This window comes from Xenopus tropicalis, chromosome 8 (genome assembly GCF_000004195.4).
Source record: "Xenopus tropicalis strain Nigerian chromosome 8, UCB_Xtro_10.0, whole genome shotgun sequence".
NCBI classification, from domain to species: Eukaryota; Metazoa; Chordata; class Amphibia; order Anura; family Pipidae; genus Xenopus; species Xenopus tropicalis.
Window position 1 is genome coordinate 23,229,301 of NC_030684.2, and position 279,412 is coordinate 23,508,712.

The 279,412-nt window shown below is 41.2% G+C and overlaps 3 protein-coding genes and 1 long non-coding RNA gene across 11 annotated transcripts; 2 read left to right on the top strand and 2 right to left on the bottom strand.

The window, feature by feature from the left end:
• The first annotated feature begins 30,109 nt into the window (after positions 1-30,109).
• On the top strand, positions 30,110-174,632 carry atp2b3 (ATPase, Ca++ transporting, plasma membrane 3). 6 transcript variants are annotated; one of them, XM_012967905.3, is made up of 24 exons: positions 30,110-30,423; positions 78,892-79,114; positions 79,211-79,524; positions 103,004-103,201; positions 111,936-112,193; positions 114,939-115,064; positions 117,888-118,013; positions 125,667-125,738; positions 126,123-126,164; positions 132,146-132,310; positions 134,066-134,280; positions 140,730-140,972; positions 141,089-141,330; positions 141,884-142,118; positions 145,257-145,436; positions 146,147-146,234; positions 146,825-146,931; positions 148,890-149,081; positions 155,566-155,779; positions 155,886-156,097; positions 157,490-157,597; positions 159,058-159,240; positions 165,497-165,650; positions 171,791-172,274. In XM_012967905.3, exons 3-24 carry the CDS (start codon positions 79,323-79,325, stop codon positions 171,814-171,816), a joined length of 3,588 nt encoding a protein of 1,195 aa, XP_012823359.1. In that variant the 5' UTR covers positions 30,110-30,423; positions 78,892-79,114; positions 79,211-79,322; the 3' UTR covers positions 171,817-172,274.
• Positions 174,633-187,447: 12,815 nt separating this feature from the next.
• Positions 187,448-205,145, bottom strand: ccnq (cyclin Q). 3 transcript variants are annotated; one of them, XM_012968449.3, is made up of 6 exons: positions 205,044-205,145; positions 202,235-202,331; positions 200,567-200,750; positions 196,246-196,378; positions 192,289-192,516; positions 187,448-189,190 (listed from the first exon to the last, which is right to left on the bottom strand). In XM_012968449.3, exons 2-6 carry the CDS (start codon positions 202,311-202,313, stop codon positions 189,101-189,103), a joined length of 714 nt encoding a protein of 237 aa, XP_012823903.1. In that variant the 5' UTR covers positions 202,314-202,331; positions 205,044-205,145; the 3' UTR covers positions 187,448-189,100. The 3 variants fall into 3 exon arrangements, with proteins under 3 accessions (XP_012823903.1, XP_012823904.1, NP_001016916.1); XM_012968450.3 differs by having other exon boundaries at positions 205,009-205,093; NM_001016916.3 differs by having other exon boundaries at positions 187,450-189,190; positions 204,864-205,054.
• Positions 205,146-233,845: 28,700 nt separating this feature from the next.
• On the top strand, positions 233,846-261,551 carry dusp9 (dual specificity phosphatase 9). Its single transcript, XM_002935512.5, has 5 exons — positions 233,846-234,078; positions 248,523-249,336; positions 251,712-252,221; positions 253,482-253,925; positions 259,109-261,551. Exons 3-5 carry the CDS (start codon positions 251,864-251,866, stop codon positions 259,411-259,413), a joined length of 1,107 nt encoding a protein of 368 aa, XP_002935558.1. The 5' UTR covers positions 233,846-234,078; positions 248,523-249,336; positions 251,712-251,863; the 3' UTR covers positions 259,414-261,551.
• A 2,769-nt stretch (positions 261,552-264,320) lies between these two features.
• LOC116406932 lies at positions 264,321-265,269 on the bottom strand. The gene is made up of 2 exons (XR_004219894.1): positions 265,163-265,269; positions 264,321-265,072 (listed from the first exon to the last, which is right to left on the bottom strand). It is a non-coding gene; the product is annotated as an uncharacterized LOC116406932 (long non-coding RNA).
• Between the last annotated feature and the right edge of the window lie 14,143 nt (positions 265,270-279,412).

Consider the following 279,412-nt stretch of genomic DNA (forward strand, 5'->3'; position numbering starts at 1 on the left):
TACACCTGGCAAATGCCAGAGGGACTTACAATGGCGTAACAACTTCGGGAGGACACCAAGCCCCCCTGCAAAAAAATCTTCGGAAGGGTCCGGCACAAAGTAGCGCACCCACCCAGCCCTCTTCCCACCTCCCCCCTGTTCCTGTGCTCTGACATGTCTGCCCGCCCCGACACATCCCCCAGACCCGTTTGCATATAAATCCCATCCCTCGCCCACTATCCTACCAGAGATCCAGTGGTGAGTAGAGATTTGGTTCAGGCCCCCTCTGCAGGGTTGCTACACCACTGGGGGCTGCTGTAAGATGCCATAGACAGTCACTATGTCAGGACTGGCCTGGTGAGGGGCCAGCAGGTAGGAGCCTATGTGCAAAGTAACCCCCAGAACTCCCTTTAAAGGCTGGACAGCCAAGTGAGGTCAAGCAAGATATTTAATGAAAACCAAACAGAAAGAACAAAACAAAAATAAGAGGTAATATACAGGCCTGTGATGAGGCAAGATTAACAAAGTCCAGCAACAGGCAAATAGGTCAGGGCTTGCACAATACTGGCAAGGTCCAAAAGGCAGGCTGAGGTCAGTGGCAGGCAGCAGGCAACAAGGTCAAGGAAACAGGCCGAAGGTCAAACCAGGGAGATCCACAAAAGACAAGGTACCAGGTGGGGATGCAGGAATCAGGCAGGGACTGCAGGAAACAAGAGCCAGGAATCACGGATGGCAGAATCAGGATGGCGGCTAGATCAGGCTCAGCAGCAAAGATGATCGAGCACTGGGTGTTGCCAGGAGCAGGTTTATAAAGGCTCCTAATTACTAGGCCAGCAACACATGCGATTAACAAGATGGGTGGAGACTGAAGGGAGACAGGCAGAGATGCTGGATGCACATAAGGGCAACTGACCCCACATAGCTCAAAGAGCCTCCTGTGGCTCAGTAAGTAAGTGCATTTGCAGTTTGGCACAAAGTCCAGCGATCGATTCCCCACAGTTCCTGACACACTATTTAGTGGGTTGGTGGGGGCTATTTGGGCTTTTGTGTACTTGGATTGCCAGGGCCGATTTGGAATCCCAATTTGGGCCTGGTGTATACCCCACAAAACTTTGTTTTCATTTGGTATCATAAAACAAACCTAACACAGCAGTGAATTTGGATGCATTAACTACATTGAAGGTTACAAATGACAACAAAGCATGGTGATTATTTGGGTAAAGTTTGGATGCAACTAGGACCTCAAGGCTGCAAAAGTGCTAAGTACACCATGCTGTCTATTAGGGTATTTTGTAAATGAGGGTCTAGGTGTTTTCTAGTAAACAGTCACCCTTTTTAGGTACTGGTGAGCAAGGACAATGACACCCAGTGATGGTGGGCCCCACAGTTGCACCTATTATGCATTTATTACAATGTCACTGTTCTCTTTATTCCATGTAATGTGGGCCACTAGAGAGTTTGGTACAACCAAGCCCATTTCTCACATGAGCATTGAAATCATGGGAAATGCTAAAGGTGGTATTATGGACAATGACATCTATTTCTGGCATAAAAGACCCCAAGCTGGTGCTCCTCTTTGCCCCAGCCCACGGAACTATTCTAGTGAGTGCCAAACTGCCATCTTCTTTCCTTTCCCAGGGATCCCTTGCAACTGGTCCAGGCTGTGTGCATGTGCAGTACAGCTATATAGGAACTTTAAGAAAAAAAGTTTATTTTTACTCAACTTCACACAGCCCAGGGCTAAAGTTAAGGTCCCCAGAAAACAAATTGGCCCCCACCATACTGTAGATTAGTGACTCCCAACCAGTGGCTGGTGAGCAACATGATACTCAACACCCATTTATTGTGCCTCAAAGTACGTGCTTATTTTTACATTTCTGGTTTGGAGACCAGTTTTGCAAGGTTGCAGGCTAACAGTCCACATGGGGCTACCAAATAGCCAATCACAGTCCTTATTTGACATACCTAAAGAACTTTTTTCATTCTAATGTGGCTCACCAACACTTTTTACACCTGAATTTGGCTAACAAATAAAAAAGTTAGGGTATTCCTGCTGTAGCATAAGCTCCAACCTAAATGTGTTCAGAGTTTGCACTCACCAACAAGGCGCATCAGCAGATTTTGGATTCGGATACTGGAATGGAGTTGGTTTTAGGCTTCCCCCACCCTGTTCTGAGGCCTAAGTGAGGCCCGTAACATCAAAAAAGGTTAAATATTCCTACACATGAATATAGTTCCTAACCAGAAGCACAGGGGTCAAATGTGTAGGAAAGGCGAATGTTGCCTTGTGCTGCTCCCACACATCTCTACACGATGCATTGCTACAGCCTTCAGCTCTGTTTCCTTTGGAAGCCCTCAAGGTGAGCAACAGCTTTTCGTTTCCTTGACAGCAAATGGCAGGCTGATGACATAATAATATTACGAGGGAGATGACAGCATGCAGGAGGAGGCAGCGTAGCTGTGTGCACCAAAGGAGTGTGTCAGGGTTACTGCTTCTCACATTGCCATGGAGATGCAGCCATGCTTACGTAACCCAGGAAACAAGTGAATGGCTCATGCCGTTCGTGTGATGCGACAGTCCGAAAAGAGGCCGTGGAGGCAGAATGTTCCTCTGTGCTGGGGGAAGAACATGCCATGCAAAGATGTGCTTATTCGTCTGGAGTGCTGCTCAAGAGGATGATGGGTAAAAGGGAAAAAATGCAGACTTCTCTTAGGAGCCAACAACCCAGAGTCTGCTTATATAAGTTACTGCTTGCTCAGGGACCTTCATAGCCACCCAGCTGTGGGTGGCAAATTGTATTTCACTTGTTAGGAGGATTACCATACAGCAGACCCTGTGACCTGGGCCCTCCCATTGCCGCATTGTCTTTTGATTTAAATTTAAGTGTTTTGTCTCTTATCCATGGAGCTACAACACACTCAGGTTAGGGTCCTGAGTGTTTACACCCCCAAACACAGAGCAACAGAAAACTTGAGCATCAAAAAGGTCAAAGTCACTCTGTGCACCAGCAAAAAATCCAGGATTTGGTTTGGGATCTGTCCAAATCTCAGCACTTTTTTCAGGATTTGAATTCAGTTTCATTTTGCACACCCAGCCAAAAAGAAGTTAGAGGGAAAATTGTAAACAGGCTTATTATTTCAATAGTACAAAGTACCATACTATGCACCTAATTATATGGTGGCTCCACTCACATGCTCCCAGTGCCTTGGTCTGTCAGGTTATTTGCCCCAGATCTGAAGGGTTTATTTTTGCAAAGTCTGCCCCATTGGTAGTTATATACTGTACCTTTAATATATATAAATTACTCCAATTACTCCAATAAGGATCCCATTTATCCTAGCAACCAGGTAGGGACTTGACTGACAGGCTAGAAAAGGAAGAGGAGAAATATAAAAAAGGTTATATTGTTAAAGACATCTGACAGGAGAGGGCAGGCAGGGATCCCAGTGTCCCGGTGTTTATTGGAGTTACAAAGTCTGGGAGAAGATTGCAGGCCCTAAAACCTGGCTGTGGCTAAGCACTCTCCTCCTTGTTCTACCATTGTATCCTTCTCAGCAATAATAGAGCCTCACTATATCTGCTCTTCCCCTTTGTACTTGCTCCTCTAGAACTCAAAGGCACTTTTACAACAGCTTCAAATGCTGAATTAAGACGTCCTCTCCTCCCTCCCAATGTACCAACTCAGCATCCTTCGACTCCCTCTCCCCATACTAACGCGTTACTGTAAATCATTTAGATTTCTAGCCTTTTGCTATCAGTTCATAAACTTTAGTTTCCATAACAACGCAGCTAAACTCTTCATTACAGCCTCCATCTACAGGGGAAAATGGTTTTATATATAGAAACATTCTTTTATCCTCGTTCTTTTTAGTTTCGTTGGAGACACAAGAATAGAGCAGTGAAGATAAAAGGGATTGAAGAAAAAAGGGCAGATTGGGTTTGAAATAGGAAACACTTTTTTTGTGTGGACAGTTTGGTAACTTTGTTAGTTCTGTTAATTCCAAAATAAAAATGTTTATACAAATACAGAAAATCTGAGGATCTGTTGATTAGTAATCGATTTTTTGGCCTTAAATTGTGCTTCCATGGATTCTAATAGCCACCAATCTTCCAAGCCAACACTTCTACAAGTTAAAAAATAAACACAAACTTTTGATTGGTTGCTATTAGTAACTGTATTTCTGCAATTTAGCGCCACTGTTAAGGTCTGTCTGGCCTATATCTGCATGAAAATCCCACTGGATGAGGGACACATTGGCATGTTGATGTATGACCCTAGTGTATGATCTGATTGTTGGCCCCAAAAGTGTCCTCTATACTTCTATCTTCCCAACCCAAGCTGGTCTGCCTACTCTATTCTTTGCACCAGGGTGCCAAAGTATAAGCCCTCCTACTGGGTAGAAGTACTGCACATTCCTAACTGAAACAAATCTTGAAATCAACATGAGGAATACTCATAAGGCTACTGGGCTAAGAATTGTCCCTGTAGCCCCACACGCATTGTATTATTCCAGTATTAGGGTATTAGGAGCCATATACATTTTTGACCACCTTTCTATTTTTCTGTTTAAGTTGAGCTAAGAGCCAAATGGATCAGTAGAGCTGGGAGATAAGAAGAATTTCTATCAGGGACAATAATCCTGAATCCATCAGCGTCACTGGGTTATCATAATGGTTCTCAGACTGGCTATACATGCCTAGATTTGTTTAAGTATGGCCATCTTAAAGGAGAACAAACACTTTTTTTTTTTAATTTCTTCCTGGCATAGGGACCACTTCCCTAATCACATCTAACGCGCTCTTATGGGAGCCCCCTTGCTCTTGGCCCAACAAAACAGAGTAGTGCATCAGGATCCGACCAGGAGCATGCACAATACAAACCAGAACCTGATCAGTTTTGACTACGCTTGCTTTTACTCTGCACACCATATGGGGTTTGTATGGTTGCTTAGCAACTTTATGTTCATGTGTTTGTTATTAAAAATACCCTTAGATACCTGACTTAGCACAAGATGACTGGAAAGAGGCTGCAGAATAGGCATATAACTGCTAAATCTCAATTAAAAATAATACAGTACAAAACCTTTCACTATTTTTATATAACCCTATTAGGCTCAAACAAATGGGATGCACCCCTGATGAACTATGCCTTAGATGCAGGGATTCGGGAGCTGATTTTCCACTTAATTTGGGCTTGCCCCTATATTTACAACTTCGGGTCCCAAGCTGATACCCTGGCTGATAACCTTAATTTCCCTAGAATGAGTATACTCACTATCTGCCTTCTGTGGGTCTTGGATGCTATAATACCTTGAACCCAAGCTAGGCTGCAGTTCCATATACTTTTGTTCTATGCTAAAAAAACATAGCTATGCATTGGATAGGCACATCCACACCCACCACTAGAGTGGTTTCCCCTATTTAAGCTTACATACACCAGAGGTTTGTCTACTAAATTTAATATTGGGTCTGGGGTCCTTGGTGCAATATAGTCCCCAAGTCAAACTAACCACTGGATATTTGATTTCACTACCCCTCTACCTTTGTGACCACTATAGCTTATGACATTGGTAACTACTATAATACATACTTTAATAGGTATGCCAACTTGATATGTGTAATGTTCCCTGTTCCTAACAATAATGCAAATAAATGTTTTATTACCCTTAGACTATTTTATATTGCACGTGCAATATAGGGTTATACAGTCCTGGGTTTTCCTGAATCCCCCTCCCAAGGAGACCCTCTGGACATGTGTCCAGCTCATACATGCAATTACCTTTAAAGATCCCTTTTGGATCTCGCACCATTCTGTCTCCAATGAGCCCCATGGTGGTGTGAGTCCAAGTGAAATTGCACCCCTGGTAGTTACACCACTGCACACACACACATATATATCCTGCTTTCTGCATCACGAGTTGAAGCCCTAGGAGAGGAAACCTGCAAATATAACACCAACCACATATTTTAATTTTGCTATATCCTTAAGGCAGTTCTGTTTGCCTCATTATCTGCATAGACTTAATTCTTTTGCCTAGCTTCTGTGCTATTGCTTAGCAACCTGAGTCTGTAGGTGTAATATTGAAGGTTTCTTAGCTCTAGGCTTTAAGTGCTCCTATTTATGTGCATCCCAGACTTACCCCCAGCACAAACATGGCTATTTGAGTCATCGAGACAGGCCTCGGCAAAGATGTTCTGTTAAAACCAGCTCTGTTAGAAATATTGATGGAGCATCCAAATAAAGAATAAAGTTGGGTTGCCAATCAGTAAATACTGATTAAAGTAATATACCCACATACACCTACAAAAACATAAATAAACAACATTGTGACTGGGGTGGGCCTGAGCCTGGGGCCCCATCCCAGTCACAACGTCAAACCCCCACCTCCCTCCCAGAGGGAGTAGACTGAGTCAGCGGGGACTGTGGGGCCCTGGAATGAGGCCCCCTCTGCCACTACCTCAAGCCCCCAACCTATTAGGAGGCCATTTTCCACAGTTTGTGAACCACTGTTCTAGGGAGAATCTTACTTTAGGATGACAGTGAGCTTTGTCCAACTTTTTTCCTAACAACAACAACACAGGCCAGAAGTACTTTCTAGTGTTGCAGTGTGAGTTCAGGCCAACAAGACACTTTTTTAGTGGGTCAAGGGTGGGTGGCAGGCTAGACTCCTCATGTCAGTGTGTCCAAACTAGGGTTGCCACCTTTTTTGTAATGAGTTCTGGCGATAGGAGGCAGGCCTATCATGATCCAATCATGTGAAGGGGTGGGACCATGATGTAAAGAGGTGGGAAAATGACATAAAGGGAAGGATGATAAGTTATATTTGAAACAATCAGGACAGAAAGGTGATTTTAAACCATAGTAACATAGTTAGTTGGGTTTAAAAAAGACATACGTCCATCACGTTCAACCATAACGACTATATATAACCTGCCTAACTTCTAGTTGATCCAGAGGAAGGCAAAAACCCCATCTGCAGCCTTTCTAATTTACCGCTGAGGGGAAAAAATTCCTTCCTGACTCCAAGATGGCAATCGGACCAGTCCTTGGATCAACTTGTACTAAGAGCTATCTCCCATAACCCTGTATTCCCTCACTTGTACTAAGAGCTATCTCCCATAACCCTGTATTCCCTCACTTGTACTAAGAGCTATCCCCCATAACCCTGTATTCCCTCACTTGTACTGAGAGCTATCTCCCATAACCCTGTATTCCCTCACTTGTACTGAGAGCTATCTCCCATAACCCTGTATTCCCTCACTTGTACTAAGAGCTATCCCCCATAACCCTGTATTCCCTCACTTGTACTGAGAGCTATCTCCCATAACCCTGTATTCCCTCACTTGTACTGAGAGCTATCTCCCATAACCCTGTATTCCCTCACTTGTACTGAGAGCTATCTCCCATACCCCTGTATTCCCTCACTTGTACTGAGAGCTATCTCCCCTACCCCTGTATTCCCTCACTTGTACTGAGAGCTATCTCCCCTACCCCTGTATTCCCTCACTTGTACTGAGAGCTATCCCCCCTACCCCTGTATTCCCTCACTTGTACTGAGAGCTATCTCCCATACCCCTGTATTCCCTCACTTGTACTGAGAGCTATCTCCCATACCCCTGTATTCCCTCACTTGTACTGAGAGCTATCTCCCATACCCCTGTATTCCCTCACTTGTACTGAGAGCTATCTCCCATACCCCTGTATTCCCTCACTTGTACTGAGAGCTATCTCCCCTACCCCTGTATTCCCTCACTTGTACTGAGAGCTATCTCCCCTACCCCTGTATTCCCTCACTTGTACTGAGAGCTATCCCCCCTACCCCTGTATTCCCTCACTTGTACTGAGAGCTATCTCCCATACCCCTGTATTCCCTCACTTGTACTGAGAGCTATCTCCCATACCCCTGTATTCCCTCACTTGTACTGAGAGCTATCTCCCATACCCCTGTATTCCCTCACTTGTACTGAGAGCTATCTCCCATAACCCTGTATTCCCTCACTTGCTAAGAATCCATCCATATAATGTATCAGCCAGCACGACTGATTCGGGGATGGAATTCCACAACTTCACAGCTCTCACAGTAAAAAATCCTTTCCGAATATTTAAATGGAACCTCCCTTCTTCTAAACGGAGTGGGTGCCCTTGTGTCCGTTGGAAGGACCTACTGGTAAATAAAGCATTAGAGAGGTTATTTTATGATCCCCTTATATATTTATACATAGTTATCATGTCACCTCTTAAGCGCCTCTTCTCCAGTGTAAACAGACCCAACTTGGCCAGTCTTTCTTCATAACTGAGACTTTCCATACCCTTTACCAGCTTAGTTGCCCTTCTCTGGACCCTCTCTAACTCAATAATGTCCCGTTTGAGCACTGGAGACCAAAACTGAACAGCATATTCTAGATGGGGCCTTACCAGCGCTCTGTAAAGGGGAAGAATAACCCCCTCCTCCCGTGAATCTATACCCATTTTAATAGAGCTCAAAACCTTGTTTGCCCTTGCAGCTGCTGCCTGGCATTGCTTTCTACAGCCAAGTTTATTATCTACAAGGACTCCAAGGCCCTTCTCCATTATGGATTTGCCTAGTGCAGTCCCATTAAGGGTATAATTGGCTTGCATATTTTTACATCCCAGGTACATGACCTTACATTTATCCACATTAAATCTCATCACTTAGCTGCCCAGATTGCCAGTTGGTCAAGATCCTGCTGCAAGGATGTCACATCCTGGATAGAATTGACTGGTCTGCAGAGTTTTGTGTCATTTGCAAACACTGAAACATTGCTTGTAATACCCTCCCCCAAGTCATTTATGAACAAGTTAAACAAAAGTGGACCCAGTACAGAACCCTGAGGGACCCCACTGAGAACCTTATTCCAAGTAGAGAATGTACCATTAACAACCACCCTCTGTACCCGATCCTGTAGCCAGTTTTCTATCCATGTGCAAATGACTTCACTAGGACCAATAGACCTTAGTTTAGAAAGCAGTCGTTTGTGGGGAACGGTATCAAATGCTTTGGCAAAATCCAAATAGATTATATCTACTGCATCCCCACTGTCCAGCTTCTTACTTACCTCATCATAAAAAGCAATTAAATTGGTCTGACATGACCTGTCCTTCATAAAGCCATGCTGATTACTGCTCATAATGGCATTCTCCAGTACATAATTTTGTATGTGATCCCTTAACAAGCCTTCAAATAACTTGCCCACCACGGATGTCAAACTTACAGGCCTATAATTGCCAGGCTGAGATCTTACTCCCTTTTTAAATATAGGAATGACTTTCGCCTTCTTCCAATCGCTAGGTACCATACCTGATGAAAGCGAGAATATCAGGGCAACTGTAATTCTGACCCTAGCTCTCTCAGTACCCGAGGGTGTATTCCATCTGGCCCAGGTGCCTTGTTTACATTTATCTTGTGTAACCCTTTAAGCACCATATCCTGTGTCAACCACTGTGTAGTATGAGCTGAGGCAACAGTGAAGCTATTGGGTGGGACTTGGCACTCTGGCTCCTCTACTGTATACACAGAAGAAAAGAACTGGTTAAGCACATCTGCCTTTTCTGTATCCGCTGTAACCATATTGTTACTATAACTCAATGGGGCCACACCCTCAACCTGCATCTTTTTACTATTAATATACTTAAAAAACTTTTTGGGGTTAGTCTTGGCCTCGGCCGCGATGCGCTCCTCATTTTCTATCTTTGCCTTCCAGATTCCAGTTTTACAACACTTGTTATAGTGTTTATATTCATTAAATGCAGCTACTGTCCCCTCTGACTTATATTTCTTAAAAGCTTTCCTTTTTTTCCCTATTAACTTTTTTACATCAGTGTTAAGCCACATAGGGTGATTCTCAACACTTCTACTTTTTCTTATTAATGGAATGAATTGAGAACAGTAATGATTTAATATCATTTTAAATGACAACCATTTCTGCTCTGTGTTTTTATCAAAAAACATAATGCCCCAATCTATGCCCTGAATCGCTGCCCTTAAGGAGCTAAAATTTGCTTTTCTAAAATTTTTTCTTTGTTGCCCCCGTGTAAATTTGATTCCTGCACCAAACATCAAATGAAAAAACATTATGGTCACTATTACCCAGGGGTTCAACCACTTGCACATTTGCTATACGTTCTGGGTCATTAGAGATCACTAGATCCAATATAGCATGGTTCCTGGTTGGCTCCTCAACAACCTGTGATATAAAGTTGTCATGCAGCAAGTTTATAAACTTGTTCCCATTTACTGTCCTGGCAGTACTATGGCTCCAGTCAATATCAGGATAATTAAAATCCCCCATTATTATCACTTGCCCCAAACTAGCAGCCTTTTCTATTTGCAACAGGAGCTGAGCCTCCTCCTCCTTACTTACATTAGGGGGTCTATAGCATACCCCTACAATTAATTTGGTAAATTCTTTACTATCTGTGAGAAGCTCAACCCATAAGGATTCAGCTCCCTCTGTTCCCCCTTAATATTTGCTTTTAATTCCTGCTTAACGAACAGACACACTCCTCCTCCTTTTCTATTGCCCCTGTCCCTCCGAAACAATGTATAACCCCCAATATTAGCTGCCCAGTCATGAGACTCATTCAACCAAGTTTCAGCAACGCCAATCACGTCATATTTCCACTCCAATGCCAGTACCTCCAGCTCTCCCATTTTACCAGTCAGACTCCTTGCATTTGTAAACATACACTTAATACTGGTACTGGCGTGAGAATGACGTGTAAACAACTTATGGGCCTCCCTGCCATTATCAGCATCCCGAAGCAAGTCTCCAATCACATGCAACACTCGCTTAGCAGCTCCCACACTTGCTGTGCAGTCAGTAACTTATAGAGGTTCAAATTAAACATCCAAGCGCCTGGTGAGAATTTACCAGATTTACTCCTCCCCCTTAATTAGTAGGCTCAGTCAGCCAGATAGCATTAGAAATCACACAGCAGTCAGTTAATTGCACTTACTTACTCCTTTCACCCAGCACCAGGTGAATAAGGGGCTGAACTATAAGGAGGTGTAATTTATCAGCAAAAAATATTGTTATGTTAGGCCAGTAAAATACCGTCCAGGTGGCAATAATGGTCCAAATCCTTCAGCAAACATTCTCTGGCAGCCTGCCTTCATTTATTTAAGCAATCAGTCCTTCAGCGATGTTAGAGATGGGTGGCTTTGGCATTAGTTTGTAAGTATTAATGTTTGTAAGTAATAATGTTTGTAAGTAATAATGGCACACTAGGTTGGGTTGAGTCCATGTTTGGAAAGGGTGGGTTTGGGTCAGGGTGTGAGCCAACTATTTGTCAGCCTCCACATTACTAGCCATTACATCTTGACAAGTAGAGTGTGTGTTTCTGGGCTCCTCTCTAAATACACTAAGGACGCATGCATGGTACACACAATCCAACAAAATTATTTCATATAACTGATGGTTAGAGTAAATTTTGGAATGTCACACACTGAACAAACTGTTGCCTAATTGTGAGGCATATAATAGTAGCACACAGTATATGCCATAGATTACAAGTTACAATGTTCTACAAACATCAGCCAAGGGTTCCAGATGGTATTGAACAAGTCTTGTTTATTATGTATGAGACATCATTCCTGGAGCTGCTGATATCTCTTTGTAGCACTAGCTATTCAGTGACTGCTTCCAGCACAGGGAAGCCCAGGATGCCCTTTCTACTATTGCAGAACTGTCATGTTGGCTTAGCCAATAATAGATGACTTTGGAGACAGTTTCCTTGAGTTTGATGGGACACACAGTATTAATGTGTTTTATATCTGCCAGTGCAAATTTGTTAAATTTGATAAAGATGCTTCTGCCCCTAGATGTCCAGCTAATTTCTGAGACCCTAACTCAGCCTTGCTTTTCACCAAACCACCAACAGATACATCCTGCTGAATAGAAATCTGCATATAGAATGGCCCAATACAACCCCACCTTCCAAAGTCACATATCTGGTTTTGAACCGTACAACCCGGTTTTTGAAAGGCTGTCCGGGTCAAAACTGCCAGCCTGGTTTTTACAATTTGCAGGTTTCTCCAAAACTGGGGAGGCAATTAACCAATCACTAATCATCACATCATAGCCCCGTCCCCCATGACATCACCAACCTACCCGTGTGACGTGTAACCCAACAATACTAACAGGATTAGAAATGTCAATGTTTGGCCACTGGCCAGATACTGGCCAGCCCATCAGTGGGCCCCATATATGGACAGATAAGCTGTCAACTTGGCTGCATTGGCAGCTTAAATCTTCCTCTGTATGGCCAGCCAGGGCTGGAACTAGGGGTAGGCAGAAAAGGCACCTCGCCTGTGGCCCTGGTTGGTTTTAATAAAGCCCTATTGAATGGTGAACACAGAGTTTAAATGTAAGAGGCTACAAGGACACTAACAGCAATGCTCCGCCAAATAAAGTATACTGTGCAAACAAATGAGCCTACTTATACACTATTAATGGCCAACCAATTACACTATGATCTTACGTTAACCCAGTTTTAAGTATAGCATAGGAAAGGAGGCAGCAGGAAGTGGAACTGATGGGCGGGACTAGGGTAGGGTTTTTGGAGAAATTTTCAATAAATCAGCCCAAAACACTACATTCCTTCTATATTTAGAGTACAATTCACTGGCATGATATTGTTTTTCACACAATGGGCCTGATTCACTAAAGGGCGATAAAAATGATCGCATGCTTTTTCGCGTTAAAAAACGCAAAATAATTTGCGCGCGATTCACCATAGTATTATCGCGTGCGAAAAATCGCCATTTTCGCATGGGTTATTTCTCGCACTAGTTTTACCGTTTTGCGTTAATTTCCACGCTGAAAAGAATACGATCGCATGATTCAATATAACTTTTGCGCGCTAAATATCGCATTCGGCTATGCGAAAATTAATACCTACTACAGGCAGGCGAAAAATTATACAAAAGTACAGTAAATGTTTCGTGAATCTTTCGAAAGATTTGCTAATTGTTCACTAAAGATAACCAGAACACATTTGCTCATCACTAGTGGCTACTATTTATAAGCATCTACTATTTATATGCTACCATTTATATGTGGCTAATATTTATATACATCATTTATATGCTACCATTCATATGCGGCGATTATTCGCGTAATTTAGCGCATGTACCGGCAAATACCGCATTGAAATAGTCTTTTCGCGAGTTAAATAACGCATGCAATATCGCGCGTAAAAAAGCGCGAGTATGCTTATAGTGAATCGTGGGAAAAATCACCAAAATTTAAGCACACAATAAAAATAGCGCACGTTTTATCGCCCTTTAGTGAATCAGGCCCAAAATGTCCCCTTTAAGAAAGCGCAGTCTTAAAAATAAACCAAATAAGCTTGGCACTTAAGGACCAAGTGAGAGCATTTTATACCGATGTGTCCATACACCCTATGAGATCCATATGCAAAAATGATAACAGAAATACAGTGGCAATTTCATGTCAAATACCCCTGAACACGTTTCAGGATAAATACAGTGCCAGTTTCCTACATAACACACCAGAACAGGACAAGATAAATACAGTGCCAATTCCATACACCCCGGAACACCTGGCAAGATAAATATAGTGCCAATTCCATATACCCCAGAACACATGGCAAGATAAATACAGTGCCAGATCCATATACCCCAGAACGCATGGCAATACAGTGCCAGTTTCCTATATAACACACCAGAACAGGACAAGATAAACACAGTGCCAATTCCAAACACCCAGGAATACCTGGCAAGATAAATATAGTGCCAATTCCATATACCCCAGAACACATGGCAGCACAGTGCCAACTCCATATACCCCAGAACACATGGCAAGATAAATACAGTGCCAGATCAATATACAATTCCCTCAGAACAAATGATAATAAAAATACATTGCCTATTCCACCTAAAATAATCCCACAGCAACCTGGTGGGATACATTGAGAATCAATTTTATGTGTAATGCCTCCACATGTTTGTTGTAGGAAATTTAATTCATGTTGGTTTTGAACACTTTAGCCTCCCCAAGCCTTAAGTGAAGTCCCTTTATGGAATACAACATTCTATTCCTCGATGAAGTCTCCAGTTATTCACTAGTTTGTGTTTCAGCTCTGTAGACCTCAGAGTAGTCTTACATAGTTACATAGTTACATAGTTACATAGGGTTGAAAAAAGACCATTGTCCATCAAGTTCAACCCATCGGAGTAAACCCAGCACACAACCTATACTAACCAATCTATACACTCACATACATAAACTATATATATATACAACCAGTAATACTAACTGTAGATATTAGTATCACAATAGCCTTGGATATTCTGCTTGTTCAAAAACTCATCCAGGCCCCTCTTAAAGGCATTAACAGAATCTGCCATTACCACATCACTAGGAAGGGCATTCCACAGCCTCACTGCCCTCACCGTGAAAAACCACCTACGCTGCTTCAAATGGAAGCTCTGTTCCTCTAAACTATAGGGGTGACCTCTGGTGCGCTGATTGTTTTTATGGGAAAAAAGAACATCCCCCAACTGCCTATAATCCCCTCTAATGTACTTGTACAGAGTAATCATGTCCCCTCGCAAGCGCCTCTTTTCCAGAGAAAACAACCCCAACCTCGACAGTCTAACCTCATAGCTTAAATCTTCCATCCCCTTTACCAGTTTAGTTGCACGTCTCTGCACACTCTCCAGCTCATTAATATCCTTCTTAAGGACTGGAGCCCAAAACTGCACTGCATACTCAAGGTGAGGCCTTACCAGGGACCTATAAAGCGGCAAAAATATGTCCTCATCCCTTGAGTCAATGCCCTTTTTTATACAAGACAGCACTTTATTTGCTTTAGTAGCCACAGAATGACACTGCCTGGAATTGGGCAACTTGTGATCTACAAAAACCCCTAGATCCTTCTCCATTAAGGATACCCCCAACACACTACCATTCAGTAGATAGTTTGCGTTTATATTATTCCTACCAAAGTGCATAACTTTGCACTTGTCAACATTGAACCTCATTTTCCAGTTTGCTGCCCAGTTTTCCAATTTTGTCAAATCGCTCTGCAAAGCGGCAGCATCCTGCATGGAACTTTTTTTTGCACAATTTAGTGTCATCAGCAAAAATAGAAACAGTACTCTCTATGCCCACCTCCAGGTCATTAATAAACAAGTTAAAAAGCAAAGGACCAAGGACTGACCCCTGCGGTACTCCACTAACCACACTGGCCCAATTAGAAAATGTTCCATTTACCACCACTCTTTGTACTCTATCCTTCAGCCAGTTTTCTATCCAATTACAAATATTATGTTCTAGGCCAATATTCCTCAATTTGATCATTAACCTTTTGTGAGGTACTGTATCAAACGCTTTAGCAAAATCTAAGTAGATGACATCAACTGCCATTCCAGCATCAAGGTTCCTGCTCACCTCCTCATAAAAGGCAACTAAATTAGTCTGGCAAGATCTGTTACGCATAAAACCATGCTGGCACAAACTAATAGTATTGTGAACTGCAATGTATTCAACTATCCTATCCCTTATTACCCTTTCCAGAAGCTTTCCTACTACTGATGTCAGACTAACAGGCTATAGTTTTCAGGCTGAGAACGAGATCCCTTTTTAAATAATGGCACCACATTAGCAATCCGCCAGTCTCTCAGCACCATGCCAAACCTCAACGAATCCTGAAAAATTATGTGAAGAGGCTTGGCAATCACAGCGCTCAGCTCATTTAATACCCTGGGATGAATCCCATCCGGTCCTGGACCTTTGTTTACCTTTACATGTTAAAGTCTCTTTTGAATTTCCTCCTGAGTGACCCACACGTCAGTTGCTAAATTACTAGCACTGGGTATATTAAAAGGGAAGCCTTCAATATCTGGCTCCTCAGATGTATAGACAGATGAAAAATAAGAGTTCAAAATTTCTGCTTTTTCCCCGTTCTCATCAACCAACGTACCCCCCCGTGATAATAAAGTTCCCACCCCTTCTTGCTTCATTTTTTTACTATTCACATAATTAAAAAATAATTTTGGATTCTTTTTACTCCTGTTCTGATGAAACAGCCCAGATGTCTTCTTTGAAAAAGGTGTCAGCTCATTAAAGTTTTCCTCTCTGTTGTGATTCTGTCCGATAAATAAAACCATGACATATATCAATACAATACTTTTTAATATACAGCTACTATGGGATCCAAATAAATTCTAAAGAAAGGTTCTGAGAGACAGTGTTACACTTAGAATACATTTCAGGATTCATTGAGGTCTGGCATGGTGCCGAGAGACTGGCGGATTGCTAATGTGGTGCCATTATTTAAAAAGGGATCCCGTTCTCAGCCTGAAAACTATAGGCCTGTTAGTCTGACATCAGTAGTAGGAAAACTTTTGGAAGGGGTAATAAGGGATAGGGTACTTGAATACATTGCAGTTCACAATACTATTAGTTTGTGCCAGCATGGTTTTATGTGTAACAGATCTTGCCAGACTAATTTAGTCGCCTTTTATGAGGAGGTGAGCAGGAACCTTGATGCTGGAATGGCAGTTGATGTCATCTACTTGGACTTTGCTAAAGCGTTTGATACAGTACCTCACAGAAGGTTAATGATCAAATTAAGGAATATTGGCCTAGAACATAATATTTGTAATTGGATAGAGAACTGGCTGAAGGATAGAGTACAAAGAGTGGTTGTAAATGGAACATTTTCTAATTGGACCAGTGTGGTTAGTGGAGTACCGCAGGGGTCAGTCCTTGGGCCTTTGCTTTTTAACTTGTTTATTAATGACCTGGAGGTGGGCATAGAGAGTACTGTTTCTATTTTTGCTGATGACACAAAATTGTGCAAAACTATAAGTTCCATGCAGGATGCTGCCGCTTTGCAGAGCGATTTGACAAAATTGGAAAACTGGGCAGCAAACTGGAAAATGAGGTTCAAGGTTGATAAGTGCAAAGTTATGCACTTTGGTAGAAATAATATAAATGCAAACTATCTACTGAATGGTAGTGTGTTGGGGGTATCCTTAATGGAGAAGGATCTAGGGGTTTTTGTTGATAACAAGTTGTCTAATTCCAGGCAGTGTCATTCTGTGGCTACTAAAGCAAATAAAGTGCTGTCTTGTATAAAAAAGGGCATTGACTCAAGGGATGAGAACATAATTTTGCCCCTTTATATGTCCCTGGTAAGGCCTCACCTTGAGTATGCAGTGCAGTTTTGGGCTCCAGTCCTTAAGAAGGATATTAATGAGCTGGAGAGAGTGCAGAGACTGCAACTAAACTGGTTAAGGGGATGGAAGATTTAAACTATGAGGTTAGACTGTCGAGGTTCAGGTTGTTTTCTCTGGAAAAGAGGCGCTTGCGAGGGGACATGATTACTCTGTACAAGTACATTAGAGGGGATTATAGGCAGATGGGGGATGTTCTTTTTTCCCATAAAAACAATCAACGCACCAGAGGTCACCCCTTTAGATTAGAGGAACGGAGCTTCCATTTGAAGCAGCGTAGGTGGTTTTTCACGGTGAGGGCAGTGAGGTTGTGGAATGCCCTTCCTAGTGATGTGGTAATGGCAGATTCTGTTAATGCCTTTAAGAGGGGCCTGGATGAGTTCTTGATCAATCAGAATATCCAAGGCTATTGTGATACTAATATCTACAGTTAGTACTAGTGGTTGTATTTATAGTTTATGTATGTGAGTGTATAGATTGGTAGGTGTGGGTTGTGTGTGCTGGGTTTACTTGGATGGGTTGAACTTGATGGACACTGGTCTTTTTTCAACCCTATGTAACTATGTAACTATGTAACATTATATATCTCCTTTTATTTCCTCTTATCTATTGCTGGATGACAGATCAGTGAATAAGTCTTTGTGACCCTCAGAAAACAGCTTGCCCACCAAGCCTACTGAAGTTCCTCCAGCTAATGTAGCTTTTTTCTATTATCAATTAAAATTAGTTTTAGGTGGGAATTTTGCTTCTCAAAAGAACCATGACCCTATTATTATATTATATTATTATTATATTATATATAATCTTACATCAGTTGCAGATGACTTGTCAAATTATCTACTCTTATATAATTACCTTTATTCCCTATCAATAACATTAGGATTAAGCAAATTTTTTACTGTCAAAACCCTAATATTTCTAATATTTTTTTTCATTTTAAAATTTAAATAAACTAATTTCCACTCGTTTTCCAGATTTATTAATAAATCTGAAATGAAAAAGTCAGCACAGGAAAAGTCGCAGAAAAGTTGTGAAAATTTAAAATTTTGAAATGAAAATTATGGCTTTGGCTTTTTAGCCAAAAAAACCTGCGTCAATTATCCGAAGCAAATCAAGGATCCTCCAGGGAAGAGAAGGGACATCTGTTGTTTACTTCAAAATGATGGACGCATAATCTTCGAATATGTTTTTTTAAAAAAAAAAATTTCATAATAAATGGCCCCCGGTATTCTGGAGTTTACATTGCCACTACCTACAATATTGTATAATACTCTGAGTATTTATCTGCTGCGGAGGACTTCTTTAATAATCTACACTCAAGGAGACAATTACTACTCACCTAAATGTCCATACACAGATATTCAGGAGGTCACATTGCCGCTACTCTCAGAGACAATTCCTACTCATGTCAAAAAAATATATACGGTTGTGACAAAACAAGATGTAAAATGCCTATAAAATACCAATATATAATTTTATTGTTTTGGTCCAGGGAAAACCCTCTTGCCAAAGAACGCCTCTGTGATTTTTATTTATGAACATTTGGCTATTGTATATCTGGCAGACACACTCTCCCTTATAGAGTAAATCAATATCTGCAGGGATGGAGGCCATTAGCCTCACATTTAAATGCTCCATTACAAAGTCTAGGACATCAAGACTCCTTTACAGTCACCTTTAGGAACCCAGGGGAAATCTTAAGTGCAGGAAACACCCGTGCTACTGTTTAACAAAGTTATATGGTACACTTAGTTTTGCATTTGCAATTCTGCTCAGGCATCCTCTCCACTCTTTATAACTATCTGTATTATCTGCCGGAAATGGCAACATTCGAATGCTGTCGATTTTAGTGCAATTGCATACAATTTGCAATGCATGCAAGCAACTGCAGACAGAGTACTATATGCTTTCTCTTGCAAAGGAATAGGGTACAGCATATATAATTTTGCAGTATGATGTTCATATAGTGACTCCAAAAAAGATGCTGCCCTCATCTAACAGGGAGAAAAGCAGGGTCACACTGGGCCAAGAGTGCACCAGAAGAAATCCTAGTGGACCCCAGCCCTCATGGGCCCAGCCAACCCAGGATTGTTGCCTGCCTAGGCTCTGGGAGGCCACTAACACAAAATTTTTGGAGCGGCCTCAAGTCAAAGGTGGGGGGGCAAGTTTGTGGTGGTGGGTAGTTTGCAACGGGATTGGTGGTGGTGAACCCTTGAGGGGGTGGCCCCAGTATGCCCTTGATCACCCAGCCCCATAGTAATCATGTTTATCAGAGGGGGGAGAAGAGCTTCTTGTTCCCTTAATCATTTCATGATATATTCATGGTTGTTTCATTACCCCTACCTTGCCTTTGTAGAAGTAACTGTTTTTAGGGATCCACAAGATATTAACTCCTAATTTTTTTTCATTTCTTAGGTGTCTTAAGTGTGCTCTAAAGCAAAAAAACAAACAGTGTGTCACGAATGCCACCACAGACGTACGTGACCAGGCAGGCGGCTATAAGGGTTAACACGTGAACTACACAGTTTCTCGCTAACTCGTGCAATCAAACCCAAACAGTCCCAACCCACCTAAACTTAACAACTGCCACCACCACGTTTCAAAGACCGCGAGCACCCAAGTCTAGGGGGCACATTTACTAATCCACGAACATCCAAAAAGCGCCTGAATGCCTTTTGTAAATTGTTGAGACTTTTTCGTAGCCGTTCCGACTTTTTCGTAAATTGTCGCGACTTTTTCGTAGTGTTACGACTTGCGCGAATTGTCGCGACTTTTTCGTAGCCGTCGCGCCGAGTACGAAAGTTTCGAATTCATTCAAGCTTCAGTATCGTGACTTTCCTTGGGCCAGGTTGGAGCTGCAGAGTGCCATTGAGCCCTATGGAAGACTTTCATTGGGCCAGGTTGGAGCTGCAGAGTGCCATTGAGCCCTATGGGAGACTTTCCTTGGGCGAGGTTGGAGCTGGAGAGTGCCATTGAGTCCTATGGCAGACTTTCCTTGGGCCAGGTTGGAGCTGCAGAGTGCCATTGAGTCCTATGGGAGGCTTCCAAAATCATGCAAAGTCTGAAAGGTTTGGCCGCCGTTTACGAGCGCTCAATATGAAAAAGTCGTGACAATATACAAGCAAATCGTAGCGGCTACGAAAAAGTCGCGACAATTGACTTTATCTGTGGGTCAGCTACTGAGGATGCTGCACTACTTGACTTTTGGTGGGGGATAAGGGCTCTGGTACACGGGGAGATTAGTCGCCCGCGGCAAAACTCCCTGCTCGCGGGCGACTAATCTCCCCGAGTTGCCTTCCCCCTGCCATCCCACCGGCGAACATGCAAGTCGCCGGCGGGATGGCAGACGCGGCAGGGCGATTTGCGCGAAATCGCGCCGCCGCGTCTGCCATCCCGCCGGCGACTTACATGTTCGCCGGTGGGATGGCAGGGGGAAGGCAACTCGGGGAGATTAGTCGCCCGCGAGCAGGGAGTTTTGCCGCGGGCGACTAATCTCCCCGTGTACCAGAGCCCTAAAGGGGCTCCTTCTAGCTTCAGCAGAGGGTAGTCCAAAGACTTCAGGAGCATTTTTTGTGCCTTTTGGACAGGTAGTCCCAGAGTATTGGACTATGCCTTTTTTTAAGGCAATTAAGTCATTGATGCACCTTTGCACTTATTGTGTGCACACTGTGTGACACATATGCACTGTGTCATGTTGGGGCAGTCAAGGGTTTAGTTTTCAATTTAGAAAGTCTATTTGGAATCCAAATAGCAGGTAAGTTAATCATAGGGTTCTTTCTGAAACACGTCAGGCTGTTTGCTTCACAGTAGCCACACGTTTTTATATTTAATGGAATAAAGGACGTTTTTAGAAGAAGGAGTGCAGCTTTTGCCTCTTTTTATAGTGTTATAGCGGAGCACTGCATGTAAATGGGCAGCACCCATTCTCAGCTATTTTCTGTATACTCTAAAGGCACATTGGAAGGGGTGACAGAGATATCATTTCATTTTCTTTTAAAAGTCCAGTTTAGTATTTGACGCTAATAAACACTGGAGACCTTTAATGACTCCAGTACCAATGTAAATTGTAAAAGTTTTTGTTGGTATGAGTTGTTGGGTCAGCTGGTCTTCATATAAAAATGTACTTGTTTATTCCTTTGTTTCACCCCCCTTCTTCCACCTTGTGAGGTTTCCACTGAGATCAGGTTTGTGGTCGCATCCGCATTCATGGTCTAACTGCAGATAAGGCAGTTGCGGGTAGGATAGGCTAGCAGATTAAAGGGGTTTTAAACCCAGCCGTGATGCTGTCCCACTGTGCCCCCTGGTTTTGCTATAGAAGTTGCCAAAAAACATAAGAATGCTGATTCCCAGCACTATGTCAGGCATCTTACATATAGAAATAATTATGTCATTTTCTTCCTTCATTATATGACACAGGAATCAGACATGGGGATAAAGGGACAGACTTGTTCAGTGCTGGGAAAATGTGATTAATGCTCCCAACTCCAATTGCAGGAACAGAGAACAGGGAGCCAGATTTACTCACAACAGCTGGGATTCTCATTGGAGGATTATTTTGCATATTAATGCAGCCACTGGCTTTGGAAATCTGGGAAATGTTTCATTAAACAATGCGAAACACTAAAACCCACATTATATTACATGGCAACACAGGAATCAGTGCAGTCTGCATATTATGATCCTTTTTATTAATCAGCTTCTATGGCAGATATTACCCGATGTGCTGTTTTGATAATTTACTACATTCCCTAAGCTCAGTCTCCCAACAGCAGCCCAGAGTGAACTGAGCATGTGCAGGAGCCAAATCTAATAAAGGATTGTCTAACAAAGTAACAAGATGGCAGCCCCCTCTGGATAACTTTGAAAGCATAAATCATTACTTTAATTAGGCTTCTCAATCCCTGGGCTTGTTCAGTAAGTTCATAATGTTTATATTTTTGTTCAGTATACAAAATACAGCATTTCTAATTATTTTTAATTTTAGACTTTAGTTCTCCTTTAAGAATACAACCTTGATCTTGGTGTACTACCCCCAGCGTGCCTCAACCTTCATTATATGTTACATTATTCTGGGATTTGTAGTCCAGTAACATCTGAGTAAAGTTTGGTTGGAAAGTGCTGTGCAGCAGGGTTTACATCCTCTTTAAAATGCAGGATGAGGGCCTGGATCCAGGTTTCAGAAAAATGAAACTGGAGGATAGGAAATGATGGACCTCAACAACCATTTAAGGGAGAGTCTGGGCACCCCATTACAAGGGAGTGCAACCAATAATTTGTTTAATTACAAATAGGGAAGAGTAGAACACATTTTATCTGGGCACATCCCTGTAAAAATGAAACTTAAAACATAACTGTCATTAACTGCATTACAATAAGATAGAATAAGGACAAATCTGAATTCAAAGGTCGGCTTGTTTCTCAGGTTAGTGCTAATTATCCTGTAAGTCTAGCTAGATACGAGGGCTGCAGGCGAGACAAAATAACTAACATCTGTGTCTACTGTCACGGATATTAACCATCCTCTGTTTATATGATGTATATATACATCTCAAATGTATCTTCATGACTATTGCTTATTATAAATAAATACAACGGGACCTGACAAGTCTACACCAAAGCAGCATTCAATTATTTTCTTATTGGGTAAATCGTTCAAATACTGCTTAATATTAGACCTCTTACTAACTTTGCCTAGCATCAGTCCCTAGGCAATCCTATCCACTGACTATTTATCCAGAGTCTGTGTTATTACCAGTAATGTTTGACTATACTCAAGACAGGTACTTGTCCCCTCAGGGTTTAATTACTGCCAGTGTACATAATTGGCCCATATAAGTAACAGCCAATATTTAAAATATTCCTGCATCTGCCTCCACCCTTTCTAACAGGAGCACTAAACTAGCATGGCATGCCTACCACCAAGTGCATACCTCGGCACTCCAAGATTAGGGCATTACCCAGACCTTGTTATTAAACCAAACAGACTGCTGGTGTGTATTTCACTTAAACACTTTTTCAAGGTAGGAAATTCCAGGGGACCCGCAATGGTTTAAATATCCTGTTCCTGTGACCAATCAAATCGTACTACATCATAACCAATCACAGCCGAGATTGAAATGTTACAGCCAATCAAATGCACAAACCAATCCTGAGCCATGATGGTAATCTATAGACTTCAGAAGACACGTGTGACCAAATTTAAAAAACAGCTAAGGAAAAGATGCTCAAACCTGAAGTTTCTATAATGCAAGGTTTTTTTTCCCAAAAATCTAACATCATTGTAGCCACAGGGAGCTGGGCTTACCACAACTGCACCTGAATGCAACTGAAAACACTAAAGTGCAAGTAGAATCTTTGGACCCAAATATCTTTAATGAATACAATAAAAGCAATTTTTGTATCCATTGTAGCCTCTCTCCCTCCCTCTCTCTTTCTCTATATATATCGCTCCTGTATTCAGTAACTTGTCAGAGCCACCTTTACTCTTCCAAGGCACTGTACAGCACTGGCTTCTTAGGGTTGCCACCTGGGCAGTATTTAACTGGTGTAGGTGGTAAAATACCAGCCATGGCTGGGACCGGTATTACTAATTTACCAGCAATTTACCTGCAACTAGTCAATCTACCCAGGTCCACCTCTGATCCACCCCTTTCTTTCCCACCAAACTTCTATACTTACCACAGTTGATTCTGAGCTTGACAGTACAACCTCACTCCATGTGATATTATATCTAAGCCCATTGGCAATACAACCTCCCCCACAAGCAGACCCTCCCCAGCCACCAACAGTACAGGTCGAATAAAAATATGGCATCCCTACCTCTCAACCACATCACTTCAAGGACTACCAGGAACTGTAACATCTATGGCTTGTAGAGTCAGGCAGTGTTAACATATACTCTAAATGAGATTGTTTCTTCTTTTATCATCCATTATTTAAACAGCACCCCTTAGTGTTTGGGCCAGCCAGAAGCAATCAGGAACTGTGGGTTTTCCAGTGAGTCAGGTGGTTTGGGGTTGGCATGCCCTTTTTTAAGCCCTCCACCAGCCTTTCCTGCCTGCAACATCAGTGTTCCCTCATTTCTCCTCCAGCTATCTTAAAGGAGAGCTAAAGTCTAAAATTGAAAATCATTAGAAATGCTGTATTTTGTATACTGAACATAAATATAAACATTATGAACTTACTGCACAAGCCCAGGGATTGAAAAGCCTAATTAAAGTAATGATTTATGCTTTCAAAGTTATCCAGAGGGGGCTGCCATCTTGTTACTTTGTTAGACAATCCTTTATTAGATTTGGCTCCTGCACATGCTCAGTTCACTCTGGGCTGCTGTTGGGAGACTGAGCTTAGGGAACGTAGTAAATTATAAAAACAGCACATCAGGTAATATCTGCCATAGAAGCTGATTAATAATAAGAATCATAATATGCAGACTGCACTGGTTCCTGTGTTGCCATGTAATATAATGTGGGTTTTAGTGTTTTTGCATTGTTTAATGAAACATTTCCCAGATTTCCAATGCCAGTGGCTGCATTAATATGCAAAATAATCCTCCAATGAGAATCCCAGCTGATGTGAGTAAATCTGGCTCCCAGTTTCCCAGCACTGAACAAGTCTGTCCCTTTATCCCCATGTCTGATTCCTGTGCCATATAATGAAGGGAAAAATGACAGAATTATCTCTATATGTAAGGTACCAGCAAGATGCCTGACACAGTGCTGGGAATCAGCATTCTCATTAGTCAATTCTCTTTCATAATTTTTTTCTTCAACCTCTATAGAGTGCTAAGGGGGATTCCCATAAGACACAGAGACACAGGTGCATCATGGACATGGGTACATATAAACTAGTGCTGCCCTATTATACACATTGGATTGCAGCAAATCATGTACATACTTTCCTCAATCTAGAAGAAAACTACTATATTTTCTAAACCAAAAAAGCTTCTGGATGCCATCTATCATTCTACAAATAACTTACATTGATATTTAAGTCAGGCTGATAGTTATAACTCAACCAAAGCACTTTGAGAGGTTATTGGTTTGTATCCCCACAACTGAAGCCAATAATGCTCTGTACATTGGCCATGGGGGAGATTATAAGATATTATGCAAATCAATATATTATTTATAGGAAAGCCTTTGCAATGGAGCAATTTATTCCCCGATGGACTGTTTTGTATAAGCAAAGTGACTGGAGCTTTAATCATAGCTTGTGTTCTTTATATAATAACCGGTCAGTGCAGGAATCTCCATTGACTTTGCTTTGTATACAATAAGTTGTATTTTTTGTTATGTTTGTCCCCTATGTGGGAGGGGTATATGTTGTTTTCACTCTATGGTGTATAAGTGATAGAATCAATCTATTTTTATGCTTTATTAATAATTGTGCTGAATTCAGTTTCAAGTTCTGTCAATGTTTCCATCCTTTCTAACAAGGAGGAAAGAAAAGTCACACAATAAGGATTTAGCCAAAGTCTCACCCCAAGCTCAAAGTGCCAGAGCAGGACTGGAGTTTTTTAGGGAGTAGTCAGACAGGACTGTGATTGGTTGGCTTATATGCATGTTTAATAGGGAACAGGCAGTGACTAGAGAAAGCAGGCAGGGGAAAAGATAATATTGTGAGTCGATCCCTAAGCTCAGGTCACTGACATCAGCCAAGAGCAGACTGAGCATGTGCAGTAGTTGGGCAAGGCAAAAGATGGAGAGCTACTGTGGGCATCTTCAGGGGCATGGATCTTTATTTCTATAGAGCTTTGCTGAATTTGGGCTGGTAGAAGGGCCCAAAACACATAGCTAAACATTTCTTGCCATATTCTTTTTAGGCTTTAGTTGCCCTCTAATTTACACCTGCCCCACTCCATTGGGAGTTTCTTAATTGGTAACCTGATAGCAGGAGTGTAATTGTATTCAGTAGCAATAATGACTTTAGCTTAACTCTAGCAGTATTTATTGTACAGGTATAGGATCCATTATCTGGAAACCTGCTATCCAGAAAGTTCAGAATTATGAAGGTCATCTCCCATAGAATAATTAAATTTTTTTTAAATGATTTGCTTTATCTCTGTTTTAACAAAATGGTAGCTTGTATTTGATCCCAGCTAAGATATTATTAATCTTTATTGGAGGCATAACAATCCTACAGGGTTTATTTAATGTTTTAATTATTTTTTAGCAGTATGGAGATCAAAATTACTGAAAGACCCCTTAGCTAAAAACCTCAGGTCCTGGGCATTTGCTTCCAGCCAACACATGTTCATCTAATTATTTGCTAAATAAGGACAGATACGGATTCCTGGAATTAAAACCTGCCTTGAGTATGTTACATTTCCAGGGCTTCCATTGCATGTTGAACCGACAGATACAACTCACTTGTACCTAATGAACCATGCACTGCTGCGTCATTGCGCCAGTAAGTGACGCAAGCATGCAGAGGCCACAAATTGTGCATCATTTGCTTTGTAAATTTCATTTACTAATGGCAGGGCAGACATCAAAGCATGTTTTATTAGGGATGCACTGAATCCAGGATTTGGTTCGGGATTCAGCCAAAATTCAGTTTTTTTCAGCAGGATTCGGATTCACCGGATCCAAGTACCTGGCTGAATCGAATCTGAATTCTTAAAATCATGTGACTTTTCTCACATAAACACAGATGCTTCAAATTTTTCACTGCATGCTTTGCCCATGAAGGAAAGGCAAAGTCACTTGGGGGTGACAAAATGTTAGGCACCCCCAAGTGACTTCAATCGCCTACCTTTTACCCCGGGCTGGTGCCCCTGTTAGGAGAGAACAGCACCAGCCCGGGGTAGTTGCCAGCGCTTCCTCCTTCCTGTCTCGCCGCATGCGCAGCAGAGTGAAAATCCGAGCTTTAACAGAGAAGTCGGCTTTTCACTCTACTGCGCATGCGATTGTCCGGGACATTCGGCAGCAGCGCGAGTAGGAAGCGCTCTCAACAGGTACCCCGGGCTGGTGCTGTTTTCTCCTAACAGGGGCACCAGCCCGGGGTACAAGGTAAGTGATTTAAGTCACTTGGGGGGGCGCTAAACATTTTGGCACCCCCAAGTGACTTTGCCTTTCCTTCTCCTTTAAACCATCCATAGCCTAATTTGCATGTGCAAATTTGGATTCAGTTTGCACTGGGTCTGCGCACCTTTTGCACCACGATCCCCCCTCTACAGCACCCCCGTGTGTGCATGTGTGTGTTGATGCACAAGCGGGGCAGGAGGGGGAAGTGATGGGGGCAAGGTGGCCGGCCAGGTCGCCTAGGGCGCTTGGCCAACTTGGCCTGCCTCTGGATTCGGTGCATCCCTATGTTTTAGCTAACCCTGCAGTTTTCTTCCCCAGTTGCACTGCAGAACAGAATGCAAGGACTCCTTTCTTATCAATGTAGAGCTGCATGCATCTGGCAAAACTGTATTCATAAGGCGCCAAATGGAAGCAGCACAATGGTGTCTCCTTGGATGTCCTTTAGCTTGCATGGCATTCAGATGTGCAAGTTATGGATCTATGGGGACAAGGAGCCATGGCAGGTGTTAAGTTTAAGGATCCCTTGCATCCAAGAGCGCTGTTTTATGCACAATTTGGCACAATATACGGAGTGCAGAAAATACCATGCATGTAAGTGCTTAGAGGAAGCAACCTAAAAGTTACAATATTGTACTTTGCACCTGTGTCTGTGGGATCAGTGAATGGGCTATCTAGACTAAAATGTCACACCCTTTAATAAAACAGACACAAACTGCAGCGCCCACAGTTCTGGGAGATAATGCTGCATTGTTTCTTTGCACTTTGCAATTGCTTTGTAAATGAGCCCTCTGCACACATTAGCAGTCCTATCTAGAGAGTGTGAATCAGATCATCAACAGCCAAGACCTAGGCTTAATTTTTCTATGCAAAACTGTATACTTTCTCTCTAAACTCATTGATAGCCCAATGATGACTGGCAGACTACAGGAGGCTCTGCTTGACATGCCTCCAAATCTTGTCTTCAAGTCAGAAAACTTGTTTTAAGGCCATTGGGAGCAACATCAGAGGAGTTGGGGAAGAAGGGTGGCCTGGGGGCACCCTGTAGTGAAATCTGGCGCTGGGTATAACTGGAGAGGGGGCACAAAGGCCTTAGACTTATGCTTAACTCATTCCCTGTGAGTATTGCACACTCAATGCTGTACGTAATGGAGCAGGTCAGCATGTGTGGCTGTGGGATGAAATGAGTTTGGTGACTAGAAAGTAGGCCAGCTTATGGGGAAGTTGGGAGTTGGTGACAAGCTTGTACCATCTGGCCTTGTTCGGGGGGTAACAACAAGCCCATGGCCTTACCGCAAGTTCTGATAAAGCTCTCTTCCTTGTTGTCTCCAGTCACCCATTACCTACATCCATCCATCTCCCCCAAACCCCTCTGCCAACTAAAAATATATGGGATCATCTTGGTCCCTTCACACCTGAATTTTTGCTCAAACTGCTGTAAAAAAAAAGTGGGTGCCCTACAATATTTATTGATTGCAGTGTTGGACTGGGGTGTCACCCCAGATGCAAGCTCCTGCTCCCTTTCATCCCCACCACTGCATACTGCACCCCTTACCACAATCAGGGTCAGAGCACTGGTGCATACAGTTCTGGGCGGGTGTAGTCTCGGTGTCCCGTCTGACCCTAACTGATAGCAAAAAATTATGACTCCATGCCTTGTGTGGAGAAAATATGGATCAAGAGCACGAGGTTGGGAGGACATATACCAAGTTGGGTCTCAGCATTTATGCACCCTCTGTGCAGACGTTTGAAAGGAAATTTCTTTACTCTGCGTTTATGGCACAAATGACACCATCAGAATTGCAGTGAGACTTGGTTTTGGGGGGAATTCAGATCTTGTTCTGCAGAGACAGAGAGGCCAATTTGCTCTGCATTCTCTACCATCCAGAATGGCATTAAAGAACACAAGTTGTTAGGCAAATGAGTACCCAGACACTGCATCACATACATGCACTAACAAAGGGCATGCTCCACATGGGGTGCTTTCCTTTATTTCTGGCCTGTTTGGGTTAAGCCTGAGTCAGGCTGAATCCAGCGTTCATCTTTATGAATGAATCGTTCACACATGGATAGCAGAGCTGAATTCTGAAGGACGTTGTCAAGGGCATCACTGGTGCTTGCTGTCCTTTTGCACACAATGTGAGGACACAGCCTGCCTGTTCAGAGGTGGGAGATATTCAAGGAGTCGGCACCTCTCAACAGGCAGGTCTGAGGAGAATTTTAAAGTGCAATTGTTTTTAATCTCTCACATGCCAGAGGAGTGGAGTGAGAATAAAGTACCCAGTTGCAGTTGGTGCTGCTGTCCCTATTAAAGGTGTTGGCTGCAGCTAACCTAACCTATGGCCCATTTGTGTCTAGCACAGTGCCAATGACCTGCTCAAGGTTAAACAGGCTCTGCTCTGGCACAGAACTTCTGGAACACAGCATGGGCTCCCTCTTTCCCTTCTTGCCCCTGCTTTCTGGGGCAGCCTTTGCCTAATGTCCTTACAGTGCTTTACAGGGTCAATTTGTCCTTTCACTACAGTATTAATAGCACCAAATTCCCTTTAGCATCACAAGCCCAACATGGGGTAGGCTTGCCTTTGCCTTTTTAGATCTCCCTTCCCTTTTTAATTAATAATACTATAAGGAATTGAGTTAAATGGGATATTAACACTGCCAGTTGCAGAAGGGAAAGATCGTAAAAAAAAAAAAAAGAACTGCAGGTAGCATCAGTGATAACGGCTGTGCCTTCCCTGTTAAAGTGGGCTTGGAATATACCATTTCCATATGTGGGGGAGCCGAGGGAAATCTATTCCTTCCCCTCACCACCGTAAGCTGGTTTCATTTGATAATTGTGCATTGTAATGAGGATGGGAAACAAATGGCTGCTGGCCTTGCTTTACTAAACAGCTTGACTCCCTGGGAATAGGCTTTAAATCAGATCTTCCAGGCAGTCCCTCCCCCCAGACCCCTTTCCTTTCCAGTGCTCATGGGATGCTGAAGTCTGCAGATGGTCCACGGCACAGAGTTCTGGCTCCATCCATGAGGCATGTAGTCCTCCAGTGTCAGCTGCTGGAACCAATTTTTCTATCATTTCTCAGCTTTTTTTTCATTTTCCTTTGTTTCAAAAAACAACAGAAATACAAAAAAGAGGATCCCCTCTGGATTTTCCAGTCTTCCCCTCCCTTCATCCTTCTATCATGGCCTGGTAAGTGAAATGTATTTTTTATTTTGGTTTATATTTAAAGCTGCTATCATTATTCATTATTTTGTGTCATTAGCACAAAGGCATTGAGGGCTTGCTGGCATGGTTAAGGGGCAAGCAAGTGTCTGACTGGCGTGCCCTTATAGAAGGGGCATATATAGCTGCACATACTGTTTCCTTCTTCCACTGCAACAGGAGCATCCATAATGGTCCGGGGGTCCGGGATGATGGATACAGGATGTAGCCGGAGGCTGTGCAAGGGATGCAGTCTGGTATCTGGAAGATTTGCATATTCCAGCAAGGAGGGCAAATAATCAGCACTAACATTATTTTTAAAAAGGCACCACCAAAAACTGTTATATTGAGCCGCTGGAAGTGTGTGAATTAAGATGGAGAGGGGGGGGGGTCACATGCCTCCCGACCTAATGCAGATGCAGGAGTTGGAGCTCTATAGGCAGCTTTATTTTCCTTCCAGACTCCCAATCACCTTGAGCGTGTATTTTTGTAAATAGCTTTTACATAGATGTGTGTGCAAAAGCAATAAAGATTTACTTGCCCTTACCACAGGGTTGGAGACTGGGCAGGTTATATGGGAATAAGGTTGGATAATTCACATTAGCATCCCTCACATACATGCATCCCGGCTGATGTATTGGTGCATTGCAATGTCGCTTTTTCTTCCCCCCTTTTTATTCAACTGCAGGGTAGTGGGAGGGATTCCATTTTAACGCAGAGAGCAGCCCTGATTGGTGGATCTCACAGAGTGACAGAGGGGTATCAGTAGCACTTAATTAGGATGACAGAGAAAAGGGAGGGTAATAAAACAGATGAAGGGGAGAGGTCTGTTGCTGCTCAACAGGGCCTGGTTTATTCACTTATGACAAAACTGTTGTGTGCTTTAGGGGTGACATTTCTTGGAGGGCATTGGGCTACCTGCCTGCCCCATACTTGCAGAGCGGTGTCCAAGACTCATTCACACCCCTGTGTTGTATATAGGCCATATTACATGAATCTCCCAAGGGTACCGGCCATATTTCTGCAATCTGTTGGGAAGTCTTACACCTCCTGTGCATAGGAGGAACAACATCATTAGGAGAAAGAATGGTTAATGGTATTTTTTTTTCTTCTGTGTGACCTTGCCAATGTTATTAGCATCTGAATAATGGGATCAATGGAGTGTCAGGCGGTCAGATCTATACCGCACCCCCCCCCTCCTTCTGAGTCTTACGGCCTCCTTTGTTGTATTATACTTTACCACAGAAAGTGAGAAATGTAGGTCGTTAGGACAAAGCTGGTTAACGGGGGCTACTTCCACCCTATGAAACAGAAGCCTTCTACCATGAAAAAGTTGCAGCTGTAGCATAGGCGGCTTGGTCAGGGTTACGGGGTAAGCCCATGTCTGGGGAATGTAGTACATAATGATTCCAAATGCAAGAGCAGGAGCCAGAACATCCCCTGCTCATGCAGATGCAGCCAACCTGGCACCCACATAATGCATCAGGCTCATGCCCTACATCCTAATGAAACTTTACAAGGGGAACAAAATGATACCCTGCTTATCTGCAAATGCTAGCTTTTTATTGTATTTCTGCAGTGTATACTTAGAAGTGGGAGCTGCCATTTTGCTTGCTTCATCTGATGCAATTTCCCTTTTAATGACCTTGCATAGAATCTCTGTACTGGGTAAGGGGAAACAATATGGCAGCTAGCCCCATTTATATAAATACAAATAAACAAAAAAGGAATGTTCTGGGCACACAATAAGCTATACCCTCATACTGTACTGTCTAAAGCTGGACACACACATGGCAATTTTCGATCTTTTGTGCGACCATCGGGCGCATGAAAGATCGTTCCAACCCTCCACTGACGTTCAGGGCTGAATCGTCAGATATGAAGGTAGAAACAATAGAATTTCTACCTCCTTCTGCCAATTCAGCCCTGAACATAGATTTTGCTTGGGCGCCCAATCAAAATCTTCTAACCTGTCCGATCGGCGAGTCGTCCGATATCAGCAGCCTCCTGCGATATGGGTTGCCTCGTAGAGTTGCCATACACGTACCGAATATTGTATGAAACGAGGTTTCGTACTGTATTATCGGTGCGTATATGGCCAGCTTTAAAGGATACAAAATGGCACCTCCTTCCCATAAGTATAGATACAAATAAAGAGAGAAGGTATGTTCTGGGCATACAGTAAGCTATACTGAATCAATCACATAAGGGGGCCGAAATCTAAAACACAGGCTAAGTCGCGGGCCAATTTTTTTATTAATATACTTAGTAAGATACTAAGGGGTATATTTATCACAATGTGTAAAAAGTGGAGTAAGACATTACCAGTAATGTTGCTAATAGCAGCCAATAGATGCTTTGCTACTGTTGAAATCTCATTACTGATTGGATGCCTTGGGCAACATTACTGGTAATGCTTCACTCCACTTTTTACACAGCATGATAAATATACCCCTTAGTCTTAGTTACTATTTGAGGAAAATGGAAATTGATCAGGCTGGATGGTCAGACACACTCACCAAGGGCCACATAAAACAGCCAGGTGGGCGGGATTTGGCCTACGGGCCTTGTGTTTGACATATATGGTCTAAGGGAAGCAATATGGCACCTCCCACCCATATGTATAACTACAAATATACAGAGAAGGAATGTTCTGGGCACACAACAAGCTGTACCCTCATATTGTACTGTCTAAGGGAAGAATGTTATGGGCTCACTTAACATTGCATGAATAATGTATTTGGCTGATACATTTGCCTGATCGACATTGGGATGGGGAGGGGAAGCATAGGATGAAATGCATTAGGGCTCAGTATAGTGGACAGGTAATATCAACAATTAGGCCTGGATGTGGCAGAAAAGAATATCAGTTGTTTCCTTGAAAGGGAGAACCAAATTCTAACAACAAATATGTACTGTATTTGTGCTGTATTTTATATACTGCAGAGTCCAGAGGCTCAGCAGCCTTGTAACAGTAATGATCCAGGCCTTCAAAGGGGTCCACAGAAGTTCTTGTATTGTAAATTTTATATATAATGTATTTTGTGTCCCTGAGCTCAGATAATTGAGAGCAGCTCAGAGTATGTGCTGGGAATCAGGAAGGGAAAAGTAGATGCAGAGATACAGAGGCACAGATTTTCATAGCTAATGGGTGGGTTTCCATTTCTGCTGGCTATGGCCAGCTCCAATATTCTATAGTTTGAACCCTTCAGACTCAATATTAGGCTTAGCACAGATGACCACGACAAACAAGCACACAAAACACTAGTTAGATAGAAACAACCCCTGCAACTAACACAGGGCTGTATTGAAGCCCATCATATATTGTTCAATGTCCTAGACCAGGGGTCCCCAAGTTTTTTTTACTTGTGACATTTAAATATAAAAAAAAGTTGGGGAGCAACCAGGGCCGGATTTGATAACCTGGCACCCCGAGACAGCCCCCTTTCTTTGCCGCATATAAGCCCCTAAATTTGTGCCACCCTAGGCCCATGCCTTGGGTGGCACTTGTTTCCAAGTCAGAAATTCAAGAATAAGCACATATTTTGAGGCCACTGGGAGCAATATAAAAGGGGTTGGTGCTCCCAAGCCACTGGTTGGGGATCACTGTTCTAGACAGTAGTAGAACTAAATTCTGTAGAGCCCTTATGCAAAACAGTTGTCTGGGTCCTAAATCATCTTTAGTCTTGAAGTGGTTTTACAGCTCAGGCACCCCCTTGGAGGAAAAAACTTTGTTGAGGGCCCCTCTCCAAAAGTTTCAGATAGATCAAAACATTGAAGCCATAATAGGCAGCAGTAAGGGTGGGTGGGGCACTACTTGGAGAGGTGCAGTGAGTTAGTGATTGGGCCAACAGCAGACATGAGGGAGCAACCCATGTGAAAGGAGGGTTGTAGCAGTGTTGCTGCCATCTTTGGCAACTGTGTGATTGCAAGTGAACAATGTGGGCAGCAGCACACATAAATGCTCACCCCCAGTTCTGCTCTACAGAACCTTCATGCTAAGCTTCCAGGATCCCCCTTCCAATATCTCTCCATAGCTGGCCTTCAGAATGAGCCTCACCAGCCACTACACATTAGGCAGTCCCACAATTTAGGGACCAAGCTAACAAGCCTCCACTTTTCGCAGACCATGAAAAGCTTTTCAGATGGTATGTTTAAGGCAAGCCCTATGGATCATTTGTATAGATGACTGCATTGGGCAAAATATCCCTGGTGTTAGTGAATTTACCCCACAGTATTTAACATTGTTGGTAAAATAGAATTCAAATATTATAAAATGTAGCCTTCTATTCTGCAACTTGCCCCTTACCCCATTTTCCCCAGTGCTGTAACAAGTAGCATCCAATCAGACATTTGCTATCATTACTCAAACTACACTATGCAGATCAAAGCTAATTGCTAATTGGTTGCTGTAGGTGACAGCGCCATAGAAAATTTGCTGCATTAGTGCCTAAACCACTTCTTCTAGACCAATTATCAGTTATGAAGTGTCCTCCTTTAATTGGTCATAAAATCACTTACTGCATGTTTTCAACATAAGTTCTTTGGTACCTAAGCAGCTCCACTTGCACAATAAAGAATTCTTACCTTTTTAAAGGTTGATAAAAGGTGCAAATGTTTTCCCAGGTATAATAATTTATAGCAACCAATCTAATGTTGGTTTTAAAAGCTTACCAGTAAATGCCATTTGCGTATTGGTTGTCATGGGTCAAAAGACCAATAGGTAACGTTGCTCCTTTTATCACTTTTCCATTTTGTCTAGAGGACCTTCTTGCCTAGTTCAAAATCTATAATGGATTATTATTATTATACCTTTAATGCCAGCACCTACATTTATGCAAACACGTTACAAAGGAATCTTAATGATATCATAGTAATACTGTAAGTATGTTTTTATTATTGCCGGAGAGGTTCAATTGCCTATTTCCTGAGGTGCAGAGCGCAGCAAGACTCCAGATGCAAGTGCTAGAGCACTAAATTGTGGGCAAAAGGCGGCCATGCCCTGTACCATGCCCCACCAGTGGTCCCTAACTTGCAGGTCTGATAGGAAATCCTATGTTGCTCCCCTGCCTGCATCTAATGTATAAAATACTGCTGAAACTCAGCACATGTGGATGAAGGAGCTAAAGTCAGAGCATGGTGCTAAGTGAGAAAAACATGGCTGCTAGTGTCTATTTTTTGCACTTAGCACCCTGCCTGCCACCCAGCCAGTGTTTAACAGCCTAGTTTTAAGATACATCCCAAATTTACCAGCAATGTACTTGTAGGGTTGCCAAATTTTGTGGGGTGCTGACATCACTGTGGAAGAGTGGAGCTGTCGCAGGTGGGACTTGTCACATAAGGGTGGGGCTATGATACAGCAATCGGTGATTGGCTGAACGCTCCCTAGCTGAACTCCATGTCAGTGCTTACTGAGATAGACCATCCCACCTGCTCCAATCAGAAGGACCCTTCTCAAATCTTTAAAAGACCAACCACAGCCAGCCACTTACCAGAATCTTGTTGGTCCTTCTGCTCCCACTGGAAGCAAAATTTTAATTTTAACCTCGGGAAAGCATTGGACCTGCTCATAATGCCTCCGGACAGGGTTTTTTTGGTCTATGGGACTTTTTTTTATTCCCCAGCACATCACCTCATAGCTTGGAGTCTTCTGGGATCCAGTTGCTTGATAAGGCAGGGCACTGGTGTGCAATATTTGGTAGCCATGTCTGCCTGCGTATTAGTTGCCTTCCTGTATTGCCACCAGAACATTTGGTGGCAAGTGCTTGTCCCACCATCTGTGTGTCCTCCAGGCCTGCCCAAAAGGCATCTTGTGGCAATGGTGTATGGCCCCTACACCCCTATATTTTTACAGATGGAGGGAGGTGCTAGCACAGGGTCAGTCAGTAATTAGGCATAGTTAGTTAGGGGCCTGAGCCTTAATACCTCCTGTTACTTTTTCTTTGTTCCCAAAGAACATATGTTTTTCTTTTCATTGGAGGAAAGACTTTCCTAAGGTTGAGGTAACTAGAAATGGCTACAGACTTGGGCCCTTGCAGGATGCACTAACACCAGTTATCCATTTGCCTCTGTGTAACCTCAGCAGTTGCTTTTGTTTACCTGTCTGTGCATACACCAGATGTGTATAATCATGGGATGCCTATGGCTATGTAGCTCCCAGCATAAGAAAATGGAAGTGGTTTCGCCCACTCTCTAATTCAGCAGCTCAGAATGCTGTTTCAGGAGCCTCAGGTAAGTGCTGCTGTTCACAGTAAGATTGTGAAGCCTGTCTGTCTTGGGATATGAACCTGGTGTTCTGCAATATGGTGACTTTTCAGGGGCCTGATTACAACCTGACTTATTAGAAACAGATAAGGTATGTGTTCCTATTCTGTTCTGCTGTATGCTGAGCTCAGGCAAATTGCTTGCTCACCTGAGATCAGTAGCCCAAGGAATATAGGTAACTAGGCTTGTATAGCACACACAGGCAGGCAGATTATGGCACACACAGGTGGGTAGGGCAGGCAGATTATGGCACACACAGGCAGCACAGGGCAGGCAGAGTATGGCACACATAGACAAGGTAGGGCAAGCAGAGCATAGTACACACAGCAACATAGGGCAGGCAGAGCATGGCACACACAGTCAGCATAGGGCAGGCAGAGTACTGCCTGTGTGTGCCATACTTTGCCTGCCCTATGCTGCCTGTGTGTGCCATACTCTGCCTGCCCTATGCTGCCTGTGGGAGGTGAACCTGGCAGGGGTTTGTTCTGGGAGTTTGTTAGCAGTTGGAAATAGCCATTAAATGGTCACTAAGGTGTGTAATTATATGCTGGGGGGTGCTGTGCTATCCACAGGGGAGTAAGCACCAACCATTTGGGTTTTTGCTGTGCTATCACCATTAATGTGGGCATGGTCTTAAAAGTTCTTGTGATAACATGGGTGTGGTTTGAAGAGGGTGCAGTTTAAAAAAAGGGGAGTGGTCAAAACTGACTTCCATTAGCGGCCCTCCACTATGTATGCTAGAAAAAGTCTGGCCCTCGGCACCACAGAAGTTGGACAGCCCTGTATTAGACATTGGGAATGTCATTGTATGGCCTGTATTTCTGACACTACAGTTGTATAGTTGTAGAAATCCATTTCTTGTTAATTAGTCTGACCCATATAAGTACTTCTGGCAGTGGGATTCTCCAGATTATGAAAGTATGGATGGTACAGGCTGAAAGCTGCTTATTAAGGATACAGGGCAACTGATTTAGACTTCAGATGATGGAAGCACCTGATGAGTGGTGGCTCTTATCTCCTCTTATATATCAGTGCCCTCCTGAGACCCCAGCAGTAGTGGAATGTGCATCTTTGCAACTACATTCATGTGTGTTTTACCTTATTTACTGCTTTCACTATAATGTCTTGAACCTAAGTCACTTGGAGTATCATAGTCTTCACCTTGCTTACAGTGCTACAGTTGTTACAGGGTAGTTCTACCCCAGCTTCTACCTGCGTTGTAGGTTTTTTTTTATCTTGTGGATAAATAGAGATAATTGTTTGGTCACTGGTAATGCTATTTTGTCAAGATCCCAACAGAATGTTTAGAGGAGTTTTGTCCGTTCATTCAAGACTGACTGATTGTTGCTTTCACAGTGTCATTTACCCTGGCTGCACAGGTTGTATCTAGGTTGCATGTTCAGAGGGCTCTCTGTCACTCTGTCAAGTAACTTTGGTTTCTCTTTGTTTATGGGTTTTCACATTATGTTGATGATCTATAGTCTGATGAATTAGCAGCCATTCTGGCATTTACTGGTATATCCAAGTAATCAATCCAGTCCCAGGGTCAGCTTGGTTTATGGGGCTTATATTGTGTAGAATGGCTGATTTTTCCAAAGGTGAATATGTTCTTATATGAAGATAGACTGGCTTTTTATGCATGATTCTGGCCATCTGCTTAGGTGCTACAGACTGTCTCCATGGCTCATGTGATTGCCTTTGAGCATCTTGGGGTTATTTTATTTTGGACCTAAAAACCTTTAGGGCTAACCAGGTAGACCTTTCTCATAAGGTTGCGATGGTCTGTCACCCCAGGTGCCCTTGTACTTGTTCTTTGGGATCAACTTTCAGTTAGAACAGATCTGATTACTAGACAGCTGTGTCTACCTTTAGCCTGTATTTATTGTACATGCCTCATGTGTACCTCATAGTGCCCTGTTGAAATATCTAGAGGGTCATACCTATTCAACTTAGCATTTCTTACAGGTGCCTTGTGAACTGCACTGAAATTAAGCATACATGTGGTGAGTAGGGGAGTTAGTATTTGACACTTCATTTGATGTCACCATATGCAGGGGTGTCTTGATGTCTCTCACTTCTGGAAGTGTCAAGCTGTTATGTTTAATGGACTCTAGCACCTCTTATTCTGTGTTATATGGTCTACCCTGTAGAATTATTCTTATTCTTGTTTTATTCTGGGGCACCGGGAATAGTTTTGTTATGTTCATGTAGAAATTATATATTTGGTTCACTTCCATGTTAAAGCATTGCTTATTACAAGTTGCTAATAGAGCCTATTGCCCTCCCATTGGGAAAGACTAGCTTGCTACATCCCAGTAAGTACTGACATGGAGTTCAGCTAGGGAAAAGGTAAGATTGTTTCATACTCTTTCTTTTCTAAATGTACTCCATGTCAGTGCATTGCCCCCCCCCCCCAAGTGGATGTGGTTGGTCTTTTGAAGATTTGGGGTGGGTTCTTCTGATGGGAGCAGGAGGGAGGGCTATCCCGGTAAGTACTGATATGGAGTTTGTCTAGCAAAGGAAGATCACGGTAAGTATGAAACAATCTGCCCTTTATAACCTGTTAATAAATAAGGTTCTAAAAATCCCATAGGAATGAATAAAGAGTTAGGGGACTTTTACTCTGGTAAGCTTTAATTCCATGCTCTGATACATCAGCCCCTATCTTTCACCCATTGATACCTTCTAAAATCAAATGAATAGAGAGGTGGGACTTTACTGTGGTGGGCTCTAATTTCTCTAAATTTGCCCCCATGTGTCCATTATGTCATCACTCCGCCTCCTTGCATCATCACCCCAGCGCCAATTAATCATCATTTATTCAGATAGTGCCAGCAAGTTACGCAGAGCTTTATACTGATATAACTAATAGGGGTCTATTAGCTGGGCTACAGAAAATAGGATTAGAGGGCCCTGCTCACAAGAGCTTGGGGGCAGGCTGCAAAACAATCAGGCAGAGTTCTGACTATAGTTACTTGGACATATAGGTTTGGACAGCTGTAACTACACAAAGAGGGGTAGATTTGGGGGAAGGGGGCCGGGTGGAAAGTGCCAACCCAAGAATATCTGGTTTGCAGTTATTTAATAAAAATACCCCTTTCAGCTTCCCCCTCTCTATTAATATGAGCTATAGTCACTAATAAGATACCGGTAGGTCAGTCTTATTAAAAAATAATGCAATGAATCGGATGTAATGCCACTGAGCTCTTCTAAAGGCCAAGGGCTAATTAAAAACAGCATGTGTTGGAATCTTGCCCGCGGCCCTCCAGTGTGGCATCTCAGCTCCTGGTAACAGAATGCCTGAGCGGCTGTTCCCCTACGTCTCACGCTTTATGCATCAGCGATGCCTCCTATAATTGATAATTAAGCAGCTGGTTGCATTGCAGCTCTTCATACGGAGATGTTTGGCTTTCTTCTCATAAATGATAGAGTATTTATTCCTTTAAACTGAGAAAATGGAAACTGTGATGATGTATTTGATGCTAGGCCCACGCACTTACTCCCTGTACCTTTCACACTGTAAGAGCCAAAAACTCTTATTCTCTTATTGCTCAATTCCATAAACAGGAAGCCTGAGAAAGAATACAAGCCTGGAGGAAAAGAAAGGGCTCACAAATACATATATTTAGTTATTGGAAAGGTATATGAATGAAGCAGTCAACAGTGGGGTGATAACAGCGGCATACTGCTGAGCAGATAAGCAACAAGTCACATTGTAAGGGATACAAATGTGGGTTTTCAAAGTTGTCCTCATCTGGGCCATCTTTTGAGTGTCAGTGGCACTACACTTTCTCAGTGAGCTCTAAGTTTAGGGGTAAGTAGGGTTGCCAATCTGTCGGTATTTAGCTGACAAATCGCCAGCAAGGGCTGGTGCCAGTATTACAAATTTACTGGCAATATAGTTCCTGTGGATCCCTCCCTTACCTGATCATCCCCCGTTCTCATTGGCAATCATCCCCCTTTTAATTAGAAGCCTTCCGCTGCTCCCCCCCTGTTCCTAGCCCAGCCTGTTAAGCCCACCCTCAGGATCGGACTGGGCCGGAGGAACACTGGTAGATATCCCAGTGGGCTGGCACTTGGCATAAATATACAGAAGTGCAAGGAGTGTATTTGAACAAGGGTTGCCACCTTTTCTCAATCTTTTTACAGGTCAGAGCAAAGGCAGGTCTGTGACATCAGGGGCAGACCTGACTTTGGTGGGCAGAAATACTGAGGGGCCAGGCTAAAGAAAGTAAGCTGGGAGAGGGGAAAAGAGGTGGGTCAGATTGGAGGCAGGCTGGGGACCGATCAGAGGCGGGCCTGGGGTGGTGGACAAGTTATTACAAATTTACCAGCAGTTACATTGCTAGTAAATTTGTAATACAGGCCCTGGCCGGTATTTCACCAGCTAATCCAGTGAAATACAGGCCAGGTGGCAACCATAATTTAAACCCAAAAAAAAAGGGAGAAGAAATACAAGGAGACACCCAAACAGGTGGTCCCTGTCTAGACTTCAGAATTGCTGCACCGTTAACCCCAAAAAAGAAAGAGAAAAAAGGTGAAAATTATAATAGGCAATTCACTTGATCAAGTGTCATGGGACATTAAAACTTAACCTTTATTGGTAAAAATTAAAAGAGTAAAGTATATCTAGAAATAATCCCCATTAAAAATCGCCTGGGGTGATATTCAATTAAAGTACAAACTATGAGGTATTATAAGGCTGCTCAGAGTTAACCTGCCTCATTCAATTCATTAAATGTATCAGCTTAAAAAATAACTATTGTATCAAACACTCTCCACAATTCAAAAGCCCCGTAGAGGCAGCCAAGGAGAGATTGCAAAAACACCTGCAACAATTGTTGCGAGATTGTTGCCTTCAAGCCCGACGCGCGTTTCGCCCCTTCACGAGGAGCTTTGTCAAGGACAAAGCTCCTCGTGAAGGGGCGAAACGCGCGTCGGGCTTGAAGGGGGGTGGAGCGGGTGTTGATGCGGGGCTCTGGGTTTGGAAGGGTGGGCTGATTTGTCTGCACGACTGATGTGCATTTTAGTAAGCAGGGGTGCCTCAATGTTATAAAAAAAACGGGAGGTTAAGCTGCAATTTTGAGCTACCTGCACTCATTTCATGGTGGGGTGGGGGGCACAGAAAACGGCCGAATTTGTAGCCTGTAGCTGAAAGAGTTCTGTACTTTAACACAGCTACCACGAGGTCTGAATCCCCTACCCTGTTTCAGCAGTTAATATAGCTCATAAGGAAACGGGACTCGAGCTCTCCTTATTTGGCAACAATCTCGCAACAATTGTTGCAGGTGTTTTTGCAATCTCTCCTTGGCTGCCTCTACGGGGCTTTTGAATTGTGGAGAGTGTTTGATACAATAGTTATTTTTTAAGCTGATACATTTAATGAATTGAATGAGGCAGGTTAACTCTGAGCAGCCTTATAATACCTCATAGTTTGTACTTTAATTGAATATCACCCCAGGCAATTTTTAATGGGGATTATTTCTAGATATACTTTACTCTTTTAATTTTTACCAATAAAGGTTAAGTTTTAATGTCCCATGACACTTGATCAAGTGAATTGCCTATTATAATTTTCACCTTTTTTCTCTTTCTTTTTTGGGGTTAACGGTGCAGCAATTCTGAAGTCTAGACAGGGACCACCTGTTTGGGTGTCTCCTTGTATTTCTTCTCCCTTTTTTTTTGTACAATTTTACTTCAGTTGCACGTTACCTCAGTGTTCTTACTCCATTTCATACAATCTTAACATAGGAGTGTAGACAGTTACAAGTTGAAAGTGCATAGTTAGTGAGGACGGTGCTAGCTTTTTCCATTTCTATATCATAATTTAAACCCAACTGTATGGGGCCCAGGGGGACTGTGGTCCTGGTAAGGACAATGAAAAAGGTCTATACCTCGAACACACAGTATTAAATACTTGCTATGATGTTTGTTACGTATGTTTGATGGGGTTGAACTTCACAGACTTTGGTCTTTTTCAAACCAACTTAACTATGTATGTATGTATGTATAACTTTATTTATAAAGCGCCACAAGGGTACGTAGCGCTGTACAATCTTACAGAATACAAAATTACTCACAGGGAGGACAAGTGTTATAATGCTTTCAGCTTCCGTGTTTGTGCGACAAAAGTCACGTAATTTTAAGAATCTGGATTTGTTTCTCCCAGGAGCATGGATTCACCCCAAATCCTGCTGAAAAAGACTGAATTTTGGCCAAATCCCTAACTTAATCCTGAATTCAGTGCATCCACAATATTATGACTAAAATGGAGCACCAGAGCTTGAAACTGATGCTCAGTTGTGCAAGTCAGTTTGTTTCCCAGAGGGCCCATTGAAGGAGAAGGCCCAACAGTGAGAGATTTGGGGTGATACTGGTTATGCACAGAGGATTCACTCTTCAAGCAATGTTGCCAAATGCAGGTCATGATTTGGCCCCCCTTGGCAGATGTTCACAAAGAGGTCCGTGATCTTTAAACCTGCCAGGAAAGGATCCCATCTCCATGTTGATTTGATGCTCATTCAATTGGATTTTCCAGCTTTCTTGACTGATATCTGGCAGAACCTGATCATATGTAAAAGAGCTGGGGGCCTAAAAGGCATCCACAGTCAGCTATATAAAATTGTGGCCTATCAGATTATAGAAAACTACAGCACGCCAATCTGTGCCAGTTAGATATGCTGAGATTTGTCATTTAAAAAGCTGGTGGGGTACATGGACTATGAAATCAAGGGGAAAAGGAATATACAATAAGTCCATTGGTAAAAAGCCTGCACTATAGGCCCAATGCCTCGTTCATCTCAGTGAGAATTAATAAGGCCTTAAACAAGGAAAATGCACATTTAATAATATCCCAATAAACTACTACTGATCGGAAATGGAGTACAAAGAGACGAGTATATTACTCAGACACACTGGAGCTTGCATAGTCTCCTCATAGACTTTGCTTCCTTACTGTGGCAGTCTGTCTATGGGGATGTTATTGAATCAATACCACTGTGACTATAATAAGATTACATTATTAAGAGGATGGTTTCAGTGACTTGTCCCTGACACAGACTCTCTTGGTACCTATATATAAGGAAAGAAGTACAGGGGGTTATCATTACTGCTACAGCAATAGAAACAGGCTCAGAACAAGTTTCCACTTTAGAAAAACAATTTTAATAAGGTGTAATACTCCAGTTTAGCCCTTTAAGTGGAGGATGAAGTGGGATTGCAGATTTTACCCATAGCCAACAATAGAAGGTAACAAATATACAATATAACTTGTCCTCTAAAATATATATATTTCTAATGTCTGCTATAACCAAAACCACTTTAGTACCTTAGCAATGAAGGCTCTAAGGGGGAAGGGGGGGGATGTGATAAATCTATCCATGGCCCAATGCTTCCCCTGGCCATATATAATTGACCTGCCTCTTCCCCAGTTGGGATGTCAAAGAAAAGCAGGGTAGAGGTGGAGGGGGCTGGATATTCCTGCTAACCTGCAAATTTGGTGACAAAGAGACACAGACGTGTGTTTTGCAAGGTGGGCCATGGGAAGGCAGCTGGGTGGATCAGGGGCCTTGTTATGTTATAATGAGTCACGTCATGAGTGGATCAGGGCCATAGCCATGTATTTGTGGGGCATTTTTCACAGAGACCTTATTATACTTGTTGGCAGGGGTGGGCTAACTTAGAAAACCTATAAGGAAACCAGTAATCATTAATGGCAGCCTTGCTGGTGATGTCACTTGAAAATAGTGGCACATGAAAGTAACTTTTTTTAAATATATCATAACATTATCTTTGCATGCTATATTTAATTTTGCCATAAAAGTATTTGCCTGATGCTTTTACCTTAACTATCCAATCCCTCATGTTTCTCTATGAGGGGGCTGCCATATTTGTGCAGCACGAGTCCATTAGCATTAGAAGCTATAACTGACAGGCTGAGAAGGGACAGTCAGGTTGGCGAAACAGTCAGGTTTAGAACTCCAAGTAACAATTAATTACAAAAGCATCCCTATTAGTGAAAAACAATCAACATGACCTATATGCAACTTTTTATGTATATTCATATTTTGAAGACTCGTTTTTTAGTTTGTTGTTTAATACCAACCTTCATTTCAGGGTCAGACGTGACTGCATTTTGGGGGTGAGGCTATTATGTAAGAGTGTGATTGCCAAATGGGCTGGGATATGGGAGGAATGGGTGAGGAAATGGGAGGAGATGGTGGAAAATGGGCAGTACAGAGGTGGGCCTTTGAGTATAAAGTGTGGAGAAGGTGAAGAAAAGGGGGATTTATAGGGTATTAAAAATGTACCAGCAAGTATATTGCCGGTAAAACCAGTGACGGCCCTAGCTGGTGGTTTACTTGCTAAGCTGATGTAAATACCAGCTAAGTGGCAACTCCGGTTGTGGAGAGGTGTTTTATTGTCAGCAATGGGAATGTGCACCACTACAATAAATCTCACTAATTTTACTCTAATTTTAGGCAACCCATAGCACATAGCATTGATGCTATAGATTGATAGACCCATTCATACTTGTTATGTAGAATGCTCAGGACATGGGGTTTTCTGGATAAGGGAGCTTTCCATAATTTGGATCTCCATACTTTGTCACTTAAAAATCATTTAAACATGAATTAAACCCAGTAGGTTTGTTTTGCCTCCAATAAGGGTTCATTATACCTTAGCTGGAAACAAGTACAAGGTACTGTTTTATTACTACAAATACCATGGAAATATGGTTTAAAATTTTGAATTATTTGATTAAAATGGAGTCTATGGGAGATGGCCTTCCCATAATGGATAACCGATTCTATACTATTATAGCGCAACTGTTCATAATTTAAGACCCCCCCCACTTGCTGCATCTGCTCTGTCAACTTTTACCCCTGCTACTAGCTAAAATGATACTGGAAATTTGGCCACAGCTGTGCAACAATTTGAATGGTATAAATAGAGTTGTGCATGGAGCATCACTGAATGACAAACTTATTATTTACTAATATCATGCCATATAATATAAAACACGTTTTGACCCCCGCCACACATTTACTCCATAGCTACAGTACATTCCTTTGCATGCAGTGTAATATAATATTATGACCATGATGTCATTTCAAATGCATGTGAGGCCCAGTGTAATGGTAGATACCACTGCAATGCAGCACTGGTCTATCACGCTTGCACAAGCATGTCACTGAATGAAGAAGGCAGAATTCTAAGACAATTTGCAATTAGTCCTATTTTTAAAAAAAATATATTTACAGTACTTCAGTCAGTTACTTGGTTGCTAGGTGCTTACCTCAGCAACTAGGGAGCAGTTTTTAAACTGAAATGGAAGGAGTAAAAAGTCAAGGGAAATTAGCCTAAAAAAACATAAAATTGATGCTTTACAGTGAATCTGTTTTGTTGTTTTGGTTGCCAGGATCACTAGCCCCAACAAGCAGAAGAACTCTGGAATGAGTTAGAATAGGAAGGCTAATAATTCAAAAACAATAGAGAGGGCCAAAAAGGACATACAAGGGAGTGGATCATGTGTCACACACAAGTTTCTGTGCACTGCTGGTCATATGCATCTGTGCACACATTATAAGGTGTGCTCCTGACCATTGGAAGAGAATTAGGGGGTTCTGGGAGCTTGGAGGTAAGCCTCATTTTGGTGTATCTCATAGTTCTCAGGAGGCTTTGAGCTTTATGCTTTGTGCTTTGAGCGTGGCCAGGCTCCTACCTTTACCCCCTATACTGGGTAACTCAATAAAACAGATTCTATTGGATTTTATTACTATCAAAAGGGCAGATCATTGGCTTACTAATAGCCTGGTGGCTGGTTGAATCAACTTGCTTTTCACTTCAACAAAAAAGGGATAAGTATTTTTAGCTACTGACGCATGAGTCACTCAGGACGAAATTCAAAAGAGACTTGAACATGTAAAGGTAAACAAAGGTCCAGGACCGGATGGGATTCATCCCAGGGTATTAAATGAGCTGAGCGCTGTGATTGCCAAACCTCTTCACTTAATTTTTCAGGATTCATTGAGGTCTGGCATGGTGCCGAGAGACTGGCGAATTGCTAATGTGGTGCCGTTATTTAAAAAGGGATCCCGTTCTCAGCCTGAAAACTATAGGACTGTTAGTCTGACATCAGTAGAAGTAAAGATTTTGGAAGGGGTAATAAGGGATAGGGTACTTGAATACATTGCAGTTCACAATATTATAAGTTTGTGCCAGCATGATTTTATACGTAACAGATCTTGCCAGACTAATTTAGTCGCCTTTTATGAGGAGGTGAGCAGGAACCTCGATGCTGGAATGGCAGTTTATGTCATCTACTTGAACTTTGCTAAAGCATTTGATACAGTATCTCACAGAAGGTTAATGATCAAATTAAGGAATATTGGCCTAGAACATAATATTTGTAATTGGATAGAGAACTGGCTGAAGGATAGATTACAAAGAGTGGTGTCAAATGGAACATTTTCTAATTGGACCAGTGTGGTTAGTGGAGTACCGCAGGGGTCAGTCCTTGGTCCTTTGCTTTTTAACTTGTTTATTAATGACCTGGAGGTGGGCATAGAGAGTACTGTTTCTATTTTTGCTGATGACATTAAATTGTGCAAAACTATAAGTTCCATGCAGGATGCTGCCGCTTTGCAGAGCGATTTGACAAAATTGGAAAACTGGGCAGCAAACTGAAAAATGAGGTTCAATGTTGACAAGTGCAAAGTTATGCATTTTGGTAGGAATAATATAATCGCGAACTATCTACTGAATGGTAGTTTGTTGGGGGTATCCTTAATGGAGAAGGATCTAGGGGTTTTTGTATATAACAAGTTGTCTAATTCCAGGCAATGTCATTCTGTGGCTACTAAAGCAAATAAAGTGCTGTCTTGTATAAAAAAAAAGGGCATTGACTCAAGGGATGAAAACGTGCAGTTTTGGGATCCAGTCCTTAAGAAGGATATTAATGAGCTGGAGAGAGTGCAGAGACTGCAACAAAACTGGTAAAGGGGATGGAAGATTTAAGCTATGAGGTTAGACTGTCAAGGTTGGGGTTGTTTTCTGTGGAAAAGAGGCACTTGTGAGGGGACATGATTACTCTGTACAAGTACATTAGAGGGGATTATAGGCAGATGGGGGATGTTCTTTTTTCCCATAAAAACAATCAATGCACCAGAGGTCACCCATTTAGATTAGAGGAACGGAGCTTCCATTTGAAGCAGCGTAGGTGGTTTTTCACGGTGAGGGCAGTGAGGTTGTGGAATGCCCTTCCTAGAGATGTGGTAATGGCAGATTCTGTTAATGCCCTATGTAACTATGTAGATCAAGCATAACTTAATTTTAATAGTGCTAAGCCATCCTCAGTTATAACTCAGAGATCAGGCTTGTACTCTGATACTTAGCATGGGGCTTAGTGCCAGATATGGAGGTGCTCAAGCAACTACATTTCCATTTTCTGATGCTCCTTATGCATGTTTTCCATAGTATTTTGAAATTCAGTATATTAAATGGAAATTCTGCCAGGGTATGTAACTCTAGATGCATTCTGCTTCATCAGACATTTATGTTGCATGACTCTTAGCTTAGGGATATGGCATTTGGATTGCTTTATTGCCTTTGCAGATAAAAGGCTGGCACCCACCCACCAAATTGATTTTTGCATGTTCACTTACCAGGGAGTTACTTTTTTTCTTATTTGTCCTTGTCAATTTTACATTGATGTTTAAAATACAGTTATTCAGCTCTAAATAAGCGAAAAAGTTATAAACCTCAGAGGTAAGTGTAATGGACTTAAATATAAGTATAACAATAGGAACATAACGGATTGTGCTGACATAAAACTGCCTAAAAATCTGAAAAAAACTGAAGCACTTGACAAGCTAAAAACCAATATCTTAATTTAACTATTAATGACAGCAGTTAAGTCTTTGACACCGATATACTGGCAAGGTTGGACTGGGCCGCTGGGACACCGGGAAAAAACCCAGTGGGCAGCCCAGACCTGATGTGCGTTGCCGCTCCCCAGTCGCAGGTGTCCTCCCCTTACGCGTTTCACTTATGTACGCTCAGGAGAGGACATCGGGAGGGGGCCCCTGGGGGTGTGTTAGGGGGGCAGGGGCACGTATAATGATATATTTGTCAACCACACCAAAGTAAAAGATCAGTTGGCGAGCCCATACTTATCTGCAATGAGCTTGTATGTTCTCCTCGTGTCTGTGTGTGTTTCATCCCCCCCCCCCCAAAAAAAACATACAGGAAAAATTGGAAAAATGTATCCTTCAAAGATGGGGGTTTGGGTGTGACAAGATGAGGCCACTTAGGTTCTGTGGGAATACTTCATTTTGCTGTGCACAAGACATTTCAGTACATTTCATCAGTAGTGACTTATTCCTGTACCGTTCTGTCACACAAGGCAGAATGCTTGCTGGATAAGATTCTATTACTCATGGATGAGTGTATTAGTCATTCAAAAATCCAAACACATATGCAACGGATTACATTTCCCTTATGGGGATGAACAAGTGGGTAGGTGGGTGCTCATAAAGGCTCAAACATGAGCTGTGCAAAGGGAAATTGCTTCTCAGAGCATGCAGAAACGTAGACTCGTTTGATGAGGTCATAAGAATCTGTACAATGCACCTCAGGGTTCTTCAACAAGGGTATATAGACAGGATGGTATAATGAATTTATTCTTATGGGCTAATCTACTACACTGCACTGGGCCCCCCTGATTAATATGCAGTAATGCAGGAAGCAGACCCCACGGTCTGGGACCCCCCTGCACCACAGGATCTGCTTTTTCGATCGCTATGCCACTGCTGGGGATCACTGGGCTAACAGAATGAAAAAACAATTGGTTAACTTGCCCTGGTGCACATTTTTCCCATTTAATTACATTGTCCAATGAATGTTCTACTGAGCGATGTTTACAGTTATGGCACAGTAAATAAGCCTTATTTCATACTGATGTTTTCCATGTTCTGGTAGGCCATGCCTTCAGTGCCCGTGTTGAATTCATGTACAGTGGCATTTCTCAAACAGGACATGGCTGTGAATCTAGCAAGGACTTTTGCTTACATGCATGGCAATAGATGCTGCTCTATCCACATAGATAGTGCCAAAACACTGCAGTCTCATTCTTTGGGCTACAACTTAATGTTAGTAGTCTAAAAATATATATAACAGTACTACTGGTAGCTGTGTTTTTTTCAAATGGAGGGATGCTTCAGTATTGGCATAGTGCTGACCACAAGGAGAGGAAAACTTTGGAAAGAGGTAAAGAAACCTGAGAGGTCTTGTTCAAGGCAAAGAGGATCTACAACTACTCATCAGTGCATCTAGATGAAAGCTAAGGGAGAATAATAATGTTTCCCCGTAGATACACTTCGTCACCCAGGTTTTTGTCTCAGTGTCCGAGCCACTGATTGATTTGTAATGGCTTAGGTGGAGAAATCATTAAAAGTTAGAAGGGTTTTATGTCTTCAGGGCAGGAGATCAGTAAGTAAATCTCCCAGGTAGGAAGAGAGAAACCACACACCAGCACAGACAGTCAGTTAGGGGCCCTCAATGGAAAAACTATGATAATATTACATTTGTACATTACAGCAATAAATTTAACTGCAAGGCAAGCAGCCATATTTATCCCATTAGGGATGGAAGCTAAAGAGTACAGCAAAGACCAGTGTTGAATCATTTATGCCAGTATTCACTGGCAAAACTATGTCTCAGTGGTGTAACATGTCATGGGTCCAGGCCCGAATTTGTGGCAAGACCAGAAAGGACCGGGTCTAGGGCTGCACAAATGTAGGGGCGGCACTGAAATTATTTTTGACATTTTGCTTCCGTATGGAGCATGCCCGCACATGCGCACTTGCGGCGGGATGGGGAGAGGGGGCGTGAATGGGGGGTGGCCAGATTTGAAATCCGGAGCTGCATGGGTCCCAGGATAACCCTTTTTATCTACCAAAAAAAACTATGCTCCAATCGCCAGCAGCTGTCAAACTAAAGTCAAGATAGCATGGCCTGTCCACAGGACAGCAGGTTAGAGTACTCATATACCCTTTTGAGTGGCAAATAACGAATACCACTATACCAAAACAAGAGTTGGCTACTCAGGCTACTACAACTGCAGTACCAACCAAAAATGCAAGTGTTTAGACCAGGGGTAGTCAAGGCATCGATCGCGGTCCACCAGTCGATCCCCCATGGATTTTTGGTGGACCGCGTCTAAGCCTTGGGATGCGGAAGTTCGGCATGTTTATTGGGTATGTATATGTACGCTGTGCCGCATAAGTGCGCGGGGGGGGGGGTGCAACAGTAGATCACCGGGGGAAATGTCTAAACCCCTGGTTTAGGCATTTAAGACCTGAACTAAATTGCAGCACTTTATTACTGGGTCACTGTACTAATTGCACCAGCTAATATTTCCCATGGCACCACTTTTGATAAGACAAACAAGGTAATATACCACCAAAAGCAGAATAAATGCCAAAGTCCCAGTGGCTATACTCCATTCTGCCACAGATTCCAGAAATATATGTTTTTTTTCTTTTTGGAGGTTTGGTTTGTTAGTGTTTGGAGGTCTGGTTTATTAGTGATCATGCTATAATTTTTCAAAGCTGCATATTATCACATAAAGCCATAGCTTTTAACTCTTAAGTACATGTGTACATCATCAGTTCGGCTAAAGGATAATGAGATCTTGAGGAAGTAATTCAGGATTAGTGGCCTACCTTAATGGCAATTTACTGAATATCTCCAGGGGGCCAAAGCCAGACAGAATCTAAAAATAAAACAGCCTACAATTTCTGCTTAATGGCATTTTTTTTATTTTAGCTGTTGTCTTAAATTAATCATTTAGGACAATTTAATTTAAGCTATCAAAATTTTGTTACCAACAGTATATGTTTGTGTGTGTTTTCTGTGGTAGAACATTAAGATTCTTTACTCCTCAGGGGCAGATCGTTGTTAAAATCATCTTCACAAAGCTCTCAATAGCAACTAGTCAGGCATTTACTTTGAAACAGCTTACCAGAAAATACTGCCTGCTGGTTGGTTGCTGTTACAAGACCTGGAGCAAACTTTGCCCTTTTGATTACGGTGGCCTCTTAGTTAATTTCACAGAGCAATGTTTGATTGCATACTCCCTGTGGTATATTTTTTTAGTATTTATCTTTTGTAATAATACAAAATACCATCCCTGTTATAGGGATTCTTTTGAAGATTCCATTTTAGCTGCCTATTTGCATTACTTTTATTAAAGAGTAAATAAAAAAGGGATAAAAATGTGCATTGCATCTGACCTTCATCTTGTTAACATGTGCAGAAGAAATAAGTGGTAGGAATGCTGCTGAAGCCAGCACTGTGTGAAGCTCCTTTGGGCTTTATTGTATTTGATCAGCCATAAGGTCAAACCGTAAGTAGGATTCATTCACATCCCAGTACTTTTCCAGCATGGCATCAAGGGAAAATCACTGTGAGACCATCTGCGGTGATAACTATTTTGAACACCCAGTACATCTGTCTCTGCCTCCCCCTGTTTTATATTCATTTTTGTAAGGTTGCAGTGGTACCTGGGGAAGTGGGAAACAAGGAGAACATATTGATATTCCTTTATCAAGGGTATAAATGACAATTTGTTGTGAATGAGTTGTCCATCTTTATCTAATGTAGCTAGCTGTGAATAAAGGCGCACATACACTGGAAGACCCTGAAGGTGGGCATCCCATCTATGGCGACCATTAGAGACCCAGTAAAGTCATTACAGATTAAAAGCAATCCAAGCAATTGGATTCAATATGTGTAGCTATGTGTTGCTCTTTAAAGTCTTCCACTGCCCATAGTACATGGTAGGACATGGGGGAGGGGCAAATTTGTTAGGTACTCTGTTAGAAACCCAGGTTAGCAGAAAAAAATTCACTGGCCAGGTGTCCTTTGGAGTTAGTTACATAGTTACATAGGGTTGAAAAAAGACCAGAGTCCATCAAGTTCAACCCATCCAAGTAAACCCAGCACACACAACCCACACCTACCAATCTATACACTCACATACATAAACTATACGTACCTAACAAATATTCACCCCCTTGGGGTTTCCTGGTCCTTTGAGCCCCAAGTGTTCAGTACTACTCTACAATCGTTCATTACAGCAAGTGTCGGCTTAGATACTTGCAGGGAACATTGTAAGAAGGTGCTTCCTAAGGGACACTTGCTAAATACACAGCACACCAGGAAATGCCAAGTCCTTGTGTTTAGTGCTGGTCTATGCGTACTGCTAGACATTCATGAGACCACACAGCTACTTTATAGTATGTAACTTTGTAGCAATTACTGTAAATCTCTACATCAGTAATGACATTGCAGGGTCTCTATTTGCAAGCTAGCTACATCAGATAGGGCTGTCCTTTAAGTTCTGCATAGTCTCTTATGCAGGTCAAAGATAGACAATGGAGTGAATGTTGATGAAGCTCTGTACTGGGCAACAAATCAAAATTGGTATTAAACTGAATTGATTGGATTGCATTAAGATGGAAAATAACCCCTATTTATAATTTGAGCAGTGTTCGTCTTGCTTTAAGTTCCCCTAAGTGGATGAAGATGCATGAGAGCAAAGCTTATCATAACTACATAGCATGTCTTATCTGCATAATTATTACATACCTGTATATTTGGGTCAGTGTTCAAGGAATGTTTTGACATTAAAACATCTAATGTTTACTTTTTCCTTTAATTCCATCAAAGGATTTGATTAGTGGACTCCTAATGTACCCATAAAATGTTTAAGTATACATTTCCAGACATTACTGGGCTAGACAATGGCAAACTTATATTTCAGAAGTGCAAATCTGTCTTTAGACCCACAATTTTAATCGAATCAATTCACCCATTTCCCTGCCTAGCTCGCCCATTTACCCACCCCAAGTGATGCCAATCTAAAGGCCGGTATTAATAACATAAGAAAGTGGCAACCCTATCCACAAGTGCAGTGAGCCAAGAGCAATTTCAAGCAAAATCAACTTTTTTTTTTTTTACCACATTTTTGCTGCATTTGCTGAGTTCATTTGACATTACAGTTGCAAGAGAGCAATGTGCTTGGCACAATAGTGGCCAATTCACCAAAATTACCGCAACTGCCCATCCTGTCCAGTCCAGCTGGCGTAATTTGTTTCAACAGCAATCAGCTCCAGATGCCACTCTGATACCCAGAAAGGTCTGTCATTCAAGGTTGTTATATACAAGCCAACATTAGCTGACAACATGACCATTTCAGACCAAATTGGGAGCTTTTTGGTCTGTGTTTCTGACCAATATCTGTCTGGTACATTTAAAGATTTCAGACAAGCACTGCATTGGCCTATTAAAGCAGTCCTCTCTTCCTTGGCTTGTCCATCCATTGGCCTTGGGGACAAATTGATGGATCCCCTCAACACATCTCACCACCTGGGTGCATATTTTTGACTTCAGTAGTTTATGCTACAGTTTATAGAATGCTAGGCCATATGTCGTTGTGGCTTCTTGTAATAAGATAATTGTTTGTGCTAGAAGTGATAAGGTGACTAGTAGGGTTGCAACCTTTCCACTGGAATTTTTCTGGCCTGCAGGGGGATGGTGCTGATCGTTGCCATCATGGGTCTGTGAATAGGAGCTAGTGATGTCACAGGACAGAAAATGGGCAAGTCTTTAACAGCAAGGGTGGAAAATAGGCATATAGGGGAGAATGTTAGTGTTTGATGATTTAAAAACTTTAGGAAGGGTAGGAAAAGATGGAAAATTATAAATTTATGTCAACTAGATACTTGTCCCAGCTCTAGCTGGTGATTTACCAGCTAGGCTGGTCAAATACCAGCCTGATGGCAACCCTAGGGGCCAGCCTAAGAGACACAGGCTGCATAGGCAAAACATCAAGCTGAGCCTGTACTTAAAGTCTGTTCTTAAAAGCTTGGTGGGTATAGGAGAATAAAAAGTGAATATACATATTTCTATCAGACAAATTCAAAGTAAAAATTGAAAAAACTAAAGGTATAGCATAACATTAAATAGATCAACCAAAATAGAATAATCCTAAATGTAATCGTATGAAAATGTGAAGGTACAGTGCACAAATATGTACTAGAAAAGCAGTTCAGCATATTATATGAAATGTTCAATACATCTGGTTGCATGATGACTTACTGCAGTTTGTTTACAGCTCAGACAGTGCCTATCTTATGTTGTTACCATTCATCAAGCCTGTATATTTGAGTACAGGATCTGGATTTTTTCATAAGTCATAACCTCATTTAGAAAAGGATTCTGCTCTTCATGAAGTATAAGCAAATCAGCATTGTCTTTGCCTTATTGAGTTTGAAGGCCCCTGCAAGGGTCTATTATACCGTTCCATAAAATACATATTTGTTAATTATCCTGTCTTCTGCAAGTCTGGTGGAAGCAGAACCTTCTGGAATATGGATTCCCAGATGCTTTTATGAAGAGCACTGGAAATCAAGAGTTTATCTGAAATGGAATACATATTTTTTAACCTATAAAATAGCAAACCCTTAAAGGTTTTGTGATTATCAAGAAGCAAACCTTAAATGCAATGTAGTTATTTGCTTTGGCAGCTGAAAAGTTACTTTAGCCTGATCATGTCCTTAGTGATATTGGGTTACCACCCTTTTGCCAATGGCCATCAACACCCTCAGGGTTCCAGGCAGTAAGACAAAATGACATGAAAAAGAGAGAGACCTTTTTATGGCAGGTGGAATATGCAAGCAGAGTCATTAATTTATATTCATTATAGGAGCATGCTATGAGCTGAAGTGAGAGCATGGCCTCAGGTGGCTTCTTAACTGGGAAAGCAAAAAGCCCCACAGGTACCTTCAAGAGCCTGCCTTCCATTTTATTTAACTGGATTATTGACTCTTAAGTTGGTCATACAGAGCCCGATTAAATGCTGCAAACTAGGTCCCTCACACCAAGTAGGCAGCTTATTTGACCATGTATAGGGCCCTTATGTCAGTCTGCTTGACAAAAATCTGGCCTGAAATTGTCAAATATCTATCAGACAGGATTAAAGATCCCCTTGGGCAAGGAACCCATTGACAGGTTGATGCATTCCTCTCCTGAAAGATCAGTGTAGGTCTCCATTATATTACCTGCACTGGTCAAATTGGGTTAAGATGTGCTCATCTGGAGACCAGCACTGTATTTAAGTCTGGTGCCACCCTGGGCTCTGGACCTTAATGAGCCCCCCCCTTCCATTTGTGGAAGTGACGTCACAAAAGCTACCACCCTAGACACAGGCCCTCAGGTGCCTACATATAAATATGCTGGAGGCCGCACCAAACAAGGAGATCTTGAACAGTGTGCTCAAGCTTTATAGCGTTGGAGAGCATAATGGCTCTCTCTACTATATCACCCCCCTCCCCGGGGTCCAGGACTGAAAACAGGTGACCCAGGGTGTGGCGTCAGCATTGGTCTGCCTCCTTATATTAGCTGGCTACTTATGCAATTAACTGACCAGTCTAAACAGAAATACGAACACAAACATATCAATGGCAATTTAAATTTGGATTAATCTGTTTTCTGGTTGCCAGGGCCAGCAGGGTCGGACTGGGGTGTGCATGCCAAGGGGCCCCTGCCGTGGCCCCCACACCCCCCACAGGGGCCCCTAACACCCACCCAACCCCCTGACGCTCTTGCTGGAGGGCCACTGACCAAGACAATTCAATCTTGAGTCTGGAGAAGCCAGAAATAAAACAAAAATAGATGGAAAAAAAAACAAGCACAAAATAAAAAGAAGACCGGTTGTCAGTTGTATCAAAATATCACTGTCTGCCCCTTTAACACTTTAGAGAAGCTAAGGAAGCCATGCAACCTTAATTTTTATTATACATACATTTTTTTAATTGAATACAGAAAGGGAATAATTACAATTATATATATAATACATGGGGTCTATGGCTGAATTTCATTTTGTTTGCAAACAGTGTTGACATCTCAGCCATGGACCAGTTTTGCAAGCTGTTTGTTTGCCATATATAATGGTTAATCCTACTTTTTTTACGCTACCTAAAACTAAGCATTAAGAGAGCACTGGCATGTGTTCCTACCAGAAGGCCCAGCCTATCCCTTTCCATTACCACGGTTGTACAAAGTGCTTTTGCTCTGTTGTGCTGGCCCAAACCCAAAAAGGATGCTGTTATTTATTTATTTCTCCCTCAGCCAAAAACAGCTCCCACCCCCTTCCCTGGATCACTGTATATTCTTATAAGTGTTCATTTGGAACAAAGGATTTCTGCTGATGCTTTTCCCTTGTGTAGAAGAAAAGATGATAAAAATAAATAATTTACTGCCCATCTAGATTAGAGTTCTTATCTTTATTTTTCAAATGACATTTCGTTGGCTCTGTAAACATTAGAGCAGGGGTACCCAACCTTTTTTATACCTGTGAGCCACATTCAAATGTAAAAACAGTTAGGGAGCAACACAAGCATAAAATTAGTTCCTGACAAATATGGGTTGTGATTGGCTATTTGGTGGCCCCAATGTCAACTTACTAGGCTACAGGAAGTTTGCCACTACACCTTGTTTTCATTGAAACCAAAACTTGTCTCTAAATTTAAAAATGGGCACCTGCATTGAGGCCACTGGGAGCAGCATCCAAGGGGTGAGCAACATGTTGCTTACAAGCCAAGGGCTGGGGGATCACTGTATTAGAGGGTTCATTTACAAGTGTGCATTGATGTTACATACAAAGATACAGTATTTGCATCTTTATATGCATCCGACAATTTGTGGTGCATGCCAAGGTCCCCATTCACAGGAATGAATTGCACTCATGGAAGTTGGGGGTCCTGAAATTTCCATTAGCCTTGACTGTGCAAAAGCAAATTGTGTGCTTTTGCTGTTACTGGCATGCCAGAAGTAACCAGGCCCAGATTTGTGGGCAGGTCACAAAGGCCTGGGCCTAGGGCAGCAAAGATCTGGGGGCAGCATGCTGCCCGCTAGCTGCATCTGCACTGGAGACTGGACTGGATATTTTGACAGCTGTTTGAATTTCCCACTGCTTAGTCCCCAGTGCAGCTGATCAGGGAGGTAGTGTGAGTGACCGGGGGGAATGAGAGTGTGGGTTACAGTGAGCAAGAGGGGGTGAGTTGCCTAGGGGCACACCACATTTAAATCAGACCATGGAAGTGACTCCATCCCCACTAGATATATGCATGTGGAAAATTAAAAAAAATAATGCATGAGTAGTGCCTTACAGTGTTCTATAGATTTAGGTCTACCACACACTATACTAAACCTTACAGAGAGTTCATACAGCATATATTTATTAAGGGCATCAGTTCATTTAGAATAATAACAAGGGTTGACACCTGGCTGGTAAAATGATGCCAATGTTATTATTAGAGAAGAAAGATAAAAATATAGAAAGGCCATTGACAACCCTAATAATAACAGTATCTAGTACAATTAAGTCCAAAACAACTTAACTTTTCTGGGAAATGTTTCACCACTCATTTGAACCAGTTCAAATACCTGGTAGGGAAATCCCTGGCATTTAAACCCCTGAGGGTAGTACAGTCACAGATATCAATTCATAATTGTTCCATTTAACTTATTTAGTTAAAGGAACAGTAACATCAAAAAATGAAAGTGTTTTAAAGTAATTAAAATATAATGTGCTGTTGCTCTGCCAAAAACTGATGTTTTTGCTACAGAAAAGCTACTATGTAAATAAGCTGCTGTGTAGCCATGGGGGCAGCCATTCAAGCTGGAAAAAAGGAGAAAAGGCACAGGTTACATAGCAGATAACTAGTAGATAAGCCCCATATAATGGGGGTTTATCTGTTATCTGCTAAGTAACCTGTGCCTTTTCTCCTTTGAATGGCTGCCCCCATGGCTACACAGCAGCTTTGTTTATATAAACTACAGTAGTCTTTCTGAGGCAAACACACCAGTTATAGCAATGCAGGGCAGCAGTACATTATATTGTAATTACTTTTATACACTTTCATTTTTTGGTGTTACTGTTCCTTTAAGTATTGGCTGAAACTCACACAGGTGTAAGAAAGTAAGATCCAGTTACAATGGAACCATGATCGTGATTGCAGGTGTTAATCTTTTAAAGTACATGACTAAAAGTGTGAATTGTTGTGAAATAATAATAACCCAAAAGGGAAAAAAAGAACTGCTAAAGAGGAGATGTAGTCATCATTGTCTAGAAAGTTACAGCTCTTGGGAAGAGCTTTCTTTAGTACCTCAGTTCCATAAGTCTGGGTTCCTTAAGTCTGGGATGCCCAGGATACTCTGCAGGTATCCCAGGTCCTGGTGAGGAAGTAGTGCTGGCCCCTTCTGGGGTCATTGAACGGGCCCTCCCTTTACAAGTGGAGATGCCAAGAAGTTCTATTTGTTTTGCTGTTTCAATGTCCTTTGCGTCCATGTTATACGGCCAGACGGCTTCTGATTTAACTTCTGAAGGAACTACAAACAGGTCCTCAGAACTGCTTGAAGAAGATAGCAGTATATCTTCGGCAAACCCCTGCCAGGTTCACCTCCCACAGGCAGCATAAGGCAGGCAGAGCATGGCACACACAGGCAGTACTCTGCCTGCCCTATGCTGCCTGTGTGTGCGCCATACTCTGCCTGCCCTATGCTGCCAGTGTGTGCCATACTCTGCCTGTCCTATGCACCATACTCTGCCTGTCCTTCCCTGCCTGTGTGTGCCATACTCTGCCTGCCCTATGCTGCCTGTGTGTGCCATACTCTGCCTAGCCTACCCTGCCTGTGTGTGCCATATTTTGCCTGCCCTATTCTGCCTGTGTGTGCCATACTCTACCTGCCCTACCCTGTCTGTGTGTGCCATACTCTGCCTGCCCTACCCTGCCTCTGTGTGTGCCATACTGTGCCTGCCCTTAGCTTGACTGTGGTTCATGCTCTGCCTGCCTTACCCTGCCTGTGTGTGCCATACTTTGCCTGCTCTTCCTGTGTGTGCCATACACACAGACAACATAGGCCAGGCAGTACATACAATGTCTGAGGTGTGAACAGGTGAACAATGTGAGTGATTACAGCCTGAGCCTGAGGTGTGAACACTGCAGGGGGTGAATAATGCAGGCATTAAAAGGTGTGAACAACACAGGGGATTCATTATTTATCACTGAGGAGCCACAATTTCCCAACAGTGCGGTGAGGGTATGAATGAGACTCTACCTGTATATAGTGAATGTTCCAGTTACTTCTCTGGCTGTCTCCTTCATTCTTCCTCTCTAAAAATAGCAGCAGTCATGTTTTTCTTTATGGCTGAGATTCTACCAACCTTTATAACACAGGATACTGCCATGGTAGTCATGTATTCTGACATAAAACCAACTGCAGACAGCAGTGCCAAGATGCTTAATGCCTGAGATTCTCAATCGGTAGTGATGGGTGTGTTGACCCACAACTTGTAGAACCCATGGGTTTACCCTTAGGGTTAGAGTTAAAATTTTGGTGACAATTGCAGGTTCGGATTGGGTGTAGGTCAGACTGGGGAAGTACACTCTTCCTCTACTCCTGAAGTTTCCCTGTCTTGGAACCTAAGGTGCGTGTAAAAGTAGTGCACTGAACGAAAAGATGCGGATATGGTTTGGGTATGGTTCCTACAATGGCAACATTTTACAGGTTAGAGTTGGGTGAGGGTTAAGTATTTGTGGGTTAGGGCTGGGTAAGGGTTGAGTCTTTCCTGACCTGCATATCACTTTTGCACAGCCTTCTGGCACAGTAGTCATGTACCCTACCTACTAGTATAACTACACCAAAAGGGCAAAACGTGCTGATGGAAGTCAGTTTAGAATGCCATTCATTGCAGCATGAGACCATAGGCAAAGTACTAACCTTATTCTAATATATATATTATATTATAGCTAATTATGCAGTAATATAAATAAAATTAAATTTAAAAAAAGAAATCCAGTAAAATAAAATGTAATGAGGGTGCTGCCCAGGAGTGATTATATAATCAATTAAAATATTCCTTTCCGCAAAACAATCCCACATGTATAATAAACCCTGTGAGCTTTATAAAGACACTTTCTACAGTTTCTTCTCTATACCGGTATGGGATCCCTTATCTGGAAACCCGTTATCCAGAAAGCTCCGAATTACGGAAAGCCTGTCTCCCATAGACTCTCCATTTTAATCAAATAATTCAGAATTTTAAAACTGATTTCCTTTTCTCTGTAGTTACAAAACAGTACCTTGTAATTGATGAAGATATAATTACCCCTTACTGGATGCAAAACAATCCTATTTGGTTTAATTAATGTTTTATTGATTTTTTAGTAGACTTAAGGTATGGAGATCCAAATTACGGAAAGACCCCTTATCTGATCCCTTATTATGATCAAAAAAATGCTTTTATCCCAACAATTTACAGTAGGGGGTACACTATCCTGCATAAATAGGTGAAATCATATATCCAGCTCAATTGTATGCTGAATGATCAAATGAGACCTGCCAAAAGTTTAAGCACAGAAACGTCTACATTATATATGAATCTTACTAAGTAATCAGTGAAGTGTGCTAAAAATAAGCAATAATTACCAATAAAGACAGGGGGCTACTGAGGTCTAACAATCCTCTCATATATCTCTGAGAAATTCTGTAAAATTCTATTTAAGAATCAGACCCTGTGACACCTGTCAGAGGTCATGGATGCCTTTGTAAGGTCTAGAACATTAGCCGCAACTGCTGATTGATGGGTGTGGAGGCAACCCATCAATCAGCAGTTGTGATATTCCACTTTACTTTCCTAATTAGCTTTATGAGAGGTCTAATTATTTTACTACTGCAGAACATGCAATTAAGCAAGTAGATTATACACCCCAGGGATGTCTATTTGGAAGCCCTAGACTCTAGAGTCAGTTTGGTTTGAAAATGGATTTCGGCATATATGTTGACTCTATCACCTTACTCTTATCTACAGTATTTGTGTCTGGAGATAATAGGTAGGTTAGTAAAACAGCACAGAAAAAAAACACAACCAACTTGAATTTTAAAATTGTTGTAGTCTTTCAAACACTCTTTCTTTAAAAAAGCAATAGTCTCACTCTACTTTATGGATGATATTCTGCAATACCTATCTTAATAACTAGTGATGAGCGAATCTGTTCCGTTTCGCCGAAAAATTTGCGAATCTTTGAAAAGATCCGCGAAACGGCGAAAAATTCGCGAAGCGGCGAAAATGTCGTGCGACAAAAAAAATTGTCGCCCGCGGCTATTATTTTGTAGCGCACGGCTCTTGTTTTGTCGCGCGGCTCTTGTTTTGTCGCGCGGCTCTTGTTTCGTCGCCCGCGGCTCTTGTTTCGTCGCGCGGCTCTTGTTTCGTCGCCCGCGGCTCTTGTTTCGTCGCCCGCGGCTCTTGTTTCGTCACCCGCGGCTCTTGTTTCGTCGCCCGCGGCTCTTGTTTCGTCGCGCGGCTCTTGTTTCGTCGCGTGGCTCTTGTTTCGTCGCCCGCGGCTATTATTTTGTCGCACGGCTCTTGTTTCGTCGCGCGGCTCTTGTTTCGTCGCCCGCGGCTCTTGTTTCGTCGCGCGGCTCTTGTTTTGTCGCGCGGCTCTTGTTTCGTCGCCCGCGACTATTCTTTTTTGACGCCGCGACAATTTTTGGACGTGCGGCGAATTTTTCCGCGGCGAAATTTTTCATCCAAAAAAAATTGTCGCCCGCGGCTATTATTTTGTCGCGCACGGCTCTTGTTTTGTCGCGCGGCTCTTGTTTTGTCGCGCGGCTCTTGTTTCGTCGCCCGCGGCTCTTGTTTCGTCGCGCGGCTCTTGTTTCGTCGCCCGCGGCTCTTGTTTCGTCGCCCGCGGCTCTTGTTTCGTCACCCGTGGCTCTTGTTTCGTCGCCCGCGGCTATTATTTTGTCGCACGGCTCTTGTTTCGTCGCGCGGCTCTTGTTTCGTCGCCCGCGGCTCTTGTTTCGTCGCGCGGCTCTTGTTTTGTCGCGCGGCTCTTGTTTCGTCGCCCGCGACTATTCTTTTTTGACGCCGCGACAATTTTTGGACGTGCGGCGAATTTTTCCGCGGCGAAATTTTTCATCCGTTTCGCGAAACAATCCGCCAATGGCGAAACGCGGAAATTCGCGGCGAATCCATGCCTGGCGAAACTTTTCGCCCATCACTATTAATAACTTTATACCTATCTTTATCTTTTTTAAACATAGCACTGTATCCAATGTAGTTATACATTCTATCTGAAATCCAGTGGAAATTGCAGTCCTGCCGTGCTTTATGGCTAAGATTCTAGCTATCTTTATAACAGAGAATTCTGTCACTTTCCAGCTAAACCCTGCCGTTTAAAGTTTTCAACCTCTCTGCCATAGCTTTCATTCCCTGAAGCCCCCCTAAGGCCCTTAAATGAACCAACTCTGTATCCAAGTGGGGAGAAAAGACCCGATGGGCCCTGCTGACCCAGACCTGATCCTCACTTGGCACTCCCTGCTGCTGCCTCCCTCCCCAGATTGCAGCAAAGTATAAGGTATACACATGGGGGGAATGGGGCTGGCGTTGCATGAGTGGACAGGTGAGTGATCAGTTGGATGGCCAGGCCTGGATTTTTGGTGAAGCCACAAAGGCCCAGGCCTAGGAAGGTACAAACTTAAGGGCAGCATGCTGTTCCATATGGGACTTTTAACAACGGCGCATGTGCATGAGCACTGGGGGGTGGGTCGCGTGTTCGCTCGTTCGCACATGCACACAGGGGGGGGTAGGGGGCACAAAATGAGGGTGGCCTCGGGGCACCCCCAGTAGAAATCCGGTTCTGTGGAGGGCCCCTTAAGGGGGTGTGGTCAGGGCCGGAACTAGGGGTAGGCAGAAGAGGCAGCTGCCTAGGGCACAACGATTGGGGGGTGCCAGACAGGAGCCTCTCCTGCCTACCCCTAGTCCTGCTACTTGTCATTGCCCCCGCCGCTTGTAATTAGCGGTGTAACCAATCGGATTGCACCCCCCCCTTGTGTTTGCTTTGGCGCGCATGCGCCGTTCGGGGAGAGGGGGAGTGGCCGAATGCCTAAGCACATGCAAGGGGGTGGGGGGTGCAGGGGGGGTGGCCAACCAGGTTGCCTAGGGCACCCGGTCGGCTTGGCCCGCCCCTGGGTGTGGTAGCCCCTGGGATAGCAGCCCCTGTGGGCCCCACAGTCCCCAGTTCAACCATGAAACCCTAGATGCTGTTTTTCTAGATCCATGAGTTCTAAGGGTTAACCATAGCCAGGGCCGCCATCAGGTGGGCACAGGGGGGACAGTCGTCCCAGGCCCGGGCGATTTTAACTTTAAAAGGGGCCCGGCTGTGCTAAAGTTTTCTTAGTAGCTACCAATGTACTAGGGGGGGCCCTGCTGGCTACTAATGTAATGGGGGGGCACTGCTGGCTGCCAATGTACTAGGGGGGGCACTGCTGGCTACCAATGTACTAGGGGGGGCTCTGCTGGCTACCAATGTACTAGGGGGGGCCCTGCTGGCTACCAATGTACTAGGGGGGGCACTGCTGGCTACCAATGTAATAGGGGGGGCACTGCTGGCTACTAATGTACTAGGGGGGGAGGCCCTGCTGGCTACCAATGTACTAGGGGGGCACTGCTGGCTACCAATGTAATAGGGGGGCCCTGCTGGCTACCAATGTACTAGGGGGGCACAGCTGGCTACCAATGCATTAGGGGGGCCCTGCTGGCTACCAATGCACTAGGGGGACACTGCTGGCTACCAATGTACTAGGGGGGCACTGCTGGCTACCAATGTACTAGGGGGGCACTGCTGGCTACCAATGCATTAGGGGGGCCCTGCTGGCTACCAATGTCTCATGTTTGTGAGTCCTTTGTACTGGTGGGAGGGGGGCCCAGAAAAATTTGTTGTGAGGGGCCCTGTGATTTCTGATGGCGGCCCTGCCCATAGCCCTACCATTGGCTCCAAAGAGAAATCAGTATACTGGTATTCTCCGCTCTACAGGAATAGTCAGACTGGAAGACTTGCTCTACATAACAAGCATGCTCAGAGGCTTTAAGCAAGTTAATCTGCTTATTACTGACAAAAAGCTGTCTAAACTCACACAACGACCACAGACCTAATGTAACTGATACAATTTTATAAACAAAGAAAATGGAATTTTTGATGAACGTTTTATAGGCTGTTATTCCTCTCAGCAGCAATAGGAAATCTGTGAGACGGTAAGTCTTTAGCATTTGCGAAATGATCTCTCCCTTTGCTCAGGGATTGTGGGAAGGGATAACAGTGTGAAAAACAAAACCAATTCCAATGTTTGGCAAGGTCGTAGTTTTTCTGAGGCACTAGGAGACCCCCTGCTCTCACTGGTAGACTTGTTAATAGGAGGCAAAATGGGACTTAGGATTGTCATTGTCACCTACTTGAAGGGCACAGAACAAAGTAATGAAGATCTGTGTAAATAATACAATCCTTATTATCCCCAGGGCCTTATGACCTGAGGATATCATTTACAGCTGCGACCACTGTGGAGGTTCGGGAAAAAATAGATGCATAAATGGCCCCTATGGCTTTAAATCCCTACAGGTTCAGTTCCCTTAGTTGCTGGGCAGAAGGGAATGTATCTTAGTGAGTTCATTAACATGTGTGCTATTGGTTAGAAGGTATGGTGACCACTTCCTGCCTCACTTTGGTATAGTGCTGGGAGAGGAGTGGCACCTTCCTGTTTGCTTCCACCTGAGGAACAGGGTGGATGTGTGCTGTAAGCCCAGGGCATGAGCACAGGCCCAGTGAAGTTGGGGAACAGGGCGCCGTAAATGAGGCATTAGATAGTAGCAGGTGTAGCTCCCTTTATAGTACACTCTAGGAGTGTAAGGTAGTTAGGGTTGAGCTAGAAAGAGCAGTTCTGAGCTCCTGCATAGGACTTGCTGTTTTGGAAGTATCTCTCCCAGGCCACATTGCCTGTAGTGTAGGGATCCAAGTGAATAGGGAATCAGGATAGAGAATTCCCTGAGGGATCCACTACGGGGTGTCGCAGAGGTGAAGTGAGATTCCTGCCAAGTCTTTCCGCAGGGGAGTGTCAGCCTGTATTAAACTCTGTATGTGGTGTTGCCTGTACCACTTGCCTCTGAAGCTGTATTGTGAGTAAACCCTGTGGATGTTCAATAAACACTTATCATTTTGTTATTTGCAAGAACCTCTGGCGCCCTCTGTTTTCATTTTTTTTGCATAGCAGCAAGAAAGGTGTAGTTGCACAACCCCTCACCTTCCTCTTCCACTTAACGAAGGTCCATTCTGGGTGAGAGAGTACAGTGTAACCAATGTTCTACTGGTACTAGTCCGGCAAGGCAGCTATTGAGCTGAAATAGAGGGTACAAGTCATTGCAATCAGTTGACAGCATTCAAACTTGTGTCCAAAGCCACTTCTTGTACCTTCGGATAGTTGTACTTGATGCCAGTAGGACCACTCTACCTATTTTTCTGATCTACTTGCAAGTGTGCATATTGATGCTGGGAAACCATGAAGTTACTGCCACCTTCAAGATGATGGTAGATCCAGGGTGTAGTTCCTACAGTGGTCACAAATGAAATCTCTGACCAGGGACCACTGGTACATTAAAGAAAAATTATACCAACCAACATAGATCTATAAAAATGTATTGCATAAAACAGTTTGTATGCAATACCCAGCTATATCTAACTAAAACCATTTTTTTTTAAAAAATATGCCTTTTTAGCAGTATGTACCACTGGGTATTCCTAAATAGAAAATTGCCATTTAAGCTATTAATCAGCCAATTAATGGACAAAGTTCTGTCTTTTACTCCCATACTAATTTCTGATACCGAGCTGCGTTATTTCCTGTCAGGTTATCTCTGAGGGAGCACACAGACCATCACAAAATGGCGGCTCAAGATGTAAAAGGGCAATATTCACTGATATGTACAGTATATATATAAATATGCCAGTTTGGTAAAATTCTTTAATAGGTCACATGATATGATATACAGTAAACTACTGTTGGTTAAGTATTCATTCTGGTGGTGTTGTTTTCCTTTAACATGGCTGTCTGCCTGGGAAGCTAAACTGCCCAACAGACTGATTCAAATTATCTAAATTGCCATTTTTACTCGCTTTGACCTGCAACTGCCTTATCCGCAACCCGATCCACAGCCCGCTGACCACCAAGTAGTAGAATATAGATAATATGCATAATATAATATTAGATAAGAAGGAGCAGGGAGGGAGCTTTTGTAAGAAATGAAATGGTGTGACTGGATCTATCAAAAAAAATGTTTTTCCTGATCTAAGTAAATTCCCCTCAGCACAAGAGGATTTGTAGGACCTGAGGTAAACAACCTGCTTTTCCTGTGATATCTATTTCTATACACGCAGCACACAGGAGGTTATTTAGCAGAAGCTGTTTACTGAAACAACATCCACCAGCGAGAAAGGAACAATCCCACTGAAAATCCCTGTATGGTTTTTATCTTTCCATGTTATGTTTAAAATAAAATAGCCTGTAAGCAGGGGGATAAAAAACACATCTTTCTCCATGTACACAAAACAACAACATCGGCTCCTCACTGCAGCACAGCCGTTCTGATCGTCATGGCAACTGGAATTCTATCATAGCTTTCTCTCACCCTGCCTCCCTTTTATTCTCCTAACCCCCTCTACATGGACATGATTCAGTCACAGGGATAGTTCAAGACTACTCCGAGCACTTCCAGAGCTTCTGCTGACATGGAATTATTGAATGCCGAGAAGGAGAGATAGAGAGGGTTGCATGTATTAAGGGAATACATTACCTTTCTGATGAAATAAAATTAAGCAGAAGAATTGCACAGGGACATTTGGAAGTCACACACATCTACAGGGTATTTTATTATGGATCAGGGCCCTGTGCCTGGCATTCAGTCCATCAGCAAGCCCATTTAGACATACACTTGCTGCAGGATTAAGAAACCATACAAGAAAAAGATGTAGTCAAGAAGGTTATCATAGGTGCACTAAGGATGCCAGAATTCCAAAATATTATTGTGGTAATGTTATAAAAGGTCTTACATTTGCCCACATCAGTAACCCATAGCAACCAGATGTTTGTTTGCTACCTATTGATAAGTTACTATTAGTTACTAGTTACTAGACCCAAGAAGTAGGACAAGCATGGTAGGTAGGTAGGTAGACATGTGCCTAGGGCACAGTAGATGGGAGGAGCAGAAAAGAGAGTTATTGACAGCTGGGGTGGGGAGAGTGAGGGAAACAATGTCAATAGCAATCGAGGCAGTGGTGATAGAAGAGGAGGTCAAGTGGTCAGTGTTGATGACAGCCAGCACATGGGGAGTGGGGGAGGTGATGTGGGGAGCAGGGTGAGGGAGAAGTGTTGTGAGTGCTGCTATTGGGTCAAGTAGTATTGTTCTGGGCGGCAATACTATTTGATCTAGCTCTAATTAGACCAGTAGCAAACTTTAGACCATATATTACATGACTCCTCCAGGAGTTCATATGCCTTCACCAGAATTTGGTAAAGGTAAATGAACCAGTTGCTGTGGCTTGAGTGTTTGCCTCAGAGGTAGATCACTCTAAACTCTAAGCCAGCACCTCCATATAAAAAGCCCACCCCAGCCCAGAGGCTCTCACACTGCTCAAGTTAGAGGTCCAATATTTGATTGACAGTTGCCATTTAACAGCCTTCCTGCTATAATCAAATAATAATATTTGGAACCCACCCTCAGATAACCTTGTATGAGTTTTACTCCCCACAAGCACTGTGTACCATGAAAGTCAAAGATGCCATTCCCAGAACTTTGGCCTTTAAGTGTACAACAGGAAATTAGAAATTAATATAAGGGTCATTTATGAGCGCAAGTGCTGTGTGCAGACTGCAATTTCACAAGTGAACTTGTTTTTTTTTTTTTTATAATGCAGTGTTTGTTCCATAATTCCAGTGTAATTGTTTTCACACTCTTGTGCCTACCACAATTGTGTCTAATGTGTTAAAAGGCTGCTGTGAGGTCCAAGGCAGGCAATGACATCATGGAGCATGGAAATGGGCAGGCTAGGCAGGGAAATTGGCGTATGAGGCAGGGAAAGGGACATATGGGGGTATGGAGATTAAATAGGGCTGATCAACCACAGATAGAGTCAGGGAAGAAAGTGATTTTTAGGTACAGATGTCAGCCTTACAAATTTACTGTCATGTATATAGTCTGTAAATTGCCAGTTAGGCTCGTCAAATACCGGCTTGGTGGCAACCCTACATTCATTAAAGCCAGGGTGGGTGATTTGGCAACCTGCCAACCGTGTGGAAGTGCAGGGGCCCCATTTGGATGCAAGTATCTTTTTAAGATGCATCGATATGCACTCTCCCTTTTGCATTTGTTAATGGTTGCTATGTCATAGAATATTTTGTATATGTGTGAGATATATCATTTTTGACTAGGCAAATCTCTGATTAATTAAGTTTTATTATTTGTCTGTGACACAGTAAGGCTGGAATAATATTCCTTGTTTTCCCAAAGACAGGAAAATCCCATCGCCTCCCATAATAGCCTTCAGAAGCACAAGTTACCATAACTGTCTATAGGTTTTGCAATGCCTCTGCCCCCATATGCTGTGCCTTAGTGATCAATGCAAGAAAAAAATAAGCTGACAAATGGAAATGTGCAACTGTAGGGCTTTGAGTCCTCAGAAGTAAATATGAAATTATGCAAGTGGATAAATATTAGACTTAGCTAAGCCCTTCTGTTGAACAAATTAAAGAGCTGCCTATTCCTAAGGTTATAATTGTGCTTTAATTAGGGAGTACAAAAGGCTTTTGTGAAGACTTAGTGGTGTTCTGGATTAATTATGTCCTGTTTGGAAAAAACACATCATGTCGCCTTGTGATGTTGTTTTCGTGAGCGCACATATACAGACTAATACTAACCTTCTCTATATCTAGAGAATGAAGAAACTAGTATAATATGCTTCAAATATGATTTTAATCTATTGGCTTTGCCAATGCCTGTGTTGACAATATTTGCAGGATGGTTTGATGCTTATAAAACATGCAGGAACCACAATGCATCCTTGTTGTCATCACCTGTGCTGGGAATTGTGGGATTTGGAGGATGTGGGCTACGGACAGTCGACTACTGTTGCATTTTATTTGAGTCTCAAAGTAGTCAGCCAGATCAGCAGGAAAACAGGGGGCAAAATCATATTATTACATTAAAAATTATGAAAATGCTGCATATTTTCTAATTGGTGTATATTTCAAAGTTGCTTGAAATCATGTTCTCTTTTAAAAGGCAATAGACATACTTATGCAAAGAGTACAGTCCCATACAACTCCTAGGAATACAGTATAGTATTGTGTTCAAGCAGTTCTAAAGAACCCCAGAAGAACAACCAATGGACAACATAATAAGATTTTCTTCACTTTTAGTTCTATATCTGCATAGTTGCAGGAAGGAGGAAGGAGGGAGGGAGGTTGCAGCATCAGGTGGACCTCACGGCTGATGTGGCAGCCTGTGGGCCTTGGACCCCCTAGTCCGACACTGTGCATAGAGTCTTTTGAGATTACCTTTTTTTGGACTATCCCATAGTTACCCTATCTTGGAATTACTGCAATAGGCCTTAGCTCATACAGGCAGATGCAACAGATAAAGGATGAGTGGGGAGCAACATTTTGTGACTCATCTAGCTATCAGCAAAAAGTATTTACTGGTCACCCACTGATTGCAATAGGTTACTGCCAATTAGAAAAAACATGTTTACTTCTTTACTGAGTTAAGGTGTCCATACATGAGTAATGCATGAGGCATTCAAACACTGACCAATATCTGTTCAAAGCTCATCACAACATCAACTGGGGCAGGCTAGAAAATCCCACTGGATAAGGACAGCAATGACATGCTGTTGTGGTCCTCTCCTAACAGGTCTAGCTAGCCCCCCCATTTTCATCAACCAGATTTTGCCAAGTAAATATCAGCTTATTTGGCGACCTTGCCAAAGCAAGCTTAATTGAAGCATCTGGTGCTTACAGCCACACCCCTTTTTCACACCCCAGATGTATCAATAAAAAACTACTGTCTCTGTATATTAAATTCAGCTGGGATATGAAAATGAGTATACGGAGACATGCTTATATTTTGGTTAACTTTGCTTTAAATTCCTAGATTCCATTTATCCTTGACACATTATGCTGAGAGAATTCTGCATACTACAAGGGCATCCCTATGCTTTCTGCTAGATGTTTTGTGCAATAATGATAACAATAGCACACCATGTCACATTAACTTGAGAATCCAAATGGGGGCGAAATGATGCTATTAAATTCCACAACATGGTGTGACATTACATAAATGCCCTTTCAGCGATAGAGGAGAGACAGGGCATATGTGCTGATCCTCTTTTGTGGCTGTCATTAAGCTTCAGGGCAGGGAAAGACTGGACAGCTGGAGGTTCCTAAATTTTGTTTCTTCGTAGCTGAGAGTAAGCAAAACATTTTGGCGACAGCAGAGATCATAGACATAGACAGTCGGACCTCGCGAATGCAGCAACTGCAGTGAGGGTGTCCCTGCAATATTAATGAGCTCCATTCGCTTGCCATCTTTGCCTTTGCAAGTAAGGTCCTTGCATCCTTTTTGCTTGATGGAAACTGGGTTTGGCCAGATCCATATTACATGGGAAAACAGAAGAGATGTTTAAGTAGGAAGCTGTAATTCATTCATCTTCAGAGTGAAAATTTGGAATATACAGGCCCTGATACATTTTCTTGTAATCACATAGCATCACATGGGACACATTCTCCATTAGGATTATAGTGATGGCAGATAACCAATAGAGCCCTGTACTTACTGCTGTTCCTGTTCAGTACTGAATGCAGCCAGGCCCTGATTGCAAGTGCTCTCTAAATGTCTGGGAAAATGACCCCCTTGGTCTCTGTGACCATAAGCTAATAACCTCCTATTGATCTCTCACTGGGTTTTAAACCTATATAATGTCGGACTGGAGTGTCTGAGCCCACAGGGGCTGCCAGCTCAGGGGCCCCCCACTCCAGTTGGGACTTGCAGGTGCTTCTTGCACACCCCCACCCGGCACATTGCACGCTGTGTCAGGTACATTACTTTCTTATGGGGGGGCCAAAGTTGTTGGCAGGAACCGGGCCTTGGGTGGCAGGGCTCTCCAGGTTTTTCCCGGTGTCCTGCTGACTCAGTCCAACCCTGAGCCTATAAAAAGAAGCCAGAGGGGAGTAGAGCAGTAGTAGTTGTATGGATTGATGGCACTGGGTCATGTTCGTCCAAATAGGGCTATAAATAGAGATTTCTTTTACTACCTTCCCTATATAGAAACTATTCACTCTTTCCAACTGCATCAGGAGCTAGGGACTGTAGTCTTTAGGTAATGATAACCTAGCTTTAAAGCAGGAGGGTAGTATTAAGGCTGGCTACATAACCAGAAAAGTGAATAAATCTACCTCAGACTTTATAAGACATTAGAAGTCATTTTTGATGGAAACATAACATCACTGGCCCCTCGGGTGGGGTTGGTGGGCTTCCCAAGGTACTCTTCTATCTGGTATGGTGGGTGTATTTTATGGAGGTAGACATCTACAGTCTGGATTTTACCACAGGATGGTGCTAATCAGACAGACACAAAAAACAATCAATGTGCATTTTCTAGACATGAGAATTAAGAAGCATTATAATCTCTAAAAGCACATGCAACTAATTATAAATGCAAGGCTGTTACACATTATGTAACACATAGTAACATACCTGTAATTAGGGGGTTTTATTGCCAGAAGCCAGAGTCTCCCTCATGGATGTCTGATGGAGACCAGTTCTGTCAAAAGGAAGGGCAATGGGTGAGAATTGGATTGAGCTAAAGGTGAGGTCTTCTTCCATTGAGTCTGCATGTGCCCTCCTTCCGGGGTCACCATACTGGTGGGTATAGGAAAGCTTGCTGTCAGAACCATGATGGATCCAGAGGAACTGGAAGATGTGGCAGGAGTGTCTTTTTCTCAGTGGGGCAGGTTTGGAGAGACCAAGGGTGGTGTTTTTGGAGGAACTGGGCAGATAGGATGTATGGGGTCCACTACTTTGAAGAATCTCCTTCTGATCAGCCCAATTTGGCCAAATCCACATATTCACATATTTCATATATTTGGTAAAATTACCAAGGAGGGATCTATCAGGTCCTGATACTATTACTGATATATATTCCAGTTTGGTAAGTTAATACCAAAAAGTATTCATTCTAGGGGTATAGTTTTCCTTTAAGCATGAACAGCCAAAAGAGAAAATCAGTGGGAATTGTGCTGCTGATGTACAATGGATGACTTTTAAATGCAACGCTTAAATTAATAATGAGCAGCATTAAAGCAGAATGATTCAATTAAAATGCTGTATGGTAATTACTATTTCTGCTCTACAGTATGAAAACAAAGTGGTGCTTAATCATCAGATACCGGCATACCTAAATTATAACATTATGCTCATTATGTTCTCACTAAACTAAACTAAAACTAAGAATTTTAGGCTATAAAGCCGACATATTTGATAGGTTGCAGCATAAAGTCCAAGATAGCCATTTTTTTTTTCTATTACATACAGCATAATGGTCAGACATTATATTACAATCAAAACATAATTAAAGCGGACCTGTCACCCTAAGAAATAAGTCCAAATTATTTTCTATATTGTTAGTTGAGCAAAATAAACTTTACTTACTCTATATAAATAATATAAATCTTGTTTCCTTCCGTCTTGGAATTACTCAGTCAAAGCAAGCAGGCAGGCACCATTTTGTGGACACTGTTATTATTAAGGCAAGCTTTGTATCATGCCAAAATCTTGTTTATGTTCCAGAATGGGGGACCTGCCCAGGCCCATGCATTGGCTACACAATTAGATGAGGAGGAGGGTGGGGAAAAGTGAGATGTGCAGTCACATCTAGGAAGTGCTGAATGGAAAGCTAAAGTTATAGTCTGCCCCGCCTCTATGCCTAAGGCATAGAGGCGGGGCAAGCAATATATGATTGACAGCTGTGATTTTTAAATGCCTTTATAATGGGTTTGGATGTGTTAATATAAAAATGAATTTGGGTTTCATGTTTAATTTGAACAGGACTTTTATTATACAGATTTTCATGTCTGGGTTACAGGTCCACTTTAAGAAGACCTGAATTTCCTTGGTCCATCAGTATTCCTAGGGGACCATGAACAAGGCTGGGCCTAAATGGTCTCCATGAATCCTTTAAAATGAATCAGTGAAAGTAAGATTATAAAAACCCCAGAATATTAGCGTCCTGATAGAGGGACTGATCTGCACAAACAACTGGGGCTCCAAAATGGAAAAGATACGTTCAAATAAATATTTACACATGCACATAAGGACAAAGGTACAAATAATCTTCAGAAACAGCATTGAGCTTGTTGGGTAGGCAAATATTAATTATGCAGTTTATGCAGGCCACTCTGTAATAAATACTATATCCGAGTTTATTTTATTTATATAAACGTCTTTGAGAAACGTTAGATGCTACTTTGTGAATAAAGAAGTTTTTTCTTTAAGTCCTGTGAGTGCGGTACCTTTCATCCTGTATATATGTATATATATATAAACCATAAAGATAGATTCCGCACTCACAGGACTTAAATAAAAGTGGTAACATTTCGGCTGTGTCCACAGCCTTTGTCAAAGTTACAGTGAGTGGAAACAACCCCCCTGAAAAACCCAAAGTGGCGGGAAAGCAGAAGTGACATCATCAGGTGAGACAATTAATTAACTTGCAATTTGTCTCACCTGATTATGTCACTGCACCCAGGCACATTAGCTCCAGAATTATATGTGAGTGCCTGTATTACCATGTATATATATATATATATATATATATATATATATATATATAAATAAATAAAATCAGATATAGTACATACACATATATTTTTACGCACAAATGCATTTCACTATTCTTATAATCCTTAATCATTTTGTCAGTGTGATAAACCACATTAGTTTTGCCAGTTGTGCCTTAAAGCATTCAATATAGCTGCAGTTATTTACTGGGCATAATTAAAGGGGAACTCACTCCAGCTCTCCGGCTTCCAAACCAAAATTTGTTAAACACAGAACAACACAGAAACCCTTAATATACCTATCACTGTAATCTGTTCCTTCAAGAAGTATGATTAAATACCATTTTTATATGCTGAAATCCAAAGCGCTGCATAAACTGATAGCACTATATAAATAATAATAATAAAAACAGTTCTTCTCATTCTACTTCATTTGAAATCTTGGCAGGGCAGGAGGGACTAAAACATACCTCCCAACATGTTTTAGACAAAAATATGTGGTGCGGGTAGTGCGGCAAAATTTTTTGGCCACGCCTGCTTTGTGACCACACCCCCACATGCCACACCCACCTTACATGCCCCAGATGTGCCAGTATAATCACTAAATACAAAGTATAAAGGACATATTAACTTCAAAGGTGCCAGTATGACTTCATTAAATTGATAAAGGGCATATTAACCCCAGACATGCCAGTAAAATTACTAAATGAAACTGATAAAGGGCATATCAACTTCAGACATGCCAACAGTTCTGTGCATTTTCCAAAGTTATAAACAGGGCAAATTCCAGTGGTACATAAATCTATGTTATTTCCTTCCATTCTTAATCAGTTGAAAGCAAAACAATATTAATGTACCACTAGAATTTCTATCCATATTAACAAGGCCAGCCTAAGGTTCCCAAACTTATAAGGGCCCCTTTTAAATGTCTGCTATATTTTATGAACCGAATCAGGGATACCCCTGTCTTCTATTCTCCTGCATGCAGAGATTCCCAGGAGTGAGAGATATATGTTAGTGAACACAAATAAAGGCAGCAGCCTCTTCTGCCTGATAAAAGACAGAGCGCACTCCTATGGGGTGCCGTTTGTCCAAAGTACATTTATCTAGCTGGAATGTTATACATTTGTGAGACAGAAAGCTTGTTAAAATTTACAGAATGGAGTTTGTAATATAATAATATCCTTTTGTGCACAAAATTGATTTTATTCTCATTCTTCACTATAAATATATATTTTTGTATATTTTTTACCAGTGTTTATATCCACACTTTATTTCTGTCTACTGGGAGTTGCTTTTTGTATATAGAATGTATTTTTATAGACAAAATGTACTTTGGACAAACGGCACCCCATAGATGTGTGGCCTAATATAGAGGCGCTCTCTATTGTCTGCTGTGCTGCATAGCAATAACCATTAACAAAGAACAAACACTCATAAAAGAGCAGCTGTTAAACCCTACAGGTTCTTAAATGGAATGTCTTACAGGTGGATGAGAACTAGAAGGGTGAAGACACACAGAGCTACTAGTAGCAGCTACTTTTTCACAGCTACTAAACTCCAGAAAATCCCTGCCTAGGACAGTACTGACACTTGCCTCTGCTAAAACACATGTTGAGACAGTTATTAGTAAATGATAAGCATCGCCTGTTTTAGTAGCCACAACAAGTAGCTGCTACTAGTAGCTCCGTGTGTCTTCACCCTAATGCTGTACTGATTCTGTGGTACAAATGTGGTACTGATCTAATGATGTTTCTCTGGATTGTATAGCTAAAAATGAATCTAGAATAAAGTATTTTAAAACATAAATATGATACCTGCAGGTAAGTATAATAGGCCTAATTATGATTGCCCTCCCCCCCCTTTTTTTTTTTAGAAAAATTCTTGCTCAAGCTAAGGGAGTGGGAGTAGGACCCTGAGGGGTAAATTGGTGACATGGAGGGGCGAGACAAAAATATAGGGGGAGGAGTGATGATGCATCAGTGATATAGGTGGGCAGGCTGGAGGCGGAGCAATAGAAACCCTGTGTGTATGGGCAATAACGACCTGGCTTGATTAGGAATTTTAGTCAGGTTGAGGGTAGGCTGGAGGTAGAATGACAGGTAGACTGGTAAATTCCCAATACTGGCTCCGGCCCTGCCTGGTATTTGACTAGCTACACTGGTAAAATACTGCCCGGGTAGCAACCCTACCCCTGACAAGTCAATAAAACACAAGATATTAATAGCATTATTTAAAAAAAAAAATCGGTGTAGTACAATATACAAACAGAAATGTATGGTAGCAATGTAACTCAGTATATGTGAGACACTAAATACACCAGTGAGTAGAGCACAAACCCATATAACATAAGCTCCTCCCTCCAAGGATACCAGCTGACTCATATCTTTACACTACAATATGAAGTTGCACAAGTTTGTATAATTCCCCCACTGTAGTTGTGACCCTAATAAGCTTTGTAGATAATTGTTATTTATATGATGTATTATGTGTCTACGTGGTGTTGCACTAGGGTGTCCACCCCAGGAGCTCCTCACCTCAGTTGCCAACTTCTCCACCGCTGCCAGCCTTCACCCCCACCCTGTGTGTAATGCATACTGCATACCCCCTTCTTCCTCCTTGCAGCCATTATTGGGGTCAGTGCACCCAAAGTGGGGCCCACTGGGATTTTTTTTCCCTGTGGCTACATAGTGTAGTAGTTGAACTATGGATAAGTAAATTATTAAGAGACTGCTGTAAGCTAACTAGTACAATATGTATGTGTGTAGACAAATATATGTTTATAGACAAATTAAAACAGTGGGAAGACCAGTAAATTGACTCCAGTTAAAACCTGCATATTATTGGATAATGAATATGCTTGTTTCTTATTGGTTCGTGAATTTGATTGACAGTGTTGTTTCACAGAATGGATATTTTATCAGTTTTGTGGAACTGTGTATTCATTTTGTTGATAGAATGAATTCTGTGCTATAGAATATTGCTTTCTGTCACACACATCTATTTTGTCATGAAAATCTAGCTGGAATGTTATACATTTGTGAGACAGAAAGCTTGTTAAAATTTACAGAATGGAGTTTGTAATATAATAATATCCTTTTGTGCACAAAATTGATTTTATTCTCATTCTTCACTATAAATATATATTTTTGTATATTTTTTACCAGTGTTTATATCCACACTTTATTTCTGTCTACTGGGAGTTGCTTTTTGTATATAGAATGTATTTTTATAGACAAAATGTACTTTGGACAAATGGCACCCCATACACTCCCAGCTCCTGACCCGGTGAGCAGGAGCAAGGAGAGAAATCCGCGCCAATGCTGATAGTTGACCCTTGCCTGTCACAAATGCTCCTCCCAGGACAATTAAGCATCAAGGTAAACCTGTGAGCTTGAGCGTAGCAGGGGAGATTCAAGCGTTAAGGGGGTGGGCTTTTTTTTCCCAGAGCAGAGCAGGCACAACAATCAATTAAATGGCAATGCTGAGAAGAGGGACATATAACAATGAATCCGGGACAGCAGACAGTGCTATAAATATCGGGACTGTCCCTGAAAGCGGGACAGTTAGGAGGTATGCTAAAACATTGATGTTACAAATGGTAGCAATTTCTCCAGAGCTTACAGACAACAGGCAGGAACTTCATAACCCACAATACATTGCACTGTGATGTTCCTTTTCGCATTCCGTGTGCAGGAATATGCATATGGGATATGGAGGATGTAGGCTGAAGGCAGGATGAAGACAGTCAGTTGTTAGATTTTATTTGAGTTTCAAAGTAGTCAGCCAGATCAACAGGAGAACAGGGGGCTGGGCTTAGGTAAGTGTCCCATACCGTATTATTACATTAAAAATTATGAAAGATCTGCATATTTTTTAATTGATGTATATTGCAAAGTTGCTTGAAATTATTTGTATTTTCAAAAAGTTTAAGCTGTGTTTGGTAGCATTCCACTTTAAATGCAGGCCTAACTAAGTCTAGGCTTCAAGGGCCTTGATATGTTCATAAGCAGACAGTTCTACTGTTTCAAACTACTTAAGCTTAAACTTGAAGGCTATTTGGGGTTAAATGTGGTGTTAAAACTGATCTGATTTCTTGACATTTCTGAAAATTCAACTTAAAAAAATATTTATGGCAAAGTCTGGAGTCTTAATTGTTGTCCTAACTTGTCTTAGAACTATAGTAGGGTGACTGTGATGCTAGAGGCGGGCAGGTGACCTAGGGGGTGGAGTTGTGGTGTCAGGGGTAGGGCTAATGGCTTTTAGAGCTGGTGGATAGAGCCGTGACATCATCATGATACCTTTTTTTGTTATATTTATATATAATATATATATACATATGTGTGTGTACACGTTTTCCTTATGTGTGTTTTTCATTTGTTTCATGACTTTTCTGGAAATTAGGTTTTCTCAGTGCAGTGGAGACACAAGGTGTGCTTGCCCCTGACTGGGTCGGACAAACAGGTTGCTGCCAAAACTGATAAAGGAAACATTGTCCATGGATTGGCCCCCTCACTCAGCTTGGACTCGCAGTGGCACCTGTGACTGTTAAATGTGGCTGCATTCATGAATGAACTCTCCGGTGAAAGTTGTGTTATAATGCCGATCACGACAAAATCCTAAGCAGGTAGGTCCTTAAGAATTAAAGCAGAGTCCATTATCTACAGCTTGATTCATTCATTTACTTTTTTGTGAATATATGCCTTTTTTTGTCTTTCCATAGGCCCATCCTCTGTCCGGCAATCCCACTAATACCAAGCCTCATTATACTGTGGCCGATAGCTAGTCAAACGAAATTGCACATACACCCTTGACAGCAAATACAACCAGTCAAGATGGGAGACTTAAACAGTTCAGTGGATTTTTACCAAAAGAACCAGCGGCGGGAGCAGAACCATGCTGGAGGGTTTGGCTGCACCTTGCAAGAGCTGCGCTCTCTTATGGAACTGCGAGGATCTGAGGCCATTCAGAAAATACAGGATAGTTATGGTGATGTTAATGGCCTGTGCAGAAGACTGAAAACTTCCCCCACTGAAGGTAACTACCTCTTTTTATCATGTTCACTTACCTTCTACAGAAAATTACTTTGAAATATAGTCATGGATAATGTGTATTCTTCTGCAAATTAATAAAACATTAAAAATGATTGAGGAGGTTCATGACCATAGGAAGGCACCAGGCCCGCACTGGCAATCCGTGGGTCCTGGCAAATGCCAGAGGGACTGTTGTAAGATGCCATAGACAGTTACTATTTATTGGGCTATTCCTCTTAGCTGAAGGTCTGGGGAAAATCCCAGACCCACCGTTCCAAATGGTGAGTTCAAGTTTATGGGACTTTTTCTGATTTATGGACCTGGAAGGTACCATTTTATTTATGCAGTTATAACAATGGCTAATAAAGTGTCAGCAACCCTAAATATGCCATGAAAATTTGAATATGACCTGCAAGCCTGGCATTGGCTATCTAAAACCATTAATATCCCAGAAAGTACTAAAAATAAAAAAAACAACATAAATGGCAAAAGTGCTCACACATAGTGACAGCATGAAATGTCACCATAAAACCAAAAATCAGGTAAGTCAGCCAAAACATTTCGGTAAAAACAGATGCCCTGTGGTGGCTTCATTACTGCCAGTTGGCAGCAACAGGTTAAAGGAACAGTAACACTAAAAAATAAAAGGGAAAAACAAAGAAGTCCTATACTGTACCAAGCAGAGTCCTTCTAGTCCTGGAGGCAAGGGGAAACCACAGGATAAACTTCCAATAGAAATTGGTCCTCCTAAGTAAATCAAAGTATAGTCAGAAGAGCTGACTATCAGTTTGTAGGGGGATCAGGTAACTGGACACTCCCAACAACAAGAGATCCTCTGCACTCACCCTTTATCAATATATATAGGACATTAAGACATTCTGTGCATTAAGCTACTAAGAAATGCCCTCCCCTTTAAACAAAACAGGGATTGTTTGTCCATACATTACAATATATTTCAAGCTGGCCAACTACGTCAAAGTCATCTTTCTGGCCAGTCCTACACTGACTTATGCGATTCATTAAGAATTCTACTGCTTCAATATATGTTTAGCAAAGGGACTAAGTTTTACCTGCAACTTACTTTCTTTTACTGGACACTCCCCCCTCCCTCAGGAATGCAAGGGGTGTCACCATTAGCAGGACACAGTGTGAGTTGTATGACCTCCTAAGTGTATGGACTGGACCAATGATAAAAATGTCCATAACTCCTTGTGGGAACATAATAGAAAGATGAAATTAAATTCATTAATTCTAAATGATCCCATCGGTCCCATACAGACTAAACATCAGAACTGTGTGACCTGCCCCTGCCCAGGTATTCTTATCTGACAAATCGAGTGCCCAAATCTAATCATATTTGGACCTGTATGAAAGGCCATATTAAATGAAACATATACTCAGGTTTTGGTACCTCTAGTATAAATGGTATGGGCTCTGGGACAATAAATGTGTGTGAGTTTGGGTTATAGTGTGACCTCCACATCACCTATGATTGGTCCCAATGTGAACTCTAATTTACCCCCATGTGGGCTTTCACTCCCCCACATGGCATGGCTCTTATCATCCAGGGATTAGAGCTGGGCATTCCAGGTTGTGAGGCCTTTACTCATGGCTGGTTCCAGACCCTAGTGCCCAGAGGCCAGTTATATATCTGTTTCTGGCACATTGGGGAAGATTTTTGGTTACTTTGGCCTGCTTGATTAACCCTTACAGGCCTATATCATGACAAAGCTATTTTGCTGCTATTAAATATCTTATCCTTTATTGTTCTATGCTATTTCAAATGATAAAGAATCAAAACCCTTGTCTATTCAATATTCAGCACCCCTCAATTCCATCAACTCTCCATGGCACCATCTTACTTGCATATCAATCACTTTCTCATACTTCATTCCATTCACCTCTGCCCTTTATCTATCTCAGCACCCAACCAACCCTAAAACCCTCAATAGTTATTTCTTCACTGGTCATATGGCCAAGCTGGTGCATTACACTTAATTACCAACCCATAACATCACTGTCTCCCAACTACCTACCCCAACTACAACTATCGCTCACTCATTGTCTGAACAATTCCTTCCCTAATGTCCTATACAATTAGATTTGACTTATTATTATTTACAATGCTAATTTTAACTTCACTTCTTCATTACAATGTCTAGAAGACATTAGAATTCATTAAAATTCAATCTAATCCAATAAAAGGAAACAAATATATTTGGCAACCCTAACAAGGTCTTATTGATAATTGCCCCTCCTGTTTTTGACAGTGCTAATTAAATGGAGTGTGCATAAATTTCAAAGATCAGTGAATCCCTGCCCCTAGAGCTTCCAGTCTATATATGTGCCAGGAGCACAGGGAGATAAAGTAACGTATCCACTGCCAGATGGTCATGGACAAAGAATTCAAACATTAACCTACCTGGGTAAGACTGTATTGATAATAAAGCTGCTGGCACATAAATATGAATAGGCACATTGCTCATTTCTAGACATGGGTGAGAGTTCATTATCAGATTAGAAACTAGTTAGTTTCTTACTCCTTCGAGTCCCTATGTAGTCTAGTCAATAGCTTGAAGAAGGAACAAAATATCAGTTTGTTTTAAGGGATTCTGTCATTAAATGTTGTACTTTTACATCTATTGCGTTTAGCTACCATGTATGTATGTATAAATTTATTTATAAAGCGCCACCAGGGTTACGCAGCGCTGTACAATCTTACAAATATACAAAATTACACACAGGGAGGACAAGTGTTATAATAAATACAATAAATAAGTATAAATACACAGGGAGTAAGTGCCACGTGGTATAAGACACAGTAGGAAGGGGGTCCCTGCCCCGTAGAGCTGACAGTCTAATCTACCATTTTGTGATGGTCTGTGACCACCCTCAGTGATCACCTGACAGGAAATAATGCAGCTCTAACTATAACAGGAAGTAGTGTGGGAGTAAAAGGAGCAAAACTTTTTTTTGGGGGGGTAGTAAAAACTGATGTAACCTAGCATGTATGTGTGCCTTTGGTTTGTGTGTATGAACTGTGAATTGTATGATCCCAGGGGATGGCCCTTAACTTTAAAAATGTGCCATTTAGGATAACCCAATACTACTACTAAAAAAAAGTATGTTTTTCATATAAATGGTTTAAGGGAAATTCTGTATTTCATTCTGTAGTTCGTTCTGTATTTCAAAGATCATTAACAAAAAGAGTACTGTTTTGCTCCAGAGATGAACAGAAAAAAAAGTTTTTTGTTATAGGTAGAGTGCTTCTTTATTTGCTTTCATTTTTGGGACTTTAGTAAGTCTATGTGAAGAAAGCGTTGTCAATTATAATAACATGTGCTTGACAAAAAAGTGGGCCCTCTCCAGTTACTGGCAGAAACAGACCCCAATGCCACTAGATGATGTTATATTGTGCTCCTCTCCAGCAAAGCCATTTCCTGCACTGACCTTGTGTTCTAAAGGCTTGAGGGTGGTCTGGGATTGTTGACAGTCTCTCATTGCGGAATGCAGGGAAATATATGCGAGCACCCCAGGCAAGCTGACATTTTTAATATTTAACAACATCACAAATGAGGAAGAACAGCCAGGAAAACACAGAAGAATGATTATATGTTTATTTTTAGCATTCAATCAACTTCTGTACATAAAAATGACACATAAGGGCTGCACATTCATGAGGGTTAAATATCGAAGAGCAACTTTGTCTGCAGCCAAAGATTTTTTTATTTATACCACTGTGTACTAACAAGGAGAAACACAATCTTGTAATGAGAGGAACACAATGCAATCCTAGTAGAAGTCTCCCTTTATAAATGTATGCAATATGCTGGGCAGTTAAAATCTACACCTAGCTGTACACTATTTTGCCACCTAAAAGGTGGGTCAGATAGGGTTGGTTTGACTGTTTGTCCCACCATATCAAAGATCAGAATTTTGTTTAGAATCTTTTATGTTTTGGTCCCACATATGGGAAATATGAAGCAAGCTAGGTGAGGAGCAGCAGCAGGAGTGTAATACCAGCTGCACTATATGGCCAAAACTAACTGGTAACTTCCCTATCCATTTCTACACCATGGGTATTAATATGAAATTATCCCTTCTTTTTTCTACTATAACAGCCTTTGCTTTTCTGGGAAGGCCCCACTAGATCGTAGGACATCTAGGTATGGTATGATTTGCTTAGATTCAGCAACAGGAGCATTAGTAAGGCTTGGCATTGATGATGGAGATCTGGCTTAGGTCATGGTTCCAAGTCATTCCACAGTTCTCAGCTGAGTTGAACGCAGGCCTCTGTGCAGGGCAGTCAAGTTTCTTCACTTCCATCTTAGCAAACCTATTCTGTATGTACTTTGCTTTGTGTATGGGGGCATTATTGTGCTGAAATAGAGCCTTCCCCCAAATTATTGCCACTAAGCAGGAAGCACAGTGTACATTGTAAAGTGTGCTTTTAAAGAAACTAGATGCCCTGGCTCAAACCATGGATGCCAGTCCCAGGCCATCATTCCTCCTCTACTTAAGTTTACTGTCCACATTATGCATTCAGACAGGTAGTGTTCTCCTGGCGTCCTATGCTCCAATAGTCCAACGGCAGTGAACTTTATGCCATTCCAGACAACACTTTGCATTTCACAGGGAGATATTAGCTTTATTTGCCTCTGATCAACCATTAAAAACCCCATCCTCCTTAGGAGTACTTCTTCTACTGATATATTTTGAAACCCAACTATAAATGTTCCAAGTGAGGACATTTCATTTTAGAGAGTAACTGGACACTATTGTCTAAAATATGTCAGAATATCTTTGGCCATAAAATGTATATCTGTACATAAACACAAACATTAAAAAACACAGGGTTGGTCTGGGGGGTGGAGGATCCACCTGGGATGCTGCCTCAGGGGCCCCTGCACCCTCCAAGGAGCCTCTGGTGCGGCTTTCACACCCCCCGCAGGGGCCTCCACCACCCTTCCGACCCCCTCCCTGGGTCAGCGGGGATTGGGTCAGGGTCGGCAGGGCCCACCAGGTCTGGGGTCCACCAGGTTCCCCCCCCCCCGGTGACCCAGTCCAACCCTGAAAAAACATGTTTTCTACAATTTGTGTGGATTCCTTGCATTTCAGTTACATAACTGCTGCTCCTGTAGTCCATATAAGCCTTTATTAACTCATCAACACAGTAAAGATAAAGCCTGTAAAGATATGGAAACTGTGTTGATGGTAAGGCAAATAGGATAACTAAAAATTTCTCCAATTTTGTAGGCAATAATAAATTATATATGGTGCTGGTTTCACTTTCGACTAAAAAATAATATTATCTTTAAAAAAGACCAATGTATTGGAGCTCCCTATAGATCCTCCCTGGCCCCTGTCCATGTTTCCAATGAGGGGTGGGTGTCTTCTAGCAGTCCCTGCCAGAAGCACAGAAGGAGAGGGATAGCCAATCATAGCCCTGCAACCACACAAGCCAACACACTCTTCAGTTCTCTACCAGGTCACCCTAGCTCATGACTACTTCCTATCCCATGGGTGGGCTAGTAGAGTTTTTTTTAAATGTTTTTAATAGATCAGCCTGAAATACAACTTTTTAAGCATATTCGTCCTATATTTAAAGGAGTATAATGCACTGGCACATTCTTGCACAATATGTTTTCTTTAATGGAGAAGTAAACCCTGTCTGATTAATACTGTACATGCAGCTTTTCATTAAATCCACCCTTTATTTGATCTTATATGTGTATATAAAGTACTTATTGTACCTTCCTAGACATACACTAGCATTTTCATTCATCAAATGTCTTCCCTCAGACAAACTAGCAGCATACTAGTGGATAGAGTAGGAAAAGAGAATAGAGTAGGAAGGGTGAGGGAGATATTTAGAAGAACATGAAAAAAACAGTGGCGCAAAGAAGTGGAGCAAAGCAGAGGGGCTATAAGGGAAGTGAAAGATAGGGGTATGGAACATGAGCTTAGGACAAGGTGTAATAGAAAGGTTTGGGGTAGAGGAGGATGGAGGGAGGAAGGGATTGAAATTGGGGGAGCTGAAATATTAAGTATTTAGGGGTCATTTACCTCTGACCAGGGAAAAGAGTGCATAGTACTAAGAGAAACAAGAGCTTGCCCCTTAGTGTTCATTGAGCAAGCACTTCCCCTGTTCTTGCACCTTACACCAGATAAACACAATCATCCATGAATTACAGACCACAGTATCAGGGGGAACAGGCAAGCCCTGTCCTTACCACCTGCCATAAGGCCAGAGCCCCTTTGAGGCTTCTGCCACTCTCTAATGTGTGTTTCTAATTAATGTAAAATTTAGGCGATGGGTAGGGGGCCCCTCATGAAAAGTTGGAAAAGGAACACCGAGACCTGCAGCGTTTTTCAAGGCACTTTGCACACTGCCTGGAAGGTCATAAATTTCCCTTTTGTATGTGACACAGCAGCTCATAAAATGATCCTCAAAATGTATACATGTAAGTATGAGCTTGAAGATCTGGTTGATAAATCATGGTGAAGTAACACAAGATGTGGTCAGAGCTGCATCTACTGTATATGAATTTGTCTCTGTCTTGAATTCTTGCATTTTGTTCCTATATTTGGTGGACTGACCAGCTTTATGAATGACTTGAAGCCAAGAACATGTCTACAACTGAGAATGAATCATGCATAAGCTCGCAGGAGGGAAAGATGTTCCATATGAAAGGATGCAGGGTACATGAAGTGGAATGCTTAAGAGGCTCAGCGGCTTCAGTCTGTATATATCTTGATTTCCAAGTTAGCTGCAATCTCTGTGGACTCAAATCTGTTCTAGGCTAGAAAAAAGCAGAGCAGTGGAGTGCACTCTAGAGAAACGAATAGGAACGCACTACAAACAAATACTTGTTCATAAACATGAAGAAATGTTGTGTGCTTCTTTTATCTTACTTACAGGACATTTTAGCATTTACTTGGAAAGGTACATATATACATAGTAACATAGTAACATAGTAAGTTGGGTTGAAAAAAGACATACGTCCATCACGTTCAACCATAATGCCTACATATAACCTGCCTAACTACTAGTTGATCCAGAGGAAGGCAAAAAACCCCATCTGAAGCCTCTCTAATTTGCCACAGAGGGGAAAAAAATCCTTCCTGACTCCAAGATGGCAATCGGACCAGTACCTGGATATATATAACATCTAAGGCTACAGCCACATGGGGCCGACTCTTGGCCTGCAGATAAACGCAGGTCAAGAATCAGCTCCTATTCTCTGAACAGCCTTTTCACTTGCCTGCAACCGGAGCCACTGCATCAGCCCAGGTGCAGTCATCCAGTGTGAATTTCGGCACTGAAATGAGCACTTACAGGTTTCAGTGCCAAACTTCACCTATATGGCTGATTCACTAATGTGCGTTTTTATCACGCAAAACTTAACGTGCGATTCACGACTGCATTACCACGTGCATTAAGTCGCACATCGCATGCGTTAATTCACGTGCAACCGCGTGCGTTAATTTTAACGCAATGCAATAATTAGCGAATGAAAAGAGTACGAACGCATGATTCACAAAAGCACCTAAAGCGTTAAATTATCATTAATTAGCGTGCGAATGTGTGCGTATTTTAGCCCCTGATTGAGGGAGGCATTGGGCAGAGCACATTTTTCAATTTGTAGTGGAAAAAGCTAAAATGGAGTATGCTGTGGGGTTTCTGCTTGACAGGGAGGAGGAACTCAGCCTTCCCGAGTTATGCGGCCTCGTTTTTTTAGGGAAAGGGCCACATTAGAGGGCTTAAGCGAGGATGAAGTGGTCAGGCGATACAGGCTCAATAGGGCAGCAATATCCAGCCTGTATGAGCTGCTTGAGCCTTCCCTGCAACCACTGACTCGCAGAAACTGTGCTTTCCCCGGGATGGTCAAACTGCTGTGCTCCCTGCACTTTTTGGCCACTGGCAGTTTCCAGAGGGTCGAGAGGTTTACGGGGGGGTGTCACAGCCCACCTTTTCGCGGTGCCTTGGCCAGGTCCTGGACGACATCTGCTCGATGACCTTGTGGTACACCGGCACGAGCCCCTCCACCAGCGCCTCATTCTCAAACTCACTGAATTTGAGATTACGGAGCCTGCTCTGCTGCTGCCTCTTCCTTTTGCCAGATGAGGTGGGGGGAAGCTCCTCGCTCTCTCCGCTGGCTTCCTCCGGATGGTATTCCCTGTCTGTGCCCTCAGCCTCAGACACATCAGGGCTACCAAGGTACGGCAGTTGGAAGGTGGTCCCTCTTCTTGGCCACCTTTTTACCAGCCACAGTGCTCTCCATGATTTTTTTATATAACTCTCTCTCTCTGTCTCACAATAGCACTTCTGTGCTCTGCCAGTGCAAATGCGCAAAATGGCCCTAGTTGTATATGCTATCGCGGGTTAATTAGTGCGCTCGCGAAAAGTACCACACTGCGCGTGCGCGAAAATACTCTTCGCGGCTAAAATAACGCAAGCAGCTTCACGCGTAAATTAATGCAAGTATGCTTTTAGTGAATCGTGTGTTAAGTTGCGAAAAATTATAGACGCGCTAAAAATTTTAATGCATGCTATAAATAGCACTCGTTCTAACGCACTTTAGTGAATCGCCCTTATGTGTCTGCACCCAGGCCAATGCACTGACTCTGGGTGCAGGCAGATCCAAAACTTGATCAGAGCTTGGGGCTACATTTATAAGCAGTTTGAGAATCAGTCCTGTGTGGCTTATCCTTAAAGGAGAAATAGAGCCTAAAAATGAATATTGCTAGAAATTGTATATTTTATATACTGACCTTACTGTGTCTGCCTAAAGATTCAGCATCTCTATAGTGCTAATAATACAAGTCTTCAAAGTTGTGGAAGTGTCAGAGACACTAGATATGCTCAGTGTGTTCTAGGCATTTGTTGAAAAGCAAATCTTAGGGGGTTAGCGCAAATCTTCAAGCAAAAAATTAGGTCTGCCTAATTTATAAGATGATGCTACATGGCTGATTATTAAATGCTAATGCTAATTGCACTTCCATGTACTAATAGTTCAAATTATTTACAAAGCAGGCTTATATTGTGACATTCACTTTGGTACTTAAAAGTTTGTAAAACCTTTAAAATGTTCTCTATTATATATATAATATATAAATGTGAATGTGACCTAAAACATCATCTGATTTTCAAACTAGTTCTAAAAGTAAATGAAGAAAACCCATTTAAACAAATGAAACAAAAATGATATATTTAGTCATGTATTTATTAAAAAAAAAATATCCAATAATATATCTCCTCCCGGACTCCCACCTCTCTCCCCTGCAATCAATCTTAAACTCTGCTGCCAGGATCCTCCTGCTCTCTCCTAAGAGGGAACCTGTTCAGCCTCAATTAAGCTCTCTTGCATGGCTGCCTGTTAAGCAAAGGATAGCTTACAAAATCCTTCTACTAACATTCAAAGCCCTTCACTCCTCTGCTCCTCACTACATTTCTTCACTGGTCTCCCTGCATGTTCCTGGTCGTCTCCTCCAGTCCTCTCAGAGCCTCCGTCTTTTTACACCATCCACACCCACTGCGCTCTCTCGTCTTAAACCTTTCTATCTCGCTGCTCCTTCCCTCTGGAACTCTATCCCTGAATCCCTCTGTAGGGAACACTCACCCACTCTCTTTAAGATAAAACTCAGCTGTTACCTTCTGGAGCACTAAGACATTATCTTGCCTAGTCCTGCGCTTAAGGGCAAATGCCCATACCTGATGCACTCTTACCTTTCAGTTTGTGCCTGTATGTTACCCAACCACTTAGATTGTAAGCTCTACGGGGCAGGGACCTCCTTCCTACTGTGTCTCATACCACATGGCACTTATATATATATATACTGTATATTTATTGTATTTATTTATTATATCACTTGTCCTCCCTGTGTGTAATTTTGTATTCTGTAAGATTGTACAGCGCTGCGTACCCTTGTGGCGCTTTATAAATAAAGTTATACATACATACATACATACATACATATATCTGTCCACAGGCAGATGCCTTGACATTTTACTTTAGAATTCTCTGGTATAGTTCCATCAATGATGGCAAGCCGTCCAGGCCCAGATGCAGCAAAACAGGCACAAACCAGAGCACTCTCACCTCGATGTTTCACAGATGGGCTAAGGTTCTTATGTTGGAATGCAGTGTTTTGCTTTCTCCAAATGTAACGCTCCTCATTTAAGCAAAAACGTTCTATTTCCAGGCCACTCCATATCAGCATTACACCTGGGCACACCCCTGCCCCCTGCCCCTAGATCAGAAAGTCCCTTCCCAAAGGTTTAAAGGTATCCCAGGAGCCCACCTGCCCCATCTTTTTTCTTTCTGTTCCTTACTCTAGATCAGTGGAAGGTCTTACCAGGCTAGGTGCTGGTTCCTGGAAAAGTATCCTGCTCTTCTCGGTGAACATTGGCAGAAAGCGACGGCCCTCTTCCCTTTCTTGTTAAGTCAGGGTAAGGCTTGTATGGGGTGTCCGGTAGTCCTCCCTATAGTTGTACTTATGGGCGCTACCCCCCCGGTTCGTGTTTTTGCAAGCGGCCATCTTGGAATGGGGCAAAGGCTTCAGGAGCATGCAGTTCCTTCTGGGCTTCTGTTCCCGACTCTTTAAAGTGAGGAGGGGGGTTGAGCTGTCTGCAGCACTCACAGCATTGAGCTGTCTGTTTGCACTCCTTGAGTCTGTGCCCCGGTAAGTTTTTTTTCCCCCCTTTGGATTGTTTTTTCACTGGTTAGGGGTCTTTTCTTGATGTCTCTTTACTTTCTGCCATTTTTTGTTCCCCTTGTTTGACATGAATCCCTCAGCCTCAAACTCTTCTGCCTTACAAGCTTGGTAAGTCCCTCCGGGATTTATTTTTTTTTTGTTTCTCTCTCTTTCTTTGGGCAGCTTGCCCAAAAATCGTGGAGCAAAACATAACGCCAAGAAGAAACATTGTGTCGCTCCTGAATGTGTTTGCTGTTATAATGCTGTGTTACCAGGGAAGAAGTTTTCTGGTACTTTCTGTAGGGAGCTGTTGTGCAGCACTTCAAGCTCCTCAGATAGAATGGCATTTGATTCTGAAGAAGCTCAGCCATCATTTAGTGAGGAAGACTTTTCTGAAGAGGAATCCTTGATCCCGGAGGATTCATTAGAGCTGCCTCTGGATTCAGATGAGGATTCAGATACCTCCTGCAAGTCTTTTGATGTGTCTCTGGTTGCTCCTCTTATCAAAGCAGTTAAGCTTACGCTTGGAGTAGAACAGGAATCGGAGAGTGCAAAGGCCCTAAAGGTTCTTCCTACTCCCTCAAAGCATAGACAGACATTCCCTCTGTTTCAGTAGATCGTAGATCTTATCAAGGCGGAGTGGCAAAAGGCAGCTAGAAAGGTCTTGTTCATTTCTCCTGGCACTAGGTTTGCCAAACTATATCCTTTCAAGGACTCAGGGATTAAAGATTGGAGCTCCCCACCAGCAGTGGTCTGGCGGTAATCCATTTCTTCCAATCGATGACTGTTCAGCCCTCAAGGATGCCATGGACAGACAGGTTGAGACCGATTTGAGGAAAGCCTTCCTAGTCTCCAGGGCTATCTGCAAGCCAGCAGTGGCTCTAGTTTCTGTAGCTAAGGCCATGTGTGGATTGATGGCATCGATAGGGCTTTGTCAGAGGGAGCTGATGTTAAGGATATTTCAGCCAGCCTTGGGGAACTTAAGCTTGCTGCAGGTTTTATGTTTGAGGGGGCTGTGGATTGCACTAGACTAGCTGCTCACTCTATGGCTCTTTCCATGGCTGCCTGCTGTGCCTTGTGGCTCAGATCCTGCTCTGCAGACTTCTCCTCCAAAATTAGCCTCTGCACTCTTCCTTTCGAGGGACAGTGCCTGTTTGGGGCTAAATTGGATGAAGTTATCTCCAAGGCTTCGGGATGAAAAAGTCAATTCCTACCTCAAGAGAAGAAGAAACAGAGATTCACCCCACTTAAGTCCAATATTTTCAGAGGCTCAGACAAAGCGAGAAACTCTAGTCAGTTTCACAGACCCTCAGGGGAGGGGTCCAGACCCTTTGCTTGGAAAAGAGGCCAGTCCTTCTTCTCTAAGGGAGACAAATCCAAGGCGGCCCAAGCCCCCAAGAAGTCGGGGCCCTCAGGGAGGAAAGGTCGGGGCCAGACTCTTAAATTTTGCTCTCGTCTGGGAGTCCACTGTGTCCGACCTGTGGGTAAGAGATGTTTTAAGAAGAGGATATCACCTAGAGTTCACGTCTCTTCCAGAAAAGGATTTTTTCATCGCCTCCTCCTATCCCAGCTCAGGAATAAAAAGAAGAAGCGGTGGTTTCAGTTCCGAAACGCGAAGAGGGAAAGGGGTTCTATTCGATCCTTTTTCTGGTAAAAAAGGCTTCATGGGGATGGTGGCCAGTCTTATATCTAAAAGAAGTAAACAAGAGCCTGAAGCCTCAAAAGTTCAAAATGGAGTCTATTTTTTCGATTATTCCAGTCATTCTTCCAGGAGATTGGCTTCTTTCGATAGATCTCAGAGAAGCATACTGTACCTGCATATCCCCATTCATCAAGCCCATCAACGCTTTCTCCGGTTTGCCTTAGCAGGGAAACATTTTCGGTTTCGGTGCCTGCCCTTCGGTCAGGCTACCGCCCCAAAGGTGTTTTCCAAGATCCTGGTTACCCTAGTGGCAGCCCTCAGACAAAAGCTCCTTAATTTCTCGAGTTCCTGCAGGGACATGGATGGCTCATAAATCAAGAGAAGAGCCAACTGGAGCCATCACAGTCCCTAGTCTATTTAGGATCTTGGTTTAACACAGCTCTAGGCACAGTCTCACTTCCTCCTCACAAAGCCCAGGCACTGAGCAGTCTGGGGGCCAGCTTCCATTCAAGGCAATGGGTGCCAGCACGGGAGTTAATGTCCCTCATAGGTTCTATGGCCGCAACCATCCAAGGGCAAGATGGCACATGAGACCGGCCCAGTGTCTCCTTTTTGATCAATGGGATCGGTGGAAGAAGGATTGGGAGCAGCCCATTCAGTTGTCCATTCCTTTCAAGGATTCTCTTCAGTGGTGGCTCTCCACAACCAACTTAGTGAGAGGTTTCCCACTGGCTCATCAAGAATGGAAGGTGGTTGTGACAGACGCCTCCTCTACAGGCTGGTGAGTTCATCTAGATTCTCTATGGGCTCAAGGGAAGTGGTCAACTCACCAAAAGGGGGTACCATCCAATGTACTGGAGGCACTTATTCTGCCTACTATAGAATATGGGAGAAGTTCAAATCGTGGAAGTCTGAAAAGGACATGTCAGAGGTGATTTCCCTGTCTCAAGTGCTGAGTTTCCTCCAGGATGGCTTGGACAAAGGCCTTCAATACAGGACCTTAAAGGTCCATGTCTCGGCTCTCTCAGCCTTATCAGGGAGAGTGTGGGCAGAGAATCCTCTGGTCAAAAGATTCTTCTGTGCTGCCTTAAAAATTAGACCTCCAGTCCAAAAGCTGGCTCCAGCCTGGAGTCTTCCCTTGGTACTGCTTTCCCTTTCCATGGTCCCGTTTGAACCTTTGAAAAAAATTTCTATCTGGCTCCTCACTCTAAAGACTCTTTTTCTTTTGGTCATAGCATCAGCAGCCAGAGCCTGTGAACTCCAAGCTTGTCTTGTGGTCCGGACAAGATTTCTTTCCTCCACCACAGAGTGGTCATCAGGCCAGTCCAATCCTTCAGGCCTAAGGTGACATCTCTTTTTCACCTCAAAAGAGAGATAGTTTTGCCAATCTCATAGACCCAGTGCGCTCTCTTAAGCGTTATTTTGAGGTCTCCAGCTCTTTCAGGAAAACAAGCAACCTATTTGTGATTCTGGGAGGAAAAAGGAAGGGTCTTCCAGCATGTACTTCTACTATCAGTTGTTGGATCATCCTGGGCATTGCTAGAGCTTATCAAGCTTAGGGCAAGCAAGCTCCAGAAGGCTAGAAGGCACACTCTACTAGGGCTGTCTTTTCCTCATGGGCTGCAATGGCAGAGGTCCCAGTGTCAGAGATTTGTGAAGTAGCTTCCTGGTCATCGGCACAGACCTTCATCAAGCATTACCGTCTGGGCCTGTCCTCTTCCAGCAGTCATGCCTTTGCAGCAGAAACCCACCTTGCCTTTTCTTCTCAATAAATTATCTTTTGCAGCAGTTGCTGTGGTTTTCTTTTCCTGCCCATATTCTCTTGGTATGGCTTGGTATTCCAGGTGTAATGCTGATATGGAGTGGCCAGGAAAAGAGAGAATTGTTTTCATACTTACCGTAATTCTCTTTTCCTGGCCACTCTCCATATCAGCATGGCCCCTCCTTGTTTCATGGAACTTGGTATGAGACGGGCAGGTGGGTTCCTGGGATACCTTTAAACCTTTGGGGGAGGGACTTTCTGATCTAGAGGCAGGGGGGTGCCCAGGTGTAATGCTGATAGGGAGAGTGGCCAGGAAAAGAGAATTACGGTAAGTATGAAAACAATTCTCCCTTTTTCTGTCTGCAAAACATTCCAGTATCCTTCTGGTTTGTTCAAATAATCTTTAGCAAACTCAAGATGATCAACAATATTTTTGGGGGAGAGTAGTGGCTTTCTCCTTGCTACCCTGTCATACACACCATTGCTGTTCACTGATCTCCTGATGATGGACTCAAGAACATCAACATTTGCCAACATTTGCCAACAGTTGCTTAGAAGTTACCCTGGGCTCCTTTGTAACCTCTAGGACTTGAAGTTGGAGTCTAGACCTTGTAGTTGGAATTATCTTTGATGGTCAACCTTTTTTGGGTAGTTTAACAAAAGTCTTGAATTTCCTACATTTGTAAATAGTCTGACTGTTGGTTGGTGGTGTCCAAACTGCTTAGTCTTTTTTGGGCATCAACAACTCTTTTTCTAAAGTCCTGAGACACCTCCTTTGTTTGAGCCATGAAACCCATCCCTGAATGTGTTGTATGTGTAATCAGGCTTTACTGGATCTCATTATTTAAATAAAACAGGGTCTCTCACTCACACCTGATTGTTATCCCATTGGCTGATAACACCAGACTCTTCAAATTATACAATAATCCTAAGGATCCACTTAATTTTGCCACATGCAGATATGTTATTGGATTAGCTACAACACAAATATGCCTTTTTACATTGCCTAGCTCTTTAGACTCATATGGCAGCAAGGCTTCAGATTAGATATGGTAGAATACTAACAATTGGGCCAAATCGCAACAGGACCATAGAGTAAGCGCATCCCAAAATATATAATTTTTCCAAGCAATATTTTATAATTTAGTCTAAATCCCTTTATGCTCAGTACATTAAGAACCCAATGTTCATACGCAGAATGACTGCACCAAATAACTACTTAGAAAATGTCATTCGAAATCATTAGCAATAAAAGGTCTGTCTTGCAGCCTTTCATTCTGCCCACTGATAGAAATAAATGGAAAATGAATACAGATAAATAAGGCAGTGGTTACAAGCTGATATTTGTACACTCCAAGCACAGTAGCCAGAACTACCAGCCACATGTTTCCCACCAATGGAGCCAGATGAAAGGGTGTACTTGATTCTATAGCTATAGTATATTTGGGCCTTGAATTTTGGATCTTGAAGTTATCATATGGGGGAATATTTAACAGGGGATCAGTGATGGTAAGGTAGATGAGAGGCATGCTACTATAAAAGCTGAGGCAACAACAGGATCAAAATGGAGACCTATGCTAACCTATCGAAAGAGACTAAGGGATTAAGGCACCCCACTAGACAAATTACAAATCTTTATTTCTTATAAATCAAAAAATAACCCAAGGAGTTTTGACTCCATCTACAGGGTCTTCATCAAGGGTGTATCCAGAAGAATAGAATTGCAGGTAATTTTCTGCATCTGCCCCTGACAAAGACCCTGTTGCTGGGGTTGAAACACATTGGTTTATTTTTTAATATGAAATAAAGCTTGTTTTTTTTTTTTTTAAACTAGTAGATAATGATTAGTGAATCTGTCCCGTTTCTCTTCACCAACATTTTTACGTGCCTTCGTCATTTTTTGACGGAACCACAAATTTTCCATGGCAAAATTTTGTGCCCGTTTCGCGAAAAAATTAGTTGATGTCAAAATGCTGAATTTTGCTGCAAATCCACGTCTGCTGAAAAATATCACTTATCACTGCTAGTGGAGTGTCCTGTTCCCATGTTTTTTTTTTACGTTTGTAATATAGGGAATTCCAGGAAGCCCCCACAACAGGGGGTACCCATCCTTATTATAAAGAAAAATATGCATTTCCAATCAAATAATCTTGTGTAATCCATAGAAAGAGAGCCACGCCAATGCACTAAAGCCAGTTAGGTTCCATACATGGCCTGACTCATTTTCAAGGGGCCAAGTTGGCAGTATTAGACATCTTGGAGAACTACAGCCTACAAATTTATATCTCAAGAATGCTCTATTTTAGATACTGGACTGTATGAGTAGGGTTGTCACCTTTTCTGCAAAAAATTGCCAGCCTTCCTATATTTTTGCCAGTTATAACTTTTATAACATTGACATTAAGCATTTTTGTCTGCCAGGCCAGTAAAATACCCACCAGGTGGCAACTCTGTGTATCAGCCAAGACATTCAGCAGCCATGTAATGGTGATGGTCCTGGCCTTAATGTTTGTCCACAGCAGCTCCCCATCTTGGAACCTTTTGGTTCATCCACAAGCAGAAAATGAAGTTATTTTTTTAGAAGCTGATGCCACAGGGATGATCTGTTCTGCTGTGCAATCTATATTATAATTATATCAGCTCTGTATCATAACTTTTATTATATATACAGTATATTGTGAGTGGGTGCCTTAATTCAGGTAAATTACAGCAGTCCAGAGCATGTGCTATGAATCGACGGCCAAAAAAATATAGGAAGCTACTGGGGGCATATTATAGACACCAATCTTCCCTGCTTAAAGGAAAACTAAAGTCTAAAATTGAAAATCCTTAGAAATGCTGTATTTTGTATACTGAACATAAATATAAACATTATGAACTTAATGCACAAGCCCAGGGATTGAGAAACCTAATTAAAGTAATGATTTATGCTTTCAAAGTTATCCAGAGGGGGCTGCCATCTTGTTTGGCTCCTGCACATGCTCAGCTCACTTTGGGCTGCTGTTGGTAGGCTGAGCTTAGGGAACGTAGTAAATTATCAAAACAGTAGGTCAGGTATTATCTGCCATAGAAGCAGGAAGGAGGAAGCGCTGCAGCTACCCCGGGCTGGTGCTGTTCTCTCCGAACAGGGGCACCAGCCGGGGTAAAAGGTAGGCGATTTAAGTCACTTGCCTGACATTTTGGCACCCCCAAGTGACTTTGCTTTTCCTTCTCCTTTAAGGGTGGTTGTTGCCTTGGGCTAGAAGCAGCAAAAAACGTGTGAAGCTTTTCTAGCCTACGTTTTGTTAGGTCGTAGTTTGAGTTACAAACAACTGCTCAGCTGCAAAAAAAGTAAAATGATGAATATGAATCTATACTATGGCCAGAGCACACATTTTTTTTTCAAATTGGTGGCAATGACTAATAGCAGATTTCCTAAGAACATCTTCACAGACAGAGCTGTATTCACAGTAAGTCACAGGTGTGAAGTAGGAAAAAGACAAGCAGACTACAAGTGCAAATTAAAAGTGTGTGTGTATGTGTTTTCTTTTTTTAGTACTGATATTCACAGATTTCTAATCCTCCACGTTCCTCCTTGGCATCTCTAAATAAGTGCTAAACAAACCAGAACGACCAAATCCAATAGAATGCAGCCTTCTTATAACAGCTCTGTATGGATGTTTACCTTGATTGTCATGCTCACTCTATCTAAAGAAATAACGTCTTTCATAATAGAGAAACATTTGGTTATTTTGTACCCTGCTGTGTCCACTAGGTGGCACTCTATATTCCCTGATATCGACAGCTGCGCCCAACAGGTCCACAACTAGGGGGTAGGCAGTAGACTGTCTGACTGCCACTAACTCTTTATCACGCTGGCAATACACATAAAGATCAGCATTTTAGGTTTATCCCGGCCTTCATGTCAGGGGAGCAGGCGAAGGTAACATAGTAAGTTGGGTTGAAAAAAGACATACGTCCATCACATTCAACCATAATGCCTATATTTAACCTGCCTAACTTCTAGTTGATCCAGAGGAAGGCAAAAACCCCCATCTGAAGCCTCTCTAATTTGCTGCAGAGGGGAAAAAATTCCTTCCTGACTCCAAGATGGCAATCGGACCAGTCCCTGGATCAACTTGTACTAAGAGCTATCTCCCATACCCCTGTATTCCCTCACTTGTACAAAGAGCTATCTCCCATAACCCTGTATTCCCTCACTTGCTAAGAAGCCATCCAGCCAGCACGACTGATTCGGGGAGGGAATTCCACAACTTCACAGGTCGCACAGTAAAAAATCCTTTCTGAATATTTAAATGGAACCTCCCTTCTTCTAAACGGAGTGGGTGCCCTTGTGTCCGTTGGAAGGACCTACTGGTAAATAAAACATTAGAGAGGTTATTATATGATCCCCTTATATATTTATACATAGTTATCATGTCACCTCTTAAGCGCCTCTTCTCCAGTGTAAACAGACCCAACTTGGCCAGTCTTTCTTCATAACTGAGACTTTCCATACCCTTTACCAGCTTAGTTGCCCTTCTCTGGACCCTCTCTAACTCAATAATGTCCCGTTTGAGCACTGGAGACCAAAACTGAACAGCATATTCTAGATGGGGCCTTACCAGCGCTCTGTAAAGGGGAAGAATAACCCCCTCCTCCCGTGAATCTATACCCCTTTTAATACCCCCTGTTTGCCTTTGCAGCTGCTGCCTGGCATTGCTTGCTACAGCCAAGTTTATTATCTACAAGGACTCCAAGGTCCTTCTCCATTATAGATTTGCCTAGTGCAGTCCCATTAAGGGTATACGGGGCTTGCATATTTTTACATCCCGGGTGCATGACCTTACATTTATCCACATTAAATCTCATCTGCCACTTAGCCGCCCAGATTGCCAGTTGGTCAAGATCCTGCTTCAAGCATGCCACATCCTGGATAGAATTGACTGGTCTGCAGAGTTTTGTGAAATGGGTGGAGTGGGTAGGGAAATTGGCAGAGTAGAGGTGGGTCTGGCCTTATAAAGGGTAATTCATCAGAGGAGAGGGTCAGGAAAGGGAGGTATTCATAGGGTATTACAAATTTACCACCACCGGTAATCCCAGCCTTAGCTGGTGATTTACTGGCTGGGCTTGTCAAATACTGACTTGGTGGCAACCTAGTTGTGTGACATTGCATCCGTCCTGCCTCTTCTATGGAAATGCGTGCCAGTGTGCCCAATTACACTAGGGAACACTAGAGCTACTGCCACCCTGAATGTAGTAGAAATGCCTACAGTTGGTTCCTTTTAGAGCTGCAGCAGAATCACATGCTAATGCTGTTTTAACGCAACCGGAAGTAACACTATCCACAATCTGAAACTGTTAGCCACAATTTACATCTGATTTGCAGGACAGTAAATACATTCATTTACACGTCAGGTGTAATTGCGGCAGATGCAAGTCCCTGCCTGGCTGTAATGACTGGAATTCTGAAGGGAAACACTGTATTGTCGTAAAAAAAATATAGCAATTTGCATCAGTAAATAGATCTCACACTGCACCGTATTCATAAATGACCCTTTATAAATGGAACAGGGGGCCTAACCATGGCTCTGCTTCCTCTCTCTATAGCAGTCATTCCTAACCAGTGGCTTGTGAGCAACATGCTGTCCAACCCTTTGGATGTTGCAGGTGCTTATTTTTGAATTTCTGTTAAGGAAGCAAGTTTTGGTTGCATAAAACCCAGTGCCAAACAGAGCCTTCTATAGGCTTCCAGTCAAATAGCCAATTATAGCACTCATTGGCACCCCAGGAATTTTTTCCATGCTTGTGTTGCTCCCCAAAACCTTTTCTATTTGAATGTGGCTCCCTGGGGATCCCTACTCTATAGTATCTTCCCTCCCTACCTGTGGAAAGGAAACGGGGGTTGTGAGGGATATGGGGGGCAGATGGGAGCAAATAGCAAGCTGGTGGGGGGCTGGGTAGGAGTCCCTGTGTAACTGGCCCCCCTGAAGATTTTTCTGCGGGAGGAAGCAACGCAGACTTTGTTGGTGCTATGCAATGGCATGCACACATTGTGTAGTTTTGGCAGGATCAGGGCCGTATCTATATTAAGGCGCCCAAGGTCCTGTACCTAGGGCAGCTGGTCTTGAGGGGTGGCCCTTGGGTGCCTATATATTCATTTTTCATATCCATCGATGGAGCTGGGGGAGGTGAGGGGTAGGGGGTTGGGTTGCTCGGATCAGCAGTGCAGTGAATAATAAAGGACAGACAGTCGCTTCTCTTAAAAGTATTTGCATTTACAAATAGCTTTTAAAGTAATTAAAACTATGTTCTTAATGCATGTTGAAAAGTTGCATAGAGTCACATTTGATTTATATACAACCACCTCCCATCATTTGCAAGTGCTCATGCTTTTGCATTTGAAGCTCTATACGTTGTCTATACGTTTCCTTTGTCTTAAAGGAGTAATTGAAAGGATGGAATAATTGTACTCTTTGTAATTAAATCTGCTGGCACCCCCTCCTTTCAGCCCCCTCCCATCCGTACCACCAGCAGTGGTAACAATACAATCTGGGAGCTGGAAAACAGTCGGTAATTAGAGATGTGCGAGTGACAAATTATTCTATTACAGTAACCTTTCAGGGGAAACACAAGTTTATACAAGCGGCATTAATGCTTATTTAGTGGTGCTTACATATCCATTGTCACTCCAAAGGGGCAATAATAACTTGTTTATTAGTAAACAACAGAGATGTATGGTTTTGCAAGTCAAACAGAAAGATAGATGATAGATAGATGATAGATAGATAGATAGATAGATAGATAGATAGATAGATGATAGATAGATACAGTAGATAGATAGATAGATAGATAGATAGATACATGATAGATAGATAGATAGATAGATAGATAGATAGATAGATAGATGATAGATAGATAGATGATAGATAGATGATAGATAGATAGATGATAGATAGATAGATAGATAGATAGATAGATAGATAGATAGATAGATAGATAGATACAGTAGATAGATAGATAGATACAGTAGATAGATAGATAGATGATAGATAGATAGATAGATAGATAGATAGATAGATAGATAGATAGATACAGTAGATAGATAGATAGATGATAGATAGATAGATAGATAGATAGATAGATAGATAGATAGATAGATAGATATATAGATAGATAGATAGATAGATAGATAGATAGATAGATAGCATTCACTGTTCTACCTCCATTCACTGTTCTACCTCCAACTGGCTGAAAAAAGCCAATCAATGATTTGTCTCTGTATAAATCTCTGGTAAGGCCTCCCCTTGAGTATGCAGTGCAGTTTTGGGCTCCAGTCCTTAAGAAGGATATTAATGAGCTGGAGAGAGTGCAGAGACTGCAACTAAACTGGTAAAGGGAATGGAAGATTTAAACTATGAGGTTAGACTGTCAAGTTGGGTTTGTTTTCTCTGGAAAAAAGGTGCTTGCACGGGGACATGATTACTCTGTACAAGTATATTAGAGGATATTATAAGTGGGGGGAACATTTTTTCCCATAGAAAAAAAACAAATAACCAGAGAGGAACTTTAAAATGTACGATCGATATCTGAATGTTCATTGCACAAGCTACTAAAAACTGAACTTGTACGGCCAGCTTTGCAGAGCCACCAAGAAGCAGTGACCTGGATGTTAAAACCCAACCAAGAAGAAAACCACTAAAGGCCAAGGGTCTCGGTGGCACAAAAGAATGCATTTTGCCTGCAACAGCAGTACGCAGAGCACATTGCCCGCCCTTTTATCAAAGTTGCTCTCAGCAGTGTTCAATCAAAATGGGAAATAAACAACATGCTGAGCTGCACACTCAAGGTTAGAGCTTGCCAAGGTTTGGGTTCTGTTGTATGGTAGTCTCTTTTTTACAGTACCGTGATCACTTTGCTTCCAGGGCAGGGGAGTTGATAATTTTTTACCCCTGATTATTTAATAATGGTGCCCTTTAGTAGTGGTGCAACACAATGGAAGGCCCAAATACAGAAATCATTTGATAATTGTTACATAATATGGGCCAATAAAAGTGGCTGGGCCCCAGAGCGCTGTAGCCTGCTTCAACCATTACCACCTGTACATTGATGCAAGTTGTGACTGTAGCAAATTGCTCACTGCGGAGTCAGGGCATAAAAGTCTTGTAGTTATGACAGCCTGCTGGTGAACTGATTCAGCAACACTCTATTATGGCTTTGCTAAACCTCTTACCATGCATAGTGATTAGTCTTCTCGTAATGCTACACCAATAAAAGGAATCTTTCTGGGATGTGACTACTGATCACCTACACCCTTGCACCTCTTACTAATTATAGATAGGGGAAGACTATAATGGCTATAATGACCAAAGTACAAACAGGCGAGACTGCCCTGGGGCTTACACATAGTAGGACCCCACAATGCTACATTTGTAACTAGGAAGAGCTAGGGCAGCGGTTCTCAACCTGTGGGTCGTGACCCATTTGGGGGTCAAATGACCCTTTCACAGGGGTCGCCTAAGACCATCAGAAAACACATATTTCCAATGGTCTTAGGAATAATTTTATGGTTGGGGTCACCACAACATGAGGAACTGTATTAAAGGGTCGTGGCATTAGGAAGGTTGAGAACCACTGAGCTAGGGGATTACAAGTAAGGGGATTACAAGTATAATAGAGTAAAATGGCCACAATAGGGCAAGTGAGGATAGAAGGGCAAAATGGCAACATTAAGACTTCAGCACATGCCCAACTTGCAGCTCTGCGGATTTTGTTCACATACAACTCCCTGCAACTGGCAAAAAGTTGTCAGGGTGTGCTGGGAGCAGGTTCATTCTGGCCTGCCAAAGTACCTGGTGGGTCTCAACCATAAGGGACCCCAGCCAATGGGTTTCAGTCAGCAGCAGTCAAATTTAATTGCTATGGGTAACTGCACTGGTGTACTTATTGTTTATGTCAGTAAATTAGCCATTGGGCTTATGAGTGCCTGGTAAAGACATTGAAATCTAAAAGAAACATCTGATAGATACATGGGTAAAACCAATGCAAGAGCAATGGTCATACAGTATGTAAGGACCTTAATACTTTGACTCAGTATACCAATTGGATGCCGTTTCCATTTAAACTGTGACCTGTGGTGCACCACATGTTCTATGTGATATCAAAACACAGTTTGCACCATCCCAGATGTAAATACTCACTGTACTAGTCAAGTGAATCAGGGCTGTAAGATTTCTAAAGCACTTAACCTACTGCCATATTGGTAAATGTGTAATAGTCACGCACCAATCGGATTGAAGAGGGGGCAGGGAGGGGAGAAGTGCCAGATTAAAATCTGGTTTTATTCTGTTTTGTAAAACAGCTATTTATGTATACTTACCTTCTCTTTGCTTTATCTTCTAGGTTTGTCTGAAAACATAGCTGACTTTGAAAAGAGAAGACAGATTTATGGTGTGAACTTCATACCTCCCAAAAAACCCAAAACATTCTTGCAGTTAGTCTGGGAAGCACTCCAGGATGTAACCCTTATCATTTTGGAAATTGCTGCCATTGTGTCTCTAGGCCTTTCATTCTATGCACCACCAGGAGAACAGAGTGACAGTAAGTACAATGGCAATAAGACAAAAGCATAATATGTGATATGGAACCAAAAGTCTATTGAACTGATCTGGTTTTTTACAAACAATGGTAAAAGTTCAGTAACCCTTTAAAACCTTTGCTTTATTTGTTCTACCTGTACAATGTCAGTAAAAGCTAACTGCTGAAATTACTACACTGGGGGGGGGTCAGTGGTAAGCCCACTTTTTGTCAAGGAGAAAAGTGGGCTTACCAGTGTTAAGGTGGGTCTGGGTGCTCATGCCCAGAAGGTCTACTAAAGGTCTACTTCAGCATGGGAATAAAAGACAAATCAACTTGGAATAAACGGCTGGCATATACCCGGACCCAACACAAGTAGAAGACATAAAGGAACAGTAACCCCAAAAAATAAAATTGTATTGAAGTAATTAAACTATAATGTACTATTGCCCTGCACAAGTTGTGTGTTTTTTTCAGACACAATACTATAGTTTATATAAATACTCTGCTGTGTAGCCATGGGGGCAGCCATTCAAAAGGAGAAAAGGCACAGATTACACAGCAGATAAACTCTGTAGAATAAAATTGTGTTTTATCTGTTATCTTAACAGATATCTATTTAACTTGTGCCTGGCTACACAGCAGCTTATTTATATAACTATAGTAGTGTTCCTAAAGCAAACACACAACTGTAAGGACCTTAATACTTTGACTCAGTATACTGATTGGATCCCGTTTCCATTTAAACTGTGACCTGTGGTGCACCACATGTTCTATGTGATATCAAAACACGGTACTTGTCAAGTGAATCAGGGCTGTAAGATTTATAAAGCACTTAACCCACTGCCATATTGCCCACGACAAATCTCCCTGTTCGCGGGCGACTAATCTCCCCAAAATGCCATCCCACCGGCAAAAATGCAAATCACCGGTGGGATGGCATACGCGGCGGCGCGATTTCCCTGAAATCGCGGAAATTGCCTCGAGAGGGCGACTAATCTCCCCGTGTGCCAGAGCCCTAAAAAGTTTCACTTTATTTACATTTCTTGAAACTACCGCATTGATAGTCTGATGTGTTTCGCTCCTCCTATGGGCACTTTCCATTATGTAAATAAAATGTAACTTTTTAGAAGTGGAAAAACTGCTTTAAGTCTTCTACTTGTGGTGGGTCCAGAAATGTGCCAGACATTTATTCCAAGCTGAATTGTCAAGAAGGTCAAAGAGCTGTACATGAATGAATATGAGAATATAGGGATTAAAAGGCTGAGTAGGGTGACGGAACAGTTCAGGAAGGCAAGGAAAGCATGGGTAATTTATAAACACCCATTGCTGGTTAGTTTGTAATACCACCTCTAAACTAGCTAGTGATTTTGCTGGTGAAATATTTACCTATATAATTTTACTCAGTACTCATAACTGGTATTCTGGAAGAAAACTTGGGACATCCTAGTTGAAAAATGCTCTTGGAGTGAAGTTGCCCCACAAGAGTCGGTGCTTTGTGTAAATCAGCCTATACACTATATTATTTTAAAATGAATGTAGTGGAATCTGTGCCGTTCTAATTCTTTGTACTGATTGTCCTGACTACGTACACCATTGAAATAATGTAGCAGTAGTCAACTCTACTCTAGCCAAAACTCCAGTTCCCACAATGGCTCCCATGCTCTGTTCAGACCCATTCTTTTTTTTATCTTCATTAAAATCACTGCCTGGTTGCTATGGTAAATTGGACCCTAGAAACCAAATACATTCTAAAATCCCAATCTGGATAGCTAACAAAATGCTAAAACTCAAAAACCACAAAAAAAAATAAAAAAATGAAAATTAAAATTGTCTTAGAAAACCACCATCTACCATCCCTATTATTTTCTGATGCCAAACTGAACAGTGGGTGGCACTGTTGCTTCAAAGTCCTTATAATAGCTGTCTTAAAACTGCGAATGTCTTTAAAACTAGAAAAAAAAAATGAATGAAAATTGTGAATGTGCTCAGCAGAACACCTTGGGGGTCATTTTTCAAAACTGGGCAAATTTGCCCAATCAAATTGTTGCAATCATTGTTCTGCCTGCAGCTGAATGCAAAAAGCCAATCACTGATAGGTTGCTAAGGGTTATTGCCTATGGGCAAATTTGCCCAGTGTTGTTAAATGAGCCCCACTGACTCCATTTCACATCATTAAGTTTTGACGGTTTAGATTAACTGAACAAGTACCCTGGCTGACCCTGATCAAGCAATGACAAACATATTATTATACAATTTCATGGCAAATTCATTACTATGCATTTGTACCCTATACCATAAGGAAATACGGAAAATGTATGTGTCCAACAGTAACAGCATTGATGCCAGTGATTAAAAGACTAAGCTAAATGGACCCTAAAATTTCAATTTTAAGTACTTTAGACCATTGTAAGTACTTTAGACCAGTACATTCACAGCATAAAACAAGAATGAAACATAATGTGGTTCAAGTTTTATAAGGCTCAAATATTTCCATGATTTAAATCCACTAGTTGCTAGAAGGATTTCAGCGCTATTATTATTAATAATATACATACCATGGCTGTCATGACTCATGAATCAAATGCTTCGTCCCTAACCACTGTAATGTACTTTGACAGGCATTTGTGTGGGAGTATCATTTTTTCTCCATATTGTAAGATTTCTAAAGACAACTAAATTGTTTTTTTATAAAGCCTAGCTGAAGGCACGCAGCTTGAACCTGAGATCTTTCACATTAAAAGTTAAATATTCAGAATGGTTTTTCTCAAAATAGCTGTCACGGGTAGATGTGGTGCCCCCTTGCCTTGGTAGATATAGAAACAGAGGTATCATCATATCTAATGACTCAAGGTAGGATAGAATTGATAGCTCAGTTTGAAATATTTTATTTTAAATGTAAGTTTTAGTAACAGTAAATAATTTACTATTCTTGTTTAGAATGAGTCAACCTCGGATGAAGAAACTTCTTTTATTACCAAGAGGTGAATCACTCGGAAACGGCATTGTACTTTTCTTGGTACCTGGAATATTTAATGCTAATTTAAAAAATACAGGCGTGGAATCTTATATATAAACCCACTATCCAAAAAGCCATTTTTTGACTAATTTGCTTCAGTGAACTAAAGACTCAGCACCTTGTACTTGATGTTAACCAAAATCCACATTCAGGGAAAAATTATCCTACTTTTTCAGCGTGTACATGTTTTCAGTAGCCCTAAAACATGAGCTTTACTAAGCAGAAGACCCCAGGTCTAATGCCTTCCCAATATCATCCAATATCTCTACTTTAGAGTATTTATATAGGGAATCTGCTTCCCTATGAAGATGATATCTATAGGATTATGTAATAAAAGGCACTAGGTTTGCCCAGGAGCAGTAACCCTAAGCAACCAATCAGCAGGAAGCATTTTCTGATCACATGTTTAAAGGCAAACATAGTTACATAGTTACATAGGGTTGAAAAAGACCAGAGTCCATCAAGTTCAACCCATCCAAGTAAACCCAGCACACACAACCCACACCTACCAATCTATATACTCACATACATAAACTATATATACAACCACTAATACTAACTGTAGATATTAGTATCACAATAGCCTTGGATATTCTGATTGTTCAAGAACTCATCCAGGCCCCTCTTAAAGGCATTAACAGAATCTGCCATTACCACATCACTAGGAAGGGCATTCCCCAACCTCACTGCCCTCGCCGTGAAAAACCACCTACGCTGCTTCAAATGGAAGCTCTGTTCCTCTAATCTAAAGGGGTGACCTCTGGTGCGTTGATTGTTTTTATGGGAAAAAAGAACATCCCCTATCTGCATATAATCCCCTCTAATGTACTTGTACAGAGTAATCATGTCCCCTCGCAAGCGCCTCTTTTCCAGAGAAAACAACCTCAACCTCGACAGTCTCACCTCATAGTTTAAATCTTCCATCCCCTTAACCAGTTTAGTTGCACGTCTCTGCACTCTCTCCAGCTCATTAATATCCTTCTTAAGGACTGGAGCCCAAAACTGCACTGCATACTCAAGGTGAGGCCTTACCAGGGACCTATAAAGAGGCAAAATTATGTTTTCATCCCTAGAGTCAATGCCCTTTTTTATACAAGACAGCACTTTATTTGCTTTAGTAGCCACAGAATGACACTGCCTGGAATCAGACAACTTGTTATCAACAAAAACCCCTAGATCCTTCTCCATTAAGGAAACCCCCAACACACTACCATTCAGTAGATAGTTCGCGTTTATATTATTTCTACCAAAGTGCATAACTTTGCACTTATCAACATTGAACCTCATTTTCCAGTTTGCTGCCCAGTTTTCCAATTTTGTCAAATTGCTCTGCAAAGCGGCAGCATCCTGCATGGAACTTATAGTTTTGCACAATTTAGTGTCATCAGCAAAAATAGAAACAGTACTCTCTATGCCCTCCTCCAGGTCATTAATAAACAAGTTAAAAAGCAAAGGACCAAGGACTGACCCCTGCGGTACTCCACTAACCACACTGGTCCAATTACAAAATGTTCCATTTACCACCACTCTGTGTAATCTATCCTTCAGCCAGTTCTCTATCCAATTACAAATATTATGTTCTAGGCCAATATTCCTTAATTTGATTATGAACCTTCTGTGAGGTACTGTATCAAATGCTTTAGTAAAGTCCAAGTAGATGACATCAACTGCCATTCCAGCATCGAGGTTCCTACTCACCTCCTCATAAAAAGCAACTAAATTAGTCTGGCAAGATCTGTTACGCATAAAACCATGCTGGCACAAACTAATAGTATTGTGAACTGCAATGTATTCAAGTACCCTATCCCTTATTACCCCTTCCAAAAGTTTTCCTACTACTGATGTCAGACTAACAGGCCTATAGTTTTCAGGCTGAGAATGGGATCCCTTTTTAAATAATGGCACCACATTAGCAATCCGCCAGTCTCTCGGCACCATGCCAGACCTCAACGAATCTTATTGGTTGGTTTGGGTTACTGCAACTGGGCAAGCTTAGTGCTTTGTGCTTTATTACATATGGGGGCAAAAGTCTACTATTCAGTGAAGCCCTAAGGCCTCTTCATTTTTGTATATTGAGATAAGCAATTTTTGGTAGCCTAAGTGATAAAATCTAATATACTAAAGTTACATCTGTAGCAGTGGCCATTACTTTCATTATAGATTCTGGTGAAAAATTTCCACGTATCTGTTCAGCAAGAGTTTTAAAGTTCACCTTTTACTAGAATGGCTAATTCTGAGCAACTTTTCAATGTCTTCATTATTTAGTTCTTATATTTTTGAATTATTTGCCTTCATCTTCTAACTCTTTGCAGCTGTCATATGGGGGTCACTAACCCCAGCTGTCAAAAAACTATTGCTCTGAGAGGCTACCGTTTTATTGTTAATGTTACTTTGTTATAGCTTATTTTTCTATTCAGGTCCACTCCTATTTATTTACCAGTCTCTCACTCAAACCACTCCCTGGTTGCTAAGGTAATTTGGACCATAGAAACCAGATAGCTGCTGCAATTCCAACTTGGATAATATTACTTTCTATATCGTACTAAAAGTTAACTCAAAGGTGAACAACCCCTTTATGACAGGGGACCCCAACCACCAGGCTGTGGACCGGTGCTGGGCCATGTGCTATGTTAAACCAGGCAGCCTCTATTCACAATTACCTGTGATCTCAGCTCCCCAATATGTTACATAGCCATGACAGCAGCTATGTGAAGCACAAGAAACTTTCTACTGATCGTGACAAGGACCAAATTACTTAAAGCTCTATACTAAGCGGTAGGGGAGTCACCACTTGGTGGGAGTAGGAAGAGCAAGGGGGCTGGGGATGTCTAGTTGCAGGGAAACAAGTTCAGGTCTCCCATTGATTTTGTATTATGGGGAGCTGTATTATATTTTTTAATGTAGTAATAATAACAAAAATAAAGTGGATAATATAAAATGTAATAATTACATTTACATTATATATGTAATAATTAAATAATATTATATGCACTAGTTGGAACCCCCCTCCCTCCCAGCCACCCCCACCCATAGTCCTTGGAAAAATTGTTGTGTTAGAAACCGGTCCATGGTGCAAAAAAGGTTGTGGACCACTGCTTTAAGAGGTATATAGAACCAAAAGGGATGTACCAAAGAGGTATATTCCAAACAGAGAGTAAACAGAAGCAACCTTTGAGGCTGGTTCCTGGTCACTGACAGAACCTTTCTGTCAAAGATCACCACAGGGAACGTCCAACAGAAGCAGTATTTCTGTGAGAGGGCATAACTTCTGGCAGCTAACACTGATTGCCGCAGTTTTCTAAAATAAAACCTATCCCTTAGCTAAATGCCTGGTGGTTTATTAATGAAGCAGTTGGCAACCCAGCAGGCTGCAAGGAAGCAAAAGCCTTTGAGCAAGTTGAACAATGGGTAGCTAGATGCACATATACCTCGTTGCATCACTTGCGGTATTCTTTGCATCTACTTTGTGTTTTACTGCAAAAACTGGAAAACGCGCCAAGTGCAAATAGTAGACAGTGAATGTACCTGTTAAAAACAAAGAAAAAAACACACAATCTTTCAGTTTAATGAGGTGTCGGGTTTGTGAATTTGAATTAGCAAGTGCAGAAACATTTTATACTAAACAGAGTAGGCTTATTATGCAAAGCTTATTATTATCCAGTGGTGGGAGGCAAATTGAAAGTGGAAGGAAAAGTGTGTTCTATTAGCAATTTGAAAGAGAAGGACTCTTTGTCAACCAAAATAAGGGAAAATGACACATCAGTTAAATTAGCATATGTAATAGAATCAAGCCCTTCCAGGTCCTGGTATAGTGATAGCAGTTTCCTCCTGACCATGGCAATAATTTGCTACATCCCAAGATCTTAAATCTTTTCAAAAGCTAACTATGACACCAACAAATATTTCCTAGCTACATCTTCCTCACAAGCACACCAACCAATGTTTTTATCAGTTGATCTTCCTTGAAAGCACACCAACCAATATTTCCTTGCTAGGTCTTTCTTACAAGCACACCAACCAATGTTTTTATCAGTTGATCTTCCTTGAAAGCACACCAACCAATATTTCCTTGCTAGGTCTTTCTTACAAGCACACCAACCAATGTTTTTATCAGTTGATCTTCCTTGAAATCACACCAACCAATATTTCCTTGATAAGTCTTTCTCACAAGCACACCAACCAATGTTTCCTTATTAGGTCTTCCTTGCAAGCACACCAACCAGTTTCCTCTCTAGGACTTCCTTTCATACAAACCAACCACTGTTTTCCCTCTAGGACTTCCTTGCAAGCACACCAGCCAAAATTTCCTCACTAGGTCTTCCTTGCAAGTTGTTCCTCACTAGTAGTGATGAGTAAATTTTTTAGGCAGGTATGGATTCGCAGCAAATTTCCGCATTTCGCCATTGGTGAAAATTCAGCAAAGATCCAGCATGAAAATATTTGTTGTGCATCAAAAAAGGCATGAACATGCCAAAGCAGATGCGGCAGTGTCAAAATGGGTGTGGTTACATAAAAATTAGGCACGGGCACATCAAAAATAGGTGCAGTCGCGTCATAATGGGCGGATGCGAGAAACACATTTCACAGATTTTTTCGCTGTTTCGTGAATTTTCCTATCGTTTCACTCATTTTTTAGCAAAGTAAAACGTGACAGATTCGCTCATCATTACTCACTAGGTCTTCCACAAGCAGTTTTTTCTTTGCTAGGTCTTCCTCGCAAGCACAACAACCACTGTTTCCTCGCTATGATTTCCCTGCAAAGCAAATCCAATAGTTACTCACTATGGGGGAATTCTGTGTCAGTTAGTGGTGGGTTCTGCAGTAGCACAACTTTATTGGCTATAAATAAAGAGGTCCTGTCATGATACATTGTAGTTATTAACTACAGTAAAGGTGACTTTTTTTTTTAAAGTATTTTAATTTGATGTACCATAGCCTCTTTTTTATCTCTTCCCTCCCACAATTCTGTTTCGCTGTTTAACTTCATTTGCTCAGAATAAATACTTAAGTGGAGATTGATCACAGGTCGAATTGGGATTTCTAACATTTTTGAACTTTATGACATTTATTAACCATTACCCAGCATTCTAGAGAAATTTTGACAAAATTGTTGAAATTTTAAATGACTGGTATATTGCAAAAATATGCAGTATTTTTTTAACATTTAAAGTTTGTACCCTATAACCCACCTATAACCCATCCCCCCATGGCTCTGAAGCAAAACAAAAAACAACACAGTTTTTACTAGCACAGGGTAACAACACATTATATGTAAATGCATTAAAAACTATTCCATTTTTTGGTGATTCTTTTCAGATTTTTATAATTCATTAAAAAATATCTCAACTTCCCAACACTGGCTTTTTATTTGGGATTGGTAAATAAAAGAGTTTCCAATGCAACATTCAATGAGGAAATCAGTTTTAAAAGAAGAATAAAAAGTAATGACTTTAGCTTCAACACAATGCAAGTCTATGTGGCATCTTTATGAACTTTTTGTAAAATTATTTTTGACGATATTTCAATTGCCAAATAATTTGGAAAAAGACTGTTAAATCAATAACTATGCTCTACATTATACACTATAAGCATATTGGTCTTGTCGATGAGAAAATGTGTATACCCATTCATACATATACATTTTATTCATTCATTTAATAAATGGAATCCTGTCACTTTTTATTACAAGATATTTTGTTTATAATTTTGAAAACATGGCTTTTTGTCCCCTCTTTGCAGATTGTGGAAACGTATCAGGTGGAGGGCACGATGAAGGGGAAGCAGAGGCTGGGTGGATCGAGGGAGCAGCCATTTTGCTATCTGTTATTTGTGTGGTTTTGGTAACTGCTTTCAACGACTGGAGTAAGGAAAAACAGTTCCGTGGTCTGCAAAGTCGCATTGAGCAAGAACAGAGATTCTCCGTCATCAGAAATGGACAAGTCGTACAGATTCCTGTGGCTGAGCTCATTGTGGGAGACATCGCCCAAATCAAGTATGGTGAGTGCTTCATAATGAGAAACAGGGTCAATTTATTTATTTCACCCTTAATAAAGATAAGGCAGTGATTCTGTTTAAGGTGGGTTTCCAAGCAAAAGCCCTGTTTGTCATAGATACGAAGGGTCAGTCTTAGATAAAAGCCCACAAGCCCACACTAAAACACTAAGGGGCACATTTACTAAGACACGAATCTGAACCGAATTGGAAAAATTCCGATTTGAAAACGAACATTTTGCGACTTTTTCGTATTTTTTGCGATTTTTTCGGCGTCTTTACGACTTTTCGGAAATTGTCGCGACTTTTTCGTTACCAATACGATTTGCGCGAAAAAACGCGAGTTTTTCGTAGCCATTCCGAAAGTTGCGCAAAATCTGGCGATTTTTTCGTAGCGTTAAAACTTGCGCGAAAAGTTGCGCCTTTTTCGTCGCGTTAAAACTTAAAAGGTGCGACGTTTCGCGCAAGTTTTAACGCTACAAAAAAATCGCAACTTTTTGCGCAAGTTTTAACGCTCGGAATGGCTACGAAAAACTCGCGTTTTTTCGCACAAATCGTATTAGTAACGAAAAAGTCGCGACAATTTTCCGAAAAAATCGCAAAATACCGATCATTACGAAAAAAACGCAATCGGACGCATTCGGCCCGTTCGTGGGTTAGTAAATGTGCCCCTAAGACAGGAAGCTCATGGAGTGGAAAGGGGCTGGTGAGGTATAATGTAGTTTTTGGTGTCAGGCAAGTAGGAAGTCAGACAAGCCCAAAGTCAGGGCATGCAGAAAAGGATTGTGGTCAGGAAACAGGCAGAAGGTTAAGTCAGACATTGAATCAGAATCAGGCAATCAGAGTCAAACCAGAAAAATCATAAAATTAACTGCCAGGAAACAAAAAGGAAACCAACTTGACAACCAAGCATGGAATGGAATGATTGGGAACCTTAAATATGCCCACCTCCAGGTGTGCAGCACAAACTGCATTAAAGTGCACACCATATGTTATGTCCTGATGCATGCCATTTTGCATGATGGAGGCATGCTGGGGAAACCTAGGATAGAGACCCAGGTAAGTCTCCTTACACTGCTGCAATAGCAATTAGAATATAGAATATTCTTGGGTTGCTAAGCTGACAGACTTTATTATGGAAAACTGCTGTTTGCAAGAAAGGAAATAGAAATTTAAATTCTAAATTAGAAAACAGCACCATTTGGGTGGATGAATGTAATTTTAATAGTGTTGGAGTTTAATGAAAACTTCTTGTCACTCATAATTGTTGCTGGCTGTTCCGAAAGCTCTTAAAACTGTCAACTACTTGATTTGCTTTTATTTTAAAGCGTGACTTTACAAAGTACAACAGCTTTTACTGCTTCCCAGGAATATTTTGCAGATGCTCCTATATTTGAGTTCCAAAATGCAGTTTGGCCAACCAGACTAGTCATGTGTTGCTTATGTCTGCTTAGGCAGACAATGGAATGGTGGGTTGGTAAAATTAATCTTCCCACTTAGAAAATAAATTGAAACTAAATGGGAGAGAAATGATCTTTGCTGTCATGATAAGAGCTTATGGGGTTCAATTATGATTTTAAGTGTGGGAAAAAATGGGAACAATACCTATTAAAGGAACAGTAACACTAAAAAATCAAAGAGCTTTAAAGTAATAAAAATATAATGCACTGTTGCCCTGCACTGGTAAAACTGGTGTGTTTGCTACAGTAACACTACTATAATTTATATAAATAAGCTGCTGTGTAGCCACGGGGGCAGCCATTCAAGCTGGAAAAAAGGAGAAAAGGCACAGGTTACATAGCAGATAACAGATAAGTTCTGTAGAATACAGTAGTGTTTTATCTGTTATCTGCTATGTGCCTGTGCCTTTTCTCCTTTGAATGGCTGCCTCCATGGCTACACAGCAGCTTATTTATATAAATTATGGTAGACTTTCTGAAGTAAACACACAACTTTTACCAGTGCAGGGCAGCAGCACATTATATTTTAGTTACTTTAATACACTTTCATTTTTTTGTGTTACTGTTCCTTTAAGCTGCTATACACAATATAATTGTGTCTACTTAAACATACTTTTGGCAGCTGTGTCTACCTTGGTTAATGTAGCATAAGGTGCAGGACAATCTTTTGCCAGCAGTGGTGTAACTTGATGGTGCTTGGCCCCCCCTAGTGAAAAATATTCAGAGGGGCTTGGCACATAGGGATTACTACCCATAACTCCGTACCCGCCCACTCTCCGCCACCGTGCTCCGCCTGCCTGCTTCCCCCACTTCCTGACCCAGGTAGGAGAGTGGCTGGGGAGGGGGGATTTCTATTGCAATAGAGAAAGCAGACCCCACAATCCAGGCCCCCTGTTTCCTGGGCCCCCCTGCATCTGCTTCCTTTATTGCTATGCCAGCTTTTGCTTTAATGATTAAATGAGCCCTCATTTAATTTGTGTTCTTGCCTAATGGATGTTATATTTGTGACCTACAAGATAAAGTATTACTTCTATTCCCAAGAACACTGTTCCTAGTTACAAGTTATTCAACCACCTACAACAAAATTTATCCCTAGTTGAAGCAGATGAGTAGAGCATTTCAATATGATATGTTTTTTTATTCACATCATTAACACTAACACAATGGTCTGTTAATGCTGGATGCAGTTCTTTACTACAGTATTGATGGCTCAGAGGTTTGTAAAGTTGCATTTTGATGAACTATTTTGTAAGGAAAGTAATGAAAGTGATCAATATCTCTGACGTCCTAGGCGACCTGCTGCCCGCAGATGGAGTTTTGATCCAGGGAAATGATCTCAAAATTGACGAAAGCTCTTTGACGGGAGAATCAGACCACGTACGCAAGTCCGTAGAGAAAGACCCGATGCTGCTTTCTGGTGAGGATTTTCAATCACAATCTGCAATGGGGGAGCTCATAAAAAAAACACCAGGTTATCTGGCAGTGCTGCCTTAAAAATTCATGGGGAAAAGTTTCATGTGTTGGTTTTACATTCTACTGAAGTGCCCCTTCACAGACAGTAAGGAATACATAATGTAATGCTCATTTCTTAAACCTGCAGCTTCTACATAAAACAATGTACCATTCTCGAGCTTGAAGAATACAGATAAAGCAATTTATTTTGGTAGATACACACATGGCACTTAATATCCATGGGGAAAGGGAGTGTATACATATTATGCCAGGGCATAATAAGTCCTGGCATCTCAAGTACACAGAGGCCCAACAGCCCCACCAGCCCTCTAAATAGTGACAGTCTATGGCATCTTACAGCAGCCCTTATGGCATTTGCCAGAACCCAAAGAATCCAGAACCCTGTCCAGGCCTGTATACATGGAGTAGGTATAACTGAAACCTTTTGCTCCATCTGTATCTAATGTTTAATAAAAGAATCAGTGTTGATTCTGAGGCAGCAACTCCTCCCCCTATCCTGCTCCACACCTAAAACTTTAGCGTCGAAGTGGGTCGAGAGGGCGCCGCATCGCTAGTGCAGAGAGCGCTATTGTGGTCTCTGCACTAGCAGAGCCAAATTTTCTTTTTAAAAACAAAAATTTGGCTCTTAAAGTTACCAGTGGCGGCATTTTGGTGCCCCTGGTAACTGGCCGCTCACTGCTGCCAGAGGCAAGGTTCTTATCTTGTCTTATGGCAGGAGCGACCCTGACAAGAATATGTGATATTATACACAAACACTCCTCCTTTTTACTTTTTATAATCTCTATAAAGAATAATTACTTAGCAAGTCCTGTTGCTTTAGATTTACTTACTAGATATATCATGATCTGGATGAATGAAAATCCTCATAGTCTAAAATAAACTTGGTTTCATCATTTACCACATCTGAAACACAAATTAATATCTGTTATGAAGTTGAATAGACAGTAAGGTATGCTTGTATTTTATCTAAAGAAGCATAACTGGTTTCAACAGCACTTTAAATAAGCTCTTGAATTACCGCAGGGCAGAAATACTGTGCCATATGAGAGACAGATGGGGACACAGGGGACTATAAATTAATATGTAAGAACATATCATATGGGGAGGGATTAAAGATATGGGTAGGATTGTGGGAATATCAGTACTATCCACAAAGGCAGAGGGGTCATAAATGCCCCTTGCAGAGTTATGCAGCTCCTCATATTCTGTCCCTTGCTGTGTTATGCAGCATCCCTTGGTGCTTGCACCTGTTTGCTTGCATCCAGTGGTACAAGTGTTATACTTTTAATCTCTCTTCTTTATAATGTGAGAAACTCTGCCCATTTGTATAGTGAATAGAAAAGTTACTTAATTGCCCCTTAAATGCTACAGATGTTAAATACAACACAAGGGGGCCTTTTTATTAAAGTACGATCTCTCCGAATACAACTAATTCGGATCGCCAATATGATATTTTCATGACTAATACGATTTTTTGTATGCATTTTCATGATATTTGCAATCATCAGAAATTATCGTATCCAATCCGAATTTTACCCATTTCAGGATTCGAACTCTTACTTGATGAATCAGCCCCAAAGCCTCATTATCTATTGGAGGGAGTGCTATAAATAAAATGGTTTCCCTTTATAGACATCTCCACTTGCTATACAGAGGGTTTACTTTCCCCTTACTTGAGTTTGCTTCCTATTCTGCTGTCTACAATGGTGAAATGTATCTCAGCTCTAACTGGGCAACACATCTATAGGATTACCAACCCAGACTACATTACATATTAGAACTGCTACATTGACACCTCATTACCCTCTCTTATGCAGTGTTCCAGATTTAAGATGCAACTTTGTAACCAGAATTTCTTCAGTACAGGTATGGGACCTGTTTACCAGACTGCTCAGGATCTGGGGTTTTCCAGATAAGGGATCTTTATGTACTTTGAACCTTCATACCTTAAGTCTGCTAACAAATCATTCAAACATTAAATAAACCTAATAGGATAGTTTTGTCTCCAAGAAGGATTAGTTATATCTTAGTTGGGACCAAGTACAAGGCACTGTTTTATTATTACAGAGAAAAAGGAAATCATTGTAAAAATTTGAATTATATGATTAAAATGGAGATGGAATTTCCGTAATTCGGAACTTTCTGGATAACAGGTTTTCAGATAATGGATCCCATACGTTAGTAAATGCCCCCAAAGAATTGCTCAAATATTCTGTACTTTACCATTAGAGCCCATGGATGGGCAGGGTGTGAAACCAAAGCAGTCTGCCATATTTGTTGTGCTTTGTGCATTTTGATTAACTGCCACATGTTTAGCAATACTTGAACATATGGTTGAACACATGTTTAAAAAATTGCTTAGAAACATCTGAAATGTAGAAAAGCATAATCATAGTACAATAAAATGTTTCCCCATCATATGTATATATGAATACATTGCTATGATATTTTCATAATCTGACCTTTAAAGGAATGACACTATTGTTTTCCATTCCTTTTTTACCCCCCTTTCCACAAAGTGCTCATGTTTAGAACATAAACACAGTACGACCTGTCAGAATAAGTCATCCATGGTGTTTGATAATCCCCTATCACTAGGCACAGTTTGTGTGGCCCAATAAACAGGTTTGGAAGCTGCAGTGTTGGGCAAAGGGAGGTGCTGCTCTTGAGAGTTCTGCCATCTCCCATGCCCTACATGATGGTTGGGCAGTTATCCAAGTTGTCCTACTCGCTCACAGAGTTTCTCTCTAATCTGTTTGCTTGGCAGGTACCCATGTCATGGAGGGATCTGGCCGAATGGTGGTGACAGCAGTTGGTGTCAATTCACAAACTGGAATCATATTCACCTTGCTCGGAGCTGGTGGAGAGGAGGAGGAAAAGAAAGACAAGAAAGGTAACTCGCTTGAGCATGACTCTTTCTATAATAAAATGAGCTTTTTTTTCAATTTATTTCAATCACAGCTTGTGCCTGCCTGATCCTTTCCAGCTTAGCAGAGGGTTATGTATGAAAATGAGAATTAGTATTGTGTTGTTATCACATTCTCTTGTTTGGCGAGGCAGTGAGATTCAATATAGTTCTGATCTTTGTCAACTGTGAGTGGTAAAAACTAAAACATTCTATCCTAAAACTCACTTTAAAAAGAAAGTAGATAAAATGTTCCCTTGGCAGTGGCTTACTTGTAGATACAACAGCCAGAGATGCTTTAAGGTACCACTGGGCCCTGGGCAAAATTTCACTGCCCCCAAGAAATTTATGATAGAATAACTCTCAGACACGTGAAGTTCAATACAGTAAGGCACGCAGTGAAGAAATCATTTGCACTTACTGAAGTAGACATGATACTCAGGTGTGCTGTTCTGGACCAAAAGCCCTGGGAGCAGAAAAATTACAAAATGGTGATGCCAAAGAAAAAATGGGAAAAAAATTACAATAACCATTGTGTAGGTTTTTTTTAGTTGATTAAAATGATGCTTCTGCTAAAATTTAATGCCAGATGAAAGGTGTGCTAGTGGGCTCCCTATCCTGGTGGGCCCTGGGAAAATACCCCTTTTGCCCATTTATTAAAATGGCCCTGTCAGCAGCTAGAGTCCCTAGCTAAGGCACTCAGGTGCACGCTGAGGAAACAGTCAGCACTTAATATGTATTGCTGGCTATGGCCAGTTGCATAAGCCATATGGCTTTGAGGCTATTTCGGCCCATCAGTGATATTACAGGGTCTAAACTTGCTGGCACACCCCTTGACCTAGTCACTGATATTCTGTGTCTTCTGTATGCCCCTTGGGCTGGCTTCTGTATATTCCCTTTAAAATGTGCACAAGGAACACAAGGAAACCCCAAGCAATGGTTCAAAAGTAGCATGTCGCTCAAAGACTTGCATCTGTGGGTGCTCACCAAGGGCAAGGGTCCAAAGTGAGAAATTCATGGAGCTCAGTGCCTGTTTTTTGATCTTTAAACCCTGCCCCATAGTTTATAAATTACCCCAGTCTAGTTTAAGGCTGTTTTGATCAAAGCAGACCTCTCAGGAAGAGGGTATAGATTTACAAGGAATGAAAGCATAGCAATTATCATGATAAAGGAAAAAACTACCCAGCCCTAATTAGACTAGCAAAATAATGAGATGACAATATCCCTCTAAATACTATTAGTTAGAGGGATATCCCTGAATAAAAGGGATTTTTTTCTGTTTGTTTTTAGTTTTGTTTTTATAAAATTTCCTCTTCCTCTGGATTCCTTCTTTGCCTTATGGCTTGCATCCTTCCAGAAGCCTCTTGTTTTTCATAAGTCATCTGTTTATTCCTATTGACTTCTAATAAGTTCTTCAGTTTTAACTGGAATCAAATGAGTTTCTGTTCACTTAAATAACCAGGCGTCTTCTATTTCTCTAATCTTCTAGCCCCTTTTTTATGTAACGTAATTTCGCTCCACACATCCCTTACCTTATATGTACTCTTTATTTACATTGTATAATTCTCACCTTTCACTGATGTCTTTTCCATCTGTTATGCTCCCTCCCAAAATAGACCCTGGCATTTCAATTACACAGAGGCCCAAAACGCCCCCCACTAGCCCAAGAAATAGTGATTGCTTATGGCATCTTACAGCAGCCCCTCTGGTATTTGCCAGAATCCACAGATTACCTGTCTGGGCCTGCACAGAACCCTGTGTCTCCAGTTGCTATTTTGTGCTCTCCTAATTAAAATGTTGTGTGAAATCACTTCTTTGGCTTTAAATGTGTTGATCAGAAAGCCCTACACTAAACTTAAGAGCCTCAACAAAAAAAAAACCTGATTTCTTATTCTCCTTGAAAAGTGAGAGTAAGAACTCAAGCCTAAAGGTGGCCATACATGGGCTGATTCTAGCTGCCGATATCGGTCCCTTAGACTGAAATCGTCCAGATCTTGCTATATGGCTACCTTTAGTCCAGCAACAGGAGTTCGGCACTCTTAGCATAGATTAAAAAGGGTGGAGGGGTTTGTCTTTATGTAAAGACAGATTTAAAGCCATGTAATAAAGACATTATCAATGAAAACGTTGAATCTCTTTGGGTAGAAATTTCAGTAGGGCTGAAGGTCACAAAGAAAATGATCATTGATGTATGCTATAAACCACCCCGTATAGATGAGGGGGATGAGACCCAACAACTGTTGCAAATGGAGGAGGCTTCACAACTGGGTCAAGTTGTTATTATGGGGGACTTTAATTATCCAGACATTGACTGGAGTAATGGGGTGGCTAAGTCAGAAAAAGCTAGTAGGTTTGTAAATATGCTAAATGACAACTTTTTATTTCAGGCGGTTCAAGAACCTACTAGAAATGACTTTATTTTGGACCTGGTAATATCTAATAATACTGAACTTATCTCTAACATTTGTGTGGGTGAGCATTTGGGGAACAGTGATCACAACATGGTCTCCTTTGAGTTAAAGCTGCAGAGACAGCTCTATGAGTGATTAACTAAAACGCTTGATTTTAGACGTGCAGACTTTGCCAGTATAAGGGCATCTCTGCAATGTGTCAACTGGGAAAGGCTTTTCATAGGGTTAAACACAGAAGGAAAATGGAACATCTTTAAAACATTGCTTTGCAGGTATACACAACAGTATATTCCCCTTGTAAGCAAGGAGAGGCATCGCAAAGCAAAACCTTTATGGCTGAATAAAAGTGTTAGTGTCGATGTTGGTAAGAAAAAAAGTGCTTTTAAAGCATTCAAGTTAGCTGGGGCAGCAGAAACTTTCATCAGGTACAAGGAAGCAAATAAAGCAGCAAAAAAGCTATCAGGCAAGCTAAAATAGAAATGGAAAGGGATATTGCAGCTAGGAGTAAAAAGAATCCAAAATTATTTTTTAATTATGTGAATAGTAAAAAAATGAAGAAAGAAGGGGTGGGAACATTATTATCACGGGGGGTAAGTTGGTGATGATAACTGGGAGAAGGCAGAAATTTTGAACTCTTAATTTTCATCTGTCTATACATCTAATGGCCGGCTAATGAAGGCTTCCCTTTTAATATGCCCAGTTCTAGTAATTTAGCTACTGACGCATGGGTCACTCGGGAGGAAATTCAAAAGAGACTTGAACATGAAAAGGTAAACAAAGGTCCAGGACCAGATGGGATTCATCCCAGGGTATTAAATGAGCTGAGCGCTGTGATTGCCAAACCTCTTCACTTAATTTTCCAGGATTCATGGAGGTCTGGCATGGTGCCGAGAGACTGGCAAATTGCTAATGTGGTGCCGTTATTTAAAAAGGGATCCCATTCTCAGCCTGAAAACTATAGGCCTGTTAGTCTTACATCAGTAGTAGGAAAGATTTTGGAAGGGGTAATAAGGGATAGGGTACTTAAATACATTGCAGTTCACAGTACTATAAGTTTGTGCCAGCATGGTTTTTTATGCATAACAGATCTTGCCAGACTAATTTAGTTGCCTTTTATGAGGAGGTGAGCAGGAACCTCGATGCTGGAATGGCAGTTTATGTCATCTACTTGGACTTTGCTAAAGCGTTTGATACAGTACCTCACAGAAGGTTAATGATCAAATTGGAGAATATTGGCCTAGAACATAATATTTGTAATTGGATAGAGAACTAGCTGAAGGATAGATTACACAGAGTGGTGGTAAATGGAACATTTTCTAATTGGACCAGTGTGGTTAGTGGAGTACCGCAGGGGTCAGTCCTTGGTCCTTTGCTTTTTAACTTGTTTATTAATGACCTGGAGGTGGGCATAGAGAGTACTGTTTCTATTTTTGCTGACGACACTAAATTGTGCAAAACTATAAGTTCCATGCAGGATGCTGCCGCTTTGCAGAGCGATTTGACAAAATTGGAAAACTGGGAAGCAAACTGGAAAATGAGGTTCAGTGTGGACAAGCGCAAAGTTATGCACTTTGGTAGAAATAATATAAACGCAAACTGTCTACTGAATGGTAGTGTGTTGGGGGTATCCTTAATGGAGAAGGATCTAGCGGTTTTTGTAGATCACAAGTTGTCTAATTCCAGGCAGTGTCATTCTGTGGCTACTAAAGCAAATAAAGTGCTGTCTTGCATAAAAAAGGGCATTGACTCAAGGGATGAAAACATAATTTTGCCCCTTTATAGGTCCCTGGTAAGGCCTCACCCTGAGTATGCAGTGCAGTTTTGGGCTCCAGTCTTTAATGCCCTTCCTAGAGATGTGGTAATGGCAGATTCTGTTAATGCCTTTAAGAGGGGCCTGGATGAGTTCTTGAACACGCATAGTATCCAAGTCTATTGTAATACTAATATCTACAGTTAGTATTAGTAGTTGTATATATAGTTTATGTATGTGAGTGTATAGATAGGTAAGTATAGGTTGTGTGTGCTGGGTTTACTTGGAAGGGTTGAACTTGATGGACTCTGGTCTTTTTCAACACTATGTAACTATAACTCTGTAACTATGGTAAAAAATATATTGATGCTGTTCGGGTTACCAAGCTTCAGAGTAAATGGAAATCACCACCAAGAGGTGGGTCCTGTCAAGTGACAGATGAAGATAACACGAAAATACAGCAAAGATGACAAAATGCCCCAAATCAGCTTCTTTGCCATTACAATTAGATGGCCTAGTTGTAGTTAATGCAGCCATACTATCTCCCTATCACAGAGAGGGAACTAACAATTTCATCCACCTCCTTAGTCTGCAAGATTGGCTTTATCTGCTCAGGCCACCACTTGGCATTGAGCATGCTCCATTTTCAAAGGCCATGTTTTCTCAAATTACTGATTGGAGCACTATGAGGAAAGCTATGCCAAATATAAGTCGTTTCACTGATTTTTTTGATATCTGTGAATATTTCTAGAGTATCTCCTTTTCAAAAGTTACCGTCCCATGGTATAGATTGTTAAAGCAAAACTCTTTCTTCAAACTTAAGAATTATATTTTTTAGCCAGTCACATATTTAAACAAGAGTGTGCATAATTACAAAGAACTGTAAGAACCTAGAACACATTTATAAGGATCATAAGGATCATAAGATAATGTCTTGCTGTGGATTCAAATTGGTCACTTAAGCCCCAAGTCACATTGCTTCCTCAAGTAACACATCATGTAAAATGCTATATATATTACGGCTTGATTCATTGGTTCCCTAACAATGGTGATGGCCCTTCAAAGTAGTGGATGAGGGTACACCCTGATGGCCAGTTAAAGAGGGGATTTGGGGTAAGTGTTAATTAGTACCCCCTGATCCTTATTCCAACAATACAGGATTACCCCTACTATCCTTCTATTATAAAGAATAGCAAGGGTGCCAGGCTGGTGTTTGCAAAACACTCCAAGCTAATAAGCCCATATTGTGCTCTTGGACTTTCTGTTTTGCAAACACAAGGCTGACACCCTTGCCATTCTTAAGTCAAGAGAAGATTTTGTTTTTGTATATAACTGAAAAAGCTTTAATACTTATTTTTGATCATCCTACATGCTGTGAAATGTAATTATTACACTCTTTGGGTTCCTGTAATTATTTTATTGCTGTGGCTTTTTCTTATTACAGCACTAAGCACCATTTACACCGGTTATAATTTACAGGATATCTGTGACTCTTGTGTATTATATAATTATATATCCCTCCAGATTGTCGCTTTCATTCTCATTGATGTCTCGCTACTTTATCCTTCACCTAATGAATCAGTCATATCTGAACACACCCCCCAGGGCTTTGCTGACTTCTTTAAAAGCAAAGTCGATTCTATCCGCATACAATTTTCCCAACCTTCAGATACCAGTAATCTCAACCTTCCTAAATCTCCTCTCTCCGTATTCAGCTCCTTCAATCTCGTAACAGAGTCTGAAGTTTCTCAGCTTCTCCGATCCTCTCCACCTACTACCTGCTCACTGGATCCTATGCCCTCATCCCTACTAAAACAGTGTGCCCCTGCCCTTACTCCAGCTCTTACCCACATATTCAATTCCTCTCTGGCTTCTGGTACTTTTCCCTCTCTCTTCAAACAAGCATGTGTCAAACCCATTCTTAAAAAGGCTACACTGGACCCGTCCTGCCTTTCTAACTACTGTCCCGTCTCTCTCCTGCCCCTAGCCTCTAAACTCCTGGAACGTCTTGTCTTTTCTCATGTCACTAACTTCCTCTGCACCCATAATCTGCTGGACCCTATGCAGTCTGGTTTTCGGCCTGCGCACTCCACTGAGATGGCCTTATGTAGAGTGGCAAATGATCTCCAGACTGCCAAGGCCAAAGGACGCTACTCAGTTCTCATTCTCCTAGACCTTTCCTCTGCTTTTGCAAATTCTCTATTCTCTGGGTATCCGGGATCAAGCTGCATCCTGGTTCTCTTCCTATCTCTCTAACCGCTCCTTCTCTTTTGCTCTTGCTAACAAATCCTCTACCCCAGTTCCGCTTAGTGTGGGAATGCCTCAGGGCTCTGTGCACCATTACTATTGTTACCCTGTTAATTCTTCACGCTGCCTTGGGGTTATCTTTGACCCAGTCACTCTGCTTCTCTAACCATATTAATAACACCGCCAAAACCTGCTGCTTTTTTCTCCGCAATATTGCTAAGATACACCCCTTTCTTTCAAGTAACAGCTAAAACACTAATCCATGCCCTTATCCTTTCCCGCTTAGATTACTGCAATCTCCTACTAACCGGCCTCCCAGACTCCCACCTCTCTCCCCTGCAATCAATTTTAAACTCTGCTGCCAGGATCCTCCTGCTCTCTCCGAAGAGGGAACCTGTTCAGCCTCAATTAATCTCTCTTGCATGGCTGCCTGTTAAGCAAAGGATAGCTTACAAAATCCTTCTGCTAACATTCAAAGCCCTTCACTCCTCTGCTCCTCACTACATTTCTTCACTGGTCTCCCTGCACGTTCCTGGTCGTCTCCTCCACTCCTCTCAGAGCCTCTGTCTTTTTACACCATCCACACCCACTGCACTCTCTTGTCTTAAACCTTAAATCTCGCTGCTTCTTACCTCTGGAACTCTATCCCTGAATTCCCCACTCTCTTTAAGAAAAAGCTCTGCTGTTACCTTCTGGAGAACTAAAACATTATTTTGCCACTTAAGGGCAAATGCCCATACCTGGTGCACTCTTACCTCCAATTTGTGCCTGTATGTTACCCAACCACTTAGATTGTAAGCTCTACGGGGCAGGGACCTCCTTCCTATTGTGTCTCATACCACATGGCACTTATTCCCTATTTATATATATATTTATTGTATTTATTTATTATATCATGTCCTCACTGTGTGTAATTTTGTATTTTGTAAGATTGTACAGCGCTGCATAAATAAAGTTTATGCATTTATATATATATTTATTGTATTTATTTATTATATCATGTCCTCCCTGTGTGTAATTTTGTATTTTGTAAGATTGTACAGCGCTGCATAAATAAAGTTATACATACATACATACATACATGTCCTGATTTAAGTTTCAAATCCATTTCATTATTTTGTCTGTTTCTCTTACTATCTCTCCTCCTTTCTATTTGCAATCATTTCTAAATCTTACCTTACTCCCCTTCTACAATATCGACCTCCTACTCCCCATTTGAACTGTTTTTCCTAGCTTCCAAATCCGCTGTCAATGCACACCAAATCACTGCTGCTAACGCATTCCTACCCTCTGGCTACATAAACGGTATGTGTAACTTAGAGACCAAAACCATCAGAAATAAGTATGGCCCTCCATGGTTAACATTGTAATGCATTTCTTGATGCAAGTAGTGGTGAAAGGAATTCTTAGACTTATCTTAACTTAGTAAAACAAAATTGGATTCCTTATCTATTCAAGTAGAAGGAAAGATGGCAAAAACTTGACATTTCTGTCATTTTTTGCAAGGTTTCTTGAAGCTGCAAATACCCGTTGCTTTATTCTCCTTTTTTTCAAACTCAGAATCAGTGTTGCTCTTTTTTTTTTTTGCATGAACCAGCTTCCCATTTTGTATACGTCTGTGGTTGTTGTTGTTCAGGGGCTGTGTTTTTGTTTTCATGTGTTGTGTTTGTCATCCCTCTTTTGATGTAGGAAAGCAGCAGGATGGGGCAGTGGAGACTAATCAGAACAAAGGTAATGTGAAAGTCATAGCTCCATACCAAAGGGAGGAAACTATGTTCTCATGGTTAGCAGCCATAATTTTCAAAGGAAACAGTTCCATTCATTGACTTCAATGACTTGAAAAGAAGTATGGCTTATAATAAGTGGGCCATTGGGTGTAACAGTTTGGTTTGGGTAAATTGGATCCTGGACAAGTGTTTCTAATGTTCAAAATGTTGGGAAGTATAAAAGTTAAAGAAAACAGTTCAACAGTGTCCGCAATGTGTGAAACCACGTGAAAAACCAAAGCCATAAACGGGTTCGACAGAAGCTGCTGACTCGGCCCTACCTTGTCACTCATTAGGCGACATATGGGGCCTATCATCAGGCCTGCCTGGATGAAAATCTGGCAGATATAAATCAGGATTGAAAATCCCATTAGACAAATAGTGCATCAGGCATTGATGTGGTCCTTGTCCAATGGAACTCCTTAGGGCAGCTTCTGCCATGAGGTAACGTGAGAACCTTGCCTCAGAGGGCAGTCAATGGCCAGTTACCAGGGCAGCCGCCTTTGAAAATTTAATAGTCAAATTGCCATTTTTTTAAATGGAAATTTGACTCTTACCAGTGCGGCGATGTAGCGCCTTGATCCCCTCCAACGCCAAAAGAGGTAAGCCTGAAGAGGCAGAGGGGGCAGCATTGAGGTTGCTATTACCCCAGAGACGCCCCTGGGCCTCTTTAGGCCCCAACGATCAGATCAGCACAATTTGGCCCTACATATACAGTGGAGGAAATAATTATTTGACCCCTCACTGATTTTGTAAGTTTGTCCAATGACAAAGAAATGAAAAGTCTCAGAACAGTATCATTTCAATGGTAGGTTTATTTTAACAGTGGCAGATAGCACATCAAAAGGAAAATCGAAAAAATAACTTTAAATAAAAGATAGCAACAGATTTGCATTTCATTGAGTGAAATAAGTTTTTGAACCCTCTAACAAAAAAAGACTTAATACTTAGTGGAAAAACCCTTGTTTGCAAGCACAGAGGTCAAAAGTTTCTTGTAATTGATGACCAAGTTTGAGCACATTTTAGGAGGAATGTTGGTCCACTCCTCTTTGCAGATCATCTCTAAATCCCTAAGGTTTCGAGGCTGTCTCTGTGCAACTCTGAGCTTGAGCTCCCTCCATAGGTTTTCTATTGGATTAAGGTCCGGAGACTGACTAGGCCACTCCATGACCTTAATGTGCTTCTTCTTGAGCCACTCCTTTGTTGCCTTTGCTGTATGTTTTGGGTCATTGTTGTGCTGGAACACCCATCCACGACCCATTTTCAGTTTCCTGGCAGAGGGAAGGAGGTTGTCGTTCAGGATTTCACGATACATGGCTCCGTCCATTTTCCCATTAATGCGAATAAGTTGTCCTGTGCCCTTAGCAGAAAAACACCCCCAAAGCAAAATGTTTCCACCCCCATGCTTGACGGTGGGGACGGTGTTTTGGGGGTCATAGGCAGCATTTTTCTTCCTCCAAACACAGCGAGTTGAGTTAATGCCAAAGAGCTCTATTTTGGTCTCATCAGACCACAGCACCTTCTCCCAGTCACTCACAGAATCATTCAGGTGTTCATTGGCAAACTTCAGACGGGCCTGCACATGTGCCTTCTTGAGCAGGGGGACCTTGCGAGCCCTGCAGGATTTTAATCCATTGCGGTGTAATGTGTTTCCAATGGTTTTCTTGGTGACTGTGGTCCCTGCTAATTTGAGGTCATTAACTAACTCCTCCCGTGTAGTTCTAGGATGCTTTTTCACCTTTCTCAGAATCATTGACACCCGACGAGGTGAGATCTTGCGTGGAGCCCCAGAGCGAGGTCAATTGATGGTCATTTTGTGCTCCTTCCATTTTCGAACAATCGCACCAACAGTTGTCACCTTCTCTCCCAGCTTCTTGCTAATGGTTTTGTAGCCCATTCCAGCCTTGTGCAGGTCTACAATTTTGTCTCTGACATCCTTGGACAGCTCTTTGGTCTTTCCCATGTTGGAGAGTTTGGAGTCTGCTTGATTGATTGATTCTGTGGACAGGTGCCTTTTATACAGGTGACTAGTTAAGACAGGTGTCCTTAATGAGGTTGACTAATTGAGTAGAAGTGTCTAACCACTCTGTGGGAGCCAGAACTCTTAATGGTTGGTAGGGGTTCAAAAACTTATTTCACTCAATGAAATGCAAATCAGTTGCTATCTTTTATTTAAAGTTATTTTTTCGATTTTCCTTTTGATGTGCTATCTGCCACTGTTAAAATAAACCTACCATTGAAATGATACTGTTCTGAGACTTTTCATTTCTTTGTCATTGGACAAACTTACAAAATCAGTGAGGGGTCAAATAATTATTTCCTCCACTGTAGGTGGCCAAATCAGACGACCTTAGCCAAACAAAGTAGCTATTCAACCTAAAAGTATTTCCTACTGCAAACAACTAATTTGTACTGTGATTTAAGCAAACAAAAGGAATTCTGGGAGTGAATTCCAAACTCTTAAAAAAAATCCCATTTACATGGGTTTATCCTATAGGCTACAGCTCACCCACTGGGTTTGAAGCTGAAGCCAAGACAATAGCTGATCAGATTCCCAACTACAGACCGGTTTTGCCTTTCTTGAGGCTCATCAGTGTAGTGTAGGGTTTTCTGATCAGCTTAGGTAGAGTCACCATGTGGTTCTACAAACAAATAAATTAGGTTGAGGAGACTGCCTCATACAGACAAAAGCAAACAAAAGGAATTCTGGGAGTGACTTCACTAAAGGTGGCCATACACGCACCGATATTATCGTACGAAACCTCGTTTCGTATGATAATCGGTGCGTGTATGGTATGTCAGCGAGCCGACCGATGTCGCAGGAAGCTGCTGAAATCGGTCGGCTCGTTGATCGGCCAGGTTAGAAAATTTTGATCGGGCGCCATAGAAGGCGCCTGACCAAAATTCTCCCTTCAGAGCTGAATCGGCAGAAGGAGGTAGAAATCCTATTGTTTCTACCTCCTTACCTGCCGATTCAGCCCTGAATGGTGTGTGGCGGATCTGACGATGTTTCGTGCGACCGATGGTCGTACGAAACATCGTCGGATCGCCACGTGTATGGCCAGCTTAAGAGTTTGGAATTCACTCCCAGAATTCCTTTTGTTTGCTTTTGTCTGTATGAGGCAGTCTCCTCAGCCTAATTTATTTGTTTACTGTGATTTACAAAATGATAGCAGCAGCAGTTGGTTGAACCATGCCAAAATGTTCATGGCAGGTGTGCATTTGTCTGTGAATCCACTGTCTCAGAAATCCCACCGTCGTGAACAGGACTGCTCAACTGTCCAGTGGCATGAGTTGTTGGCATGAATACTGAGTTGTTCGCAGCAAGAACAACTTTTACTTTATTAAAACATATTAAAAACAGTTACGGTGCACTACTCGTTTTGATATGAAGGTGCTAAAGTATATAAGGATAATAACAGGAAAACCTACAATATATTGCTCTATGTTAGAAAAAAATAGTATAGAAAAAAATGACAATTTTGAGGTATTTACTCTAACCAAATCTTATCTATAAGATATATAAATCTCATATACAAAATCTATATAAAAAACAACAGAATGTGCATGTCAAGATGTAAATGGTTATCTCTTTAATACATTTCTTTTAGTTTTAAGTTGGGGTGCGGTTGGTTGCCATTTTTCCTTACATTTAAAATAATTTTTTGCATTAATTGAATGGCAGCATAGAGATATTTGTTGTGGTGTCATTTGTTCTTTTCTTTCATTTAAAATCATTTCTTTTCAGCAGAACAAAGTTAAAGCAAAAGTTCATCAGTCATGCCCATCTGGACTTTAAATGTAAAATTAATTTAGGCGGACAGTGGTCTGGAATAAACCATTAGAATGCTGTATAATTTCTTCAGCGCCATAACACGGTTACAATTTGCATTATATACCATTTATATTATACTATAATATACACCGCAGTTGAGTCAGCTTTCAATTCAGACCAGAATCCTCATCTCCTCATCTTCCTCATCTGGAAATTCATCATACACTGGCAGATTATATTTCCAAAAATGCCTGATCGACCAACCTGCTAATGTTTACAGTGCATGGACAGTGGTCAGAATCACCAGGCCACCATACACGCACTCCTGTGATTTTATGGATAGGAGTTTGGTCATCTTTGGCTCAGCCCACTACAAATAAATTGAATTAACTCAATGTTCCTCTCTGAGTTTCCTGTCTGTAAATTAGACAAACTATAATAAATGAATATAGTCAGCTTTATATCACTGAAATAAATGGATGCATGCTTTAACAGTTACATATGCATGTGCAATCTGTTATTAGTCTTCAATAACTGATCCTTTAAAACAAAAATTAGTGAGCCACCCCCCCTCCAAAAAAAACAATTATTTCTGAACATTGGAACAGTCACAGCATGGGCATCCGCATCCAATCAGCCATCTCATTTATCCCTGCCCACTTTGTAACTTGGGAATAGAATTGGGAATAAGTCTCACAGCAGGGCTTCTATTGTGGAGGTGCATTTGTACACCTCAGGAGCATTGTGTTGGTAAAGTCCTGATGGTCGAACTGCCACCACCTAAGAGCTATAATTGTATGAAAACAATACAATCTAAAAAAATCCACAAGCTAAAAAATGGTTACAAGCAGAAAATATTCATACATTGAAATGCAAGCTACTGTAATAAAACAATTTAGAAGCATTATGAGGACGGAGATGAAAATAATGAATTTCAGAATCCCATCAGTGCCTTTGGGTTTCCCTTGTGTTGCCATGAAGAAAAGCAATAGAGAATTCTCAGGTCCACAGTTTTGATCTGCTATTTTCAATTAACACCCTATAAGGGTTGGACTGGCCTTTCATAGTACAGGTGTGGGATCCCTTATCTGGAAACCCATTATCCAGAAAGTTCAAAATTACGGAGAGGCCATCTCCCATAGTCTCTTTTATAAGCAAATAATTCTAATTTTTTAAAAATGATTTCCCTTTTCTCTGTAATAATAAAACAGAACCTTGTACTTGATTCCAACTTAGATATAATTAATTCTTATTGGAGGCAAAACAAGCCTATTGGGTTTATTCAATATTTAAATGATTTTTAGTAGACTTAAATTGTGGAGATCCAAATTATTAATAGATCCCTTATCTGGAAAAGCCCAGGTCCGAAGCATTCTGGATAACAGGTCCCATACCTGTACTAGAAGGTCTCATGTTGGGTCCAGGCCTTGGTGGGCCCCACCCTAGGAAAATTTAAATCAGCTCATTCTTATTTTCATCATGGTCATATTTATAAAAACCCATATCATTTGGCACTATCTAAATCTAAATGTTGTGAGTGGGCAAAGCCTTGTTGTGTATAATACTGACCCTGTGTTTCAAAGTTCAGATGCTTGGAAAAAAACTATAATGTCCAAGGTGGACAAAAGTGAAATATAAAAATGTTCAAATATCAGTGCTCAAGATGGCTGACCATAACATAATGTCTCATTTGAGTTTACTGATTGTCTCTTTCATTCCTTAACTTGCAAATTATTAAGCTCCATAATCTTTTCTTCTTTGATTCCTTAAATATCTATGTGATTGTCATTTATGTCAATATGTGTATTTTCTAGGCTTAGATTACTCAGTAAAACTAACTTTATCACGTAGAATCTTAGCTATTTTTTCTCATTCATCATTCACACTGACTCCTATGGTCTCATATACAGTAGTTTTTCTACAACCAAGTGTTCTTCTAATAACAAAAGAGGGTTGTGTTGTTGTTGTGTTACGAAAGACACATATTGATGTGCTTAAATGTTGTATTTAGGAAATATGCAAGTTATTATTTTATGTATTAAAATCACAATGTGAAAGTCTAGGAATCAGCCATTTTCATAAATGGTCACCTTTATAGTTTATAATGACCCTAATAATGACTCCACTACCCCTTCCCTAATTTCACAGACTGTTTTTAATTTTTTTTCTAGCAAAAAAGCAGGATGGGGCAGTTGCCATGGAAATGCAGCCACTTAAGAGCGCAGAAGGAGGAGAGATGGAAGAAAGGGAAAAGAAGAAAGCCAGTGTCCCCAAAAAGGAGAAATCAGTTTTACAGGGGAAGCTTACAAAACTGGCCGTTCAGATAGGAAAAGCAGGTACTTTGCAGTGAAATATTTGCTTACAAAAATGAAAATAAATATATTAGCTGTTGGTTCTGCATCCTTATTTGATACTGCACACAGCAGGGGAAAGAAAGTTAGGGACGGAGGATTGGTCCATTAGAAGCACACTATAACAAATGCAACAGGGAGAAACAGAGCAATCTAACAGCTTGTTGCTTTCAGTTTTCGCCGACAGGGTTGGAAAAAAAACGAAACCCTGTCCAACCCTGTTCCCTGATATCTGGGCAATTGCTTTTTATTTTGTTTTTGCTATGACTTGCTATGGCTCAATAGGCAAAAGATGTTTGGGTATATTGATATTATTGGCAGTCTGAGTAATGATTATGACATTGTTGCTTAAGTCCAGTATTGAATTGCAGTTCACTGGACCAGTAGAGATTAAGGGGGTTATTTATCAACATTTGAATTCACATTTTTTCCATGATTCAATTTTTACGCTAAAATTCCCAATATTTAAATTATGGTTCAAAAACTTGAATGTTCCATATCTATTAATATCTATTAATATCTATTTAATGTTCTATATCTATTAAGTGCAAAACACTCTTAAATAAAAAAAACTTTCAAGTTTTTTTAAAATGCAACTTTATTCTAATTAGAAATAGCTCTCAAATTCACAATCTGGAAAAACTGATAAATAATCCCATAGTTGTTGCTAATAAGACAGGGCAAAACTCTTTACTCTTGCTAACGCATATTAATACATGACTGCTTTATGTCTCCATCTTCTTCAAAGCTAACTCTACCAAGACATCAATTTTAAAGTTTTTCAGTAGTGCAAAAAAGAGCTAAACTCTTAAAATTGAGTTAGTATATGGTCACCTTAGAGGGATGTCTTGCAGCTTTATAATAGGATTGATCTATGCTTTCAAAGTTCACCATCTTGGTTATTGTTTTGAGTGTCTGTGGCACTGCACATGCTCAGCATACTCTGATTCTTTCAGGGTTATGTAATAAAAGGCACATAGTTTGCCCAGGTGCAGTAACCCATAGCAACCAATCAGCAGGTAGAATTTACAGGCCCCCTGTTTAAAAGCAAACATCTTATTGGTTGCTATAGATTACTGCTACTGGGAAAATTTAGGGGCTGATTTACTAATCCACAAATCCGAATGGGAAAAATTCGGATTGGAAAATGAACATTTTGCGACTTTTTCGTATTTTTGCGACTTTTTCATAGCCATTATGACTTTCGGGAATTGTCGCAACTTTTTCATAGCCATTACAAATTTCGTGAATTGTCGCGACTTTTTCATAGGCATTATGACTTTGGTGAATTGTCGCGACTTTTTCGTATTGAGCGCTTGAAAAAGTCGCAAAATACCGATCATTACGAAAAAAACGCATTTGGACGCTTTTCGGACGTTCGTGGATTAGTAAATGTGCCCCTTAGTGTCTTTTATTACATATGGGGATTACACTCCTAACTTATTCTCCAAAGATTTGAAACAGGCAAATAAACAGTGGCGTAAATATAGAGAAAGCAGACCCCGCAGTCCCAGGGGGGCCTGGAGTGCAGAAACTGCTTGTTAATTACATATCCAAATATCTGATTACTTGCTTTATAATACTTACAGGCACTAATGAATAACTTGCAACATTAACACTTATAGAGTTGTATGTCTGTCTCTTTCTCTCTGACCCTTACTAACCTGGTTTGTACTTTCTGACTTATTCCCTCCCATTCTTCCCTTCTGCTCCTATTGTTTTTTCCAACCTTGACACCAGGTCTGGTGATGTCAGCTATTACGGTTATCATCTTGGTGCTCTACTTTGTGATTCAAACCTTTGTGGTCGATGGCAAAGTTTGGCTAACGGAATGTACCCCTGTCTACGTGCAATACTTTGTGAAATTCTTCATCATTGGAGTCACTGTTCTAGTGGTGGCTGTGCCAGAGGGGCTGCCCCTTGCTGTCACCATCTCATTAGCCTATTCTGTTAAGGTAAGCAGGAAATTTCTGTTTGAGAAAAAAAAGTCTGCCCAATTTCCAATGGTCATTATTGCGTCTTTTTCATATTAGAAAACATGGGCAAATTTATAAACACAACTTATTTATTTTACACCATGTAAAATTGTGGCATTTAAAATAAGATTCATATATTCTATATGTAAAAGAATACAGGCATGGCATCTGTTATCTGGAAACCCGTTAACCAGAAAGCTCCGAATTACCAGGTCATCTCCCATAGAGTCCATTTAATTCACATAATTCAAAATTGTTAAACATTAATCCTTATTGGAGGCAAAACAATCCTATTGGGTTTAATTCATGTTTAACCGTTTTTCTGCCAAAGGTTAAACATGAATTAAACCCAATAGGATTGTTTTGCCTCCAATAAGGATTAATGTTTAACAAAAAGGCTTTATCTGCCAGTGACGTGCCTCATACGTCGTTGGCAGATAAAGGATACTCTCTCGAGATGACAGCCCCCTGGGCAACGAGTGGGCTGTCATGTTGGTCCTGCGACGCAATCGTTGCAGGACCGACCTACTTGCAGCTGCTGCTTGTACTGCTTCCTCCTTCCCCCCCCCCAGCCGCCTCCCACTGACCTCCTCCCGAGGACTGCAGCCAGAAGGACCAGGCAGGTAAGTGCGATTTTTTTTTTCATTTACACAAACTTTTACACACATCTACACACACTTTTTTTTCATATTGCACACTTATATACACTCATATATACACACATATATATATACAGTATATATATACATACTTATATATACACTCTTATATACACACTTACACACTGTCACACAACTTTTTTTTTTTTATAAGTTTTTTTTAAGGTTTTAACATTTTTAACAACAACAGAAAAAAAAACAGTTTAGAAGGAAAAGAAGAAAAGAGGAAAGAAGGAGAAAGTATATAGAACTTTGTCGAGCCTGGCAGAGTTATACAGATTGTGCATGTGACCAGGTGTCCCACTCTGCATTAAACTTGGTTGGGCAGCCTCTAGAGATATAGACTAGTTTTTGCTTAGTTAGCACGTCGTTGATTAATTTTAAGTGAGGGGGCAGTAGCCGATTTCCAATTTAGCAAAATGGCTTTTTTAACATAAAATAGCAGTTGCAAATAGCACAAATGTTGGTATGGCGATAACCCCAGGTCTTCTAGCACCCCCAATAAACATAGCTTTGGGGAGTGTATGTTAGGGAAAGCCAATGTTTCATTGATGTATTTCAACACTGCTGACCATAATTGTTGAATGGCTGGGCATTCCCAAAATACATGGAGAAAGGACCCTATTGCTGTGTTACATTTGGGGCATAGGTCCGATGTTTTACATTTGGGGCATAGGTCTGATGTCTGTCACACAACTTTTACATGGGTACACACATGTATACACAAACACACAAAAAAATTTTTTTCATTTTACTTCTCTTTTTTAGTTTCTTTTCCCTAAAAACTGTTTATTTTGACAGCGTGACTATTGGATAAAATATTCTGACCACTAATTACGCTGTTGTGTGACTTATTTTGTTGTTTCACTAATTTGCACAATTTTTGTGGTCTTGTTGCATTTTGTATCCCTGTATTAGTGTTCCTGATCTGTTTTTAGCGTAGCTTTGTCATGTGTAACTTTGATGTAGAAAAATAACTTTACCTATTTTGAATTCACCAGAATGTGTACTTTCCAAAAATATATGGTTTTCTGGGTGTCTCTGTATAGTTAGGGGGTCTTATGGCACATAATACGCTGTCAGGGGGCTCTGTGTGCAAAAGCTGCGTTGGTAGGCGAGAAATCCATATGCGCTATTTTAATTTTGGGGTCAGTACATACCACAGACTTTGGTATATCTATGCATATTGGGCATCAAACTGTTCAGTAGGCCTTAGGTGTTCCTATTTGGGGTGATTTGCCTTTGTATGCAAGAAATTGTGTGAGATAAATATGGCAAACTGCAACATTTTTAGGCGATTTTCTGAAATGTCATAAAAACCACTAACTTTAGGAAAGCTTTGCAGATTGGTACTTTGGTGTAGGTACTTTCCAAAAATATATGGTTTTCTGGGTTTCTCTGTACAGTTAGGGGTTCTTACGGCACATAATACACGGCCATTGGGCTTTTTTTGCAGAAATTGAGTTGGCAGCTGGTAAAATTCCTATGCACTATTTTCATTTGGGTGCCGCTGTACATCATATACTTTGGTAAATCTTTCATATTGGGCATCAAACTGTTCAATATACCGCTGGAATTAATATTTAGGGTGATGTGTCATTATATGTAAGAAGTGTTCTAAGATAAATGTGGCAAATTGCAACAATTTTAGGTCTTTTTCGGAAACGTCATAAAAACCATTAACTTTAGGAAAGCTTTCCAGATTGGTACTTTGGTGTAGAAAGTCTTCTTTACCCATGTTGGATTTGTCAGAATGTGTACTTTCCAAACATATATGGTTTTTAGGGGTCACCCTACATTTCTACACAGCAAATAATTCACTCTACCATTTTTACCAATTTTATCCTTGACCCAAAAAATGTATTTTTTCTTAGTTGTAATATTGGTGTGTAGGTAGCCATCTTGGGTCATTGTGCCTGATCCCAAGCTTTTAGAAAGAGCCAGGACTTCACAATGGAACTGCTTTCAGATAAGCCATTGGTTTTCCAACTCAATAAAACTGAGTCATGATTTTTAGCAATGCAGGTGTCAGGGAGCTGCTATCTTGTTATCTTCTCGTTGTTCTGCTTATCACTGCTGGGGGGAGGGGCAGACACCAATATTCCCTAATTTCATATTGGCTGTGTGTGCCAAAATATCTTTTGGGCCCACTTTATAAACCCAATGTGTGCACTTTTAAAGTAAAAAGTGACTAAAGTTTATCAAAGCACAAGTCACATGGCTGAGGGCACCTGGAAAATTAAGGCTATATCTTACCCCATGTCAAATTTCAAAATTAGATTAAAAAAAATCTGTTTGCTCTTTTGAAAAATGGATTTCAATTCAGCATTCTGTTGGAGGAGTGCTATTAACTGATGCATTTTGTAAAAAACATGTTTTCCCTGTGACAGAGTCTCTTTAACTTCCTACAGGATGAGTAATATTTACAGTACCACTAAATAGGGAAAGCACAAAGGCAAATATTTTCATTTATGCAAGTGCAATCCATCCTTTTTGACTTGCAACTATTTGAATGCAGGGAATTTACACACACCTTTTCATGCTGTTCAGACAAGTTGGTGACCAATTATTACCAGAAAAGGGGTGTTTAGTCTTTATGCTACTTTTGGCTGATCAGCTGCAAATAATCACTTTTGTTCAGTGGACAAAAAAATTTCTTAGGTGTAGGGAAATTTCATATGCTGTAAACTTTAGCTCTCCTATTGGAATTTTCTTAAAGCTTCTGCTTACACAAATCCTTATCTGACACTAATTAAACCCATGTGAACTTTCCGCTACGCTCAGTTCTTTGCTGGTTTCCTTTATATTTTCTTTTTATTTTATGGCTTTTGTTAAGCTTCCCTTCTTCTTCTTGGTTTCTCCCAGGTCCTGCCATAGGTTGTAGTGTTTTAGAAAAAGGAAATGTTGGACAGATTAACTTTAACCGTTTCCTTTAGTTTTTTTGTGTGCATATGAACCAAAATCATGATAGAGTAGTGTATACCTTTGTCCATGGGTGCCTCTAGCAGATGCTTTCGTGCATTTGGCTCAAAAGAATCTTCATATGTTCTTTAGACTCCTGAGTGACCACTGATGACCTGTGGACAAGATGGTGTCATCTTACAAAATGGTGTTATCTACTTGCATGTTAAAAAAAATGTGCAAAGGACAATAAAAATTGCTTGCAGCTGTATCTGTGCCCTTTAACCCTCTTGATAGCTAGTTGCAGTGGTGACTGAAGAAAATTGGAAGCTCCATGTTTTACTTCACTTTCTTTCCCAGAAATACTCCAACATGAATGAAGAAAAGACAACTGGTCTTACCAGGATACCAGGAAAACACCTGATGGGCCCAGGTGTCAATGGGTCCTCGTGCTTCTAACTATTTAGCCTATTTCATGGTCATTCTCTATTTCTGTATGGGAACAAGGTAGCTTGATAGATGGAAGAATAGAGTATAGTATGTAGAGAAAAGAGACTATGATAATAAAGAGTTTGAGGGAGGAGAGGAGGAATAATAGTTTAGAAAGTGGGTCCATGGTCAAAGGCTTTCTGGTGGGGCCCTGGTCTCTTTAAAGCAAAAACAGATTGTGTTGTTACAAAAGAACATTTGCCTTACACTTTAATCACAGGTGTTAATAGGAATGCACTAGGTTGTGAACATGGATAAAATAGGCTGCACCAACATCACTGATTCCATTGCACTAGAACCGGATAGAAGTTGTTGTAAAATTGGGGGAAAAAAATGGGAAAGTAAAGCAACAGACTGGCTAATTTTTATGTTATGTCTTATGTTATGTGTTTACATTTTATGGGTAAAAACTGCTACGCCAACATAACTGTTACATGTTACAACCTCAGCTTGTGGATCATATTTGTAAAGTATTATTTTATATATAACTTCACAGAAAGATAAAAGACCAACATATAGTATAATTAAGGAGCAGAATGCACAAGGTGTCTACCTCCCTTATTAAATAAATAAATAGAACAAAACAGGTTTTCTGTGCTTAATCTTAATATTTAATACTTAACTTTTAATTCATCTGACTCTAAAAACAATTCATAGTATAAATACACAAAAATCACTGAATAAGATCTCAGTTTATTAATCCATAGCACACTATGGAATAAATTAAGGTTAAAAACACAAACATATGCTCTGTATTGTTCAATTCAATTCATTTTACATTTATTTACAATATAAATAATTTCAGAGCATAACTTAATAAGACACACATGCGACATGGGTGCCTAATTAATGTGTCCTCTCTATATATACATGGGGGAAGCTGAAGGAGATTATTAGCACATGATAAGAGGAGGGTTGTTAAAGTGATACTGACAGCCAATTAAAAAAAAAAAGAAGAAATTAAACCCAAACTTATATGATTCAATTAGAAATCCCGCAGTCAATGTTAAGCATCTGTACAAAGATTTTCAGTACCTAGACACATAAAAATACAGAAATAAAATAATTACATGCTGGCTGGGAACTGGTCCAAATTCTCTAATTCTACAGGCCCTGTATTTAATTTGAAAGCACAAGCTTACTATTTAATGAGGAATCTGCATCCAGGCTTTAAAAAAGAGAATATCACCAGCAAACACAGACAACCATATGGCTCCAGGTGGCATATTGATAAATTCTGATTATTAATCACATAAGAACATTATGGGTAAACCCATAAAAACAATGTTTAACCCCTTCCCTGAAGATAAAGTGACCAGATTTAAATTTTTTGAGTTAAACCATTCCCACTTTTGACCTCTCCCACTCTGACCTTGCCTATGTACCACCACAAATTTTTATTTTATGCTCACAGAACACATTGCAGAATAAATTGTATGATATCTTCATGCTGAATGCCCACAAAACACATATACAGTACAGTATACATAAAGGAAATTGAATGCCCCAAAACACATAGCTTTATATATTCAATGCCCACAGAATATTTACAATCATTAAAGTTGGCAGTGTATGTAATGTAAAATGCATAGCAGAAATGTTATTTTGAAGAGACAGAGGATAAGGTTGAATTACAGACTTCTAAAACCAGTGTCCAGTTACACATCACTTCTCTAAACCATTGCTTCTGAGCAGCCTTTGCTGTCAGTAAGTTTTTATGCTGTACTATTGTTCCCAATCGTTTTCACTTAGCTGTGCAGAATACATAAGGATATTTCTGAAAAGGCAAACACAGGCGGGGATGCTTCACGGAAGCAATTTTTTCATGGGCACAGTCCCTGGGAAAAAGGGACAGATAGTAACGATAACAAAAAATCTATAGTGCTGGCAGTCAGTCTTGACAGCCAACACTATATGGTATGATCTATGGAATGCTACTGAACCATTTATAATTTTTGAACTTGAACTTAACAGAAACTATTCTTTACCTCTAAAGAGATGTCCTTTACAGTAGTGATATGCGGGCCTGCCCAAAACCCATTGGTTTACCTGTGGGTTAGGCAGGTTCAAGAGAAATCTTTAGGTGGGTGGCTGGCAAAGGCCTCTTCCCATACGTGCTGTCAATATCCTCTTTGAAGCGCTCTACAACATACTTTCCAGGCTTAAGCATTACTGCCATATTCCTACAATGCCTAATTTACAAACAATTCTGAAACCATTAAAACGTTTAATGAATATATATTGAAAATTTGGTTAGAATTATCTTTTCTTTCATTATGCAAAGATGTATTGGGGTGGAGTTCCTTTTAAACACATTGTATGAAGTACTATCCACTGCCCTATCTTTATAGCATTTGAAATAATGTGTTTTCTTAACAGAAAATGATGAAGGACAACAACCTTGTACGGCACCTTGATGCTTGTGAAACCATGGGAAATGCCACTGCCATCTGCTCAGACAAAACGGGAACTCTGACTACAAACCGGATGACAGTTGTGCAGTCTAACATTGGAGATATCCATAATAAGGATAAACCAGATCCCAGCTCTATCAATCACAAAATTTTGGACCTGCTTGTCAATGCCATTGCCATTAACTGTGCCTACACCACCAAGATTCTAGTAAGTCTTGAGTCTAATCATTTACACTGTTACACACTGAGCAATCAATTCCATGAAATTACCAAGCGTTTTGCACTTCTTAATTCTTTATATTATAATTTAATTCTTATACTAAGCCTCCAGAGAAAGAAGGAGCACTTCCCCAGCAAGTAGGCAATAAAACTGAGTGCGCCCTGCTTGGATTTGTTTTGGATATGCAAAGGGACTACCAGCTGGTGCGAGACCAGATTCCTGAGGAGACGCTCTATAAAGTCTATACCTTTAACTCTGTTCGCAAGTCCATGAGCACTATAATACGCCTACCCAATGGAGGATTCAGATTGTACAGCAAGGGAGCCTCAGAGATTGTCCTGAAAAAGTGAGTGTTTCAATGTAAATTAAATAATAGCCTTTTCTGGGTAGTTTGGATATAAACTCTAAATGGAACATGGGAGTTCCACCATCAAAGTGATATGAGCTGTAGCTCATATCACTTTGATGGTGGAACTCCCAGATACAGGATACAAGGGAAGATAGGCTAAGGCTAGGACCTCACATGGTCTAAACCTTGCCTCTAACATACTTAATATGACGGGTTGTACCCAGAGATGCAGATATTATTCTGTAAAGTGCTGCGTAAATTGCTGGTGCTATATAAATACTAATAATACTGCAAAACATTTAATATTTGTCACTCTTGGTGACAAATATAAGCATATCATTTTAAAGGATACCATGAATTACCTGTAAATGGTATCCTTATAATATACATTTAATGAGATTAACATTTATAATTAGTGCTCATTGATATCATTTTGCATGTAATTTTACTTAACTCTTGCTGGCTTTTACTTTTGTCCCCCAGTTTTGAAGCATTGTGATTTTGTTCCAAGAACAGTATTTGACCTAACCAGTTGCATTCCTTGTGGTAGGTGTTCAAACATCTTAAACAGTGCTGGAGATCTTCGAGCATTTAGGGCACGGGATCGGGAGGAAATGGTTAAAAAAGTCATTGAACCCATGGCTTGTGATGGACTGCGTACCATCTGCATTGCCTATCGTGATTTTCCAGGAGTGCCAGAGCCAGAATGGGAGAATGAAAATGAAATTGTATGTGATCTGACTTGCATTGGGGTTGTAGGAATAGAAGATCCTGTAAGGCCTGAGGTAGGCATCTTCATTGATTGTTTTTTTTTAATATTTATTCTGGATCCTTAGCCTATTTTAAAAAAAGGGTTTTTTTGTAGGCCAACTTGATTTTTATATTGTCTTCTTATTTGAGATTTCTTTAATTTGTATATATTTATTATAAGCTGCATATTTATCATAATAAGATTCAGCAAACAAACAAATCATGGGAAAGCAAAGGTTGCTGCCCACAGGTTTATATTCTGACAAAGGATAAAACATGCATTTAGGGATAGATATTATAAAGTGATGTCATGTGTTTGCATAATAAACGGGGTGAACCTTCTGCTAAACTGATAGTGAGCAATACCTTACACACACACACAAGTAAAAATAGAATGAAATAAATGCACTTTTCTTTGTATGATTATAGTTTAAAAGGAAAGCCGGTTCAGCATTAATTCAACACAAATCGCAGAGTCCCACAACTTTTGTGCAAGACCTTCAGGTTCCTGATAACCAAACCATGATCCAAATTTTCTGGAACTCATTCAGGAGTCCTAGGTGAAGCTACTGACAGATAGTGGAGGCTCCATTTTATACAAGAGTTCTTAGAAATGCCCAACACATAGGGGCACATTTACTAACCCACGAATCCGAACCATATTGGGAAAATTCCAATTGGAAAACGAACATTTTGCGACTTTTTCGTATTTTTTGCGATTTTTCCGGCGCCTTTACGACTTTTCGGAAATTGTCACGACTTTTTCGTTACCAATACGATTTGCGCGAAAAAACGCGAGTTTTTCGTAGCCATTACGATGCGCTCGTATCTTGTCGCGACTTTTTTAGTATTGAGTGCTCGTAAGCGGCGGGCGAAATTTTCAGACTTAGCATGATTTTGGAAGCCTCCCATAGGACTCAATGGCACCCTGCAGCTCCACCTGGCCCAAGAAAAGTCACCATACTGAAGCTTGAATGAATCCGAATCTTTCGTACTCGGCGCAAAGGCTACGAAAAAGTCGCGACTTTTCGCGCAAGTTTTAACGCTACGAAAAAATCGGCAGATTTTGCGCAACATTCAGAATGGCAACGAAAAAGTCGCAACAATTTTCTGAAAAATCGCAAAATACCGATCATTGCGAAAAAAACGCAATCGGACGCCGTCGGAACAATCGTGAGTAAGTAAATGTGCCCCCAAGTGCAATAATGTGTGCAAACTGTTCAAAACCATCTAACTGCAATGTATTAACTTCTTACCAGGCCTTAAGCTAGCCATACATGCACTGATATAATCGTGCAAAACTACATTTCGTACAATTTCCAGACCATGTGTGGGCTGTAAATTCTTATTCCAACAATTTTTGTACCATGGAGACTATTTAGAAAATTAGTCCAAACTCTCTTCCAGCAAATTTATCACATTACTAATTCTGTTACCCTAGTCGCACATATGCAATAATTACTTATACCATAATTCTAGTCATAAAAGTATTTTCCTGGTGCTTTTACATTTTCTGATCCCCCATCATTCTCTATGGGGGAAATTTACTAAGGCACGAACGCTTCGAATGCGTCCAAATGCGTTTTTTTCGTAATGATCGGTATTTTTGTGACTATTTTGTCGCCGTCGCGACTTTTGCGTATATCTTTCGCAACTTTTTCGTCGCCGTCGCGTTGTGCCGAGTACGAAAGTTTCGGATTCATTCAAGCTTCAGTATCGTGACTTTCCTTGGGCCAGGTTGGAGCTGCACAGTGCCATTTATGTGAGTCTTCCAAAATCATGCAAAGTCGGAAAGGTTTTTCCGCCATTTACGATCGTTCAATACGATAAAGTCGCGACGGCGACAAAATAGTTGCGCAAAATACAATAAAGTTGCGACGGCGACGAAAAAGTCGCAAAATTTTTGCTTCCAATACGAATTTTTGCTATTCAGGATTCAAATTCGTGCCTTAGTAAATCTCCCCCTATGAGTAGGCTATTTGCGCAGCAGTAGTCCATTAGCATTAGAAACTATAACTGACAGGGTGAGAAGGGACATTCAAGTTGGCAAAACAGTCAGGTTTAGGAACTTCAAGCAACAATTACTTACAAAAGTAAAGGAGAAAGAAAGAAATTTCATCTGTTGATGTACCATGTTGACCAGTACATGGTACATTGGCAGATGTGGTGGTTTGTGCACAAATAATTAAAACAATAGGACGTTGGTCATACCATGTGTGGCCCCTTGTACAATTTCCATCCATTCTCCCAGCAGGCCAATCAGGCAAGGAAGGTATCTCCTGAGGGTACCAAAAATATGGGGCTTACAGTATATTTGTTCAGTGATTTATCTCTATAAGCTTTACCTAGTTTTTGTGAATTCTTATATGACATTTTACAAAACAGTGATCTTTTTATGTTTATTTAATATTAAAATGTATTAAATATTAGTCATGTACTATTTGCAGAATATAGTCTTAAGATCTTTAGGGACTGAGTGAGTTTAAGAGGAAAAAAAGCCGTGATTCTCTTTCCCACTAGCTATTTTTCAAAAATCTTTTACAGTGGCGGTTATATGTATATGTATGTATCTTTATTTATAAAGCGCTACTTATGTACACAGTGCTGTACAGTAGAATACATTAATACAAACAGGGTGTTCATAAGATAATAAAAGATAAATACAAAGTATAACAATAAATACAAGATAAATACAGCTGCAATGTTAAGAGTCGAGGACACAAGAGGAAGGAGGTCCCTGCCCCGTAGAGCTTACAATCTATATGGGAGGGTAACTAACAGACACAAATAGGCAAATATAAGTGCTGCAGGTCACAGTGGGTGACACTAAATTATAAGTGCTTTTTTTTCATAGAAAATATCACACGCCTTGATGTGGTCATGTTGATTAATAAAGTTTTCAAGAATTTGTTTGTGACCAACTACTAGTAAAGCGATGAGCCAAAATAATTGTAATAAAGAGTTTCTTTCCATGCATTAGTAAAATGGGTGAAAAGATTTTTTTTTTATACTTTATTAATAGGATTTTAAATTTCAATCCTTTGTCTTTGTTTTTTTTTCACATATGTATGACCTGCACTGTTCAGAACTACAGAATTATGCTTAGAAAGGCAATATAAATATTAAAAGGTGAAGTAAGCACTGATCTTAAGCATCTGTGTTTCTCTGCGTAGGTCCCTGAAGCAATTCGCAAATGTCAGCGTGCTGGAATTACAGTTCGAATGGTCACAGGTGATAACATTAATACAGCACGGGCCATCGCAGCTAAATGTGGCATTATCCAGCCGGGAGAAGACTTCCTGTGCTTGGAAGGAAAAGAATTCAACCGACGGATCAGGAATGAAAAAGGAGAGGTTTGTTTATAAAATTGGAATTGGAAGGAGAAATTAAGTAGAAACATAGACTTTCCTTGTTTAAAGGAGAAGGAAAGGTGAAAACTAAGTAAGCTTTATCAGAAAGGTCCATGTAAATACAGCCATAAGCACTCACAGAAACACTCTATCAAAAGAAATACAGGATTTCTTTTCTTCCTTTGTGTACACATGTTCTTCAGTGTCAGACTTCCTGGCACTTCCTTCTCAGAAAAATCTTTCAGTACAGAGGCACGAGTCTGCTTAGTTTGCTCCTCTCTCCCTCTCCCCTCCCAACTCTGTGTAATCTGAGCTACCTGCAGCCAGAAATGCAGCACGGAAGCTACTGAGACCAAGCTTAAATGGCAGCTGCTATCTTAAACAAACAGAGGGGCTGTTTACTCAGGTATGGTAAAGCTTTCTGCTGAATATATATAAGTGTTCTAGCTACTAATGTACCGAAATCTATTGGCAGTAAAATGCCAAAATGCCTTTCCTTCTCCATTAAATGATCCTGTTACTGATGGTTACTGGAGGTACATGAAGTACATGATATGATATACTTTGTAAATGACCAGAGGAGACAGAAAGGATCTTATTTATGGACCCTTGTGACAAGATTATAGACTATAACACCACAACCTATGTATACTCCACTATGTTTAAGTGCTTATTTGCTATATTGTAATTAATAAGATTACTTATTCTTTCAGATTGAACAGGAACGTCTGGATAAAATCTGGCCAAAATTACGAGTATTGGCTCGGTCTTCACCAACTGATAAACATACCCTTGTTAAAGGTAAATTTAAAATTTGCTGCATCCCCACTATGCTACTAAGTTATCATAAGTAATGTAAAGGAATCCTGCATGCAGGTATTACTGATACTTTACTCCAATAGCATTTCATTTTTGACAGCACCATTCAATTTTGCAGAAAGTAATTACATCATGAAACCAGGAACATTAAGGGGCTGATTTACTAACTATTGACATTTAAAATAGGAAATTAACATTTTTATTTATTTATTTACATATTAACAGTTATTTAAGACTTAGGAAAGGAAAGCTTTTTTTAAAGTTGATCAATGCGTATGTCTGCTTTTAGCACCAAAAACAGTTCTGTTGTAAAGGGGTGTTAGAGCCCAACAGTAGAGCTGAGAAGTTAGTAGGGTGATTCTGAAAAAGCTTTTTTCCACACATCAAGAACTTAATATTGGTATTTTTCTATAATACATGGATCATCATGGATGAAATAAATATGACGTTTTATCATATCCAATGCTCATCTATCTCTATTTTTGCTAGAAAACCTTATACTGTATATGTTGACAATGGAGTGCATTGCTCTGTATAACAGCAGGGTTATTCTTTGTTTTCATTATTTGTAGGGATAATTGACAGCACAATTGGTGAGCAGCGTCAGGTGGTGGCAGTTACAGGAGATGGTACCAACGATGGCCCAGCTCTTAAAAAAGCAGATGTTGGCTTTGCTATGGTAATTGACATTTCATTATGTTGGTCTGAAAAACCTCAGTTATTCTTCTGCTTTTTTTCTTCTTAATCTTAGCGCCCCCCCATTTTCTAAATGCTTCTCCTCCTACAGTTTTAGGGGTACAAAACCCACAGCTCTCCATACTTTTTCATTCTATAGCAGAGCAGGTTGCTTGTGCTTTTGTAAGCGATCCTGCCCTTTTTGTGGTGGCACTCTGAACACCCCACTTTTTCCATTGACTTTGACAAGGAAGATTTGTTGGAGCTATGAACAGCCAATCAGATTTCACACATTAACTTTCAAGGGGGGAAATTAAATTTGTAATTTTCACAGTTTTAATGCCAGGGTCCTCAAACTCTTCACAGCTGGTCACTGGTGGACTGCAGGTCAATAATAATAACAAAAAAATAACAATGTTGAGAAATGCCTCTGCTAAAACACATGTAGAGCTAATAGTAGCTCAGCGTGTCTTCACCCTAAAAGTGGACGGAGCCACCAACAACCAATTAGATTACATTGTTTTATAATTGTTATATAATATTAACTTTGCAGAGTAAGTCACCGGGTAACTGCAGTTAGAAATTGACTTTAAATGGGGAAATTCAACCTACTGCCATTATCACAGTATTAACGCTAGGTCACTCACTTAGTTGGTCACTAAGGGACTGCAGTTTTATGTTTGAAAAAGTCAACAGAGCCACCAAGAGTTGATCAGATTTATCTTATTGAATTTAATGGGGAAATTTAAACTGGGTAGTTACTGGGTAACTGCAGTTCAAGGTTAAAAAAAAAGTGACATGTGACTGTCAGTAGATGTTACTCATTGACTTTCAGTGGGTAAATTTAAATTACTGCCATTCTGACTCTATTAAAACCAGGGTCCCCAAAATTTGCAGAGTGTTTTTTACTATATTACTGTGGTCCAAGGTTAGAAAAACTGGGTGGAGCCAACAACAGATCAGACATTCAATGGCTTCACATGTTTTTCAAATCAACATGAACAGGGTCGGACTGGGGGGTGCAGGGCCCACCGGGGCTCCCGTCCCAGGGGCCCTGCAGGTGCCCCAGCCGCGTCCCCTAACCCCCCCGCAGGGCCCCCGCCTGACCTCCTCCCTGAGCGCGTATAAATTGAACGTGTCAGGGGAGGAACAGTCAGTAGGGGGAGTGCCGGCAAAGGTCGAACTGGGGCCCGGCAGCCCAGTCCGACCCTGAACATGAAGTTTATTTTGTATGAAAAATATGTAAAATTGAACATGGATGTTTAAATGCGCATATTTTACATAATGGAAACACTGAAAGTCATTGATAACATCACTGCATTGCCCACTGGGACATTATACATATGCTGCAACTAATATACATAACTGCATCTGTTATAAAACATGATGCCAGTTGAAAGCCCTAAAAAATAAAATATGAATTGATAAACCACAGAGTGTATGCCACACACAACCAAGCATCATGCTGCTACCAGTCTCCTATCCATTAGATTGACTGGGCATTAGTGATATGCAGGTCGAGAAATACTCGGCACGCACCCGACCCTAACCCACCTGCTCCCAACCCTAACCCTAATAATAATGTAACTGCACTGGCAGAGCTTGTTGAAAAAAAGAAGTGCATGCAAGATCAAATGGTGTCCAGTACACATATTATATATTATGCTATTTTCTTTGGTACAACTAAGATTGTAAATCTCCCCAGTTGTATTCAGAGTAACTTTAACTAAAATTTGGTTCCTTAAAAATAAGGTTTTTGGAAGGTTGCCCCCTGTAGTACAGAATGTTGTGATTTCCCCAGTTTTGTTCAAAGTCACAGATATAGATTTAATAATCCATTTGCTATACTGTTACCTGTTAAATATCCAAAACAAAATATAAGCATCTAAATACTTATCAAATGTAGGCAGATACAACATTTCATTTATTAACGTGATTTGTATTTTCCTTTCTGGCATGCAGGGTTTGGCAGGAACTGATGTTGCCAAGGAAGCATCTGATATCATTTTAACAGACGATAACTTCTCCAGCATAGTCAAGGCTGTAATGTGGGGCCGCAATGTATATGACAGCATATCTAAGTTTCTTCAGTTTCAGCTGACTGTCAATGTGGTAGCAGTGATTGTGGCATTTACTGGGGCCTGTATTACTCAGGTTAGTACATGAACAGTATGTATTCTTTTTTTAGTCAACTAAAGCTAGAGATGTCACCTAGTTGTTTGGGATGATTCAAGTATCCCTTATGATAGTGATCCCCAACCAGTGGCTCGGGGGCAACATGTTGCTCACCAACCCCTTGGATGTTGCTCTCAGTGCCCCCACACCAGGTAGTTATTTTTGATTTCCTGACTTGGTTGCAAGTTTTGGTTGAATAAAAACAAGATTTACTACAAAATAAACCCTCCTGTAAGCTGATAGTGTGCATAGAGGTTACCTAATAGCCATCTTATTCCTTATTTGGCTCCTCCATGAACCTTTATGGTGCTTGTGTTGCTCTCCAAGTATTTTTACATTTGACTGTGAATCACAAGTAGGAAAGGTTGGAGACCCCTGCCTTATGGCCTCACATGCAGAGGTTTATGACAATTTTGACTGAATTTACATCTGTGTGTGCTCCTCAAGTCTAAAGGGGTGGCCTCTGGAGAATCCCCCACTATCTGTCTAGAATGTCCTGTAATATAATGATAAAGAGTTTTCATATCCAGTCGCAAGCACCTTTTCTCCAGAGAAAACAATCCCAACCTTGACAGTTTAAACTCATAATTTAAATCCTTTTAACAGTTCAATAGCACATCTCTGCACTCTGTCTAGCTCATTAATATCAAAAAATTATATTTATTTAATTTTTTCTGTGAGGCAAAATGATGTTTTCATCCCTTGAGCTAATTCCATTTGTATGCAAGACAGCACTTTATTTGCTTTAGTAGCCACAGAATGACACTGCCCAGAATTAGACAACTTATTTACAACAATCCCCAGGTCCTTCTCTATAAAGGAAACTCCCAACACTTCACTAATTAGTGTTTAACTCGCATCTATATTATTTTTACCAAAGTGCATAACTTTGTTCAACATTGAACCTTATTTTACCGCCTAATATTCCAATTTAGTAAAATAGGTCTGCATGATGTATGTATATCTTTATATCATGATGACAAAGATTTGCAGCTTCAGCTGGTTGATATCTCTTTACCTGGTTTTGTTAAGATTCTTCCGAATATCAAGAGATGTTAGTATCCCTGGTGACATATAAACCCTTAATAATTTTCTATGGTGGTCATACATCACCATTTGTAAGTAGACTGTGGTCTTCTGTTTATATTTTATTAAAGAGGAAGTTCCAAGATTCCTTACATCATTTCCTTTTATAGTAGTGCTTCTACAGTAAGCCACATACCAGTGTCATTAACCCTATGCCAAAGCAGGTTGGACCTCAGTCCTATACCGCTTTCGTTACATAGTTACATAGGGTTGAAAAAAGACCAGAGTCCATCAAGTTCAACCCTTCCAAGTAAACCCAGCACACACAGCCTATACTGACCTATCTATGCACTCACAGATAAACTATATATACCAACATCATTACTAACTGAGGCCTTACCAGGGACCTATAAAGAGGCAAAATTATGTTTTCATCCCTTGAGTCAATGCCCTTTTTAATACAGATTCTACATGCAGTGATCAAGCTATTAATGCATATTTGCATCAAGTACTCTGCACACTATGGGGTTGATTCACTAAAGTGCGCTATTTATAGCATGCGTTAAAAATTTTAGCGCTTCTTATTTTTTGCGACAACACACGATTCACTGAAAGGACACGCGTCAAAATTTAGATGCAATGCTGTTTGCATTATTTAACTCGCGAAGAGCGTTTTCATGCAGTAATTTACACTGTGTGCGGTAATTGACCCACGCGCCATTATGGCGTGAAATTCTGCACGCAAGCGGTAACGCGTCATATACCACATGACTAATGCCATTTTGCGCAGTTGCGCTGTGAGTGAAGAGATGGAGAGCGCGCAAGGTGCAGGTGCGCAAAGCAAGGAGTCACAAGCGATGGAAAGGAGGGATGAGAGCAGCAGTGGCAGGCTGAAAAAGGGGGCAAAATACCAAGGTAGGCTGGTGTTTGTACATCAGCAGAGGCCAAAAAGTAAAAGCCTACAGGAACCAAGCAGGTTCTATGTCAGAACCCACACCACCAAAGCAGGGAAATGGACACTTGACCAACCCACACCTGCAAGTATTCCCTCTGACAGAGAGAGGCATGGCTTCATCGGCAGCCCAGATGGGTCTGAGATGGAGGGCACTGATAAAGAATACCATCCAGAGGAAGCCAGTGGAGAGGAAAGTGAGGATCTCCCCCCGCCTCATCACCAAAAAGGAGCAGGAAAAAACAGCAGGAGAGCAGGCTCCGAAACATCACATTTTCAGAATTTGAAAATGAGGCTCTCGTGGAGAAAATTGTGCCGGTGTTCGACAGAATAATTGGCAAATATGCTGCCAAGACACCAACAGCTCACAAAAACAGGGCATGGAAGGACATCACAGACCATATCAACAGCGTTGGGGTCTGTCTGTGTAGTGTCCAACACTGCAAAAATCGGTATCAGGATATAAAAAGGGTCCTGAAGAAAAAGCTGGCAGAGGACTCCAGATACAGGTAAATATCTTACATTCATCTTTCTATTTAACACTTGCTCATCTGCTTTTCTCCTCAATCTGCTTTTCCTTTTGGCTTACTGTCTTTCCTTCCTTTTTGGCTTCTTTCCTGCTTTCTTTACTTGTATGTAATGTATGTATGGCACGCCTATTATTATGTGTGCAACTTATGTCCTCAAAGCTGTGGAGTAGAACAACAAATTAGGACAGTAAATAGGGGGGTCATTTAATAAATATTTCCCAAAATACTTAATGCCCTGTACTCTCCTTTATGAAGGAGGATTATTGTGGAAGCATTGTTTAATACAGAGTATAAGGGAGAGCCCTGGGAGTTAGCGAGGCCACTTAGCAGCAACTTGCACCATTTAAGTAGGGTTTGTGTCAGAGCATGCCTTAGTATTGTTACACTTGAAAGTAAAGGGAATTGATTGGGGCAACAATGAGGAACAAAAAGTGACTGCGTTGTTATGGCTTGCTTATTGGAGGCAACACAATAAAAGCATTCATATATTTTATTTAGGTGTGGAACTGGAGGTGGCCCTTCAAAAAAAGTGTTCTTCACGAGGTATGAGGAGCAGCTCCTACCTTTTATCTATGGAGAGAGCGTGAGTGATGTGGCCGGCGTCTTTGATTTGGACAGGAACGTCGGCAAAGATAGGTGTAATGACATTAATACAAGTGTATTTACTATTGCAGAGAAGCTTAATATTAATGGAATACAATGTTTCCTAAAACAGATTCATCCTTACCACCACCTGGCACAAGCAAGCGCAGCCAATCGTCATCTGCTCCGATTCCAGGTATTTTTGTTACCAAATTTTGTAGCACATGTGTATGTACAAGTGTATTTACTCTTGCAGAGAAGCTTAATATTAATGGAATACAATGTTTCCTAAAACAGATTCATCCTTACCACCACCTGGCACAAGCAGACGCAGCCAATTGTTATCTGCTCCGATTCCAGGTATTTTTGTTAAAAATTTTGTAGCACATGTGTTTTGTGTTAGGCTAGTGCAATGGCATAAGAGTGAATTGTGTCTGTGTATATTGCAGGTGTTTCAATTCCAGAAGTGCAGTGTATTGCTAATAAGATAGGTGTGTTATTGGACAAGTGTTGCTGGGTCAGGTGCAGTCAGTTCATCTTGTATTTTTGGACAGTCAATGTTTTCAACTTGATTTTGCCCTTGTACTCTGTATGGCAAAACATTTTACCTTTTTTGCTCATTTGGAATGAATCAATGTCCACAAATAGTTTTTGCAAAACAAACTTGGTCATGTTGTAAAACAAATGAGAAACATTATTGTCCATGAAGTTTGCCTGGCATCATGAACATAATTACAAAAAATCAAATAATGTATTTTTCTTTTTTCCAAAAGGTAGCCACAGATGCTCTGCTGGACAGTCCTCGTCTAGTCTGCTCCACTCCCCACAATGCCATCCTGAAATGGAAGAATAAATATTTAGGGGGGATGCTTGCGAGAGACAGTCTGTGGAATATGCCAGTGATGTGGCCTTATTTTCAGAGGAGGAGCCTGCAGAACATGTCACACCCATGGCCAGAACCAGCACAGCTCATGTGCCGCCCAAGGAACCTGAGAAAGATAGGTTCCACAAATCCCTAATTAGGCATAATAAAGCATTAATGAAAAAGCTGGACACTATACATGTGGACACTAATGCCTACAATGAGAGTCAAGCACGACAGGCTGCATACGAGGCCGCTATGCTAAGCCTGCAACAGGAGCGTTTACAAGTCCAACGAGAAAAAGTGCCATTGTTGGCTAATCAAAATTCTCTTCTCGAGAAACAAATTTCATTGCTACAAACCATAGCAGAAAAGGAAATGAAGCCAACACGCTCTACCATTAGAGATAGTGGTGAGAGTTCAGCTACCGCTCCTGCAGCTCCCACTAGACAGCTGCGTAAAAGGAAATAAATGTGCCACTAAAATTTCGCTTTTTTTTAAGAAAGAATATTAATACGCATTAGGGATCTGTGGAACCTATCTTTTCTTAGGCCTATGTTCTTTGTAAATAGTTCTTTCTCTTTTTGCTATTTGTGTTGGGGGTGGGGGAATCACCTGCTCAAATCCACATCAGCCTTAGTTGCCACTCACTACTGCTGTGAGAAATAAAAGAAAGGAGCATTTCTGGGCAACTAATTTCCCTGTAAATAAAACATTTTTTTTGGAGAAGTTGTTTGGTACTTCTTGTTTATGGGATTAAATATTGTAGGTACTTACAGGAAAAGTAATTGGTAACGATTTGTCCCCGGACTTCATTCCCTCTGGCATCCGCACCTCGGACAGGATCTTGTGGATGAATGGGGTCATCCAGGTCCTCAGTAACATCGCCTGGTAAGCCATGCCAGTTCGCCAGATTGTGCAGTACAGCACACACCGCCACAATTTTGGCAACTTTAGAGGGGCTGTACATTAGGCTGCCTCCCGACTTATCCAGGCAGGGGAAGTGGCTTTTAAGGGCCCCAAATGTCCGCTCAATCACAGACCACACTCTGACATGTGCTTCATTAAAAGCACACTCAGCCCGTGTACGCGGTCTGTGAATGGGTGTGATGAGCCACCTAGCATGGGTAGCCAGCATCTCCTGAAATAAAATAAGATTTAATAAGATGCTGCAAACAAATAAGCTGCTTCCAGTCTCCCTCTGTCAAAACACGACCCTTTTGGAACAGATGTGACAGTGTGAGACTGATAGGTGACACTACAAGTAGCTGCTTTGACTCTTCCACTGGCAAAAGAGGGCACTTTACAAATTGCAAAACAAGCTTATGGCAGGCAGGGCCTGGTTTGAAAGTGGGAGACAGAAAGCAAATGTGGGCAAGTTGTGCTAGATAAGTGACACAAATACTTACCTAACAGCCACCCATGAGGCATTTGTCCTGTCTCTTAGAATGTAAGTATCGTGAGAGGAGCCGGGGAACCCAGACACGATGCTCAGAATGTTCATATGTGCATCGCACACCACTTGCACATTGAGGGAGTGGTAGCTCTTCCTGTTGTGGAAAATGTGCTCCCTGTCTTGGGGGTTGGTTTACGCCACATGGGTGCAATCAATTGCACCCAACACTTTGGGGATGCCACTTACCCCATAAAACTGCCTTTTCACAGTGTTCCAATCGTTCCAATTTTTGGGGAACGAGATGAAATTCCCATACACCGAGCGGATGGCGTCCAGGACCTGGCCAAGGCACCGGGAAAACGTAGGCTATGACTACCCCCCTGTAAAACCCTCCAACCCTCTGGAAACTTCCAGTGGCCAAAAAGTGCAGGGAGCACAGGAGTTTGACCATTCCAGGAATAGCGCGACTTCTGCGAGTCAGTGGCTGCAGGGAAGGCTCCAGTAGCTCATACAGGCTGGATATTGCTGCCCTATTGAGCCTGTATCGCCTGACCACTTCATCCTCGCTTAAGCCCTCTAAATTAGCCCTTTCCCTAAAAAAACAAGGCCGCATAAATCTGGAAGGCTCAGGGACTTGATGTTCCTCCTCCAAATCAAGCAAAAACCCCATCGCAAAATCCATCTTGCCTTTATCCACACAAAAATGAAAAATGTGCTCTGCCCAATGCCTCCCCCAATTAGGTGCTAAAATATGCACAGATTTGCACGCTAATTAGCACGTTTAACAATTAATGCGCTTTTGTGAATCATGCGTTACTATTCTTTTTATTCTCTAAATAACGCAATGTGTTAAAGATAACGCATAGCGGTAGCGCGCTATTTAACGCACACAATATGCGTCTTAACGCATGCGATATTACTTTGGCGAATCGGTCATTATTTATCATGTGCTTTTCAACGCAAAAAAGCATGTGATAAGCGTTATCGCCCTTTAGTGAATCAACCCCTATGCTGGTTGTGCTTTCTATATATAAGCTTTGGGAGCAAATGGAGTAGTATCATATATGGCACAGAGAAAACAGTCTACTCAACTCATATTTAATTTCTTTTTTCAGGACTCCCCATTAAAAGCTGTTCAGATGCTTTGGGTCAACCTCATTATGGACACCTTTGCTTCACTGGCTCTTGCAACTGAGCCCCCAACAGAATCCCTTCTTCTTCGTAAACCATATGGCAGAAATAAGCCTCTTATATCTCGCACCATGATGAAGAATATACTTGGCCACGCTGTATACCAGCTCATCATTATTTTTACATTGCTTTTTGCTGGTATGTAATGTTTTTCAAACACTTGGATCCTAATGACTCTGAATGTATATATGAAGCATATTTAATGTATTAGGATTAAAAGACAGTTTTTCTTTTTTGTTTGTAGGGGAGATCTTTTTTGACATTGACAGCGGCAGAAATGCTCCTCTACATGCACCTCCTTCTGAACATTACACTATCATCTTCAACACATTTGTCATGATGCAGTTATTCAATGAAATTAATGCCCGCAAAATTCATGGAGAAAGAAATGTTTTTGATGGTATTTTCAGCAACCCGATATTTTGTAGTATTGTGTTGGGCACTTTTGGAGTTCAGGTAAGGACATGTTAGAAGATATATTCCTCACAGTCTTGTGCTCTCATCATGGTTTTAGTTACCAAAAGTTAAATTCCAACAGTTTATGTGTATTAGCAACAATTAATATAAAAAACAACCATACAATGTATTGTGTCAAAACACAATGTCAAAATATTAAAATCCTGGGTTTGACCAGGCCATTATTGGCAAGAAGTTTTCCTGTTCTGTCTGTGGGCTTTGTCTGGTACACCGAGCTCAAAATCATATAGACAGGACATCTGACTCCTAATGAAAAACCGCCACTGTAAGTTCAAGGTATGGATCTTAGATTGAAAGCAACAGGGACTGATGTCAATAGCGAACAGACTCTGTCAGTGCTATGTAATGATCAAGGGTATGTGCTCTTGCTGAAAACTTTTGGCATGCCACTGCCCTTCTCCAAATTTGCACATTTATTTATTGCTGAGGACTTCAAGACATAGTTCAAAAGAGGTCCCTGTCCAAAGTGCCTACACTCAATGAGAAAAAGAGAACTATGGATGCACCAAATCCTAGATTTGGTTTGAGATTCAGCAGAATTTGAATTCGGCCAAATCTAAGTGCCTAGCCACTCCGTATCTTAACCCTTAAAATCATGTGACTTTATATTTTGTGACTACAAAAATGAACACTTTTTTCCATACAGATTTATTTTCACCCAGGATTTCATTAATTTGCACAGGCAAATAAAGATTCAGTTCAGGATTTGGCCTACCCCTAGTGCTACTTTGTCATTGCCTCCGCCGCTTGTAATTAGCGGCGAAGGCAATGACCGATCTAATCGCACCGCCCCCCCTGCACCTCCTCCTGTGCTTTGGCGCACATGCACCGTTCGGGGGGGCGGGCGGAGTTGGCCAACCGGGTTGCCTAGGGCGCCCGGTCGGCTTGGCCCGCCCCTGGTGTATTGTGCCTAATTTTGAGCTTTTAGAAGGAGCCAGCGCTACACAGAACTGCTTTCAGATAAGCATAATAGCAAAACAGGTCTCCCTTTCTTGGGTGCTATTCTCAAGTAAACTGCTAGGTTGGGAAAGTGAGCAAGTTTAGCAATGCATTGATTAGCACAATTTTCAGGAGGAGCCAGCACAATACAATAGAAACTTTGTTACTGAAGTCATATGACTGAGTGCACCTGGGAAACTACAAATATGTCTACCCCCATGTCAAATTTCAAAATGAAATACAAAAAAATCTGTTTGATTTTTTAAAAATTGGATTTCAATGCAGGATTCTGTTGAAGATTATCTGATGTAAGGTAGAGAGTATTCCTCCTTATCACGCTTCATCCAATAAAAGATTCACTTGCTCAATATGCAATAGTTATTACAAAAAATGTGGAGTTTCCTTTCCTAAACTATTTTTCCTTTGTTTCAGATTCTAATTGTCCAATTCGGAGGAAAACCTTTTAGCTGTGCACCGCTAAATGCACAACAATGGCTTTGGTGCCTGTTTGTGGGAGTGGGTGAACTTGTTTGGGGACAGGTGAAAAACAATGTTCATTTTGATACACAAACATTTACCAATGTTTGCATTTTGTTTGTTTTCATGAATTGTATTTTTTAGCACTAAAAATCGTGCATTATACTTATTTCTCTAAACCATGAAAAATTTGTAATTTATTAAAAATAATAATATACAAAACTTTGCTATCTAAAAGCTGGTGAGTAGTGATGAGCGAATCTGTCCCATTTCGCCCAAAATTTGCAAATCTTTCAAAAGATTCGCGAACCGGCAAAAATGTTGTGCACATCAATTCTTTTGACGCGCAACAATTATTTTGAGGAAAGAGACAATTCTTTTTGACGAGTGACAATTCGACGAGCGAGACAATTCTTTTCTGCCCATTTCACGAGAAAATCCGCCAATAGCAAAATGCTGAAATTCACCAGTAATTCATGTCTGGCTATTTTTTTTGCCCATCACTACTGGTGAGGTCATGTAGAAGCCAATGGGAGCTGTCCTTTTTCATATGGCAAAACATTCTGTGCTTTGTGGTTTTAGAGGTTTTTAGGTTTTCTGTTATTACTTATTACTTTATTTATTATCGTACCAAAATTCTTGCGCAACAAGTATTCAAGGTTTTCATATTTTTCTTTGGATTGTTTTCATGGATTTTTTTGCTCATGCTTTTTATAAGATGCTGTTTTAATAATTTACTTGATATTCATGGTTTGAGTGAAAATGAGTTTTTTGTGGTTTCAAAAACCTCTAAAACCACTAAAATCAGAATGTTGATAAATGGGCCTACCTGTTTTATCATGAAGCAGGGCATTACAAATGAATTGTGCTCAAACCTTCAAAAATAACAAGACCCAATGTGTTCAATGCCCTTGACATTCCGTATGTTCATAAAACATCTGATGCACTGTTACATTTCATCATGCTAAGACAGGGGTTGGCAAACTACGGCCCGCGGGCCACATCCGGCCCCTTTGCCTTTTTAATCCGGCCCGCCGCCGACGCCAAGTCTCATCACGCGAGACTTGGTGTCATTGGCGGGCCGGAATGAAAGAGACGAAGGGGGCGTAACGCTGGCCTGGCCCTGCCTGCCCTGGCCCGGTCCGGTCCGGCCCGGGGGTGAGTAAATGTGGCCCGTGAGCCAAAAAGTTTGCCCACCCCTGTGCTAAGAGGTAGACTGTTGCTCAGGTCTATAACACATATCTGTATTATGCATAGTAATAAACAGTAAATAGTTGGGACTTAACAAAAGATGCTTGCTTTTATATGGGCGGTGTTAAACAGAGATATACTGTATGATGGAAAAGATCATTTTTGTTGATCAAGTCCAAGTCTTTTTGAAGCAACATGAATATTTTGTGTGCTCATGTTCTATGTTTCTGTTAATATGGTCACATCAGCAGCTCTATGCACACACACAGTGACAAACATCTTTCCCGTATGACAGTAACTTTCCTTTAATGTATCATGGTTTTGTTTTATAGGTTATAGCTGCAGTTCCTACAAGCCAACTGAAATGCCTGAAAGAAGCTGGACACGGGCCAGGAAAAGATGAAATAACAGATGAAGAATTGGCAGAGGATGAAGAGGAAATTGATCATGCAGAGAGAGAGCTCCGGCGGGGTCAAATTCTTTGGTTCCGTGGCCTAAACAGAATCCAAACTCAGGTATGGGCTTATAAAAAAATGTTTTCTCTAAATAGGAGAAGGTGGTTTCTATCCATTTTGTTTAGTGAGAAATGGTGCAGCTCATATTTAGAACAAACTGGATGTGCATGCCTGACGATATTTACAGAAAAATGAATGCACTTTTCATGCATGCATTATTACATTAATTCTACACTTCTTTTCTTTCCTTAATTGTAAGGACAAGGAGGCACTTGTCTCCCTTACAGTCTACCAGTCAGATGTATTTCATCTTCTACTTTGTTTAATCAATGTAATGTATATTACCATTGCATTAACTGCATTTTTCCTTTTCGATGTTGAGTATTTCACTTAAGGCAGTCATTTATTCCTCAAAAAGTACATTTAAAGAACCCCCACTTTCTGTGGGGCCTTGGGGTGCTATCTCTGTCTTGAGTGCCAAAGCTCCTTGGATTGGCTCTCAATGCAACTTCCTAACTATGGTTGTATATAGACAACCATAGTTAGGAAGTTGCATTGAGACCCAAACCAAGGAGCTTTGGCACTCGAGGCAGGGATAGCACCCCAAGGCCCCACTATACCATTAAAACTTGTCTGGAAGAATTTGTGCAGACCAGCTGACAATGGCAGGGTGAAGCAAGGAGCTGGCATAATAATGAACTAAAGATCTTTAATTTCAGAGGTGTATCCAGGTGAATCTCAAAAGGGTGTAGGCACATGTAAATGACCACAGGACAATAGGCCATGGATTAAGTAGAGTATATTTTATGAAGATCTGAGGTACTGTAACTAATGGTTAAGTGCAATCATTATATGTTCTGCCCACCTTTTCACAAAATAACTGTGCCCTAGGCAGGTGCATCTGCCACATACTCCTAATTCCAGGTCTAGTCGTGTCAGTTGGCACCTAGGAAGTTTTAATGAAGGTATATGGTGGGTATATGGCCCTTTTTTGTCCTTTCATTTTATTCTAATCTATCTGATATGCTACTGTATCTGCTCTTTTCAGCAGAAATTCTTGCTTCCTTTAGGTCAGAAAAGGTTATATCATTAATACATATTTATATTACCTTCTTGTATATAAAGATAAATAAGAACATTTATTTGCTTCATCTTTCTTTTCTCATATTTTTCTCAACAATGTATAATATAAAATGGTGTTTCTGTTTCTATGGTATCCAAGATAAGCGTGAAACTGCACTGAATGGGCAATTAGGATAACATTTAATTGCATGGCATTCAGTTAGCTGTGTTGTTGAGGAATTGCGGAGTGAACACTTTTGGCCAGGTTCCCCCTTTTCTAATAGCATTTAGGGATTTTCTTACTGAGTTCTATAGCCGTAGTTAACAATTTATCAACATTTGAGATGGCATTATTTCTCCCCCATTTCAAGAAAACCTTGTATGCAAATACATGCGCTAATATTCTTCAGAACCTCGAATAGCCGCGATTCATTAAAGAAACATTACGTGAAAAGTCGCAAGAAAAAAAGCTAGGGAAGTTTCTATAGAAGTCACTGAGTCTCAAACATTTGCGATTTTCAGCCTCATTGAAAATGAATGAAACAATGTGATCTTTGCTTGCATTCGAGTTCTTTTTTTCTGCAGAAAAAATGCAACTACAAACATTGCGTTTTTCTTAAAAACAGCTAGTGTTAAGTTACAAACAAAGTTGTACATATGATTGTATTTTTTCCCCTCAACCATGAAAATTGGTAAATCAGCCTCCCTGCATTTTAGGGCAATACAGGGATAATCCCAGAGTTTTACCACCCAACTAGTTTCAAGCTTGGATACTTATTTGATTAGTATACTGACTTTTGTATAAACTACAATGTAATTTACACATTAATACTACAGTACATATTTACTACCTACGAACCTGTCACTGCATGAAATTGTGTTTTTCTTTTCACTATGCTTTTTTACTCCCATCTTTATCCACCTCCGAAACCTTTATCTGCACAACTGTCTGCCTTATTTTCCACATTATTTAATTGCATGCCCTCTTAATGATTTTTTTTCATTATTAATTCTTAGGTAATCCTCTCACTTTTGTCTTATTTGTTTACACTAAGGAGGTAATTTTGGTCGAGTTTGATTTTATTTGTTGGATTCGAGTTTTGTGGGCTTGAAAAACTCGAATGTCTGGTATTTATTAAGCGCAATCAAAACCCAAAAACTTGAATGGAAAACTTTGCTTGTCTGCTATTAAAAATCTTGGACACCATTTCCTTTCAGACTTAAGATTTCAATAGAACAGGACTCCAGCTAATAGGCCTGGTGCCAGTTACTAGTGATGAGCGAATCAGTCCCGCTTTACTGATAAATTAGCGAAACTACAGGAAAATTAACAAAACGGCATTTGTTGCGCATTTTTTTAAACACAACATCATCCATTTTTATGCAACCATTCCTATTTTAACATGACAGCGTGCATTTTGATGCACGCACAACTTATTTTGGTGTGCAACGAATTTTCCTGCGGCAAATTTTCGCAGAAGTTTTGTGAAAAAAAATCTCCAATGGTGAAATGCAGAAATTCACTGCAAATCCATGCCTGGCAAAAGAATTTGCTCATCACTTCCAGTAACAGAACTGACGGAAGCTTTACTAGACATATAACACATATAAATACACATACTTCATAAGGTTGTGTGGGTACAAACCGCTAGTAAAAAATACACTATCACTTTTTAAATCCACCAATGTTTGCTGGGGACAACAGAAATGTCAGATGGAAAAGGCACAATAAGCTGGCTTAAATTATTTGTCTGAAAAAGACTATTATTGTAAATCCTTGGAGTGTGACCGTGCCATTTTACATCATTAGCACCATGGAGTGCAGGTCTATATATTGTGTGTGAAAAAAATAACAAAAAATTTGGGAAAATGTATTATGCATTTTATAGTGGTGAGACCACTAAACAACTGTGTAAAACAGATATACCTAGTGGGAAGTTATGGTGGAGTATCATAGTTTTCCACAATTTCTTTCTCATCAACATTTTGATTTTATATCATGGATGGCAATCAAAAGTTCTAAAAAGTCATTTTTGGGGGGGGGGGGGGGTTTCTTTCAATTTTTCGTTCAAAAAGTAAAAAAGCAACGGCTGGGTGCTAACCAAAGCAATACATCCAATATAGTTAGAAAGCACTCACAGCTACAATGTCCATCAAATCAGTTGTTTATTAAGGCATACTATCTACGCGTTGCTAGTTTTTGGTATATGATTACACTTTGTATATGGTATGAAATGGGTTAATGCATTAGGTGCACTGATTGGATGTTGTGGGTATTTAACATGACACTTCACTTCCTGTTCACTATCCTGATGACGATCCTATGAGGATTGAAACGTGTAGATAGTATGCCTTAATAAACAACTGATTTGATGGACATTGTAGCTGTGAGTGCTTTCTAACTATATTGGATATATATATATATATATATATAAAATGGCAAAGGTCTACAGCCTTTATGAAAATCTTCTTAAATAATCAATAAACCAAACTTTTTTACAGAAAATTATTTCTGTCTAGAAAATGTATTTTTTTAATGCCAAGGAAGGGTATATATTAATGAAACAGGGCTATACACACACTTTTCCATTAATATTTATCCAGCCCTAATGGATTCTCACTAGTAATTCGCAGCGAATTTCCGCATTTCTCCATTGGAGAATTGTTTTGTAAAATTTGCTGTGCATCAAAAATAGTTGCTACAAATTGGGCATGGTCACATCAAAATAGACGTGGTCCCATGAAACAAAGATATATAAATTGCAAAAGGGCTCATAGAACCACATATTCATCAAAGATCCACTGGAACGCCAAACAGTGTAATGTAGTTTTTGCTTTTATTTGAGATGCATAAGACACTATGTTTCGGACATCTGGGGTCCTTCCTCTGGTGCCATTCATAGAACCACTCAATTCGCCATTGCCGAATTGTTTTGCAAAACTTCAGAGAAAATTTGGCATGGAAAAATTTGCCGCATGTCAAAAAAAGCTGCGGTCGCGGCAAATTGGTCTTTCCTTCTGCTCTCCATATTTATTCTCTGACTTTCATTTTTTCACCATCTCTTCTTATGTAATCTCCCCTTTTCTCTGCTTCATCTTCCATCTACCTCTCTCACTCATAATTGGACATAGCACTGAGTGGGGTCCGGGGATCTTGCAGGCAGGTTGGTTGGGCCACAAAGCAGGACCGGGGAAGAAGGAAGAGAGGTGGATCCAGAGTAAGAGTCAAAGATGAGTGGAACGCGTCGCCATCTTGAACAGTGTTCATCTTGGCCCAGCAGGGGGGGGGGGGGGCGAATGGCAGGTGATTGGTGTGTGTTCGTCAGGGCCCACAGGATTGAGAAGGGATTGCAGAGTGTCAACAAGCTAGGGAGTATTGCAGGAGGGGCCCATCAGGATCGGGGCCCACCGGGAAATTGCCTGGTGGGCCAGTCCAACCCTGTTTAAACATAAATATACCAACTTTTTTTACACATTAATATGTTCCAGAACGGTATATATTCCATGAAGCCCTCAAACTCAAAGATGAGATCATGAAAACATCAATAATTTGAAAACTTTGTAACACACCCGTAATGCATTATTAAATGAGTTTTTTATTTGTGTAAGACTAGTCCTTTTAAAAGGGAACTATAGCAAAGTTGACATTTTAATATAATATTGATGAGTAACTTTATTTCAGAAATGGTACAGAATTTTTAATTGATCAAATTTAGAAAGTTTCAAATCAAGGATAGTTCATAATCCTTCATAGCATAAATTAGCAGTCAAGAAATGAAAAGCACCCTAAGAACTGAGAAACCTTTATGCCATTATTAAGGCCATCATTTTCATATTAAAGGAGAAGGAAAGGTAAAAACTAAGTAAGCTTTACCAGAAAGGTCTATGTAACAGCCATAAGCACTCAAAGAAATGCTGCACTGAGTCCTCTGTGAAAAGAAACACAGGCTTTCTTGTCTCCTTTTTTGGGAACATGTTCTTCCTCTTTTTTAGGGCTCCTTCAGGTTTGGGGCCTGAGTCTGCTCAGTTCTCTCCTCTCTTCTCCTGCTCTCCCCTCCCATAAGTATAAAAACGCATAAGAACTTACTTCCCCCACCCTTAGGAATGTGTGATCTGAGCTTCCAATGGATATAACTGCAGCAGGAAGCCAAGCTAAAATGGCAGCTGCTATCAGAGGGAGCTTCTAGGGCTCTTTACTCAGGTATAGTAAAGCTTTCAGTTGAATAAATATAGTGTTCTAGGTGGCAATAATCTATTGGCAGTAAAATGCAAAAATGACTTTTACTTTAAGGGGCATATTTATGAATGAAAAGAGTCTATCACAGTGGATCTCTCCAGCACTCTATTCACTTGTGCAGGAATTTAGGGGCATAGAATTTGCACACATGGATAAATATGTGAATCTTCCCTAGGTGTCCATTGTAAGACTGTATCAAATGCAAGATTTTCTTAGGGCTTTTTTTAAACTTACTAATTTTGGCCATAGGTTGTAAAGTTTTTGCCATCTGGGACCTGATTGAAAAATATGTAATGAAAACCAATGGTGACATCTGGAAAATGCTCGTCTTTTTTTTAAAAAAAAATTCATCAAATGTCAACAAATTTTTTGAGTTACTTATTTCACCCCAATAAGTAACTCAAAACAATGTTGACAGTGATGACTTAAAAAAAAAATTGTATTCAACTTTATATCAACATGAACATAAAATTCAACTTGCAGGAAAAAAGGTATTTATAGTCAAATTTTATTTGTGCAGAATGAACAAAAGTTTATTGTGCAGAATAAACAAAAATCAACCATTAGTAAATCTGCTCCATAGTTTTGAAAGTTCAATGTCAACAAATGTTTTGAGTTACTTATTTCACCCCAATAAGTAACTCAAAACAATGTTGACATTGATGACTTAAAAAAAAAAAGTTGTAATCAACTTTATATCAACATGAACAAAAATTTCAACCTGCAGGAAAAAAGGTATTTATAGTCAAATTTTATTTTTGCAGAATAAACAAAAGTTTATTGTGCAGAATAAACAAAAATCAACCATTAGTATATCTGCCCCATAGTTTTGAAAGTTCATCCTCCTAAACAACAGAAGAACACATTTCTCCACCATGAAATAGATGTCAAAGGTAAAAGTGTTTCCTTATATTTTCCCCCAAGTTCCCCCAACATCCCTGCTGATTTGGGAAAAAAAAACTTTCCGCTGCAAAAGGAGACAAAGAAAACAAACAATTCTCATTTTCTCTCCCACAGATGGAGGTAGTGAGTACCTTCAAGAGAAGCGGTTCATTTCAGGGTGCGGTGCGTCGGCGTTCCTCGGTCCTCAGCCAACTTCATGACGTAACAAATATTTCTACCCCTACTCACGTAATTCTCTCTGCTGCAAATGCCACCAGCTCTGCTGGGAGTGAGTCCGATTTCCTTACTGCTAATCTGTAGCGTTTTATAAAACAAACCACTTTCCTTTCTGCTCACTATGATTTTTCTTTAATTTGTGTATTGCCTTGTCAGATCGTTTTCAGTCGAGAAGGTGCTTATTTTTCAAAGCCATATTCTCCTTTATAGCTTAATATTTTGGCGTGCCTGAGTTTTGTGCTTCAATTTCGTAAACAGTTGTGGGATGTTTTTTTTTTTTAAAGTAGTTATTAGCAATTCATTTTGGTTTTTTAAGTGACATTTTAAATAGAAATATTGTTCCTCACTAGAGCTTTATGTTTTGTTTGTGTTCTTCTACTAAGGTTGCAGTACCAGATAACATGCAAATTCATTTTTCAATTCATCTTCACAGAAGATACCTGTAATTGTTTTTTGGGTTTTTTTTTTTTTTTGCTTTGCCTTATTTCAAATGAGATCATTTTCAATTCAAAAATAAAAAAATAAACTTTTAACAGACAGACTGCCTTCTAAAACATTAATAGGCATCTGTATGACTTTACATCTGTATGCCTATTATGTATAATCAAATTAAAGTAGGTATTATTAGTCAATTTGTGGATTGTACAGATCTGGAATCCCTTATCCAGAAAGCTTCAAATTTCATGTTCCATGTGGGCAATGTTAAGTAAATAATTCTAATTTTTATAAATAATTTTCCCTATCTCTGTAATAACAGTACAGGTATGTGACCTGTTTTACAAAATGCTCAGGAGCTGGGGTTTCCTGGATAAGGGGTATTTCCATAATTTGAAACACAATACCAAAGTCTACCAAAAAATAATTTAAACATTAATTAAAGCCAATAGGATTGTCACGCTGGGGGCAGAGCAAGGAGTCAGGAAGTTGCGGCGAGCAGAAGAGAGCACAGGGAATCAGGTAACAGAGGGTGCAAGCTGTAGGGACTCGAGTATAAGCCGAGGGTTAATTTTTCAGCACATTTTGGGTGCTGAAAAACTCCACTTATACTCGAGTATATACGGTACATCTTAGTTAGGACCAAGTACAAGGAAATATTTTATTTTTTTTAAAAATGTGGATTATTTGCTTACAGTGAAGTCTATGGAAGATGGCTTTTTCCGAATTATGGACTTTTTTGATAACAGGTTTCTGAATGGGTCCCATGCCTGTACCTTGTATTGAACCCAACAAAGTTACACAAATCAATACTTGGTGGAAAAACAATGCTATTGGTTTTGTTTAATGTTGAAATGATCTTTACCAGACTTAAGGTATGGTAATCCAAGAATTATTATTAGGAAAAGCCCAGGGCCCAAGTACTCCAGATAACAGATTCCATAACTGTATGTATCATCCTGAAATTTACAATGTAGTTAATCAATACATTGTCAATTAAAATATTTCTATTTATAGTTAGATGCAGTTCAGAATTAATTACTGAAACTATCATTTATACAAAATTGGGGGGGGGGGGAATAAAATACTGCTTAACAGCCAGTCAATAGAAACATTTATTTGATTTGGAACACATGCAATGCGTGTTATCTTTTACGGTTTCCTTCAGGTTTCGTTTAATGGTTAAAGCCATTAAAATAACATAGAGTTATAGCAACACCTCAAATAACTCCAGTTTCCTGCATGATGTAGTGCTTTGTGCACCAATTACTGCAATTCAACTATTCTTGTTTATAGGATAACACATTTACATAGTCTTTTTTTTTTTTATTTGATTTATATACTTTAACATTTATTCTCAAAAACTTCATGAAAACATGGGATTCAAAGACATAAAAATAATGTAGTGTAAAAATTAGGAAATGGAAAACAACACAAATAATTTGCCAAATTTGTATGTAAACCTTCGAGTATGGGCCCAAAGTAGAAATTGGTATGTAGATATTACTTTTATTTGCTTTTCAGCTTGTGACATTTTTCTTCTGTTTGAACTTGCAGCTCCAAGATTCACGTCGATGGAATTTAATTAATGTTATTTTCTTGCCCATCAGGTTTTCTTGAAAGCTCAGCTTGCATTGAGGAGATATTTAAGCAGAGCTCTCATTTCAGGCTTTTGTCATGTGCTAATTGCACCTAATTTCAATTGCATATCATAAAAATTGCTGCTTTGGTCAAGCATCCTTTCTACACCGGTCATAGATTTCTTCATTCTGTACACCCTAAAGCACGGAATTAATTTGAATTTGATTCAGCAGCTTCACAATATATATGGTTATAACAAGAGGGTATTAAACCTACATGGGCCTTTACTAACACATATTTGGCAAAAAAATGGGGCAGATTTACCAATATGTGAGATTAGAACTCCTCATAGAAAATTTCAACTACAGGTATGGGATCCCTTATCTGGAAACCCGCTATTCCGAATTATAGAAAGGCCATCTCCCATTATAAGCAAATAATTCTAATTTTTAAAACTGATTTCTTTTTTCTCTGTAATAATAAACCAGTACCTGTACTTGATCCCAACTGAGATATAATTACCCCTTATTGGGGGCAGAACAGCCCTATTGGGTTTATTTAATGGTTAAATGATTCCCTTTCTCTTTAATAATAAAACAGTACCTGTACTTGATCCCAACTAAGATATAATTACCCCTTATTGGGGGCAGAAAAGCCCTATTGGGTTTATTTAATGGTTAAATGATTCCCTTTTATCTGTAATAATAAAACAGTACCTGTACTTGATCCCAACTAAGATATAGTTACCCCTTATTGGGGGCAGAACAGCCCTATTGGGTTTATTTAATGGTTAAATTATTCCCTTTCTCTTTAATAATAAAACAGTACCTGTACTTGATCCCAACTAAGATATAATTACCCCTTATTGGGGGCAGAACAGCCCTATTGGGTTTATTTCATGGTTAAATGATTCCCTTTCTCTGTAACAATAAAACAGTACCTTGTACTTGATCCCAACTAAGATATAATTACCCCTTATTGGGGGCAGAACAGCCCTATTGGGTTTACTTAATGGTTAAATGATTCCCTTTCTCTTTAATAATAAAACAGTACCTGTACTTGATCCCAACTATCGATCCCTTTTCTCTGTAATAATAAAACATTACCTTGTACTTGATCCCAACTAAGATATAATTACCCCTTATTGGAAGCAAAACAATCCTATTGGGTTTATTCAATATTTAAGTTATTTTTAGCAGACTTAAGTTATGGAGATCCAAATTATGGAAAGATCCCTTATACAGAAAACGCCAGGTCCATTCAAGCTTTGGTATCGTGACTTTCCTTGGGCCAGGTCGGAGCTGCAGAGTGCCATTGAGTCCTAGGGGAGGCTTCCAAAATCCTGCACAGAAGGATCAAAGTCCTGCAGTTTATGATCGTTCAGATGCGAAAAAAATCACACTTTTCGGACATTATACGTTAAGATACGATTTTTTTGTTTTTCAAGATACAATTTTTTTGCACTTTAAAAAGCACAATACAAAAAAATCGTATTAAATACGATTTTTTGTATTGTGCTTTTTAAAGGTATGAAAATCGTACTTTGATAAATCTGCCCCCTAATGTAGTAAAATAGTTGAAAGAGCATGACATTTAGAAACATATTTAACACAACATCTAATTTGTGATCTTTTTTGGGTAGTCTATTTAGCCCTTTGATCACTTCCAGAGCCTGAAATGAAAATTTGATTAAAAACTCCTAAGAACTCTTCTAATAGTTAAAAGCGCAAGTGTTTCTTCCAGGATTTTCATTTTCAATAGGAAAACCTATTATTTGATACAAATATTCTCTTTTTGCAGCCAGATCTTCCAATAATATTTTTCATTTCTTCTATTTATCACTGTATTCATTAAACACACTTTGCTCATTTATTTCCCTTGCCTTGTGCATTCATTTTGGCCAAGTTGCATTTTATTTCACAGTAAAAGTCAACATTACTTAAATGTAAAAATTATTATGAAAATATTTATAAAACGGTTACTTAGGATAGAAGCACCCCCTTATATTAGAATATTTTCAATCAATTACTGAAGCTAATAAAGATAGTGTGCTTCAGGGGTGCTTTTGTGAACTGGCTACTGCTAGTTTTACTAGCAAATGTCTACAAATATGCTTCAACGGAAAGGTCTTTAATTACTTAAGTCAGAAAATGTAACAGCTTGGAACATAGAAGGTCACATGTTTAAAGAGGGTTCTAATTTAAAAAAAGATCAATCTGAAGACATACATTCACAAATATTTTAAAATGCCATGCTTGTAGCCTTTCATCACTAATTCTGCAGATCCAGGTCTGTTCCACTGTGTTTCATTGGCTTTTTCTCCTCTATTGCATCTTCTCCATTTTCCCACCCTGTGGCATGGAAGAACACTTATAATTCCTAGCATGCTACAATCCTTATTCCTCAATAGGCAAGTCTATCAAAGAGAGTCCCTTTATAGAGCAACAATGGGCTTTAATACTCGAATGTTTACTGTGGCTATAATGCATGATAATGAATTTGAAGCTCTGCCTCTAGACAGTCACATTTGTGTCACTGTGTATGCAGAGTTTTCTCTTTTCCTCATCTTTTGCAAATCCAGAGGAACAAGTCTGATTGATTATCAAGGATCTTTTTCCCCTAAGATTTTTCCCTTTCCTTTGGGTCTCAAGTACAGCATGAACACATTTCTACCACACAGAAAGTGCTTGATGATTTATGTTTTGTGTTATTTATTCTTTTCAAGGCTATTCATTGGCTTTCCATCTCATGCACAACCATTCTTAATATAGGGACATTTCAATTATTACGTAGCATGTTTTACCTTAAATGTATTGACCTCCCATATTATATTGAATATGGGAAAATACAGACACTTCCTTGTTGCCTAGAGAAATAATGATATATGGTTTTAATACCAGTGCCACAAGAAAATTTGTATTCAAAATAAATTAAAACATTTGTTGGATAGAAACGTTCTCCAATGGCAAAAGGTTTAAGTGTCACAAATGTATCGAAGTTTGCAGTATGCAAGGGAAGTCTATAACATAGAAATATACTGTTAAAACAGCATATGCTACATTTTTAAATAAAGTGATCAATATTCATTTATATCAGAGTAAAAAAAAAGTATATCATTCTCCTAAAAACACAATATTTTGGGCAAACTGCACCAAAGAAAAGTTGGCAATATATAATATAGATTTATAAAGAAAACTGGCCAGAGAACAGAACAGCGATTTGTTCTTAGATATTTAAAAATCTTTCACCTAGAGTTACAAAATCTACTGCAAATCTTTACAGTTTTAACAGTTTATTTGTATAGTACAAAGAAAATCTGGACATTAAAACAAAAGACTATCTGCTATCTACGAAACTGGTATGAATTTTTAAATCAAATTTTACAGATTTTCACTAGCCCATTTTGAGCCCATATTCATTTTGCAATTAGGATGAATTGCATTTTGTGGCTTCTACATCTGTCATATGTCACACACATGTGAATGTATGTTTTATGAAGTAGTTTTTCAGTAAAGTATTGCTCTCTTGCTATGCTACCTTTATGTTATGTCTTAGTTGTATACAAACCACACACATGTAAAAACATCTATGTGTTTTCTTTTTACCATAAATTATACTTATGTTTATGAGTATACATAGCCATTTCATATATGATTTCTGTCTCTTTTTTGTAAGTCCACAATAATATGTACAAACTCTCAGAACATGTCATTGCTCAACCAACTTGGGGGGAAAAAATTAAATATTTAAAAAATTAGAAACTGTTTGTTTCAGGAAAACTATATAAGTTCAGCCAAAAATTACAGCAAGAAGTTATAAGAATTTGTGTTTGTTCTGCTTGTGCTTGAAAATATACATACAGCTTATTATATGGTTTCAGCTTTCTAAAAACTATAAAAAACTAAATTATGACTAAATTAGTGCTGAAGGAGAAGTGCACAAAGAAATTATTTCTATTGTACAAAATATATATAAATTATGGATGAGCAAGGACATGCCATTATTTGTGGATTGAAAACAGTATTGCCAGTTACAGTGAAAAAGTAATTTAATGCTTCTTTCTTTGTCTCACTTCCTCTCAAATCTATCATTCCTTTTTTCCCCACCCCCTCATTTAACCAATGAATGTTATATCATTGGGTTTCCCCCTTCATCTACCTAATCCACCACTTTTAGATCCGGGTAGTGAAAGCATTCCGTAGTTCCCTCTACGAAGGCCTAGAAAAACCTGAATCCAAGACCTCCATCCACAATTTCATGACAACGCCTGAGTTTCTGATCAACGATTATATACATAATATTCCCTTGATTGATGACACTGATGTAGAAGACAGCGAGGAGCCTCCAGGCAAGGTGCTGTGGTCTATTCCTCCTCCATCGCCCAACAAGAACAACAATGCCATAGATAGTGGCATTTATTTGACCACAGATACCAGCAAGTCGGCTACCTCTTCTAATCCTGAAAGCCCACTGCACAGCATGGAGACTTCTCTTTAACAGAATACTAAATTGATCTCCAGTAACCATAACAACAAGAAAGTAGGACTCTCTTCTCCTTTGCTGGCATGTCAGCAAGTTAAAAAATAGGGTTCTGGGTTGCAAAGCAAAATAAGACTTTCTAGGGGTAAATCTGCCAAACATAAAACTCAAATAACCAATACCAAAAGTTTCTAACATTAATTTTTTTTTTACTCCTTCCAAATGAAAATAGGTCCAGAACATCAAAAATAATGATAATTCTGTAAAATGTATACATCCCTAGCCCTATATTTTGGTTATTAATGTGAAAAACAGGCAGAATTGCAGATTATGAAGCATAATTTATAACTGTTCCTTGTTAACTGCTTCCTAACCAATCCACAAAATGTAAGACCACGATGTATAAATAACATATATTGGTCTAGTTAAGTCATTTTTATTTAGCAGAAGCAATTAGAGAGATATTGACAGAGCTGCAGCTGGAGGACTTAAATTGACTAAAATATAAACTCATAAGTATTAACATAAAACAACAACTAATGCAGAACTATGTTGTTGCTTCTGTTCCTATTTTATATTTATGCCATATCCCCCATTATAATTTTATTCTGCGCAACTACATTGAAAAATTTAGGGGCATCAGGCAGGAACTACATCTTAAAAAAAAAATACACAATGTCTTCCCCTCCACCGATTTTGTTTTAGAAGTATAGGCATTAGACAAAGCCTGAATGCAAAAAGCAGCATCAATGGTTCACCAACGAATTTCCTTGGTCAAGTTATGCAAGAAACTCTTAACAGGTTTGAATAAAGCAAATGACCAGGAGTTAGCAGAATTTACATTCATCAGACTAACGAACATTCAGCTTCTGCTTAACAATTTCAAATGCCATATTTATTTGTAAAGAGCACAATGAGCAGTCCAGAAAAAATTGTAGACATCCTATTGGGCATAAAAGCAGCATTTGAATCTTTTTCTCATAAGCTAACGTGGTTGGTTGAACATATAAAATATTGCACTATAACAAAGGAGTATCTGAAAAGCCTTATAACTTCTATAAGACACTGCATGAATTTACGTTCTTTTTCTAAAAAAAAATGCCTTTTTTCATTACCATTCTCTTTCAACACAGTGATCGAATATTTCTGCATGAACACTGTAGTTTGAGAGGACACAGGTTCGATAGGTCTTCACTTTTCCAAGAGATATAAGAGCAGCATCTAGAAAAAAAATAACAGGGAGACCACTCTGTAAAGTCAATCCTATGCACTGCATTAACAAAAAATACAGAAGGTTACCAAAATACATAGTGTTCCATGCCATTTAAGAAGGCAAAAAGGAAAACAGTTGAATTCCACCTCTAAGTAATGATGAATTAAGAAGTAAATGAACATGGTGCCAGCTTCTTTTTATTATTTTTGCTAATGAACCTGCCATATTGCTGAATGAATGGAAAGATGCCAGGATACACGGTACTTAAACCGATATATCGACAATTGTCATTTAAAAGCATTTTCAGAGACACATAATGGGATTTAAAGTTTATCTGGTTTAATTCATGTACATGATTGCTTTGAATGACTGATTGAGTTATGTGTGTGGAAATGTTCAACCTTATAGTGAGTTAGGCCAAAAGAAAAAATTCAAACTGGCTCTACTTGTACTTTATTTTTTTTAAAAATAAGCCACAGCAAACACTCCATTATATGAAATGCAAAGACTAGGGGGCACATTTATTAAAGTACGACAGGCACGAAATACAAAAAATTTGTATTTGGTCATACTGTGCGTATTTTCGGAGACATTTTTGTACCTTTGCATGACTTTTTCGTACTTTGCAACAAAATTTGTGCGACAAAATCCTATTGTTGCGCCGAGTACGAAAGTTTCAGATTCATTCAAGCTTCGGTATCGTGACTTTCCTTGGGCCAGGTTGGAGCTGCAGAGTGCCATTGAGCCCTATGGGAGGCTTTCCTTGGGCCAGGTTGGAGCTGCAGAGTGCCATTGAGCCCTATGGGAGGCTTCCAAAAACATGCACAGAAGGATCAAAGTCAACAAGGTTTTCCCGCCGTTTATGATCGTTTGATACAAAAATTTTGTGACTTTCGGATCGCCAATACGATATTATCGTGACTATTCCGATTTTTTCGTTAGCATTTTCGTGATATTTGCGATCATCAGTAATTATCACATCTAATCCGAATTTTTCCCATTTCGGGATTCGAAATCGTACTTTCATGAATGTGCCCTTAGGTTTTCAACAAGAAGCAGGGCTATTTTTTATTAGATACAAGGAATTTGATTCACAGTTGTATTAAAGAATTTAAGGTGGATCAAAAGTCTTTGTTCATGTAGCCATGTAGAAGAACACACAATGTTCCAAGGGGGATTCAACCTTCACACACAAATCTGGTGGTTCTGTGCACGTCCATGGTTCCACATAAATGACCAGCGCTCCGTGGTTTAAGCCATTGCTTTTTTTGTTCAGAGACCATATTATAGACTTGCTGCTTAATAATCTTGTAACAAAAGTTAAAAGAGAAAAATTAAAGGGGATGTCCGCCCAAAAATGTATTTTTATTCTTTGTATAAGTAAATAAGATGCCAGTCTAAGCCTCTATCCAAAGTAACCTTATAAAAATATATATTATATATGATTTTTTTCACATAGTAATGTGATTTTAAAGTTATTTGTAAATGACACAGACAACTAAAACCAGTTTCTGCTTCTTAGTTGGTCAGGTGACAGAAACAATGCACAGGTATGGGATCCCTTATCCAGGAACCCATTATCCAGAAAGCTCTGAATTACGGGAATACCATCTCCCAAATTTTAGTTTGGAAAAAAAAAATGATTTGCCTTTTCCCTTTAATAATAAAACAGAACCAGAACCTTGCTGTATCAATCCATATTGGTAATAAAACAATCATTATTGGGTTTATTTTAGGGATGCACCAAATCCAATTTTTTCGAATTCGTCCAAATCCTGAATCTTTTACAAAGTGTAGACCAAATCCCAAACGGAATCCAAACTCTGTGCAAATTAGTGTATTTTTAAGGGTCCAGATTCAGTTTGGCTGAATCCAAAATCCTGGCTGAATCCACATCCTGCTGACAATGGCTCAAATTCAGCTAAATCTTAAACCAAATCCAGGATTCAGAAAGATCCCTTATATGGAATACCCCAGGTCCAGATAATAGAGCCCATACCTGTATCAGAAATCAACTTTACTTCAGCAAAGACAACAGATCCCACAATGCCTTGCACACTTGGGGGCTGATTTACTAACCCACGAATTCGAATCCGAATTGGAAAAATTCCGATTGGAAAATGAACATTTTGCGACTTTTTCGTATTTTTTGTGATTTTTTCGGCGCCTTTACGACTTTTCGTAAATTATCGCGACTTTTTCGTTACAAATACGATTTGCGCGAAAACAACGCGAGTTTTTCGTAGCCATTCCGAAAGTTGCGATTTTTTCGTAGCGTTAAAACTTGCGCGAAAAGTTGCGCTTTTTTCGTAGCGTTAAAACTTAAAAGGCGCGACGTTTTGCGCAAGTTTTAACACTACGAAAAAAATTGCAACTTTTTGCGCAAGTTTTAACGCTATGAAAAAATCGCAACTTTCGGAATGGCTACGAAAAACTCGCGTTTTTCCGCAAAAATCGTATTGGTAACGGAAAAGTCGCGATAATTTTCCGAAAAAATCGCAAAATACCGATCATTACGAAAAAAACGCAATCGGACGCATTCGGCCCGTTCGTGAGTAAGTAAATGGGCCCCTTGGTATTTGCCTTCACAGGTCTATTCATCACAGAACTGCAAAAGCATTGAGGGAGGTGGTTGGAGAAGAGTAGACTACAGATATAATGTTGTTTACAGGGTAACCCTTTTGAAATAAAAAATAACAAAAGTGGTATAAAGGTGATACCTTTATTGGCTAACTAAGATAACCATAGCAAGCTTTCAGAACAGTTTAGTTCCTTTTTCAAGCTGATTACTAAAATGTTATGAAAGCTTGCTATGATTATCCTAGTTAGCCAATAAAGGTATCACCTTTATACCACTTTTGTTATTTGTTATTTCAAAAGGGTTACCCTGTAAACATTTTTGACTGGCTAACACGGTACATCACCTTTTCCTGCAGATATACTGTTGAAATACGATTGATCTAGTGATGTGTGGGCTAGCCCAAAATCCACAGGTCGGGAAGGTTCAGGCCGGCATCCACACATCTGTCTTGTGGTGTTTAGGCTGAACTATTCCTTCCACCTCTGACCTTACTATGCCACACTTCCACATCTGGCGGTCTGTATCTGTAGACTCGCGTCTGCTCTGCTCTCTTTAGTGACATCAGAGATGGTCAGGTTTATCCATGCAGACAGTTAGCAGGGTTGGGTGCAAGGGTCAGATGACTTTTTGTCAGCCCACACATCACTAGACTGCACACATTTAATTAATGTATATAGAAAAGTATTTACAGAAACATCTTATTTAATTATGGAAAATATTTTTTTTGGGTGGATATACCCTTCACAAAAAAGAAAAAAAAAAACAGATGCAATGTTCTTTTGCCATATGATAGGAATAATTCAAACTGATTGGTGTTTAATTTGGAAACCATGTTTAATAATTACAGTTTATTTGCAGGCTTCTTTTCATTTAATATTGTAGATATATTGATAGAACAAATGATACAAAGAAATATATATTTAAGAAAAAAAAAAGAGAAAAAAAAAAGAAAAAGCCACTATTGCTGTAAAATTTGCCAAACATTAGTGTGCTTTGCTTATTTATTTTATTGGGTGGGAGATAGATGTGGTTGGGAGCTGTGCAATATATGTCCATGTTGTCTTTTTTTAATAAAAGGAAACGCTTGTACATTTTTTTCAGGGTCGGCCTTAAAAACTCACATTAGGAGGCCTCTCTGAAGCATATACTGTATTGAATGGCTGATTTTGTTCCGATTGCTAAATATGTTAAAATTTACTTGCCTGTTCTATATATACAGTATATATATATATAATATATATATGAAAGAAAAAAAAACAACACCCTGTATAGTACAAAGAGTCTGTATTGAAACTTCAAAATTAACTAGGCAAAAACTGTCTGTATATATATATATATATAAAAAGAGAAAAAAACATGAAACTATTCTACAAGCCCAGTTTTGATAAAGTGTGTTTTTCTTCCCCTTGGTTCTTTATACTGTGCAAATGGCAAATATGTTTTTAGGATCTAGTAAATGTGCCAGACCGTGCACTCTTCAGAACAACTTGCAATGGGCGATCACAAGTCATAATTGTTCATCAATACTTCCTGGAGCAACAGGCCCCCCTGGCCATGGAGTCTGTCTCTTCTATAGTTACACAACTGATTTAGAGTATTCCCAGCTAATGTGCCATAATACATTTAATATTTAAGATATGTGTTATAAAACAGCAGCATAAACAATGTCTAAAAACAGATTTTTTAATTACAACAGGAAGAAGGGCCAAAGTGGATGATAAAGGAAGATAAATTATCCAGTCATCTAAACACATATACAGTTTATGTGATTAATGGGGTAGTACACCTTTACAGTAACTCTTTGTATGTTATTGAATGTCCTATTCAGGGTTGGACTGGGGGGTGCAGGGCCCACCAGGGCTCCCGCCCCAGGGGCCCTGCAGGTGCCCCAGCCAGCCATGTCCCCTACCCCCCCAGGGCCCCCCCTAACCCCCCCCGCAGGACCCCCCACCTGACGTCCTCCCTGAGCGCGTATAAATTGAACGCGTCAGGGGAAGAGCAGTCAGAAGGGGGAGCGCCGGCAAAGGTCGGACTGGGCCACTGGGGCCCACTAGGGCCGGGGCCCACCGGGATTTTTTCCGGTGTCCCGGCGGCCCAGTCCGACCCTGGTCCTCTTCCTGGCAATTTTGCAACTGGTCTAGATTGTTTACAGTTTTCAAAATATTTGCCTTTCACTATATCTTTTCAGTTTTTCATGGACCCCAACAGCCAAAAACTATTGCTCTGTGAGCTTACAAATGTATTATTATTTTTACTTTTCATTACTTATCTTCCTATTTAGCCCCTCTCCTGTTCATATTCCAGCCTCTCATTTAAACCACTGTCTGGTTGCTAACATTAATAAGACCATAGCAACCAGACAGTTGCTGAAATTCCACACTTGAGAGTTGCTGAACACAGGGCTAAATAACCGAAAAACCATAAACAATTATAGCTAATTGCAATTTTCCTCAAAATATCATTGTCTACATCAGTGCTGTCCAACTTCTGTGGTACAGAGGGCCAATAATGGAAGCCAGTTTTGATCACTCCTCTTTTTTAAACTGCGCCCACTTCAAACCACACCCATATTAGGACACAAGCTTTTAAGACCATACCCACATTAATGGAGGTAGCGCAGCAAAAACCCAAATGGTTGATGCTCACTGTAGGGATAGCACCCATCATTCATATGTGAAAGAATTATATTAATATAAGACACACCCTTAAATACATATGCATCCTCTTTCACTGTGGATAGCACAGCAACCCCCAGCATATTATTAACCACTTTAGGGACCATATAATGACTATTTCCAAATGCTAACAAACTCCCAGAACAAACCCCTGCCAGGTTCACCTCACACAGGCAGCATAGGGCAGGCAGAGTATTGCACACACAGGCAGGGTAGGACAGGTAGAGTATGGCACACACAGGCAGTACTCTGCCTGCCCTATGCTGCCTGTGTGCCATACTCTACTTGCCCCACCCTGCCTGTATGTGCCATACTCTGCCTGTCCTATGCTACCTGTGTGTGCCATACTATGGCTGCCCAGCTCTACCCTGCTTGCCCTATGCTGCCTATGTGTGCCATACTATGCCTGCATTGGCCTGCTCTACTCTGCCTGCCCTATGCTGCCTGTGTGTGCACCATACTTTGCCTGCCCTCTGCTGCCTGTGTATGCACCATACTCTGCCTGTCCTATGCTACCAGTGTGTGCCATACTATGCCTGCCCTATGCTGCCTGCGTGAGCCATACACACAGGCAGGATTCGTCAGGCAGTACATACAGTGACACAATGTTGGCACTGCTCCTACAGTCAGAGCCTGGGGGGTGAACAACACGGGATTACTTATATAGGGGTTTAGAGGTGTGAACAATGCAGGGTGGCAGTTAATCTCAATACTGATACCATTTAAAGTTTACACAAAGGTAAGCAGTCACAGCAGCCAGACATGTGTGAGGCCACACAGAGGAGGCCCACGGGTCGCCAGCACTGGTCTACATCATACTTAAAGTTAATTTGAATGTAAACAACTGCTTTGAGAACCAGTTAGTAATCAGAGGACATGGCAGACATTTAGCATAATTCATTATTAGCACTCCAGCAGTTGAATGATATTTAGTATTCAAGGTTTCAGACAAAAAAGAAATATTTTGCACCCTGAAATGCTACAGTCACGCATTGATATCTGTGGCTACAAATCTACTACAACTTTTTTATGCGAAGAGCACTCAGACCTATTTAGATATGTAGAGTCCATTCATTTTGAAAAGAAATGTAACTGCCACTGTAGGAGGGTTAGCCCTAGAACCAAACCTCTTATACATATTTAATGGGATGTTTGGACAACAGCATGCAAGGCGTTTTGCAAGGGAGAAGCTTAAGGATCAAGACACCCTAACAGTAATTGTAAGATACATATACACACACAGATGTTGAATACAAATATTTGTCTAATGCATCTTCTCGTCCAGAAGACTGTTTAGATGACAAATCTATTAGAGGAAAGGTTAATTTATGACAAAACAAGGTGTTTTGTCACAGCTGAGTTTTTCCATGAAACATCACAAAATGAAGAAAGGTGCAGTAGTTACGGCAAATTCAAGCAATGAATATTTACATAAATACTGACTTCTTGCATCCAACAATATCCAGGTCAATACCTTGCCCCCTTCACAGTTCTTTTACATCTCTTTATAGGGGATGACTGGCATGGGCCCCCATTTTACTTCAGGGCCCAGGTAACCAGTGGGTTAATAATTGTGTCCCCTTGGGGGGAAGGCTCTGATAAGGTATTAGTACTAACTGGTCCATCTAGTCTGTCCTAAAAAGGATTCCCGTTGATAGAAAGCAATTAAAAAAAGGCTTAACACCCCCACCGCCAATAATTATATCAATGAATGAAGCACTGAGTGATATTTATACAAGCTACTTAATGTTTTCACAATTACTATTTTAAAGGACAAGGAAAGTGCTATACCCTAGATGCCACTGGTCAATATAGCCACTAATCTTGAACTCGGGCCAGGGCTCTAATTCTCTGAAAAAAACATAGGGCCAGGATATTTGTCTTATGAATGCCACAATGCCGTGTTCTAGTGTTGCTCAAGTATACTTTATAGTAAGCACATCTGCATGCACATTACAATGCCAAAGGAAATGTAACCAAACTGCATATTTGAACAGTCCTAGAAAGCCGCATTTATGATTTTATTCCATGGTTGATGGTAAGCAGAGTAGTAGGTTATTGAAATTATAACAGACAGAATCACAGGTTTACAGTAACAGTATAAATCCATGCAAACTCTAGTAGCAGATCTTGATTGCAAAACTGAAGAAGAAAGCAAATATAAACGCTGCAGTTCATAAAAAACAATGATTTGGTCAAGACCAAGGAGACCAGAGAAAGGCAGCAAGGGGCCTAATGATCATGCATGGCAGACAGGACACGGTAGACTTATATATGCTATTATTTGGGCCCTTTTGCTCACAAGGGTGTTGGGGTAGCTCACAGCACAATTTTGAGGGGATAGGGCCAATAGTTAAGGGGTTAAAGAACAAAAACACAAAAGTTAACATACATGTCAAGGCATACTGAACACTTAGAAACACATGGCAGCAATGAAACTCCTTTCCTCTCAATCATATATTAGATGGCCTCTCAAAAATATTTGTGGGTAATTTTGTATTTTAGCATCAATTAAGTTAGCATTCCAGGCTTTGTTGCTTGGATCTTTATATATCATAAAAAAAGCAAATAACTCAAGCTAAAATTTGGATGAAGAAAGGATCGCTGGTGTATAGCTGGTATGACTTATCCAAAATGCCTGAATATCATAGGTTTAGGCCAAACAGGTCATGTCAGACAAACTTGCTTTTTATTATGAGGTTAGTAAGAAGCAGGGTAGTGGGGGTGCAGTAGAAGTAATCTATTTGGATGTTGCCAAAGCACTTGATATCGTGCACCACAAACAACTGCTTTCGAAACTAATTTCTTAGTGAAGTTGTTTGCCCATGGATAGGGAACTGGATACATCAGGGATCCTCAAACTGTGCCCCACCCCCTCCCCCTGGGAGGACACAGCGGGAAGTGGGGGAGCCGGAGGGCACAGTGGGGAGCGGGTAGCCAGAGAATGCAGTGGGGAGTGGGCCGTAGTTTGAGGACGCAGGGGGGGAAGGGGTTTGCATAGTTTGAGGATGACAGTCTGGCCCCCCAACAGTCTGAGGGACCATGAACTGGCCCCATATTTAAAAAGTTTGAGGACCCCTGGTATACATGATCAGGTACAGCGGGTGGTTGTTAATTCTGCATTCTCTACTTGGAGTAAGGTTCTCAGAGGGGGTCCCTCAGGGTTCTGTACTGGGTCCACTTTTGTTTAACTTGTTCATTAATGACTTATGAGAGAGTACTGAAAGTACTATATGACTGTTTGCAGATGACATAAAACTATACAGCCAAATCAATTCTATCCAGGATGTGGCATCCTTGCAGCAGGATCTTTGGCAGCTAAGTGGAAGATGAGATTTAATGTGGATAAATGTAATGTCATGCCTGGACAATACCTGGAATGTAAAAATCTGCAGCCACTTATACCCTTAATGGGACTGCACTTGGCAAATCCATAATGGAGAAGGACCTTGGAGTCCTTGTAGATAAAGTAGATATTAAGCAAGCAATGCCAGGCAGCAGCTGCAAGGGAAACATTGTCTTGAGCTGTATTCAAAGGGACACAGGTTTTGCAGGAGGAGGGGGTTATTCTTCCACCTTGCAGAGCGCTGGTAAGGCTCCATCAAAAATATACCATGCAGTTTTGGTCTCCAGTGCTCAAACAGAATATAATTTAATTAGAGAGGGCCCGTTCCCGTATTCTTCATATGTCTGGGCTATGGGGGAGAGTGGCAAGATGAAAGCCTTTTCTTATTAAGAAAAACATCCAAGCCAGGCTACATTTTGCAAAAAAACATCTGAAGTCTCCCAAAAGCCTGTGGGAAAAGGTGTTATGGTCTGATGAAACCAAGGTTGAACTTTCTGGTCATAATTACAAAAAATATGTTTGGCGCAAAAACAATACTGCACATCACCAAAAGAACACCATACCCACAGTGAAGCATGGCGGTGGCAGCATCATGCTTTGGGGCTGTTTTTCTTCAGCTGGAACTGGGGCCTTAGTTAAGAATTATGAACAGTTCCAAATACCAGTCAATGTTGGCACAAAACCTTTCTGCTAGAAAGCTGAACATGAGAAGAAAAAGAGTGGGCAAATCTTGCAAAGTCAAAATGTGCCATGCTGATAGACTCATACCCAAACAGACTGAGTGCTGTAATAAAATCAAAAGGTGCTTCAACAAAGTATCAGTTTAAGGAGGTGCACACTTATGCAACCACATTATTTTAGTTTTTTTTTGGGTTTCTTCCCTCCACCTAAAAGATTTCAGTTTGTTTTTCAATTGAGTGGTACAGTTTATAGGTCACATTAAAGGTGGAAAAAGTTCTGAAATGATTTATCTTTGTCTCATTTTTGTACAGCACAGGAACCTGACATTTTACCAGGGGTGTGTAGACTTTTTATATCCACTGTAAGGGGATCATATAATAATCTCTCTAATGGTTTATTTCCCAGTAGTAGCTTCCAGCAGACACAAGGGCACCCAATCTGACTAAAAGAAAGAAAGTTCCATCCAAATATTGGGAAAGGGATTATTATAGTGAGAGCTGTGAAGTGGAATCCTCTCCCTGAATCAGTCGTGCTGGCTGATACATTAAATTCAAGAAGGGGTTAGATGGATTTTTAGCAAGTGAGGGAATACAAGGCTATGTAAGCAAGTTCACAGTACAAGCTGATCAAGGGATTGGTCTGATTGCCACCTTGGAGTCTGCCCTCTGAGGCAAACTGGAGAGGCTTTAGGGCAACTAATCTCCCCGAATTGCCATCCCACCGGCGACAATGTAAGTCACCGGTGGGATGGCACACGCTGCGCAGGCGATTTGGGCAAATCGACGAAGTTGCCTTGCGAGGCATTTGCGGCGATTTGCCGAAATCGCGCCGCCGTGTGTGCCATCCCACCAGCGACTAACATTGTCGCCGGTGGGATGGCAACTGATGGCAACTCAGGGAGATTAGTCGCCCGCGAACAGGGAGATTTGTCGCGGGCGACTAATCTCCCCGTGTGCCAGAGCCCTAAGATGGCGTTTTTTTGGGGGGGTTTTTTGCCTTCCTCTGGTTCAACTAGCAGTTAGGCAGGTTATATACAGGCATAAAAGGTTGAACTTAATGGGCACATCTTTCGTCCTAGCTTACTATGTTGCTAAGTTGGTCTATTTCCTCAACTAAAAAAAAATGTTTGTATCGGGATTATCCCGATTTCTTTAAAACCTTAAAACAATTTGTTTTAGCTATAGTCTTGGCTTATATTAACTAAAAAAAACTACATTTTAAGGGATTGAACCCCCCCAAAAAGAGTACAGCCTTGTTTTCAAAAAAGTTGGGACACTGTAAAATACAACAGCAGAATGCAATAACTGGCAAATCATTTAAAACCCTATATATGAAAAATGTACAACAGTGATCCCCAACCTATTGGTTTGTATGCAACATGTTGCTCACCACCCCCTTGATGTTGCTCCCAGAGACCTCAAAGTAGTTGCCTATTTTTAAATTAGTACCATCAGAAATGCAGAAAATGATGAGAAAACTGGAAAAAACTTTAACAACAGTTGCCTTACATTTTCTGAAGCACCACAACTCTGATCCAAATAAACTAAAATTTTGGGCTTTGGAAAAGGTTAATCTAGGAATCAGGAGAGGTAATTTGGAACAAGAACTTCTCAAAAGAGAAACCTTTTGGATCTTTCAGTTAAACACGGTGTATTCAAATGGCATGAATGAATTATGTTCCTTTTCCCTTTACAGGGTTTTTCCCCTCATTTTTTTAATATAACGAAAGATTGAACAGTCCAGAATGGGTTGGCTAGATCGGGGGGAAGCGCCTTTGATGGATAAATAACCTGCACTTGGGACCCCCAGTAATTGGAAAATATTGCGTTGCTGAGGCAACGCTAGTTAGCCCTAGGTGCTGCCATGGAGAGCCGTAATGTTTATGTGCAGTTGAAGTGGGAGGTACGAACATGAGTGCACAGAACAGTGCGGCTGGGAGGGGTGTAAATGGGGTGTGGCGCCGACTAGTGACACTACCAGGGGGGTGTTGACGGCCGGCGGTACTGCCTCAAGACACGCCTCTGAGCAGCAGAGGGGAGGGGGAGGTGTATGAGTGAGGTGTAATGGCAGGAAATTAGAATGACAGCTGGGGAACTAACTTTAAAAGGGCGGGGGAAGGAGAAAGTAACCAAGTGTTTGCCCTCTGAGAAAGCAGTGGCGTAATGCGCGTCAGGGTACAATCAATGGATTGTTACAATGAAAAGATTAGTTAACAAAACACAATATATTTACATTATTTACAACTACAAACCTAATACATAAATACAATACCAAATACTAAAACCATCAGAGACAAATAGACAGGAGAATATTTACCAATCCTGGGACAGTGATTCAGTCTCTCGGCCTGCAGAGTTCCTGTTTAGAGATAGACCCCTGTACACAGAGGCCTGTTCCCCAAAACAGAACTCCAGACTGCATTTTGGTCTCACTTTTTATACTGTTTAGAGGCCTCAACCCCCACAAAACATCTGGTAAAACAGAAACCCGAGTGGATCCAAGTTTCTTGTTTTAGTAACAAATGTTTCTCGCACAATATGCAAAGGAAGGCTTTTGATCCATAATCGCTTGATCTCATACCATATTTTATGACCAGCTCTTTGCATAATATATAGTCAGCCTTCGTTTACACATTATGATGATATCATAGTTACATCACATCTCCATTGCCCCAGGGTAAACTGTTTAACCTGGTTACCCTGATGCTTCTGGCTATTTCCCCAGAATCCATTGTTTATACTAAACAACCCTTTTGATCCATGAGACTCTAGTTGTTATCAGTGTTTTTGGCAACTCCCTGCCCAAACAGGCCTTATTCATCTGTCTCTTGGTCAGTGACATTACACTTTAACCTAGATTATTAAATACATATAAAAATCATTTTTATGATGGCTTACACATGATGGCTTATTTCTTACACCATGTCTTTCTACTCCAAACTACAGTGTCGCAATGCTTTTCCAAAATTGACGGTTTTGATTAAATACCTGAAAATCACATCAAATCTTCCTTATCTCCCACATAACATTAGGAAAACACACCCTAAATATGAAAGTCGAGGGTCCACTGAACAGTTTGATGCCCATTGTGCATAGGATTACCGATGTATCTGGCATTTAGAGACCCCAAAAGGAAGTTAGTGCATACAAAGTGTATATGCTGCAATATAAGCTACCGGCATGTACATTATGTGCCATGAGACCCCCTAATAGTACGAATACCCTAGAAAACCATATATTTTCCAAAAGTACACATTCTGACAAAACAAAAATGGGTAAATACAACTTTCTACTGCAAACTACGAAACTACAAAGCTATGCTAAACAAAACCGCTTTTAGGACATTTCTGAAAATTGTCACAGGGTAACCCTTTTGAAATAAAAAATAACAAGTGGTATAAAGGCGATACCTTTATTGGCTAACTAAGATAATCATAGCAAGCTTTCAGAACATTTTAGTTCCTTATTCAAGCTGGTAATCAGTGTGTGTATTTGGCACCTACCTGGGCAGAAGCCTGAAGATTGCAGCCAGACACAGGAGAGGCAGCTGCAGCTGATGGTGAGTGGGCGGTGCAGAAAGGGGGGGCGAGGAGCAGAGGGGGAGTGGAGGAAGGGGAGAGGGACTGCAGGGAAAGCCTGGCATGTAGAATGCACGTGCCAGACTTTTGCTATGGGGCCCCTGGGCGATCGCGCCCCAGGGGCCTCTCGTTCCCCCCTCTGTTGTCTAGGGGCTGGGGAACGAGCGGGGAGCAAAGGAGCAGCTTGAAAAGCCGCTCCTCCGCTCCCAAACCCTGAAGTGCAGCAGGACGTAGAATCTACGTCCTGTGGCACTTAGGTACTTTTATACACAGGACGTAGATTCTGTGTCCTGTGGCACTTAAAGGGTTAACAGCACAGTTAACACCTTACTGTGAGTTGTTGTTCACCAATATGTATTCAATAAAGGAGTAAAATATCCTAGTATTTAAATACAGAGAAGGGGTTGTCTTTCATCCTCTCTCATTATAAACACCTTGAAAGCACTGTTCACTTTTGGTGAGAGTTGTAGTTCACCAATTTTTTGTTAATTTAATGAAGCACAATAATCACTACAGTATTAAATTCTAATATCTTTTATTGAAGTTGTGATCACATTTTCTAAGCTGCTTGGTACATAATTATTTAAAATAGCACGTTGTCACGAGTTCACCAATACGTACTGTATATACTCGAGTATAAGCCTAGTTTTTCAGCACCCAAAATGTGCTGAAAAAGTCACCCTCGGCTTATACTCGAGTCGGGTGCCATGGGACCCTCCAGACTAGCACCCTCTGTCCTTTGTGTGCAAATTAGGCCACCTGCAACCAGACCCAGTGGCCTAGGCTCCCACTAGCAATACTTATTCCCCCTTACATCTCCTCCGGGTCTGCTGCCAGTTTGCCAATGCGCAATGAGCGTGGGGTAGTACTCGTATTGTTTTTGTTGACCCTCTTCTCCACTTACAGAGCTAGTTTACGGTTTTTCTTTTAAATAAATATTTAAAAACATATACCCCATATAAACCAATCTAGCATTTTCATTTAGCAATCAGAGAAGGGGTTGTCTTTTATCTATTTATTATAAATATTTTAAAATTTCTGTCTTGGAGGAAAGTTTTGGAAGCATAGAGACAAAGTTTTATTCCAATCAGAGCCTCCTAAATCTAGGAGCAGTCCACACGGTACTACCAAATATCCAATAACATCCCTTACTTGGCACTCCCAAGGAACTTTTTTTTCATGCTTGTGTGGCTCGCCAACACTTTTTACATCTGAGTGTGGCTCACGAATAAAAAAAAGGTTGGGGATCCGATCCCTGCTGTACAAAGACAACATATCCGATGTTGAAACCAAAGAATTTTATTGTTTTATCAAAAATATACACTCATTTTAAATATAATCCCAGCAAAATGTTTTAGAAAAGTTGTAGAGGGGCATGTTTCCCACTGTGTTGCACCCGCTTTCTTTTTAACAACACTCTGTAACCGTTTGGAAACCGAGGAATCCAATTGCTCTAATGAAATGTTGTCAGATTCGTGCCCAATATAGCATTTCAGATGCTATCAGAGACACTGGCTTTTGTACTGTGCGCTAAATATGAATATGAAGTTATATGAGAATATTTATGCAGAGAAATAATAAACTCTGCTCCATATACAGAGCCTCCAACTCTACTGTGCACTGACTTCAGAGCAGGATAGCATTTTTTTCCAGCTTTTTGCTAAAAGTTTGTTTTTTACTCTACTACACATAGTGCTCTCTCAGAAGTAACCAGGCCAGCATAGCTTTCTGCTAACAAAAGCAGGTAAGTATCAGGAAAGTGATTATAATAACTAGGAGGTGTCTATTTAGCACATCCCCCAGTGATTTAACTTTTCCGTCTCCTTTAGTGGTCTAATGCGGTTAAAGGGGTTGTTCAACTTTGAGTTAACTTTTAATATGATGTAGAGAGTAATATACGGAGACAATTTGCAATTGGTCTTCATTTTTTATTATTTGTAGTTTTTAAATAATTTCAGTTTTTGTTCAGCAGCTCTGTTTCAGCACTTAGTTTGCTAGGATCCAAATTACCTTAGCAACAAGGGTGAGGTTTGAATAAAAGACACATGAAATTACATTTTAATGAAAGATATCTTAATAGGAGGAGAGTTGAATCGTAAAATAAGTACAGGTATGGGACCTGTTATCCAGAATGCTCGGGACCAGGGGTTTTCCAGATAAGGGATCTTTCTGTAGTTTGGATCTCCATAACTTAAATCTGCTAAAAATCATTTAAATATTAAATAAACCGAAAATACTTCTTTATGCTCTAATAAGAATTAATTATATCTTAGTTGGAATCAAGTACAAGTTACTGTTTTATTATTACAGAGAAAAAGGAAAAAGACATTTTTAAAAATTAGAATTATTTGCTTATATGGAGTCTATGGAAGAGGGCCTTTCTGTAATTTGGAACTTTCTGGATAACGGGTTTCCGGATAAGGGAAAGCAAAATAGCAATAACAATTAATCTGTAGTTTCACAAAGCCAAAAGTTTTTGGGCTGTGGGGGGTCAGTGACCCCCATTTGAAAGCTGCAAAGAGGAGAACAAAACACATAATTAAAAACTATAATTAATAAAAACCAACTTTAAAGGGGATGTAAAGTCATTTTTTTAATAAAAAGTGCATTTATAGATACTTAGCACTAAATTAAACTTTGTAATATAGGTCTGTTAAAACTTTACCTGTGTTGAGATGCAGGCAATTGTTTCTGTAGCTTTCTTTCCTCTCCCATGATCGCGTTCCTTCTAGAATCTATACATATACACGTTGACTTTACATCCCCTTTTAAGAAAGCAAAGCACCGTTGCATTGGGTGTGGGTGGGTTGCAATGTGGACTGAAGCAGAGTTTGTCCTTTTTATCTCCATAAACGCAATGGCAAAAATAAAAGTCACTGCAAATAATGAGAGATTACCAAAGAAACACCAAGTTTCCAAGTCTCTTCTGGTCATTCAGGCTATTTCGGTATCCATAGTATAAATATTTATTAGATCAGATATAATGTTGTTGATCGTTAATTCTGTAACATCTTCACTGAAAACCTAGAATAAAGAGTGGAAAGGAACAGAAAGGAAGAGGCGGTCAGTTCAGCAGATTATCAAATAAAATATCTTATAAAATAAATGTACGTCAAACAGATATTTACGGGTGATGGGACATATCGTTGCTGTGATCTCCTCTAGTGCAACGAAACGGGCGAAATACCTTTTATATTGAAGTTGATCTAAATTTTAGTTGGTAAAATATTTCAACCAAGTAATCATAGAAAACGCAACACTTGTGCAATTATACAATGCAAACCTTTTACTGGAGCATATTCAGATTGTTCTGAAATAAAAGATTTGTCAGTGGTTTTGAGGCCTGTGCTGGTGGAGATTTAGCATGGGCGACAATGTGACCCGTGTGCTTTCAGCATAAAAGGACCAGTACAGGTATGGGACCTATTATCCAGAATGCTCTGGACCTGGGGTTTTCCCGATAAGGGGTCCTTCCGTAATTCAGATCTCCTAATTAAAGTCTGCTAAAAACATTATTTAAACAGTAATTAAACCCAACAGGATTGTTTTGCCTCCAATAAGGATCAATTATATCTTAGTTGGGATTAAGTACAAGATACTGCTTTATTATTACTGGAGAAATCATTTTTAAAAATGTGAATTTTATTAAAATGGAGTCTATAGGAGATGTTTTTTCCGTAATTTAGAACTTTCTGGATAATGGATTTCCATATAAGGGGTCCGATACCTGTGTAAGTAAAATATAATGTAATTCTGCCCTGCACTGGTAAAACTGGTGTGTTTGCTACAGAAACACTACTACAGTTTATATAAATTAAGATGCTGTGTAGCAACGGGGGCAGCCATTCAAGCTGATAACAGAAACTCTGTAGCATATAATGGGGCTTTATCTGTTATCTGATAAGTAACCTGTGTCTTTTCTCCTTTAGGGCTCTGGCACATGGGGAGATTAGTCGCCCGCGACAAATCTCCCTGTTCGCGGGCGACTAATCTCCCCGAGTTGCCATCCCACCGGCGAAAATGTAAGTCGCCGGTGGGATGGCACACGCTGCGCAGACGATTTCGGAAAATCACTGAAGTTGCCCCCAGCAACCAGATAACTGTTTAACTGCTGAACAATTAAAAATAATGAAAAAAACTACAAAAAAATGAAGACCAATTGCAAATTGTCTTAGATTATTACTCTCTACATCATACAAGTTAATTCAAAGGTGAACAACCCCTTTAACCGAGGAGCTGAGGGATTTAAGTACTGACTCCAACGTTCCTATGAATTACATGAGCAGCCCTGGGGCACAGTGCTGGCCCCAGTCAGGGTCAGACAAGAAACCTATCGGAAATATAGTAACAATGGAGTAGTGGTGCAAAGCTTCTCAGGCTGGTGCACTGTCCTGGGATCCAAGGTTAGATACACTGGTCTGTGCATAACAAAGTATAACATGTAATACAGATGTGCCACCAGGACACGGGGTACTCAAAAAAAGCAACATAACACTGTTGACATGTCTCTGACGAAGAGGCCTATGCCATTCTTTAGTCTCCCCATTGTATTTTAAATACAAATCCAAGAGACGTAACATTTTACAGCTTTATAACCTAGCAGCAAATTTGAAAAACAGCCAACTTGTTTTTCTTCTCAAACTCTTCTGCAGCTCAAAAAAACAAGACTGCAGATGACAAGACCAATAACAGGTTGACCGAATAAAAGCAACAAAAGAAATCTTGATTGTGAATGCATTTGATCTTTTTCTCCCAAATCTAAATGACATCCAATGTCGGGTTATTATAACCTAACAAAGAACTCAAGGAAATCTACTTTCATTTGTAAGAGCGCAAAATGGTACATCAATAAAAGTTTATTCAGGTAAAAATACAGCCATAAAAGGAGGATTTAATTAAAAGTGGAAAATAAATAAAAATAAGATCTTCCTTATTCAACATGAGATTAGTAGGATCTGTCCTGGACATACTTTTCACATGTTGTTTTAATCACAAAAATTTTATTTCTTGAGCTAAGGGGCTCTGGCACACGGGGAGATTAGTCGCCCGGGTGTGCCAGAGCCCAAACAGGGAAAGTGAAGCTACTCCTTGTTTGGCCCTTGCAAGGTAGATAATTAGATTACCAATATACAAGTTCCTCCCCACAGTTGTGGCTGTTAAGGTGACAGGAGTTTATTATGTGGTGAGGTGAGGGGGGTTATTTGTGCAATAGGACCAAACATGGAGTAACTTCAATATACTGGAGACCTGAAGGAACCCAGTAACACCTCTTTGAAATTGCCTGCCTATAACAGTTCTCACCTCCCTGAATCTGGGATCCAGCATTAAACAGATTATATAAAGGTTATGGAACCTGTATATATTCTGTTTCATGCTGGATCCCAGATTCAGGGAGGAGAGAACTGTTTGCGGTACTTTTTTTTTTTTCTGAGCAGCCAATAGCCTCCGCTATATTCCACCTCCCACTGTCCACTCGTAGAAAGTGACTGCTTACCTGAAGTTTTGCCACTGGCCTGAAGTAACATCACCACCAAGTATCAGTTACTTTACTCTCAGTCACCAACTTTCAAAGAGGTAAGAAGGTGTTTTTGGTGTATGCAGCATGCTGGCTTTTTGGAGCACATGGTTTATACCTTATTTTTTGAGCACAATGAATTCCCTTCCCTACCAGCTAACGCACACATATATATACTTCTGGCAGGAATTGGAAGTCCAGGGAGGAGTGAGAGATTGCTATATCATGGATGGTGCCCAATTTGACAAACTTTGACATATATTTGCCCCTGAATAAACAAACAGTGTAGTGGGAATGTAATTGAAAAAAATTCTGAAGCAAAATCTTTGTTTAAAAATTCTGTAGCTACTGCTCCTTTAAGAACACAGATCCCTGAAGCACTAAGCACTTAATCTTCTATAATGCCTTATAGTCTCTGAAAATTATCTGCTCAAATATAACGCAAGTTGATTGGCTTATTCCACTATAGTTCTTTCGCTGCAAACAGCAGCAGTTATTTACATGCTCATTAACTGAAACAGCATCATGATCTTTTTTTTAAAAAAAAAACAGTGTTGCACAGAACAAAACAAGCAAAAACACATTTTAAGATTTCTTTTATTCTTACCTGCCACCACGAAGTCTCAGCATTATTATTGCTTGGGACCTCTATCCCATAGCACTGCAACGCAAAATAAAGCACTGCAACAGCAATATGCTGTGGCTCATGTCGGAGGCACAGGTCGCCATGATAACTATCCCTGAGAAGAGCCCAGGCAGCTGTAGCAATGGGAGTCCGTTCCCAACTGTGTCGATTCATCCAGTTGTTTAAAGAAATAAGGTAATGGAGCAAGTACTAAAATAAAAACAAAACTAGTCAGCAAAAATCACTGGCAGAATATAACACTGCATGACAAATTTAAGAACAGCCACTTAAAAAAATGGACCCATAGTTCCTGGGCAGCATTCTTAGAACACAAGAGGCCATGAATTCAGAACACTGTTGCATGAAACCAGAAGGGAATGGTCTGGAAGGTATATTGCAACAGATGTTGATATGGGAAAGGATGTGGGGGACACAAGCAAGGAGGAAAGATGGACATATGATTAGGAAAGGCTAAAACTGAAGAGGCTGCTAATTTACTGTGTCGGAGGTGGTAAGTATGAAGCACTGTTCTCTCATAGATTCAATGGACAAGACACCCAGAGAGGTGGATGGAATAAGGAGCCTTCTCCCTGGCATCCATGCTTCTCTTCTCTTTTTCTGATTCAGAAACACTACCCTGCAAGCAATGAACTTGTCTCCAAGTTTCCTAAAGTGAAGAATGCATTGTATGCTTTAAAAGAAATATGCCCCTTCCAGCACCAGTTTGCTAGAGAACCATTGATGTGAAGTAGGGGCAAGGTCACTTAATCGAAGTGAATATCTAAACACTTTTGCAATTTACATTTATTTTCTATTTTTAAAGGCTTCTGAGGTGTAAGCAAGTTTATACTTAAGATCATGGAAAATTCATAAAACCACTTTAAAGAATTCATTTTATGATAGCTCTTCTTGAGAAATCCTTGATATTAAAAGAGTATAAAAAATAGTATTTAATTAAAGTGCTTTCTGCCTGTCTAAGAAGCAGGGAAGGCTCATTTTCATCAGGCTACATTAATTGATCACACGCTTTGATGCTTCTCGGTTGGACCAGAAGTTAGGAAAATGTTCTTAACTCAATTCTGTGGGAAAATAAAAGTAGTGATTTAAAAGAACACCTCCCACACTTTCAGTTGGTGAGACGACATAAGTAATGTAAGTCACGAATGCAGCATGAAATATTGATGTGATCAGACCACATAGAATTTGCCTGTGCAGCTTGGTGGGTGGGTGACTAAGGGTTTACAGCAGTGGTATTGATAAGTTAAGCCTTTGAAATGCTTTTAACAAAACATTTTAATTTAAAAGAAACCCAAAACAAAACACATACCCTTCAGGCAGGTTACTGTAGTAAGGGATAAAAAGGGCAAAAAACTGATACTTTATAACATTTTCAAAGCTTTGGACATCAATGATTGTAAGCTCTACGAGGCAGGGACCTCCTTTCTACTGTGTCTCATACCACATGGCACTTATATATATACATATACATATATGTATTTATTGTATTTATTTATTATATCACTTGTCCTCCCTGTGTGTAATTTTGTATTCTGTAAGACTGTACAGCACTGCGTACCCTTGTGGCGCTTTATAAATTAAGTTATACATACATACATACATGCCACTACATGAACCTAAAATAGTTTTATGTGCTATAACGAAAATACAGAAACCAGAAAAAAATGAGTACAAGTCAATAATCAGAAATGCAATAATTAAAGGAGACATATAGCACAAGTTAGCTCCCTCTCATCTTTTAGGCAATAATGATGAATAAATAATATATGGTGCTTGTTTCACTCTGGGCTAAAAATGATCATTAACTTTAAAGGACATGTAAAGCCTACAATGTATATCAGTTGGGCACATCTCCCCCACCCAAATGGCATCATGTGTACTGTATACAGTGGATATAAAAAGTCTATGTCAGGTTCCTGTGCTGTACAAAAATGAGACAAAGATAAATCATTTCAGAATTTTTTCCACCTTTAATGTGACCTATAAACTGTACCACTCAATTGAAAAACAAACTGAAATCTTTTAGGTGGAGGGAAGAAACCCAAAAAAACTAAAATAATGTGGTTGTATAAGTATGCACACCCTCTTCTAACTGGGGATGTAGCTGTGTTCAGAATTAAGCAATCACATTCAAAATCATGTTAAATAGGAGTCAGCATACTTCTATTTAACATGTATAGGAGTATGCTGACAGCATGTGTGTGGGGTTTCCATGTCCTTTAAAGCAGTGCTGTCCAACTTCTGTTGTACCGAGGGCCGGAATTTTTCCGACCTACGTGGTGGAGGGCCGATAATGGAAGCCAGTTTTGACCACTCCCCTTTTTGAAACCGCACCCACTTGAAACCACACCCATGTTATCACATGACCATACCCATATTAATGGTTGTAGTACAGCAAAAACCTGCCATACTCTGCCTTCCCTACCCTGCCTGTGTGTGCCATACTCTGCCTTCCCTACCCTGCCTGTGTGTGCCATACTCTGCCTTCCCTACCCTGCCTGTGTGCCATACTTGGCTGGTTTGTGCCATACTTGGCCTGTGTGTGCCATACTCTGCCTGCCCTACCCTGCCTGTGTGTGCCATACTCTGCCTTCCCTACCCTGCCTGTGTGTGCCATACTTGGCTGGTTTGTGCCATACTTGGCCTGTGTGTGCCATACTCTGCCTTCCCTACCCTGCCTGTGTGTGCCATACTCTGCCTACCCTGCTTGTGTGCCATACTTGGCTGGTTTGTGCCATACTTGGCCTGTGTGTGCCATACTCTGCCTTCCCTACCCTGCCTGTGTGTGCCATACTCTGCCTTCCCTACCCTGCCTGTGTGTGCCATACTCTGCCTTCCCTACCTTGCCTGCGTGGGCTATACTTTCACTGTGTTTGCCATTCTTGGTTGGTTTGTGCCATACTCTGCCTGTGTGTGCCATACTCTGCCTTCCCTACCCTGCCTGTGTGTGCCATACTCTCCTTGCCCTATGATGCCTGTGTGTATGGCACACACAGGCAGCATACAGTGACACAATGCTGGCACTGCTCCTACAGTCTGCACAATAACTATATATTAAAAAACTTTTTAATTGCAGTACCACCTCAGTATATTTTCTTTTTGTAGTGTGCAGGGATTATTTGTGGGTTTCTACTGCTCCTGAGGTGTGAACAGGGGAACAATGGGATTGATTACAGCCTGAGCCTGAGGTGTGAACACTGCAGGGGGTGAACAATGCAGAGATTAAAAGGTGTGAACAACACAGGGGATTACATATTTAAACAATACAGCCTGATTACAGCCTGAATCTGAGGTGAGAACCATGCAGGGGGGCAGTTAATCTCAGTACTGATACCATTTAAAGCTTACACAAGAGTAAGCCATCAAAGCAGCCAGACAGGTGGGGGGCCACACAGAGGGGGGTCGCGGGCCGCATGTGGCCCGCGGGCCGCCAGTTGGACAGCACTGCTTTAAAGGATCACTGAAATCTCTCTCCCCTTCCTGTAGGTGTAGCAATGCACGTGTGTAACTTGATCCTGTCTCCTGTTCTGAGCTACACATGCCCACCAGCCAATCAGAAGCGGATCTGCCAGAGGGGAGGGGGGGAGGGAATGAAACACATGTGCAGTATGAAGCAAGGAGGGAAAGGAAGGGAGAATACCTTTTTAAAGATGGCTGCCTGTTCTAGAAAATGTGAAGTAAGTGTGACTGAGTAAATATTTGATTAGGTGAGCCAAAAGTGTGGCGTTTTTACGAAACAATAGGAGGACTATTGGGCACTATGCTTTTTAAATTTTGACTTGCATTCTCCTTTAAGTACATTTATTCTATATTTAGGAGCAGTATAATGCACTGGAAAATTCTTGTTTTTTCCTCAATATGTCTCCTTTAATAGAATAGCTTTCTCAAAAACAGGATTGGGAAAGATAAACAGGTACTTACTTTGTGCGGATGCTGGAAAGACACACGAAAATTTAACATCCTGAGCATGAGTAATTCACAGTGCACAATGCTGTCCCTCAGCTCCCAAAATTTTGAGTCTACTTCAAGAGGTTCGTGTCCAGGATTTTGATATCTTTGCATTGTAAAATGAACATATATTGGTACAAATCTCTTACTTTACCACAAATACACACACCGTCTCCATAGCACAAGCAGAGAATAGCATTACAGCTTTCATATCATCAAAAAACTGAAGGTGTGCCTCTTCTGTTCCCCCACCCCCTTTTCCTTGACTGAAAGGACAAGAAGGCATAAAAGACAAAACCCCACCCCTTTTTGCTCGGACTTCTTAGCAAAGAGGAAGTAAAGAACCGGGGGGGGGGGGCATGCTTCAGTCCAGAAAGAGAAAATTATAGTAATAGAATTTTTCCTTTTCCTGTCTTTCTGCATGGTAGTGGGCACTAACGGGGTATACGCCTGCAGTTACAGATACACATGGGTGGGTTACTACATGACTTTAATTTACACACACAATGAATACAGCGCCGTCTGATCAAAAGAAGCTGTTTTACTCGCCACCACATCTAGCTTATAAAAGCATGCTAATGTAGGAATTGAAGCACAGGCTGCTGTATTACACAATTGTTTTGAAGAGGCTTAAGCCTTTATAGGATATACTAGCATAGAGCTAACAGAATAAGTCTTAACGATGCATCTCTTGATCCATTCTGCAACAGAACGTTTAGACACTTTACAGTACTGTACAGTTTCTAACATTTCTTGAAACCTTCAGTCCTGTTGATGTAGACAGAAACACATCTTGCTAAGTCCAAAGTATGCCACTGAGCCTCTTCCATATTGGATGGCTGAGGAAAAAATGCTTGCAACACTAACTCCATTGCTGGCATGGAATGAGGAAACAACTTTTTGAAGAAATATCACCGGCAATCTTAGAACCACTTTGTTTTAATAGATTGGATGTTAAGGTAAGGCTCTCCCCTTAACAATGCCTGAATTTCACCTACTCTCCTTACTAACATAATAGTGATGAGAAATACTGTTTTGAGTGTCAGATATTCCAAACTTGCTGACTCAATAGGTTTAAAATGGGTGTTCTGTAAGAGCTTGCAAGACTATGTTCAGATCCCAGGATGGAACTACCGGTCTTACTTGAGGTTTCAGCCTCTTAACAGTACCTATTTGACATCTGTCAAGGCTGACAAAACCAATACTTGCACTTTAAGAGTTGCCACACTCAACCAAATCACACCAGTCTTTAAACGTTTGCCATATTTTAAAGTAGGCCTGCTTTGTTGACCACTTCCTAGAAGCCAGCAATGTAGATATAGAAGTTTCAGAAAGACCCAGATTGGACTACAATAGCTGTAGTCCAATCTGACAATCTTGTTCAGAACCCTGGAAATGAGTGGAATAGGAGGAAATATGTATTCCAGTTTAAACTTCCACTTCAGACTGAACGCATCCCATGCAAAAGCTTGTTTTTCTGGGAACCTTGCACAAAACATTTTAGGGATGCACCGAATCCAGAATTCAGTTCGGGATTCAGCTAAGATTCGTCCGAATCTAATACAAATCCTTAAAATCGCATGACTTTGTCGGAAGTTGAACATTTTTCACCACGTGCGCAGCACACAACACTTGGTTCGTTATTCGGCCCAATCTTTTACAAAGGATTTGGGGTTTGGCCTAATCCGAAAATAGTGGATTCAGTGCATCCCTAGAACATTCCCACCTTTATGTTGTTGAATGTTGCCATCAGGTCTACCTGTGGAAACCCCATCGTCTTACTAGTAGATGCTCAATGATGCAATTCCCATTTCCCTGGTGAACACTCCCCCGACTCAACTGATTGGCCAGAATATTCTGATGACCTGGAATATAGGATGCTGTCAAATCCGAGAGATGTTCTTCAGCCCAAGTTAGCATTTGTTTGGACAGATTCAGGAGTGCGAGTTCTGCTTTTTTTCAAGATGTATCTCACTGTTGTGACACTGTCCGACTGTACCATGACTGCTGCCCCTTGCTGTTGATACTTGAAACCTACCAACGCTTGAAAGACTGCTTGAAGTTCCCTGAAATTTGATTACCAGTTTTTCATCCCCTGTGGCCACGTGTTCTTGATTGACCACCCCTGAAGGTGGGCACCCCAGCCCTGACTGCTGGCATCTGCTGCCAATATTTGCCACTGAGGATCTCTTAAAGATTTGCCCTGACAAAAGGTTCCTCGAATACAGTCACCAATTCAGACTTTCAAAAACTTGATGAGACACAAAGATTAAATTGACCTAGATTTCCCCTCCATTGTTGCAGAAAATGGAATTGTAGATGCTGTAGATGAAACACAGTGCACTTTACTGCTTCCTTCGTCAAGGACATCTCGCAGTTGTGCAATTGAACCATTGGAATTCTTAAGTGAAACAAATTATGTCTTCTATTTTGTCTTGAGGCAGAACTTTCTCCAGGACTTTAACCCCTAAATATCAATTGCGATTTCTGATAATTTATTAAGTATCCATGATTAGTTAGAACTTTCAGTGACGTACGCAAATGATTATTATTAGCACATTAGAAAGTGACCTCCTAAGATAGCAAATTGGAGAAATTACTGATGAGGAACGAAAATCGGTACGTGGGAAAGGCATTCTGAAGATCTATCTTCACAAGCCAATCTTGTGCTTGGATCGCCCAACATATATGATACTTAGAGCCTCCATCTTGAAAAATGTTATTTTTAAAAACTTGTTGAGAAGCCTTAGATCCAGAATGGCATGAAATTCCCCTGATTCTCTCCTTGTGGGAAAGAGATGGGAGTAAAACCCCAATCCTTGTTGACATGGGTACTGTGGAAATTACACTCTTCTGTAGCATCTCTGCGATGATAAATCATCAGTGCTTGATGTGCTTCGGCCAATTGAGGGCATCTTGATTCTAGAAAGAGTAGCTTTCGGCAGCACTGTATGACTCCTTCATGGTGATTCATTGTTCACCTGCCTTTTGTCACAAATCGAGCACTCATTCAAATCATTTCCTTGAGGTGATGACTCTCTCTACGCCTCCTGGGTGATCTGCTGAATTAAAACACCAACTGAAGTGAAAAAAAACTTCCAAGCACTTTCTGACTGCGACTTACACCCTGAAAAATGAGCAAGATCTGTGGCTCTTAAAGATCATTATGCAAACCTGCAAGCAACGACAGTAGCCATTAAAAAATAACTTCCATTAACAGGTACCGAAAGAAGGATGCATACAAGTTAGATACCTCCACCAGAAGTCACCTCATACTGTCCCAGCAACATGCAGTAGTAATTGCTGCAGCACAAGGGCAAACGTAGAGTATTTTCCAGCTATTTAAATCCTCACATCAAAAAAACCCCAGTGAGCACATGCTAACTGGAATAAGTTGCACATGTGCATAAGCAGTCTTCTATTGCCCATAATGGCGACACTTCCGCATATAACTGAATCTCCAATAAACTCCCAGGCTATAAGGGATTTCTGCTATTCTTACCTGTTAGCAGCTTCAATGGGGCAGAGAGGTGAGATCCCCATCAGAAAAAAGGGGGATTCCATTCTTCGGAGACGGAATGGAAAAAAAGAGGAAGCAAAGGGGTGGGGTTTTGTCTTTTATGCCTTCCTATCCTTTGGCACGTAGAGAGGGTTAACCCGTTAGTGCCTACTGCCATGCATAAGAGCAGGAAAACAGAATATTAAGAAACTTTTAAACACACATTAAAAAAATGAATATGGTTTCAAAGTTATGTGTAAATATAACTGCTATTTTCTATACAATTGCTTGTGCATGTCTGATCAAGGATAGATGGGGCAGACAGATGACCATGTTTAGGGCAGCCTGTCTGTCCAGCTGTTCTCTACACTGCTGGCCTAACTTCTAAGTGTAATAGTACCTAAAGGTAATAGCACATGATTTCATGGATTTTGGCAACCCAACACATTCAATTCAAGTGGGTGAACAAAAATTCTCGACCCCCCCACACATGTAGGTCTGCATGTAGATGTAGGGGGGAATTTATGATATTGTCCCCCTATCAAGAAGTGAGAAAATACTAGGGTGAAAAAGCTCACCACACTGGTCCTGTGCAACATAGCTGTATATGATATAAAAGAATTGCATACTATAAGCATTTGACAAAAATAAGGGTATACTAATACTTTTACTGCGCCTATTTGGAAGTTCATTGCATATAACTGCTATTACCAATAGCCTGCCATTTGCACTACTAAAACTGTATTAGTTAAGGCATTAACGTAAATTCCAAAGCATAACTATCCTAGGCAGTACCTGTGGCACACATTAATAATGTCTCTTGTCCGTAGATGCTGTTCCTCTACCTTTCCAGCAAGATAAATTGCTGACATTGCCACAAGATATGGGTCATATTTCTCCAGGCTGGTCTCTTTAAAGAACTTATGGTATACAGTACAAGCAGTTGCAATAGGGACAGAGTGCATTCCCAGTTTTACGCCTGCGGATAAAAAACAACGAAGAAAAATTATTATAATGCTCACTCTTTAAACTAAGGTATCCTTATACCATGCCCTGCTATTTCAGTTCATTAATATGTCTCCATCTTGTTTTTTGTAACACCACCCACTTTATACTGCCAGTCATAGCATAATTTTGCAGATGCTGAATAAGCAAAAGATGTGTAAGTTTTCTAACATTTATTGGAACCTTAGCGAGTAAGACTTCTGCCTTGCAGAGCTGGGGTTTTAGTTCCATTCTGGCTTTTGGTATCTTCAGGGATGAAACTGACTAGTGTGTGTGAATGTGCGATAAGGACTGATGTCAATGATGCATATTCTCTGTAAAGTGCTGGGTAAATGTGATGGCAATATATAAATAACAGAAAATAATAACACGGTAGATCTGATGAATTATTTTAAAAAACAAAAAAATCACAGCACACACCAAACATTTATAAAAAAATATTGGAAACAAGGGGAAAAAAGCACCTCTTGGGCACAGCCAGATTGCATGACTAGGGAAAGACGAGCTGGTTACACAAAAAAAAAAAAAAAAAGCTAGCAGGGAGTCTATCCAGCCTGATTCCTACCAAACGGTAACCTAGACCCATTAGGTCCAGAAAAAGGATATATCCAAGGCCTTATTTTAGTGCCTGACCATCGATGAACTTGATACATGACAGTGTGTCAAGAGTGGCCCTAGACAAGGCTACAATTAAAAAAAAATGGGGTATATACAATCTGTGAAGCTTGTCAGCAAGATAAAACGGTGTTACTTTTTCTTCCCAATTTTGTATATGATTACTAGGCATGTGCCCTTCTATCTTTTTGCTAGTCAGTCATACTGACTCTGCACACAGCATGTTGCATAATATTTTCAATCAGGCATGTTTCTAGCTTGCCACGAAGATATATATATATAAATAATATATATTATCTACAGTAGGGGTCCCCAACCTTTCTTACTCGTGAGCCACAGTCAAATATAAAAAGACTTTGAGAGCATCACAAGCATCATAAAAGTTCATGGTGGTGCCAAATATGGGCTGTGATTGGCTGTTTGGTCACCTCTTTGTAGACTATCAGCCTACAGAAGGCCTATGTTTGGTAGAACATTTTGTTTTTATTCAACCAAAACAAACCCAAACCAGGAATGCAAAAAATAAGCACCTGCTTTGAGGCCGGTGGGAGCAACATCCAAGAGGTTGGTAAGCAACATGTTGCTCACGAGTCACTGGTTGAAGCACACTGATCTAGAGTTTGGTCATTTCCAAGGGACCAAAATGTGGATTTTATCCTTAGAATAGGTGCATTCTGAAATTGCTGTTTATGACTTCAAGGTTAAAGCATTGCCTTCTGCATTTCTCAGCTGAGGATTATAATGAGCAAAATAAAGATATTCAGAGTTACCTGAAGTTACTCAAGCAAGACTTATAATAGCTTTAAAAATGACAATATAGGGGACATATACATAGAAACTCACCTGCTTCTATAATAAATCTGGACACTTTAAAGTGGGTTTTCACATCTTTATTAGAACCTGGAACATTACATGTATCCATACTGTTCTTGCTGATTTCCTTAAGAAAAAAAAAGGCTAGTGGAAAATCTACATTTCTAACAGCAGACAGACACATAAAACAGGAAACTGGGGGAAAAACTACTGGTGCCTTTTAGTTCCATAACAATTTTTAAAATGCATGGTGATCTCTGCAGAAATGGAATGAGGACAGCAGTAAGATGGATACAATTGAATGCTCATCACAAAAAATATGCAACCTGCACCAGGAGGTTGCTGCCAATGTCAATAATTTTCCTATGACAGGTGGCCCCCCTTCAGAATAAGGTTGCTACCTGGCCGGGAAGAATGCTGCTTAAAGAACAGTAACACCAAAAAATGAAAGTTTATAAAAGTAATTACAATATTACTGTTGTCTGCACTAGTACAAGTGGTGTGTTTGCCTCTGAAAGACTACTATAATTTATATAAGGAAAACTGCTGGATAGCCACAGGGGCAGCCATCCAAAGAGAAAGGCACAGGTAACTTAGCAGATAACAGATAAAACCTCATTATATTCTACAGCATACCTCCCAACATTTGAAAAATGGCAAATTTTTTGACCACGCCCACAGTTGTGACCACGCCCCCCCAATTAACACACCCCATTTTTTTCTAAAAATGCTCCTTTTATATAGTTGAAATGGTGGGATGAGACGCAAATGTGCTATACCCTCATACTGTACTACCTAAGGAAAACAATATAGCAACTCCTACAAAAAAATACAAATATAGAGAGAAGACAGTCAGTTATAAGTGTAGTAATAGTTATAACTATGTACCAGTTTTGCCCCCCCCATACACAGTGCCCCCAATGGCCCAATAGAAAGTACCCCCATACACAGTGCCCACATAGCAAGTGCCCCCATAGACAGTACCCCAACTGACCCCATAGACAGTGCCTCCAATTGACCCCATAGACAGAGCCTCCAATTGACCCCATAGAAAGTACCTCCCATACACAGTGCCCACATAGCAAGTGCCCCCATAGACAGTACCCCCAACTGACCCCATAGACAGTACCCCCAACTGACCCCATAGACAGTACCCCCAACTGACCCCATAGACAGTGCCTCCAATTGACCCCATAGACAGAGCCCCCAATTGACCCCATAGAAAGTACCTCCCATACACAATGCCCCATAGAAAGTGCCCCCATAGAAAGTGCCCCCCATAGGCAGTGCCCCCCATACGCAGTGCCCCCCATACACAGTGCCCCCCATACACAGTACCCACAATTGCCCCCATACACGCTCCCTTCTTCAGCGGCTCCTGCTCCTTATGCGATGGCAACAGGCCCTTTTATAAGGTTGCGCCCCGTGTGTACGTGTGACATCAATACGCACAGTGCGCAACCTTATAAAAAGGCCTGTCACCGCCGGAGAAGGAGCTGCATAAGGAAAATAGCCGCGCAAGGAGCTGGAGCGCCCGGCTTCAGCCAGCGCATTTCGCAATCACGGATAGTTCCATGAATGTCCTGCATTTCCATAATCTATTACGGAAATGCGGGACATTCATGGAACTATCCGGGACAGCGGCATGCACTATTAAAAGCGGGACAGTTGGTAGGGTATGTTCTATAGTGCTTATCTGTTATCTGCTATGTACCCTGTGCCTTTTCTCCTTTCTTCCAGCGTGAATGGCTGCCACCAAGACTATACAGCAGCTTTGTTTAAGCTATAGAAGAGTTTCTGTAGCAAACACACCAGTTTTACCAGTACAGGGCAGAAATAAATTATATTTTAATTACTTTAAGACAATTTCATTTTTGGGTGCTAACTGTTCCTCTAATGTCAATGTTATTAATAGAACAGAAAGATAAAATACATAGGAAGGCCAATATTTTTGTTTTTTTAGAAAAGTTGGCAACCCTACTCCTGAGCCATATCACTTCATTACACTAAACAGGCTGTCTGCAAAATTTAGAATAGAACAGTAGCGTCAGCTGAAAATAAGACTTTTTTTAACAGATTTTGATGTGGTATTTAGAACAGTGGAGCAGCAGACTTTGGATATGAGAGCGGGAGCTAGGGTGCCTGCATGCTTTTCCCCTAAACTTTTAGTACAGGTATGGGATCCCTTATCCGGAAACCCGTTATCCAGAAAGCTCTGAATTACGGAAAGCCCATCTCCCATAGACTCCATTTTAATCAAATAATTCAGTATTTTAAAACTGATTTCCTTTTTCTCTGTAATAATAAAACAGTACCTGTACTTGATCCCAACTAAGATATAATTACCCCTTATTGGGGCAGAACAGCCCTATTGGGTTTATTTAATGGTTAAATGATTCCCTTTTCTCTGTAATAATAAAACAGTGCCTTGTAACTGATCCCAACTAACATATAAAGAATCCTTATTGGATGCAAAACAATCATTTTGGGTTTAATTAATGTTTTATTGATTTTTTTAGTAGATTTAAGGTATGGGGACCCAAATTACGGAAAGACCCCTTATCCAGAATACCCTTGCTCCCAAGCATTCTGGGTAATGGGTCCTATACCTGTACTAGTAAAGCATGGGGACTGGATAGGCTGTGTGTGAAGTGTATACCTCACCCTCCTGCTTATCCAATCCTTTCCCCTGTAATGGCGGTCCAGATGGGGACGCTGTCCCAGTTGCTGTTAGTGATTGTGTAGGAGACCTCGGAGCACGGCCATTTTTCTAACACTGCCTCCAGATACTTATAGATACTCACATCTCCCGCAAAGGTATTAGGTGTTCGCCCCTTACCTCCTGTCTCGCAGAAAATCGCACTTTCTCCTATCGCGAGATTGTGATGTCACGAATAGCCGTAACTATAGTGACGCGCACGCAGCCTCGCTTTGGGATTGACTGACAGAGACGGCGCAATTGAGTGTTACACAATGGAAAGCTGCTAGGGCTAATAAAAGGCGGACTGCGCTCTCAATCTGCCTTTTCTCTGTTTCCACGTCCCACTTTTGTTAAACAATAAACATAAACTAGGCTTCCGCCACCTTCCCGATATTTTCTCAGAAGTGATTTTATTTCTGCTCAGACCCTGCTTTGAGGGTCTAATAAACTCTGTAAACAGGGCCCTACAATTTTCCATAATGGCTAACTTTGGACTCAGCAATGGGTAAAATTCACGAAGAGTATTACGGGTTTTTTTAGCTTTTATTTTGTTTTTGCGGTGACGGGGTACGTCAGTATTTTTCAAGGCACAGATGTGTCACAACTGAGGGAGAACAAGGTATAATTTAGATGAAGACAAGGGGTGAATTGGAGCAAAAGTAATGTTTTAGGCTGATGCCACACGAGGCGTTTTTACGCTGCGTATTTTCTAATTCTCTCAGCGGCTGAAAAACGCCCGATATCATCATCCATAGAAATAACTTGAAAAGACTCGAGGCAAACCACACAATGCGTAAATACACTAGAAAATGCATTAGCATGGATTTTTCAAGCGTTGGCTGAAATACGCCAGTATTTGCAAAGCAAGCTATTCCTATGTATACACAAAGGCAGCTGCCAGACCTAGCGGAAATACGCAGCGTTTTTTACTATTTTGCACTGTTAGCACCATGGAAACGGGATTTGATATGTCACCAGTACTAGGCTGAAAAACGCCATAGTCAGGGGCTGTGTGGCTTGTGCGGCGTTTCTAGGCTGAGAAAAAACGCAGCGTAAAAACGCCACGTGTGGCATCAGCCTTACTCTTTATTTCTTCCTATCTCTGAAGTGTCAGTTCCGCTGCAGAAGGTTCTGGGGGCCCAAAAGGGTGCCGTAAAGACTTGTCCTGGCAGGGGTTTCCTCTCTTTATGGAGAGTCATGGTTACCTATAAATAGACTTTTAGTTATTTTTGAGTTCCTGTCCACTGTTTTATGCAGGGCTGTGGAGTCGGAGTCGGAAGCAATTTTGGGTACCTGGAGTCGGAGTCGGCAAAAAATGAACCGACTCCGACTCCTACTAAATTTAAATGGGAATAAAAAAAAATAAAATAAAGAAAGTTTAAATGTCCCAATTCACAAACAGTCATAACTTCTTACTTCTCTGCTATAAGAATAAAGCCCAATGCACGCAGTGCATAAACGAACACATTGAGTGACCATGAAGCATGCTTTTCATTGACTGTATGAATGTATAAAATACTTTAGCATATTAAAAACAGAGGAGTCGGAGTCGGAAGTATCAGAAACTGAGGAGTCGGAGTCGGAGAATTTATCTACCGACTCCACAGCCCTGGTTTTATGTAGGGTTGCCACATGACTAAAGGAGTCAACAGAGACATGGCATGGAGATTGGCCAATTGTTGTGTCAATCTAATAGATTTACGTAGCTTTCCTAATTTGAAAATATGGGCAGGGAGTTTTGACCTGGACAGCTCTCCCAAAAACTGGTCTGTCTGGGTCAAAACCAGGCAGTTGGCAACCCTAGTTTATATGTGCAGACTAGGCCTAAGTGAAATTAAGGGCTGTAGTACAGATCCTTGTACTCTGGCTTTGGGGGAAAGTACACAAAGATGTGCATCTTCCTTAGGAGAACGACGGGAACAATGTTTCTGTAAAGAAAGATTTATTTAGTTCAAAGGCCCTAAGGGCCAACAGGACCAGCACAGCATTTATAGATGGTGCTCTTCTGGGAATGCCTGCCCCAGCCCACTTCTTCTCCCATCCTATTGGCACATGAACCTATCGGATTTAAGCAGGGCCCTACAAATTCTTTTTTTCTGTATAGGCACCTGAGGCCAACCCCCAAAGCTGCAACCCTATGCATGGACCATCGGGTGCCTATATAGAAAATAATGCTTTGTACAGGGCTCACATTAGCCTGTAACAAGGCTACATATTAAAATGCTACAGAATCAGCCATAATTCCAAGAATATTTACATATTCACCCCAAATTCTTCTCTGTTTGGCTCGAAGATGGACTTCCAGAAGTATTTAAGAGAGTAAATAGACCAGATCTGTCCCTAACTAGCCTCCTCCACCAAGACTTTGAGTCTGCCCCTCCAGGCCTGGACTGGGATTCAAAATAGTCCCTGGCATTTCAGGTACACAGAGGCCCATACAACCCAATAAATAATGACTGCCTATGGCATCTTACAGCAGGCCCACAGTTAGGGATCCACCTCATGATAACCATGGTCTAAATTAGTTAAAAGGGCGAATTTGGCATGCACAAAGGCTTAAGTATTTGGTGGGATGGTGGGGAGTTACAATTCAACAACAGCTGGTGGGTGAAGCTTGCACATGCCTGCTGCTTCCACAGCAGGGATGTGCAAGGTAAGTAGATGTTTCTAGGTGTGCAGGTAAGTACAGTGGAGGAAATAATTATTTGACCCCTCACTGATTTTGTAAGTTTGTCCAATGACAAAGAAATGAAAAGTCTCAGAACAGTATCATTTCAATGGTAGGTTTATTTTAACAGTGGCAGATAGCACATCAAAAGGAAAATCGAAAAAATAACTTTAAATAAAAGATAGCAACTGATTTGCATTTCATTGAGTGAAATAAGTTTTTGAACCCTCTAACAAAAAAAGACTTAATACTTAGTGGAAAAACCCTTGTTTGCAAGCACAGAGGTCAAACGTTTCTTGTAATTGATGACCAAGTTTGCGCACATTTTAGGAGGAATGTTGGTCCACTCCTCTTTGCAGATCATCTCTAAATCCCTAAGGTTTCGAGGCTGTCTCTGTGCAACTCTGAGCTTGAGCTCCCTCCATAGGTTTTCTATTGGATTAAGGTCCGGAGACTGACTAGGCCACTCCATGACCTTAATGTGCTTCTTCTTGAGCCACTCCTTTGTTGCCTTTGCTGTATGTTTTGGGTCATTGTCGTGCTGGAACACCCATCCACGACCCATTTTCAGTTTCCTGGCAGAGGGAAGGAGGTTGTCGTTCAGGATTTCACGATACATGGCTCCGTCCATTTTCCCGTTAATGCAAATAAGTTGTCCTGTGCCCTTAGCAGAAAAACACCCCCAAAGCAAAATGTTTCCACCCCCATGCTTGACGGTGGGGACGGTGTTTTGGGGGTCATAGGCAGCATTTTTCTTCCTCCAAACACAGCGAGTTGAGTTAATGCCAAAGAGCTCTATTTTGGTCTCATCAGACCACAGCACCTTCTCCCAGTCACTCACAGAATCATTCAGGTGTTCATTGGCAAACTTCAGACGGGCCTGCACATGTGCCTTCTTGAGCAGGGGGACCTTGCGAGCCCTGCAGGATTTTAATCCATTGCGGTGTAATGTGTTTCCAATGGTTTTCTTGGTGACTGTGGTCCCTGCTAATTTGAGGTCATTAACTAACTCCTCCCGTGTAGTTCTAGGATGCTTTTTCACCTTTCTCAGAATCATTGACACCCCACGAGGTGAGATCTTGCGTGGAGCCCCAGAGCGAGGTCGATTGATGGTCATTTTGTGCTCCTTCCATTTTCGAACAATCGCACCAACAGTTGTCACCTTCTCTCCCAGCTTCTTGCTAATGGTTTTGTAGCCCATTCCAGCCTTGTGCAGGTCTACAATTTTGTCTCTGACATCCTTGGACAGCTCTTTGGTCTTTCCCATGTTGGAGAGTTTGGAGTCTGCTTGATTGATTGATTCTGTGGACAGGTGTCTTTTATACAGGTGACTAGTTAAGACAGGTGTCCTTAATGAGGTTGACTAATTGAGTAGAAGTGTCTAACCACTCTGTGGGAGCCAGAACTCTTAATGGTTGGTAGGGGTTCAAAAACTTATTTCACTCAATGAAATGCAAATCAGTTGCTATCTTTTATTTAAAGTTATTTTTTCGATTTTCCTTTTGATGTGCTATCTGCCACTGTTAAAATAAACCTACCATTGAAATGATACTGTTCTGAGACTTTTCATTTCTTTGTCATTGGACAAACTTACAAAATCAGTGAGGGGTCAAATAATTATTTCCTCCACTGTAGATGTTTCTAGGCTACGCATCATATTTTAGGGTTTTCCAAAACATCCAGAAGTTGACCTGTTTTGCTTCTTTTATATTTGTAATATATATAGTAGTTGCCATTTAATTAGGACTCCACAGGACACACTACACTCCTAGGCTCCAGCAGCTGCAGGTTCTGCCAGCAATATATACACTTAATACATGCTTTGTGCTTTTTGATGTCTTTTTATAAACACTGATTTTCCAAGTTGCTAGAGGAGCAACTTCATATTAATACCATGTTTTTGGAAATGAGATGTAAGACAGATACTTTTGGGAATATAGTGTACGTTTCTTCTTGCTGTTACTTTAAGACATGTAGTACCCTACATGTAGTACCCTACATGTAGTACCTGTGTCACAGAGCTGTTGTATGAACAGGTATAGCAGCCATAAGCAGAAAGCATACTTCCTTACAACAGCTCCTATATGTCTCTGATCATCTGTGTGTTATCTACCCCTACTACTGCCACCAACAGCACACATGCAGGGTGCACTGGCTTACTCAGTAGGCAGATAAAGTGACCTCATACAGCAACTCTGTACAAGGTAAGATGGCCTTAGAACCAATAATCTGATCCATGCACAGTATTTTCTGAGATTTTTTTGCTTTTGCCCATTTTAACCCTTTATAGTTATAATGAAAAGGCTGTCAACACCACAACTCATTTAAAAAATGTGAGGGTAGGGTTGCTACCTTTGCCAGTGATTAAACCTGGGCAAAGGTGGGGTGGTTTGATGATGTCGGGACAGTGATGTTCAGGGAATGTTGATGACATTGGGGCGGGGGCACTGATGTTTCATACTGGAGTTGTGACATCTGGGGGTAGGGTTTTGGCATCTCTGAGCAGGAGTAAAAATAGGCCCTGGTATTTCAGGTACACAGAGGCCCAAACAGCCTCTCACCAGCCCACTAAATAGTGACTGTCTATTGCATTTTACAGCAGCCCATCTGGCTTTTGCCAGAATCCACAGATTGCCAGTCTGGGCCTATTACTGAGAGACAATGGATTTCTGTCTGGTTTTCAAAATATTGCACCTTGTAAGTTCAGGCTGCCAGATTCAAAACCGGATGGGTGGGAACCCTATGTGTGGGTATATTTGCCCTTTAATAACAGGGACTCTTTACATCTTCAATTTGTTTAGTGCTATGTATCTCTGCAGTATACTGATACATTCAGAGTACTTTTTTTTAACTATTTTTTTAACTTACCAATTATAGTGGCTCATTTGGTTATTGCAGCCTCAGGGCTGCATAGTCACTTGCCAGACAAAACTGATGCCACCCATCATAACTCACGTTATTCTGTGCCCACTGCCATGGAGCTCAGAACAAGATCAAGTCTGAGAATTTCGGAATTGAATAACAAATTATTCTTTGGGATTTATGAAATCAGATTGGCCTTGTAATATCAGTAGCAGCCACTAGGAAGCACTGTTGTCTTCTTTATGAATGAATGAGACCGATAATGCCTTGTATGCATGATTGGCCTGCAGCATTGACTAGCAAAAGAGTCAGCCAGGGTATTCTGCACTAAAGGCCCCTTGCAACTTATTATTCCACCCTGTCCCTTAATGGGATCCAGATTTGTTTAGCCTGCCTGCATCATTCCCTGTAACTGATTCTATGCCTCATACTTAACAGAGCAATGCTTAGACTCTGCTTTAGGTAAGAACATTTCCCTAAATATTCTCCTCTTTCTCCCGTTGCCATGGTTTTGCAGATGCTGCATGGTTACAGCACACGAAGCATTGCTCATCCACTCTTGCCTGCTTGGCTGTGAATTGAAAGATGTTTTTTTTTTTTTTTACTGTGTAAAGCCTGCTGGGTTATTCTAAACTTAGCTCACAGTGACACTGCCAGGAAGGTGGGCTGATAATAACAGCCCCATCTGCCCACAGCCTGCAGGATATGTTGGTAATTTAGTGATAAGAAAACCCCATCGAGTATTGTTACAAGGTCACCAATAAACTTCTCGGCTCAGTATTACAAGGCATTTAACAATGCAGGACGACATATGTATAGCTAATAATAAATATTATTCACTGAGCACAAATAAATATGTTCTTAGAAGCTTTTTTTTTTAAAGGGGAAGTTTACTTTCAAAGAAGATTTAAACAGCTTTATGCAACTTTGGTCCACTGCAGAGGCCCCCTGGTCTCCTTTCAAGCCACATTATCCACACTCCTAGATACAACTGTGCCCTCCAATACCTTATCATACAGAGTAGGGTTGGCGGCCATCACGTCTGGCTATTTCAGCTCCTTCCGGTCACCGACCCTGGTTGGCAGTCACTGCCGGAGTGCTAGGTACAGGAAGTGGAACATCAAAACATTGGACTATTTTGCCTTGTATGATGAGATACAGAAAAACAGGCTATTATTTGGAAGTGTGAGTGATGCAGTTTAGGAGAAGGGACCCCGAAGGATACCATATAATAATTGGTTTAGTTCTCCCTCAAATGAATGAGGAAATGAACAGATGCACCTATTCTTACCAACTTTTCGTTATTTTTCATTATTAAGTTCAAACGTTTTCTAAATTATAATCTTTCCATTGTTCTTATTGCAGCTAGAAATGCTTTTTGGCTGTCATGGGGTCAATGACCTTGGCAACCAACAAAGGGCAACTAACAAACAGATCCACAACGAAGGCTCAGTTTTTATTGTTTTTCTATTTTTTTTTTTATTGCTCATCTTTCTCTTCGGGTCTTCTACCATGCATCTTCCATTATACCTTTCAAACTGCTTTACGCATCCAAACATTATAAGAAAAGTTCCAAGCATGATCATTAAACAACTAATAATGTAAATATTTTTTCAAAAAAGACTAATTGCAAATTGTCATACTTATTTTATGGTGAATGTCACGATCACGCCACTCTCAGACGCATATGACACTGGGACGGGAGACAAGGGGTTACACTCAGTCACCTTACACACAGGTTAGACTAATGTCAGACACCCCCAAACACACCACTGCCCCAAATAACCATTCGCTGCCACCATCTATCATTACCGGCGTAGAAACCTAATCTGAATATCTCCCTGCTCTCTACAACAGGTACTATTTCCTAGTACACAAATGTATCACACACTCTCTCACTCACTAGTTAGGGTTAGCTTCTACTAATTCAACAAGCACTCTAGCAACCAGAGGGTTAAATTACAGTTAAACACACTCTCCTGCTAGCAGTCAACTAGTTAATTAGCATTACCACAGACAACTTTCCCTCTACACACAGACAAGAAGTTACTACATTTAGGCCCAAGCATTCATACAAGCTATATGAGAATTTTTTAGGGCAAGAGTAAACAATGTATACAGAAATATATTACTAAAAGAGACATACATATAACATTGCAAACAGTAAATAAAAGGGAATAAAACACAGAAACCCTATTTACTTTACCAAGTTAGGAATTTCCTTTGTGTCCTCCTGAGGCAAGACTTTGAAAACCTGGGCACACACCCCCAACAGAATTGGGACCTCAGGTATAAGCTGTAACTAGTAAGTAACTTGGTCTTTTGCCCTTTTATCCCCTGCTGGGATCCTCATTACCGTATGCATGAGGAGGGAGTGTCCAGGAACTTGTCACTTACAATTCTCAGGCCAGTTTCTTGTCATATAATATTGGCACTTGCCAGAATCCAATATTATTATGAAAATATGGGCTTGCTGTAATCCATATGTGGGCAATCAGAATTATATCAAACATGAGGGGTGTCTCATGTTCCAGCCCGCTAGAAACTATCCAAGTGAGGTGCGGTGTTGTCTGTTCCTCAGAATAGATTATTCACAAGCACCTCACACTAGGCTGGAGGCTTTACCTGAAGATGAGACAGGAAGCGCAGCAGTGGAGAGAGGCTGAAAGGCCCAAAAGCGAAGTACCGGGAAGTAGGTGAAGGAGCAGTCAAAATGGGTCCGGGTTGAGGCAAGCAGCAGGGTTCACAAGCGAGATAACACGCAAGGGTCAGTAACAGGATTTCAAGTAGTAATAAATGCTGGGTACACCGCGAAAGATAACCGAGCACTGTTTGCTCACTGCTGAGGCCTTTTAAAGCAAACTGACAAGACGCTGACGTAATGTGCGTCAATACGCACGCAGCGACGTCGGCGTGTGTCAGAAAAGAGGCATGCATCAGACGTGGAGCCGTCGCAGGAACTCGCGCCAGGTAAGTGGCCTTACATTGCCCCCCCACTTAGGAGCGGCCTCCGGACGCGAACCTTGGCTTTAGAACCATGTTTCCGGTGAAAATCTTGTAATAACTGAGGTGCATGAATATTACAAGCTGGTTCCCAAGAATTTTCTTCTGGACCGTAGCCCTTCCATTTAACCAAATATTGGTGTTGTTTCCTTCTCAGTCTGTAGTCTAGGATATCTTCAACTTCGAACTCGACTTGACCGTTGACTTGGACAGGTGGAAGTGGGAAAGGGACTCGCCCAACAAAAGAGTTGGCAACCACGGGTTTTAACAAAGCAGAATGAAAAACTGGATGAATACGCCAAGAGTTGGGAAGTTCTAACTGGAAGGCAACAGGGTTAATTTGCTTGATAATCTTGAAAGGGCCAAGAAAGCGATGACCAAGCTTCCGTGTAGGACAAGACAATTTTAGGTTCGCAGAAGAAAGCCATACCTTGTCACCTACTTTAAATTCGGGACCTCTGCGTCTCCTCTTGTCTGAAAGCTTCAAGACATATGTCTTGAAGCTTTGCTGGGCTTTCTTGATGGACTCCCGAAGGATCTTGAAGTTATCCCTTAAAAATAACAATCGGTCTTTCACAGCAGGAACCGAAATCTCATTAAAGGAAGAAGGGAAAATGGCAGGATGCATTCCGTAATTAGCAAAAAAGGGAGATTGTTGAATCGAATGATGAAAACTTTTATTATAGGCAAATTTCGCAAGGGGTAATAATGAAGCCCAATCATCTTGAAGATAAGAAGTAAAACACCTCAAATACTGCTCTAGGGTTTAGTTGGTCCTCTCCGTCTGCCCATTGGATTGAGGATGAAAAGCAGAGGAAAGGGACACCCTAATTTGTAATGTCCGACATAATGATCTCCAGAATTGAGACGCGAATTGAGTTCTTTTATCCAAAATAATTTCATTGGGTACCCCATGTAACCTAACGACCTCCTTTATAAAATAATCGGCCGTGCAGGCGGCAGAAGGAAGCTTGGGAAGGGATATAAAATGGGCCATCTTGGTTAATCGATCTACTATGACAAAAATGACGGTTTGTCCTTAAGACGGAGGTAGGTCTGAAATAAAATCCATAGAGATGGAGCCCCATGGTCTAGAGGGAACTGGAAGGGGAAGACGTGAGCCTAAAGGCTTGGTACGGGAATCCTTGGACCTGGCACAGACATCTCAGGACCTGGTATAGTTAACACAGTCAGCAGTCAATTCTGGCCACCAAAAAAGTCTTTTGGCCAAAATGATAGTTTTCTTTATACCAGGGTGACCTGTCAACTTAGAGTCATGGATGGTACGAAGGACTTCTAAGTGCAAGCTTTCAGGCACAAAGATTGTGGGGCCGATTCACTAAAGTGCGATAAAACGTGCGCTATTTATAGCGTGCGGTAAAAATTTTATCACGTCTTAATTTTCGCGACTTTTCGCACGATTCACTATTAGTACACTTGCGCTATTTTACGCGCGATACTGCATGCAATATTTTTGTCGCAATAAATAACGTGCGCGGTATTTTTCGCATGCACGCTATTTATCGCAAGCGCTAATTGTCGCGACATTTTGCACGCGACAATTGGCAGCATAAAACTGCCGACATTTTGCCCTGGGAGAGCACAGAGTGCTAGAGAGGTGCTGTATAAATGTTTATTTGCAAAAAAACCCCCAAAGAAACAACAAAAATATAAGTAAGAAAAAAAAAGAAGTGCTAGAGATAATAAAATAGGGGGGGGGGGGGCATTTTAGAATATTTAGCCAAATACTTAGGGGTCCATTTGCTAAAGTGGCTTAAATTAATTGGGGGATTTTAGACACAGAATAAATGGCAAATATGTTATGGGCACTTTATTAAACGGGGACAAATATAATATTGCAATTATTCTGGCAACAAAACATTTGATTGGCAGTTATCACACTCGCCAGAAAATATGCTACGTACTAATTAACGCAAGTTTTACTATTCAGCAAAATGGGCTAAAGACAAAATTGTTGGCAGAATATTTGCAAAAATTTAACCCATATAGCATATTGATGCTGTTACTGATAAATGTAAGTGTGTAGGGGAAACTACATGAAAGTATAGAATACCATATCAAGGAAGGAAAAATAATTAGACATTAACCAGTTCAAAAGTTGAAAAATAAAAACTATTATTTTAACAATTAAAGGGAAAAAACTGGGAAAGATAAAACTTAGGGCTTGCTGCCCTTGAGTTCTTGTATGTCTCTCTGCATTTCTGCCATTTCCCCTCGGAGCTGGGCCAGCTCGGCCTTGATGTTATCCAGCTCCTGTATTGACCGGCGTGATGGTCCCTCGTCTGCAGGAGAACCTGGTGCCCAGCGCTTGGCCTGGGGGGAGTCTGGGGCCTGGGGGGAGAACTCAAGGGCCTGGGGGGAAACTGGGGGAGGAATGAAGGGGGGGAGTGTCCGTGGCCTCGGGGGACCCTGGGGCCTCGGGGGCTTCTTCGGCCTCTGGGTCCGCTGGTGCTGGGGCCTCTGGTGGTCGGGCCTCGGGGGCCGCTGGTGGTCGGGCCTCGGGGGCCTCTTCGGCCTCTGGGGCCGCTTGTGCTGGGGCCTCTGGGGCTGCTTGTGCTGGCGCCTCTGGGGCCGCTTGTGCTGGGGCCGCTGCTGGTGGGGTCGCTGGAGCCTGGTGGGCCTCGGGGGCCACAGGAGCCTGGTGTGCCTGGGGTTGTGCCTGGGGATGAGGCGCCAGCTGAAGTTCTGTGAGATAGTATTGCAAGATGTTATTTTGTGTAATATATTATACATATATATATATATATACATTCATACACCATCATAAATAACGGGGCCCCTCACAACAACATTTTTTGGGTCCCCCTCCTCCCACGCCCCCAATGGCCCCTCCCCCTGTGAACCCTCACATCAATACCAAAGCATTTGATACCGTTCCCCACAAACGACTGCTTTCTAAGCTAAGGTCTATTGGTCTTAGTGAAGTCGTTTGCACATGGATAGAAAACTGGCTACAGGATCGGGTACAGAGGGTGGTTGTTAATGGCACATTCTCTACTTGGAGTAAGGTTCTCAGTGGGGTCCCTCAGGGTTCTGTACTGGGTCCACTTTTGTTTAATTTGTTCATAAATGACTTAGGGGAGGGTATTATAAGTAATGTATCAGTGTTTGCAGATGGCACAAAACTCTGCAGACCAGTCAATTCTATCCAGGATGTGACATCCCTGCAGCAGGATCTTGACCAACTGGCAATCTGGGCAGCTAAGTGGCAGATGAGATTTAATGTGGATAAATGTAAGGTCATGCACCTGGGATGTAAAAATATGCAAGCCCCGTATACCCTTAATGGGACTGCACTAGGCAAATCCATAATGGAGAAGGACCTTGGAGTCCTTGTAGATAATAAACTTGGCTGTAGCAAGCAATGCCAGGCAGCAGCTGCAAGGGCAAACAAGGTTTTGAGCTGTATTAAAAGGGGTATATATTCACGGGAGGAGGGGGTTATTCTTCCCCTTTACAGAGCGCTGGTAAGGCCCCATCTAGAATATGCTGTTCAGTTTTGGTCTCCAGTGCTCAAACGGGACATTATTGAGTTAGAGAGGGTCCAGAGAAGGGCAACTAAGCTGGTAAAGGGTATGGAAAGTCTCAGTTATGAAGAAAGACTGGCCAAGTTGGGTCTGTTTACACTGGAGAAGAGGCGCTTAAGAGGTGACATGATAACTATGTATAAATATATAAGGGGATCATATAATAACCTCTCTAATGTTTTATTTACCAGTAGGTCCTTCCAACGGACACGAGGGCACCCACTCCGTTTAGAAGAAGGGAGGTTCCATTTAAATATTCGGAAAGGATTTTTTACAGTGAGAGCTGTGAAGTTGTGGAATTCCCTCCCCGAATCAGTCGTACTGGCTGATACATTATATAGCTTTAAGAAGGGGCTGGATGGATTCTTAGCAAGTGAGGGAATACACGGTTATGGGAGATAGCTCTTAGTACAAGTTGATCCAGGGACTGGTCCGATTGCCATCTTGGAGTCAGGAAGGAATTTTTTCCCCTCTGAGGCAAATTAGAGAGGTTTCAGATGGGGTTTTTTGCCTTCCTCTGGATCAACTTGTAGTTAGGCAGGTTAGGTATAGGCATTATGGTTGAACTTGATGGACGTATGTCTTTTTTCAACCCAACTTACTATGTTACTATGTTACTATGTAATACAAAGGACACACAGACATTGTTAGCCAGGGCCCCCTAAAACATTCGTGGCCCTTCCCCAAATGACTCACACTATGGGCCGCTCTCTGCTGCTTCCCCCCTGCTTTAAACTTATTTATGCATATGTATTTGAAAATAGATGTGTGTATATATATATATATATATACAATACGAAGTGCTGGGAAGCTGCACACCATAAGGAACAATAATACCTTGGTGCCTTTGGCAAAACAAAATCTAGACAGGCATGGGGTGACGGCACACACAGGATTTTCACAAGGAGTCACGAAGATGTAAAATAATAATCAGAGGTTTATTGTGACCCAACGTTTCAGTTCCTTACTCGCATTATGGTTGAACGTGATGGACGTATGTCTTTTTTTCAACCCAACTTACTATGTTACTATGTTACTTTGGTCATCTCTGACATTTCTTACAAGTCGCACATGTCACGAGATTACAAAATCGCTACAAAATGTCCGCCAGTCGCGAGATTACAAAGTCGCGACAAAGAAATCGCCAAAATATACTTAGTAATGTATTTTGTGCGACTAAATATTTGCAGCTTACAGTACTGCATATTATGGCGACTAAATATTTACCGCTATAGTATTGTATATTATGGCGACTAAATATTTACCGCTATAGTACTGTATATTATGGCGACTAAATATTTACCACTATAGTACTGTATATTATGGCGACTAAATATTTACCACTATAGTACTGTATATTATGGCGACTAAATATTTACCGCTATAGTACTGTATATTATGGCGACTAAATTTTTACCGCTATAGTAGCGAAATTCCATACATGCCAAGACTTTAGTAAAATTTTGTAAAAAAACACATACTTGAATAAATAACACTGCTAAGTCCATATTTTATTCCCAAAAATTAATTTACTGTACTTTTCTATAATTTATCGCCTGCCTGAAGTAGGTGTTAATTTTCGCATAGACCAATGCGATATTTAGCGCGCCTAAGTGTTTGTGAATCATGTGATCGTATTCTTTTCAGCACAAAAATTAACGCATGTGTTAAAACTAGCGCATGCGGTCGCGCGAAAATGAACGCATGCGATATGGCGACTTAACGCACGCAATAATACTATGGTGAATCGCGCGCTAATTATCGAGACTAATTTAATGCAAAAAAGCGTGCGATAAATTTTATCGCACTTTAGTGAATCAGCCCCTTTATCTTTAAAAAGAAATTGTTCATCCCTAGGCGTTAGTTCCCAACCTGGAGGAGTGGAAACAGAAGCTTGTTTGAACTGGTCAATCGAGGAGCACTGGATGGACAAAAAATTTTGTGGCAAAAGAACATTCCAAGGTAAGGTCAGAGTGGTTTCTTGAGAAGAATGAATTCTGGATAAAGCGTCAGCCTTGAAGTTCTTAGAGCCAGGGCAATAAGTTAGATTGAAATTGAACCGCATAAAGAAAAGCGCTCAACGAGCCTGTCGAGGCCTAAGTCTCTTGGCGACATGAAGGTACTCCAGATTTTTATGGCAGTATAAATCAAGATAGGGTGAAACCTCCTTCCAAAAGGTACCACCACTCTTCCAAAGCAAGTTTGGCTAGGAGTTCTCTGTCAGCCACATCATAATTCTGTTCGGATTTGTTCATTTTCTGAGAAAAATAGGCGACTGGATGGAGGGCTCCAGACGTGGAGATCCTCTGAGAGAGTACAGCTCCTACTGCAGATTCTGAGGCATCGACTTCATAACCAATGAAACGTTGGACATCTTTCCTAGAGGCAGGAACTGGCCAGTTCAGGATGGCTGAGATCTTACTTTGGTCCATCTGAATCCCATCAGCAGAAATAATGAACCCAAGAAATTCGATAGAGGTCTTATCAAATTCACATTTTTCAAATTTAACAAATAGTTGATGTGAACGGAGTCGGGAGAATATCTTTTTCATATGGAGTTGATGTTCAGCCAAAGATTTGGAAAAAATTAAGATGTCATCTAAGTAAATAATAGCGAAAATGTCCAAATAATCCCTGAATACACCATTAACGTGTTGGAACGTTGCGGGCGCGTTACTGAGACCGAAAGGCATGACGAGATATTCGAAATGTCCATATCTAGTACGGAACGCTGTCTTCCACTCATCCCCTTCTCTTATTCTGACCACCTCTAAGGTCGAGCTTGGAGAAGATCTTCGCCTCCCGGAGTCTCTGAAAGAGTTCTGGGATTAAAGGCAAAGGATACCTATTTTTTACTGTTATAGTATTGAGATTTCGGTAATCAATGCAGGGTATTAGAGTATTATCTTTCTTCTCCATGAAGAAGATCCCTGCCCCAGCCGGGAAAGTCGAAGAACGAATGAAACCTTTGGCTAGGTTCTCTTCCAAATAATCGCGTAACACTTTTAACTCAGGCTCTGCCAGTGGATAAATATGCCCGAAAGTTATTTGCGATCCTGGAAAAAGATCGATAGGACAGTCATATTTCCGATGAGGGGGTAGAGAATCTGCCCCCTTCTTGTCAAAGACGTCCAGAAACTCGTAATATTCAGAAGGTAAACTAGGAAATTTTTCAGAAGGATTCTCTGAAGAGATACAGCGCCACTTCTGGCGATCTGGAGCAGAGCTATGAGGCAATTAGTGCTGCAAAAAGGAGAAGAAAACGTGATTTTGCCTTTCTCCCAATTTACTACAGGGTTGTGTTTGCGTAACCATGGTAAGCCAATGATAATAGGCGAGAGAGGAGAAGTCACCACATCAAAACTTAACATTTCAAAGTGGATTTTATTCACACAAACACGTAGGGGAATGGATTCCTTTAGAATAGGGCCAGAACTGATTGGTGAGCCATCAGCAACTCTGATGAGGAGGGGGAGTTGCTTGGTCAGTAAAGGAATCTTGTGATAGTCTGCGATCTTTGAGTCCAAAAAACAGCCAGGATGGCTGGAAACACCAGGACCTTGTCTTCCCACTGTAGAGAGAGAGAAAATGTGAGCAGTGGGGAGAAATGAAGCTGGGGTATGAAGGTGCTTGGGAAAGGACCCTTACGAGGAGTAGACGGCCAAGTAGGGCAACTGCTGAGTAAGTGACCAGACAGCCCGCAGTAAAGGCAAAGGTTTAGTCTCCTACGCCATATACGTTCCTCGGGGGACAGAGACGGTCAAAGAGAACTAATCTGCATGGGCTCTGGCTCTGGAGATGTGAGAGCCCCGGAGTCTACCCGAATCAGAGGTGACACCTTAGGTAACACCCAGGATGACTGAAACTGGCTAGTCTTTTCCAACCTTCTTTCTCTCATACGTTGGTCAATCTGGATGGATAACTGGATAAGACCCTCCAAAGAGTCTGGCAAGCCAACCCTAGCCAGTTCATCTTTTACAAGAGAGACCGAGGCAGAACTGATGTTTGAGAGCCGCTTGGTTCCAGTCAGTATCAGCAGAGAATTTACGAACGTCCATGGTATAATCTTCCAATGGACGGGTTCCTTGTCGGAGGTTTCTTAAGGCTGCTTCAGCTGTACCTACACGATGAGGGTCATCGTACAGCACGGCCATGGCTTGAAAAAAGGCATCCACCGTTTGAAGGACTGGGTTTTGTTGCTCCATCAACAGGAAGGCCCAGGACTGGGGTTGCCCTCGCCGAAGGGACATGACCACATCCACCTTTACTTGTTCAATGGAGTAAGTCTGTGGTTGGAGCATAAACAAAAGTTTGCAGGCATTAACAAAAATTCTGAAAGTGCTGCGATCCCCCAAGAACTTATCGGGAAGCGGGACCTTAGGCTCAGGGGCTGGAGGGCTGGCTGCAGTGCCCAGAGGAGGCGATGGCAAAACCACGGGAGCCGGAGGCGGAGCAGGAAACTGAACGGCCTGTAGCTGTTCTTGCACTTGGTTGTAGTCCGCTTGAAGTTCTCTAACAGCGTGGGCGAGGGCCGCAATCTGTTGAGTCAGAGAGGTAAGAGGAGATGAATCTTCCTCACGCTCCATGGCTCGGTTATAGTGTCAGGCCAAGCTGGTCAGACGAGGATGTCACCTACAAGCACCTCACACTGGGCTGGAGGCTTAACCTGAAGATGAGACAGGAAGCGCAGCAGTGGAGAGAGGCTGGAAGGCCGAAAAGCGAAATACCGTGGAGTAGGCAAAGGAGCAGTCAAAACGGGTCTGGATTGAGGCAGGCAGCAGGGTTCACAAGCGAGATAACAGGTAAGGGTCAATAACTGGATTTCAAGTAGTAATAAACGCTGAGTACACCAAGAAAGATAAACGAGCACTGTTTGCTTACTGCTGAGGCCTTTTAAAGCAACCTGCGACAAGACACCGACGTAACTTGCGTCAATACGCACGCAACAACGTCGGCATGCATCAGAAAATACCACGCGTGAAACCGCGTCAGACAATGCGCCGTCGTGCGCTGGAACGCACACGCCGTGTGTGTTCCACCAGAGCCCGTCGGGGAACTCATGCCAGGTAAGTGGCCTTACAGTACCCCATGCAGTAGATTTATCCCATCTGTTGCTCTGGTCTTTGTGGATTTTTACACCACCTTTTTTTTAACTGCTCATCCATTGTTTTGCCAGCCTTAAATCTTATTTTATTCTTGCTCCTTATCTGTGGAATTCCCTCCCACCCAGCATATGTCAAGCACCATTTCTGTCTACATTTAAAACTTGATAAAAATAATTTCTCTTTTGTGTAGCACTACAGTAATGTTCATGTTGTTGAACATATGTTCCCTTTGGTAACCAACACTGCCATGAATATCACTCACTTCCTCCCGACTCTACCGGTAAGACTTTCCTTCTACTGTAATATTATTCCCAGGGGCTCTGTCTCCAGTGTGAATATACGCTAAGCCCACTTTCATTAGCCCCATAAGAGTTTGTCTTATGCATCCCTTCACTTTATGGAAATCGGACTTACAAAATAGTTGCAGGGGTTGAGGTGGATTAGGTGGGTGGTTCAGGATTGGAAAGTGAGGGCAGGTGACATATTAATAACTGTTCCACACACAGAAATTGTCATATTCAACGTTTTAATTCCCAGCATCCCTCATTTCTGCAACATCCCTCCCTGCTATACCTGCTATCCCATAGTCACAGTCCCTTCCCAGAGGCTATTATCCCCCCACAGCTACTATAGACACCACCTCTCCCTACTATACCTGCTATCCCACAGCCCCAGTCCCTTCCCAGAGGCTATTATCCCACTGCTACTATAGGCACCATCTCTCCCTACTATACCTGCTATCTCACAGTCACAGTCCCTTCCCAGAGGCTATTATCCCCACTGCTACTATAGGCACCATCTCTCCCTACTATACCTGCTATCCCACAGTCACAGTCCCTTCCCAGAGGCTATTATCCCCACTGCTACTATAGGCACCATCTCTCCCTACTATACCTGCTATCTCACAGTCACAGTCCCTTCCCAGAGGCTATTATCCCCACTGCTACTATAGGCACCATCTCTCCCTACTATACCTGCTATCCCACAGCCCCAGTCCCTTCCCAGAGGCTATTATCCCACTGCTACTATAGGCACCATCTCCTCCTACTATACCTGCTATCCCACAGCCACAGTCCCTTCCCAGAGGCTATTATCCCACTGCTACTATAAACACCATTACACTATTTCTCAGAGGAGGCTTGGTGGATGCATTGGCTACCTGCAATTGCAAGGAGCATGTTTAACCACAAGTACTTTATGAATGGCACACCATGCATATATATGCAGCTGCATTTATAGATGAATTTTATTGTCTCTTTAAAGGGGTATTATACTGAGCAATAATAGGTTTATTGCAGAGGTCATATCCATATTCTACGTTTGACATTAGTTTAGAAAACTATTTAAGGCAAAATGCATAAATAAGGAATGTGCTATATAAGACTCATATGGGGTTTTTGGCACTGACAGCATTCTACGGGATGACCCAGCTGCTGGCAGGTGATGCCAGTGTGGCTTAGGGTGATATAGGAAAAGAAAGAAGTGGTCAAGACAAGCACACAAACAAACCTTTGTGCAAGGCTGAGAGGGATGGTGATGTCACATTGGCGGGGAAAACATTGCTGCTTTCCTAAACTGTGGGTAGATCAGAGTACAATAACCCTGTACATAGACAGCTCAGGCTAAAGCCTGCATGGTGTTAGAGCCGCTCGTGTTAGCTGGGTATTTCTCCGACAGCTGCTTCTAGATCCTGGGCACTGGTCAGACACACTGTAACTATAGTGGCCAGATAAGGGACACTTGTCAGCAGTTGACCTGGGATGCCTGCAAGCACTTCAATGCACAGCAGCTTTAGTGCATGCTTACATGGTCAAAAAAGAAGTTCTCAAGCCATGGGGCTGGCCCATCTAGGAGTGTCAAAAGCAGTGAAAAGGCTAAAAGTGATATTTGGGGTGAATGCTTCACAGACCAAAATACTCCCAGAGTATTTGACATTGCTATAATACACCTGTAATGGTGGTATCATTTAAAAGGCACCCTAGCCAAATATTGGAACACACAGGTGAACCAGAGCCCAAAAAGTCATCTGCACACTGATTTTATTTAATTTCTGTTCACAGGTTAACTTTACCTTAAATTTCAAATTTTTTGAAATGGTTAAATATGACTACATATTAGAAGGGGTGCCCAGTAGATGCTTTCTCTGCATATTTGCATTCATGCATATGGATGGGAACTGTTTGCCTTGGAAAAGGTTTTGTCACCAAAGTGCCATCTGCTTATATTTAATTTAGGTGATGTTTCATAGAAGTCTACGGAAACACCCACTGGTGATATCAGAGGATGTTCTGTGTCCAAAACATGCCAGTAGTGATGGGCGAAATGTTTCATCAGGCATGGATTCACGGCGAATTTCCGCGTTTTGCCATTGGCGTATTGTTTCGCGAAACGGATGAAAAAATTCGGCCCGGAAAAATTCGCTGCACGTCCAAAAATTGTCGCCGGCATCAAAAAAGAATTGTCGCGGGCGTCAAAAGAATAGCCATGCGACGAAATAATAGCCGCGGGCGACAAAAGAATAGCCGTGCAACAAAATAATAGCCGCGGGCGACGAAATAATAGCCGCGGGCAATAATTGCTTTTACCGCACAACATTTTTGCCGTTTCGAAAATGTTTCGCGGATCTTTTGAAAGATTCGCAAATTTTTCGGCGAAACGAAACGGAACAGATTCGCTCATCACTACATGCCAGCTCTTCACACTTCTTATTTGTATTAATGAAGTAAGTAAGCCCATAAGCATTGGTTCCTATTACGGCTTTTGTTTCATTATGCACCTTAAAATGTGAGCAAACTCCATATATTTGCTCATTCGGCTGAATCCATTATGAATTTGCTGTATCATTACTGAGCGCATTGTGGTGACCCAACAGCATTGAGATAGAGGACACTGTAAGCATTGTAAACAGAAGGCTTCTTACTGGAGAGGCCTCCTGCTTACATAGACCACTGCAGGAACTAGCATGGAAAAAAGTCTTTAAAGATTTAACAGGGGTTATTTATGAATGCAAGAGCAAAGAGTGTCAAAATTTCAATTTTAGATACAAACTACCATGTTTTTTATTCTTTTGATCATAATCAGTGGCATTATTAGCGGGGAACAGACCCTGAAGCCAAGGAGGGTGACACAGAGGGAACATAAAGACCTGTAATTGCTGCTCCACTTGGGCCATGGTTTCCATTTTGGCCCCCCTTCCCCTGCCGCTCATAATACCCATTCCTGCTGGGCGTCTATGACTTCCGCTTTTGCCACCAGGACCTTCATTCACCCCTGAAGAGCCATTTTACATCTGGTTTTGGAGTAGGGAGCTGGGGCCTGGGGGGTTAGGATTGTGGGGGGGCAGAGGGGGAAATTTTCCACACCTATTTATAGTAACTTGGAACTTTACAGGTCTGTATTTATACTGTTGATTACAGTCAACATTAATGGCCTTTATAAATCAAGATGTACTATAACCTTGCACATGCATTAGCCCTGTATTACCAAGTGTTAATATGCAAGGCTTTGAGGGTATTTGCAATATAATATGTTTTTCTGGTTTTGCTCTATATTTGTTCTATTCTTTTTATTACATTGACCCAAACATGGTTTTAGAGTATGGCATATGGAGGTGTTTTTAGATATTTAGGTTTAAAGACCAACATTTGGTCAGGGACCCCCTTATCTGATACAGATATATAAAAAAAACCATTGTTGTAGCAATCATCCAGCCATTTTTCCAAAATTATATAGGATAACAAATCAATGTTTAGTCCAAAGTCTTGCTCGGAAGGTGGCCATACATTGAAAAATCTGGCCATTTAGTGAGGCCAACAAACAATTGGATCTTTACCTGATATGCCCGTCTTGAGCTTTGGCCCTTGGGCCAAACAATTAGATGTTCGTTCCACTTCTCACGCGTACACCACTTTTTATTGGTCTTTCATGTGGAATTCCAATAAAATTGATTCATGTTTGTGGCTGTAATGTGACAAAATGTGGAAAAGTTCAAGGGGGCCGAATACTTTTGCAAGCCACTGTAGATAATGAGTGCATGATAGTTTTTCTGTTGGAATAACAGGCATGATGTGTAAGTAATTACAGAATTTCTGGATCATAGCAAATGCATTGTAAGAAACTGAATACTAACTATAAAGAGCAACAGGTAAATAGACAATTCTTAGGAGCTTTTACGTTAGTTTTAATTTTTGTGGGGTTTTTTGTTTTTTTTTAATATTTTTTTTTTTTCTTCCTCTTCTGACTTTTAAATAGAGGTCAACGACCCCAAAAAGTATTGCTCTGTAAGGCTACAATTTTATTATATTCAGGCCCTCTCCTATTCATATTCAGTCTCTCATTTACACCACTATCTGGTTGCTAGGGTAATTTGGACCCTAGCAACCAGGCAGCTGCTAAAATTCCAATCTGGAGAGCTGATGAAAAAAAGGGAAAACTGGTGCGGCAAAAATTTTACTACCACACCAAAACTAACACCTCCACTCTTCCCCTCTTCTCTTTCTCTCTCTTCCCCTTCTCCACTAAGCCCTCTACTCCTACCTCCTACTTCTCCACCCTGTTCTACTTGAGAGCTTATGGTTTCCAAAAACATTTATTATAAGCTAATACATTACTTTAAATTTCTTTACACCATATAAACCAACATGGTATTAGATAAATGCATTGTGTACTCACTAAATGCAAATGGACTAAATGAACCAATAAAACGGTCCCAAATGCTTTAGAGACTGTGCAGAAGCAGGCGCTAAAATAGTCCTCCTACAAGAAACCCACTTCAAAGAGACAAAAGTTCCTAAAATCCCGGATCACACATATAATGCACTTTTTACAAGCAACAACCCGACAAAAAAAGGCAACAGGTGTCATGATACTCCTACACAAAAATCTAGCTTTCAAGATGACCGCTAGCAGAAAAGACTTAGAAGGCAGGTACATTATGATTAAAGGAAATCTCAGTAACACAAGAATTACCAAATACTTGTCAAATAACCTTTCTTTCCAAGTTTATAAACGACCTGGACTCCTTTGCAGAAGGAATAATACTTATAGAAGGTGACTTTAACTTAGCATTAAATCTTTTAATGGACTCCTCCAAGAAGAAATTCAACGTTTCATACAAACATCTTAAAGGAACAGTAACACCAAAAAATGAAAGTGTATAAAAGTAATAACAATATAATGTACTGTTACCCTGCATTGCTACAACTGGTGTGTTTGCCTCAGGAAGACTACTATAGTTTATATAAGTAAGCTGCTGTGTAGCCATGGGGGCAGCCATTCAAAGGAGAAAAGGCACAGGTTACTTAGCAGATAACAGATAAACCCCCCATTGTATGGGGCTTATCTACTAGTTATCTGCTATGTAACCTGTGCCTTTTCTCCTTTTTTTCCAGCTTGAATGGCTGCCCCCATGGCTACACAGCAGCTTATTTATACAGTAGCTTTTCTGTAGCAAAAACACCAGTTTTTTGCAGAGCAACAGCACATTATATTTTAATTACTTTAAATACTTTAATTTTTTGATGTTCATTTGATGTTCATTTAAACAAGCCAAGACACACCTACATAAATTGCATTTGATAGACACATGTAGATACATAAATCCCAATATAAGAGATTACACCTATTACTCTAGCCCTTCCACTGTTACAACAGAATTGATTACACCTTCCTAAACCAAGAATGGCTCCACCTGATCAATAAAGCAAAGATAGGAATACCTCTCCTCTCAGATCACGCACCGGTAATGACAGAATTTACTATACCAAACGACTAAAGCTGAATACAACTGGAAACTGAAATAACTTTCTAATCCACACTAAAAAAAAAAGGTAAAGAACTCAAAAACTACAAACAAAAAATGAAGATGAATTGCAAATGGCGTGGCTGACCAGGCACCAACACAGATGTGTTTCAAGGAACTCCTTTTGTTCTTCAGTATAATCCCTTGTCATCCACCAGCTCTCATTCTCGCCTAGGCAGCCTAGCAGGACCCTGGGTGATATTTATGGGCAGAAATGAGCCTTTTTTCTCTACTTGCCGCTCTAATCAACCTGCAGCCTAGCAACTAGACGGAAGCCACAGACTCACATGATCGTGTCCACTGTTGGAGGCCCAACCAGAGGCGCAGTTCTACTTGGTGCTGCACTATATGCACACCAAATCAGGAAGAGGTACAATGGGGGACTTGGGGACACCCCTTATTGCACTGCGCAACCAGCTTTTTGTGGCAGGCTTCAGCATTCCTGCTTACTACAAAGCCTAGTATATGAGTGGTAGCAGCTAACAGACAAGCTACCCATACAAGATTCAGAAGGCTGACTTTGCTGTGCCCATAGTGTACATCTCCCTGCCTCTCCTCCTGGACCACCCTTACTGGCTTAGCCTATAACAGTGTACAATACTGTGCAAAGTGTAATACCCGCAAAATCACTTGGCACGCTTCAGACTGTGTCAGTAGATTGCTACACATGAGAGGTCACAGAACTAACAAGCTTTATTTATGTACCAATCCAAAAATTTACAGCTGCCCTGAACTAAATGCATTAGGAAATGGGCAAATTTTATAATGCATTGTGCTCTACTCTTCTATAATGCTGAACACATGTGAGGTCAAAAACCAGAACTTGGTCTCTAGAATCCAGGTGTGGCAGGCCAAAATTAAATTTCTCCCAAAATGTAACTATGCTTTCCACAATTCTACTGTAATTCCCAGGTCTCAGTGGTTCAACTATCTCAACAATAGTATAGGGCTTTCTTTGGGCAGGTGCACACCTTCGTAGGGCTAGCGCTGCCAGCGCTGTCAAACTCTATTTCTGGGCAAGTCAGTTTGGTTTACGCCCACTGATGGTTTACACCGGCGCCATATAACCTGGCTGTTATGCTTGAGGCCACTGCTCTACGTTCCTTAGAGGCACTAGCCAGAATTCCTTATCAAGGTCTCTCACCCTAACTATCGCACCCTAAAATATTTATATAGGCCAGGCTTAAGAACAGCAATTGACTCCTGACCCATTAGCTAAGGCCAAAGAAAAATGGCAGAGAGATGTGCCAGACCTTGACAATAAAATGTGAGATGATGCCCTGGAACAGGGATACCCAACCTTTTATACACGTGAGCCACATTTAAATGGAAAAACTATTGGGGAGCAACATGAAAAAGGTTCCTGGGGTGCCAATAAGAGCTATAATTGGCTACTTAATAGCCCCAATGTGGACTGGTGGCCTACAGAAGGCTCTGTTTGTCAGTATAACTGTTTTTTATGCAACCAAAAATTGCCTCCTAACCAGAAATTCAAAAATGAGCACCTGGTGAGCAACTGGTTGGCAAAGCTGTGTTCTCAAATGTCTGACATATGTCCCAAATGTAAATCTGCAGTGGGTTCCTTCTTGCATGTATTTTGGGAGTGCCCAGCCATTCAACAACTAGTCCATAATACAGTATTAACATTCTCTTGTATTTATTCTGTTAATTATGTTACAAAAGCTATTCTGCTAAAATTGCATTCCACTGTAGCTCTAACCTTCACTTTCTGGAAGAAACATATTAACGATGTGCTACCCAAACAGGAATTGGTATATATGTCTAGAGGCTGCCCAGCCAAGTTCAACGTAGTATGAGACACATGGTTAATGTGCAATTTTAATATTCATGCCAGGCTCGCTCTAGCCACTATATTATTGTTAAAGGAGAAGGAAAGGTAAAAACTAAGTGAGCTTTATCAGAAAGGTCTGTGTAAATACAGCCATAAGCACTCACGGAAACACTGCACTGACTTCTCTTTGAAAAGATTTCTTGTGTGTGTAATTCATGTGCCAGAGACACGCAGCTTTCTGCTGTCTCCTCTCTCCTGCTCCCCCCTCCCTAAAGAATGCTAAGAACTCACTCCCCCCCTTAGGAATGTGGATCTGAGCCAATCAGCAGGAAGCTGACATTTACTAAACCACGAACGCTCTTGAATGCGCCGAGCAACGTTTTCGTTCCTTGCGCAACTTTTTCATATTTTTCACAACTTTTTAGTTGCGACAAAATTTGTGCGACAATATCGTATTGTCGCACCAAGTACGAAAGTTTCGGATTCATTCAAGCTTCGGTATCGTGACTTTGATTCCTATGGGAGGCTTCCAAAATCATGCACAGAAGGATCAGTCGGAAAGGTTTTCCTGCATTTTACAATCGTTCGGTACAAAAATTTCGTGACTTTCGGATCGCCAATACGATATTATCGTGACTAATAGGATTTTTTGTAAGCATATTCGTGATATTTGCGATCTTAAGAAATGATCGTATCCAATCCGAATTTATCCCATTCGGGATTCAAACTCGCGTTTTCGTAAATGTGCCCCCTAGTCTAACTAGGTGTCTGTGCAGGAGAGAGGCATTATGGGAACTTTCTTTACACAGCTCAGCGTTTTTTCTTCCTGTTTGGCTTCTGATCATCTCAACGGGAGAAATACGGGGAGACTTAAGGGCAGTATTGAGACAACTAAAGTTATCCCTGCTGCTTGAGATTAACTCTTTATTAGCCTTTGCTTCTCCTTTAAAATGTTTTATTTTTAAAATAAAACTTAAAAAAGAGAATAACACTTTCTACAACATCATTAATTTAAACAACTCCTTTAATTACAGTCATTAATAACGTACCTTCTAAACAGTTCACACAGTTCTAAAGCAGATGTTAAATACATACATAAAGACTAATAGTCCAAATAGTACACTGTATCTGAAAAGCAGATGTTTTCTACTGGGCTAATACATATCTATTGAACTTGACATTGTTTATATCTTAATTTAAAGGAGAACTAAAGCTTAACAAAAAAGTAGGGTAGAAATGCTACACATTGTGTTTTGGGGTTCTATACCAGCCTATGGCAACCAAAGCTCTTTAGCAGAAAAGATCAGCCCTGTAACATCAGCTTCTATGACAGACATACCTCATTCTGTGCTTGATGATTAGTGACATCCTCCACCAAACAAGCAAATCTTCTCCCAATATGCCCACGTAAGGTGGGATATATCGGGCTAATTCAATCGTTTGGCCCTGGGGTACCCACAGAAGGGCAGATAAGCTGCCAAATCGGTCTGAAATCTGCCCATTTAGCTTAGCTTCTCAACAGCAGCCCACAGCACACTGAGCATGTGCAGTGTCACTTACACTCCTTACAAAATCTAAATTGACGAGACCTGGTTTCTTTTTTGAAAGCCTGGATCATTACTGTTATAGAAATGCTGAGCCTTTAGGCTGGTGCATTAAACTTAGTATATAAAATATAGAATTTCTAGCCATATTTGTTTTTAGGGTTTAGTTCTTTAAAATGCCAAAGTTGCTTCCAGTCCACATGTCTTAAATCCATAGGGAGCACAAACTAGATGGTGTGTGGGTGAAAGGTGGCCATAGGCAAGCTGTTCCTCCAGATATGGTGCTGTGCCTGCATGTTTTGGCCACCTGACAGGGGACAGCCTGAACAAGTGGAGAGCTAAAGTTCCTGATGCTTCGCATCTGGTCATGTCTCATCCACGCACCGAAAGGTGACATCAGCCTATCAGTTTGGACAAGCTATTTATAATCTGGTCTGTAAAACAGACCTTTTCACCTGGTCTTTTTAGTATTGCCATATGGGCTCAGATTTTCTGAATAAAACTGGTCAAACTGCCCCATCGGATCAAGCATGGAGAGTGCTCATTACTATTTACAGGTTGTGGGAAGGAAACTCACAACTTATTTATCCACCTCCTACATTCAGCTAATAGCACTGTGGCCACATCACAGCTAAAAATTGCTGGTGGGTGTACAAAAACCTTATTGTGGCTACATTTTTGTAACAGCTGCCCTGCCCATCTTTTACGGTCTATGTGATAGGTGGCGGTTTCTCCACTGGCACAAAAGTGTCAATGCGCTCTGATCCACCTCAGGTCTTTCAGCACTGATATCAATGGATCCCTGTACACAAGGGGTGCATCGCATTGATGTCACTGCTTAAAGGCATAGGGTGGATCGGGACTCATTTACACCACATGGGGAATATTCCAATATTTGTTGCACCTATTGCCATCTCTCAGTGCCAGTTCCTGTGTGGCAAATTTATTCCAGTTAACAGGATAAACTATAAACTGTTAAGGGCATGAAAATTCCTAATGCATGGAGACAAAATACAAAATGTTTAGCAGAGGAAGCAGGTCTGGACTAGGAGTCTAAATAGGCCCTGGCATTTCAAGTACACAGAAGTCCAAACATCCCCCAGACCCAATAAACAGTGATTGTCTATGGTATCTTACATTGGGCCCAATTGACATATTGCCTAAATCTACAGATCCCTGGGCTTTTATTGCAAGGCACTGAAAGAACCTTGGAGCTACCTCTTGGTCCAGAGGTGCAGCCAGGCCTGGATTTGTGGCGATGGGGACCAGAAACTTTACTCAGCATAGTCACAGCGTTCTTGTTTCTATAGAATCAGATGCATATTTCACTTTCACGAAAATTATGCCTGAATGCTGAAAAATGGCAGCACAATTGCATCTGACATACTACAAAGTGTGTTCATTTTGAAGTATGGGCCCTTATTGAGTCACGTGCATCCCTCGGTCAGGTACATAGATTCCCCCAGTTATAATCCTGCTGAAAAAGGCAGAATCTTGGCCCAATCCCGAACCGAATCCTGGATTTGGTGCATCCCTATTTATTGGGAAAAAACATGATTGTGCTTGAAATTACCCTTGTGGATGTGAATGAGCCCTGTTGTTTCCACCTAAAGAGCCCATCATACACTCCTGTCCCACCTCCTCGTACTTCCTGAGGCCATGGCAAAATGTGGCAAATGGGTGCCCTCAGATCCCGGGCAGGCAGTGATCCCTTGTTTGTTCTCCTAGTGTTCTCCCTCTGTCTCAGTCCGATCCTGATGACAACAGCAGCAGTGCTAAAAGTGTTCAATTCCAATGACTTTTCCAACATCAAACTGTCGCAACATTTTGAATGAACAGCTGTGGAAAAAGTTGCTTAGAATGACATTTTCTTTTATTTGGCAAAGCTCTTTTTCTGGGTTAATATGCCCTTTAAAGGGGTGGTTAACTTTTAGAATGTTATAGAATAGCCAATTCTAAACAACTTTTATATTGGTCTTCATTATTTATTTGTTATAGTTTTTGAATTTTTTGCTGTCTTCTTCTAACTCTTTGCAGTTTTTAAATGGGGGGTCACTGACCGGCAGTTAACAAACAATTGCTTTGTGAGGCTACAATTTTAATGATATTGTGACTTTTTGTAACTTTCTTTTCTATTCAGGCCTCTCATATTTATATACCAGTCTCTCATCCTCATAACTTGGACCCTAGCAACCAAATAGCTGCTGAAACTCCAAACTAGAGAAGCTCTTGAACTAAAAATGAAATAACTAAAAAGCTACAAATAATAAAAAATTAAGACCAATTGCAAATTGTCTCAGAATATTATTTTCTACGTCATACTAAAGGTTAACTCAAAGGTGTACAACCCCTTTAGGGGACCACAGATGAAGCAGGATTCCCAGTTCTGATCCCAAGTGCTGCAGGAGTTAACTGTGTCTCATGCCTGAAGATGATCATTACACAGGCTCAGTCGTGAAAATGACTCAGAAATCCCCAAGCCCCCACTTTCCTGTGTAACCTGACATCAACTCAAGCCTCTGGTACTGTCTTAGCCACGCCCTGAATCCTTTGTCAGCCAATGGAAAGCAGGGGGCGGGGCTTCAGGTTGTACACAGCATGCACGTGTACTGAGAGGAGGATATGAGGGAGTGATGGAAAGAAAGAAGGAGGGAGGAAGGGACTCAGTATTTTGCAAGAGAGGAAATGCAGCCGCCGCCAAGCTGTGCTGGAAATCATTAAAAGTCTTGCCTGGCTGGATAGCAGAGAGAGAAGCCCATTCAGTCTCCCAGCTTTGCTTTCCCTGACCTTCGGGCGCCTGCATCCAGCACAAGGATCTCTGTGCATTCCCTATGTGCCTCCAGCTTGCCAGGTAAGCCATTGAAATGCTGGGACTTCTGTCTGCATCTGGAGTGGGCGGTAGGCTCTGGGGAAATGCAAGGAAGTCGGTCCTCCCTCGCTGGAAGGGTGGAGGATCCATGGAAGCAACAGAAGAAATCTGAAGGCTAAGGGTGAAGACACACGGAGCTACTAGTAGCGGCTACTTGTCGTGGCTACTAAAATAAACAATGCTGATGATTTACTGATAATTTTCTCTGCGTGTGTTTTAGCAGATACAATTCTATGTATTTTCTATGGAAAGGTATTATCAGGAGTTTAGTAGCCGTGAAAAAGTAGCTGCTACTAGTAGCTTAATGTGTCTTCACCCTAAAACAACTGAATCATTAGGCATTTCTAACCTCTGGAAGCAGTGGCTGCTGGGCAATGAAAACTGCAAGCATCCTACTGACAACCAGAGGCATTTCAAAGTTAAACAGCAACTGGAGGGCCACAGGTTGAGTATCCCTGTTTTACACACTAAAGATTGCTGCCCAATATCATACATTGGTTGTACCTTAAGGGCACCAAAGGGCTCTTCTGCCATCCCCTGAACCTGACCCTCTGCTTGGAATTAGGTGCTGCCTGCAGCTGTATTCAGGGGCGTAACTACAAAGGAAGCAGACCAGCAACTGCCGAGGGGCCCAGGAGGAATAGGGGGCTCTGACTGATAAGCAGTTTTGAAATCCTCATTCCCACAGCTTATGGGGGCTCCAAAATGATCTTATTGCTAACTATCCTTAGGGGTAACCTCATTACCATTTGCCATTGATCCAGATTCTGCAAAAGAATGAGTTATGCCGGTGTTTAGACTTACACTTTTCAGTTCTGCACATTTCAGTCTTATTTATGAAAAAGAGCAGTACAATTGGTGAAGATTTGTATTCCAGTATCAAAACAAGCATTGTAATATGTGGTCGTTCTCTATAATTGTCCTAAGCATGCAACAAATTCATAAAGAATCGTGGGTATTTGGAGGGGGCTAAATTTTTAGAACATGGACAGAGGTTTAGAAGTTTCTTTGCAGTTGTAAGATCAGAAGCAGCTGCCTATGTAGGTGGATATTAAGGACGTAAATACATTTAGACACATCTTTAGGTTTAATGTTGCCTTTGCTCCCCTGTTTCGATCTTCCCTTCTTCTTCGCTCTCCCTCCTTGTCTCCCTTTCTCCCTTCTCCCCATCTGTCCTTCTTCTTTCCCCCCTGATCGTTCTCTTCCTCCCTCTCTTCTGTATGGAGGCGAGAAGTGAATTTTCCATGCTCTGTAAAGCTTTTGATTCCGGGCTAGGGATGCAGCAGTTCCACACAGATTCCTTCTCAGTTTGTCTTTCCAGACTCATGGCATAATGGGGACTTTGTGAAGGGATGAAATACCCTGCTCGAACCACAGAAAGGAATTTAAGAGGGGATTGCAAAGGCCAAGTAACTTCTGCCGTTTCCTCGTTCTGGCATAGTGATAGGGACAACAGCTTTGTAGATCATCAAGCAGAGACAGTTCTTTGTTCTCTTTCTAAACTTCTGCCTTTATTTTCTATTTCATTTATCCATAGTATTTTCATTCCAGGGTTATTTTGTTGGGTTAAGGGGTATAGCTATAAACGTGTAAAATGATTTAGGGCAAAACAGAAAGTTGTAGAATTGGTGTAAACTATCAGTGTTATAGTCAATTTCTACATTTTTTGTTGCAATTATACCTGACTAACTTATATCCAGAGATGGAATCCAAGCAACTCATGCTCAGTATTCACTATTTACCAATGGAAAGGCAAAAGAGAAAGGGCATTTCGTTGACAAATTTCCTTATTTGTAAATTTACAATTTGAATATAGTTTGTTTAACAATTGATTTTCTTTAATGTTTACATCAGGGATGTCTTATTATTTGCAATCCATTGGTTGTTGTGAACTACAACTACCAAAAACAGGGGTTTACCTGCACTTCTATAACCAGTACAGCAGCAGGCCCTGGCATTCCAAGTACACAGAGGCCCAAACAGAGTGTCTATAAATTGATTAAGGTGTGCTACACAATGGACAAACCAGCTAATTGTAGCCCCAGGTGCAAGCTGAACCCTCAGCCAGGGTAAAACAATATCCAGGATAAAATGAAAAAACAGCAGCACTCCGGAAATGTTGTAGAAAAAAGTGACTTTACTCAAGTGCACACAGCAACGTTTCGGGCATAAACCAGCCCTTTATCAAGCCTTGATAAAGGCTTGATAAAGGGCTGGTTTATGCCCGAAACGTTGCTGTGTGCACTTGAGTAAAGTCACTTTTTTCTACAACATTTCCGGAGTGCTGCTGTTTTTTCATTTTATCCCAAACAGAGTGTCTATGGCACCTTACAGCAGCCCCTCTGGCATTTGCCAGAATCCACAGATTGCCAGTCCAGGCCTGTTTTGGGCAGTTTCTCCGGGTCTCTTTATAAGAAGTAGGGCATGATGGGGCAGGCCTTGAATGCCTATAATCTTAGGTCTGACACTGTGCATTGACAGACACAGCATCTGCCTGTCAGTGTACACATGAGGTGAATTTCACCACAGCAATGTATAATTCCTCGTTCTGCACTCCGCCCTGTGTATTTTTCTGAATATCCAGCATGAATTGGGCTAAAAACTTACTTCTGCACTAGATATACTTGGTACTGCTAAACTGATACACTCATATTTTTTTTACGTATTAATCTTTTTATGAGCTAAGGTGCTGACCAAATGTCGGACCCACAAATGGGGCCGGAACTGAAAAACAGTCAGACAGCCTTTCTTCATCAGTTGCTACATTCCCCTTTAAAGCTAGATTTATAAAGTCCACGCCGCGAATGGATAATCACTGAATAATTTAGAATGACGTGACTGTATTGACTGCACAGTAACCAGCACAGTCCGCAGCATAACTCTCATTACTTAATGCAGGGAGTAGATCTGATATGTGTCCGGTTGTAAAAGGGTGAGGTGCCAGATCTGTGGTCCTTCACACTGCTGTCTTTGTTCATTTGCACCAGAAAATCATCCAACATGAAAGTCATAGACTTCCTTATGCCAGGTTCAGATTATTATTATGCCGCCCTAAATGTTCTTTTAAAATGGCAGTTGTGTAAAAGTGTTTCTGCCAATTTAAAGGACCAGGAAACCCTGATACATTGTGGAGGGGCAATATGTTAGGCACCCCCCAGTGAATCACATCATTGTTTCATCCCTGGGCTGGTGTTCTATTTAGGAAAAATAAACACCGGCTTAGGGTGAAAACTAGCACTAGTGCCACAGTGCCATTTAACTTCACTTTCCCAGGTGTCCCTAGAATGTGCCCAGTGCAGTAAAATCTAAAGAGGGGCTTCTGAGAAAGGTAAGTACAATGGTGGCACAGTTTGTATTCCCCACTCAGCAACTGAATTCACTCAGTCTTTTGTACCGAGTTGGCAGTTTATTGGCTTGTCTATGGGGCCCACCAACAAGCCTGCCTGACTGATAACTTGCCAAAAATCACCCAGATATTGAACTGGCAGGCTTAAAAATCCCATTGGACCAGATCCTTGCCCATGTCCCCGATGGCCTGTTTTCCCAGTATTGTTATCCAATCATTTCATCCAAGGGCCAAAAGATCAGATCAGCCTGATGTCGCCCAGCTCTGTCATTTGTGCATGCAAGTTAGGGAGTGGAATGAGGCCAAGCCCACATCAGGGCCCTTTACTTTTTTTATTTTTTTTTAAAATCCAAGATCAGGTTTTAAAGCTCAACAGGGTTTCTGTTGGAAACCTGATCGTAGATCAGCAATTTGTGCAAGAAAACATGAGCACTCCCTTGCTCTCCATCAGACTGCCCCATCTTTATCTGCCTCCAAAGATTTGAATCCGAATCCTGCAAAAAGGTGCTTGGATCCAGGTGTAATTCTTTAATTCCAATACATGTAGCAGAACTCTGAAAAATACCCATTGTTTCAAAAGTGTGTTCCATAGCCACGACCAGCAACACAACAGTTAACAAAATGAAATGCATCTGTTTAAAAGAGAAATTGAAACCAGGCACAGTTCTCTGTGTGTCTTTCCCAAAGTATTTTCAGCTGTTTGAGGAGTGGTGGGGGGGGCACCGCTAAAAATTCCTGCTTCAGAGTTTTTTGAGAAATTGAGTTAATTTGATCACCGGGCCTCAACAATAAGTCTAGGGCTGTAAATGCCATGAGGAATAGAGAAGATCACTTCTGGCTATGAAATATGACTCAGCCAGTGGAGCATTGATCAATGTATCAGTCTGACCTTGTTTTATGTGATCTCTTAATTAGCACATCACAAAAGCGGCATTAACGCTGTGCATATAAAGCGTGGAAAAGGCGTGCGCCTGGAGAGGAATCCCTAGACAAGGCTTTAACTTGCCCAAATGCATTTGCTTCCCCTGCTTATTCTGGGGTTGTTAGCTCTAAACTTCATCCACATCTGTCTTTAAATAAATACATTCCCTAACCTTCTCCTTTCCTGCTGGGGTCCAAATTTTAAAGGCACAAGATGCTGACAAATATATATATATTCTTTGCATATAGTGCATTGGTCTAGAACCTGAGGCAGCAGTGCAAACCAGTGTGCCACCATGCTGCTTCCTTGTGTCCAATATATATAACTCCTTTGTTTATAGTTAGTATCCCATGAGGGTACTTACTGCACCCGCTGTAAGCAAAGGTATTTTGTTTTTCCTCCTGGTAGTAAAGAGGCCCCTCTTTGGTGGCGGAGAGGTAAATGGAGGCAACTGTGTTGTACAGCCCACAGCACTGTGTCACAGCATGTCTAAGCACGCTCAGGTAAAGGTTTCTGCCTCTTCAGTCCCGAACGAGTCACTGCACATTCAAATTGCCAAGGCCGTTTAGTGAAGCCAGAGCCTGGAAATCACGCACAGGCAGTTCCAGGAAACCTGCAGTTAAACATCCAGGAAAGAGGAGTGAGAGTTGTGACTGTTCCAGCGCCTTTCTCCGAAGTCAAACTCGCCATCCCTTGTAACCCTTTTTCCAAGTGTAGTGCAGCTAGTGGATTAGAGGATTTAGTGCAGCGCAGAGCCCACCTTGATTTTCCGAGCAATATAATAGGACAGTTAAACTAAACTATTTTCTGCTTAAAGAAAAACTATACCCCTGAACAATGAAGGTCTCTATAAAAACATGTTGCATAAAACAGGTTAAATGCAAAACCCTGATTCTTCTAAATAAAGCATTGTCATAAAAATATACTTTTTTAGTAGTATGTGCCATTGCGCCAGGGTGTAATTATAATTACCATTTTGAGTATGACATGTAATCCACCCCCACATAAAATTTCAGTTCAGTGAACAGCCTCTTAGAAATCTTTAAATACCTGCCACTCCTGTTGTTCAAAGGTTAAAAGTAAGGCTGCAGCATCCTCTTAATCACTTATATTTTCTTCTCTTCCTCTAACCCCCTCCCTCAGGAATTTTCTTTGGCTATTGGCTTGTGGGCATGCTCAGTTCTTTTCAGCACAGATTACTAAACACACCCTCCAGTCTAGCAGACAATGAAGAGTTGGCAGTGCTGGTTCCCACAGAAACTCTGTTCTTGCTGTCTGCTCCTATTTCTTTCACCTAACCTCCTCTCCTGAGCTCCGCTTAACCATTACTGTGCTCAATCCACGCAGATTTTTATCAAAGTAAGCTCTGCCTGTGTAAGCCTGCATTCTTCATTGCATTAACTTGCACATATGCTGTTTGCAGATGTAAATGTCTGCCAGATGAAAGTTGCTGTTTGTTTTAGGAAAAAGTGATGGTGTTGGCGAACGGAGGGGATATATGCTATACAAATGGTGTGTTTTAGGTGGTGGAGGTGTGACAACTTACTGTATATACATGGTAGAATTATGTTTTTCTTTATGTACATCCACAAACCCCTATGTCATTAGGGTGATAATGGTAAAATTCTGGATGAAGTCCACTCTAAGAATTCTTTACACATGGACTTTTTAACCTGCTTGGCCATGCAATGAAGTGTGCAAAAAGCAACCCAGTCAGAGCAGTTTTTAACATTTGTAGAAAGCTTTATGGGCAGTATTCATTTATTTTGCTGGCGTTAAAGTAAGAGTAACAGCAAAAAATAAAAGTGTTTTAAAGTAATTGAAATAAATGCAGTGTTGCCCATTACTGGTAAAACGGGTGTGTTTGCTTCAATAGACTACATTAGTTTATATAAATAAGCTGTGTAGCCATGGGGGCAGCCGTTCAAAGGAGAAAAGGCTCAGGTTACCTTGCAGATAGCAGATGAGCTATGTAGAATATGATGTGTTCTACAGAGCTTATCTGTTATCCACTATTTATCCTGTGCCATTTAGCCCTACTTTAATTGCCTCCATTACTGCATAGCAGCTTGTTTATATAAATTATAGTTTCTGAAGCAAACAAACCAGTTTTATCAGTGCAGGGCAACAGTACCTTATATTTTAATTACTTTATAAAAACTTTTTAGTTTTTGGTGTTACTTTTCCCTTAATAAGGCCAGATTCAGAAATATGTAGGAAACTGTGTAAATCCAACCTATAAAACATTACAGGCAGGGTGGAGTAAATATGGGAAAAATTGACTCTCAGTGGATCATGAATTTGTCATTCAATATTTTTCTGGCATAAACAAACATTTTATTTCTAGTATTCATCAATTTCACTTCTTCCCTGTATGAGCAAGGTTGCCATATGATCCCTTTAAGGCTAGACATCTATAAAAATACATTCAGAAGGACTTGTTATAGTAGTGTATACCACTCACTCCTGCAGACAGTGCTCTGGAACTAGTGGGCGTGGGTGGAATATTTGGAGGGGCACAGGTTCTTGCCAAGGCACCTCTGCCTGAAGGCCCCTAAAGGTTAGGTGGTCTGCTTCCACCCTATTGCTAGATCATGAAGACTTTCCTGGTATAGAAGAAGCATCTGATGCAACTGATTAGTAACAATAACACACATTTACAAATTTAAAATCACTATGAATTTGGTTCCACTGCTTTTGTTTTTTTAGTAGTTTTATTATCTAATCCATCCTTCTGACTGATTCTTCTCAAGAAGGCCTCTCACGCAAGCTAGTTTTAGGGTATCTATCCAACCATCCAAGAGCCAACAGATTGAGCAATCAAGTCACTATAGGGAATTGAAGCCAAACCCAGTTCCATCATCTTGGCCAAATGGGACATCTACCCCAATATCAGTTTTCAGTTTGTTGGGGGAATACATGGACTCCTACAGTTGGGAACCAAAACATTTTGTAATGAAAAATTGCCATGTGTAATTGGCTCTCTGAATACGTAACTGTGAGTTTGGGCCACAGGTGAATGGCTGGCTGGTAGGAGCCTATGTGCTGTATAACACGGGTAAAGCAGGTATTTAACTTGGTAATAAGCGGGGAACTTGTCATTTTGCAGAAGGTGATTTTATTAATAATGAAGATGATGATGATATAACAGATTCAGAGCAAGGTATAAGAAATAAGCAAGTCCTTTTACCAGGCCAATGGTCAGAGGTAGGCAGCAAACAATAACCAAATCTGTGATACAGATACAAAGATCTGGGCTGGCAACGAACAAAGAGAGGCCAAAACAGCCCAAGGTCTGGGCAGGCTGAAGACAAGGAGAAATCCGAAGAACAGGCCGAGGTCAGTAACAGGAGATCAATACACAAGCAGGCAGGAAACAGGACAAGGACTTCAGGAACAGAGCAGGGACTGGGTAACTCCGGAACTAGGAACAGGACAGAGAGCAGTCTAGGATAATAAACAAATCGGCAGGATCTGGCTAGGAGGCCATGACCCATTCCAAGGAGCAGGCTTATAAAGCCCCTTAATTAAATGATCATTGGTACGTAAGTAACAAAGTAGGCGGAGGAAAGAGAGATGCAGGAACGGAGAAGCGAAGTAGCACAGCAGGACAGACCAGCACTCAACTCAAACAGCCCCCTGTTGCTCAAGAGGATAGTGCAGGTAATGTTAAGCAGAGTTCAAGTCCAGAATTCAATTCCATACAGTAGACTCAGGCGTATCAAAATATTGGAGAGCATGTGGTCAACTGAAGGAGGTCCAAGAGTATCCCTACTCTTGGAAAAGTTCCCTGTGCTTATCATCTTCCCACTGATTTCATAAGTTAGCTTGAATCCATGATGCTGATATCAGGGCCCAGAAAGTGTAGGTAGTTTTGAAGTGCATACCTTTTGTGATGTGGGATTATTTAGCAACATTGACAACAATTTCTCCATGGAACCTTTGCCCATCTAAATGCATAACCCAGTGTACTCTCTGTCCATTTTGGAGTTGACTGTTTGATGCCATGACCACATATCCATTGCAAAAGATTCAGCCACAGTTGAACAGCTCTGTTCCAATAAAAAAAAGAAAAGCACTTCAAAAGGAGAACGCAGCATGTAGACTCCAAAATCAATTCACTCTATCGTTTGCCTGCTGTGATAGATATGTGAGGAGGTACAGTCTCAAGAGGCCTGCATGTATATATCTGAGCCAGCATGATCAGAGCTTCTTACCCTGGCATCTTTCAGGGATTCTCCTGCTCACTGAATTTAGTCATTAGTTGTGACCATGACTGGGAGAAGCCCTGCAGATAGTGGAAACAGATCAGGGTTTTATGATGGGAAGTTAAGCTGCAAGCATCTCAGATAAGAAAGATGCAGCATAGCAACATATGTGCATTGTTTACCCACCAGCACGGCCCGATTTAAAGACTATTTATGGACAGTGGTTCCCAAACTAAAAAAAATTATTTTCCAAGGCTCCATTGTTGACAGAATAGTTCATCAGCAGGTTTGATCATTTGGCTGTTGTCATTGTGTAGTGTTGTGTAGTAATTTTACAGTATATATCCATTTGGACTGTGGTTTTGAGGTGCACCTTGGGGATGCCAAATAAGGGTTGTGATTGGCTATTTGGTAGCCCCATGTGGACTGTAGGACTTCAGGAGGCTATGCTTGGAGTAAAACTGTGTCTCTGTACTTCCTGAGATTTAAAAATAGGCACTTGCTTTGAAGCCACTGGGAACATCATCAAAGGGTGTAGTGAGCAACATGTTGCTTACAAGCCACTGGTTGGGGATTACAGCTGTAGAAGATCACCCATTGTATGGTCATCTTAACTCAACAACTACTTGTTTGCTAAGAATGGGACCAATTTTGTCAATGTTACCACTGAACCCCTACATATTCTATATGGACAATTTTTATTTTGGTCTTTGCTCTGCATTCAGTGTTATTGTTTGCAAGAATTCTAGCTGGGCATTGCATCCCACAGTAAACATTACCCATTATCAGGCTTTGGCTCCCCTATAAATAAAGCTCAATGAAGTGTCATTGTTAAGGAGCATGGCATGCAGCTGCAGGCACACTGTAGCTATCTGTGCTCCGTCACGACATTGTATGGGTGCAGAAAAAATAAATTCACATGACATACAACATGAAATGATATGCAGTCAGATTTAATGTCTGTACCCGAGTGATACCATCCTGTGCTGGCCGAGTAATGCCTTTTTTTTCTATTGAGCTTTCTGGTAACAGATACCATTTAGAATATCTTTTTCCCATCTGAAAACAAATTTTGCCAGGCACTGTTCCCAACTATGGTTGACACCTTTTTTTTACTGTGAATACTGGTCTATGGGGGGCAGGCGGTGATATCACTTGGGGGCAGGTGATTATGTCAAGGGCGGGGAAGTAGGAGGGCTAGGCAGGGGAATGGGCAGGGCGGAGGCTGGACTCTATTTAAAAGGGGGTGATCAGGCATGGAAAGAATTAGAGAAGTGAGGGATTTATAGCTAGGCTTGCCACTCTAACACATTTATAGGCAGATATATTGGCTATAAATTTGTAATACCAGCACTGGCCATCGTCGGCAATATGCCATCTAGGCCAGTCAGATACTGGCTGGGTGGCAACCCTAATTCCAACATGTAGTGGTTTGAATGACAGGATGCTACAGGAATGCATTCTAGTATCTCAAATGCTTAAGTGAGACCTAGAGCTTTCCAAATATTGGCTCTTTTCAAAAGATATGGACCCCATATCTCAGGGCTGCTAACAATATTTAAAGGAAAAAAAAGGGTATATCACTGGAGGGTGCCAAAATGTTAGTTACTTACCTGATACCCTGGATTGGTGCTTCTGTTAGAAGAAATCTGCACTGGCCCAGGGGGTACCTGAAAGCAAGTGATCCTCTTCCTTTTTTGTCATCACATTTGCCCCCCCCCCCCCTCAGTAATTTTACCTTTCCTTTTCCTTTAAACACTAACTCTGTAACAATCAGTCCTTGGCTTAAAGGAGAAGGACAGGCTAATAAAGAATTTATATCAAGCTGCAGGCATACCTCTCAATAGTGCCCTTAAGTCTCCCCATATTTCACCTGTTCAGATGATCAGAAGCCAAACCGGAAGAAAAAATGCTGAGCTGTGTAAAGAAAATTACCATAATGCCTCACTCCTGCACCAAGGCCCAGACTGGTGTACATGCTCAGTTTGTAAGACTATGAGGAAGCTTCCTGCTGATTGGCTCAGATCCACATTCCTAAGGGGGGGGGGGGGGTGAGTTCTTAGCATTCTTAAGGGAGGGGGGAGCAGGAGAGAGCTGCATGTCTCTGGACAGGAAAACAGACACAACAAATCTTTTGACAGAGAACTCAGTTCAGCCTTTCTGTGAGTGCTTATGGCTGTATTTACATAGACCTTCCTGATAAAGCTTACTTAGTTTTTACCTTTCTTTCTCCTTTAACAATTTCCCACCAGATCTCAAAACCAGGTAGTGGTTATAGTTTCAAACTATGATAAACTGGAAAAGGACTGAAGTGGCATCAACAGTTGAAGGATGTAGACAGCCTGTAAAGCTGTGGTATACCTGGCATGGCCAACTAGTAGGCCAACCCATCCCATAAGTTAGAGAGTGTTGGTCCTATCTATTATTGTGTGAATATTAAGTGCAGGCAGTTGCACTTTTACCCTGTAACTAGTCATATACTGTAAGTAAACCAATTAACATTTCACATTAAATAATTCACTGTGTGCAATAATACCTATATGGAGGTCTCTGACGTGGTGGGGTGTTTAAAAAAGAAGCAAAAAAAAATATTACTTGGGCATTACTTGAAATATTTAGCTGTTAAAGAGCTGCTTTGAAAAGTCATGAATTATCCATTAAGGATCCATTATTAGAAAAAAACACTATTTATGACCTCTGAGACATAACCCTAAATAGTCCTCCAGAAAAATAGAAAGCACACAAATAAGTGTTTTGTTTGTCATTGTGTTTAACTGACAAGGCGTACCGTGCATTCTTGTATTGTACAGTCACCTACTGCATGTTATTAGCCTGGAATATTACAATTTAGGAAGAATGTCTTGGCTTTTCCTCCTCAGTTAGAATGTGAAAGAAATCCTGGGTGTAGCGGAACAGGAGAATGCATGTTACAACCCTCGAAGAGGAGAGATCAAAACAGTAACATGCTCCTTAGCAGTAGTGGCTAGATTTGTGGTTAGGCCACCAAAAACCTGTGCAGTAGATTAAAAATAAATGAAAATGTGCTTGTGTGCAATAAACCTAAAATTGGTGGATTTATCAAGTTTGTTATAATTGTGGTTATTGGAATAATGATCTACGTTTCCTCTAACAGCAGTTGAGCAGCCATGTTCTTGCCTTCAAGGACACTTATTTATCTGTACATTAGTTGTTGCTCTATTGAATAAGCATTATTAAAAGCAGCAGCCCCAACCAGTGGCTCGTGAGCTCATGAGTGGCTCATCAAACCCCCTTTGATGTTGCTTCCAGTGGCCTCAAAGTAAGTGCCCATTTTTAAATTTCTGGCTTGGAGGCAAGTTTTGGAAGCACAAAGCAAACCCTCCTGTGGCATCTTTCTGACCTGGTTCCTCCATTACAAGCTGCTGGATTCCTCTCCTTCCTTGTTCGGAGTGAAGCTCCACCCACACTTCCTGTTCAGGTCTCTCATTACATCGACTACCTGTAGTCTAAGTGGAGAGCCTTCTGCACATGCCTGGAGGCAGCAGGAGCCAGTCTGTGCATTAAAAGGAAGTGGGGGCGGAGCTTCACTCTGAACAAGGAAGTAGAGGAATCCAGCAGTTTGTAACTGAGGAGGCAGGTCAGAAAGAACAGAGGGACAAAGGTAGGCAATTCTGGGAAGCTGTTTAGAGTAATTTTATTAATAGAAAAAAAAAGGTTTACTTATTCTTTAGGGCTCTGGCACACGGGGAGATTAGTCGCCCGCGACAAATCTCCCTGTTCGCGGGCGACTAATCTCCCTGAGTTGCCATCAGTTGCCATCCCACCGGCGAACATGTAAGTCGCTGGTGGGATGGCACACGCGGCGGCGCGATTTCGGCAAATCACCATAAATGCCTCGCGAGGCAACTTCAGCGATTTGCCGAAATCGCCTGCGCAGCGTGTGCCATCCCACCGGCGACTTACATGTTCGCCGGTGGGATGGTAGTTCGGGGAGATTAGTCGCCCGTGACAAGGGAGTTTTGTCGCGGGCGACTAATCTCCCCGTGTGCCAGAGCCCTTAAGGTGGCCATTCATGGGCAGATTTCATTGTGTGAAATTAACGATTTTAGGATAATCTGATAAAATTATCTACTTATTGTTACATTGATGGGGTGCAAACGATTGTAAAATTTAAGATTGTTTTGACCACATTGTCCCAACAGTCAATAGGAAATAGGACAGGTTACAAAATTCACATTGTAAAGCAATGAAATTGGTTAGTGGATGGGATGATCAGAGAATCATTGTTAAATGAAGTTCACTGCACATGCCTTTAGTTTAAAGGGTTGGGTTAGGTGCGAAATTAACCAAAAGAACAGATCGGTTAATATAGGTATGATTTACAGCCAGCATGACAAAAATACAAAAGTCTCTTCACATATTGCCATACAATTTGTCATTAGAGCATCCATAAATTACAGTGAAATCGTAATGGCAAATGGTAGAATACTGGCTCAGCGTTACCAAGTGTTTTTTATGCAGTTATTATTGCTTTCTCAAATATTCTAAAATATTTTGGTTCCTGACTGTTCTTCCCTAGTCTGTTGGTAGTGACTCACAATGGAGCCCTAGTAATATACCTGCAACAAAAAGCTGAGAATCAACACAATTTTAGCTACCCTTTTAGATTCACTACCTGCAACTTGATCCATCAGAAAAAAATCCTGAAATTGCACTTTCTGATAGATCTCTGTATAACAGCTGTATATTAAGCTATAGTAACACCTTAATATGTTTTCTTCCTTTTAGCCCACAGCAATGTAGTAAGATATTAAGGCCGTTGCCACAGTTGGCAGCTCATTGTCTGCATGTATGGGGCCAAAACATTGGCCTTTTGGTGTTTAGTCATATCCCATTGTCTGTGAAATGCTTTAGGGGTGTGGGTGACTTCTTCTTCCTGTGAGTCTGCATGGTTCCCCATGTGATCCAGTTATTGGCCCAGTAGTGGTCTCAATAGTGAACATGCAGGAGAAACTGCGCACATTTTCTATTGACTTTAATGAGCTACAAATTCAAGAACCTGTTGAGAATTCTGGAGGAAGAGATTAGTTGAAATACACATTGATGTCTCTATTGGTTTAAATCAGTGATCCCCAACCAGTAGCTCCTAAACAACATTATTTACATTGACAGTTCTGTAAACTCTAAAAAGATTTTAAAAAGTTGATCTTCTGCTTGTCCGGGTTGGGGAGCAACACAAGCATGAAAAATGTACCTATGCGTGCCAAATAAGGACTGTGATTGGTTATTTGGTAGCCCCTATGTGGAGTGTCAGCCTACAGGAGATTCTGGCAGTACATCTGGTTTTTATGAAACCAAAACTTGCCCTCAAGCCAGGAATTCAAAAATAAGCAACTTCTTTGAGGCCACTGGGAGCAACATCCCAAGAGGTTGGAGAGCAACATGTTCCCCCCGAGCCACTGTTTGGGGATCACTGGGTTAGGGTAATAAAGAAAAAAACAAAAACCGTTGAGCGGTCAATTAAAAAAACACATAGGAAGAGTCTTTCTGTCTTGTAGGTTTCTACATAACATGCTGAAGGCTCATTCTAAATGTTCAGTATGAGAATATTGATTTGTGTATTTTTATATATAAATGGTGACTCTAATGGAACCATTTTTAGAGTAGAATCAAACTCTAAATAAGTTGTCTTCATTGGGATGCTGATGTGTATTTGCTGCCTCTTTGAGGCTGTCATGTGAGTCTAAGCAAGGAAAGAATTGCATCGCATCCATGCCCATAATGAGGTCATATCCAGAGGAAATCCACTCAACAGCTTTGAGACAGATATAAATATCAGAGGAAATTGGGGGGGTTGGATTTCCATGAGAAACAAGCAGCAAAAGCATCTTCAACTGATCTTAGTTTATTTATTCTTCATATACAAACGTAGTCTTGGCAATTCCATTTATGTCTGCTTTTCCCTTTGCAGATCGGCAGGATAATCCTAGTTCCTACTCACAGCTTCGTACCAAGTCTGAAGAGAATTGAACATTTTATTCATCGTATTGCAATTATAACACTGGAACGCTCCTGGATGCCTTCTTGCCAAAGACACGTTATTCTTCATATACAAGCGTAGTCTTGCCAATTCCATTTATGTCTGCTTTTCCCTTTGCAGATCGGTAGGATAATCTTAGTTCCTGCTCACAGCTTTGTACCAAGTCTGAAGAGAATTAAACATTTTATTAATCGTATTGCAATCATAACACTGGAACGCTCCTGGATGCCTTCTTGCCAAAGACACGTGCTAAAGAGGTGGCCATCTATTTTAACTGAATTAAAACTTGCCATTCCAAGTGGTTTTGGATAGCTATATCACTTTATCCATGACGAAGAGTACCCAGGATAACCCTTTGAAGTAGTACCATGTGGAGAAAAAGAGAAATGCACAGTTCCACTAATTGCTTTTGTAGGACACAGATGTAGAGAAGTTTAACTGCATGAAGGTTTTATGGGCATCTTTTTAAAATTAAGTGTATGTAGTTGATCATCAAGTCCAATAAGAAAGTATAACGTGGACACTAGCTAGGACCTTTGATTTGTCTATAGAATGGGGTATTTAAAGGCACTAAAGCATTTACTGGAACCATCCAATGAACACTGAACTGAGACATGTGAGTCCCCTGTTCCACACATCTATAAAGAGAAAAAGACTTTATTCTTTTGAGAGGACACATATTAATTTTTTCAATAAGATTTCTGCACTCAACACATATTAATCAGAGTGATCTCAGCATCTGAAGGTAAGTAAATATATATATATATATAGTAGGGCAGATAGGATATTAGCTAAGATGGGCTACTTGACAGCAGGTGCAGTAGAATGATATCTGTGGGACAGCAGGTATAGTAGAGAGATGGCGCCTATAGTAGCAGTTGGGGAATAATAGACTCTGGGAAGAGACTGTGGCTGTGGGATATCAGGTATCATAGGGAGAGATGGTGCCTATAGTAGCAGTGGGAATAATAGCCTCTGGGAAGGGGCTGTGGTTGTGGGATAGTGGGTATAATAGGGAAGGATGGTGCCTATAGTAGCAATAAAATAATAGCCTGGAAGAAGGGAATGTGGCTATAGGATAGCAGGTATAGTAGGGAGAGATGGTGCCTATAGTAGCAGTGGGGGATAATAGCCTCTGGGAAGGGACTGTGGGTGGGATTGCAGGTATAGAAGGGAGAGATCATGTCTATAGTAGCAGATGGGGGATAATGGCCTCTGGGAAGGGACTGTGGCTGTGGGATATCAGGTATAGTAAGTAGAGATGGTGCCTATAGTAGCAGTGGCATAATAGCCTCTGGGAAGGGACTGTGGCTGTGGGATAGTGGGTATAGTAGGGAGAGATGGTGCCTATAGTAACAGTGTGGGGATAATAGCCTCTGGGAAGGGACTGTGGCTGTGGGATAGCAGGTATAGTAGGGAGAGATAGTGCCTATAGTAACAGTGTGGGGATAATAGCCTCTGGGAAGGGACTGTGGCTGTGGGATAGCAGGTATAGTTCGGCGAGATAGTGCCTATAGTAGCAGTGGGATAAAAGTTTCTGGGAAGGGACTGTGGCTTTGGTACTGATAACACTGTACATGTTCAATAAAATACTCCAAAGTGCCCTCTTCTGCTTTAGACTTAGCGATGAGGTCTTATGAGGAAAAAAAAGAAAAAGGAAAAAAAGAGAGAAAAAAAAAATATAGAGTGTAATACTGTTATTGCTTCACAATGTGCACTCCCATGTGCTTTTTAACACCAGTGATGACTTTTACTTATTATCACCCTTTTGTGCCCAGTTGTGATATCCCTTTCCGATTGCCAATCTACTTACAGACCCCCTTGGGTTTATATGGCATCCAATTGGTTCACTTGTAGCTCACGACTCTCTGCTTTCCCACCTTTTAGTTTCAGGCAGTGTTAGGAACCACTTTAGTTCCAACTTTAGCAACTTTAGGTTAATTCCATGACTTTTCAGTTTTCCTTCCCCTTCTGTGCACTTACTGTGGGATAAATGCATACGCCATGTGTGTAAAAATTTAAATAAAATACTCAAATAAAACTTCCCAATAAACTCACAAACAGAGTATAGGATGCGCGTGTCAGGAGTCACTGGTATGGATCAGGTGGCTGCTCCTTTTTCTTTCCCTGTTTACGACCTGCAGTGTCGTTCCTGGGTTCAGCAGTCCTGCCCTGTATAGTGCTCCTCCTCTGCGTCCTCTCTCACCGCTGACGCGTTTCGCCACTTCCGGCTTCCTCCTGAGCGATGGGACACGAGGTATCTGAAGTGAGGAGCATACACTGAAAATTGCACTTATTTATATTTGTAAAAACACTGTACATGTGACTGAAATGTTTTCTTGTTACATTATTTCAATCTATCAGGGATTATTTTAAATCCCATGTAAAATTCATACAGAAGCTTGTACAGTAAAAATAGACTACACTTTGAAGTGCATGTTTAATATTTCACACAGTCACAATGCCAATTTAAATGTCTTGCCTGGCCATATAATACATTCTCCCACCTTCCCGAGAAAGAGCCATGGTTTTAGTGGCAGATTTGCAGAAAAGTTAAAAAATTGCCATAAAATTGTCATGGGGGCAGGAATAAAAGCATTTTCTTTTTCAGTCTACTACCAATTGCATGAGTGTCTTGTCCTCTATGTGAAAGGGAAAAACTGTTCTGAAAACAGCTGCATTACAAGCAATCTGGTTCTGATTTACTAACATGGGTGCTAAATTGCAACAGTGGAGTTACGTATAGCAAACTGTCAGCAAGTATTTTGTATAAGACAACTAGTTTAGAATAAAGCATAAAGATCTTATATGCATTACTCCACTGGTCCATATTAGTAAATCAGCCCCTGTATGTTGCTGTTTCTACTTGTGATGTAAGTCAACTGGAAGTAAATTCCATCCTCTGAATGGCTGGAACCAGATTGTGTAATTCTTCATTCTAGGCCATCTCAACATTGATGGACTTAAATTGCTCAGCCACTAATGGTTGGCACCACCCTTTTAATAAGTTGTATGTAACAGTCAGTTTATGAGGTTGGCTGTCTGGTCAAAGACACAGACGCAAAGAGATTCATAGGGAGATCTTCCCTACTTTCAATATGTTTTTTTCTTAATTTCTAGACTCACCATTTCCTCAAGAAGATGCCCTGAACAATAAAAGAAGAATCTCGCTACGAGTGGCCGCAAAGCTTTTTTCAATTGTGGATTTTGGTGGCAGGACCTTCTCCCTTTTCCCCTTGTCCTAGTACTTCTAAGAGTACTAAAAAGGACCAATGGAGTCCCTTTGTAAATCAACAGCATGGCTTAGAGATGAGTTGGTCTCTGTGTCGCAAAATCTTCGTATTTTAGACTGTCGTGCACGGGAACTCTATGATTCTTCACACGTAGAGAAAGCTTTGCACGTGGCTTTGCCTGGTTTGATGCTACGGCGGCTGCGCAAGGGCAATCTGTCAGCTCACTCTCTGCTTCCAGGGTCCCCTCCTACTGTAAGGGGTGTGGCCCTTTTGTATGATGAGTGCACATCCAGCCTTGAAAGTCTTGAAGCAAATCATGGGGATGAGCAAGAACCCATTCTTGTAATGCTTCTGCATAAGCTTAGGAAGGAAGGATGCCAAGCTTATTACCTTCAAGGTAAATCACATTGTGACAACTTATGCTTAGCATTGTGGGTGCAGAAAATAGCAAGGGACAGTACAAGCTAAAGGCTGCCAAAAGAAGGTACACGTTGGTCCAATAGAGTTAGCCCACAAGCCAAGGGTATAATTAGTGCAATAAAACTAATCAGAGTTATTTAGTATTATATAAGACACTGATAGTCCCAGGCTAACTACTGCCTTGGGTTTGTCGAGATCAGCTCCTTTGTCAATAGAAACCAAGCAATGGTTAGAAAGCAGACTTGTAGATCCATAGTAGAAGACCATAATAGAAGAGAGAAGTTATAAGCACAGCACTGACCCTGGTTTATGAAAAAAAATAGAATATTACTTTCAACCCCATACTTTAAGTAAATTTCAAGTAAATTAAATGTATCCATTGATACCAGTGATTGTTAATCTGTGGGTTGGGTCCAAAAGTCCATCCCTGTGCTGTTGGGTCTCCATGATTTCCTCCAATGAAGTCAAATGTCCTTCCTCAAAAGACAAATAGAATCAGACACAAACTAAATTCTGAACCAATTTCTTGGTCACAAAGTTAAATCCAACATTTAATGTGGGGACCCCCAAAAAAGGTTAAAGGAGAACTAAAGTTTAATTCACTGGGGCGGTTCCAAAATCTTAGCCCCACCCCCAGTGATTCAAATCTCTTACCTGATAACCTGAGCCGATGCTCCTGATCACTAAAAACCTGCATTGCCCCAGGGTATATCTGCAGAAGATCCTTGCCGCCATCATTTTCAGATTCTTCCATCTTCTTTTCGTTCTGGCCCATCCAGTGCATGCGTAGTCAAGTAAAAGCCGAACTTGAAAAGCCGTAATGAAAAATTGTTTTTCTTTCTCTAGTGCACATGTGCACACCTGCGCCCCGGAGAAAAGAAGTGAGAAGAGGAAATATGAAAGAAAGAAAGTTATTCAGACATACCCTGGGCTGGTGCAGTTTTCTGCTAACAGGAGAGCCCATCTGGGTAATCACTGGTGGGTGCTTAACATTTGGCACCCCTCGGTGATTTAAACTTTCCTTCTCCTTTAAGATACTCTGAACTACAGTAACTGTTGATTAGTTCTTTACTTACTGAACCATTAGTAGCAGGAACCCCAGCAGGACTAGAGCAGTTGTAGGTACCTGCTACAATTTGAGATGGTGTATTTACTATGGATATGCACTTTCTCTTGATACTGTTGCTTTCGTAGCTACAATTTCTTGCTGTAATTAATGTTAATCATATTTTAATAGGTGGGTTCAGTAAATTTCAAGCTGAGTTTCCTCACCATTGTGAAACCAATCTTGACTGCACAAATTGTGCCAGCAACTCACCCTTGCCTACAACCCCAGTGCTGGGACTTGGAGGGTTGTCCATCACTTCTGACTGCTCAGACTTCGAATCAGACCTTGACAGGGAGCCTTTGAGTGGGGTGGATTCTGAAGGCATGAGCCCACGTAACCAGGCACCTTCTTTCCCTGTGCAAATCCTTCCACACCTTTACTTGGGCAGCGCAAGGGATTCTGGGAACATTGACACATTGGCTAAACTTGGCATTCGCTATATCCTTAACGTCACCCCAAATCTCCCTAATATCTTTGAGAAGGATGGAGAGTTTCACTACAAGCAGATTCCTATATCAGACCACTGGAGCCAAAACTTGTCCCAGTTTTTTCCAGAAGCCATTGAGTTTATTGGTGAGTATTGATAAAAAAAATAATATAATTATCTTAATATTTATTAATTTTCATTCAGCATTAATAAAAAAAAAAAGTATATACTGTACATATGTTGAATAACCCTCTTATGCTGATTTAAGAGCTTGCATAGTAAATAGCCCGGCTGGCTGTTGGTCTCTCTTAACTGCAGTCTATGGCTATAGACTCCTGCCAAAGTATATACATATGTTAAATAACCCTCTTATTCCAATGAAAAAGTCTTATTTTCTGGGCTTTGACTGTACAGAAACAATTTGCATAGTCAGTAGCTTGGCTGTCTGCATGCAGAGCAGTTAGGTCCCTATTACCTGCAGTCCTTTTTTATAGGCTCTTCCAGGTCACCTTCAGACTTTATGGAGGCTATGGTGGTGGGTGTGATATTACTGCTAAGAATGCCAAGACCCAATTTGCAAAGACGTCCCTGTCCCAAGTAGATAAATGCCCCAGCTGCCACCAATCCCCAGCAGATTTTATCCACATGTTCTGGTTTTGTAACAAAATACAAAGATTCTGGACAGCAGTGGCGAAATACATTTCTGATCTGACCAGTGCCCCTATTATGTTAACTTCCGAGATGTTACTAAATCAAGTCACTGATCTAGCCCCAACAATTGCTAAAAGGGCTCTCATATCTACCTTGTTTGCATATAATTGTAAATATATACAATCTATAATCTAGTCTGCCACATCCATACAGTTTTGGGAGAACCAGGTCAACCAAGTAGTGCCCATATAGAAACTATAACACATATATTTATATATATATATATATATATATATATATATATATATATATATATAACTATATGCCAGGAGAGGCAGCCCAACAAAGTTTAAAAAAAAATTTGGTCCCCATGGCTGGACAAGAACAATATAGAAGGATGATCCCAGTGCCCCTACCATAATATACAAAAAGGTAGCCATAAGCCCCCCCCCCCTTCCTCCCTTCATTTTGCCCCTTTTTTTTTGCAGGAAAAGGTGATGTACCGTGTTAAGCTGGCCATACATGGGCAGATCCGCTCGCTTGGCGATGTCGCCAAGCGAGCGGATCTTCACCCGATATCCCCACCTACGGGTGGCGATATCGGGGAGGCATGTAGGCGAATTCGATCGTTTGGCCCTGGGGCCAAAACGATCGAATTCTGCACGCGGCAATGGGGAAGTCAGTTCGAGGACCGCATCAACGAGCCGATGCGGTCCCCGATCCGACTGGATTTTCTAACCTGGCCTGAAATTGGCCAGATATCGGTCGGCTAGGCCCCTCGGTTCTGCCCCTACACGGGCCGATAAGCTGCCGAATCGGTCCAAGGGACCGATATCGGCAGCTATAATCGGCCCGTGTATGGGGACCTTTAGCCAGTCAAAAATGTTTACAGGGTAACCCTTTTGAAATAACAAAAGTGGTACAAAGGTGATACCTTTATTGGCTAACTAAGATAACACTAGCAAGCTTTCAGAACATTTTAGTTCCTTTTTCAAGCTGATTACAATGAAGCTGTGGTGCTCTCTGATATATAAACAACATTCAGCTTATAGATCAAATACCCAGAAAAAAGGATTATCTGTTTGGAAGGTGTTAACAAAGTCATATAAACAGGGGGGGGGGGCTGCAAGGGACAAACAGATACAAACAGATAAGGTACAGGATAATGTGGATCAAAGTGACAATATAAATTAGGGTAAGTTACTGAAGTGTGAAGTGAATGGAATTCCATGTGATTAACTGGCCCAGTGTCTCTACAGATGTTTGTATTTCTGGCTGGGTGCAGGCAGTTCTTAATCTATATAATTTGCCATAAATCCCAGGCCCAGGTTCAGTCCCTTCTCCAGAGAGTTGAAAGTTTCCATTAATTTGTACTCCCATACTTTCCTTTCATTCTCTGTTTTAAAGTTCCCCTTAAATCAATTTTGTCTTTTCACCTCAAAATCAACAAAACAGTGGAAGCAATACACAGTCTATGTTTAAGTTCTCTTTATTTGTTACATTAGCATTAAAACAATAAAAAAAAACAGAAATACAAAGATACATGTTATGTAATATTACAACGGGAACCATTAAGGGTAATTGACTGTGTTGTGACTGGCTGATATTTGTGTATAAGATTTCTCTTTTGATGACCTTTTTGGAAACTATGCTTGTACTCTGGTCTATGTACTGCCATAGACTAGTATTTTTTATTGGGCCTGATTGGGGCTGTTATGGCCTGTTTTGAATTTTAGTCTGGACATCACTGTTGTCAAGGTTTTCTGGAGCCTTTAGGGCAATAACAGGAGTCTAGAAGATACTTTTCTTTGTTTTGTTTTTAGGCTAATATCACACGTATGTTTTCTAAGCAATGGCCAGGAACGCTGCTGCCATAAGGCAAGCTGAGATTCTTACATCGGGCAGCAGCACCCAGTGGGATATCAGGAACACACAGCCCCTCTTCCCTTCCCTCTGACGCTGAACCATTAAACATGGGGGATGGTGTGGAAAGGCCAGCTTGAGAGGTGCAGGGCTGACACCTCTATGTATGGTTCAGACACTACATTTCAAATTGATGACTATGGGAAGCGGTGACAGATGTAGGGACGTGAATTAATCGTTGCTGTTTTGCGTGTCCTTCATGACATCATAGTTACATAAGGTTGAAAAAAGTCCATCAAGTTCAACCTTTCCAAGTAAACCCAGCACACACAAACCTATACTGACCTATCTATACACTCACATACATAAACTATATATACCAACATCAATACTAACTGTAGATTTTAGTATCACAATAGCCTTGGATACTATGCTTGTTCAAGAACTCATCAAAGCCCCTCTTAAAGGTATTAACAGAATCTGCCATTACCACATCTCTAGGAAGGTTATTCCCCAACCTCACTGCCCTCACCGTGAAAAACCATTTATGCTGCTTCAAATGGAAGCTCCGTTCCTCTAATCTAAAGGGGGGGCCTCTGGTGCGCTCATCGTTTTTTTGGGGAAAAAGAACGTCCCCTATCTGCCTATAATCCCCTCTAATGTACTTGTACAGAGTAATCATGTCCCCTCACAAGCACCTTTTTTCCAGAGAAAACAACCCCAACCCTGACAGTCTAACCTCATAGCTTAAATCTTCAATCCCCTTTACTAGATTAGTTACAAAAACCCTCAGATCCTTCTCCATTCCTTAACAAGTTGTCTAATTCCAGGCAGTGTCATTCTGTGGCTACTAAAGCCAACACACTACCATTTAGTAGATAGTTCACATTTATATTATTTTTACCAAAGTGCATAACTTTGCACTTGTCCACATTAAACCTCATTTTCCATTTTGCTGCCCAGTTTTCCAATTTTGTCAAATCGCTCTGCAAAGCGGCAGCATCCTGCATGGAACTTATAGTTTTGCACAATTTAGTATCATCAGAAAAAATTTAAAAAAGTACTTTCCTCCCGAATGACCCATGCGTCAGTAGTTATATTACTAGAACTGGGTCTATTAAGGGCTCTGGCACACGGGGAGATTAGTCGCCCACAACAAATCTCCCTGTTCGCGGGCGACTAATCTCCCCGAATTGCCATCCCACCGGCGACAATGTAAGTCGCCGGTGGGATGGCACACGCTGCGCAGGCTATTTCGGCAAATCACAGAAGGCATTTTCGTCGATTTGCCAAAATCACGCCGCCGCGTGTGCCATCCCACCGGCGACTTACATTCTCGCCGGTGGGATGGCAACTGATGGCAACTCGGGGAGATTAGTCACCCGCGAACAGGGAGATTTGTCGCGGGCAACTAATCTCCCCGTGTGCCAGAGCCCTAAAAGAGAAGCCTTTATTAGCTGGCTCCTCAGTGGTATAGACAGATTAAAAATGAGAGTTCAATATTTCTGTTTTTTCCTGTTCTCATCAACCAACTGACCCCCCTGTGATAATTAGATTCCCGCCCCTTCTTGCATCTAGTGGCAGAATCTTATTATGTATGAATATTTATAATTTATGTAGAAAAATATACAAATTCATATCACGTACAATAGTATATAAAAGAAAAAAACAAAAAGATAGTGTCCCTTAAATATAATTGACTCCCTCTAACTGTATCTGTGTATCAGTTGTCTAAACAAAAGATAATGTCCAGGGTGTAGTAGTGGGTGAAATTAACATAGAAATCAGTAGCCAACAGTAATATGCCTCATACTGATTTTGTAGTAAAGAACAGAGCTGTGCACTTCAACCACCCGTGCATTAAACCCACTGCATTGTCATTTGGAACCATGGACAGGTAACAATAAAGATTAAGTTGTAAAAATTGGTGGTGTGTATCTTTCTGGGCATCTTGAGGACATGTTTGCCTCGCGTCTGTTTGTCTTTGAAGCTGACCTTCAGCTTGGATTCTAACTGCTTTCCGGATAAGGTTACATTAATGGATGCCCCCCCCCTCCCCTCCTCTGCCATTTATTGTCTTTGTCTCTGAATCTATTTTTACCTCTCTGCTCTTTTTTGTGTGGGTATGATGGAGAGGGCACAGATATTGTTGGCTTTATTATTGGGTTATCAGAAAGAATATGTTTCTTTTTCACACTGGCACATGGTTGCCTATACACAGTACAGTGGCTTGTGGGACCAAGTGCTTTGGTGAAATGAAATACCATAGTACTAATAGTTGTAATACTAGTAAATACTAGCTGTGATGTCCAAAGCCAGGGAATCCCCAGCCACCCAGCTGAGCTAAAGAAGCTTCTTTAGCTGTGAAACTTACAATATTTCTCAGCAAGACTATTAGCTTTAAAGTTATTACCGGTGTTGGACTGGGAGCCCACCAGGAAGCCTTGAACCACAGGTCCATTGTCCAAACTTTTTTTTATTCTCTCTTCACTCACCTTCTTTATTCACGTCAGATACACCAATCTATTCTGCATCCATATCAAACCCATCTCACCTAATACATACATCTCCATTGTATAGGCCACATGGTTGGGTAAGTGATGTCTGACACTGCTTATAGGTACTAGATAATGTACTGTGGTGGTTGTTTATGCCATGCCCAAGAGAAGGTCATGGGAGCACTTATATATTTTAGGTTTAATTCAATTATGTATATTGTTGTTTAAATACAATTATCTTGCTATGAAACCCAACAGTGACTGTATGATAAATACCAGCATTAGTAACTAAAAGTGTTCATGTTGTTTATTTCTAGATGAGGCAGCGTCCCACAATTGCGGGGTACTCGTGCACTGTTTGGCTGGAATCAGCAGATCTGTCACTGTCACTGTGGCCTACCTCATGCAGAAGCTCAACCTGTCTCTGAATGATGCCTACGACTTTGTTAAGAGGAAAAAGACGAACATCTCGCCCAATTTTAACTTTATGGGACAATTGTTGGACTTTGAGAAGAGTCTGGGCCTTAGCAGTCCAGAAGATAATCGACCTCCTGGTCACTCTTTTTTCACTAGCCCATCCAGTGACGAGGTCTTTGAGTTGGACTCTTTGGACTCAACGTAGTAAACCATATATTTTTTTTCTCCCTTATCATATTCATTTTGGATACTGCATATCTAATTGTCTATTATTTGAGCGTAAACAGCTTTTTCAGTAAAAACTATTAACGCTTAGGTGTTACTTTTGGTAGACCTTAAACATGAACAAGAATGAACGAGGGCTGATCCTCGACTCCTCATCAATCACAGAATCTGCAGTAATTTTACTGTGAAATTTTAAAGTGTCCGAATATTTGTTGGATGCAAGGTGGTGTTGACAACATAGTGCTCCAGTTCTTAAAGGGAAATAATATATCATCCTGTTTTGTGTGCTGTTGCAGTATTAGACTTTTAGAACCTTCTGCTGAGCCGCACAACCTTAGACTAAGGACCTTAGTTAGGAGGCAAGTCCGTATTATCTTTGTGTGCAGCAACAAATGTCAGTGTTGTTCTATGACCTGTTTCCTTTTGAGATGAAAAAGAGAGCACCAGATGGTCCAAATAAGGTATACTCAACTGAAAGTAGGAGCTTAAACCAGGATCCTGCATCTTTCAAACATATCACGACGAGGGCTGACTCACTTGTTTTGCTTGACTGGAATGAGAAATTCTGCAAGTGGAATCTAGAATACTGCAGGATGTGCCGAGGGATTTCCATCTGGAACCCAATGGATCAGTTTCAATGTACAGGATGATTCAGATCTGCATGTGCTGGCCGAGAACATATAAAGCCATGTTTTTCTCTTAACTCTTATTTTTTTTTTTTTGTATTTTACTAGAAGGCAGACTGCATGTCTCAGTGGTCTTTGCCACCAAGGCAGTTTATCATTTTTATGCTGTCGCTCTTCCCAAACTGGGAGTGATAAATATTATGAAAAAACTCAACTCAGGATTTCTCACAGTATAAGAGATACAGAGCTGGTGCGGTTTAACAAACAGCTACATGGTTTGTGCAATCATGTATTATATTTAGTATTACTCGGCTCTGGACTTATACAGACCAGTGAGAAGAATACCACTAAACAGTGTTAAACATATGGTTGCGGGTTTGTCTTCTCCATTCCACCAGTATTGCCATTTACTGCCTGTTACAGAGTACACATCTATGCACACTTGGAGATTGTAAACCTGTACAAATGGTGCTCCATAAGATGATATATGGAATACCAAATGTTTCCTTTGCAGGAACCAAGACAGTAGGGGTCATTTAATCTTGCCCTTAGTGTTTATTTGGGTTGGACTTGCAGCAGGTGTATTGTTCTGCTCTCAGGATGGGAAATAGGGGTAGGCAGAAGAGGCACTTTCCTACAACACAGTGGTGAGATGGGCTCTGCACGTCATGTCAAATTAAAAATCCAAGAATCCAGCATTAAGGTGCAGTGGCTGTGGATGCAACGCAGCCCTGCTATTAACGTCTGCCATAGGGCAGATGGTAAGTACAGGGCTCTTTTGCAGGCTGCACCTGTAGGAGCTACCTGACTCAAGTGTCTAAATGACATGCAAGTTAGGGGTGAAAGGAAGAATGTCCCCTTGTCTCATGAATATAGCTGTACCAAAAACAAGCAGAGATATATTCATATGGGTGGAAGTCAGTAACGAAACTAGAGTTGCTTGTGACTGGGCGCAGGATTTCCACTTGGGCCTCACCTACCATCTAGACTGGCCCTCTCAACCTTCAGGACTGGCACATTACAGATGGCCATTTCTGGACGGCTCCTATCTACCCTCTGGATACGCGCCTGTGCGAGTACCTTCCCTTCACAATCCTTGCCCCACTCAGTCTTGCAGTTAGTAAATGACCCCTAGTGTCTCTTAATCCCATTTGCCTTTTCTGAATCAGTAAATATGACATTGCCTTTTAAAGGCTTAGTAGGTAAAACCTTTTGCCCATATTTGGGAATAACCACAGATTAACCAAAGGCAGCTATGGCTTAGCACTTCAGAACATCATTCTACTAAAATGAGACCATTATCTCACAGACTTTGTTGCAGTTCTCAAACTGAAGAGCATTTAGTATTAGAAACATTTCTTATAGGTGCTGAGCATTCTCTATAAACCCATGGTCAGACTTCCAACCAACAGTCAGCAGGTTCGAACGAGATGATGAATGTTGAATCTTATTTACAATAAATGTAGATATGTGAATACCCTTTTAAGAAGTGGCCCTCAGGCAATAGTTATATTCTTTTGTTGGCTATCACAAAGAATATTACGTCAGTGCATCCCTGCCCATCTTTTTTTGTTGGTGGGAACACCCTGAGGTCTTTCTGGGTTCATTTGCCATTACCATGCTCAGTGATTCATGAGCTTAAAATGGCAGCAACTTCTCTGGTATATATTCCACACGAACCAAAGACAAAAAAAAAGCTTGAAAACCAAGTTTCCCATTCTCATAAGCTACAAATTTTTTATTCTAATTGTTACTGTACCTTTTATTATTGAACCTATGGTCCACGTATGTCAAATATTTATAATAAGTAAAACCAGATTGTGGTAACCAAGCTCCGCCTTGTAGGTGGTCTGAATATAAAAAAGCAGGTTTTAAAAGGTAAAAGCCAACAAAGGTTAATGCCATCATATCCAGAGAAGGTTTTACTTTGTGATCATCTTTGTTCACAAAATTGTGGGGAAAAGACTTTTCAAAGACTTTAAGAACTCTCGTAGGGATTCCTTTAAGCAAAGTAATTTTCAATATGCATATTATTTTTGTACCATTTAGAAGATATAAGGGCTGATTCACTAAAGTGCATTAAAACGAGCGCTATTTATATCATGTGTTAAAAATTTTATTGCGTCGAATTTTTCGCTTCTTAACGCACGATTCACTAAAATGATATTTGCGTTAATGTAGACGCGATGCTGTTTGCATTATTTAAGTTGCAAAGACTATTTTCGTGTGTTATTTGACGCAATGTGCTAATTAGCGCACGTGCGCTGTTTTCTGCGCGCACGCCATATTAGCCATACACACCATTATGTTCGTAAAACTACTTTTTTGAAAACGACCATTTCCCTGCAAACTGGCGGCTGCATCACTCTAGGGCCAACACAGACTTGAATAAATCCCACTGCAAAGTCCATATTGTGTTGCCAAAAGCTCATGAACTGTACTTTTCTATAATTACCGCCTGCTCCACATTAGTCAATTTTTCTCATTGACTAATGTGATATTTAGCGCGTCTAAGTGTTTGTGAATCATGCGTTAGTATTATTTCTGGGCGCTAATTAACGCAATGTGGTAAAATGAACGCATGCGGTTGCGGGCTAATTAACGTATGCGATATGCGACTTAATACTTAAGCGAATCATGTGGGTTTTTTTCGCGTCAATTTTAACACAAAAAAGCATGTGATATGTGTTATCGCACATTAGTGAATCAACCCTATAGCCTCTAATGCATCTGCCAACCCTAGTGCAGTGAGGCCACCTGCCTCTTGGTTTTCAAGAGCATCACAAGTTTTTGGTCCCATTTAGAAAATACAGCCTCCAGTTCCCCCAGCCCCATCTTCCTGTCCCATCTCTGATTTGAGTCAGTCTGGGGTTTTCGGGGCCTGCTGGGAATTACCTTAATTGCCCACCACCCCAGCTGTAGGGCCTCCCAACCCCTTCATGAACCTAAAGGTCCCCATACACTGGCCGATTATAGCTGCCAATATCAGTCCCTTTGACCGATTCGGCAGCTAATCGGCCCGTGTATGGGCAGAACCGAGCGGCTTGGCCGACCGATATCTGGCCTCAAATTGGCCAGGTTAGAAAATCCAGTCGGATCAGGGACCTCATCGGCTCGTTGATGCGGTCCCCGAACCGACTGCCCCATGGCCGCAAATGTAATCCGATCGTTTGGCCCCAGGGCCACGATCGGATTATTTTTTTTTTTTAAGATACTTGCTACCCGATATCGCCCACCCGTAGGTGGGGATATCGGGTGAAGATCCACTCGCTTGGTGACATTGCCAAGCGAGCGGATCTTATAGTGTATGGGCACCTTAACACCACCCAACCACACAGCCTTGCACTGCAAACCACTCTCCACGCACCACAGATCCCAGGCAGGAAGTAAGCCTGTGGTGGCAGGGCCCACCAGCATTTTTCCTGGTGTCCCACTGGCTTGGTCTTGACCCTGTGTAATCTTTTAATTCAAAGCAATAGGCTGTCTGCTCTCTGCAGCAAAATGGGCATACAAGGGCATTCAAAAGGATAATGGGTGGCACTAGAAGCTTATATGCAAAGGCACCTAGCGTTAGTTTTGTACACTATATTGGGTGTTCAGTGGCGCTATTTAAAAAGGTACTTGTGTCAATTCATGCTCCTTTGCAACATGTGGGGGGCATCTATGTGCCCATCTAGCCTTCTCTGATGAATTCCACATAAGCTGATGAAAGTGAAACCTGGAACTACCACCAGCAGGAATTAGTAGATCTTCTAAATAGTGCAAAAAAGAAAATAATGTATACATATATTCCCCCCCCCCCATTACCTGGTAATTCTCCCAGCACATTTTGGGCTGATTTACCCCCTTAGAGCTGCTCAGCCCAGCAGATTGAAAGCGTCACCAGTCCATTTGTACTTTTTTGTGTTTGGCGATTAGGAAGTGAGTAATCCGCTCATCCCGTCTGTTAAAATAACTTTTTATCTGGGGAAGATAATGAAAAAATATACATTATGCAAGTGTTTTGGCAGGGGAGGGGGGTTGGAATTTGGACTTTTTAAGTATCCGTATCTGTATATTCAATCTTTGTTGTACGATTTTTAAAAATGAAATAAAATGTACCTTTTATAACCCTCAAGGCAGATTATTCCAGGAAATAAACACTGCCTTGTGGCCCTTTTACAGCCAGGGCAGGGTGATGTAAAAAAAGAAGAATTGGTTGCACGGAAGGTACCATTATTATGAGGATAAGGTCACATGATTTGCACAAGGATCAGTCTCATTGAATCTTATGGCACTGCCCTGGTACCATGTTTAATGGCTGCTATCAAAATTTCATAGCCACGGTGGGATGGAGACGTTGGTGTTGGAGCCGGCTGGGATCTGCTCCCTTGGTAGTCACCTGCAATTATGTGCAGTGGGGGGGATGCAGGTGACTCACACAATTTTGCTCCTGTTATGGGTCGCTTTTCATTATGTGTACAGGGGGTCCAGAAATTTTTTTTTTGGGGGGGCCAGGTTACACCCCTGGCTACAAATATCAGATCAGTATGGAATGTCTGGGGTTTTCTGAATATGGTGACTTTAAATAATGTGGAGCGCTATGTCTTAAAGTTTTTTTCTCTACTGTATATTTTAAGCAGAAAGTTCATTTTCTTTTTGTTTTGATTTGCCTTGTAGTTGGTACTAGATCACCATGCAGTGCAGGTTGTATAAGCCTCCTTTATTGTCAGGCAGGTAAGCCACAGCCTTCCCTTCAGTGTCCGACTGGGTCCCCACGCACCCACTAGAGTGTCTGGCACCCTAGGCCCATTACAGGAACAGTTAGATATAAAACATGTTAAAGATATCTGATTTCCATGTCTATGCAGCTAAAAGGCATTGCCCTTCAGTGGTGCCACTGGGAGATGTGCAGCCTGGCAGGTCAGTCCAACTCTTGTACTGCAGATTTTAGTGCACTGTTGCTCATTCAGATATCAACGGCTGCTCTGCTGACAGGGGGCTGTTTCATGGCTGATCCACTTCTTTATTATCCTGTTAAATACAGAGCAGATAAATTATCAGTTGTGTGTATCTTCCTGTGCAGACAGTAACAGAGTGCATAGTGCTTAATTGGCCAGTGACCTATTGCTTTTGCTGGACAAGTATATAATACAGATGACAAGTGGTGCAGGGTTGCCCGGATTCTGGATTCCGTTCCCACAGACTCCCTTTCCCTTAGCACACATCAGCATCCTGCAAGCTGCTTCCGGGGCAGGCTTTCCTGCACATGAAAGGGAAGTAAAGCTTCCTGATATTGCACTGATTGGCAAGCAGCTAGAACAGGGTGCTACCCTACTGCCAGATCAGAGACACCACCAGATGCATTAACCCTTAATGTATAAGGCTGCCAAGCTCTTACTGTCACCGCTGTCTGCCATATGCAGCCTAATTATTACAAGGAAAGTTTCCCTTACAGTTAACTATAACTATCATATTTACATTACCATTAAAATATGTTTGGAAATGGCATCATCGACAACCCTCTGTTATATAATAAACAGCTGTATGTTACAGACTTGGGGTATTGGATGGTTTGAATAGATAAATAGATTTCAATAGATAGAGTAATAAAAAAATAAAAAAACAGAAAAACTGGCCATGGGACATGGGAAGATCTCTCGACTGGTACAGGTTAGAGTGGGCTAGTCCAATCCTTTGGCCCATGGAGCAACAGTTAAGGTCCCCATACACGGTAAGATCCGCTTGAAGTTAAAAAAAAAGCTTGAAGTTAAAAAAAAAAATTATCCGATCGTTTGGTCCTGGGGACAAATGATCGGATTATGTAGGCGGCAATGGGGCAGTCGGTTCGGGGACCGCATCAACGAGCCGATGCGGTCCCCGATCCAACTGGATTTTCTAACCTGGCCGACCGATAGCTGGCCAATTTTAGGCCAGATATCGGTCGGCCAGCCCGCTCGTTTCTGCCCCTACACGGGCAGATAAGCTGCCAAGTCAGTCCAAGGGACCGATATCGGCAGCTTCTATCTGCCCGTGTATGGGGGCCTTTAGACTGCATTGAAGGCCTGCACAGACTTCTTGCCCAGAGAGTCATTACATGCTTCATGCAATCTGATCAATATGTGACAGAGTAGCAGTCAGATATCAGTCGGGAAGGGCATTATTTTGAGCCCATATACAGAGCAATATACAGCTAAAGCAAAGTGATTTTTACCCTAGAGTTCATAGCCTGGTGTTACCCATTTCAGGTTTAACTAATGAATGAGATAAAGTGGCCAGGCTGATCCAAGATTTGCTCTCTGCAGCTTATTGGTCTGTGCATGGGGCCTTCCCCCATGGCCTGGACTGATATCTCTTTAAAAATTGTAATGATGTCAATTGGGTAAGATAGAAACTCTTGTTGGGTGAGGACTGTATTATTCTGCTGATTCAGTGAGAACCAGATTCATGAGAAGGCCACAAAGGCCAGACCTTGGGAGCCAGGATTTTAGAGGTGACATGCCACCAGATTGCATTTCTTCTGGACACAGAAGTCTGGGCAGGAGATTTGACAGTTCCATGTCCCCCTGTACAAGCTGGTGGGGGACAGCAGGGACCTGGCCTTGAGGCACCCACATTAAAATCTGTGCCTGGATGTATACCTCTATTAAAGGGTCTGCATAGGCCCCCAATATGAACCAACAGTTGACCCAGGGGCCACATGGTCCAGTCCAGTTTGGCCTAGCGAATGGGAGCCTAAAGTTGCAAGGTTCCAGTGTGGATCACTAAGGTTATGGTTAGCTTAGATTTGTATGCAAAATTTACCCTGAGACATATTATTACATTGCCCCCTTAAAAACCTCAATGGGATCCCTCATTTTGGATTCATTTTTTGCTACGCAGCCTGGCAGTCCAGCAGTACAAGGATATAAGTCAATTTGGCTTGTTGTAGAATTACATCTTACAATTTGCTCCAGTGACCTAGTATAAGTGCGTGAACTTAAGGAAAATGTGCATCTTAGTACAGTACATGCATCATGCCTGCTGGACAACAGGGCTTATACATTTACTCTGACACTTTTCCTTTCTAAATGAAACAAGTCATTATATAACAGTGGAACCATATAGAATGGGTTCTGGTGACCGCACGAAAACGCTCTTTCCATGTTACATTCCATGATCCAGGTTCTTTGATCACACACTAACCCTACATAAGCATATCTAGTATAAGTAACTCTAAAGCAACTGGACTTGCTAAGTAATCATTGAAGACGTTTCACTACTACCGAGCAGCTTCTTCAGTTCAATTCACTGGTATGGGAAATCCTCAGCATATGAACTCTTCCACTAATCCAATCACAATGGCACTTTGTAACTCTTCAGAGTGTCACCTGAAAGGTGTGAATGCTTTGGGGTTACTGCGATAGGATTACCAAAGTATCATGCAACTCATAGAGACAGGTGTTACTTGTGAGAGTTGCATGAATAAGTATGTGAAGAGTTTTGAAACTTCTGGGGTACAGATGTTAGAACAGCATTTTATAAAGCAGCCAGATGGTGTCAAATAGTTTCCCCACTTTAACAGCATCTTTTACACCTCTTTCAAACCAGTGGTCTTATTATCCAAAATGTGGACGTTGCTATTCTCAAAAGAGTGTCCCTTGTTTTTTAGGTGTAGAAATACAGCTTGCCCTGTAGAGCTTGCCCTCCTATGCCGAGCCATTCGTTTGGAGAGCAGTTGCTTTGTCTCCCCAATGTATACAATTAATATGTACTCTTAACAAAGTGCTATAGTGGCAAGCTATAGAGGTGAAGGTTCTCTAGTGGGCCACAGGGACCCCGGCTTTACACTGCTAACACCCATGTAAATATATAACTTTAAATAGATATGATGAACTCTGTATAAACAAACCCCACCCCATCATTTTAGCACTTACCTGTAAGCCAACACGGTTATCTGCCTTGCAAGAACCAGGACACATGAAGCAAGTTCAATTTCTCTGTTTGCCCTCTGTTTAGCCTGGAAATAACAAAAACAGCTTTTTCTCAATTAAAGCAAGAGGCAAAAAAGGGTATATTGGCCATTTAAAGGGGATCTTTCATTGTTTTTAAAACCCAACCGTACAGTTTCCCATAATCAACCAGTCTTTTTCGAATTTCCATAGTTTTGAAAAAATGGTTCTGCTGCCTTAGGTTCTTGTCTGGGAACCAAAGACAACAGAGCTGAAGGCCACTTAGGGTGAGATTTGTAATGGAGTGCTTATGGTTGGCCTCTATTATTATTGGAGGCTCAGCATGCAGGCCTAAAATGCTTATTTACTGCCCTAGATATTCCTGGAGCTGTGTGACTGTTACAAGACTTATTCTTCCACATACCAGTCCCCTTTTTATTATGTAAGTAAAACCAAAGGTTACAACACAAATTGAACTTGACCTAAAAAGTCTGAAATCCAGTGCACGAGTTAAATGCTAATTGCGGATTGGTTGCTTTGTGTAACTGCCCTTGTGCAATTTAGCAACTATTCTTCTAAATATGCTTTTCTGAATTATAATTAGCTGACATTTACCCACTTTGCCGCTATTCTATTGCCCTTAGTGCTCATTCAGGGTGCAATTTTGTCCCTAGTCTGGCTGAATATGAAATCAGGTATAGCACAGCATCGGCAGGAGCACATCAGCCTATATATATATATATATATATATATATATATATATATATCCCTCCCCACTTCTGCCAGTCATGAATACAGTGGTGCTGAACACAGGCAGTGCAGTATTCATGGGGAGGCCGCAGGTCAAGTTGTGGAGAAAGGAAAGCAATGTTCTTGCAATTTCCACACTGCCACTAAGGGACACCATAGCACACCCCTTAGTGCTTATTCAGTGAGCTTTTCTGTGCAGGGATCCACAAGGCAGGTGGTAAGAAAAGGCCATGACGTGGCCTGAGCTGCTCCCTTTCTGGCATATCATTCACATGGGCAGGGGGCCTATATGCCTACCCCTACCCAAGTGCTGATGTATGCATGGGAAGGGTCACCACTGGTCTTAGCACTAGAGTGCAAAATGGTAGATTGCAGCCATTTTTTGCACTTTGCCCCCTGACTTTAAAATTGTTAATGCCCACCCAATGTCCTACTGAATTGCTCTAATTTTAATCTTCTGTTTTATAAAAAATCCAGTTCTGGAACTGCACTTACTCAGCATGGCTTGGGTTTGCCATGCCTATAACGCACGCTCCCACATCTCTGATTGTTTCAGTCTACTCCAGGTTCCCGATTTGCTGAAACTCTAAAACATTTTTTCCATGTTTGTCAGAATATCTCCCAAATTCCCCTGCTTTGCAGCTGCACGTGGTGTCCATGGAAAGAGCCCTAGGAGCCATCCGGCCTGTCTCCATTCTTCCCATTCTCTTGCCACAAGGGGAAGTCGAACTTCCTGATAAAAAAACAAAGGGACACAAACCTCACTCGTTTACATAGAAACCTCCACCCGGCAGGCGGCAGGTTTTCTTTTTGGATGACCAATTAAAAGAAAGGTGAGCTCTATTTTTTATGCAGGAATCTCTTACTTGTGAATGTAGGGTCTCATGGCCGCCCCATACGCTGCTGTATTTTAACTCCTGGCTTGCTTTAACCCTTAATGAGTTGTAGCATATGAACAGCTGGCTAGCCCAACACTGTACTTGCGCTGAGGTGCCCAAAGGTAGATTGGGATCCAGTAGATCTTGTGCTGGTGATCAGTACATTACAGCAGCCCAGCATTGTCATAAACAACACCATTGGACTAATGTCACACTATAAGGGTCAATTATGAATGCAGCTGCAACTGAGGCCAGGAAATTCACAGCATCTTCCCCAAACTTATGTGCGGACCAGCCTGAATCCCACAAGTTACCCACAGGGCGGGGCAGGTTTAGGCGAACCTTCAGACGGTACTTGTAGGTCAGGGAGGGCTGAAAGGAGAGTTCAGCCCCAACCTGCCCGTGCACTATTCTGCCTGGCTTTCGCCTAAGGAAGCCTAAATTTATAGATACCTAGATATTTAGATTTAGAATTACTTCTCAGCACATTTAGACAGAGATGCCAACATGGATTTAAAGGGATCCAGGTACATACTGGCCACCCCCTGCTATGCTCACTGCATTGGACAGTCCCTGCTATGCTTTTCACTGGAGCGGGAAAGATTTTGGCAAGGCTGGAAAAAAAAAAAGAGTTAAGCAAGAGTAGGCAGGTGCCTACGCACAACATTTGGGGGCCACGATTCTCTGGGGGGGGGGGGGAAGATAGTCCGCAATCTCACTTCCTAGCACAAACAGTGAAAACAACCTGGAGGTGAAGGGGGGTGGCTTATGTCAGGCAGATGTGGGTCTTGTTGGGGATGGGGAAGTGGCAGCGTTGGCAAATACTGGCTCTGGGCACCCATATTGGCCCGGCTCTGGCTTTTGGTTGCAAATTATTGACAGCAAGTTACTTAAGTTTACTAAAGTAAACTTTTTGTATGGTATAGAATGGTCAATTCTTAGAAACTTTTCAATTCGTATTCCAGTTTCTTATTTAAACCACTGCCGGGTTGCTAGGGTAAATAAGACCTTAGAAACCATATAGCCGGTGAAATACCAAACTGGAAAACAAAAATCTAAATAATTCAAAAACTACAGAAATTAAGTTAAGACCAATTGGGGAGACTCCCAAAAAACCATATTTGCACTCCACTGACACATGATAGATGCCCCTTTGAATGCACTGTGTTAGGACAATGCAAATGGCAAAAATTACTAGGCAGTCGAATAGTAGAAGCCCCCACTCATTTAGGCTAAGGCACTGATAAAGTTACCTAGAGCGCTATTGGCAAGTAACTAAACCCCTTTAGTAGGGAAAGCAGTGGCTGAGCCCACAGGGGGTTTAATGGGGGGGGGCGAGTGGGGAGATTGTTGCTTGTTCCAGATGAATCTGCCCTGCACGTTCCAGTGATCTCATCATCTGGTAACATGAGGAAAGCCCAGGGGAGGGCTGAGTATACGGCGCGACTAAATGCGATCAGATAGGGCTTGTCTTTTCCGATTTGATTGCCTCCATTAAAGTGGTTCTTTGTTTCCGAATCAATATGCTTATTATTCTTTATTTTATTTTTTTTAAATTTCTTGGGGGGGGGCGGTTTGGGGAGAAAGAATGCAAGAATGACTGCTGTTGGCAGCTTTATGTCACATAACATCTGAGTTTTAGATCAGATATATGCAACCCCTCACTTGTACAGGGCTGGGGAATATGTGGCTACTATATAAATGCAATTCAGCATAACAACAACAGACCTTCTGTGCATCCTGTTTCTGATATATTTTTGAATTGTATATTGAGAAAAAAAAAAAAAGGAAGAAAACCTACCCCCATTCTGGTTGGAATGTGCCTTTCTTTAGCGTCAGTTAGACAGCGACATCTAGTGGTTAAAACAGGTAATTGGGTACAAACTCATGAACAGCAGTGCATTAAGATATAAGTAATAAAAGCCACTAAGTTTGCAGAAGAGCAGTAACCCATAGCAACCAATCAGCAGGTAGAATGTACTGGTCAAACGTCTTATTGGTTGCCATAGGTTACTGCTCCTTGGCAAACTTAGTGCCTTTTATTACATGTGGGGGAAAGCCTCATTTAAAACCACAACGGCAGTCTCACTCACTAAAATGTATGCAACTGTTGCACGATTGACAGTCATTAAAGTTTACACTATGGATTGGCTCATTTACAGTATCAGACTCGGCATCCTAGGGCCACCAGAGAACATGACTTTCAGGTCAACCTGTGGATTCTGGCAAATGCCAGAGGGGCTGCTGTAAGATGCCATAGTCCCACACCAGCCCCATAAATAGTGACTGTCTGTTGGTGTACTTAAAATGCCAGGGCCTATTCTGAATCTTAGTCTGGACCAGCTAACATTGAGGGCTTACACTCACAACAATTACATGTGCTAAATGTTATAGGTGTCATATTGACCTATGGTGGAAATAAGAAAAGACAAAAAATTGAATCAGCCGGCACAACAAGTAAAGCGGGGCAAAGCTCCTGCGTGTTTATTCAGAAAGCAACCTTTCGGGGGCGTACCCCTTCATCAGGCATCAGAAACATTGCTTTCTGAATAAACACGCAGGGGCTTTGCCCGCTTGCACTTTACTTGTTGTGCCGGCTGATTTAATTTTTTGTCAGACTGTATTGAGAGTGCCGACTCTCCCGGCCGTGCACCAAGTGGAAAATTGTCTGGAGGAGGTAAGGGTGTGCTGGTGTTTAGAACTTTTCTATTGGAAGTAAGAAAAGACCATCTTTTACTGGGGCCCACTAGAGCTTGGGGCAATTGTTAGATCCTCTGATATCTAGGTTGGGTGGTTGGCAGGCAGGGACTGGGGAAAATCCGTTTGAATCATTTTTATATTTCAGTAACTGAAGTATAAGAAGTAACTGCTTTTGCTTATCACTTCTGTGGGTCTTTAGAAACGAAATTACAGTGGGTGCCCAAAGGGGGCACTTTTCTGTTTGTGGCACTGAGATGAAAAGGTGGAAATAAATTAAAGTGGGGGTGCGATTGCCAGAATTTGCGCCGCAGGTCCATAGATCTGCCAAGCTATTAGTTATACTGAATGTAAAAGGTATATCAGTTATGCAGCTTTATCATTTGTTTTGCAGTGTAATATATATGGATATTTTCATATTCATTCATTCTTTCTTTTTTTTTTTCTTTGGGTTTTAACTTTTTTATTGATCACAACATGTTACATGACATTGCAGTCAATGATTCACAGAGTTGTATGTGGTTACAGCAATAAAGTATACAATCATCAATCAAATATGATTCATTGTGTATCATTCCTTTAGGGAAAGGGAGGGGGGGCATGAGGGAGATTGTGCAGGTCGGGGTCTTGCTTTCTCAGAGTCCCGACCTGCTGGTAGGTGAAAAGTAAAAGTCAAAAGATATATACATGGGGGAGAAGTATGGTATTATAACTATTCAAACTAAAACCAAACCAAAACGGGTGGGGTGCCTCTGTTGAGTTGTCTCTGGGATCCGGGTTCTACTTCTGAGTTTGCATGTTTGTTTCAATTCTTCATCTGCTATGTGTCCCTAGGGACTTCAGTGGAGTTCTTCCCTCCATTTCCCTTTTCTACCCCCCCCTTTCTTTTTCCCCCCACTCTCCTTGCTCCTTGTCCAGGTGCCCTTTTATCTTATGTCTTATATGACTTGGGGAAGGCATGGTTTAAACTGGGGGGGTGGAATATTGTATCCAGGGGGCCCATATTTTTTTAAATCGTTCTTGCTTGTTGTTGAGAATGCTAGTTAATTTTTCATTAATGAGTATCTAGTTTATCTTGTTTTTTAAATTGTAATATTGGCAGAAATGGAGATCTCCATGATCTAGCCATCATTAATTTGGCTGCAGTAAATATTTAATTTATTAGCATCCATTTATTTACATTGGGTATTTTTTTCCCCAGTAACGCATATTCTTGGGCTTTAGGTAGATTTGTGCCTGTTATTGAATATACTATTTCGTGGACTCTGGTCCAGAATCTTTGCACCCTGGGACATTGCCACCATATATGGTAAACCGTCTACAGTTTCTAAAGCATTGTGGATTATATTGGTTATTTATTTTATGTAGTCTGGCTGGGACCAAGTACCAACGTAGAAGAACTGTATATCCCGCTTCAAGCAGGAAAGAGTTAATTGTGCTGCTTGGTCCCATATTTTGAGCCATTCATTCTCCTCTAGTGTTTGACCTAGATCTTTTTCCCAGGCTTTTACATACGGTAAGGTTGGTGGGAGCCTCGGATAAAATATCATATAGTTTTGAGATCACTCCTTTGGAGTATGGGTATTTTGTGCATATAGTTTCTAGATATGTAGAGGAGTATGGGTATTTTGTGCATATAGTTTCTAGATATGTAGAGGAGTATGGGTATTTTGTGCATATAGTTTCTAGATATGTAGAGGGTGGTGTGCTTATATCATTAAATTTGGTTTTTAAGTAATGTTGCACCTGCATGAATCTGAAAAGTTGTTGGAATCTATCCCACTTTAAGAAGCCAGAAATTCCATACAGGTGTCTCAGTACAGTGAGACCTTTAGCCTCCCACCACCTAAAGGCTCCTTTGTCTAGTCCTGGGAGGATTTCCCAGTATCAGAACCGCTGGGTAGTGGGGGGAGAATTTTTGCTTTATTTTTCGTCTTATACCATATGTTTAGGGCAGTGATCCCCAACCAGTGGCTCGGGGGCAACATGTTGCTCACCAACCCCTTGGATGTTGCTCTCAGTGCCCCCAAACCAGGTAGTTATTTTTGAATTCCTGACGTGGGGGCAAGTTTTGGTTGCATAAAAACAAGAGTTACTGCCAAATAAAGCCCCCTGTAAGCTGATAGTGTGCATAGAGGCTGCCTAATAGCCAATCACAGCCCTTATTTGGCTCCTCCATAAACTTTTATGGTGCTTGTGTTGCTCTCCAAGTCTTTCTACATTTGACTGTGGCTCACGAGTAAGAAAGATTGGGGACTCCTGGTTTAGGGTATGTTCCAGCAAGGGAGTTAGACCGTCTGGCCTATGTACATAAGGTAACCATAAGGTTGTTGTCAGTTTTACCGGGTTGATAAATGATTCTTCCATTGCCACCCATTTTGGAGGTGGGTTGGCATATATTAAGGTGATGGATGCTAGTTGGGCTGCTTGGAGGTATTTACCAAAATTTGGGACTCCCAAGCCGCCCTTTTGTCTTGATGTTAGCTTTGCTTAGATCTATAGATAGTAATAGCGCAGGTATGGCCTTAGCTTGTATTTCATGTATGAAGGTTCGTTGGTAACATAGTGTTACCACTACCCACAATAAATGGTTTGCAGTAAATCTGCTGAAGCTTTTTTCCTACTTTTTGGATTTTTGCAGTTGTATTTGGTTGCAGCACAGAGCAACAACTAGGAGCTAAAGCTTTTTTCATAAGTATTTTATACAAAGTTCACCAATCATTTTTTATCTCTCCCCCAGTATCCTCCTTCCATAATTTCATTTAGTGCTTTTGTTAAATGGGGTGTTAATATTTTAGCATATTTTTTGTAATATAGGGCCATAAAGCCAATCCGGGCTTTTGATGTTTTTAGTTGTTTTATCGCCTTTTGGACTTCTTCCTGGGTTATTATGCTTTCCATTAGATTGGCCTGGGATTCCACCAACTGTGGGAGGCTTGTGGGTTCTAAAAATGTATCTGCTTTTTCCTTGGGGAAAGGTGTGCTGAATTCTTCAATAATTTTGCCTGGATTCCCGGAGATCTCCCCTTGGGACGTATTTGGGATTGAAGGTTTTTTCAGTTGCTTAGCTGGTAATGTGGTGGGTTTATTGCTTAACGAGTAGTATTTCTGGGATCTCCATTGAATGTGGAGGCTGCTTTAGCAGATAGATGTAGATCTAGTTCTGTCCTTACTTTAGACAACTGTGATCTCAGTATTGGGGTGGAAGTCTTTTTGTTCTGCTTCTCTAAGTCCTCTAATTTTGCTTGCATTTGGACTGTTTGCTGGTTGGATTGCTTAATTTTGTGCGAGATGACACTTATAATATGGCCCCTTAAAACTGCTTTATGGGCTTCCCATAGGCTGACCTTAGAGTTAACGCTATTTTCATTTTCTTTGAAGTATTGTCGTTGAGTCTCCATTTTCTAATTGGAGGCATATGGCACAGGTCTCTTACGGTCAGGGAAAGTGGTGAATGATCCGACCAAGCAGTTGTATATATTTTCAATGTAAGTAGCTTTGGCAGGAGAGCTTGTTGTACCCAGAAATGATCAATGCGTGAGTATGTTGAATGTGGGTTGGAATAAAAGGTGTAGTCTTTTTTTCTAGGGTTCATTTCCCTCCAGACATCTATAAGCTGCATAGAGGTTAATGTTTCCTTTAGGAGGGATAAATCCTTATGTGTAAGGAAGTTATTTTGTTGAGAGGGTTCTATATGGTCATCTGGGTATTGCTTGGAAGCAGATGGATTATATCTGTCCATTGTTGGGTCTAGGTTTAAGTTAGAATCCCCTGCCATTAAAAGGAGACCTTCTCTATGTTTTTGGACTATGTGGAATAAATCTATTAAGAATTGTACCTGTTCTGGATTTGGGCTATAGTAATTTACTATTGTGTCCTGGAGATCCCCTATTAAGATCAAGTATCTTCCCTCCCGGTCCTTAATCTCGCTCCTTATGGTTAGAGGGAGACCCTTTCTTACACATACTGCCACCCCTTTTGTTTTTTTGGGCCATTTGCTGTGTAAAAATTAGGGAAATACGAGGAAAGGGATTTGGGAATTGATGTGGCTGCCATTATCAATGCCATTATCAATGATTTATAAAGCTTATTGTAAAGTTATAGGATCCATAACTGTTAATATGTCTTTGTTGTGAATTAAGATGGCTTTTCCCTTTTAACTGTGGTTTCCCTAAGGTTTCACTAGGAAGGGTGGTTGTGTGTGCAAATAGTAATACTTTCATGTAACTCACATTTTGTTGGTTGTTACCGTTGGATATCTTACGTATCCAACCTATGGTACCCAGATCCCGGAGCATTGGGAGCTGAACTTTTTGGAGGCAGAGGACACCCGACAAAGAAACAAAAAGACATGTTATTATTACATGTAACCAAGACAAAAACATTTCCGGCCCAGCTCTCAAGTTAAGCTAAAAGCTAATCGAGATAACTTCAATGAGTCAAGTGGTGTGCAGCTTTCTTGGGGGGGCAGCCATGCTGACGCACCGGTGCTTACGTAAACGTAATTTTTGTCTATGTGGGCATAAGATTATTTGCTATGATATAGTGTTTAGAACTGTTTAAAGTTAATTATCTTATGATTCCAGGGTGGATTTCCCCCTTGGGTTTTAGCCCATATTGGAGATAGAAACAACTGAGTGAGTAGGGCTCTTTGATGCTGGTGGAGACTGCGATGTTGGTTCCACCAGTCGGAGCCGTTGCAGAATTTCCATGGTATCTCCAAACGTAGATGGGGAGTATAGCTTGCCATTGTAGGAAAAGTTGAGGCGTAAAGGGAATGACCAACCGTATTTTATGTTATGGGACTAGAGGATGGTGAGAGCTGGTTTGAATGTACGTCTCCTTTAAATGGTTCGCGGGGCCAGGCCTGTGAAAATTTGAATAGGATGACCTCCATATTGTAGGGGAACCGTTTCTCTAGCTGCTTTCATAATCACTTCTTTTGTTTGGAAATAGTGAAATTTTGCAATAATGTCCAGTGGTTGATTTGGTTGTGCTGGTTTACCCAGTGATCTGTGAACTGTCCAGTTCCAATTTAGCCAGAGATAGGTGCCGGGCCAAGGTAGTTAGTAATGTTCCAATGTCTTTCTCCAGGTTTTTGTAGGTCTCAGGGAGGCCTTTGATGCGGATGTTTTCCCTTCTCGAGCTGATTGTTGCGGGGGAGTAGTTTCCCTTGATTTTTGCATATATTCCTCTATTTGCTTGCCTGACATTGTCTGCTTGGGTGTGGGAGCCTGTGGACCCCATGTTTTGCCCCACTTCCCCATTGTTTGTAATGGTGGGTTTATGCTGGAGCTAGGGTTCTTTATTATGTTTAAAGCTTGTAGGTTTCTTTTCCCTGGTGCAGTCTTTAGCTTTTACTGAGGGTGTTTTACCCCTGCGAGTACCAGGTCTTGTGTATTGTATAAGGCTCTGCCTTTTTTTTTTCTCCTTTACTCTTATTGTTTATTCTTTTAACTTCCCCTTTAGCAGTCCATTTCAATTATTTAAGGGGGCATAGACCCTTAATGTTATGTAGGCCTTGGGTCTCTAATTGGGGTATGCTAGTGCTGGGCTTAGTGGGGGATTGTGCTTGGAGGGGAGGTGCGGTTTGTATTGCCCTGGAGGTGTTTATATACCTCTCTCCTTTTATGTATTAGATGTCCTCCAGTCCTGTCCTCTCCTATCCTCTCTCTCTGTGCGGGCTCTGTTTAGTCCGGATGTGTCGCTTCCGCCGCTTTGCTCAGAGCGCGTTCGTGCGAGACAGCAGGCCTTGTGACGCAGCTTACAATGCGGAGTACCAGGGTCGGACTGGGCCGCTGGGACACTGGGAAAAATCCCGGGGGGGGGGTGGTTATGGGACGCGCCCGGCTGGGGGCACCTGCAGGGCCCCTGGGACGGGAGCCCCGGTGGGCCCTTCTCCCCCCAGTCCGACCCTGGGAGTACCCGCTCCTTGCTTCCTGCCTTGTGGCTCAGTCCGGGACCCCCAGGAACGATGCTCGGTGGGTTCCTTTCTGTTTCCCCACTTTTCCCGGCTCTTGCTGCCCCTATAACTAGAGATATTGCCCCTTGTAGCACCAGTGGGTTACGGAGCTCTAAGGCGGTACGGCCATCTTAGATGCTGCACGCTAGCGCCTCCCCCTGCACATTCATTCTTTATTTTTTTTTTTTTAAGATTCCAAGATATTAAGGGAAATAGCTACTGTGTTTATGATTGGTGTCAATGGTGCTTTTGCACCACCTGCTGGTCAGTTTCCCACTGTGCTCCAGTGTGAGAGCTGCTGAGGGTTGCAGCCACCTCTCTTATGTTCCAGGATACAGCTGAATGGTGTATTGTCAGATGATTACATTTGCATTGCAAAAATCACTTCCTGGTACTAATGTTTCTGCTTCCTGTCTAGCAAACAGCAGCAGCCCAGTCTTATGAGGGATCATTCGATAATTTAGGATCATTTAACCCTTCAACTTGCACATGACAATTTGGCCTATGGTACACAAGGTGCTATGATCACAGAGTTGCTCTCTAAGAGAACTGAAGCAATTCCAATGCTCTTGCCATTTAGATAAATGGGAAATGTTCATCATATGGCAGACTGTGGCAATAGATTCAAGCAATGGATACAAAACTGATGTGTCAGCCGTTATTGTACTGGGTGCCTTCCTATAGTTTTCTGAAAAATGTCCCAAAATGTACCACAACAGAGTACAGATAATGGCAGCTAAACCACTTATAGGTCACCAAACACATTAAAGGAACAGTTCAGTGTAAAAATGAGCAGATGTCTAACATAATAGCCAGAACACTACTTAACTTCTAACCTCTTAGTTAGTCAGTGACTTGAGGGGGGGCCATATGGGATATAACTGTTCAGTTAGTTTGGTATTGAATCTGACCTGCGTGCTCACAAACTAACTGAACAGTTATGGCCCATATGACCCCACCTCAAGTCACTGGTTACCGACTCCTAACAGCTTAGAGAGCTGTAAAGCATGAAGTAGTGTTCTGGTATTATGTTAGACATTCATTCACTCCAGCCTATATAGATTGCATTTTTTGTCTAACTATATTGAAAACATTTTTTATTTTGCACAATCTTTGTTATGTCCCATATGACCCCACCTCAAGTCACTGACTGGTT

Coding starts and splice junctions, on each gene's coding strand:
- atp2b3 (XM_012967901.3), top strand. CDS start 79,323: ATGGGAGACTTAAACAGTTCAGTGGATTTTTACCAAAAGAACCAGCGG. Junction 145,437..146,146: donor TCAGGAATGAAAAAGGAGAG/GTTTGTTTATAA, acceptor TTATTCTTTCAG/ATTGAACAGGAACGTCTGGA. Junction 156,098..157,489: donor TGGGCACTTTTGGAGTTCAG/GTAAGGACATGT, acceptor CCTTTGTTTCAG/ATTCTAATTGTCCAATTCGG.
- ccnq (XM_012968449.3), bottom strand. CDS start 202,313: ATGGATACATGTAATGTTCCAGGTTCTAATAAAGATGTGAAAACCCAC. Junction 200,751..202,234: donor CAGATTTATTATAGAAGCAG/GTGAGTTTCTAT, acceptor TTTTATCCGCAG/GCGTAAAACTGGGAATGCAC. Junction 189,191..192,288: donor CTGAGACTTCGTGGTGGCAG/GTAAGAATAAAA, acceptor TCTTTATTCTAG/GTTTTCAGTGAAGATGTTAC.
- dusp9 (XM_002935512.5), top strand. CDS start 251,864: ATGGAGTCCCTTTGTAAATCAACAGCATGGCTTAGAGATGAGTTGGTC. Junction 252,222..253,481: donor CCAAGCTTATTACCTTCAAG/GTAAATCACATT, acceptor ATATTTTAATAG/GTGGGTTCAGTAAATTTCAA. Junction 253,926..259,108: donor AGAAGCCATTGAGTTTATTG/GTGAGTATTGAT, acceptor GTTTATTTCTAG/ATGAGGCAGCGTCCCACAAT.